The sequence below is a fragment of the Natator depressus genome, chromosome 1 (genome assembly GCF_965152275.1).
Source record: "Natator depressus isolate rNatDep1 chromosome 1, rNatDep2.hap1, whole genome shotgun sequence".
Taxonomy (NCBI): Eukaryota; Metazoa; Chordata; order Testudines; family Cheloniidae; genus Natator; species Natator depressus.
Genome location: NC_134234.1, coordinates 334,138,266 through 334,382,058, shown reverse-complemented (window position 1 = coordinate 334,382,058; position 243,793 = coordinate 334,138,266). Strand labels below are relative to the sequence as shown.

At 41.6% G+C, this 243,793-nt stretch overlaps 1 protein-coding gene across 6 annotated transcripts; it reads right to left on the bottom strand.

Annotated features, from left to right (window-relative positions):
- Positions 1 to 1,597: 1,597 nt before the first annotated feature.
- USP6NL (USP6 N-terminal like) lies at positions 1,598 to 211,957 on the bottom strand. 6 transcript variants are annotated; one of them, XM_074942631.1, is made up of 15 exons: positions 211,826 to 211,957; positions 205,908 to 205,997; positions 111,688 to 111,761; positions 107,836 to 107,918; positions 83,250 to 83,289; positions 75,776 to 75,856; positions 55,148 to 55,255; positions 49,638 to 49,747; positions 45,250 to 45,298; positions 43,038 to 43,158; positions 38,305 to 38,399; positions 25,587 to 25,652; positions 25,398 to 25,497; positions 21,267 to 21,419; positions 1,598 to 5,318 (listed from the first exon to the last, which is right to left on the bottom strand). In XM_074942631.1, exons 2-15 carry the CDS (start codon positions 205,909 to 205,911, stop codon positions 3,868 to 3,870), a joined length of 2,535 nt encoding a protein of 844 aa, XP_074798732.1. In that variant the 5' UTR covers positions 205,912 to 205,997; positions 211,826 to 211,957; the 3' UTR covers positions 1,598 to 3,867. The 6 variants fall into 6 exon arrangements, with proteins under 6 accessions (XP_074798732.1, XP_074798733.1, XP_074798735.1 ...); XM_074942632.1 differs by lacking the exon at positions 211,826 to 211,957 and adding an exon at positions 211,676 to 211,805; XM_074942634.1 differs by lacking the exon at positions 211,826 to 211,957 and adding an exon at positions 211,405 to 211,427.
- Between the last annotated feature and the right edge of the window lie 31,836 nt (positions 211,958 to 243,793).

Here is a 243,793-nt window from a genome sequence, read left to right as displayed (position 1 = left end):
TCATGGTTCTGATTTTTTGTTACTGATCTAGCTATCTCCTTGTTGTGACAGTGCATTGAAAAGCATTTGCGTTGGCTTGACATCCCCTAAAAGGAAAACGTTAAGACAAACTATGCAGGTTAAAATGTTAAACTTTAAGTGTGCTACATTCACAGATCTTCATACACATGCCATGTTTACAGAACTATAAAAAGGGTCTTTTCCTCACTGAAGTACTGGCAGCAGAATGCACGCTGCTGGAAAAGAAAAGGTGGGCATTTGGTGGCATATACTGTGCAGGCAGTGTAATGGGACTCACGAGGGAGAAAAAAAAATCTATAATTTGCAAGTCCAATTTCAAAGTCATATCTAGGATAATGTGAAACTCAGGGTAGGAATCTTTAAAAAAAAATCTTCTTGGAAAATGTACATGTGTTCCTCAGGGAATCAAAGGGATTTACCTCTCTGCTTTGCTAGACTGTTCTGCCTTTTTGACATTTTGATGTTGTTTACTGTTCAAATCTAATTCTGGAATTATTGAGTGGTTCACTTCAAGGGTGTATTTTTGACTAACATTCAGACAGCTCTCCTAAGCCATGGCCTAGGAGTTGCTAAGCTCCTCAGCATCAGTGCTGGAACTTTTAAATTTGTTTATTTTTGTGGGGGATGTTGGGATGTGTTTTACTTTTACCATAAAGGCTCAGTTCTGCTCTCAATTATGGGGATACAACTCCCACTGAATTCACCAGTGTTACTGAAGGAAAAAATGGGCCCTAAATTTGTTTATGGAGCTATATTTACTGTTTGCATGTTTTAGAATTATAAAAAGCAGAGAAGGAAAAGCTCCAGTCAGGACATTTAATCCAATACACCAGCCAATGCAGAATTGTTTCTTACTGCAAACTACAGATAGAGTTGTCTCCTACTGTGGCCTGTAATATTGAGCTTTTTGGTAACTAACATGAATAATTCCTTTGATGCTTGCAATGCATTTACCTTAAATAGGCAGATGAAGTTTACCCATAAATAAGACTTTTATTCTATAAACTATGATGTGCCAGTTTCCCTTTAGCACAGTACAGATCACTCTGCTATATAAATCCTTAGTAAAATTATATTTTTCAGTCTGATTAGTAAAATTTTATAGGTTTATCATGTCAATAAGTCCACTGCTGTTGACAGACATAGGGTGAGAACACTGGGATAGGGCAGGAAAGTTATGACGACAGTTCAGACTCCTTGTTTCTAAAGCCATTGCTGAGGGCTACGTTTAGCGATGAAGAAGACTACAATCAACACTCGGTAACTTCTGAAACAATGACAAGGCATTTTAGGAATTATATTGATATTGCTCAGTCTAAAAGAAAACACATACAGACAAATTAAATAGGGCATACATTATACAAGAGTATACCATTAATTTTTAAAAAATAATAGTTTATCCTGGGAAGACCAGAATTATGGCTTTTGCCTACAAGCATAATCAAACATGGTAAAAAAGACACATAACATAGACTTTATTATTATTATTATTATTATACATGTTAAAAATGCAACCACATCAAAATAGAATACACAGTTAAAAAACTGTTGCAGATGACATAAGAAAATAGTGTGTATATATTTTATATATAAAAATCTACAGTATTTACTAGTGTTGATACATATTTTGGAGCAGTCCCAGGCTGCTAGCACAAAGTAAATTGTACAGCTTTATTTATTATGAATCACAGAACCATGGTTAAAACTTTGGGATTATTACACTTAACCACATTATATACATACATTGCTAAGCTGCTATAAGCAATCCGAACTAAGGTAAGCCCAAGTAATATTCATCATCTCAATTTCAGTTTAGAGTTTTTCAGTGTAGTGCTTAGCTACTGTTACTTCACTGCAGTTTGCAATCTTTAAAATATAAAACTGCCCAGTTCATTAAAAATTACACCGCTCATTATATACACAAAAGTGTGTGAAATATACTAAATGTTACTTCCATGTTTTAAAAAAAACATTTTACTTTTGTACCTTAAAACCTAGACAGCTAACCTGCAGCAAGAATAGGCACTACAGCTCCTTCTTTAACAGAAAATTTTTTCTGTTTTCTACTGTTCAATGTACTTAGCTAACGCACCCCAAGAAAATGCAAATGACAAAAACCTCCCCAAACAAAGACTGATTTTTAAGCATCCCAGAACCTACCAGTGTATTTGGTATTATAAATCTTTTCTGTTAAAAGCTCTAAGGACTCAGTCTTGCAAGAGGCTTGTCACCCTCAGCTCTCATTAACTTCAATGAGAGTTCAGAGTGCTTAGTAATTCCTACATTCAGCAGCTCACAAGCCTGCACCCCAAGTACGTCACTTAATCTGCAATTTTTTTCTTTTCACAGTGGATGAAAGCCAAGGAGAATGTAGAGTACAAAAGGCTGCAAACACTAATTTAAAAAAAATATTTAATTACAAAGAGTCTATTAAGCTTCTTATTAACAGTCAGGGTTGCACATCGCACAATCTCTCAACAGCCTGACAGTGCAGCAGCACTTGCCCAACCCTGGACATGAACCTATTGCTTTCTGGAAAAAGGAGGGCAAAAGCAAAATGTCATTGAACTGACATTATCGAGCTCATGGGAAAGAGCACTGAATGCATGCATATAGCACTAGGTTTGCCAATTATGGTTGGATGTATTCCTGGAGGTTTCATCACATGACAATCTTTAATTGAAGATTCATCTTTAACTCCTGGAGACTCCATGGCAATCCTGGAGGGTTGGCAACCCTACGCCACACACAGAGGGTCAAAATAGCTACACAACCCCCATATTCTGCCCCCAAGTTTCAAGTGACAGGCAATACTCTTGTACCAATAAGAGGACTGTTTGGCAATCCAGTAGCTCACACTCTGACTGGTTTGCTAAGTTAGACCCCATGGGAAGCCTGCATGCCATGAGAATGCAGCTCTGTTTCTGCTTCTAGCACTGTATACGTTGTGCTCAAATAGTTCAGAGGACTTAAATGGGAACACAAAGCATTGCTTTGCAACATTGGATTTGGGTACAAAGGTACAGATTCCGTGCTGAAAGTTCACCCATACCCTAAAGACTTGCTACGCTCAGACTGCCCTGATTTTAAGCACCATTTGTCAGCCAGAACAGAGTGACACCCTTTTTGGCTCCATGGTTTTGCTTGTCTGTTCCTTCTGGCTGAGGGAAAGGCAAGAGAGCAGCCAAAGGAATGGAGATTAACTGGGAAATAGCATCCCATGTAAGATTACATTAACAACCCAGAGCATCTCTCCAACTTCAATCAGATCCTGGGTTACTGAGGCAGTTTGTATACAAAGACAGGGAAGGCCATCCAAAATGAATGGGTCATTTATCAAATAAATTACAAAGAAAATAATTAAACTGAAATAAAAGTACTTCACTAACCTAGCTCAAGAGTAAATGCATCTACATTTTAGACTCTTTAGTTCTTCTCCACGTACATGGTTGTGTATTTGCACAAGCACACTTACTGCATTCAATGTCAGTCAAAATACAGCTTGCAAATGTGTTACAGTTGCTAGGCAGAAAGATCATAGCTCTGTGCAAATTATTTAAATTTCAGAAACATGGTAGTGTTAGACACATTTTGCAGACGACTCTACTATTGCTATGTTTATGTGCATCAGATCCCTTTCAACAGGTTCAATGCAAGTTTAAAAGCTCAACTACCTTTCAGCCAAAGTTTAAAACTGCTTTGAAATAATGTTATTACTTTAATTCTTATAGAGAATTGCATGAACTGCCCACATTCTGTATAAAATACTGACTTGGACAATTATAAACACAGCAATATATATCTAATGTTTTCAGCTCTTGCTTTTTAGTTAGCATTGATTGATTCTCACAGAAGCACTGATTCATGCATAGACATCCCATCATTTTGGTTTCTGTAGTGCTGAGCAGGGGCTGGTGGGCCTGAATATTGATATTGTGCTGAACCATGTTCTTCCAAGGTTGGTGAAGTCCTATATTTTATTGGACTATCCACGGAAACAGTTGGAAGATTATGGTCCTGAATAGGTGTTGGCTGAAAGGCTGGATACTTCTGTAAGTTACCCAAGTGGCTTTGGTTAGCATCTTGGTTCCAGGGCTGCCCATATATCTCATGTCTATACATATAAACAGCATCCGGCCTCTTTCTGTTGTCTGGCAAATAATCCACTGGAGGAATTATAAATTTGACACCTGCAGGTGATCTAGAGTTGCCAGGATAGACATCAACAGGTAAGACTTCTATTCGACTAGAAGGTGGAGAAATAGGATTTTGGCGATTGGCAGGATAGGAGTTCATATGTGGTATATCTGGAGAAAAATCTGTTGAAAAGATAGAACCATACGGTCTACCAGAAGTGTTGGTTCGATTCCCATGATTATACTGTGAAGGTATAAAACTTGCACTAATTGTGCTGGAGGCATGCTTTGGAGTGTTTCCATGGTACATAGGTGGGTTACTATAAGATGGTGGTGGTTGTTTAACACTTGATCTGTGATCTGACCCATCAGACTGAGATGAATATCTTGGGCTTCTCGGTTGGGAACTGATGGCATAATTGTTGGATATTTTTAGTGGGCCAGGAATTTTTGCACCTTGCTTTCTAGGACTGCTAGAGTATGTTACATTCCTGGGAATTTGCGGATGAGCTCTTTCTAGCATCTCCTCAACAGGATTCTCATTCTCATGGTCAACACCTGGAATATTGTCATACTGCGATGCGTTAGACCCTCGCTTACCTTCATCAGCATCCAAACCCCTCATCTTTTGCTTTACATTCAATGGCTGTGGTTCACCAGGACTTGGTGGCGTACCTGACATAGCATGGTTTACTGACCTACCTTTTATCTCCACAGTAAGTTTTGTAGTCTTTTCAATAACTTTGATATCTGAAGGTTTATTCCATTTAGGTACAAATTCCCTTCTTGTATCTGAAGTAGCATTAGAATTTTGGTTAGCAGCTGCATTGTTATATTGTCTAGAATTGTCTTGTACTGTTGACTGAGGCTTTTTTCTGATATCTACGTCATTCTTAGATAGCCCACTCTGGTCTACTGGTCCAGGCTTCTGTCGTTTTGAAGAAGGCTTCCTTTCCAGTAAATTAATCCTTCTTCGGTTATTTGGTGAATTTTCTTGTACTTTTTCAGGAGATAGTCTCCTTTCTGTCCTTCTTGCTGTCTGTGTTCTTGAACTACTAGTGTTGCTCTGTCCATTGAGCATGTGAGTAAGATTGAGCATGGCAGGCTGAGGTTCCAATGGAATTTGTCCCAACGGCTTCTTTGGAAATTCATCTTCTTTACCTAAAAAAGAAGTAATAAAGTAAATTGAGGCTTCTTCATTTGGAACTCTGTGTGTCAGTTTAAACACACACACACAAAGGCACGCACACACACAAATAAAATAAAACAAAATACATAAAAGACAAAGGTCCAGACAGCCAAATTCAACTCTGGATTTAGATCTCAGACCCAAAGTTCAGTTATATTTGGATCTAGGGTTTTTGTTCTGGTCCATATATAACGTACATATTTATGGACATATAAACGTATTTTATATAGCTTTGATAGGAGTTTATCAGCTTTGAAAATCAGGCCACTTGTTTAAGTGCCTAAATAGGATTTTAGGTCCACTTTGTCTAAATTCCTATCTTTTACAGTTTCAAAGATACTAGTAGAACTAAATATGCACTCAATACTGCATTGATTGCCTCCCTGAGTCTGCAGCAGCTATCTTGCTGCTCAGAGTTTTCCCAAGCACTAGAGTGCAATTAACAAGATCCTGGTCTGTTTTACCACTGTTATATTGAACATTGTGGAAAGAAGTGAAACTGGGATATGTCATGTCATTTTTACATGACTGCTGCTTGGGAAAGCAATTAGCAGTGGAGTACTGGAGTATTCATGGAGGGGACCCTCTTCATCCCCACAAAAACCTTGTGGGGAGGAGTAGATTAGTGAAGTCCCATTCCACTGAAGCAGTTAAGAGGCTCTGGAGGAAGGGGAAAGAGATAGCAGTTTCTCCCTTCCAAAAGATACATAGAAAAGGAAGACTTCAATTTTATTAGTGACCTTCTACCTTGAGTCCTAACAGGGGTTGAGGGACAAAACCTTGGTAAGAAACCCAGTCCCATCCTCCTTCTCAGCATTTGAAGGTGAGATGCTGGGTTTCTCACAAGGCCATTATCCTTGAGCTCCTACTTCTTCCTTATTGAAATATGCCTATTAGGTTTAGACCACTGGCTTGCAGCTGTCTGGCAAATTTTTGAAGCCCTTTATATCACTCACTCTCTCACACACACACACTAACGACCCCGGGGAAGTCAGAAATAAATTCAGCATATAAATGCTTGTTTCTTAACTTTGTTAGTATAAGTATGCAATCAGGTGTGCAGTTATGCTAGACAACTATACCATGCAAGGTGAATCACAAGGCCAAGAGACTTCAAAACACAAGAAAAATGGGTACCCAGCGTAGCTATACACCCAAACTATACAAGAGCTTTTATTTTTTAAACATAGATTTTTGTTAAACACTGAACAGTAAGTTCACTAAAATGGACTCATGGTTACATTAGATAAAGCATTTAAGTGTAACTACTGTATCAGCCAATCAGCCTCTTTTCATAAAGTACAGTATAACTAAAAGATTATGCTTACCACCTTCATTTTTTAACTTCCGTTCTTTTTATGGTCATTGTAGTTAGAAGAGAATTTATTTAAATATCTAGGTACTACTAAGGTCTCCATCACCACAGAATCTGAATGCCAAATGGGAACACAGATATTTCTGTTCCAACTAAGATGGCAGTGAAAGACAACAGCGTTTACTTAAGAGCAGCATATAAGTGGAGAGTTCTCTTTTGGTTACGAGCACAACATATCTTATGTCATTCAGTGTTTAAATGTCAGTCTCTTAAGGGGACACAATATTCCAGATTGTAACCATGTAAAAGACTTAATTATAAACAGAGAAATGATAACTATACAACCTGTCTGATAATGCCCATATGATTATTTATACCAACATTTCTGCTCAAATTACTCTCTCCTTTCAGCAGTCATAGCTATTTCCCCCTTCTAAATTAATACTGGTAAATATTTATTTTATACTGGTAAATATCTAATCTTATTTCTACACCTCATAAAATTGTAGCTTCCCTATGCACAGCAATTTCTTTCATATTATAAACAGAAAAAAGTTAAGTATGTAATTTTTAAATGCATCTCCCACACAATCTGTTTGAAAATTTGCCTGTAACTTTTAAAAATCAGACAGCATAGACAAATAAACTCTATCATATATCAGCTTACTAAGTAAAAGGACAGGAAAAAAAAGCCCTGGTTTTCCTGAAAAATTATGTAGAAAAGCTATGTAAAATGGTTGGTAGAGAAATAATTTAGTATTTTGATCCTCATTGAGGCAGTAGAGACACAGGACCATGCAACTTTCGTCTATCACTCGAAACTCTGAAGTTAAAGGTTAACATCTCATCGTCACCAGTTATTTGTACGAACAACTCATTCTGCGTATCTGTATAGTGCATCTGAACAAACACTCAGACATACTTGTCTCTCTAAAATATACTGCTTAGAAGTATTAATCGCGTCATGGAAATTGTACAAACAATAATACGAGTTAAATCTTTGACAGCTGATTCTCATTAGAGGGGGATGGCAGAAACTGAGATCATCATTGGATAGCACATAGGAACTGCCATTAAGGATCAGGGCCACATCATGCTAGATTCTGCATAGGCAAATAAAAACAGAATTTACAGTCTAGGTGTCAGGCAGAAGGTGACAGGTGCACAAAATAGAAACATGATGAGGGTGGGAGAGATAAAGTAACAAAATGAGAGTTTAACAGAGAAGTCTCTGTTTGCTTCTTGCCTAACTAATGCCAGTTTCATGCTTATTGTATGCTCATGGTCATTTTCTTTCTGCTCCAAATGAAGTCTACAGTGCTGTGTAAGGTCAAACTTACCCCCTGCCTGAGGTCTTGCTGCACTGGTAATTTAAAACAAACATCAGCCTAAACTTAATCCTTCCAGCCTGACTATTCTTAAGTTTTCCCGTGTCTATCACTGGTTACACTCTAATCAGGTCATACACTCTAATCAGAAGGTCTCATAACTTGGCAAAGTTAACAAGCTGCCTGCCACAAAGAGTCAGCAAAATTCACTCAGCTCATTTATGCAGGGCACTAACTCCTGCTAACCTGATAGGTCACAGAAGAGTCCAGCATCCCTATGCAGAGTGGTAGATCATGCCACTCTTACAGTTATATTTCAAAAGAAGATAACTGAAACTTTCAAGTTGAAGATTAAGAAAATAAAGTTAAGTTACAATGGTTTTCCCACAAATTTCCAAGACACAGAAAAAGAAAAAAAAGAGGAAAAATTACGAAGGGGCTAATAGAAAATCCACAAATGTCTTAGAAAACCTGAATCAGCAAGTGCACTCAAATCACACAGATGACATGATCAGTAAGAAGGAACTGACTGTTATTCTGCATTGTTCTGTTTTTTTTGTTTTTTTTTGTTTTTTTTTTTTACACAATCCATATAGAGTACATAGAAACTATGATGACAGGTGCTTTAAGAATGCTGAGAGATTTCTTCATAAAGATGGCTTTCCAAGACTGAACACTACATCACACAGTTAAAAAATTGTCCCATATTCTTTTTGGGGTAGAATTCACTCCCTACAGAGGCTCTGCAAAACCTTTAAATCATTTATGTCCTACTTATGCCCTCCAACTAGGATGTATGCAGAACTTAAAACCTTGTGCTTGTCTTCTGCACAGGCATGAATTTCACCGTTAATAAATATTCCCAACACTAGAGCCATATGTCGTTAGTTTTTCCCATCTTATTTGTCTCAATTAATTTTTTTAAATTAAGGAGTGCAGCATTTCAGAAAAATGAAGCACTTCTGTGTAATACTAAACTGTCTATTTTAATGATAAGAATGAAATCTGAATTGCGAAGCAAAAACATACAATATGTCCTTCAAAAAAAAAGGTTTGTGTAATATTAGATAGCGATATATATCACTTATATAGAAGTGATGTCGGTTTTATATGCTGTTAAGTAGTTTGCAACTTTGAGGTGATCCGTAAGGAGTTATGGGTTGTTGTAAGAGCAACAAAGCCCGTTGCCAACTGTGTCCACATATCTATTCAGGGGACACCATCATAGGGCCTAATCACATCAGCCACACTATCAGAGGCTCGTTCACCTGCACATCTACCAATGTGCCATCATGTGCCAGCAATGCCCCTCTGCCATGTACATTGGCCAAACTGGACAGTCTCTGTGTAAAAGAATAAATGGATACAAATCAGATGTCAAGAATTATACCATTCAAAAACGAGTCGGAGAACACTTCAATCTCTTTGGTCACTCGATTACAGACCTAAAAGTTTCAGAGTAGCAGCCGTGTTAGTCCATATTCGCAAAAAGAAAAGGAGGACTTGTGGCACCTTAGAGATTAACAAATTTATCTGAGCATAAGCTTTCATGAGCTACAGCTCACTTCATCAGATGCATTCAGTGGAAAATACAGTGGGGAGATTTATATACATAGAGAACATGAAACAGTGGGTGTTACCATACACACTGTAACAAGAGTGATCACTTAAGGTGAGCTATTACCAGCAGGAGAGCGGGAGGAAAAAACCTTTTGTAGTGATAATCAAGGTGGGCCATTTCCAGCAGTTGACAAGAACGTCTGAAGAACAGTGCAGGGGGGGGGGGGGGGGGGATAAACATGGAGAAATAGTTTTACTTTGTGTAATGACCCATTCACTCCCAGTCTCTATTCAAGCCTAAATTAATTGTATCCAGTTTTTTTGTTGAAGAATTGTAACTTTTAGGTCTGTAATCGAGCGAGCAAAGAGATTGAAGTGTTCTCCGACTGTTTTTTGAATGTTATAATTCTTGACGTCTGATTTGTGTCCATTTATTCTTTTACGTAGAGACTGTCCAGTTTGACCAGTGTACATGGCAGAGAGGCATTGCTGGCACATGATGGCATATATCACATTGGTAGATGTGCAGGTGAACGAGCCTCTGATAGTGTGGCTGATGTGATTAGGCCATATGATGGTGTCCCCTGAATAGATATGTGGACACAGTTGGCAACGGGTTTTGTTGCAAGGATAGGTTCCTGGGTTAGTGGTTCTGTTGTGTGGTGTGTGGTAATTCTTCAGCAAAAAAAACTTCAAAACCAGACTCCAACGAGAGACTGCTGAATTGGAATTAATTTGCAAACTGGATACAATTAACTTAGGCTTGAATAAAGACTGGGAGTGGATGTGTCATTACACAAAGTAAAACTATTTCCCCATGTTTATTCCCCCTCCTCCGCCCCCGCTGTTCCTCAGACGTTCTTGCCAACTGCTGGAAATGGCCCACCTTGATCATCACTACAAAAGGTTTCCCCTCCACCCCCCACTCTCCTGCTGGTAATAGCTCACCTTACCTGATCATTCTCGTTACAGTGTGTATGGTAACACCCATTGTTTTATGTTCTCTGTGTATATAAATCTCCCCACTGTATTTTCCACTGAATGCATCCGATGAAGTGAGCTGTAGCTCACAAAAGCTTATGCTCAAATAAATTTGTTAGTCTCTAAGGTGCCACAAGTCCTCCTTTTCTTTTTGCGGATACAGACTAACATGGCTGCTACTCTGAAACCAATAATTATAATGGTGTAATTTTAACAGATAATTTAATGTGCTTGTATGCAATAAACGTCGTCTTAAGAAAAAATTGTCCTCCTTTGTCAATAATGTCTTCCATGCTTGAAATGTAACTATTCCATCTATTTTTAAACAATAAATAGTTGCATTCATATTTAAATATGCATCCCAGTGTTCTTCCAGTACCTACATCAATGCTTTCTGTATTTGCATATACACAGTTAAAAGCATCAACTGTTTTCCTTTCTCTTACAGTGTTGAAGAAAGTCACATAGAGCAGATTGGAATCCTTTGAAATGTGCTTGGTTGAACAATAAGTTTTTGGTTTTTTTAATTTGACACACTTAAGATCTCTTAATTACCATTAAGCTTTCATAAAACCCAAGCGAGACTATTGCAGACATTTTTTATTGAATTCTACATTGCTTTGAAGATTATTTTCTGTAATCTTTCTCGCATAGTCCACAGTAACAGAGTGCATTAGCATTGGTGTGTGTGGTTTATATGTATGCAATAACCTGAATTATAGTTATAAAAAGGATGTCAGAACAACCCTACACAGTAATATTAGTTATGGAACACTACTGTGAAGCTGTTAAACTTTAGAATGAACTCTAAAACCAGAGTAAAAGCCAAAATGTTCCAAGCCTACAACTGTTCTTTAGAAAGATAAAACCGTGGGCACTCTAATAATGTGATACCAGGCTTTAGCTTTCTATGATTTGATGATAATGGAGCTTAGAGACTGCATAGAAAACAAAAGATAAGATATAGGATGAAAAAAGACACAGCTTTACATCTTCATCTTAAAGCCTCCGTACAACACAAATTAACTTAGCCTCACACTCAAACATCCAAAGTCTTGTCTGGATCAGTCAATAAGCATTTACACTCCACCCTTTAGATACAGCCACTTTAGTAAACTCTGTTAGCTATGCTCAGTTTTCCTAACAGGCAAAGCAGCAAAACACATACCTGAATCCCAGGCTCAGTCATGCTCAGATTAACATTCACTAAGGTTTGCCCACTTCTTACCATAACACAACCAGGACTAAAGACATCATCAAAAGTGATGGGGTAGTGGCATGGACCACTAACAAGAATCTTACAGCATAAAGGCATATTCCAAACCACTGCCACCTCCTAAAAAAAGCACTTTGTTTTAAGCTATAAAATGTGTGTTTAATACCTGCTAGAAATCAACAAACAATCATTCTTGGGGGCTATCAACTGCATTAGATGCCAAAACAATAAGAGCTCTTAAATTAACCTAAAATTAAAGAAAATGAAATCCTTTGAGGCACATGAAATAAAAACAGGAAGAATAATTTGCACACCCGTCACCATGCATATTAATGCAAATATATAGGGCTCAAACTCACAAAGAAAGCATGCAAATCATGTACATGAATGTAGTGAAAAAGCCAGAGATAAAATACCAGGAGACACTTGGGGGGTAGTAGCGAACAGGAAGACCACGATGTCGGGTGCTGGTAGGAACAGAGGAAAAAGAAAAACAGGTTCACATCCTCACCTCTAAAAAAAGCAAAATGAGAAAAAAAAATAAAAATAAATACCCAGAGTGAAAGAGCAAGCAAATAACCATAGAAACAGAGAGAGAGTGCGCAAGCCCCTCTGTTGAGAAAAAGTATGCAAATAAAACATCTCATGACTTGTCACAGTAACATGCCAAATATTCCCTTGCAAGTTCTGCATCACGTTCCACCACACTTCCGCTTAAAGCTTCACCTGCAGCCTCAGGCACGCTTTTACCTTGACCCCTTCAACTGCGATTTTTAAGATCAATTGCTAAGAGTCCCCAGATCTGAACACCTAAGAATTAGCAACAGGGTGTTCTCAGTGTTGCTGCCTTAACTGGAATTTGTTTCCACCATTGGTCCAAAGATTGAGTTTACGAACATTCAAGGCACACTCACTTGTTTGACTGCAGGGCCCATTTTTATAGTGTTGACAGTAGTTTCTGGGCTGGGTATTTTTATATAGTTTACAAAGGTTAACAAATCTTCTCTTTAAGATGCATTTGCACCAAAAGATAATATTAATAGGGCAACTGAAAAAACAGAAAACATGAAGTGGAAACTGTCTGCCGGTGGCTGTTTTGGTAGTAATAATTAACATTATTAGTGCCCAAATGTGCTGGTTTTGTTTTCTGGAGCTTTCTGGGCAACTGGATTTTTCTTAGCCTGCCACTATTAGATGCACAGTGAGGTGTGAAATTGTATTCTTCTCCCTCCTCCTCCTCCCCTTTAACATACCAAGAAACTAAACAAAAGGTTTAATTATTGGGCCTTCCTCAAAAGGAATCTGATAGAAACTCTGCATGAGAAACTACAGACAGGACGGGCTCTAGGCACCAGCCAAGCAAGCACGTTCTTGGGGTGGCACATTTCCAGGGGCAGCACATTCATAGGTGCTGACTTTACCCTGCTCTGGTGGGGGCTCACGCCCCCCCATCCCCCGTCCCCCAGGGGTGGAGGGAGGAGAAGCGGAGCGTAGGTGAGTTTGGGGGGGGGGAGGGCGGGGAGCTGCCAGTGGGAGCAGAGCACCCACTAATTTTTCCCCAGGGGTGCTTCAGCCCCAGAGCACCCATGGAGTCGGCGCCTATGGGCACATTTCCAGGGGTGGCACATTTCCAGGTGCGGCATTCCGGCCAACAAGGGGGGTAGCCAAAAAATTTTTTGCTTGAGGCGGCAAAAAACCTAGAGCCGGCCCTGACTACAGAGTTGATACACTGCCATTTTTTTGTGGAAGCATGTAATGATTTGGTTGTCCTGTGTCTAAAGTTAGGGGAGTCCATTCAGCATCAGTACCAAAAACCAGAGAGAGCAGCAAAAAACAGGGGAAAACAATACGACTATTCCTAAAATGATCTGAAATTAGAGTCACATTAAAAGGGTTTTTATTCTACTGATTTACTCTTGATCTAAAAAGTCTCTGTCACCACCCAGTGGAAATCAATCCCAACTACAAGACTTTACAGATTAATTGCTTCAGTAGGCACTAACAGCTTCTTGTATTGAATAACAGACATATAATTGGAGTAAAGTGTTTTAAGTGCTCTCTCCGGTGAACAACAGTCTAGTCCTTAATTTCAGCGCAAGCATATACACACTTTGTTCTAATACAGTTTTCAAGCATGGTAAAGGGTCAGAAAAATTATTCAGTTAAAATGACATCTTGGTATTTTGTGTTTATTTAGCATCAGTGACTTTCTCCATCTTATTTGCTCCATTTACAAGTCAAAATGGACTTTTTAAAATGTTACTGATTGTACCGGAAGTTCAAGTTGCTATCAGAAAGTCAGACTACCTTCTTGCTCCTCAAAATGCCATCATCAACAAAAGGGGATTCTGTAGTTATAACTTGGATGGCAATTTTGATGATGGAGCATGAGGCAGACGAGAATACACAGTTTGCTTGTCTGTAGCTATATTAGGTTTGCAGTGCCGATGGTAGCAAAAACTCACTTTATAATTATAAACATTTTTATTTATGCAAACCAAAGAGGTCAAGCAATAAAAGATTTTTAAATAGTGCAGAACCAATACATAAAATTGCTGGAAATAACAATTCCATGCCCCACTATTCTTTTAAACATCAGAAAATACACATCAGACAAGCACTAGAAAAATTATAAGAAACACATGATAGAAATGTATTTTGGTTTAGTTGGTTAATAAATAAAGTGCAGTACAAAAATAAAATAGCTACGTTTGTTTTCTCCAAACATATAAGTGAAAAATCCCAAATTCCTCTGAAACAAAAAACAGTAAAAGATACATAGCATTAGAAATAGTAAATCAAGCAGAGTTTCATAAACTTGTTGCCTTATCAGTGTCGTAAGATGCATTTCACTGTCTAACATTTACAGCTAATGGCATACATCCTTTGGCAGATTATCACTAAAATATTACATACATGGGTGCAGAATTCATAGAAAAATATGAAACTGAAAAACAAAACCTGTGAAAAACATGATATTCAAACTTCCCACTAATTTTTCTGCACACAGAAAAGCCAGAAATGTGGGTGCAACTGAGGCAGCCAAACTTTAAAGCAAGGGTTACTACACACACAGACTGTAAAATGACAAAGGCAGATTCTAGGTTTGGAATTTGACAGAAATAGTGGCTATGTAAAAGTGGAGCAGTGCCTACTAGATGACCTCAGGAGAAATTCTCAGCTACTGTAAATTGGTGTAGCTCCATTGAAGGCTTTACAGACATGAAGAAATGCGAGATTTGGGTCACAGGATGATTTTTGGGACCACTTTTGTGCTTTGTGGATCACAATATGGATGGTAGGTTGCTGCAAGAGTGGACTTCAGGGTCTTCAAATTTTGAATTCTGACCTGACTGACTTGTTCAGGAACTTTAGATTCAGGATCCAGTTTCCACCCAACTGCCTAAGGTCTACAGAGAAGGTGGAGGATGGCCTCTTGGAAGCACATTGATTTTGTTACTGGTTCTGTGACTAACTGAGAATAGGTGGGAAGTTATTCCCATAATTTAGGAGAATTTCAAAGTATTTTTTGAAACTTGGCAAGTAAAGAATCTGTGTTGCGGAGTTTTTTTTTTTTTTTTAAACTCAGTGGCATAACTCAATGAGTTACTTCCATTACCCATTGCTCTATGGAGCAAAGTACCCACAGAGTAACAGCCTGTTCCAAAAGGGTCCATCAGGAGGATGGAGACTGGAGTCATGCAGACTTAGAGGTAGTGTGCATTAGCAGATTTCAGAAGTTGTTTCTTGGCCGTGTACCCCTCACTGCATTGCAATGGCCCCAGGAGATGATGTTTTCTCTTCTGCTAAGACTGTTTGAGGGGATGCAGAGGAGAAATCTCAGAAGGGTTGCTTGCCTCTACGTGAGCATTTGTAGTCGTCCTCCTGGTGGCTTGATGAAAGGAGGGGCTTGAAACTATGAGGCATCTTCTGAAGCACTCCACATTCCTAAAGCTTCCACCAGGTTAGCAGAGGCCATCCTCACAGATTGACTCACGAGAGGATTCTGCCAGATATGCAATCTGCTCTATGAACAATATTCCTGGCTTTGGTGTTTGACATTTCAGTGGGTGCCCTATGCTTTATGGCTAGCTCCATGGCAACTAACTTGATTGTGATCTCATTGTGCTCCTGGAACCTGGATGTTCACACTAAGTATTTAATGGCTTCATCTCAACACACGTAGGCAAACTATTTAAACAAACAAACAAAAAAACCCCAAATATTGACGTTTTTCTGCCTCTTCATCCCCTGCCCTTCTTCTGAAGAAAGGGAGCTCTTTGGTTCTGAGTTTAAAGCCACGCAAGAAGAAACCAAGGGAATGCTGTTCCAGGAGGAAACTTGCATTACTTTAAGTGCTGGGAAAAGTTAATACCTCTTTTGATATCTGACCACAGCCTGCCCAAACAGGGTGTCTGGATTTTCCTGTACTAACAGAGACTGACAGATGGAGAATTCCGCTGAGCTTAATTAGCTCTCTGCTATTTTTGGATGACTGATACTGATGCAGTCTGATGAAGGCTATAGTTTTATGTTCTTTTTAAATGGTTTTTAGTTCATAACAATTAAAGATGTTATTGTTGCTCAGTGCAAGAATGTAAGAAGGGAAGTAGTATTTCTCTCCAATTTTAGTTGAGGAAAAAAAGATAAAACAAACTTTTTTCCCCCCACACTCTAATGTATGCTTACGTGCCCAGACTAGCTTTTTTATGCATTGCTACCTGGCATATAGTAATTTGACAAGTTTATGTAAAAAATAAATAAATAAATAAAAAGGCTAAAGAGCATTCAAGTAGCAGAATCAGACAGACAAGGTTTGAGCAAGGTTAAATGTCAAGAGAATGCTGAGAGCCTGTAGAAAAATATTATTGCCTGAAGACAGTGATTAGAAAAACCAAAATTAACATCAGAGTGAAGAAAAACCAAAGGCTTGTGAAATTCATATGAAGAACAAACGAGGCATCAGACTTACTCAGCTAAGGATAACAGGAGACAAATCTGCTAGATTTCCGAGGATTAGGATAAAGGTATTTTATATTTATTTTGTGAAAAAAGTGAGTAATATTTCCACTCACCCCAAACAAAAATATACCACACATACAGAGAGTTTCCCAGGCTACTAAGGCAGAAATAAAAGAAAACCAAAGTCTCCTCCCCCCCCCCCCCCCATCCAGCAATAAAACACAGTTACCTTTGTTTGCAGTGATCTCACCTAAGTAGCAGCACACCCCATGTTAAAAATTAGTTATTTTTTTCACATCAGTGGTACTTTGGCTACCCAAAAGTAAGAGCAAAAGAAATTCTGAAAACAAACGATTATTGGCTCAAGAGCCGCACCTTTTAACAAACAAGATCTGCATTGCATCCGATGAAGTGAGCTGTAGCTCACAAAAGCTTATGCTCTAATAAATTTGTTAGTCTCTAAGGTGCCACAAGTACTCCTTTTCTTTTTACGGATACAGACTAACATGGCTGCTACTCTGAAGATCTGCATTGTCTACTGTGGAGTATGACTTGTATTCCAACTCCATAATTTCTTATGGTTGAGATACATGCCCTGTACCTCCAAGGGTTATCATTCCCCAGAGATATTTACTCCTAAATACCAAGCCCCCCCCCACCTTCCTCTGTGATACATCAAACACTCAAATACATGCATCTCCAGTGCACATCTCACTTCCTTAAAGAACATGCCTGCTCCCTTCCCAAGGGAGACCTAGGATTGGACACTTGTCCTATTTCACTACCCTTGGTGAGAACCTGGTATAAACCCAATCCTTCTTTCTGCTTTAAAGTGACACTCCAGGATGAGTGGGCAGCAGCAAGGCCTGAACCGGGGACCTCTGGATGTAAAAGGAAGAGCCCCTACTGCCTGACCTAAAGAACCCAGCTTCTGCAGACAAAGGCTGTAGCCCTGTATAAGGACTAGCCCCTAGAAGGGGGTTAGAGCAACACTGTATAAATGTGGGTTACACACTGAAGAGAAGCATGATTTCTATCATGAGGACAAACAGCATAGGGCGGTCTCCCTCAGTCTGACATCTCTCCTTCAGAAGGAGAAAATCAAATGGAAAGTGCTTTCACAGATTATTTTACTCCCACTGGAGCATACCTCTGATTGGGAAACTTCACTTAATCTCTTTCTCCTCTCAACGGGAATCTGAAAATGGGGAGAGAAGGCCTATCCGACCTGGTTCTTGCTTCCCTCCCTCATCTTGAAGTAAGAGACAATGAACACCAGTGTGTGCATATCTCCTCTATGCTACAAACCCAGGCTCATTCAAGCAGGCCGGGAGGGATGGGGCAGGGGAGGAGAGGTTAATAGGGTTCCCAAAGGAATTGAGATCTCCAAAGCAGGGGACTCTCATACTTCTGTCAATGCTCCATGGCTTTGACAGAGGCACCTCTGAGCTGAAGAGCTGTGCTTGGTCCAGCAGAGCAAATATCATACTTGACAGGCTCCCTAACCCAGGAATACTGGATGTGCTGAAACTATTAGGTAAGGACAGACCCTACAACCCACTGCCTAGTTAGCTCACTAAACAGTCCCATCTCATTAGTCGATGGAGAACTAGAGTCCCCCATCCCATCTCCCTGGTCACCAGGATGAGATGAGTTGTGGGGGAAAACAAGTCCCCATTCTCTACCAGTACCCAATCATCCCTTTTCCAGCAGCGCTTCCTCTGCCTCATCAGAGTCCTGGGGATGCCAGGGTAGCGAGACACATACCAAGATGTTCTTGTTCTCCAAGCCTCCCTTGTCCACACTATTCCCTCTGATCATTCTCTCCCCTGATCTCCACCTCAGATACCTCCAGCTACTTCCATATTCCTGTACACCTCAGGGGAAGTCAGAGTGGGTTCTTGACTCTCTAATATAGAACCATAGAATCGTAGGAGTGGAAGAGACCTTGAGAGGTCATCTAGTCCAGACCCCGGACTAAGTATTATCTAGACCATCCCAGGTTTGCCTAACCAGCTTTTAAACATCTCCAATGATGGAGATTCCACAACCTCCCTGGACAATTTATTCCAATGCTTAACAACCCTGACAGTTAGGAAGTTTTTCCTAATGTCCAACCTTACTGCCCTTCTTGCTTATCCTATTAATTGTCCTATTAAGACCCTTGGAAATTCTCATTAACAAAAACTTCATTAAGTTTCCCATCCCCCCCAAAATAAACCCTAAACAGCAAGGAAATGCCAAGTTAGGGGACATCTCTTAACACTCATACAACATATTTCCACTGACAGTAAAAATTCTGCACTTCACAACAACTCTCTTCTGCTTCCAAAAATTTCTGCTTCTGGAATTTCTTAAATTTTGATAAGTTGACTTTATAACGTTATTTTAGCTTAGTTTTGTGTGTGTAATTCCTAGGTTTTTAAAAAAGAAAACTGAAAAAAACTCCATCATGTGGCACCGTGTTGACACCACCTGGGTCATCAGCAGTTTTGAACCTTAAGATCCACCATACAGACCACTACCACTTAAGTTAATGGAATAACTCACAGCAGTAGTTTGCTGTCATCTTCTGAATTGACCAGCACTAGAAGGGGATGAAAGAGATGCTTGGCCAGTGGGTTTCACAGATTTTTGGTGACAGCAGAGGAATGGTGAGACTAAGGAATCATGGGTTCCATTTCCGGATCTGGAGAGGAGCGTGTTCTAGTGGTCACAGACCTTTCTTCCCATTTCTCCTGTGGTTCCTCATCAGATCTGTCCTCCTTCCCCTTCACCTCCTTCCATTTGCCCCAGTACTTCCCAGTCCCAGATTCCTTGCCCACCCAGTCCCATTCTCCCCCCAGCTCTCAGCCCCAGTCTCCTTGCCCAGCTAGCCCCAGCTGCCTTCCTCATCATCCTCCAGTCCAAGTCCCCCATCCCACAAGCTCCTTGTCACAAGCTACAAGTCTGGCTCTTATCCCCTCTGCATTCGAGTCAGGCAGCTTCTTTCTCCAAGCTGCCTGGGTGTCAGCAGGAGGAACACAGGAGAGAGACGCTCCCACCTTCTAGTGCCCAGAACCAGCCTATACTGGGGTAAGTAGCACTGCATGTTATTAAAGCAGCCCAACCCTTTCCATGATAAGCAACAGAAAGCAGGGTCTTATAACTTTACCGAACTTCAACATGGAAATTCTCCATGTTGGGTATCTTCCTCCGGCTGAATTTTTGTGGAGAATTTCAGCCAAAACAGTTCAGTATCTGAGACCAAATGTAGGGAAAATACAGTTTGCAATGTTAAAAAAAATTCTGGTGACTTTGTCTTTGGAAAGCTCTAGCTTTCAGAGTACACTTGTGCCATTGTTGCTGAGCACCTACGCGTGCCCCATCCCAGGGCTAGAGGTGCGAAGCCGGACTTTCCCGTAATTGCAGCTGCCAGCTGCTCTGGGCTGTGGTGCGTTTGGCACTGGAACTGAGGTGGGGAGCCTGTTTCTCCTGTGCTCACAATGACCCCTCTTGCTAGCATCCAGGCAACGTGGAGCAAGAAGCCTGACTCAAATGCAGAGGGGACAACAACCAGACTGCATGGGAGAAGTAGACTGAACAAATAGGTGGGAGGGGGAAACTGCATGAGGACATTAATAATTCTGTTTTTGGAGCACAGTTGAATAGTGTGCACTAAATAAAGTCCAGGGCCACACAATGAACAAGGATAAAAAATAACGAGTGAGCATGTAATTAAAGACTGTATCACAATGCATATGCGGAAGGAGGCCAAATTAATGTTGTCCGAGCAACCTTAATTCTGGCATTTCCTATTTTTTGAGTGCTTGACTTTGCAACCTTAATAATATTCTTTTAACATATTTTTGTGTATAATAAAATTGTATTATTTGTAGCTCTAGAGAGCTGTAAATAATCCTAAGATAATTTGATATTTTTAAAGATGGAGTTTTTGGTTTTTGGTTTGTTTTTTTTTTTTAAGGTGAAAGAATATCTACATAGAAAGGAGTGCTCCATTACGCAATTCATACATAGTGCTGAAAGTAACAAACACCCCTTTCCTTCTACTACAGAACAGAGAGACAGTTTCTGAGGGAAAGGAGGAGGTGAATCAGTTCAAGATCTAGGAAGTCTGACTAGCTAGAAGGCATTCAAAGGGTGTATCTGACTAAAAGGAGGATTTTTTTGTTCTGGTTATATGTCGGGGGAATAGCAGTTCTGTGCAGTTGTTAATCTATACAACAATCTAGAACCTTGGACCAAAATCTGTTGGCTTGAAAAGTAAGCATCCCCTGATTTTTATCTTCTTGCTTATAAACATCCCATTTTAAAAGTTCAACTTAATAAAGTTAATTCAACTCTGTTACCTGAACCTAGAAGGATTAAGTGTTTTGCATATAAATGCAATAAAGTGCTAACCTTTTTTTTTTTAAAACCACTTTGTAGTGATGAGGAAACAATGTATTCATGGATGTTAATGGCAGGCAATTAACACTTTACAAGTGGGCAACTATATACTTAATTTGTCCAAAAAGTTCTTAAGGTACAGATCAGTATGCGTGGTGAAGTTTCTTACCAGCTGCTGGTAGATCCAACTTTGCTCGTTTCAGTTCAGACATCGAATTTTGGAGCTGCTCTATTACAAAGTCATCTTCTAAGAAGAAATCCTTCGATAGAGTCTCCTGAAGAAATTCTACAAGTTCTTCCATTTGTAATTTCAGCAGATGTTCTAGATCGGAACAAGAACATTATTGTGGACAAATAAGTTTTTATGATAAAAATCCAAAGAAAAAGTCTACTACAGAGTTGAAATGCCTTTACAGATTCTTTTAACAATTTTGCAAATGGAATGAAACACATCTAACTAATTAAACAGAAAAAAAAAAATCACAGGCAGTTATTTTACACTAGACATTTACTAAGCATGCTATAAAACACATTCACTCATTACCCCTCTAAACATTTTCTCTTTTTTTGTACCCATATATTTCTCTCTCGGTCAGTGTTTGAAACTTTAAAACTAAGGTCCCCTTCAGAAAAATGAAACTAATCACACACCCCTAAAATTCCGATATGACACATTAAAATCTACAGATTTTTTTTCATTTATATATCTTCCATCTCCTGCTCCCCCACCTTGGGAAATGGTTCATAATATACTTATCCTCCTTTTAAAATGCTTTGAAGAGCCGTGAAAAATTAAGACATTTAAGGTGCCCTCATTTGCAAATGAGTCAGTACTCATTGAAATGACTGTGGCAGTGTAGAGCAAGAGAGATTGTTTCAGGCTCTCTGCAGATTCAGGTATGTATTGCTGCATCAGTTACATTCAGGTCACATTTTGAAGCTTTATTCTGCAGTCATAACAGCTAAACTCCAACTTTTTCTTTTATATATATAAAAACCAATTCTACTCTTAAAAGTTTTACCAGCATAGCTATGTCAGGTAAGGGGGATGATTTTTATTATGATGTAGCTATACTGGCAAAAGACCTTCTGTAGAAGCAGTTATACTGGCAAAAAATGCTTTTTTTCTGGTATCGCTTATTTTGCTCACCGAATCAGAATAAGCTGTATCAGCAGAAACACTTTTTAGACAGTATAAATGAATCTACACTAGGACGGTTTTGCCTGTGTAGCTATAAAAACAAAACTTTTAAGCACAGACAAGACTGAAAGCTGGGACTCTGGAGAACAAATGAGAGGTTTGACCATGATGCCTCTTCTCTGCCTCCCAATGTGGTCCATTCGTTGGTGCTTCCCCCGTCTTTCCTTCAGGAAACACTGCTCAAAGGGTATGTCTACACAGCAACTAGACACCCATGGCTGGCTCAGGCTGTGGGGCTGTTTCATTGCTGTGTAGACTTCTGGGCTCCGGCTGGAGCCTGGGCTCTGGGAGCCTGTGAGGTAGGAGAGTCCCAGAGCTCGGTCTCCCACCTGAGCCTGCAAGTCTACACAGCCTCACAGCTGGAGTCCAATGAACCTGAGGCAGCTACCATGAGCCAGACGCAGGATTTTTTGTTTTTTTTTTTGCTGTGTAGACATACTCCAAGGGTCCTTGATTTTTACGCAGTGAGGTGCTACACTGAACACGTTAAAAGGCTAGTATTAAGGTAAAAAACCTCCAAATTATCACTATTGTTTCTCAGAGGCTTGACACTGAACACTCTTCACTTAAAACAAACAAAATCAAACCAAAAAAGGGGGGTGGGACAAGAATTATACTGATTTTGTTTTCAAAAAAGAGGAAGACTGAAATCTGATTCCTACCATTACTTGTTCTTAAGATTCTTGAACATTTTAAGTAGTATAACAATTATAAACATTCTTCATCTTCAAAAATTTTTATGAACAAACTAATAAGCAGCTCCTGAGAGAGAGAGTGATGCAGCATCCCCATAGTTAAATGGGGTAAATTGCAGAATTACTATCTTAATCTCGCTAAGTAAAGTCCTCCACACGGACCTCTGCACTCCCATGGAGCCCTGGAGACTTCTTTGATGGGCCTATATGACTTATTCAAGGCCACAAAAGAAGACAGCATTGAAACCACGACTAGGGGTAAAATTTTCAGAAGCATCGAAGTGACTTAGGAGCCCAAGACCCATTTTCAAAAGTGACATATGCACTTAGGAGCCTAAGTCTGATTTAAAGTCAATGGGGCCTGGGCTCTTAAGTCATTTCAGAAAATGGGACATGGATGCTTTTGAAAATTTTACCCTGGCAGTATGATGTTCAGGCTCCTAGATCATATGCTCAATATCATTAGACCAACTCTCTCTCAAAAAAAGCTACAATATGTACAGTCCTTGATTTGTTTGCTTTTAGATTTCAGAACTCCAGTTCAGGTGTTGGCTCCCCTGCTCCCAACATATTCTAATAAAAAATCTACAGCAACCTTATTACTTTTAGGTGTCGGTGATTACTAGTATTTAAAGGGGTTACTCAGCAAAATTTAAAGCTTTAACTCATGTCTGTATTTCTTCTTACTGCAAAGTATATGTGAAACAAAAGCTAATAGGAGTACAATTTCAAGATCATGTGATCATGTAATTGAAGACTGTATCATAATGCACATGCACACAAAGGGGCCAAAAATTAATATGGCACAGGGCAATTTTCAATCTGGAATTTCCTAACTTGACTTTGCAATCTTAATAGTGTTCTTTTTAAGGTAGTTGTGTGTGTAATTTTTCTAGTTTTAAAAAAAACCCTGAAATTAACCCTAATTTAATCATGTGGGATCATATTGACACCCATATTGCTTATGTGCAGGGTTTGAACCTGTAGATCCACCACACAGATCTTTGCCACTTGAGCTAATGGAGTAACAAAGTAGTAGTAGGTTGTTGTTATCCTCTGTGTGGACCAGCACTAGAGGAGGATGGGACACTTTAACACAGGGTTTCAAACATATGACACATCAAGGCATGTATCTATGCCATGCCAACAGTCCTAGACCATAGTAGTATCAGAAGTAAGTCACTCACCATCCTTATTCTACAGCTAATTTACATGCAAAGATTTCATTGGTTGTATGAGGGAGACTGGCTTTTCGCATACTTCCCTCGTGGCTGAAGGTACCATGTCTTAGATGTTGTCTCTCTCAGTGCATCAACAGCACAGTAATGAACAACCTGTTGTAGCTTATTATCATATTAACCTATGATGAGTAACTGCACACAGCTAGGATACTAACATGTTGGTTTGCTTTAGGAAGGCAACTGGGGGTGGAGGGGAGAGAATCTGTTTCAGCTATGAATTTTTTCTAAAACTACATTTCACACAATTGTTTTCTGCTGCTTACAATAAGGGGAGTTTAATACCTTATATAACAGCCAGAAACACAGAAAGACTGCCTATGTACCAGATTTTTATGTAGCCAATGCACTGAGCCAAGCCAAGCCAAGCAAAGCCAAGCCAAGCCACAGAGTTAAAAGAAAAATTATACAGGTGATTATTTTAGTAGGTGGTAAGGAAAAGAGAAGCAGTATCTACCACAGAGTGGCATTAAGTATAGATGGTCCACCAAAGAGTAGAATTAGGCTTGGATGCATCATATCATCCCCCATGCCAGCTAAAGGAAAAGGCTTCTGGAAAATTGTAGTAGGGAAAAAGCAAAAAACAGGAAAGGGCCAAACTTGAGACTCTTAGCCCTCTTTTGATCTAGCAAAACACTACATTAAAGAATTACCAGAACCCAAGTAACTACAATGCTTATTCCCACAATTTTCTAGAGGCTGTGTCATTTACTGAGTAAATACAATTTAAATCCCTTTTTACTATTGTTCAACTGTATAATAATGAGTAATTTACTCTACCAAATAAGACATTTCTTCTCCTGAAAGTCACTTAAGATTTCCTGGCACAATTACCCAAGATATCGGATAATTAGCTTTTCAAGTCCTGCCATGCAATTGAACAATATTCTTTGTCAGTTCTTTGCAGAACAGTAATTCCAGCATCAGCTATATAGCATGATTTAGAAGGTTGTTAATTTGAGGGCATCACAGTCACGCTGTGCTGTGATGAAAGATTATGCAGTCACAAAGGAGAGATCAAAACAGGAGAAAAAAACATTTGCAAATATATTTTTTTTTAACAATAAAAGCCAAATAGAGGAAATGACTATTTTTAAAAAACAATAGACTACTTAAAAACTAGTCGAATCTTTGTTTAGCATTTAAGTTTATGAGAGATCTCTTACTTCTATGTAGTTTCAGAATTGTGTAAGACATAGCAGTGAGAACTCGCTCTCCTTCAAGTATGTAGATATCCCATATCCTGAGAGTTAATGTAAAGGGAGTCTGCAATGACAGAATCAGCCAGAAATGTCAAAACAGCTTACCCTAACATATGACTAAAAATAGAAATACAAAAATATACAGATACTCACACGATCAAGGAAACACTGAAAAAACCACTTCATTGTGTAAAAGCTAGTGGAAATCTCCTGGGAGTCCTGTAAAAAGCAACAATTTATAAATACTCTATTAGGAACGCTGCAATGTACTGCCGAGCACAAAAAGGCCACTTTTTAACCTGGAGCAATAGCAAAGTACCTTCAGCCCAAAACTCAAAGTGAGCTGTTAGACTAACTCCTGCCCTAAGACTTGCTCACTGTACAATTGAACTTAGCTGCTACTGCTGTCTGGGCATAGCGTTCAGGCATTCTTCACACAAAAGAATTCTATTTCAAACAACGTTGCTTCAGTCCAGGTTTCTCTCTCTTGTTTATATTTTTCCTTCATCACCTTTTTCTGAAGAGAGATGTAGATGTTTGAGGATGAATATTAACAGGTACCCCTGGAAACATTAAGTCTTCCACTTATTGTCAAAACAAGTATAGAAGAGAGTGCATGTTTCTTTCATGTTCTGGAGGAGCCAGAGCTCAGTCTGCAGGCCCATTTAATCTTTAACTTCTCTGCTGACAAGGCTGCTAGCAAGGGTGCCTATTAGTGCTAGATGAGGTGGTGATCTTGTGAGGTGGAGATCTATCCACCAGGAAACAGACTAAGATCATCAATTCATTTCACATAGGACCTCGAATCATTAGAATGATAATGAATTTCACTTCTTACTAACAGGGGCTTAGTTTGAACTAGCGGTTTAAGAGATGAAAGGTTTTGTATTCCATTAGTCTTCCCATCATGTACACAGTTTATATTTCTGCATAGCAAATAATTACTTTCCTTCTAAATAGGAAAAAGCTTGTTATTCCTGAAATAACTTTCCATATCTTGAGTATCAATACCAACTAACAGTAACAAGAAGCAAAAAGACATGACATGCTTATACTTTTCTGTAATTGTAAAACAACTGCCATTCCTGTCACTTGCATTAGCATTGTAGCATTAGTTACAATGTGAAAGTCTTGGAGACTAGGCTGCTGTTCGAGTGGTGAGGCAGCCAAGAAATTAAGTGACACTGAATTTGTCTTCTCTGATGACTATGGGATAGCACAATTTTAAATTAAGCCTCCATGCTTGTCACAGTCAGCTATTTCACAAGTTTCGGAAACAGAAGTTCTGAATTAATGAGGGACTGACAGTACAAGAATCAATAGTCATCTGGCATATTCACAGGCCATGCATGTTTTGCCATTCCTTGTTGTTCTTCATTGCTCATATCGGTTCAGCAGGGATCATCACAAGCTAGTACGTAAACAAATTCAATCTCTTTGTTCAACCAGCGTTACAGCTTTCTCTCTCATTTTAAGGTATATATAATGGAAGTTTCTAAAGAGGTGGAGTATTTGGAAAGATAAAACTACTGATTATTCTCTGGATTCAGGCCTGTGTTAGATCAGTAAAACCAATGGCATAGTTCAGTCTTGCAGTTTTGAGATATAGAGTAGCGACTGGTTAATTTTATGTCCAATGTTATATTATGTTATAGTCGAGACTCTGTAAACCATAACTTCCATTTGACAATAATTATTCATAGGTACTATTACTGTAAGAAAGATGTGGCATATCCCCAGTGAGAAATTGTGACAATTAACTTCTAAAAGCATCTGAAACAATCCTAAAAAATAAAGAATTCATTTATAGGATGAGTCATTAAAACAAATGGGCTTGTTTGGCGATTTCCCAGTAAAACAAGGTGAATCAACAGTCGACTACATATAAGAAAATATAGTGGGTCAGGTTCTCAGTTGGTGTCAATTGTTGTAGTTCCAATAAAAAAAAAAATCAACACAGCTAAACTGATGTACTCCAGCACATGGCCTGGTATATATAATTCAAAGAAGATCTAGCAGGTTCTAGTAATGCATGTTTATTGAGATTTCATATGTTCCTGTTTGCAACTGGCTGAAAGGTCCCTCAGAAGGTGAGCACTATTAAGATACTCTAAATAAAGTATGTCTACACTAGAAATACTACAGTGGCACAGCTGCACTGCAGCTGACACTCTGTAGATCATTCTCAAGAGGTTCTGAGGAAAAACTATTCTTGGTTATTACATATATTATAATGGATACGGACAATAACATCATATCACCAGAATGACTGACCACCATGAAGTTTTATCATCTAGTCATATCCTATTGCTCTTATTAAATACTATTTTACTTGTTGGTTTACTTTGATTTATTAAAAGCACCTATTCAAAAATGAAGGGCCGAGAGCATAACCAGTGGCTCTATGCCTGGTAAGCCAAAATCCTCCAAAATTAAAGCAATAAGAAGCTCTGACCTATAGTCCAAAACTTGCATGAACTCTACTGTGAAAACGGAAGCCATAATTTTCATTCCAGAGGCAAGTGAGCTACTGGATCTCTGTTTTCACTACACAGTAGTTTAAAAAAATCGTAAGATATACCCTGTGATTTTGGATTAATCTTTTACTGTAATGGAGAACATTTCCAAACTAATATATGTCATAGCATGGCCTGAACAAGACTCAGCACATTGTAAAAAAAAAGTTGATTAGATTTTAGTGTATATACTATTAATGTTCAATAGAAACAGATTTAAGTAGTATCTGAGCCAGCTACAGTCATCAGGAAGTTATTCTCGCCATAATGCATGTGTGTTTCATTCCCACTAAAAAGGTTACATGAACATTACTTATTGTTTGGCTTGAATATGCTCAACATTGTAATGAAAATAACAAACAGTCCCAGCCCAAGGATTTCATAACCGAGAGGTAAACAGAGTGTACACTCTATTTCTTATGCCCAAGTTCTGAAAAAATTTCATTCCTCCTATCACGGAGGTTACTCATGTCCAGCAGTTGCAGTTCCTCGAGATTCATCCCCCTCTGGGTGCTCCACTTCAGATGTGCCTGCTCCCCTCAAGCCCTTGATCAGAGATTTTTCTAATAGCCGCATCCTTTTTACCCACTTGTGTCCTGTGTATCCTTGTGCTGCACACTGAGGGTATATAGCCCTCAGTTCCTTCTCCAGCCAAATATCCTAAGAAAACAGTCTGAAGCAGAGGGGAAGGAGGGTGGGTAGTGGAGCAGGCATTGGGGGACACATCTTGAAGAACTGTAATTCCTGCAGAAGGTGACCTCTTCTTCTTGAGTAGGATCCCTATGGGTGCTCCACTTCAAGTAGTACTTTGAAGAGGAACATCTTTTTCTGCCTCTTCTTCAATAGGTGTCCTTATGGATGCTCTACTTCAAGTGACGCCCAAGCAGGATCCCCAGAGGGAGGAGGGAGCTTCAGAATTGAGTCTAGAACTGAAGATAGTACCGCATTACTAAGTGCCCCATAAGATCTGGCGGCACGGCTCAAAGCAGAGTGCTTAGACAATGTATGTGCTGAAGCCCATGTAGCGGCTGTACTAAGTATGCTGTGGATGTTGCTTCTCATCTGGTAGTGTGTGCTATCACCCTTTGGGAGGGTTGAGCAGCAGCTGTATCATAACAGGCAACAATACACAAGAGATCCACCTCGACAGTCTCTGAAGAGAGACTGCAAACTGCTTGCATTTGTCTGCAATGGAAACAACTGCCTAGGTGACTTCCAAAAGTGTGTGGTCATATGTAGGTAGAAAGCCAATACCTTTCTAACATCTAAGGTAGGCAAACAGGTCTCCCGTTGAGATGTCTGCAGTTTTGGAAAAAAACACTGGTAGATGAATGGACTGCTTAAGATGAAATTCTGATAGTACCGTAGGTAAGAATTTAGGGTGTGGGCATAAAGAGACCTTGTCCTCGAAGAACACCATAAAGGGGAGATCTGCCATCAAGGCCCCAATTTCTCTGACCCAAGGGGCCAATGTAACAGATGCTAAAAAGGACATTTTCATATATAAGTGGAACAGGTTGCCATTGACTGGTATGCAGGTCTCATGACATATTTAAATACCAGATTGAGGTCCCAAGTCAGAGCGGGAACTCTAACATGGGGGTAAAGGTTCCCAAATATTTAATAAATCTTGACGACAGGCTGAGCAAATGGTTCTGGCTAAAAATTCACCATCTGAGATGATGGGCTAAAATTGTTCCCTATGTTCCTGTGGAACGTATTCAATAAAAGCCAGTTTATAAAATTATATTTGGCCATGATTACCTATAGTTTGTGATCTGAAATTTCAGGGTCATCGACGAGTAAGATTTCCATTCAAAAAGGTCTAGACTCTTTTGGTCCTTGTCATACAGTGTAGACTTGGAGTAGCACTGCTTACCCCATTCATTTATTGCATCTATCACCAGGGAGTTAGGTGTGGAGTGGCAGAACAAAAATTTGGAGTCCTTGGGAAGAACATAATATTTTTTATCCTCCCGTTTACAAGTTGGTGGAATGGTAGCAGGTGTTTGCTGCACTGTCTTTGCCAGGAACGCCTCATTAACAGGTAACACAACCCTACCGAATGTTGCTGACTTCAAGATTTTAGACCTTGACCTCTTGGAGTCGTATTTGAAGAGTGTCAGCTACCTCTTTATAAGGTCCTCAAATTGCCAGAAATTGTCAGCCAGGGACGGTGGTGGAAGCATAATCACCTTATCTGAAGACAAGGCCACCACTCAAATAAGAGTTTGCGTGGTGGCCTTCTTATTCACCCTAGCCCCCTACTCCTCCAACTTCTGTTGGTGGGCTGGTTGGGGAGAAGACTGCAGAAAAACTGCAGAATGAAACTGCAGAAAAACCTGAGTGTCTCTGGATTAAGTTTAGAAGAGTGAGCAACAAGGGTGATGTCGTCGTGGGAGTCTGCTATAGACCATCGGACCAGGGGGATGAGGTGGACGAGGCTTTCTTCCGGCAATTAACGGAAGTTACTAGATCGCAGGCCCTGGTTCTTATGGGAGACTTGAATCACCCTGATATCTGCTGGGAGAGCAATACAGCGGTGCATGGACAATCCAGGAAGTTTTTGGAAAGGGTAGGGGACAATTTCCTGGTGCAAGTGCTGAAGGAACCAACTAGGGGCAGAGCTCTTCTTGACCTGCTGCTCACAAACCGGGAAGAATTAGTAGGGGAAGCACAAGTGGATGGGAACCTGGGCGGCAGTGACCATGAGATGATTGAGTTCAGGATCCTGACACAGGGAAGAAAGGAGAGCAGCAGAATACGGACCCTGGACTTCAGAAAAGTAGACCTTTGACAACCTCAGGGAACTGATGGGCAGGATCCCCTGGGAGAACAACATGAGGGGGAAAGGAGTCCAGGAGAGCTGGCTGTATTTTAAAGAATCCTTATTGAGGTTACAGGGACAAACCATCCCGATGTGTAGAAAGAACAGTAAATATGGCAGGTGACCAGCTTGGCTTAACAGTGAAATCCTTGCTGATCTTAAACACAAAAAAGAAGCTTACAAGAAGTGGAAGATTGGACAAATGACCAGGGAAGAGTAATAAAAATATTGCTCGGGCATGCAGGAGTGAAATCAGGAAGGCCAAATCACACCTGGAGTTGCAGCTAGCAAGAGATGTTAAGAGTAACAAGAAAGGTTTCTTCAGGTATGTTAGCAACAAGAAGAAAGTCAAGGAAAGTATAGGCCCCATACTGAATGAGGGAGACAACCTAGTGACAGAGGATGTGGAAAAAGCTAATGTACTCAATGCTTTTTTTGCTTCTGTCTTCACGAACAAGGTCAGCTCCCAGACTACTGCACTGGGCAGCACAGCATGGGGAGGAGGTGACCAGCCCTTTATGGAGAAAGAAGTGGTTCGGGACTATTTAGAAAAGCTGGACGTGCACAAGTCCATGGGGCCGGATGCACTGCATCCGAGAGTGCTAAAGCAGTTGGCGGATGTGATTGAAGAGCCATTGGCCATTATCTTTGAAAACTCATGGCGATCGGGGGAGGTCCCGGACGACTGGAAAAAGACTAATGTAGTGCCCATCTTTTAAAAAGGGAAGGAGGAGGATCCTGGGAACTACAGGCCAGTCAGCCTCACCTCAGTCCCTGGAAAAATCATGGAGCAGGTCCTCAAGGAATCAATTCTGAAGCACTTAGAGGAGAGGAAAGTGATCAGGAACAGTCAACATGGATTCACCAAAGGCAAGGCATGCCTGACTAATCTAATTGCCTTCTATGACGAGATAACTGGCTCTGTGGATGAGGGGAAAGTGGTGGACGTGTTGTTCCTTGACTTTAGCAAAGCTTTTGACACGGTCTCCCACAGTATTCTTGCCAGCAAGTTAAAGAAGTATGGGCTGGATGAATGGACTATAAGGTGGATAGAAAGCTGGCTAGATTGTCGGGCTCAACAGGTAGTGATCAATGGCTCCATGTCTAGTTGGCAGCCGGTATCAAGTGGAGTGCCCCAAGGGTCGGTCCTGGGGCCGGTTTTGTTCAATATCTTCATTAATGATCTGGAGGATGGTGTGGATTGCACCCTCGGCAAGTTTGCAGATGACACTAAACTGGGAGGAGAGGTAAATACGCTGGAGGGGAGGGAGAGGACACAGAGGGACCTAGACAAATTAGAGGATTTGGCCAAAAGAAATCTGATGAGGTTCAACAAGGACAAGTGCAGAGTCCTGCACTTAGGACGGAAGAATCCCATGCACCGCTACAGACTAGGGACCGAATGGCTTGGCAGCAGTTCTGCAGAAAAGGACCTAGGGGTTACAGTGGACGAGAAGCTGAATATGAGTCAACAGTGTGCCCTTGTTGCCAAGAAGGCCAATGGCATTTTGGATGTATAAGTAGGGGCATTGCCAGCAGATCGAGGGACGTGATCGTTCCCCTCTATTCGACATTGGTGAGGCCTCATCTGGAGTACTGTGTCCAGTTTTAGGCCACACACTACAAGAAGGAGGTGGAAAAATTGGAAAACGTCCAGCAGAGGGCAACAAAAATGATTAGGGGACTGGAACACATGACTTATGAGGAGAGGCTGAGGGAACTGGGATTGTTTAGTCTGCAGAAGAGAAGAATGAGGGGGGATTTGATAGCTGCTTTCAACTACCTGAAAGGGGGTTCCAAAGAGGATGGATCTAGACTGTTCTCAGTGGTAGCAGATGACAGAACAAGGAGTAATGGTCTCAAGTTGCAGTGGGGGAGGCTTAGGTTGGATATTAGGAAAAACTTTTTCACTAGGAAGGTGGTGAAACACTGGAATGCGTTACCTAGGGAGGTGGTGGAATCTCCTTCCTCAGAAGTTTTTAAGGTCAGGCTTGAGAAAGCCCTGGCTGGGATGATTTAGTTGGGGATTGGTCCTGCTTTGAGCAGGGGGTTGGACTGGATGACCTCCTGAGGTCCCTTCCAACCCTGATATTCTATGATTCTATGAAGACTATTGGAAAACTCTAGCCTTCCTATGTGTTGGAGTCAGGGGTCTGGCAAACTGCTGCCGATGCACAGCCCACAGATCTCAGTATGGCCATTGAGAGTCAGTTCCACCACACTTCTTGTTGTGCACAAGGTTCTTTCTACAAGCGTCAAAAAGCAGGTTCCTATGCAGATGCGTAGGAAAACCCCATACCGAGATAGAAAACACTAACTGGAAGTCTCCTTCATCCTCCTCAATAACCTCTAATGGGGGGGGGGGGGGGGGGGAAGGGGAAGAGAAACAGCAGAAAAGGGTAGGCAGTCCTCTGGTAAGAGAGCGCGATGGTAATCCAAAGATTGGGGTTTCAGTACCAAGCAACACTCAGTACCAATGAGCAGCATAGACTCCAGTTTCTCCATCACTGACAACTCACAAGAGTACCTGAATTCCTGCTGTATTGAGTAGATCACTACTGATGTGGTAGCCAAAGATGTACCATTGACTGGGAGCATACTGTACAGGGGCCAATGGTGCCTGGTGCCTTGGTATGCCCAGTACCAACAGTGCAAAACAGAGAGGTACCAATGGCAGAGCTGTGTCAGAGGGTACCAGTCTGCAGAAGTGCTTATCGTTGCCCCCCTTGTCCCTCGTAGACAGTGACGGGGCCCTGTCAGAGCTATGTTCTTCTTCAGAGCTCTGGGACTTTCCAGCCTCGCCAGTACTGGAGGAAGTGTTATGAGAGAAGAGGACTTGACATAACTGTAGCCATCTTGTGTATTCAGCCACCATTCCTTTGAAGTGAGAACACTACGTAGTCAGGAATAATTTGGTCTTTGCCAAAGCAAGCAGACAAAACAGCTACACAGCTGCAGTGTTGTTAATAAGGACTGATAAAGTGACAGATTCATGAGAATGGGAGAGGGTGTGGATAGCTGACCTTGGATCTGTGATCATGAGGTTTATTTGCTGGAAATTGTTTTGCTGATAAGTAGAATTATGAGTTCTTTGTTGTTACTAGGGAAATTGTTAGCCCACTAGAGGTTACTATAAGTTATGTGCTTTGTATTGAGCAATCTATAAAAAGATTACTTAGAGTGTACAATGTGGAGAAGTTCGGAGAGAGATTATGACGAGCTAGGAGACTGACATCCAACTTCCCAGTGGCTAGGACGAAGGTGGGCCACCAGAAACCTGCTGCTGACCACTCATCACCATCTTAGTCTTTGGGTAACTATATCTGGGGTGCTCTAGACTATTGTTATTTTAGATGTGTGCTTGGGACTCAATAAAAACAAGGATTTTTGGGTGAAAGCACTCTTGCGTGTACCAATCATGTAGCACATGGAGAAGCTGTGTCCCCATTGAATTATGTCCTGAAGCCGCTTGGAAAACAAAGACTATTTACCATAGTTTTGGGTTCAGAAAACCCCAGGTAACAGAGGAGTCTTTTGCGTCTATGGTATTGAGTTGAGAGGTTGAGGACTTTTAGGAGCCAGCTCCTTACAATGAGAGTTCAAGCTCCGCTTCTTCAAAGCTTTCCCTGAGGCCTCCATTGTCTTCCTTCTTAGGGGAAACCTGTGGTGAGACTTAAGGGGTGCTGGTGGATGGAATCTTCTGAGCTGACTCAGAAGCAGGTTGAAAGGAGCACCAGCAGCCTCAATTTAATCCATCACCAGCAGCCTCAATTTAATCTCCCTGTCCCTCCGTGCTCTGGATTTGGGGGCCAGGCAGAAGTTGCACTTCTGGGAGACATCGGACTCTCCCAAGCAATGGACACACCTGTAGTGGCTGTTGCTAACCAGGATAGCCTCTCGACAAGACAGGCAATGTTTGAAACCTGGCAAGCCAGGCATGCCCTGCCAGGAGAGTAAGGCTCCCAGGAGGAAGGGGAGGAAGATGAAAGAAAGTCAATCCTTTCACTATTTAGACCCTTTACAGTTAGTTACATATGACAACTAACACTAAACTAATACTAAACCCAAAAACTATAGCTAAAGTGAATAGCCGAGGCATGTTCATGGTAGATGCGCTAAGGCTCCATCTCAGTCCGAGGTGATTCAGAAGGAACTGAGGGCAGTTCACCCACACAGCCCCATACAGGCCCACCGACAGGGGAGCAGGGCAAAGGAGGCAATTGCCCAGGGGCCTGGGCCATTTTAAAGGGCCTGGAGGGGCCCGGCCACCACCGCAGTAGCAGCAGCAACCGGGAGCCCTGGACCCCTTTAAATCACACAGGTGCGCACCTGAGTCCCAGCACCTGCCGTGGGCTGCAGAGTGGCTCTACTGGGCTGGGCCATGAGGCTCTGTGCACTGCGCCGGACAGTGCTGGGGCAGGAGGGGCCCTGGGCAGCCGGAGGGTGAGTCGGGCAGTAGCCCCTGAGCTGTGCCAGGGGGCAGAGCTGACCTGGCTGTGGCAACCATTGCTGCAACTTTGTAACCAGGAGCAAAACTTTCTGCATCCATGTGAGTGAGCCAGGGGGTAGGAGTTGCTGGGCTGGGAACAGAGTGTGGGAGCTAAGCTCAGAGGGTAGAGCTGGGGGCAGAGGAACTGGGCTGGGGATGGCTGTAGGGAGCCAGGCTGGGAAAGGAAAAGAGCAGGGTAGGGGGCACAGTGCTAGGCAGGGACAACTTGCGGGGGGGAAGAGAGGAAAAGAGCGGGGGGCAGACTCGAGATCAGACTCAGGATCCAGCAGCCACTGGTCCAACATCTGCAGCAAAGGCGCTGACAGCACACCGCTGGGCGCTGGGTAGGCTTTGTCTGGGGTCCACCAAGAGAAGAAGGGTGGGTCTTGGAAGGGGGAGGGGAGGGTGTTTCAGTGACAGCGCTGGGCTGGTGTGTGTGTGGGGGAAGGGGTATTTGAGGCTATTTTGATTTGGGGCTGGGGGCTGTTCTTTGGCTGATCTCATTAGTGGATTATCTCTGGTATTTGGAGATGGTTTGGGGGTGATGGGATGATTGAAGATCGGGGCTGGTAGTTGGGGGTGGGGAGATGTTGCTGTTGGGACTGTTGTAAAGGGAACAGTGATGGGAGTCTCACCAGAGGATTTATTTATGTTCACTCATAATAATTCTGGTGGATGCTCCCTCACTGACCATTTTAAAATCAAGATCTAAAATAATCTGTTGTGGGAATTATTTTTGGGAAGTTCAGTGGCCTGGGTTATGCAGGAGGTCAGACTCACCCGTCTGGCCTCGGAATCTATGAATAAGAATGTAACACTCCAAAAAGAGCTTCAACTGGTGCATGAGTAACATGTCAAAGAGGGACATACAAGCCTTGGGGGATTATCGTGAGAATTTTCATACATCCACAGCTGTGGGTTTAAAAAACCCAAGAGCGCACAGTCAGTAAATTTAATCATTATTTTGGTCACTGGTTAATGTTGGGACCCTCCACCTCCCATATATTAGTACTCTGTTTCAGCCAGACTTTCAGTTGGGATTTTCCTTCATGTTCTGGGTGGGAAATTGGCAGCGGGATGGGGATTAGCTGGAACACAAAGTCACAATGAATTTGGCTCAGGGAGATTAAATGACTTGCCTAAGGAAACCCAGTGAATCAGTGGCACAGAGATAGAACCCAGAGATAAAACCCAGTGTGCTGCTCTAACCTTTAGGCAACATTATATTAAGTGTTCCCTAAATTTAGGCATTTATATTTTTAAAGGAACCTCAGTTTGGCCTCCTTTTCAGATTGTTGCATATGCAAATGATTACGTGTGTAGAACTGTATGCCACAAATGTAGAGTGTTGGGGTTCTTTTAGCTGTAGGCTTTAAGAATGGGTCAAACAGCTTGACTGCCTTTTAGTGTATCTATTATCATGTCTTGGAAGTTCATACTTATTTCTGGGAAGAGTTTTTATACAGAGATGATGGACGATCCTGGGGGTTCAGCAATAGGAGCTCTGTGTTCAATTCTCTGCCCTAGACTTCCTGCCTCCCACAGCTGGAGTGTGCAGTGGGGGCAGTGTAGGGCTGCCTATGATGGCACAATGCAGTGCCCATGGCACGGGAATTCTCTGGCTGCTTGTGGGCTAGTTTGGGTGGGGCCGGGGGGATAGAATGCCACCTTGGATAAATCAAAATCTCCCTGGGCCTCAATTTCCTAACTGTAACATGGGGATAGCAATCCTTTTGTTTGTCTTGTCTCTTTAAACTGTATTCTCTGTAGGGCAGGGAACTGTCTCCATGAGCGTGTACAGCACCCTGCACAACAGGACCATGATCTCAGTTGGGACTTATAGGTACTACTGTAATACAAATCCATAAATAACAACAGCTGTAATGGTTCCCCACTGGGACCTGAGTTATGGTGTTTGCATGCTGAAGTACCTTTGGATACATTCTTAGTCTTTTGATTGGTTGTCTGGAAATACCTTTAAAAAAAAAAGGCAGGTCTCAGCTGGTTAGTAGGGCATCAGGTTACCCCTGGCTTGGGGAAGAAGGGGGAGAGGGAATTCTTCAGTGTTGAGACATTGCACTGCAGATTCCAGACACAGAGACTTCAGGTAGTGACACAGTGACAGAAAATGCCATTTATTCTGCCTTATCCTCCAAAGGGCCAATGAGAGGAAACTCGTTTTGGGATATAATGGGGAAGAGGCTGAGTGGTATCTGAGAAACAAACAAATTCTGAAGCAGCTCTGGAGCTTGCACCAGTCCCAGGTGGATGGGAAAGGCAGCTAGATGGAGACCCATGGGGAAGAGCTGAAAGTTAGGCTCTCTGTGGTTGGTAAATGTGTATTAGAGAAAATGATCCATAGAAACACAGACAGTAGGAGACTGGAAAGAAGCAAAGGTTCTCCTGGGCCCAACGGTAGGAGATGCCGCACCCATCCTTTCTAGGGGGCCCACTAACTGTTCTGCCCTGGGGCCCAGAATTGCTGTCAGTGGGCCTGCCCCATATACGCTTGTATGAGGCACAAGGATACACTGGATGCATGAGCTTGCTGAGCATACACTGCTAAGGGAAAATCTCTGATCAAGGGCTCAAGAGGTGCATGAGCACCTGACGTGGAGCACCCATAGGGACACTACTCGAAGAAGAGTAAGTTGTCTGATTACAAAGTCTCCCTGGCCCAGAGGCACTGTGTGGTCAGTTCTGCACATGATAAATCCTTTACAAAGGCATTCAGTGCCCAGCGGTTTGCTAAATAGTAAAATCTTGAATTGCATTTAATGGAAACACAAATATTTTCAGGAAACCAGCACTCAGAGATGTGACTCCCAATCTGATTATTTTAAGAGCCCAATCAATGTCCCAATTCAGCCAAGACTCCATGACTTCATTCATATACCATCAATAGGACTTTTGCCGGTTAGAACCCAACATCCATCCCCCAAATTCGTACCATTCTAAATCAACAGATTGGACTGGACTGAAACAAGATGATTGGCTTTAGTGCAATAAATACTACTTTTATCTGGCAGATTTACTTACGAAGTGTTGCTTAAGTTTAGACAAAAACTTCTTCAATATTTTCTCATGATGTTCTTGAAACCGCAAGAGTTTTGGAAAACCAGGAACAAAAAAGCCTAGGAAAAAAAGAGGAAACATGCAGCATGTAACAGGGATAAGTTTCACAAAAAATTATCTAAAAGAAATCTAAAGATTTAAAAGTGTGTTGGTTTCAATTACACAATTACACTCAAAATAATTTACACAGTACATTTTACTACATTGATGCAAGAATAAGTGTAGGTTTTATTGTTCAAGCTACTGTGGTAAAATCTCAACCATTTTCCTATTGCCTATTTTCAACTTAATAATAGCTATGATGGATACAAGCTGCATCAACTCTGATTTAGTCTGCACCACTGTAAAAGCACATGGCAAGCAGCTTTTTTTTTTTTTTAAATGACAGATTCCAAAAAAGGTTAAAAACAGAAATCTGAAGCGTGGTTTTGCCCTCAGTGAGCACAGAAAGGCACCTTCTTAGCAAGTCTGCTCTCCATGTGTATTCACAGGGCAGACACCAACCACACAGCTGCCAGAACTTGTGCAGCAGCAAGGTTAAAGAGAATGAGAAAATTAGGCAGGGCTCCCCACACAGATGTGGAATTAATAAGGAGAGAGCATAATTTGAAGACCATGGGCTTGTACAGTGAAACTAAGGGCATAGGTAACCTGCAAAAACTTTATTGGTGATATGTCTGAGAATGCAAGCACCCAGATTGAATTTCATTGCTTCAGTTGAGTTTGCAGGGCAGGCAACGAGGGGAAAAACACATTTCTACTTGTAAACTGAGATAGCTGATATGGAAGTTAGTGAGGCAAGGTGGGTGAGGTAATATCTTGTATTGGATCAACTTCTGTTGGTGAAAGTAGGAAGCTTTTCAACTTATACAGAGCTCTTCTTCCTGGTATTTTTTCAGCAAAGGTAGTCCAATAAAAGAATATTACCTCACCCACCCTGCCTCTCTATTATCCTGAGACCAACATGGCTACAACACTGCAAACAACATGGAAGTTAGTGGCATAATAAACAAGGACCCCAAAATACTATTTTAACGGAACCAGTTTTCAGAATAGAATCAAATTTTAAAACCAAAAGATGCCTTCTGGCCAGTTGCCAATTCAATAATTCAGCACAATATGCAGAGTGACTAAATATTAAGATCTCCTATCTCAGAATCATGGAACGTATGTTAATATAGCGACTCCTCTGTCATATGAAAAAAAGGAATGTCTGATGTTACCTACATTCAGCTAAGCAAAATTGTTCTCTTTTTACATAAACTGTGAATCAGTACCTCAGAACTAATTGTGCATCATTAATAATATTCAAAGGTACTGCCACTCTTTCCCTTCATACACCAATTCTTTAGCCTGAATCTGGAAAATAGTTATGGAAATCCTAAGGGAAACAGCTTTCAAAAATCTAAATCATTTTCATGGTCAGCTACCTACATTTTATGATTTGGAGACGTCATGCCATAGAGATGGAAAATATTTAGGGTACATCTACATGGGGGGGAGGGGGGCAAAGGGCAGAAAGAAACACCCCAACCTCCTATTGGCAAGTCTCAGACCCCAGGTCAACTGACAGGGCTAAAAGTAGAGTGCAGACATTCCTGCTTGGGCTGGCGTCCAGGGTCTGAAACCTGACAAGTTGGGTCTCAGAACTCCAGCTCTAGCCTGGGCCAGAATGTCTACATTGCTAGTTTTAACATTGTAGCAGGTCAGTTAACCCAGACTCTGAGACTCTCTGCCACATTTTGGATTCCCCCCCCCCCCCCCCCCGCAGTGTAGATGTACCCTTACAGTCAAATTCATCCCTTGATTTCAGTGGACTTATACCAGGGCTTAGTCGGGTTGTGTATTTTGAGAGACACTTGGTTGCACTGGAAAAACAGCCTGAGTCCCCAGGTCACGGGTGGGGGGCCGATGAAGCAAAGTGCTTTGTTTATTATAGGGAGGAACTTTTTAGCCCTGCTACTCTAGGCAGCACCTTTTTTTAATTGCACTATTCAGCCATCACTATCAGCCACTGACTTGAGTTCAATCCTTGAGGGGGCCATTTAGGGATCTGGGGCAAAAACTGGGGGATTGGTTCTGCTTTGAGCAGGGGGTTGGACTAGATGACCTCCTGAGATCCCTTCCAACCCTGATATTCTGTGACTCTATGACTTCAGAGAGTGATGTCTTGATCATGGGCATCAAGTGTGAGAGGAGACAGCTCCCCCCGGTTTAGAATTGAAACACATGCATAGCAACGATTTAGACTTGAAATAGTTTAAGGGCTGCTTTTTTAAAGATGTACACAGGAAGAAATGCAAACAGCAATGTGCATGCACACTTCACGTAAATCAATTTGAAAGTTTACTCTTTAGCATCTTCAGTGTTTACAGTAATGCTTTCACTGCTGTAAATGGATTTTAGGTATATAAACTGAAGTGCATTTGATTATTTGGGGGCGGGGGTATTATTCATTCAAACTATAGTTAAGGTTATATGTTAGCACATCTATAAACACAAACTTCCCCACCGGGGTGTTGTAAGGGTTAGTTAATACTTCTAAAGCACTTAAGACCTTCCATTTGAGAATCTCAAAGTGCTAAGTATTTTATCAATCACATTTTTAGAGATTTTATAGCCCAGATAGAAAAGAATTTGCTCCAAGCTCAAACTTGTAAAGCAATAATTTGGCCTGGGCGGGAATATTTTAAAACAAATTTCATAAAATTAAATCCAGCCATTTTCATCTTACGCAGGTGATGGTAATGGTTTGTGAGGGGGAGATGGGACACACTTATTTTTATTCTATTCTATTTATTCCAGCCTGCTCATAGCACAATTGTTCATATATGTAAAAATGTGCATGCCCAGCTCTGGCAGTAGTGTTTGTTAGCTACCAGCTCAGTGCAGACAAGCAAAAGGAGCATACACTCATGGCCATGAAAACACACAGCAACCCTCATGGAGCTCCTTCACCATCAGCCAGTTGGGTGCACTTGGACTCACTGTAGCAGTATGAAATGACCCTGCAAAAGCTAATCACTTTAGACATTTATTCTATGGGAGTTCCTCAGAGGCGTCATGTTAAGAGCACAAATCCTACAGCAAGAATCTCTCCTGGTAACAGTGTGATGTGCCCAAACACCAACATTTAGAATCTGGAGGACATTCTTTATCCTATTTAATAGTTTATAGAAGACTAGCTTTTGGCCCAAAAGAGCATCCTTGGGTGGTGGTGGGGGAAAGCCTACAGGGGTACAGGGGTCATATGTACTACAGATGAATAAACTAGTTTGGAAAATAGTAAGAATGGATTAGTTTAGTTTACATTGGTTTGGAAAAGGTACAGAGAAGGACAACAAAAATGATGAAGGGTATGGAACAGCTTCTGTAGGAGGAGAGATTAAAAAGTCGGTGACTGGGCTCAGAAGAGGCTATGACAGAGGTCTATAAAATGAAAAATGGTGTGGAGACAATGAATAGGGAAGTGTAATATTACCCTTCTCAGAACACAAAAACCAGGGGTCACCCAATGAAATTAATAGTCAGCAAGTAAACACAAATATGAGGAAGTACTTCTTCACACAACACAACCTGTGTGACTCATTGCCAGGGGATGTGGTGAAGGTCAAAAGTATAACTGGATTCAAAAAAGAATTAGATAAGCTCATGAGGAAAGGTCCAAGACAGTCAGGGCTGCAACCCCATACTCCGGATGTCCCTAACCCTCGAACTGTCAGAAGCTGGGAGTGGATGACAAGGGATGGCTCACTCAATAATTGCCCTGTTCCATTCATTCCTTCTGAAACATTTGGCACTGGCCACTGTCAGAAGGTAAAGAACACACAGAAAATACTAAAATTTAAAAGTAACAAATAAATTAGAGAGAAAACACAATTATATTTAAGTAACAAAATGGTGGAACAATAGAGTTCTGTGTGAGGCAGAGAGAAAGCTTGCCAACAGTTTACCCTTAGCTCAGACCATTGTGCCTACCTACAGCATTAGTTTTAACTGTGGATTTCCAGCTTTGCCAGTTGATGTCACAGCCGTTTAACAGGTTTTTTTTATATAATTTTCATTATTATTCTATTGCTATATAAATGTCTGCATAACCAAATTTTGACACTGCCAGGCAAAGATAACTGAAGTAACTTCCATGAATATCAGCAATGAAGTCCAGAAACACAGTCCTTAGAACAAATACCTGTAAGTGCAGCATTTAACACAGAATAGCAGCTTTATCAGCATTTTACAAGGCTCTGACAAAGTGGCATTTGTAACATTACTGTACAGAACAAATCAGTGGCACTAAGAGCTGAAGCAGAGACACTGATACACTTAAACAAAGTGACAGCTCTAAGAGAACTTTTGGGTATTTTCCCAGAATAAATTACACACACACAAATCTTTTAATGGGACACAAGCAGAATAACATTAGAGGATGGGAAATTTTCATCGATGACTACTTGTAGAATATAACCTATAAAACAATCATATAGGAAATTGCAGATAAGTGTTAACCATATATATTAAGAGATTATTAAGCATCATTTGTACTGCAGTAGCATGCAATAGCCCCACACAAGATAACGGCCCCGCTGTGCTAGGCACTGAACACACACAAATGGATATAGCCCCTGTCTCAAACAATTTATTATCTAATTAGGACACGTTGAAATTTAAATGGTACTACATGAGCTGAAATTCCATACCATGCATAGCATGTTTAGGACCTGAGAGTAGTTTCACCAGGGCCCAGAAGGCATCTTCTTCATTCATGTACATGAGGAGTAAAGCTGTGATCTGGCTCATTCCCTGACAGTATCCAACCTCCTGAAATGTAGAGGACAGGAAACATTAACTTTGTAAACAAACAAAAGAACTATCTGTGTATTTTTTAACATGAGAAAATACACCATTTTTGGAATAAGCTCTCTAAATATTGCAAACCCACACACCCCTCAAATTTTCATGGTTAAAATTTTCCTTTAAACTCCATTACCATGGCTATTCAAAGACAAAACATATTCTACTAGAAGGGATAATTCACTGTCTTCCAACTGGTGCTTGAACTGGCTTTGGCCTTTCATTAAAATACAGTATATCTGTACACTAAATCCTTTATTTTAAAATGTTTGCATATAATTTATATGAACCTACACCCAGAACAGATGTGTTTTCTATTCTCCATGTGGAGCAGCACAACATATAGCAAGAAGATATTGCAGATACATAAACGAGTGAGACAGAGAAATCTCTCCTCTTATTCAAAAACTGTAGCAATGAAAAACAGGAAACCCCACAAGGCTACTGTACTAATATATTAACTCCTATGGTGGGAACCAGCAATAAGAAACATCAGACTGCTTAAGTAAGGATTATTACTGACTTTACAAAACCAGCTGCTAATGTATATTTGATGAGAAAGAGATAATTATTGAGAAAGTCTTTTAGACAGATGGGTTCGTCGCAAGAACTTTGGCCAAGGAAGCCTTTTAATTTGCTTTAATGCCGAAAGATAAAAAGGAAACTAGCTAAGAAGTCTGAAACAACTGTGATATAAGAGAAAAAAATACAACAAGCCTAAATACTAACCTTTTTCTACTTGTTTAAACACTGCCAATGTTTATACAATATCCATTGATTTTAAACAGCATCTTTCATGTAATATAAATTATTATTAGTTAATCCAAACAATGTGCTGTGGAAAACAAAGAAAGTCCCTGCTATCAGAGTTTTAACCCTAAACACCATACAATCAAAAATCTAGGGTACCTATTAAATGACAGAAAACATAATTCTAGAATTAAGAACAGTAATATTAGCTTCTTCTTGCACCAAAAGAGAGAGCTTTCAATCTGGTGAGAGCAAAACTAAAACTTCTTTTAAATAGATATGATGCTGGAAGGGAAGCAAAGTGATATTTAATAAGAATGATGACCTCTATAAATTACTTATAATGAGAATAATCCTGCAAACATTTCTGCACAGACTCAGCTCTACATACAGTCTCATTGACTTAATTAGAACTACTCATGTGTTAAGTTAAACACAATTATAAAAATGTTTGCAGAATGGGGGCATAATGTGTAAGTACAGAAGTGGACATCTGACAACATTTACATTACTTATGTTTTTAATAGGCAACTCAGACTTAGATGCTACAAACCTGGAACATTTCTGGCACATAACATGAGATCTAAAAACCCCATTCGGGAAAGCACTGCCATTCATGATAGGAATGGAAAACTTACCTTACGAGAGAAGACTCAGAGCTTGGCTTGTTTAGCCTAACAAAAGAAGGCTGAGGGGAGGAGATATGATTGCTCTCTGCAAATGTCAGTGGGATCAAATAGGAGGGAGGGAGAGGAGTTCTTAGTTAAGCGCCAATGTTGACAAAATAAACTGGCAATCAATATATTTAGGTTTGAAATTAGACGAAGGTTTCTAAACATCCGAGGAGTGAAGTTCTGGAACAGCCTTCCCAGGGAAGTAGTGTGGCCAAAACACCTAACTGGCTTCGAGACTGAACTTGATACATTTATGGAGGCAACGGTATGATGAGACTATCTACAATGGCATATAGCAGTAGTGGGCAACCTGCGGCCCATCAGGGTAATCTGATTGCAGGCCACGAGACATTTTGCGGATGCTGACCGTCCGCAGGCACCGCCCCCAACAGCTCCCAGTGGCTGTGGTTCTCTGTTCCTGACCAATGGGAGCTGTGGGAAATGGCGCCTGCATGCGAACGTGCTGGCCACTGCTTCAGCAGCGTTTGAACTCAAGCTCCCAACCCTACAACAGCCAGATTGAGCTGGCAACAGTTCAGATCTTTATGTATGTTGAGAAGTATGTTCAGTAACTTTTGCAACATTGTTTAAAAGACCCATATTTTATCTCAAATGTACATGAAACATGACTTACCGTATTATATATTGAATATGCAGCTAAAACATGGAATAAGGATTGTTGCCTGGAGAAACAAGAGAGTAAGTAAATGGAAATATTTAACATTGTTTTTTAAAAAAAAACAAAAGCAAACCAGAAAACTATTGAATCTACTTTCTAGATATCTGTTTCTCCAATTTGTCTAATTTCAAAAATTTAGAGAAATATATTTCATAATCAAAACAGATGTATTATAATCAAACAATACTTACTACTTATAACAGTTTACATGTTCAAAGTACTTAATAACTAACTAATACATGTAACACCTCTAGGGGATAAGTGGGGAAGATATCAATTTTACAGCTGTGGAAACTGAGGCATAAACTGGGTAAGAGTTACATTTTCAAAGCATCCACTAGTTTTGCATGCCAGTATGGTTGCCAACCCTCCAGGATTGCCCTGGAGTAACCAGGAACTAAAAATTAAACTTTCATTAAAGACTGTCATGTGATGAAACCTCCAGCAATACGTCCAACCAAAATTGGCAACCCTATGTGGCAGATGAGAGACTCCTTGGACCTGATTTTTAGAACTGCTGAACATCAGCAGCTTTTATTCATTTTAGCAGGAGCTACAGGGGTTCAGCCGTTCTGAAACAAAACAGGCCCAATGTGTCTTAAGCTGGGCACTCAAAAATTGAGGCACTCAGAACTAGAGACCAATTCTGAAAATTTAGGCCTATATGACTTTCCTGAGGTCCCACACACACGCTTCCTTCACTAATTTCTTTTTGTTAATCTTTAGGTATATACTTAAGCAAAATATTCTGACAGTTTTGATTGCTCTTGTTTTAACAATGAAATATTGAACTTGCTTTTTAAACTATTTATCTTTTACCCTACATTGCTTTAAATTCTTTTTAGCAGAACAAACTAAGAGCCGGTCTTCATCATGTTTGAGCAATTCTGCTTATCTTTTTCCACATATTTTAGAACCTGGACCTGGACCAAACTCTCAGAGTGCCCGTGCAGGGGAAGAAGCATCTGAAGAAGTGGGTTTTTTACCCACGAAATCTTATGTCCAAATAAATCTGCTAGTCTTTAAGGTGCCACTGGACTTCTTGTTGTTTCTGAGGTCCCACGAAGCATCAGTGGCAGACCCAGGAACAACATTTGGGAGACTGACTCCTATTCCTGTGCTTAGTCTTACACAACTTGCTGACTCTCATACATACTTTGAGAAAGCTTTGCCCTATTTAATAATTACTTTCCCTTTTTCTTTCTATATTACCCCATCACGTTCTAATTACTATTTGTTAATATATTAAAATTGAAAGTGTGAATTCTGCTTCCTCTCCAATTCAGGAATTAAGTAATGTTGAGTGTAGAGTTGTGCAGAACTTTCATAATGAAATCCAAGACTTGATGGAACTGTGTGTAAACTTCAGCAAACAAACTTCAAGATTTGTTCAGAACTGAGAGTCTGGGAATGTGAGCCAATATCAACCAAAACTAAAAACCATGGAAATGAAACTGCTGAGTTTTGCACAGGTCTAATCAGCTATCCTGCATCCCCAATGCATTCTTCCCTTTCCCCATCACTGAACCAAAACGTGTAAATGTCTTTTTACACTTCTGCTGACCGTCAACGAAAAATGTTAAGTTTTCCATTAATGGAGATGGGAGGGAATAATCTGTTAGCCTTGTAGAGCACTTCCCCAGGTCAACTAACAGTGTTTCCTCTGAACATGCTCACTGCATGACTATGTGAGTGGATACCACTTATTTATAAACGTGTGTTTGTGTGAGAGTGTGTGTGTGAGAGAGAGAGAGACATGGATGGATGAGCAAAAGAATGGAAGTTGGACTTCAGTTTCAACCTTCCTTTAACTGTTGAATGATGATGAATTACTATGGTACTAGATATTAAATTTGAGTCTTATTTCTTTGAAAGGACAATTTCTGTCTTTCACTTTATTTGGTCTTTGATTGCATTGGGTAATTAACGTATGTTTATTTTCATTTCAAGAAAATTTGCATTTAACCACATATTTCTTAGTCATCCAACACAGACCCACTTCACAAGGAAACGGGGGGATATTTTAAAGACAATCTGCATTGGAAGATAAACAAAGAGGTGAGTAAAAGGCTTCGTTCATATCTACAGGTGGGCTTCATAAACAGATTGTGTTCTGCATTTTAAAATACTGCATCACACTACATTAATTCAGTTTAAGAATTTTAAAACAAAAAAGAGCAGTCAGCTTTCTCTCAAGGTTTAATGTCAATGTATGTATGAAACACTACACTTTCATATGTCAGACGCATAAAAATTAAATTAAGAATACATTAGATTAGAAAACCTTGGTCTAACTTCTCCTGGGTTAAGTGGTCTAAGATTTAACTGAGCAAAGACATCTTTGCTTTTTAAACTATTTATATTTTAACCTACATTGCTTTAAATTCTTTTTAGCAGGACAAACTAAGAGCCGATCTTCATCATGTTTGAGCAATTCTGCTTATCTTTTTCCACAGATTTTAGAACCTGGACTTGGACCAAACTCTCAGAGTGCCCGTGCAGGGGAAGAAGCCACCCTAACTTCAGAGCTTCCTGAAGCCAGATGGTACCCGGAAGTGGGACTCATCTCCCCACGAGAGCGGCCGTGCAGGGGAAGAGGAAGTCCTGTCCCTCCACAGCGTGGCTGTGACCAGAAGCTAGGAGCCCCCAGCTGGGGTGCTCCAGCAGCACGGAGGAGATCAGACTCACCGCCTGGTACCTCCTCTGGCTGCAGGAAGCTCCACGGCTGCTGCCTTTGGAATCCAACTCTGAAGGCAGCACAGAAGTAAGGGTGGCAATCCAGCAACCCTCCTACAACAGCCTTGCAAACCCCACTCCCCAACCACGATCCCCTTTTGGGTTGGGACCCCCACAGTTACAACACCCTGAAATTTCAGTGTAAACTTCTGAAAACATGAAGTTGACTAACTTTAAAACCCTCCTGCTGTGAAACTGACCAAAATGGACTCTGAATTTGGTAGGGCCCTAATTATGAGGTGTCAATAAACTTCGCAGGGACTTGGTGCACAAATCAGATGGCAGGAAGTAGCCAAACAGAAACTAAATGTAAAGGGCACAATATCACTATTATTGTCTAACATTTTAATACTATTTACCCTAAGTGTTCCCCCTAAAGGCCTAAAACAGGATGAACACAAAAACATTCAGAAGAATACAAACTGTTGAAAAGGAAAGCAATTTACTTTCAGGGGAAAAAAAACAAACTGGACTTCATTTCTTTAGTGCAGGATATGGTTACTGAACTTTCCCCAAATGCCATAAGTGGCAGCACTGGAAATACACAATGTGGAAATTCCACATTCTACCACGGATTTAGGATCACTGCCCCAAATTTTTATTTCTAGACGTCTACAGAATTTAAGGATTTTATTTAGACTCTACATTCTCAAGGACACAGATATTGGGGTATTTTTTACTTGTCTGTGAAATATCCTACGCAATGTTCTACAATTATATGAACAACAAAGTAGTAAACAAAATAACACATTTTAGTTTATCTCACTTATGACTGTGAATATAACCTTTGGAAGGTGAACAAATGCAGTGAGGTCTTCCAGAAGCTACTGAAAAAGAATGAAATGATACATTTGAAGAGGAGTGAGATGTGTCTCATTCATCTCAATGGGGGTGTTGATCCTGAAGCCTAAGAACAATGCTGTCATTTGGTATGTTTATGCTAAAAATGTTTAAATAGTGAAATAGTTGAACATTCTTTATCCAACAACTGTAAAATAAAATATTGCAAAAAAATCTAAAAGTATTAAGGTGGCAAGGTTTAATTACATAAATAATTACATGTTCATAGCTAAAAAGTTGTTTTATTTGGTTCTCAAAGCTACACTGCAAAAGAGGGAAAATACAGAAAATCTAGGGGAAGGCTAAAAGGCTAGAGGGGAGAGATTAAAGTTACCAGAAAAGTAAGAAAAAAATTGTTTTTATAACATTACTTTATAAAGATATACATAATTTATTAAAGAACTTAGTCTTTTCTTGTGCTCTGAATTTGCTTTAAATAGAGGCCAACAAATTTTCTCAGATTTTGTAAAAATGTCTACAGCATCTGGGGGGATAAAGAATTTAGATTTTTTCTTTAGATTTCCAGTGGCCATAGCTTTAATACATTAAAGGGTAAAGCTAGCAGGTTGGAGATTAAACAATCTGATTTTGAACTATTCAGAGACTACATTCTTTTAAGCTATATGTGGTACTTTCTGAAATCTGAAACTTTTACATTCAAAGCTTTGTCATACTTCTTGGGTAGTAAACGGAGTCTTAGGTAGGTAAAAATCTATCTGAAAGACAAACAAGAAATGACTAAATTACATACATTTTTATTTACTTACTTAACACCATATCTGTCTCTAAACATGATATGATCCCTATATGTTCGATTTACATCAAGATCGATTTGCCTGATATCTGGTGAAGACCCTCGTGCTCGATGTTTTAATTTCTAGGAAAAATGGCAATAAAGAAATGAAATTAGGCAAAACTCTGTGGACATTTAAAATAGGAAGAAAAACTGCTTAAGGCCACAGAATTTATTGGTGGACAAAAACATTTGTAATCTGTGAACTTACAATGCTTATTATAGAAAATGATGGGGAAGCAAAGAGAAGCAACGCAGGAGTTGGGGGTGGGGACACACATGGGCATAATTGGGGGGGGCACTGCCCCCCAACAGAGACAAGGTATGGGCAGGCACGCAGGGTCACATGCCACTACCCCCACCACCACCATTTCTGTGAGCACAGAGCTGCCCGGCTGAAGGAAGTTGGTGTTCAAACACTGCCTCCTGGATCCTAGTGCTGGTTGTGCTCCCCTTCTGTGTGCTGGGAGCCATTCTATTGTCTGTATAAACAGTGAGTGCCCATGATGGGGCAGGGCAAGGGGGGCGGATGTGGGAGGGAGGGGAGAGGGATAGGGGCAGTGGGGAGAGGAACGAGGGGTTGGACAGGGGGCAGTGGAGAAGGGGGATGGGATGGGATGGGATGGGATGGAGCAGCTAAAGGGATAGGGGAATTGCAGGGGATGTGGCATCCCCTCAGCCGCAGAAGCAGCTGGGGCTCTCCCATTAGGCAGGCCTATTGAACTCCCACTCCCCAGGAGCACTCCAACAAGTACGCTGCACCCAGACCCCATCCCACCAAGCCCCACTCCCCCAGCACCTGGACTCCCCTGCTGAGCCCCAACCACCTTCACCTGGACCCCCCTGCAGTCTCATTGCCCCTGCACCCAGAACCCCCCTTCCCCCGTGAGCCCCTGTGCATCCAGACACCGCTCCCCGCCCAGGATCACCACTGAGCTGCCCACACCCAGACCGCCCCACACAGAACCCTCTCACCACACACTTGGATTCCCCCCACACTAAGCCCCTCTACACTTGGATGCTGCTGAGCTGAGCCTGCCTGCCTACACCTGGTGCAGAGAGGCAGGGCCCTGGGGTGTTTCTGAAGCAGGCCCAGCCACTGAGCTGTGTCAGGGTCAGGTGCAGCCTCACCACCGAGTCCCTGTCCCGGGGAGGTGGAGAGGTGGCTGCAGAGTGATCTCCCAACTCCATGCAGCCAGTGGCCTGTGCTCCCCACTGCCATGCTGGAGTCTCCACAATTATTTATTGACAAATAAAATTTGCAGAATTTTTATTTTTTGGCACAGAATTTTTAATTTTTTGGTGCAGAACTCCCTCCAGAGTATAGTTTTCAGTTTCCCAACTTTGCACATAGCTGGCACCTTTCCAAATTGGACGATGACTTTTTTCATGATTATTACGAGAGGTCTTGATAAAATCCTACCAAGGCAGAAAAGGATAAGTGAAGACTGCTATGACAGCATTAGCTTACAGGTTTCATTGTTTTACTTACTGGTCTGGCCCTTTGGCAATATCTAAGTTCGAGATTGGGTTTCTTTGTTTGTTTTGTATTTCACTTCTCCGTATGTTGTTTGAGTTGAATTGTAAAATCACTTTACAAGTTCCCAATACAATTTTAAATTTAAGATATATTGTAGGATGGGAGGTGGATAGACCATGCTTCTGTGTCTACCCCGTTTTGGGGGTTAGACTGACAATCATAACCAAAGAACTCCAAATATGTCCTCACTTCCACACTAGAAAAAGGATCTTCTCCTATATCTTATATGTATTTGTCACAGAATAGGTCTCCTCCTTGTTTGGCATTTTCCTTAATATTTTCATCTTTGTCCTCCAAATGCCTGATACACCACAGTAACTGAACCTGTACTACCAAAAAGCTATTCTTATGTCTAGGCATACTTTCTATGTAGATAGTTCCCCCATCACAAATTTCTGTGACTAGGTTGTAAATTCTTTTAGATTTATAAAAGGCATATTCATTCTTGTGTGAATTCAGCAGAACCTCACTCATCCATATTTTATGTAAAATTACTACCTCTATTTCTCAGCAAAGATTTAGCAACAGATAGCTGAAATGGGTCGCAAAAGCCGAAGACTTAAAATATGTTTACACAAAAAACCCTACAGAAATGTGCTTTACGCTATTACAACATTGGCTAAGACATTATGAAATATTATAATAAACTAAAATACAGTTGTCAAAATAAATCAATAAAGCACATTTCATGACATCTAGCTTTGTTTATTTTTATTGTGTTTGTTCTCTTAAGTTCTCAAAATTCAGTAAATTGCAATATTCTCCCCAATAATTACTGCAAACTAACAAGGTTCTGTTTTATAAACATTTGCAGAGTACTTCACATCTTCAAAGTGCTTTACAAACATTAAATTAATTCATCTTGGTTATTCTCAAAGCTTGATTTTAATGGTTTTCCCTCTGACCAAACATTCAAATACATAAAAAGAAAAGGAGTACTTGCGGCACCTTAGAGACTAACCAATTTATTTGAGCATAAGCTTTCGTGAGCTACAGCTCACTTCATCGGATGCATACTGTGGAAAGTATAGAAGATCTTTTTATACACACAAAGCATGAAAAAATGGGTGTTTACCACTACAAAAGGTTTTCTCTCCCCCCACCCCACTCTCCTGCTGGTAATAGCTTATCTAAAGTGATCACTCTCCTTACAATGTGTATGGTAATCAAGGTGGGCCATTTCCAGCACAAATCCAGGGTTTAACAAGAACGTCGGGGGGGGGGGGGAGGGGGGGAGGAAAAAACAAGGGGAAATAGGTTACCTTGCATAATTACTCAGCCACTCCCAGTCTCTATTCAAGCCTAAGTTAATTGTATCCAATTGGCAAATGAATTCCAATTCAACAGTCTCTCGCTGGAGTCTGGTTTTGAAGTTTTTTTGTTGTAATATCGCAACTTTCATGTCTGTAATCGCATGACCATAGACATTGAAGTGTTCTCCGACTGGTTTATGAATGTTTTAATTCTTGACATCTGATTTGTGTCCATTTATTCTTTTACGCAGAGACTGTCCAGTTTGACCAATGTACATGGCAGAGGGGCATTCCTGGCACATGATGGCCAAATGGCCACCCATTTTTTCATGCTTTGTGTGTATAAAAAGATCTTCTATACTTTCCACAGCATGGATCCGATGAAGTGAGCTGTAGCTCACGAAAGCTTATGCTCAAATAAATTGGTTAGTCTCTAAGGTGCCACAAGTACTCCTTTTCTTTTTGCGAATACAGACTAACAGGGCTGTTACTCTGATTCAAATACATGAAACTCCTCTGGAGTCAAACAACCCAGTTATTGCTTTATTTTTAAAACTTACTGAACATTTTTATTTACCACCATACTTTCTTTTTAAAGAAATCTGCCTCCAGCTCCAAGACAACAGTGGGAACCACTGCCAAAGTTTCACAAGATGAGGGCAGGATCATGAGATATAGTGCTTCAAGCTTACTTTCTGGCTAGTGATTAGTATGGTCTTTCACCCGTGACTGCCTCCTTCTGCAAAATGATAGGTGTCAGAGTAGCAGCCGTGTTAGTCTATATTTGCAAAAAGAAAAGGAGTATTTGTAGCACCTTAGAGACTAACAAATTTATCTGAACATAAGCTTTCGTGAGCTACAGCTCACTTCATCGGATGCATTCAGTGGAAAATACAGTGGGGAGATTTATATACATAGAGAACATGAAACAATGGGTGTTACCATACACACTGTAACCAGAGTGATCATTTGAGGTGAGCTATTACTAGCAGGAGAGCGGGGCGGGGTGAACCTTTTGTAGTGATAATCAAGGTGGGCCATTTCCAGCAGTTCACAAGAATGTCTGAGGAACCCGGGGGGGGGGGGGGGGGTGATAAACATGGGGAAATAGTTTTACTTTGTGTAATGACCCATCCACTCCCAGTCTCTATTCAAGCCTAAGTTAATTGTATCCAGTTTGCAAATTAATTCCAATTCAGCAGTCTATCTGCTACCCAAGATCCATAAACCTGGAAATCCTGGACGCCCCATCATCTCAGGCTTTGGCACCCTGACAGCAGAACTGTCTGGCTATGTAGACTCCCTCCTCAGGCCCTACACTCCCAGCACTCCCAGCTATCTTTGAGACACCACTGACTTCCTGAGGAAACTACAATCCATCGGTGATCTTCCTGAAAACACAATCGTGGCCACTATGGATGTAGAAGCCCTCTACACCAACATTCCACACAAAGATGGACTACAGGCCGTCAGGAACAGTATCCCCGATAATGTCACAGCAAACCTGGTGGCTGAACTTCGTGACTTTGTCCTCACCCATAACTATTTCACATTTGGGGACAATGGATACCTTCAAATCAGCGGCACTGCTATGGGTACCCGCATAGCCCCACAGTATGCCAACACTTTTATGGCTGACTTAGAACAACCCTTCCTCAGCTCTCATCCCCTAATGCCCCTACTCTACTTGCTCTACATTGATGACATCTTCATCATCTGGACCCACGGAAAAGAAGCCCTTGAGGAATTCCACCATGATTTCAACAATTTCCATCCCACCATCAACCTCAGCCTGGACCAATGCACACAAGAGATCCACTTCCTGGACACTATGGTGCTAATAAGCGATGGTCACATAACCACCACCCTATACCGGAAACCTACTGACCACTCTGTATATAAATCTCCCCATTGTATTTTCCACTGCATGCATGCGATGAAGTAAGGTGTAGCTCACGATAGCTTATGCTCAAATAAATTTGTTAGTCTCTAAGGTGCCACAAGTACTCCTTTCCTTCTGCAAAGCAGAAATCAAACTTACAGGGCTTCAGGGTTTTTTTTAGGGCTTGTCCGCACATGAAAATTAATCCAGAATAAAGCAGAGGGTGAATTTCAAGTGGATGAACTGTATTCCTTATTGTTTGTATGTTCTTATTTCAAATTAACTTAATAAATTTCCAAAGTGGATTAAGCTAATCCAGAATAAGGACTCATTCTGGAGTTAGTGTGCACACATGGGTAAAAGTTCACTCCCACAAAGTTGTGTTGGTTCTGCAGGGCTAATAAGAGTAAAAAAACAAAAAACAATACAAGGAGAAAAAACACACACACAAAGCCCTCCCCCCCCCATTACTTTTTTCACTAAATTAAACAGATAGGGCTTTGGGGGCAAGGGGAGATTCTGCTGACTAAAACGATGCTACTTTTATAGTCCTTTTTCTGAGTAGAACTGCACTTTATTTATTTGATTGATGGGGGAGGGAATCGGAAGAATTACATAAATTACAAAACCAAAAAGTAAGTGGGTTAAATGCTGAGCCCCCATGGGTTTCTCTTTGGCTACAGAGTTGAAAATACAGTTAAATACAATTTCTACTCCTTTTGCTACATTGCATAAAATAAAAGCTCAATACTTCCCAGCATCTAAGAGTTTGTGATTGGTAATTCTAAGGGGAAATTTTGCAAACTCACATTATAAAAGTCTTTCATTTCTTCTTTCATTTTAGGGACATCAAGTAGTAAACACCAGACTTCGCCTCTCAGCTGCAGTGGGATTCCTTTATAAATTCTCCTATGGAACTGTAAAAAGAAAAAAATAAACTGAATGCAGAACAAGCCAGAAAACCTTGAGCGGAGTGAGAGCCTTCCCTGCATCAAGCATTATTATCAAAAGAAGAAGGTCATAATATTATCAATCAGCCCTGAAGTAGTACTGGAAGTAGTTTGGCAGGTTCAGCGTGTCTAATAAATACTGGTAACTGGGATCCCTGTTGGCAGCCTTAGCAGGGAGGCCAAGGACAAGACATGGAGACTGAACTATCCCCTCATCCCTGGAAGAGGCTCTTCCAGGTCAGGATGTGCATAATGGCAGGACTAGTTGGAGAAACTTGCATTGCTGCTGCCTGTGCTATACTTATTCCACGAGTAGAGACCTGAAGCGTTGTCAGTCTGGCACTGTGCATAAGCACTAAGCTCATAAACAAAATCAGTTCCAAAGTAGTCCACACGTAACTCGCTATTATTATGCAGGGTGAATTAAGAAGTTAAAGTTTCTGAGAGGGGGAAAAATGATAATCCAGTAGTATACTAAAACTCTGAAAAATTAGTAACACTCAAAACATGTGGCACTATCCTTTTCGAAAATGTCTTGTGGGACTGTAACACTGAGGATATGTCTACACAACAATCAGGAGGTGTGAGCGCAGCTCATGTGTCATACCCAAAACAACTTTGATTTAGTTCAAAACATAGCTACAGCAACATGGGTGGTAGCATGGTTAGCCACTTGAGTATGTATCCAGCGTCGTGGGCAGAGCTGTACATAGGAGCCTAGCCGTCCCACTAACCCTGCTGCCATGGCTACACTGCTATTGATACTCAAGCCAGCTTTGATCTCTAGCTAGCTCGGGTACGCCTACAGAAACGGCACTCAAACCTCCTGATTGTAGTGTAGACTTACCCTGAATTAAAGTGCATGCAAGTATAAGACCATCACAAATACAGGAAATATTACATATCAAACTAACAGATTTCAGGTCAGATATTCTGGTAACTGTCACATTTGGAGAGATCTGATCAGAGTCAACTAATAAGTAACCAGACTTTTTTCTGCTTAGCTGTGCATTATGACTTACAAATTATACAAAAATGCATTCTTAAAGGATTTAATGCTTTTGGCTGCAGTGACAAATACTGTATGGTAGATAGTCATGACGTAACAGTATTGCCCGATTCAATGCCAATACATGTTGTGAAAGCTAGTTTTAATTATGCAATACAAATTAATTTCCCCATAGATATGTTGTTGCACTAAGACACATACAGAAAGGATGAGAAATGGGGGAGAAAGGCACCACTCAGTCCTTGTACATCTCCTTCCAATTACACAGCCCATCTACCAGCACGTAAAAGCAATGACCATGTTTTTCCATTCTTTTTGGAAGTCCTGCCTCTAAACATTCTACTGTACTTGGGCTACAGGAAACAACACCAAAATTGTCAAACACTGGGAAAGTCCTGCATGAACCAGAAGTAAAGGTTAGATCAGTGAGGACTCATCCAACCCTCCATTGGCCACAGGATTTGTGGCCCAGTGTGGAACCCTTTGAGGGAAGGAAATGAGATAAAGAACAGAAATGGATGATACTCTGGAGCATTCTTCCCACTTACAAAACAAGTTGAATATCTGCATCAATCATTCCTGGAAACAATGCTTTTAAATGATGGTATTTCTTTGAATGCCACCTACAAAATAGTATCCTTTTGGAGATAGGGTTAAGCAAGCACATGCACCTCACCCACAGCAGGTCTCAATAGCTCTGAGGTAAGCAGAAATCCCTCTGACCTTAACATAGCTAGTTTGGTTAGCAGTAGAAATAGCACTAAAATAGCAAACAATAGGCCAGTATTAAATCAAATAGTTCTGATGCTCCTATATCCAGTGCAATACATGTCTCATTCCCCTATAGAGCAAGCAGCATGTTACAGTGTTAATATACTTCAAGATATAAACCTGACCAATATGTGACTAACATAAAAATATCTTTGAATTTATATATTTTGAGGTTTTTTAATAAATACACACACCCACATACCCAAAGAGGAATATGTAGGCTATTGCAAATTTTAAAAAGTATATTTGGACAAATGGACTGGAGATTAAGAATGAATTGTTTCTATTTACTTTTCCATTTGCAGCATCTTATGTTGTACCCACCATTGTAGTACTTGTACACTAAAGATTTTGCTGTTATTATATCACAGAAAATCTAGACTGACTCTTACTGTGTACTGCATTTCTTCTCACCCATTATCCTAGTATATCATAACTGAAAGCATGAGACAGTACACAATATCAGCATAATTAAAAAACATAGATCTTTCTTCTGAAATTTCGTAACTGGTTTTGTAGTCATTTCATGCGGATAAAACATTGACTATAAACGAAACGAGAGGTAATTCAATAATAGATCTATTGGATTGTTTTTTAATTTAACATGCTTTGAAAGTCACAGTAGATCAAGTGACAAATTACTGCATACATAAAACATCTGTATGAATTATGATTGTAATCTAGGCAGCAATTTAAAAACAACTCTCCCACCCCAAAGAGAGAGAATCTTAGTCTTACTTTCATTTCATTTTTAACTCAAGTTTCCAGAGGTGAAAGGCTAGTAAACAAGCCACTGGAGTAAACTTTAGGCTATTTGGGCAACAGAAATCCCCATTTTAAAGATACATTTTCAAGTAGTTCAGATCTAAGCTTTAGGTTTAGGAATGTACTAGTGACACTAGGCGATTATTTAAATTTTTAAAATTCTTTCATTTTTAATAATCCAAGGACCAGAGGCCCATTCAAAAGTACAATGTGGAAAGCTAAAAAGCATGAAGAGTAGTGGCCAACTTAGAGCTTCTCAGAGATAGGGAAATTTATCACTCAATTGTCATCTCTACTATACAAGGCAGATGTACACAATCCTTCACCCTTGCAAAAAGTATAATCACATCAAGCAGAAAGATTGTAATCCTCAAAAAGCTCGCTGTCTAAAGGCACAATCAGACACGCTGGGGTTGTGTATAGATTTTAGCACATACATTTTGCTGCTATTATTCTATAACCTAAATTTCTACATTATTTTGTCAGTTTCATGCATGTTAAAAAAGGCCAGCAAATGCTTGGGTGAGAATTTTCATTTAAAAATTTTGGGTGAAATGTATTGCTTGTAAAAGGAATTGGACTGCCCATTTTTGGAGGCTGCAATCCTCTGTTTATCCACAGAACAGACATGGTGACAGCAGTATTGTAAGGCCTTGTCCACATTAGAAAGTTTTGCTGCTTTAACTATACTGGTATAAAGCACCTTTATATCAGCTGACTTAACTGCATCCACACTAGGGCTTTTACCAGTTTAACTATTTCAGTAAACAATCAGACCCCTAGCTTGTAAAACTTGAGTGTAGACCAGGCTTTAGTCAACAAAGTCCCACCAGACGGGTTGCCACCCATCCAGTTTTCAGCTGGACAGTCCGGGTTTCAGCTTGTGTGTCTGGGTGCCATTTGACAAACCCTGATGTCCCCCCGCCCCTTTTTTTTTTTTGAAACTGCTTGCTGCCAATTTGAATTTAACCCGCTGAGAGAACGTTCACCACCCTCATAAGGAGGGGGACAGAGCCTAGCCAATCATAGCCCGGTGCCCTGCCCATCCAGCCAATCACAGCACACAGCTCTCCCTGCCCTGCCCACTCCCAACTGGGGAAAGTTCAGAAAGTTTCTCAGCCTGGAGTTTGGCAGTGTGGGAGAACTGGAAGGTGCGCAACAAATGGGGTGGGGAGACATGCTCCCCTCCTCTCCTCTCTCGGGTCGGCATGCTGCAAATGGGAAGCACCTTTTTCCTCTTCCTTCCACACACTCACTCTGTGTGCAAGTGGGTAGGACCTTCTTCTCTCTTAGGTACTAGTGGAAATAAGGGTAGTCTCTCTGCCAATCTGGGCATCTGTATAAATGTAGGGGAGAGTCCCCCCTTTCACCCCAGCTGTACATGCAAAAGGGGGAGTTCCCTTCCTCTGCTCTCCAGAATGGGTGTGCTAATGAAGCAAATCTCCCACTGTGTGTGTATGAAAATGGAGAAGTTCAAACAAGTGTCTGTAAAGGATGTGTGGGCAGATGTACCTCAGAGGTAGCAACCCTACCGGGGGAGAGGAGCAAGTGTGGGGGCGGGGCTTCAGGGGAAACGCGTGAAAAAGGGGTGGGGCCTTGGAGAAGAGGCTGGTCAGGTTACCAGCCATTAGAAAGGTAGCAACCTCCCCTGCCCAGTCTGTCTCAGCCTTCATCTGCAGGGATAACTACCCGTAAGTGAGAAGGTGATTAATTCTTCAGGGCCCATTTTTGGACACCAATTGTGGTACTTTTTGTTTGGAACTTTGGAATGATGCAGCTCTTTTCCAAATATCCATCCAACAGCCATCAGATAGTAATGACTTTCAGTAGCTATTAAACTAGGCTGGAATTATTCTAGTAATCAGTAAGTTAAAGGTCCTATCCTATTACCAGTCCCCTATATCATGCCATTCTCCTAATCAGGTGACAATTATTGCAGTACTGGTGTACTTTATTAACTAGCATTTTTGCTATTTCGTAACAATGTTGTTGCTTGTTTCTTCATCCATTTCCATCAATTATTCTCTTAATCAACAACCTATACATTGGAGAAAAATTTACTAACAGATCTATATTCTAAATAAACCCATAGGGTTGGGAAAAGGAGGAGTGGGGAAAGGTCAGCAGGATACTGAGCATCTGCACTTAATGGACGCTCCATAATCTATACTTTGTGATACAAACTTCTTGCTGAAATAAAAACAAAACTGAATCATGGTACGGAATAACAGCCAAAGGCCTGAGCACTGCATTATTAAACAAAATACCCTTTGAAAATGAGTGACACTAAGGAAAGAGAGAGATTTGTTTTCAGGGTCTCAACAGAGTGGGCAACTCTACCACGCTATGTGCCCACTCGGGCTGAAACAACCAGCAACTAGGACAGCTCTCTGAAATCCTGACTTGAAGGTTGATGATGAAAGGGCTGACAGAACTTCTGTGAAAGCGAAGTTGGAAGAACAGTCAGCACAAATAACTTGAACAAACAAGTGAAAGGTTCACAAAGCAGAACATCGTCCATTGAAAAAATATTAGGACCCAACAGGGCTATTCAAAGCTACAGGAAAATACTGATGTGAGCAAACATTTGTAACTGATTTGATCAGAAGTTTTGCAGTACTGGAGAGGCATGTAGACAACCTGCAGAATAATGCCACACCTCATTTTGTCTTCCCTGCAGGCCCTACAGACTCAGATCCAGTCACTTCGCTCTCAGAACTATTGCTGAATTTAAACAGAGGCAGATCCTGTCATTATTGAGAGATGTTGCAAGATTCTGACTAGAAACACAACAGAACACTAGATTAAGGACTCCCATTGTCTGACAGGTTTCAGAAACAGAAAGAAGCTCAAAAGCTGCCAGAAACAAGATTGATATCTCCTTTGAAGGAAGAAAATCTTTCATGACATAGGCTCAATTACACAGGCAATAAGAAGGGAAAGGAATGTGAAACATTTTTTTTTTTTAAATAGGAGGGAAGAGACAGAGCCTTACCATATTCAGCAAAACCAGGAGCTATACACAACAGAAAACCTCTCCTTTATGATAAGTCTTCAGCTACTACACTGTTAAAGAACAGTCAAATGAAAAAGCAAATGGAATATTAGCATATTTAAGTCTATCACCATGAAGTTGTACATTGCTATTACCCTATATAGCAAATATACGGTTATATACCTGTGTTGGAAATAGCTGTTTTTGTATATTATCATATGACTTGCATGATCATAAACAGATTTTGTATTCTCTCTAGATTCAAAAATAAAACAAAATACACACACTAGAACTATTACAGTCCTCCAGAAATGGAGGAATTTTCATTAACCAAACTATAACAATATCTGATTTAAAAGAAATTATAGTGCTACGTTTACATATCTGTTTTTCTTGTTAGAGATGTTATTATATATTTCAGTTAACTGTTACTGTCTGAAAATATTTCTCCATAACAGCATAGCATTATGAAATTGGAACAGTGCCCTTAGCATTAAACATGATGAAAAAATTATGCAAGTATTACATATAAAAATGTAATTTTTTTTTTTTTAAATGCAAGCTTCTACATCTGGCACACTCTGGGGCTGAACCTCAGCTCGGGTAAATTGCCATAGCACTATTGATATAACTGAACTCAGATTTCAATGGAGCTATGACAATTTACACTAGCTGAGAATATGCCCCCCTCACTTTAAGAGAGGGAGAGAGAGAAAGTGGCTGTAGAATTGAATCCTTAAGTAGCTCTTTCCAACTCTGAAGTGAAAACACATGGCATGAATTAAAATGGAAAAGAAAAGTTTAAATACGAACTCATTTTGATTTTGCAAGATGAGTATCTGTGATGATTTGGGGGATCTGTTTGTACAACTTAGGAATTCTGGTTGACATTATGAAGTTGTTCTTCTGAAACTGCTGTATCATGGAAAGCCCCTATGTATGTATCTCCACCACTGCAGACAGGACCTGCCGCAGGTACACAAGACTGAGTACAACGGGGAGGACTTAACTTTAATAACTGTGTTTTGACTACACAATAGTTATGCTAAGGAGACTGCTGGAGTGGGAAACCAGCTCAGCCAAATTGATCTGCAGGGGGGCTGGGAGTTTGGAGAGTGGAAATTTCCCAAGTAGCACAAAGCTACAGACTAAAAGAAGGAGAATATAAAAGGATTCACAAGGAGAAGACTCAAAAGGAGAGACATAGGATGTCTGAGCAGGAGAGGAGAAGGGGACTGACAGGCCATAGTCAGAGAGGAAGAGCTGTGGGGGAGAAGGCTCCATACCTCTGCACACAAACGATGCATTGCAACAGAAAAACACTGGATGACCTCAAAGGACTCTGACCCCAGCCCAAAGAATGGTCCGTATTAGTGAGGAAACTGAGGCAAGGAAATGCATGTAGGGTTCATTATATCTTTATAGGTCTGTATTTCTTGTGTGATAAGTAAAGAGCAATACTGTATTTGAATTCTGTGCAAAGTTCTATGGGTTATGTGCTATACCTTATCACATGCCCCATGAGAAAGTTAACAGTAATCTAGAAGACTCATACTCTCTCCCAGAACTCCATCAAAGGTATGTTTGATCTACAGGGGAATTCTGAGAGCTCTGCACTGCTTTCAGGGACTATGCAGTGGGCCACAAGGTCTAAATTCTCAGGACAGGGTGCTCAATTGGGGATCTATGCACCCTGAGCTGCTGCCAAGACTGGGCTCTATTCAGACTCCAGAGGCTTAAAACATGAGCATCTGGATCTCCTCACAGCAATCTTGTAAGTGGCCACAAGGTGGGTGCTCAACAAGATCTGTTACAACAGCCAATTAGTCAATCTACCTGACTGTAAAATGCACACTACCTAATGAGACTTGCACACACACCCCAAAAATGTTCCCACATACTCTGTGGGCTACTGTGAAAATATCTGTGAAAAATAAAAAAACAAGACACTTCTCAAGCCATGTTGCAAGAGCAAGCTCACAAATCTAATTGGCTCAGGAAGGGAAATGAGGCAGCTATCAGAAAATCTAGTTGTTGAGAGTGAGAATCGTCATTTGGGCACCCAAGAGGCTGAGGGAGGCCACCAGCTGAAAAAGAATCAATCATGGCAAGGATAAGAATCAAATCCTGAGGTCCTAAAGGAATGTATTGCTATAATGGAGCTTTCACTAGTTATTTCATCTTTCATGGGTTTTGTAACAATAACAGGAGAGTGCAAGCATAAGAGCTCTGCACTATCTTATTCTGAAATCTCGGAGAGGGGAAAGTGATACTTTATTCAGGCTTTGAAGACTGAACATAAAGCAAGTGGAGATTTGACTATCACATCCTCTATGAATTCTAAAATAAACTTAGCTACCTTTTCTTGGCAGATTCTCCTTCCCTTCCCCAACCTCCTCTCTCTGTGGATAGCTTCTCAACTAAAGCTAAAGGCAGACCGTGAAAGGCAGACATATAGTGTTGTCAATATTCGAATGGGAAGATAGTAAGTGGAAATTTATTTAATCTTTCCTGAAAATTGTGATCACATTAAGTCGGGAAAACTTTAATATGAGTAGTGACTGATGGCTTGATGTACCTTGGCTTGTTACTGTAGAATACAATTAGGAAGTAAAAGCTTAAACTAGAAGAACTGGTGTCAAGAACATAGAAATTGAGGAACTTTGCCATTCAATAGACATCTTCTACATAAGAAGCTGCTCCTGGAAAAGAGCAGTATTTTATTTGGACAAGCAACAGACATGCAAAAGGCAAAAGGGAAGTTTATGCAGCTTCAGGAGACCATTACAGTGTCTGAAAGTGTAACCTGTTCTTGAAGAGGTTTCTGAATAATTATTATTTTGGAACCAACGGGCTTCATTTTGAGATGCGGCCATTGAGTTACCTTTAAGATGGTTTCTATTAAGGCACTTTTGATTACCTTTAGGTCACCAGCTCAAATCTGACCAAGACTTGACATCTTAACCTTCAGATGGCTGTTTGGTCTCAGTCCAGTCACTAGTGGTCAGATGTTCATAATCCATTCAAACTAGCACCTTTGTAAGCTGTATCAGCAGAGAAGTTAAGGACTGAATGAACTACCTTCCTCACTCCTACCTCTGCAACACAGGTTAGGAATATGGGCAACACAGTGAGATAAAACATGACTAAAGAAGAAATTCAGTGTCCAGGACTTTGTCTTACATCTTTCATAACCTCTAAACTATTTCCTAAATCTGAAGAGGCAGATCTAGTTTTGCCTAAAAATTATTTCTCTCTTTTTCTCTGTCTCACACACGAATGCCTTCCCATTAACGCCAACTGAAAAATTAAGAAGGAAAGAATTAAGGAAGCAGTAGATAAGCAGCTTTACCAAAGAGATTAAAGAAAACTGTATTTTGCAATTATGAATAAAAAAGTTTTAGAGGAATATAATCAAATAAATTCACTCTCATACACAGATACGACGTTTCTTGAAGGCAAAACCTTCTCAGTAATATATTATGAAAGGTCATTACAGAAGTCCTGCCCAACTACTTACACTAGTTGTTCTCGTGGTTGTTCTATCCTTAGGGCCTGCTCCTCCTCTTTTCTCTCTGCATTCCTGGAATATCTCATTACTGCATTTTCCAAAACGGATTCACAACTACAATTATAGTCCACAACTCTGCAATAATATGGTGCTATTCTCTTTACGGTGCTTTATTAATATACTGATTTCAGAAGCAGTCCTCCCCCAAACTGCAGAGATGTCAGGTGGAATGGGATGCTCTAAGATAACGTCTGTAAGTTTTCTTTAGGTACAAGCTGCTTCTCTGGCTTTTAAACACACAAAGAGAAGACAGAAAGAGAAAGACAGGAGTTACTCCAGCAACTGTGGCACTGTTCCTTGCTGCCTTAAGAATGGCAGGGTTGAGGAGCTACCACATTCAGTGCCTGTCCCCCACTCACAATAATTGAAGCACTAGCCACACACACATCCTCTTTATTAGAGCTTTTACTGAGAAGCAGCAACAGCTCTCTAATAAATAGTAAATAATAAACAATACTTTAATCTTACCATCTATGGCATATTTTGGGAAGCTGGAAGTCTACTCAGTTTGTGCTCTGGATCATTCATGTTTTGTGTATGGGGAGAGGGTGGGAGAAGTACTCAATTCTTGTTTTAAGAGTCTCTGTGTGCTCAGTAGTGTTCACATGATCAGGGTGGACAATGAGTTCCTAGCCTTTGGCAAATAAAGCCCCTTGCTGAATAAAGCTCTATTATCCCTGCCATTATTTATAGTGCTTTGTTCAATTAGTTGCCTTTAACGAGGTACTCCCCATTCTATAGGGAACAGTAAATGTCTATCTTAATAGCATGCACAAGTGGCCACTGTTTCAATCATACGCACTTTATAATTGCAATATGACACTTCAGATAGCATCACCCATCACACCTGAGGTACAAATTTACTCAATACAAGTACCATCTCTATTGTCTTATTGGGAATTAGGAAGTGAGTGTTATTTAAAAAGTTAATTTCTGCCCACAAAATGCTGCTCAAGATGTATTATCCACAATCAGTACTAATCCTGATCCAGCTACATTTACACTGACGATAAAAAAAGAAGATGGGGACACAGACAAAAACATAATCATCAGCCAATCTCTTGCACTTAGTCTCCAAAGTAACAATTAACTTTATTCAAAACTCAAAAATTGAGTTTCATACTTGGAAAAAATTCCTCACTCATTTTTGTTACTAGTAACACTTTAGGTTAACTTTTTTCTTTCAATGTAATTTATTAATGTGCTCTGTATTATTTTAGATACATATAAAATTAATACGTTACAAATAATTCACATAAAACCAAACACACCACACACACACACCCCACTCATCTGAGCAGGAGTGCTACTTGTGCGCCCCAGGCACTGGAATCGCGCACACATACATCTATCTCAAATGAAACTCAGGAAATAAAGGGGCCCTGTGGACTTTTAAAGGGACACTATCAGCCTGAAACATTATCAGTTTTAAAACAAACATGCACATGAGTTAAAAATGGTTTCAGCTGCAACAGAGTCCAATTGTGGTTTTACAATCACATTTTCCTATTTTTAAAAAACTGTTGTATGCAAGACCCACAAATGACAGAAGAACGTCTATAGCAGAACAAAAAGAAAAGGACTCGTGGCACCTTAGAGACTAACAAATTTATTTGAGCATAAGCTTTCGTGAGCTACACTGAGCTGTAGCTCACGAAAGCTTATGCTCAAATAAATTTGTTAGTCTCTAAGGTGCCACAAGTCCTCCTTTTCTTTTTGCAGATACAGACTAAGACGGCTGCTACTCTGAAACCTGTCATATAGCAGAACAGTGAAGCTAACTGTGCATGAAGGTCTGTCAAACGCCCAAAGGGTGCGTCTTCACAATCCAGTAAACTTGAGTTTTATAACTCAAGTGTTACCTCTAACGCCACTTCAGTCCACACATAAAAATCTCTAGCTCGAGTTAAGTGGTGCTTAAAGCTAGAGCTAGCTGACCCATGAGACGGGGCAGTTTGCAAAGAAGACAAGCCCAAAGTAAAACTGGAAAATAGTGAGAAATACTCTTATCTAATCTTAGGTAACAGCAGGTAAAAACTGCAGACTGAAAGGACAGAAAAGGTGAGTTAAGTTGATTGTCACTTTAATTTACTTTTTGATATTTAAAGTACTAAGGATGGTTTACACTCTGAATGAAATTAGACTGGACAGTGTGTCTTCTTTCTCTGTTTCATTTTCAGTTATCCCTCATTAGTACAATGCTGATATGCTCAGGTCTACAATGCTACAGAAGAATGGTTTAAATCCTTCACCACAAAAAAAAAAAAAAAAGAAATATTGCAAGAGGTCATTCATATTAGGTTTTGTACCCCCTTCCTCTTTTCTCTTTTTTATAAATTGACTTTAATATGAAGCCTAAAAGATATGAACTGTTTCCCAATAGTTTCCTCCATCTTCAAGAGATGTTAAAGAGAAGAAAGGAAAACAAGTCAAGAATTCAGAGTTATAAACTGAGCAACATTTTCTAAGAGTATCATCAAAATACTAAGGGCATGGCTACACTTGCAGATGTAGAGCACTGAGAGTTAAACCAGCCCTTGGAGAGCGCAGTAGAGAAACCGCTGCAGTGTGTTCACACTGCCAGTTGCAAGCGCACTGGCATGGCCACATTTGTGGCACTTGCAGCTGCATTGGGAGCGATGCTTTATGGGCAGCTATCCCACAGAGCACCTCTTCCCATCCTGGTGCTGTGGCTTGCGGGAAGGTGGGGGAGTGCGGGGCATTCTGGGTCCTGTCCCAACGCCCCCTGATGCATCGCTTTGCATCCCAGCTATCCCTGTGCTTCCGTCCACATTTGGCGCCATCTTTCAATGTTCTTTTGTACTGTGCGCTCGGTCTTCCCTTTCGGTCCATAAGAATGGATCCCGAAGTGCTGAGGAATATGCTGATGGGTCTTGCCCGCAAGTCACGTTTGGCAGTCGAGTTACTCCTTAAGCTACAAACTGACAGTGAGGACTCTGATGATGATGTCGACTCGCGTAACACATATGACATGAGATTGCTTGTGGCATTCACGGACATGCTCACCACTGTGGAATGCCGCTTTTTGGCTTGGGAAACAAGAATTTTTAGTGAATCTGTAAACTCAGGGGTTGTACCGCATGACTGGAGAATTGCTAACATAGTTCCTATTTTTAAGAAAGGGGAAAAAAAGTGATCCGGGTAACTAGAGGCCTGTTAGTTTGACATCTGTAGTATGCAAGGTCTTAGAAAAAATTTTGAAGGAGAAAGTAGTTAAGGACATTGAGGACATGGGTAAATGGGACAAAATACAACATGGTTTTACAAAAGGTAGATCATGCCAAACCAAACCAACCTGATCTCCTTCTTTGAGAAAGTAACAGATTTTTTAGACAAAGAAAACGCAGTGGATCTAATTTACCTCGATTTCAGTAAAGCGTTTGATACGGTGCCACATGTGGAATTATTAGTTAAACTGGAAAAGATGGGAATCAATATGAAAATTGAAAGGTGGAAAAGGAATTGGTTAAAGGGGAGACTACAGCGGGTCATACTGAAAGGTGAACTGTCAGGCTGGAGGGAGGTTACCAGTGGAGTTCCTCAGGGATCGGTTTTGGGATCATTCTTATTTAATCTTTTTATTACTGATCTCGGCAAAAAAAGTGGGAGTGCGCTAAGAAAGTTTGTGGATGATACAAAGCTGGGAGGTATTGCCAATTTAGAGAAGGACCGGGATATCATAAAGGAGGATCTGGATGACCTTGTAAACTGGAGTAATAGTAATAGGATGAAATTTAATAGTGAGAAGTATAAGGTTATGCATTTAGGGATTAAAAACAAGAATTTTAGTTATAAGCTGGGGACGCATCAATTAGAAGTAACGGAGGAGGAAAAGGACTTTGGAGTACTGGTTGACCACAGGACGACTATGAGCCGCCAATGTGATATGGCCGTGAAAAAAGCTAATGCCGTCTTGGGATGCATCAGGAGAGGTATATCCAGTAGAGATAAGGAGGTGTTAGTACCGCTATACAAGGCACTGGTGAGACCTCATCTGGAATACTGTGTGCAGTTCTGGTCTCCCATGTTTAAGAAGGATGAATTCAAACTGGAACAGGTACAGAGAAGGGCTACTAGGATGATCCGAGGAATGGAAAACCTGTCTTATGAAAGGAGACTCAAGGAGCTTGGCTTGTTTAGCCTAACCAAAAGAAGGCTGAGGGGACATATGATTGCTCTCAAAAAGTATATCAGAGTGATAAATACCAGAGAGGGAGAGAAATTTAATATTTAAGCTCAGTACCAATGTGGACACAACAACAAATGGATATAAACTGGCCATTGGGAAGTTTAGACTTGAAATTAGACAAAGGTTTCTAACCATCAGAGGAGTGAAGTTGTGGAACAGCCTTCCAAGGGAAGCAGTGGGGGCAAAAGACCTATCCGGCTTCAAGATTAAACTCTAAGTTTATGGAGGAGAAGGTATGATGGGATAAAGATCAATTAATTGCCAAAATCATGTTAACTAGTCATGGTAAATAGGCCCAATGGCCTGTGATGGGATGTTAGATGGGGTGGGATCTGAGTTACTACAGAGAATTTTTTCCTGGATATCTGGCTGGTGAATCTTGCCCACATGCTCAGGGTTCAGCTGATTGCCATATTTGGGGTTGGGAAGGAATCTTCCTCCAGGGCAGATTGGAAGAGGCCCTGGGGGGTTTTCGCCTTCCTCTGCAGCATGGGGCACGGGTCACTTGCTGGAGGATTCTCTGCTCCTTGAAGTCTTTAAACCATGATTTGAAGACTTCAATAGCTCAGACATAGGTGACAGGTTTACTGCAGGAGTGGGTGGGTGAGATTCAGTGGCCTGCATTGTGCAGGAGGTCAGACTAGATGATCATAATGGTTCCTTCTGACCTTAGTATCTATGAATCGTCATGCAAGTCTGGGATGACGAGCAGTGGCTGCAGAACTATCGGATGAGAAAAGCCACTGTCACGGGACTGTGTGAGGAGCTCGCCCCCACCCTGTGGCGCAAGGACATGAGATTGAGAGCTGCCCTGACGGTGGAGAAGCAGGTGGCTATTGCAATCTGGCAACTTCAGACAGCTACCGATTGGTCGCTAACCAGTTGTGGGGAAGTCAACCGTTGGAATTGTATTGATGCAACTTTGCAACATTAATCGCATCCTGCTCAGAAGAACCGTGACTCCGGGTAACATGCATGACATTGTGGATGGCTTTGCACAAATGGCTTTCCCTAACTGCGGAGGGGCAATAGATGGGACACATATTCCAATTCTGGCACCAGCCCACCTTCCCTCCGAGTACATTAATTGGAAGGGGTATTTCTCTATGCTTCTCCAGGCGCTTGTGGATCACCATGGGCATTTCATTGACATTAACGCAGGCTGGCCCGGAAAGGTACATGACGCACGCATCTTTCAGAACACTGGCCTGTTCAGGAAGCTGCAAGCTGGGACTTTCTTCCCAGACCAGAAAATCACCATAGGGGAAGTCGAAATGCCCATTGTGATCCTTGGGAGACCCCGGTTACCCTTTAATGCTGTGGCTCATGAAACCCTACACAGGGAGCCTTGACAGCAGCAAGGAGAAGTTCAATAACAGACTGAGTCGGTGCAGAATGACTGTGGAGTGTGCTTTTGGCTGTTTAAAGGGCCGCTGGCACTGTCTGTATGGGAAGCTGGACCTGGTCAATGACAACATCCCCATGGTTATATCCACGTAGTGTACCCTCCATAATATTTGTGAAGGGAAGGGTGAAAGATTCACTCAGGCATGGAACTCAGAGGTTCAACACTTGGGGACTGAATTTGAACAGCCAGAGAGCAGGGCTGCAAGGATTAGGGATGCCTTGAGGAAGCAATTTGAGGCTGAAAGCCACCAGTAGTGTTTGGTGCCCTGCACGGGAGTGAAGAACGGTGGTTCCAATGTAAGTAGGAATCTGTGTTTGCTACATGGACTTGCAGTGCCTGTTGCTTTTCTGTGCTAAGGAATCTTTTACTTAATGCAATAATAAAGAATGTTTCCAAAGCCAAAAAAATCCAACTATTGAAAAGAAAATTCATTTATTGAAAAGAAACACAACTGCTTGGGAAACAGAAAGGGCAAGGGGGTGGGGTGGGGTGGTGGGGGGAACGGTTCAATCACAGATTTGCGTATGTCCTGTTGTCATACCCAGCCTTCCTGTCTAGAGAGCTGTGCAATGAGTGCTGCACTTCAAAGGCTGGCTAAAATGCATGATGATGGGGGTTGAGTGCAGTGGGTAAGGGTCCTAGTTTGCAGGACTGGGTGGTGAAACTACAGGTGTTGGAGGCAGCTGGTGGCGATAAGAACCCAGATATGGGGGAATGTGGGTTGGAGGTGACATGGGGGCACAAGGGAAGGAGTTCTGGGACAAGGGCTGCAGGGTGGGTGGGCGTGGTAGTGCTCCACCTGCATTGCTAGGAGCGCCTGTATTGAGTCTGCTTGGCGCTCCATAATGCTTAGCAACCGCTCCGTGCTTTGGTGCCAGCGATCTGCATTCTGTTGGCAGACCCTCCTTTCACTCTCCCACCACTCCTGCGCTTTTTGATTTTCATTAAAAAGCTGCATTACTTCATGCAGCAGGTCCTCTTTGCCTCTACATGGCTGCTTCCTAATTCTTTGCAGTCTTTTGGCCGATGATAACAAGGATGGCTGAGATCTCAAGGTTGAAAAAATCTGTAAAGCCAAAATGCAACCCTTAACAGAGGCAGCATTGTTCATACCAGACAGAGCAATGATTCCCCCGTACCTAAAGACAAGCACAGTCTACACAATAGCAGAATCTGCCCATCCCAAAATGAGTGCACATAACCCATAGGAGCCCCAAAATGGTAAGTAAGCACAGGGGCAAGGGGGACTGGTTGTTTCACGGACATACTGTCCTCTGGGATTCTGTGCCTTGGGGAGAGCCAACAGCTGCAGGAGGCCCCTATACTGAACACTGTCCCCACATTTTCCACAAGAGTTCATTCTGGAAGATATCTCGCTGCTGAGGGTGACCTGGGAAGCAAGGGAGGGTCTTCTACTACAATGCAGCTTCTGCCCTGGCCCATATGCAGTTTGCCTGTGTGCAGAAATGGTCCCCTCGCCCCTCACGGAACAGTGGCACGGACATGTTAGCCTGACTGGGACAAGGAGCACAGTAGTTCTGCCAAGGAACCTGCGCAAGCGAATGGCCCAGCTTCTGCATGAGACCTTTGAAGAGATCACTGAGGCCAATTACCGCAATGTGAGAGAGCACATCAACGCCCTATTCCGCATCTAGGCATGCATGCAGCCCTAACCCTCCTCGCCCCAAGAGCCTGCACCGAACAACTTCCTTCCCAAAATAAAAGCCACTTACCGGGCACCTCCCCTGGTGTTTGTCCTTCCCCAAGCACTGTCCGCTGCGACTGGCTACCTTCCTCCTGGCTTGAGAGCAGCTCCTGGCTGCATGCATTTAGGGATGCCGGGCTGTCTCCCTCCTCCTCAGCACCCTCGCTCCCGCCTTCCTCCTCCTGCCTTGTTGAACTGGGCTCTGAAGCGTCGATGGTGGTACTCGGAGTGGAGGTGGGGTTGCCCCCAAGTACTGCGTCCAGCTCTTTGTAGAAACAGCAGGTCGCAGGAGCGGAGGACTGGAGCGGCAGTTTGCCTCGTGGGCTTTGTGGTAGGCATTCCACAGCTCCTTCACTTTAACCCTGCTCTGCAGTGTGTCCCAGTTATGGCCCCTTTCCATCATGTCCCTTGATATCTGCCCAAAAGTATCATAATTCCTACGGTTGGAACGCAGCTACGGTTGGAACGCAGTTGGGACTGGACAGCTTCCTCCCTAGAAACACTGATGAGGTCCAGCACCTCACCATTGCTCCATACTGGGGATCGCCTGGCACATGGAGGCATGGTCACCTGGAAAGATTTGCTGAGAGCACCCCATGCCTTCCTGAGCAAACAGGAAGGGGATTTTCAAAATTCCCAGATAATTTAAAGGGTAGGTCCGACGGTTGGTCACCTGAGGGCAGGGCAGTAGAGTTCAAAGTGATGACCAGAGTGGCTAGAACAGGCATTGTGGGATGCTTCTGGAGGCCGATCAGAGCGCATTAATTGACCAGGGCGTCCACACTGATGCCACGGCGCTCCAGCTGGGGCGCATCAAGCATTATGCTTCTTGTAAAGGTGGAGTACCAGAAGCATACCGGCCGCGGAGTCCGGGCGCTCTATGTGCCTTGTCAGTGCGGACATGTCGTGAGTTAGGGTGCCCGAAGCTGCTTTAAATGTGCTCCAACTCGCAAGTGAAGCCATGGCCTAAGATTCCCAGTCTGAACCGGCAAAGGTGTTTCTTACAGAAGACACCATCTCTCTCACACAACTGGCCCCTATATCACTTAAAGCTACTGTTGCTATAGTTACAGTCTAGTACTTTTAAACTAGTATCAAAATAAACAGTTTTGTAAAACCTGCCATAATGGGCAATTTGTGTGTTGCCCTTTACAGAAATATTTATGGGTATTTTTAAAAGACATTTGTAGGAAGGGAGGGCAGAAGTCTATCGCAGGTAACCAGTACCACTTCCATCTCCTTCCAAAGAGGGTGATTGGACAGCAAGCACACATTACTTAGCACTTAACTGTGTAAACATCATTATGCCCGTATTACAGATGGGAAGTGGTACTAGGAAAAATGAAGAGCTAGATATGTCTATGCAGCAGCTGGGAGGGTGCTTCTCAGAGCAGGTAGACAGACACTTGCTAGCTCTGCTTGAGTTAGTATTCTAAAAATAGTAGTGTGGCCACACCAGCACAAGCAGCAGCTCAGGCTAGACACCTGAGTACAATCCTGCACCCAACCCCCTGGGTACACACTCAGGTGGCTAGCCTGACCTGCCATCCTTGCTGCTGTGGCCACACTGCAATGTTTAGCACACTAGCTTAAGCAGAGGTAGCAAGTGTCTGTCCACCCATGCTGTGAAGTGCCCTCCCAACTGCTGCGTAGAGATATATTACGAGAGTTCACTCTCAGCCCACATTAGGGTTACCATATTTTAGTTTCCCAAGAAGAAAACACTGCCAGAAGGGGGGAGGAGCTGGAGAGGGGTACAGTTGGGGATACCTGCAGCAGGGGTACTCACTGGAGGTGGGAACAGTGTTGCTCCATCACAGTGGCAGGGCGACTGGAGTAAGCCCAGGATGCAGCAACAGCCGCCAGTCAGTGCCTCCCTGCGGGACTCCCTCCCCAGAGTTGGGGCCTGGCTGGGTGGGATCCAGCAGTTGTGGCTTGCAGGAGAATGGACCAATCAGGTAGAGATGCAGGGGAGGGACCATTCGGGGCTTTTTCTGAGCTGCAGTTTGTCTGCGCTGCAAAAAGCTGGGACATTGACTGTTATTTGAAAAATCTGCCTGGACAGAGAAAGGAAGTTCAAAAAGGAGGCTACGTCCGGGAAACCCTTGAAGTATATAACCCTAGAAAGGGTAGCGTACGTTCACCACTCCAGCTTTGGGAAGAAACTCTAATTCAGAGAGTAACGATTCCTTCCTTCCTTCATTCCCCCTTTCTCCAGCAGGTTGTAACTTGCTGTAGCGAGGGAAACATGTAGGTTGCTTCTCCTCCGCAACACCAGCCCTATTCAGCTTGCTATTGCCTGGAGGGACACAGCTGGGCTTCTCACCCACCTCTGGCCTTTTTCTAGCCCCTCCTCACCAATTCACTCACAGTAAAGGAGGAGCGAGGCAGTGAGAATGCAAGGGCTGTGCGCTGCAGGAGACAGAGAACAAAGATCCAAGTAGATCTTACACGGCCTCATGGAGGCTACAGGGCCTAATTCCCCTATTTGGCTGTGCAAGACATGGACAACACCTAACCCTAAGTGAACTGCCCAAGACAGAGCTAGAAAAAAATCCAGGTTTCCTGACTCTCAGTCTACTACCTTAGCATTACACAACTGTCTCTCCACATGAGGAAGCCATTACACACAGAAGTACAGCTATTACACATGTAGATGTAGTCTATTTTCATTTGCTGTCAAAAAACTCTTGTGGTCATTAAAAATCCCACAGCCATTTTCAAGACAGTTAGTGATGTTAACCTCTGGCTGAATCCTGAGTTAAATACCAAATGGCTAATTATACCTACTTAAAATTTCCCTGTAATTTCAGTTGAACAAGGTTTTTCTTTACCTTTTGTCCTGACCTGTTGTGTGGCATTAATGTGCACTTTTAAATAGCTACTGGCAGTATTTCAGGGATGGCCCCCTGTCAAATTCAGTAAAACCAGCGCACCAACATGTAAGCACCACCCTCCTAAGAGAGATATCATTTCCACCACAGAGAGGATCCACCTGTATGAAGGGCACTTTGCATTTTTTGCTTAGTCACATGAAATCAACACAAGGAAAATGTAACTAAATAAGTTGTACTTAAGGTTTAGGTTTTAATTATTTGTTCTGTATGTTAAAGCTTACTCTAGGCACCCACTTCCAAGAGAATCTTTAAAGCATCCTTTAAAGCTACTTTAAAGCATCCTCATGGTGTCTGGTTTGTTCAACATGTAGTTAGATATCACAATTTATGACTGGTCAGACTCCCTGGGCAGGAACCCAAGACAACTTTCAGTATACAAGTAGCAGAGGCTCTCTTTGCCCATCCACCAAACCTGTGGCCGCAAAAGGAGGCTGTTTCTCTACATAGCCCTGCTTAATATCACACAAAGAATTTTAAAAGGATTCAAAATGAAGAGCCAGCAGATTCCATTATGAGTATACACCACCTGCATATCAGTTTGATTAAAAATTTCAGCATTAGACACTACAGTAATGTTCAACATACAAACGGGCACAAAGTCAAATAATAAATTTAAGATTCAGATCCAAATTTTTCCAGAGTTCTCATGTTCTGATCTGGACTTTTGGATTGGGCCTCTCTCTGCTTCACTTTATAAAAGCTTTTGTTTCTGTTTTTAAACTATTTTCAAATATAATTGTGTGCTGACTGTTCCTCCTGAAGACTAGTAGTTTACTCTCTATTTACCTGCTCGTCTTGTGATGTACAGTTCCCCTTCTACCACAGATATTATGCAGCATGCACGCTAACAGTGTGTACTCCCTGGCCATGTATGTCCCAATCCCACTCCACAATTATAATGCAATACAAGAATTTACAGGCAATGGTAGTTCTGAATATGCCATGTGGCCCCCCAAAATGCTGTCCTTCAAAACTCCTGTATTTGAACACCAGTTTCTTTGTTAATTTATTACATTGTTGCACCATGCAATCATAAAAACAGCTTTTCATTTTTATTTTTAAATGTATTTTTCTGAAATGAGGTATGAATTATCACTATAAATTTAATACTGCTACATTCCATAGAGGAAACTGACCAAGAACATGAATAACTTACCTTTTCGCTGTTCTTGTATTTTTCCCAGCTTTTCAGCATTTTTAACCATTTTGTAGTTCTTTCAATTTCAAGGTGCTTTTGCTGAAATAAAATGACAATTAATAATTTCAGACCTAGTTTTTTCCAAAATATCTACTTTAGAGTCTTCTAAAAGTATTAGAAACAAGTTTAACCAAGATATTTTCCACTGCAGGAGCATTTAACGTCAAGAATTATAGTGGCACCAGTGGCATCACCGTTGCTAAATTAGTCTCCCTTGGAAAAAGCCATTTCTTTGCATACGAGCTGTCAGCCTGGATGTGCTTTTATTTATTTATTTATATAAGGGCTGTCAATTAATCACCGTTAACTCAAGCAATTAACTCAAAATAAATGAACTCGATTAAAAAAATTAAGCACAATTAATTGCTGTTTTAATTGTACTATTACACAATAATAGAATACCAATTGAGATTTTTTATAAATATCTTTTGGATATTTTTCTACATTTTCAAATATATTCATTTCCATTACAACACAGAAAACAAAGGTTTCAGAGTAGCAGCCGTGTTAGTCTGTATCCGCAAAAAGAAAAGGAGGACTTGTGACACCTTAGAGACTAACAAGTTTATTTGAGCATAAGCTATCGTGAGCTACACCTTACTTCATCGCATGCATGCATTGAAAAATACAGTGGGGAGATTTATATACACAGAGAACATGAAACAATGGGTGTTACCATACACACTGTAACAAGAGTGATCCGGTAAGGTGAGCTATTACCAGCAAGAGAGCGGGGGAGGGGGATGTGTGAACCTTTTGTAGTGATAATCAAGGTGGGCCATTTCCAGCCGTTAACAAGAACGTCGGGGGGGGGGGGGAATAAACATGGGGAAATAGTTTTACTTTGTGTAATGACACATCCACTCCCAGTCTTTATTCAAGCCTAAGTTAATTGTATCCAGTTTGCAAATTAATTCCAATTCAGCAGTCTCTCGTTGGAGTCTGGTTTTTAAGTTTTTTTGTTGAAGAATTGCCACTTTTAGGTCTGTAATCAAGTGACCAAAGAGACTGAAGTGTTCTCCGACTGGTTTTTGAATGTTATAATTCTTGACGTCTGATTTGTGTCCATTTATTCTTTTACGTCGAGACTGTCCAGTTTGACCAATGTACATGGCAGAAGGGCATTCCTGGCACATGATGGCATATATCACATTGGTAGATGTGCAGGTGAACGAGCCTCTGATAGTGCGGCTGATGTGATTAGGCCCTATGATGGTGTCCCCTGAATAGATATGTGGACACAGTTGGCAACGGGCTTTGTTGCAAGGATAGGTTCCTGGGTTAGTGGTTTTCTTGTGTGGTTGCTGGTGAGTATTTGCTTTAGGTTGGGGAGCTGTCTGTAAGCAAGGACTGGCCTGTCTCCCAAGATCTGTGAGAGTGATGGGGCGTCCTTCAGGATAGGTTGTAGATCCTTGATGATGCGCTGGAGAGGTTTTAGTTGGGGGCTGAAGGTGATGGCTAGTGGCATTCTGTTATTTTCTTTGTTGGGCCTGTCCTGTAGTAGGTAACTTCTGGGTACTCTTCTGGCTCTGTCAATCTGGTTCTTCACTTCACTAGGTGGGTATTGTAGTTGTAAGAAGGCTTGATAGAGATCTTGTAGGTGTTTGTCTCTGTCTGAGGGGTTGGAGCAAATGCGGTTGTATCGTAGAGCTTGGCTGTAGACAATGGATCGTATGGTTTGGTCTGGATGAAAGTTGGAGGCATGTAGGTAGGCATAGCGGTCAGTAGGTTTCCAGTATAGGGTGGTGTTTATGTGACCATCGCTTATTAGCACCGTAGTGTCCAGGAAGTGGATCTCCTGTGTGGACTGGTCCAGGCTGAGGTTGATGGTGGGATGGAAATTGTTGAAATCATGGAGGAATTCCTCAAGGGCTTCTTTTCCATGGGTCCAGATGATGAAGATGTCATCAATGTAGCGCGAATAGGGGCATTAGGGGACGAGAGCTGAGAAAGCGTTGTTCTAAGTCAGCCACAAAAATGTTGGCATACTGTGGGGCCATGCGGGTACCCATAGCCATATATTCTATTTAAATGAGCAGAAGGAATTTTTTAAAAAAAATCTAACCTAACTCCTCTCCCGTATCTACACTACATACCTTGCAGCGGCACATCTGTGCTGCTGTATGGTCTCCTGTTTAGCCGCTCTTTGCCGACAGGAGAGAGCTCTTCTACTGGCAAAATAAAACCACCCCCAACAAGCAGCATTGGCTTTGTCAGCATGACAACAAAGTCTCCCGCCAACAAAGTGCTGTCCACACTGGCGCTTTTCGTCGGTAAAACTTTTTTCAGTCAGGAACGACCTGACCAACAAAAGTTTACCAACAAAAGTGTGGTGTAGATATAGGCTAACTCAGTGTAACTGCTAAATACAAGGTGAAACAGATTGCTTAGCATAAGTAGTTAACACACATTTCAAGGGACCATTCAAGGTGAAGTTATGAATTTAAGCTCCCAGGCTTTGCTAGATACTAAAAATCATGGTCTGAATAGAGACACTGGATTATGGATTATTACAACAATCTGTAACCCACTACCAAACCCCACCCCAGCTGCTTTTTCCCCCCCTCCATTCCTTTCTTCCCTATGACTGGAGAAGTGTTAATGAGCCACTTAAGCTTGAATGGTCCCTCAAAATGTATGTTAGCTACTTATGCTAAACAATCTGTTCCACCTTGTTTATAGCAGTGACACACTGAGGCTATGTCTACTCTAGAGACCATACAGTGCCACAGCTGTACTGCTGTCTAGGGTGACAGGAGAGAGCTCTCCTATCGGCATAATTAAACCATGCCCAATGAATGGCAGTAGCTATGTCAGCTGGCAGTTACACACTGGCACTTCTGTCGGTGTAACTTATGTCGCTCAAGGGTGGTTTTTTTTTTTTTTCAAGCCCCTGAGCAACATCAGTTTTACCTACTGAAGTGCTAATGTAGACATAGCCTGAATTAGTTTCTCAGATCGGAAGAAAGCTTGTGTAGCTCGAAAGCTTGTGTCTCTCACCAACAAAAGTTGATCCAAGCCTGAACTAGGAGAAATAGGGCTGAGGCCAGGTCTAAACTACAGACCTATACCGGTATAATCACATCACTCATGGGTGTGAAAAATCCAAACACTTTTGCAACGTAGTTATGCTGACCTAACCCCTGTGTAGACAGCACCATGTGGGTGGGACAGCTTCTCTCACCGTCTCTCAGGGAGGTGGATTAACTATGATGATGGGAGAAGCTCTCCCATCAGCATAGTAGCTTCTTCACACACAGCACTACAGCAGTGCAGCTGCGCCACTGTAGGGCTTGTCTTCACACACAGCGATAAGTGTCCTTACAGTTATTTTCCATCTTTAAATTAAATTCCATGATAAAATTCATGAAGTGAACTGGAAAACAACTTGTTTTTAACAGTTATTGTTATCTTCATCCATCTAGCCTAAGTCTAGAGGCAAGGACAATCCACTTCTTGTATTAGATATCTTATTGTAATTAAACCATGTATACTACTACTGTTTTGTGTAATAAGATAAAGGCCAACTATTTCAGAAATGCTTTTAAAAGCTGTGTACATAACTGCACACAAAAGCTTAATTTACACACACACACACACAAAACTTCTGTACTGTCACACAGGGTTTTGCTAGAAAAAAAAGTTACACTATATTGATAATTGCCCCAGAAGATGTGCGGAACAGCCAAATGCCATGTGTAGGCTGATGATCGCATTGTACTGTGTTAAATAGAAACACACCAGAAATAAGCTCCTGCCAGTCAGAAACCATAACAGTGATTTTATAGCATTTCAAGCTATTATAATAGAGTAGAAACACAATGTGCATAATTTTCTCTGACTCACCTATAAATAATATGGCAAGCTATTGTTAGTTCATAATGTTGGGTATTAAAAAAGGAAGGAAACACTCATGAGATAGCTTTAGAAAAATCTGAATGTGGATGCACAACAAAAATTTCATTTTTAAATATGCTGATCCGTAATTTCATAAATGACCCCATATCATAAATTGACCCCATGTGGATTTACACTTTAGAACTAAGGTAATAGTTAAGTTCTGATCAGCAGAATTTATGCAGAAATAAAGCAGATGGATATAACTACAGGTCTGAAAAGCTGAAAGAAAGTATTAGGAAGTTAAAGGTGTCCATAGAGCGTTTTCCACAATAAAGTGGAAATGAAAAATATGGTCATAGTAAATACATGGATGACATGTATAATGAAACAACAACATTATATCCATTTTCTTGGGTGGTTTAATACCATCAGGTATTAAACTAACAGGGTCGAGTCAGATATTGCTACTTTGCCAGTCTTACTTATCTGACTTTTCACATTGCATTTCATTGCCCTGAGGTTCTTGTGGAGTTTCATGCTGTTGAGGCACCTTTATGAGGTTTTGCAGATAGACACTGGCATCTTCAGCTTTTAAAAATATTCTTATTTTCTATCTTGTAACATTTAGCTTAAAAAGGAACTGTAGAAAAACTGCTGACTCCCACATATCTTAGGTCTAGCATCATTGCACTCTTTTGTTTTCACAGTGAGGCTGAGAAAATACAGTGATCCCTTATAATAACCCTGTAGCAGAAGTTTTCCAAATTATTTCTCTGGATGTAGTTCAGGCTGGGAGGGAAAGGGGGCAAATTGCATACAAGTGTCCAGTAAAGCAAGCCAGGTCTCTGCTCTGGGCAAGTTATTCAGTTAGTTGGTCAGAAAAATAAAATCCCATCTTCTCCCTGAGCCTCTAATGCTGGACTCTTTTCAGTTTTAGGTTAATTCAGGCTTCTTGTCTCCTGGGTCAGTCTATGCTGGTTCTTAAAGCCTTCTAAGTTTGTGTTTTGGACAGTTGTGGGTTGTTTTTGTTTTGTTTTGTTTTTTTAACCTAAGCAATGCGCATTTTCACATCCAACAAGAGTTGCTTGGAATACCTGGCTACATCTCAAGAAGCACATTGCAGAGAAGACGGATACTACTGCTTTATCAGGAAATCTAGAGTCCATGTAGTAGTCTCTGAAGAAAACCATTGTTCTGTCTTCTGCAGTAGGTTTTAAAGGCTACGTCTACACGAGACACCGCTGCAGCTGGACTTCTGTAAGGTCTCCTGTGTAGCTGCTCTCCCACCTCTAACGAGCAGGGGTAGCTATGTCGGTAGGAGAGCCTCTTGCACCAACACTGCGCTGTCCACACCGGTGCTTCTGTCAGTGTAACTTATGTTGGTCGGGGTGTGTTTTTTTCACACCCATGACTGAAAAGTTTTACCAACAAAAGCGCTAGTGTAGACATAGTCAAACTTGGAAGTATTTTTGCCTCTGGGAATACTAGAGTCAAACTGAAATTGGGAGGGAATCTTATTCCAAGTAAAATAAATAATGGGCTATTGGAAAGGGATGAATCTTAACTGGCAAATATCCATCTTTATGACACTCTATTATTTATTATTAATATTGCAATAGCACCTACAGTAGAGAGCCTAGGGTAGTGCCGTGGTAGAGACCCCAACAAAGGTCAGGACTTCATCATGCAAGGTGCTGTACAAACACATAGTAAGAACTATTAAAATCGGAAGAGTTTACAGTCTAAACAAACAAGACAGAGCGAGGAGAAACAGACACAGAGTTAGGGTTAGACACAGAGAGATGAAGCGATTTGGACATCAGAGACAGAGCCAGTTATAGAACCCAGGTCTTCAGTTCAGTACTCTATCCACTGGACCATGGTGTCTCTCCTAATTTTACATTTTAAAACATTGCATAAATTTGAAGGTGAATTGGTTTATAACATACTTCAATGGTTTCTGGCATTTAAGCATTCAAATGACCTATGCAATGAAGTATCGAAAGTAGTTATTGAGCAGTCACACAAACCCCATCCATGTTACACAAAGAAAAGCAATTTAGGTTGTACAGTGGAACATGTATGAAGGACAGGTTGTGACCAAAAGGAAAAGAGTTTCAAATTTAATGGGAAAAAAGTAAAAGACTCTTTATGTAAACTACAAACTGGTCAAAACACCACCAATATTTGCTTCTGGGCATCACACAAGGTCAGAAATGATACAGGAAAAAGCCTGGGCAGGTCCCCACTGCCAGATAAGTTAATTAAAAAACCCTCCATCTTTTCTTTATTATTAGCCCGCAATGAACTTACATGCTAATTGCCCTATCAACCACTGTGGTAACAGACATTTCAGAGAACTAAGCGTCACTGACTGGAGTAATGCAAACCGCAGCCTCAGGCCAGCAGAGGTCAGAATATCACCAAAAGTATAACTAGAATACAATGTAATTATAAAAAGTAACTACATTTGCAACTTAACATTGGAAAGTGTACAATTAATATAGTTCCTATGCAAACACTCTGTCTGAGACAGTATTATTAAAACATGGGATATGAGAATTAGACACTATTTTCATAGCATAGCTTAAGGATACTATATATCTCATGCTTAGTTAAGTGAATCAGAGCTTCAAGTATCATATATGACAATGAAAAATAATTGTTAAGTTGTCTAATATTTGAGACCATGAACATTCATAGCCTCACACACAGCTGTGTCCTTCTGATTAAAATGAAGTTAACAATATATGCTCATTATGCTATAAATGCAATGAAACATTGCAGGAAAACAATGCAGTTTCAGGTTGCAGAAACACGCTGTCATGAACCAAGAACCACCTAGCAATGCAAAACAGACAGGGACTTGGGGATTTTTCTTCTCCTCCCATAAGTAGCACTCCTTTCTCTTACTCTCTCACACATACACTGCCCTATACTGATCCCCATCAGCTTCTCTCGGTAGCTCAGCATATTGCAATTTTCCAAAGAGACAGCTTTTAAAGGCTATGAGAGTTGCATTTGTTTAAAACACACACTCACCCCCACCTCCATGTACTAGGAGGAGCTGATCTGAGCAGCACAGAGATGTTAACTTGAAAAGACAATAGTAAAGGGTATCAATTAACCAAAGGGAACTGAACTAGGGCAAGAGCCAAGCGTAACTTGAAATATTTCATTAACGGAATTGCCTTCTTATTAAGCAGCAGCTCAACATGCAGCCACATTAGGGTCTTGTGTTTGTCCGTAATTCATCCAGGCCAGCAGAGCCTGGGATGTATGTGAAGGCAGCAATGTACAAAAAAATGCAGTGACCTTTTGTGGTTAACCCAAGAAAGGTGTTAACAGTTCCAGAGGGACTTAATGGCATCAAGTCGTATATGAACAGAAATGCAGTTCAACCAAAAGTGTGATTTTTAAGAGGAGATTCCCATCCTCTAGCAGATGCGAGAAATGTGTTTCTTTCAATATGAAAGTCCACAGTATGACACTATAGCCCCCAGTTATAAAAAACTTATACATATTATAAAGGACACACTGTCAAGTGTTGATGCTTACTTACAGTTTTAAGAGACGTGAGCATAGGACTTACCCTTTCTATTGCTGCATCACGAAAAGGAAGCTCCTCTGAACTAAAAATCAAGAAAAAGATGTTAGTGCTGCTTAACTGGCACATATTCATTTTTTTCATAGGTTCTTACAAGTATGTAGTTACCGAGGTGCATGCAGAAAACCAACTGTTAACTCAAATTACTGCTAGATTTCCAGCAAGCGATCACAACAGCACAGAAGAGCATTGCAAGGTTTTGTGCAGCAAGAGTGTCCCAACAATTTTCAAAAGCAAAATACAGATGGCATAAATAGAAAGTAAGCCATCTGAATCAACATGGGTTAACCCAGTTTCAAAAACAGTATCAAATGCTTATTAGAATACATTAAAAAAAAAGTTATTTTCTGCCATGAAAAAAGCCAGTGAAATAGAATTTAAAGTCATTGTCCTACAGGATTTCTAGATGTATACTGTACAGTTTCAAATAAGTTAAATCTTTTCACCCAAATAAATGTTTCTAATGAATAGCTCTGTCTTATAAAGATTAGCTAGTTCCAAAACATGGGCCCAGCAATCCTTAGTCCATTCCATATGGTTTTCAATCAATGCCAGTCCTATTTAGTAAAAACTGTTTGAGTCTACCACTTTCAGCTAAAGGACATGAAGACAGGTTTTTATTTTTTTGTATTTTACTCAGTTTCGTGACAAAGATGGACTCAAACCATCTTTGAGCTAGAGGGAGAAGCTTCAATAAATATTTCAATTACCGAGTAAACTCACTCAGATTGGTGGGAAAAGTGCATCTAGTGCTTTTAGTAGGTATCTAACCTATAAAGAGAATTCTTTCATTTCTCACCCTAATTCTAAAAGGCAGCTTGAAATCATATGAACTCTAACTGAAAATTTACCACCAAGGCCTCTTTCAGGCTTTCTAGGTATATGAAACCCTCAAAAAACACAAGAGCAAAAATAATAAGGTCACTTATGTGCAAGCGTACCTGAGAACAGCTCTGGACTCACAAGCGACACTACCCTTTGAACACATAGGGTAAGAGCTGAGCTGTCATGCCAAAACCCTTAGTGCTTGCAGAGCAACAGACTCAAAAAAGGGGGTCTTTATATGATTCACTATTTTAGACACCACTTACACTGTAAGGAGAAAAGGGACAAAGTTGAAAAGGTACTAATGTCTAAGCTCAATATATCAGAAAACAATCTATTCTTTTGCCAACCTAGTGGTCTAGGTAGGGGGCCATTACATGCCAGCTCCTCCAAGTTGCACAAGGGCTAAAACAGGGGTTCTCAAACTGGGGGGAAGGTCATGAGCCTGGCCAGGTGCAGTGGCTGTCAGCCACAAGCGCCTGTTACATTAAATTAAATTCCTGCATTCTTAATTTATAAGGGGGTCTCACTCAGAGGCTTGCTGTGTGGAAAGGGTCACCAGTACAAAAAGTTTGAGAACCACTGGGCTAAAGGGACCCCTGCCAGAGCCAGAAGGAAATGGCAAAGGTAGTTTAAAGCCTCCTTCCACCTCTTCATTGCTCCTGCAGTCAGCACAGAACTGAAGGAACACAGCGTCCAGCACAATGTGATTAAGTGATGTATGGTCACATTCACTTCCTTTAAAAAATGCTGGCATTTAAAATCCGGGGTCTACATTTGAGCTGAATATTGATGAAAAAGAATTACTTTATTATTAGAGCTTGCCCAGGGAAACACCCTCTACAGAATTCCCATGTTTAGGTCACATGGCTTCCAGCACACATACTGGCACTAACGTGAAAATCCAGACAGTTAATCTTTTGAACAATATACCTACAGTAGAACAATTTGATCAATTAACTTGATAACATTTTAAAGGTATCGGAATGCCTTTCTGAAAAGAAACAGCAAGGTAACAACTTCTAACCTATGGAAAGGCAGCTAGACTATCACACGGCTGACTTGTTACTTTATGTGCACCATTATTCTATCATACAAGTTTTTCTTTATACACTAAAAGCGGTTTTATCCAGCATACTGGGGGAATGGGGGGTGCCAGTAAGTGAAAAATGCCAATTAACTAAGAGGGAGGGAGTTTGGGTGTGGGAGGGGGTGTGGGGCTGAGGCACGGGTTCTAGGAGGGAGTTTGGGTGTGGGAGGGGGCTCAGGGCAGCAGGTTGGGGCACGGGAGAGGATGCAGGGTGCTAGATCTCGGGGGTGCTCACCTCAGGCGACTCCCTGAAAGTGGCAACGTATCCCAGCTGCTCCGAGACGGAGGCCCAGCAGGCAGCTCAGTGCACTGCCTCCAACCACAGGCACCGCCCCCGCAGCTCCCATTGGCTGCAATTGGGAGCTGTGGAGCTGGTGCTCGGGGCGGGGACAGCATGGGGAGCTGCTTGCTGCACTTCTGCCTAGGAGCAGCTGGGACAGGTCGCCGCTTGTGGGGAGCTACCAGAGGTGAGAGTGCCCCCCAGATACAGCACCCTGCCCTGTGCCCCAACCTGCTGCCCCGCACCCTGTCCTGCACCCAAACTCCCTCCCAGAGCCCACGCTCTGCACCCCTTCCCACAGCCCAACCCCCTGCCAGCCCCGCACCAACCGGACTATAAACTGGAATATCGACGAAGATAAGGAATGACATTTTATGGAGCTTTCTAGTGGTGAAGTGCTGGATAAAACAGCTTTTATTGTATATCAATTAAACCATATTAAAGTAGGCCCTCAATTATACTCAATATCACCTAAAATTAAACTTGAATAAAATTTGTAATAAATAAATACAACTTCACTCAAAAAGAAGTGTTTTCAGGTCTTCAATCACCACCTTCATTTTCCCCAAGTGACAACTCTCAAGTGTCTTGTTCAGCTGCTGGCACCATCTGCCCGCACCCGGAGATCTGGCTTCATTTGTGTTGTATGAATATACAGTAGCTGCATTCTGCATGACCTTATGGATTACGCAAGCAACTAGTTCCAAACACACAAGAGATGCCTTTTCTCAATGCCAAGGCATATCAAAATCAGCAGCAAACAGGACAGTGTTCTAAAGTCTCCATATTTCTATGCATCTCATATAAGACACACAGCTATTATACCACCAAGCTAGTCTGGTTTGGCAGCTTAACTTTTTAATTTGTGGTTTGTTTTGGACACTAGTTTACTATGTACTGCATGTGTTCTACACTGTCCTATCTTAGTCTAGCACACCGAGTAACTCTAATTTTGGCTCCACCTATAGAAATACAGCAACTGACTGACAAGGGAACTGCGATATGTAAACTTTATACAGAACTTCAGCGCTTATCCACACAAAGGAAGACAGTCAGCTGGGTCTGCTGAGTAGACACAAGAAGGCTCCTCTCTCTTGTGAGGTGTGTGTGTGTGTCTCTCTCTTCTCTTTATAATAGATTAGTTTAGATCAGAGGTCCCCCAACTGTGAGGCACGCCCTTAGAAGAGGTGGGGAGGAATGTCGGGGGGGGGTGCAGCAGGCATGGGCCAACCCCCATAGGGGGCAGGGAGGGAGTGCCACCCAGCCCCTCCCTGCACCCAGCCCCACTCTGGTCCCAACCCCAGTCATATCCCTGACTCCTGGCCCTGTCCCCAGCCTCAGCACAGCTCTGCTCCTGGCCCCATACCAGCCCCCAGCCTTGGCCACTGCTCTGTTCCCAGCCCGGGGCTGAGGCCAGAAGATGCACCTAGCCGGGGGCCCGGCTGCCGGTCTCCACTGCAGCCCGGCTGCGGCCCCGCTCCTGCCCCCAGTCGTGGCCCCAGCCTTGGCCCCCTTAGCCTTGTCCGCTTTCCTCTCCTCCCTCCCGCTCCCCGGAGCCACGGCCCCGCTCCAGGCCCCAGCTTGGGGGAAGGAGGATGCAACCCTCAAAAGTTTGGGGACCGCTAGTTTAGATAAACTGATGAACAAATTAAAACTTAATCCTTTAATGATGGGCTTGAACAATAATATACCTAGCACCTTGATAGCACATTAGAACATCGAAGCTCTGTACAAATACTAAAAAATCCTCATGACCACTCTCTGAGATATTATTCCCATTTGACAGATGGGAAACTGAAGTAGAGACATTGAATGACTTGCCTAAGGCTTCAAAGTGAATCAGTGGATTGGAACTCAGGACTTCATAGCTGCTGGTCCTACATTCAAGTCCACTACATCACACTGCCCATGCACATATACCAATACAAGTCTATCACTAAAGAGTTGGAGAAAGGCACACAGCTGATGAGCTCCCTCATCCCTTAGGATATTAAATAAAAAAAAATCAGTGAACTCCCCTTTTCTCAATATGTTTTGTAAGTAATGGGGCTAATAAACTTGAATATAAGAAGCCACTTGTTAGGATCAGAGATAAGGAAATAGTTAGTGGTCATAACTGAACCTAATTTTATTACCACCTTCTTTTTTGCATACCAATTTGTGGCTTTTTTGTCTTTCAAAGCTGTTTAAAGTTGCATTCTTCTATTTTTAGATCAGTGCACACTGTCCAGTAATAATGTGAATTTCTAAATTAAATATCCTCCATCTATTTTCTACCTTGTGAAAACAACTTTAAACAGTTATAGTAATATGGATATGGGGGGGAGAGGGAGGGAAAGAGTATCAGGCTTTAATATAAACACCTTCAAGACATGCTACTTGATATTCAAAGAGGGAACCAGGGAGAAAATCTTTAGCCATGACAAATTTAACACACATCTAAAATAAGGATCTAATAGCAGCAAAAGCTTAAGTTTTTATTCTCTGTAAAAAGGATCCACCGAACTGCACTGTACAGTCAGCTCAAATGGGCAGAAATTAAAGGTCATTACACCTGGATGTGTTTTTTGTCCAAACATACATAAAGAGAAGGGCGTGGTGTACTGGTCTAGGCATAAGACTGGGATCCAGGAACTCCAGAGCTCTAATCTTGGCTCTGACACAGACTTACTCTGTAGCAATGGCCAAGTCACTTATTCCCATCTACAGAATTGGAATACTACCACCTCCCTCCCTCTTAGAAAGATTGAGGATTAGTTCATCTTTGCAGAGTGTGCACATGAAAAATACTGTATCACACCAAAGAAACCATATTTATTTTTGAGCAATACAAGAGTTTTGCTGGCAAATGCACATTTCTATTAGGTTTGAAGTGATGAATGAAATTAGATCTTTCAATTTATTATGGCCTCTAAGGGGCTGGCGCAGGGTTTCATACATCTTTCAAAATACAGAGACCCTCACATTACTCATAAGTTGTCTAATATAAAATTGTTTGCATATTTTATAACACTTTACAACATTATAACCCACAGATGTGTGTGTTTGGCCATTATTACAATAAGCTGCATATAGTAATTAGCAAGCTCCAGTGCCAGTGAAATAAGTCAAAAATGCTGCTGTCCCAAAACAAAAGGAAAGAGTATGAATTCTTAGACTATAACTGAATACAACCTACTGCCTCTCTATAGCAAACTCATATACAGCTCCACTGTTACAGTTTAAAGCACAATGTAAACAATATAATTGTATATATTTTTATTAATAAATAATAATCATAAAAATCATACAGTAGACTTCACCCCATTCAGTCATCAGGTTTGTTTGATCTTCCAAATTCAAAATTGTTTGTTTAACCCTAAAGGACCAAATTCACCACTGGCACAGGCCAGTACACAATTTGGCTCAAGGTATTGTGACAGAGTTCCTCCTCTGCCTTGGTGGGCCCTGTGCTTATCGGTGGATTTGCTTGCCTCAGAGATTCACGGCAGCCCACAGTTTGGCCACTTTTGCTAGTGGCTCAAACCTGCCGTTCACTCAGCTAACCTCATCACTGGCCAGCATGGGGAAAAGGAAGGAGAACAATCCCAGCAGTCTCTGCTGATCCACCTAGTGTGTCGGGGGACAGGCCAGGGACCTTCCCCTCTGGTGGAACCCACAGTCCAGGTCAACTCTTCTGGTATCCAATGTGGGGGGATAGGAGGAACCCAGGCCCACCCTCTACTCTGGGTTCCAGTCCAGGGCTCTATGGATCACAGCTGTCTACCATGCTTCCTGTAACAGCTGTGTGACAGCTGCAACTCTCTGGGCTACTTCCCCCTGGCCTCCTCCCAACACCTTCTCTATCCTCACCACAGGACCTTACTCCTGATGCCAGATAGCATTTGTACTCCACAGTCCTCCAACAGCATGCCCTCTCAGTTCCCACTCCTTGAGTGCTCCTCACAGACTGAAGTGAAGTCCTTTTTAAACCAGCTAGGCTGGTGCCCTGATTACCCTGCCTGTCTTAACAGATTCTAGCAGCTTCTTAATTGGCTCCAGGTATCCTAATTAGCCTGCCTGCCTTAATTGGTTCCAGCAAATTCCTGATTGTTCTGGAACCACCCCTGTTACTTTACCAAGGGAAAAGGGACCTGCTTAATCGGTGTAGCTGTTGCAGCATGTTTGCTGTATGAGTGCACTGCAGCCAAATCAATACTAAAGGAATTGGCTTTAAAAATGTAATAAACAAACATTTTGAATACTCCAGTTTAGGAATAAAATTGTTGTAATAATTGGATTTATATATCATCTTTCATTCTGAAGGATCCCAAAGCTCTTTATAAACTTCACTCATATATAGCATACTGAAATGCAGTCATGTCTGGGAGAGAGGGCTACAGCCAGGCCAAATAGCACACAGTGTGGGGGTAGGGGAACGCTGGCTGGGAACGCTGGCCAGGAACACCAGATCACATCTTTACTTGTACCTAAGTTGCTATAGGGTCTTCAGTGTCCATGCATGGTCGACAAGATCCTGGTTTTTTAGACTGTTTCTGAAAGACCTTCTGTGTATGGTACATAGTTTATCTGTTTTAGAAATATGAAGAATTGAATTTATTCTCTCAGGATTCAACTTGATGGTTCTAGGGAGTATAGGCATTTCAAAACTGATGTTTAGACCACTAACCATCCCTCCAGATTGAGATTGGGAATGCTTAAATAGGGAACGCTGAAAATCAAAGTTCTAAACTACAGAAAAGGAGGACATATCTATTTCCAAAAGACATACTGTGACAGGGTTGGGCCAGATGGCTACAGGAGAGTGATAGAAGGCCCCAATCCCGTTCAGATCCTTCACACCAGGAAGGCTAGGCTCCAATGCAGAGGGAATGGAGGGTGGGTTGTGGGTTTGCATCATATCTCCAAGAACCACAGTTACAGTAAGTAACTGTTTCTTCTGCTTCGAGTTGAAGGTCCCTCGACCAAAAACTTGAATACCTCGGCACCTCAGGTAAGCAGCCACTGGCACTATGCACTTTGTGAATACTCTTGGGGCTGATGAGAGACCAAATGGCAGCGCTGTGAATTGGAAATGGCGCTGGCCCAGCACAAAAAGGAGGAAGCGCCTGTGCCCTGGGAAAATGGAAATATGCGTTCTTCAAGTTGAGGGCGGTGTACCACCTCCAGGATGGGAATAATGGAGGCCAGAGAGACCATGCAAAACTAACTTCCTGAAAGACTTGTTGAGGTGGCACAGGTCCAGAATGGGTCTGAGGCCCCCTTTTGCTTTTGGGATTAGGAAATAGTGGAAGTAGAAACCTTTCCCCTTCAAGTCTGGAGGGACCTCCCTTACCGCCCCCAGCCGTAGGAGGTTCTCGACCTCTTGAACAAGGAGTTGCTCGTGAGAAGAGTCCCTGAAGAGGGATGGGGAAAGGGGGTGGTAGGGAGGGGTGGCCACGAAGGGTACAGACTGAAGATTTTATGTCAAGCACCCAGTGGTCTGAGGTCAGCCATGACCAGGCCGACCAAAAGGGGCACAGGCTATTGAGGAAAGAGCAGGGGGGTGGATCCTGGGAAGTGACGGGGGCACATCCTCAAAATGCCAGCTTCTGGCTTTCTTGGCCTCTAGAAGAACCAGGCTGGGCAGAGGAATGAGAAGACGAAGGGTAACGCCATTTAAATCCTTTGTCTCTGTCCTTCTTTCTGTAGGAACTAGACTGGGGACGCCCCAGGACCTCAACGGAGGTGGGGCACAGAACAACTTTCTAGCCTGCTGAGGGGTGCGTAGGTCCAACGAACGATGGGTGGCATGGTAGTATTAAGGCCGTGAAGCTGTGCATCAGTCAGCTCCAAAAAGAGCCCTGCTCCTTCAAACGGGAGGTCCTGAAGGCTAGTCTGCATCTCCTGGGACAGTCGGGAGGATTGTAACCAGGAGCTGTGCCTCGTGACCAACACAGAGGCGACTACCCTGACCACCGAGTCCGTAGCATCCCAGGCCATCTGGAGGGCGCCTCTCAGGTGTCCTGTGCCTTGTAGGTGGAAACCTTGGCATCAGGGACCTGTCTCTTCTAACTGGGGACTGAGGCTGCGGTGATGTGGTCCGGGGATCAGGGACACTCCACTGCTTTAGAGGGTGGTCCCATAACCGGCTTGCCCGTAGATGCAGGGGCCTTAGCCGGGTCCATCACATGGCTTGGCCTCTGCGGTGCCGGACAACCTACTTGGCTGCTGGGCCCGCTTTGAGCACAGATGACCCTGACAAGGGCCGGGACCCCCTGCCACTCTCAGGAGTCGGAGGTGAGTCCCTGGCTGGGCTAGGGGGTCTGACCACAGTAGTACCCCTAAGCAGCTCCGGGGCAGGCACATGACCTGACACAGGTCCTTTGCCCAAAACCCTCTTTTTCTGTGGTGTTGTCGGGCCCGTCAACATCAGACGTTTCTTAGGTACCAGGGAAGGGGAACGGTGCCGGGCGTGGAGTCCAATCGAGAGGGCTCCGAGGTAGGACGAAGCACAGCCTCCATGAGGGCCCTCAAGCAGATATCCCGCTCCTTTTGAGTTCGAGAGTGAACGTTTTTGTAGATCCTGCACTTGTCCTTTCTGTGGAACTCCCCCAATATTTTAAACAGCTCTCGTGGGGGTCACTAATGGGACCCTAACTCCTAAACTACTAGTCTAACACTTAACTTAATGGTCCAAGTACCTATCAACAGAAAATAAAGGAGACAGAACAATGGACTGTAAGAACTGCTAACGCTCTTGCAATGCAAGACAAGGCGCTCTGACTAACCGTCATGGGCGGTAAGAAGGAACCGAGAGGACGTAGGGTCAGTGGTGCCTGGTATACCAAAGCATGAGCATGGCATTACAGCCGACCCTATAGATACTGCAAAGGCAAAAATCTCTGATGACTATGCACGTGGGTGCACACACACCTACAATGGAATCGACATGACCAAGCACTCGAAGAACAACATTAACCTTTTGGACTGAAATTTTGAGGTCTGTGCAGAGACCTAGAGCAGAAGGTTCAATTCTGATCCTCACATTAACAAAAAGAATGACAAAGTGAGGGAATTCACAAGCAACCAATATGATCATGAAGTAAATTTTCAGAGAGCTAAATATGCATAGATTTGATAAGAGATTAGAAGCAGCAGCAATGTAAGTCTGCAAATATTTGATGGATGGAAATACAAAGGTGGAAATTGAGTTATTTAGTGTGGCATATGAGGGTGAAACTAGCATAAATATGATAAAAAAATTAAATATATGAGGAAAAACATCCTTAGACTGAGCTATTATTGGGCTGTGGTATACCTAGCCAAAGAGAAAAAGCAGAATTTCCAATATTTAGGACTTTTACATCATGGCTGGACAAAATATTAGTAATTATACCTTAGGGAAAAATGCCTGCATTGTCAGACATATTGACTAAGTTATCTAATAGAATCAAAAAGGTAAAAGAGAAAAAGATCTATGACGCACAAAAGTTGTCAAAAGAGTGATACTTAGTATAAAAATACTATGATATTTAGCAGTAGGATATATTCTCGTTTTGTGTATGCAAACATGTCACCCTTTCCTAATAGCTTTCAAACCGATGTCCTATAATGTGAAATGAGCCAATAACAAAATATTCTAGAGCTGTTGATCTCCATTAAAGAATTAACTGACATTGTCATACATAAGGTAACTAAAACTACTAGTATAAATCAGAGTTTATCATATCAAATCTTACGTGGGATAAGTTTTGATATTTATCACTGCATTAAATTATTGTAAACAGAATGTGTCAGAAAATAAAAACAGACTTTTAAAATGAACCAGAAGATACCAATTACTTTTACAAATAGGAATAAAACAATGCATTAATTTTACATTTGTTCAGCCCCATCTTTAAATTGTTCTACCCTTATATAGAGTACATCTAAATGTTAATTTTGTTTGTGTTTCTTTCCCACACACACACCATTATTTTAAGTCCAGTGCTGAGCTCAGAACAAAAACCAAGATATCCTTTTGTATAACAAAACTAATTTGGAGGTGGGTAAGGAGGTAGCTTTGTGGATGTTTATGGAGAATGCCTCCCAAATAAGTAATGGGTAACATGGGTCAGTGCTGTGCATATCCACCTTCAAGTCCCTCCTCAACACTCTTTGTTGCCATGACACTACACAAAACTTGACAACAGTTAGACTGCTGGCGTGTATGACCAATGCTTATCAGCAATATGGCTTTGTACTGTCGTGTCTGTATCCATCTGCTGTCTCAGACTTTATGTAATGAGTGAAGAAATGGTACACAAAGTTATTGAGGATACCATAAGAAGAAAACATAAGGAAAATCCATCCTGAGACAGATTTTCCTTCTCACTTAAGGTAGGCAGATAACTAGGGCCCTACCAAATTCACGGCCATGAAAAACGTGTCACAGACCATGGAATCTCGTCTCCCCCACCCATGAAATTTGGTCTTTTGTGTGCTTTTACCCTATACTATACAGATTTCATTGGGGAAGGCGGGGAGGGGCAACATTTCTCAAATTAGGGGTCCTGACCAAAAAGGAAGTTGCAGGGGGGTCACAAGGTTATTTTAAGGGGTCACGGTATTGCCACCCTTACTTCTGTGCTGACTTGAGTGCTGGGCGGCATACCATACTATGCTACCCTTACTTTTGCGCTGTTGGTTGCTCTGCCTTCAGAGCTGGGCTCCTGGTCAGAAGCCGTCACTCTCCAGCTGCTCAGTTCTGAAGGCAGTGCCACCGCCAGCAGCAGCGCAGAAGTAAGAGTAGCAGTACTGCAACCCCCCCCCCCCCCCCCGGCCAAAATAACTTTGCGACCTCTCCCACAACTCCTTTTTGGGTCAGTACCCCTACAATTACAACACCATGAAGTTTCAGGTTTAAATAGCTGAAATCATGAAATTTACCCCCTTTTAAAATCTGATGACCGTGAAATTGACCAAAATGGACCGTGAATTTGGTAGGCCCTACAGATAACAGTAGAAAGAGGTGGAACAATGTCCTGAATGCTATCCTTCTGATCCTGAAGGAACTGGACAGAGAGATACTGGCTATCATCCACAAGACGGTTAGGAACAGACTCAAACTTGACAAAAAAGGTGCTTTTGGAGGGGCAATAGCGATCATTAAAGAATTTTCCAAAGTAGCCAGAACTAGAACTCACCTTGCAGCACCCATTTCTCACCACCTTTCAGTCTACAACAAAATGCTGATTTCAGAAATGGGTGCAATACTACTGCAAAGGAAAGACGTGTGCCATATGCATTCAGAATCTTCAAACACAGAAGCTTAAAACAATTGTTTATTAAAAGAAAAAGGATGTGTGATGCAGCTGTCATTATTCTATAAGAATGTGGATGTACAGATCAAAGCTCATCCTCCATTTTGGAAAGCAGGGTCCTGTACTACAAGAGGCATGGCTGAAGTTTACAGCATGTGCACTATTGCTATGTTATGCAATATTTAAATAAAAATAATTGGTTGTTAAAATACAAAGTTATCCATATCCTAACACCATCACCACATCCAGAGGTTTGCACAATTTGAAAATGCCCTGAGTGACATTATTCTGTATGCTCCAGAGTTCAGAATTCAGTCAGACTTGCTGCTTAATTTTAAAACAGGAATGATAATAATTAAGAAAAAATGATACAGATGGTTTCGTGACCTGAAGCTTGTACATCTTCAAGAGTATTTGTATATTATACTTTAGTTATGTTTTGTAATCCTTCTAAAATATGCAATATTTTTTTTAAAAACTGCTGAATGCCTTTGAAATCACCAAAAATATCTTTTCTTGTATTAGTAAAATGAATCTTGACATTTATTTTGACTTTCCATTACTAACCTAAGAAAAAAACTTCCACTATGCTCATTTTAAAAAAAGCTTGACTGCACAATAGGTTATAAAGGCCAAAAGGTTAATTGGAGCTGAATTCGCTTTTTAACAGCACTTCCCCGACAATTTCACCAGTGCTGATTAGCAATGCATAATTTCAGAGAGTAGAATCAATCTAGGGAAATGCATCACATATTATAAGGCAGAATTCATGGTACATTATGTAAGGTTGTGTTACAACTTTAATAATAATTCCCTATTCTCAGGAGTAAAAAAAAAAACTTCGTAAGAAAATAAAATCTCTGCCAGTCAAACTCCCATATACAAGGCCTCAAAGAGAATTTACAAAAATAAATTAAAAATTACGGTTTGAACTCTAAATTTGTTTGAGGGTCTGCCTGAGGCGGAGATTACTCGGATCTCCCGAGAGAAGTGGGAGTCAAGTCACTATCTTGACTGACAGGCCTGACCCTTCCTCACATGCAGATGAGAAGGAGGAAAACCCTGACAGAAAGCCTGGATGCGAGGCAGAAATACCAGTAATGTAACAAGATTTGAATTCATTATTAATCTTTGTAAAGAACAAACATTTCACTGATATTTTTTAGTACACAGGCACAATTTGGTGCCACTTGAGTTCATTAATGCCTGGCTGGGCCCAGGAATTGAAGGATATTGGTTATGCCTCACCATAAACTATGGCTTTATCACATTTTCCAAAAACCTTACTTAATGTTAATACAGCTTTCCTAATACATCAAGTTAATACAGCTTTGGTGTATGGGTTTTTCTATTTATTTCTACCTCCAAGATCAATTAAAGTTACAGTACTTCCATTTTTAATATTACTCAATACAAAGCTGCAACAGCCTGGTTTTCATCTTCAATTTATATTCTCCTGTAAATCTCTACTACTTTTATATGCCTCACTATAACACACAAAACATGTTTGACATCCAAATTCAAGTCAGTGAGACCAGCTGCATGAATAAGGGTTTGCAGGACCCAGGTCTATGACTGCTTTTGGAAGCCATGGTGTTATTCTGAGCTATGCAGAAGTGATCTTGGGAATGTATAAATGATGGAGCGATGGTATTAAAAGGAACTAATGTTTTAGGGACTAAAGACAATATTCCAACAAGGCCAATGCATAAATAAACTGAAATGAAAAGAAGAAAAAAACCAACATTATGCTTATCAAATGTTTCCTACTAACATTACATAGATAGATTAAAAAAATCAATGCCTTCATTTGGAGGCATTTAATGGAGTATCTAACAGTTCTTGATTGAAATCCATTTTTTTGCTTCATTATTTTCATTTTTGCCGCCTGCTGCAAAAATGCATTAGGCAACTAATAAAAATTCAAAACACATAAAGAATACAGTTTGATAGGGAAAAAAATGGGTACACATCAGTCTCTTAGTGAGAGAAAAAGTACTGATCTCTGCTGCCTGATGTATGCCCCAGGCAAAGCAATAATCTCCAGCATTAGCAAACTATTCTGAAACATGTTCAGTATTTTAACAGACTCTTAGAATAAAGAGAATAAAACTATGAGCCAAAAGCTCAGCTGTTGTAAACTGGTGCAGCTCCACTGAAATCAATACTTGAACTAAATAGAGCTGCCTCAGTTTACAAAAGCTGAGAATCTGGTCCAAGGACCTAAATTTCAATGTTCCAGTACCAAATGATAGACTTCTAATTTTAAAAAAAAAGTTTGTACAAATGTGCACTTTCCAGAATCAGCCCCAAACAATGCTTGACTCCAACACCTTGGTGCTACTTGCAGTCATGGGCGGCAGGTACTGAAGGCCAGGGTAGGCTAAGCCTCCCCTAACCCATGCTGTGGCCCCGCCCTCAGTCCCCCCCTCCCATGAAGCCAGCAACCTGGAGCTCAGGGCTCGGGCCAGCTTGGGCTGGGACTCCTCCGGCCATGGGGCACTCGAGGCTCTGGTCATGGCAAGAGGGGGGTTTGGGGCTCCAGCAGGTGGGGACGGGGCCTTGGGCAGAAGGGGCAGGGCCAGGGGGTTAGCCTCCCCAAGGGGGGAGTTCACCCGCCACCCATGCTTGCAGAACAAATATAGTGGTCTCTGCCCTGCAGCGTTATACTCCAATTTCAGACATGACAATGGGTGACAGCAACAAACTGAGAGATGGGGTGAGGAAAAAAACAAGTGAAGGGATGCTTAAAGCAGGTAAGATTAAGTTTATTATTACTTGTCTTGATAGTTTTCTTTTTAAAAACTGTAAATTGATAGAGAAATCTTCATATTGTTACAGTATATTTTTGACCAACAGATTTTGAGAGTCAAGTCTTGACCAATATGTATCCCAGAATTCCAAGTAGTTGTTGCCTTTGGCAGCTCTCTTAAAAAAAAAATACTACACATCCTTCACAGATAGTAGAGCTACAGAAAGAGGAGACAACGATATACACAATTCTGCAGTGGATAATATAGATCTCCATAGCTGATTAAACAAAGGAAATACAGGTGTAGAATTTGAGACCTATTGCTTAATCACTGTATACCAGATGAGCAACTAAAGTAATTAGCTCTGACTGGTGCCAAATGAAGTATCCAAGCATACTTCAGATGACTGAGGCTGCTTAATCTTGCAAGGGGATGTCTTTCAGTGATTTGGTAGGTGAGCGAATATCTTTTATTGGACCAATTTGTGTGGGTGAGACAAGATTTCAAGCTGACACAGAGCTCTTCTTAAGGTCATATTTCAGTGACTCGGTGATTTCCATATGGAGGAGTGTGAAGGCTCTGGCTGCATGTTACCAGGGACATGCCTGATTGGAAAAATAAGCAAGGAAGTGTGCTTTTTGCTGTCCTGACTTATCTACAGGCTATGCCCCTTCCACCCTAGGAAGCTGCTGAGGCTGCTGTATTCATATTAGTCTTTAGTTCTCCCTCTGATGCTGAATAGCCTGAAGATTAGGAAGTGTAGGTGTCACCTTATGCAAAAGCCACTGATCTTCAGGGCCACCAAATGCTGCCTCTCCTACATCTGTCCTATGTTTTGGGAACATGCACTAGCTCTAGAAAGATGTAGCTGCACACGAGACATCCAATATTGGACATCTAGGCTCCTTTGAAAATCCCAGCTTAAGGCACTGAAGTAAGGATACAAGCAGGAAAAATTGTACAAGGTGTTACACACACCTATCAGAGGATGCGGAAGAGGTAGTATAAACCTTAACGATAGGTATACTTGGCAGTCCACTATAATGATGCATTGTTTTGTGTGAGCAACAGTAGGGGCTCATGTAAAGACTATACGAAAATGTATTTGCACAAGGGGATAAAGTTGGGGTTGTGTGTTCCACTTTAATTTAGACATTTCTTGACTCTGAATGCTTAACTGTGCAACCTTAACATTGCCTTACTGTAGTTTTAAAATACAACTTGCAAACGGAACTCCAGCTAGCTAACAGGAAGATGTGTGAATTTGAACACAACAAAGATCTTAGTTAGAAAGAGTTAAGACAGAAGACGTGCTGCACTGGAGTTCTGCTAACATCAAAAATAAAATGTTTCAGCTTCTGAACAAATATTTTACCTCTTAATAAAAACAAGCACGAAGGCCTGAAAAATGAACAATTAAGGAATTCAGCAAGTTCCAAATGGCATACAAATCAGTTATCAGACCTTTAAAATCAGGCATTCTTCAAACTGCTCCCACTACATGCATTGTAGAATGTAAAAATCAGACTCCAATAGTGATCTTCATAGTACTTGCTAGTGCTCCACAAACAACAGGCTGGTCACATGGTTCTTGTTTCCAGCTGCTAAAATTCATTAACAAATCAGCTAAAATAATAAAGGTAAAATCCTGGCTCCAAGGACATCAACAGAAGTTCTGCCATTGACTTCAAAGTAACCAGGATTTCACCTTAAATTCTTTCCTAAAATTACTTACCCATGCATTGTAAATGGGAGAGGAAGCATCAACAAGATAAACTCTCTATATTAAGGCAAAGTCCATGATATGAAAGTTTGAAAACGCTTGCTGGTGGCTAGTTGATGAGACATGGTAGATTGATTTGAAGGCTGTCATCTCCTTGGGGGCCACCATTTCTGGCCTCGTAGCTCATATTACCTGTGTGTCTGCGTATATGGTGTGGACCGGAATCTTTGAGGGTTGTAATATCTGCCTTGTCGTCTTTTTGTCCTAGGAGATACACAGGGACTTCAGAGTCACCCTCAAGTCCTTGAGGGTGTGCAGAGACTCATCCATTTTGGCCCCGAAAAGTTTGGGCTCTTCCCAAGGCAGATCCTCCACTGTTCCTTGTACCTCCTTGGGAAGCCAGAGAGATGCAGCCAAGACGCCCTTCTCATTACGATCGCAGAGGCAGTAGATAGTGCTGCTGTATCTGCAGAACGTACAGAAGCTTGCAGTGCTGTCCTGGAGATCATAGGTGCCGACTCCGTGGGTGCTCCCGGGGCTGGAGCACCCAGAGGGAAAAATTAGTGGGTGCTCTACACCCACCAGCAGCCAAGCTTCCCGTCCCACCTCACCTCCTCCTCCGCCTCCGCCCCTGAGCGTGCTGCGTCCCCGCTTCTCCGCCTACCTCCCAGCACTTGCTGCCACCAAACAGCTCTAGCAAGCTCCGGGAGGGAAGGGGAGGAGCGGGAATGTGGCACACTCAGGGGAGGAGGTGGAGGAGGAGGTGGGGCTGGGGCAGGGATTTGGGGAAGGAGTAGAATAGGGGCAGGGAGGGGGCAGAGTTGGGGCGGGGGTCACCCGGCAGTATAACTGGCAGGCTGAAGTTTCACACAAACACTCAGGGTGTGGCTTGCATGCTGGAAGGAAGTTTGTGAGCAGCCCAGGTGGGAGCTATACAGCAAAGCATTGTAAGGCATCCAAGGTTGCAGGGCAGGGGTGACAGCCCCACCCTAGTCTGGATTCTGCTGCAGTATATCACACTCTCCTCATATGGTCCATGCCCTTCATAATTTTTGTTGCTCTTCTCTGTATCTTTGCCAATTCTAACTGAGCTAGGGCAACCAGAACTTATGCAGTATTCAGTATGAGGGACCATGGATTTATATACTGAGATAAGACAACAGAAAATATAATACATCCCTTTCCTAATGGTTCCTAGCATACTGTTAGCTTTTTTGACTGCCACTGCACATTGATTTTGTAACCTGTGATTTTTGCCACCTCACTATTTATCCTTTTTTCCAGATTATTTATTAATATGTTGAATAGCAAAGGTCCCAGTACAGGCCCTTGAGAGACCCTGCTATTTACCTTTCTCCATGGTGAAAATTACCATTTATTCCTACTCTTTGTTTTCAATCTTGTAACCAGTTACTGATCCATGAGAGGACCTTGCCTCTGATCCCATGACTGCTTAAGTTTCCTTAAGAGCCTTTGGTGAAAGACCTTGTCAAAGACTTTCTGAAAGTTCAAGTACAATATATCCACTGGATCACCCTTGTCCACATGCTCGTTGACAAACTCAAAGAATTCTAATACTCTGGTGAGGCATGATTTCCCTTTAAAAAAGCCACATTGCTCTTGTCTTACATGTGTGATAATTCTGTTCTTTACTGTAGTTTCAACCCATTTACCTGGTGCTTAAGTTATGCTTACCATCCTGTAATTGCGAGGGTCACTTTTGGAACCTTTTTATTTAAAAAAAAAGTTACATTAGCTATCCTCCAGTCATCTGGTACCGAGGTCGACTTAAGTGATAGCTTACATTCCACAGTTAGTAGCTCTTCAATTTCATATTTGAGTTCCTTCAGAACTTTAGGGTGAATACCATCTGCTCTTGATGACTTCTTACTGTTTAATTTATCAATTTGTTCCAAAAACTCCTCTACTGGCACCTCAATCTGGAACAGTTCCTCAGATTTGTCTCCTAAAATGAATCAGTCTAGTGGGAGAATCTTCCTCACACTCTCTGCAATGAAAACCGATGCAATACATTTAGCTTCTCCACAACAGCCTTGTTTTCTCTGAGAGCTCCTTTAGCACCTTGATTGTACAGTAGCTCCACCTTGTTTGGCTGCTGCTGAACTTAAAAAAAAATTGCTGTTAGTTTATATCTTTTGCTAGTTTCTCTTCAAATTCTTTTTTGGCCTGACTACTTATATTTTTACACTTGATTTGCCAGAGTTTATGCTCCTTTCTATTCTCTTCACTAGGATATGACTTCCAATTTTTAAAGGATGCCTTTTTGCTTCTAACTGCCTTTTACTCTATTTAGCCACAGTGGTTTGAGGGGGAGGGTCCTCTTTCTGTTTCGCTTTGGTTTTTTTAATTTTTATTTGGGGTATAAGTTTAGTTTGAGTCTCTATTATGGTGTTTTGAAACAGTTTCCATACAGCTTGAAGGCATTTCAATCTGTGACTATTTCTTTTACCACTTCCCCTGGAGTCTATTCTGCAACCTAGTATATCTGTCAGCAGGCTTTTCTGGATATTCAGCTTAAAAATTTCCCTTTATTAATATCATACTGTTAATCCTTATTACTGTACTGCCTTGTACTTCTCTGAGAACACTGCCCCATTTATGGCCCCTATTGCCTTAATTTACCAGCAATTTATTTTGACCATTCATTTTTAAAAAGCATTTTAATAACTGGGCCATTGATATTTTCAATATCCAGCTATTTCAATAGTACATCCAAAATTCATCAAAAGAATTGCAAAACGGAAAACAACATTAATGTGAATAATTTGAATAGTTTTCCTGAGGCAGTAATTATTAAAAATGGAATAGTATGCATTAGATGCAGGCAGTACTAGACACTGTAAACAACAAATTACCACTGTAATAATCATTGGAACTGACCAAAGTTTCACAATTCATATTTCACTGTGCTTTTAAATTACAGTTAGTATCAAGGTTAGGAATTCACCTTGAAATAAAATCTCACTTTTGTACTATTTTTGTTGTCCTTGTAGAACACCGTATATGGAGGCTCCAATGTCAGGGCTTTAAGCTCCGACACTGGTCTCGTGGATATTAACGCCACAAGGAATGCGACCTTCCATGACAGGTGGGAGAAGGAGAAGGAGCCCATCGGCTCAAAGGGTGGGCCCGTGAGCCTAGAAAGAACCAAGTTAAGGTCCCACTGCACGACAGGAGCCCGGGCCAGTGGTAAGAGTCTCTCAAGCCCTCTCAGGAATCAGACCGACATGTTGTGTGAAAACACCATCTGACCTTGGATTGGCAAATGAAAAGTGGAGATAGCCACAAGGTCCATTCTGATGGAAGAAGGCCAGCCCCTGGTTCTTAAGATGGAGCAGGTAATCTTAGATAAATTGTAAAGAGGAGTGCATTGGAGAGACGCTATACTCAGATGTCCAGTGGGAGAACCTCATCCATTTGGCTAGGTACTGGAAGGCTCTCCTGGAAGGCTTCCTGCTTTCCAAGAGAATTTGCTGGACCTCGTTAGAGCAGGCCGGCTCCTCCAAGTTCAACCATGCAGTATCCATGCCATGAGGTGGAGGGGGGTGAGGCTGGGGTGTAGGAGATGGCCTGGGATCCTGCGAGAGCAGATCCAGTCGGTCAGGAAGGGGCTGGGGAGCGGCCACTGCGAGGTCTATCAGTGAGCCAAACCAATGTTGGCGCAGCCATGCTGAGGCAACCAGTATGACTTGGGCCTTGTCTCACTTGACCTTTGACAGGACTCTGCTGATGAGCAGAATTGGCAGGAACGCATACATCAGACCCCTTGACCATGACAAGAGGAAGGAGTCGGAGAGGGAGTCTTTGCCCAGACCTTGTAGGGAACCAAAGCGATGACATTTCCTGTTCTGTCTGGTGGTGAACAGGTCCACTTGGGGAGTTCCCCACCTCTGGAACAGGTCCATGCTACCTCCGGATGGAGCGACCACTTGTGGCAAGAGGAAAATAATCTGCTGAGACAATCTGACAGCGTATTCCTTATGCCGGGGAGGTGACAGGCCTCCAGCTGGATTGCGTGGTTGATGCAGAAATGCCACAGTCGGAGTGCCTCTTGCCAGAGGGCCAACGAGTCTGCTCCCCTCTTGCCTGTTGATGTAGAACATCCAGGCCGTATTGTCCATCCCCACTCTCACCACCTTGCCTGCCAGGTGCGGTAGAAAGACTCTGCAGGCCAAATGTACCGCTTTGATTTCCTTGACGTTTATGTGCAATGTCATCTCCTCTGGGAATCACATGCCCTGGGTCTGGAGATTGCTGAGATGCGCTCCCCAGCCTAGGTCTGAGGTGTCCCATATCAATCGATGGAGTGACGAAGGTCATCGAATGGAACTCCCTTCCAGGACCACCCTGGGGTGGGGCCACCATTGCAGCGAGGTAAGTGTCATCGGTGGGATGGTAATGATCTTTTCCAGGTGATCTCTGGACTGGGAATAGACTGTCGCTAGCCACTGCTATAAGAGCCACATCTGGAGCCTGGCATGGCCGACAACATATGTACATGCTGCCATGTGGCCCAGCAGGCGCAGGCAAACCCTGGTCGTGGTCAGGGGAATGCGAAGACTCCTGCGATGAGGTCCACCAATGCTTGGAACCTCTCCTGCAGTAGAAACGTTCTGGTGCAGATGGAGTCGAGCACCGCTGAACTCAATCCTCTGCACCAGAACGAACCGTCGACTTTTTGCCGTTTACCAGCTAGCCCAGGGATGGGCACATGGCCTGCAGCACCGCAACATTCCTCAGAACTTGGGACCTGGAGCGGCCTTTGACGAGCCAGTCGTCGAGGTACAGGTAGATCTAGATACCTCAATGTCTGAGGTAAGCAGCTACTACTGACATGCACTTGGTGAACACCCTCAGTGCGGTCGCAAGACCGAATGGCAAGACCGCGAACTGATAGTGGTTGGGTCCCACCGTGAAACGTAGGAAGCGTCTGTGACCTTGAAAGATCGCTATGTGGAAATATGCGTCCTTCAAGTCGAGGGCAACATACCAGTCCCCGGATCCAGGGCGGGGACGATGGAGGCCAGGGAACTTCAGATTCTTTAGGTATTAGTTGAGATCTTGCAGGTCCAGGCTGGGCCGTAGACCGCCCTTAGCTTTTGGGATTAGAAAGTACCGGGAATAGAACTCCTTGTTCCTGTACTCACGAGGAACCTTTTCGACTGCACCCAGCTGCAGCAACCCTTCTACTTCCTGCATAAGAAGACTCTCGTGAGAGGGGTCCCTGAAGAGGGACTGGGAAAGGGGTTGCGGGGTAAAAAGAAACTGGAGGGTGTAACTCTGCACGACAGTATTGAGGACGCAGCAGTCCAAAGTTACAGTGGTCCATGTGGGGAGGAAAAAAGAAAGGCAGTCGGAAAACAGCAGGAAAGACGGATCCGGGGTATAGTCTGGTAGGTTGCCCTCAAGCGCACCCTCAAATCACTTGCTTGCCCTCCTGCTTATTGCAGGTTGGGCCCGATTGGGCAGACGGTGGAGACGGGTGGCTCGGACAGCACTTGTAGCCTCTACTCTTCTTATGGGGCAGCTCCTGCTGGGGTTGGCTCCCTTGATCGTGAGATGGCTATGGTTTGAACCGCTTACGGGCTGGACTGGGGACATACAGCCCTAAAATTTTCAGGGTAGTGCGCGAGTCTTTCAGTCCATGCAGCTTACTGTCCATCTGTTCTGCAAACAGGGCCTGGCCCTCGAAGGGGAGGTCATGCATCGACTGCTTACCCTCAGTCGACAGACCCGAGAAGAGCAGCCAGGATGCCCTCAGTATTGAAATGGCCAAGGCCATGGTGCAAGCTGCAGAGTCTGCCGTGCCCGAAGCTGCTGGGAAGGCTGCTCTGGCCACCCCCATGCCCTCTTCAAGGATCACCCAGAACTCTTTCCTGGACCCTTTGGGCAGCGAGACCTTTAATTTGGCCATGGTCTGTCACATGTTGTAGTCGTAGCAGCCAAGGAGGTCTTGGTGATTGGCCCCTCTCAACTGAAGGCTGGAAGACTAATAAATTTTTCGCCCAAACAGATCAAGTCTCCGAGTCTTTATTCTTAAACTTTTCTGCCCATCAGCAGTCAGCTCAGTCGAAGGTGTACATCCACAGAGCCACCAAAGGATGATACAAACAGGATGCAGCCTTCTAATGAGGAGGAGGAATGAAAAATACAAACTATGGATGATAATCAAGGCCCACTGAAGTCTGTTACTCGTGAGACCTAATCTTGTGATAAGTTCCCTACATTCTGCGCATTTCTCTGCATCAGACAGAAATTCTGCAGCAGTTTAAACTTTTAAGTTTTAAATAAAATGAAGATTAAATATACAATCACTACAGATTTCCCTATATTTATTTTGATGTCTCGTTGAATTTTACACTTCCCCACATTTCCAATTTTCTATATTCTACATTTTTTTTATTTCACAATTCAAGGACATTATAAATGCTGTCAGGAAAAGTCAGTCTTTAAACTGGGTAAGGAACAGTTGGGAAGACAAAAACCTTCAGATAAGCTTGTTCCCATAAAACTATCAACCAGTGAAATTGTTAATGCAGACTTTTGTTACCTTTAGATTTCAGAGTTAACAGCAAATTGAAAAGAATGGGGCAGTTCACATCTCTTGGGGCCATTGTTACAGGCTTTCTATAAACTGCATTATGACTACACTGTACATATTTTCAAGGTTATCTTTACAACCATAAAGCTAGAGTTATTTTTTTCCTTATATGAAAGCTTACAACCTGAATCACAATTCTTTGGCAAAGGGATAAATTCTGATGCTTCAGTACTGCAAAAGATACAAGACCGTGACCATAATTAAAAAGTGAACACAGTGTAAATTGGCTTTCCCACAAAGGGAGTTTGACATTCCTGTTTTGAGTATATTCTTCTTTGGGCAGTATGGCACATCTCAGAATAACATAAATGTCATCTAGAATGAGTTCTAGGTTCGAGAATCATGGAGCTGCAGTGATGGCACTCAAGTGAACTTTCATTCTCAAGGATTAATGCATAAGTAGACAGATATAGGTCTCTTCACAAATTACACAGACCTAAGATCTTTGCTAATTTATACAGTCTTTGTGTATTATAAATCTTTCAATTTCCATCCCAGAGAGTTGAGTACACAGGGACTGGATTTTGTACAGTACTATGTACCAATGAATAGATCATATTTCCTCTCCAAAAAGCACTGTACCCGATGGTGGTATGTGGCACACTGGGACATTATCCATGATGCACCACAGTTTGCATTGACACAAGCACCCCTGGTGAGTACACCAGCACCGACACAAGCAGCTAAGTATGCACAAGCCCAAGCGATATAAAATCTTCAGTGGCTGTATGCCAGCATAACTTGCATCCACCACAGTTTGTAGTGTAGACATGGCCTAAAAATGCTGAAGAATCCTGACTGGCTAGTAGAAAGGTTAGTAAATCATTCAGTGCTGTTCAATATCTGTAAATTGGTCTTCTAATAATATACTCTTACATCCATCTAAAGGCACTAATGGAACACAGGCAGCTTTGGTAAAGACATTTCCAGGTCTTGAGGCTTATTTATGTCCTGATCCAGTCCTCTATGAAGGCTGTGTTACTGAATACAGAAAAGTGAAGAAATACCAATCTTCCCTCTGCCTCCTTTTGTACATTTGTTATGCTGGTCTTTACTTACAATATCACATACTACAATTTAATCCTGTATTTTAATTTATTTTTTTAATAAATAGTATGTGATCAAGTCTATATTGGAATGCACCAGGAGTGCACACAATCTGGATTCTGGTATTTCCTGATTTTGAGTGCTTAATTATGAAATTTTAGGCCCCATCCCTGCAAAGACTTATGCACAAGCTTAACTTTACACAATATGAACAGTCTCAATAACTTTAATGGGACTAGTCAGTGAATAACCTGAACCATAGGGATATGTCTTTGCAGAGTCAGGATCTTCCTTTATTAGTGTAGAAGTTTGTATGGAATTTCCTACACTTTTTAAAATGAAAAAGATGGAAAAATTAGTAAAAACATAAAAAGAAGCTTCCCTCTCCAGGACTTCAAAACTTCTGATCTTCATTTTTCAAGTATTTTATATGTATATTACAATTTTAATTTTAGAGAGACAAACTAGGTGAAGTAATATCTTTTATCAGACCAACTTCCATTGGTGAGAGAGAAATTTTTGCACTTACACGGAGCTTTTTTCTTCAAGTCCCTAATATTCTTGGACTAACATGGCTACAATAACATTGCAAATTTTAATTGTAATTCAAAAAATACAAATAACTTATCAAATCTTAATTCAGATGCATTATAAGTATCCGCTGTAACTAAATACAACATTCACACCCAAATAAAATAGTCCAAAACCTTTCTATTCCCAACAACAGATCAATTTCAATCATAGAATGAAAAAAGCTGGGAATATAATTGTAGAAAAACCACAATGCAAGACCATTTAAAATGTATACATTGAATGTAATTCTGTTCTCACAGCAGTTCTATTACAACTACGCAATCAATACTTTCACCAATTAGGCATACAACTTATTAGTATTTTTTGATGTAACAAACTTTTAATCTTATTTCCTTTTCAAACTAGCAACTTACTGTAGAAAACCAAATCTATCTGTGACTTTGTAAAGAAGGTAGTCTGCATCTTCCCAAGGTTCAATCTGGGCACCCTCTCGTCCCTAAAAAGAGAAAGGGAGGCAACAATGAAGGCTTATGGCACCACATAGCAAGCTGATCTAAAACTTAAAAAGACAGGACATGAGTTCTGTAGTTAAAGGCATATTCTATATCTGTCCCCCAGAACACCACCACAGAACTCCCAACCTGACCTACAAAGGATGAGAAAGCTCCACAACCATCCCACCAACTTAACTCTTGTAAACAGTATTTCCACTGCAGAAGAGTTCATCAGGTTGTCTTTTTCGTACAACCCTTAAGGTCACTGGTGGAGTTGGGGTGCAATGTGGTAAAGGAAGAACAGATGAGCAGTGAGGAACAATGTTTTAAAAGGCTTTGAAGGACAAGATGTGTCTTTAACTTGATGTGGTGGACAAGGGAGAGCTAGTGGAGAGATTAAAAAGGGAGGGGATGATATGGACTGATCAACAGGGAAAGATTATTTTAGCAGCTGCATTTTGTAGAATGGGTGGGAGTAATATGTTTGTCACAGAGGTCTGAGGAAGTGGTGGAGGTGGCTGAAGTCGTAAAGATGGGAGATCATGCAGCATTTTAGCTGTATGGGCGAAAAGAAAATGATGAGTCTTAGACATATGTGAATGAAGAGCAGCCAAACTTAGATACTGTCTGCATATGAGGAGTGAGAGGGAGGTGACGAAGATTTCCCCAAGGTTACATACAAGCCTGAAAGAAGATGGCAGTTTCTAATGATAAATCAAAGCTGATGAGAGTGTATGCACACACATCCTTGTTGTTCATGACAGGTGCCATTCTGACAGCCAGTATTCCTCAGCACTGACCTGCCCAGGCCTCCTCCATGGGTAAGGCCAGTCTTTGATGCCTATACATTCAATAACCCCTGTGATAAAGGTGCTAGAAACGGTCTCCATTAGCGCCAGCTGTGATGGCTATTTTATAAGAATTCCTGTCTCCCAGAATATTGAATGGACCACCAGAACCATGGTAGAGCTGGAAGTGCAGGGGTTTGGGGTGCACTCGCAGAGTTGTGGAGCGAATGGGGAGCTGGAATGCAGGGGTCTGGAGCGGACTGGCAGGGTTGAGATGCAGGAAGCTTGAAGTCCACTGCTGTGGGGTGCAGGAGTTGTGGTACACTGGCAGAGTATATGGTGCAGGAAGATTAGGGTGCAGGAAGGTTGGGGTACACTGGAAGAGCTAGGGAGTGTGCCCCCACCCTCTCTTGCCTCCTACACCATCCCCATTTATCTCCCTCCTGATAGCCACCTCCCCTTGCTGGAACCCCAAATCCCTATTCCCCTAACCCCCCACTTCTTCATCCCCTAATGCCCCTCCCCTCCCAGGATGCATTACATATCCAATTTCCCTCCCCACCGGAAGACTTCAATTACATTCCCCACAAAATAAAACTGCCACTCGTGACTCACAAATTGTAGCAACCTCCAGCTGCTCAGTTTTAAAAAAAAACTGCTTTTGTCTTAGGTGGGGGCTTGTGATTAACTTATCCTTAATTATGTTAATTGACGGGTAAGTTCACAGCCATCGTGATTCATCCAATCATTAACGTGTCTCAGTACAAGACAGCACTAGGAAACCATTTTTGAAAGTGCCTGTAATTCAGGAACTTCTTGGCTGAATGACTGCGAATTTGAATTCCTAATGCTGTCCTGTCCCCTGCTCCCTATGAGGGGCACTAAATTTCAGTGTAATACAAGTAACTATTCAGATTTTAGAGTGCTTACAAGAATCGAGTTTTAAAGCTTATAAAATGGCAAGAATATAAACCTTCTAGCTGATTTTCTGTACTGATGCATGCATAATATTAAAAATGTATATTTTCTTAAATACTGTTTTCAGCATGGGTACCCAAAGATTTAGTGCACTACCTTGGGTAAAATGTGACAGATTAGAACCATTTTGACCTGCTGGTGCCACAAAAATTCCTTGTCATCATATCAACAGTTTGACCTCTAGCTCTGTACAATGAAAATAAAACATATATTGAAAAAAAAACAGATACACACACACACACACACACCACCTAGCCATTTTTTTAAGTTTCTATTTTGTTCTGAGCTTACGTATCTGGAACCCCTGGCTCAAATGACTCCAAATTTAAGTCATTAATGCTAGCCTGCACACTTCAGAGGCACACCAACTTTCAAAGAAATCTGAAAAAGTTTGTCTATTCTAGATTACTTAGCAAGGTCAACCTTTAAACAGATGATGTGATGCAACCTCAACTATAGTGGCACTGCTGCACCACTATAACTAAACAGTCTTTCAGCCATGATTGCTACCAACTTTGCACTAAAGCTATTGCTACAAAACAAATGTCCATGAAAAGAAAATCCCTATGGCTCCCTTAAAATCATACATATTCCACATTATATAGATACAGCTTTACTTTATATAAAATTTTGCATTATGTTTCCTTACCTCCACAAATTACCATCTAGCACAGTACATACTCACGGTATGTCTACACTACCCGTTGAATTGGCGTGAAGCGATCGATCTAGTGGGGGTCGATTTATTATGTCTAATCTAGACACGATAAATCAACTCCCAAGCGCTCTCCTGTCGACTCCTGTACTCCACCGCTGCGAGAGGCGCAGGCAGAGTTGACAGGGGAGTGGCAGCAGTCGACTCACCGTAGTGAAGACACTGCGGTGAGTAGGTCTAAGTATGTCGACTTCAGCTATGTTATTCACATAGCTGAAATTGCATAACTTAGATCGACAACTACCCCCCTCCACCCCAGTGTAGACTAGGGCTTAGACTGAGGTTTGGGAGCCACAAATGGCTCTTTAATGAGTCTCCTGCAGCTCTTTGCAACACATATTAAAACACTGTGTGATTTAATTATTAACCAGTCTAAGCTATTAACCAATAACGATGCTTTTATTATGTTACTAACCAATTAAGTTATCAACCTGCACTAAGTTATTAACTTATTTGCTGTGAGAATAATATATACTACTATTTTATAGATATAGATGTATTATAGATATAAATATGTGTGCATGTAACTAAGTATTTTCCCTGTCATACCATTTAAATATGAATATATTACTATAGCCAGCTACTACTGTGGCTCTGCTGAGTAATGTTGAGCACTAATTTGGCTCTTGAACCACTGAGGTCTGAGTATCACTGGTCTAGCAAGTAGTATGGCTACCAATGATACTGTGATAAGACTATGCGAGTAAGATGTAGGCATGCATAATCCAGTTGTATTATATGACAGTCTTACTTGCTATATGGTTCAAAAACATCACAGGCTGAAATTATTTTCTTTACATAAAATAGGTTACAATAGCAAATCAATGTGTTTTTTTTTCCTTTTCGATTGCCATTACTGATTTAGCATTAAATTTATATCATCATGCGTCAATAAAGAGTTAAAGTATGTGTATCCTCAAAAAAAAAAAAATAGTGTCTCTAGATCAATACCTTGGTTTCACTAAAAAGCATCAATCAGAATAAATAAAACCCTACTGGTTGTAAGACGCAGGCACCTCAATACAAGTGAAAGAAAGATGACAAAAATCTTAAAATAGCCCTGAAGCAACTTACATACATCTGAAACTTAAGATCATCAAACCATCACCAAAAACATGTAGAAAAAAAATAAAGCAAGCTCTCCTAATGTTAATGTGTACTGAACATGATGCAGAATATCACACAGAATATTTTAGAGAAGGCTATTTATTTTTGAACTTGCCAGAGGAAGACCACATTTCAATTTCTAATAGTCAATGCCAAAATTACACTATTAACAGGAGGACTTACTTTGTCATACTTGGCAACTATCTCAGCTCGTTCTTGGGCAAGTTTGATAGCAGCATCCTGCTCGGCATCTGAATCTGTTCAGGATTAAAATAAAATGTAACTTAGGTTTACTCTCTCTGTAATCGAGAATTGTTGAAAAATAATTAGAGAATAAATCTTATCACACAGATATTAGGTCCCAGGAGTACCAAAATAAATATAGTGAAATGAAATATGGTGGTATAACTTGAAAAGTAACAATCTGAATACTGTTCAAGATCAATAAAATTGTGCACTGTTCCAACTGCTGAACAGATGTAACTTCAACTCTCAAACCTGCAATCTAACAACATATTTTATTTCTATACAATTATAAGAAACGGAAGAGCTAAAGCTTCTTGCGATAAGATGCATTAGGAACTTCTGAGATACCACTGCTGAGTTTTTGTGATTCTTTCACAGCTTTCACTAACCATAGTGCTTCAGTCATTGATTTTCTCTCTTTTTTAAAATTACATCCATCATGATTTGAGATGTTACAATGCTATCTTATGTGGAAAAGGGTTGGCATGCCAATGCTGAAGTATTTTCTCCAACCTTTCCAGAAGATGGACGTTTAAATCTTGAAAAGAACTGGAAGACTGAAGGCCTCAGGGCTACAACTTCCACATGTGCCTTACCCTTAAGAACTCAGATATTGCAAGTAATGCTACAATACACGTTATTACCACTTCTAAAAAAAAATTTAAAATTAACAGTGTATGAGTAATTCCCAAGATTCATAAAGTTGCAGGATTAGAATACACCAGAACTATTAAAGTAGCAGCACTTGAATGAACTCTTAGGACACTGGCTATTCCCAAGGAAGCAGTGAAGGAAGAGACGGGTCATATCAGGAACTGAAGCTAGGGCAAAAAAGAGCTAGTGCAGCGGGAACAGCATGACACATCAGGATGGTAGGTCTGACACATGCGAGGAGATGGAGCCTTCCAGCCAACTGAAGTAACATTTCACTGTAGCACTGGGGTCAGAGCATTAGCCCTGGTCTACACTACGAGTGTAGGTCAAATTTAGCAGCGTTAGGTCGATTTAACCCTGCACCAGTTCACACGACCAAGCCTGTTTTGTCAATTTAAAGGGCTCTTAGAATCGATTTCTGTACTCCTCCCCGGCGAGGGGAGTAGCACTAAAATCGACCTCGCTGGGACGAATTTGGGGTAGTGTGGACGCAATTCGACGGTATTGGCTTCCGGGAGCTATCCCAGAGTGCTCCATTGTGACCACTCTGGACAGCACTCTCAACTCAGATACACTGGCCAGGTAGACAGGAAAAGTTCCAGGAACTTTTGAATTTCATTTCCTGTTTGGCCAGCGTGGTGAGCTGATCAGCACAGGTGACCATGGAGTCCAAGAATCGCAAAAGAGCTCCAGCATGGACCGAATGGGAGGTACTGGATCTGATCGCTGTATGGGGAGAAGAATCCATGCAGGCAGAACTCTGTTCCAAAAGACGAAATGCCAATATTTTTGCCAAAATCTCCAAGGGCATGATGGACAGAGCTACAACAGGGACACACAGCAGTGCCACATGAAAGTTAAGGAGCTGAGGCAAGCCTACCAAAAAACAAAGAATGCAAACGGTCGCTCCAGGTCAGAGCCCCAAACATGCTGCGTCTATGATGAGCTGCATGCAATTCTAGGGGGAGTCCCTACCACTTCCCCACCACTGTCCGTAGACACCTGTAAGGGGGGGGAGTCTCACGCAACAGAGATGAGGAAGATGATGAGGAGGAAGTGGTTTAGGATAGCACACATAGCAGGCAAGCGGAGAATCCCTTCTCCCTGGCAGCCAGAAACTGTTCATCACCCTGGAGCCAATACCCTCCCAAGGCAGGCTCCCAAACCATGAAGCCGGAGAAGGCACCTCTGGTGAGTGTACCTTTGTAAATATAATACAGAGTTTAAAAGCAAGCGTGTTTAATGATTAAATTTGCCCTGAAGACTTGGGATGCATTCACGGCCAGTATAGCTACTGAAAAAGTCTGTTAACGTGTCGGGGGATGGAGCAGAAATCCTCCAGGGACATCTCCATGAAGCTCTCCTGGAGGTACTCTCTGTGTTAGCCTCAGGAGAGTGATATCATTCATGGTCACTTGGTTGAAATACAGGATATTTGTTTAAGGGGACATTCAGAGGTGCCCGTTCCTGCTGGGCTGTTTGCCTTTGGCTGAAAAGAAATCATCCCCGCTGTTAGCCACATGGTGGGGGGAGGCCTGTTCACGCTGAGCTGTTCATATTTGGCTGACAGGGATCTTCCCTGATACTAGCCACGCGGTGAGGGGGGGTGGGGGGGAAGGGTGCGTGAAGCGATCATCCCAGAGAATTGGGGTAGGGGGGCTGGGTTGTGCTGCACATTCACCCTAAAACCACAGCCCCTCCTTTTAAATGGCCACTCAATACAAGAGGCAAAATGTGACCTTGTACCAAAAGCATGTGTTATGTCATGTGAATGGCTTAATTCAGTGTGAAAGTCTTTCCTTTGTTCTCTAAAATGTATCTTTTTAAATACTACTCTCCTTTTTTTCCCCTTCTGCAGCTGAAAATGTTTCTACGCTCCTCCTATCATCTCCATCCCAGAGGCTAGTGCAGATTAGAAGGCGAAAAAACCACACTCGCGATGAAATGTTCTCAGAGCTCATGCAATCCTCCAGCACTGAAAGAGCTCAGCAGAATGCATGGCAGCAAACAATGGCAGAGTCCAGGAAAGCGTTAAATGAACGCGATGAGAGGAGGGAGGAGCGAGATGAGAGGAGGGAGGATGCAATGCTAAGTCTAATGGGGGAGCAAACTGACATGCTCAGGCATCTTGTGGAGCTGCAGGAAAGGCAGCAGAAGCACAGACCTCCGCTGCAGCCCCTGCATAACCACCTGCCCTCCTCCCCAAGTTCCATATGCTCCTCACCCAGATGCCCAAGAATGTTTTTGGGGGGGGAGGGAGGGAAGGAGGCTACCGGCACCCAGCCTCTGGGATGGAGTGGATTGCCCAAGCAACAGAAGGCTGGCATTCAATAAGTTTTCAACTGTAGTGTGGCCTTGTCCTTCCCACCTCGCATCATCCACCACCCCACCCGGTGCTTCCCTCCTCACCCACCCCTCCTGGGCTACCTTGCGAGATTTCCCCTTATTTGTGTGAGGAATTAATAAAGAATACATGATTTTGAAACAATAATGACTTTATTGCCTCTGAAAGTGGTAATTGAAGGGGGAGGTCGGTTGGCTTACAGGGAAGTAGAGTCAACCAAGGGGGTGGGTTTTCATCAAGGAGAAACAAACAGAACTGTCACACCATAGCCTGGCCAGTCATGAAACTGGTTTTCAAAGCTTCTCTGATGCACAGGGCGCCCAGGTGTGCTCTTCTAATCGCCCTGGTGTCCAGCTGTGCGTAATTGGCCGCCAGGCAATTTGCCTCAACCTCCCACCCCGCCATAAACGTCTCCCCCTTACTCTCACAGATATTGTGGAGCACACAGCAAGCAGCAATAACAATGGGAATATTGGTTTTGCTGAGGTCTAACCTAGTCAGTAAACCGCGCCAGCAAGCTTTTAAATGTCCAAATGCACATTCTACCACCATTCTGCACTTGCTCAGCCTATAGTTGAACTGCTCCTTACTACTGTCAAGGGTGTCCGTGTATGGCTTCATGAGCCACAGCATTAAGGGGTAGGCTAGGTCCCCAAGGATAACTATAGGCATTTCAACATCCCCAACGGTAATTTTCTGGTCTGGGAAGTAATTTCCTTCCTGTAGCTATTCAAACAGACCAGAGTTCCTGAAGATGTGAGTGTCATGCACCTTTCCCGGCCATCCCACGTTGGCGTCGACGAAGCATCCCTTGTGATCCACCAGTGCTTGCAGCACCATTGAAAAGTACCCCTTGCTGTTTACATACTGGCTGCCAAGGTGGTCAGGTCCCAAGATAGGGATATGCATTCCATCTATCACCCCACCACAGTTAGGGAACCCCATTGCAGCAAAGCCATCCACTATCACCTGCACATTTCCCAGAGTCACTATCCTTGATAGCAGCAGCTCAGTGATTGCATTGGCTACTTGGATCACAGCAGCCCACACAGTAGATTTACCCACTCCAAATTGATTCCCAACTGACCAGTAGCTGTCTGGCATTGCAAGCTTCCAGAGGGCTATCGCCACTCGCTTCTCAACTGTAAGGGCTGCTCTCATCTTGGTATCCTTGCGCTTCAGGGCAGGGGAAAGGAAGTCACAAAGTTCCATGAAAGTGCTCTTACGCATGCGAAAGTTTCGCAGCTACTGGGAATTATCCCAGACCTGCAACACTATGCGCTCCCACCAGTCTGTGCTTGTTTCCCGGGCCCAGAGTCAGCGTTCCACTCCATGAGCCTGCCCCTATTGCCACCATGATGTCCATATTGCCAGGGCCCGTGCTTTGAGAGAAGTCTGTGTCCATGTCCTCATCACTATCGTGATCGCACTGTCGTCGCCTCCTCGCCTGCTTTTGCGGGTTCTGCACATACTGCAGGATAACGTGCGAGGTGTTTGCAATGCTCACAACAGCAGCGGCGAACTGAATGGGCTCCATGCTTGCCACAGTACAGCGTCTGCAGTAGAGCAGAGTTGCAGCAGAAACGGTGGATGACAACGGATGCCACGAGAATAGATATTTATACAGAACGACGAGAGGACCTGAGAGGTGGATTCATGGTACCAGGAAAGCAGGAGAGCAGAGTTGCAGCAGAAGCGGTGGATGATCACGACGGTTAGCAGTCCTACTGCACCGTCTGCTGACAGCAGTATGACGTCTGTATGGAAAAAAGGCGTGAAACGATTGTCTGCCATTGCTTTCACGGAGGGAGAGGCGACTGACAACATGTACTCAAAACCACCCGCGACAATGTTTTTGCCCCATCAGACATTGGGAGCTCAACCCAGAATTCCAATGGGCAGCGGAGACTGCGGGAACTGTGGGATAGCTACCCACAGTGCAACGCTCCGAAAGTCGACGCTCGCCACGGTGGTGAGGGCGCACTCCGCCGACTTAATGCACTTAGTATGGACATATACAATTGATTGTATAAAATCAATTTCTAAAAATCGACTTCTACAAGATCGACCTAATTTCGTAGTGTAGACATACCCTTAGAAAGGATCTTGTTGACTGAGAGAAGGGAGTAGAAAATAAAATGAGAGCGTGAACAACAACTCGACTAGCTTATCTGGCTCCAATCACAAAGTAAAAAGTAAACTCAACCCTTAGTTTTCCAGTGGTAAAGGAGGCGTGTAAGATGAAAGAAAGTTAAGATATCTTACAAACTAACATTTGACAACGATCAAGTAACTAATTCAAAAATGGTTATGGCATCAGAATTAATGAAGGAAACAATCTTCCACCAATGGAAGATTTTCATCTTTTTTTTTTTTTTAAATAGCAATAAACTGAAAAAACAGCTGTCAAAAAAGATTTTGTATTTAAAGAATATATTCATTTCAAAACTCTATTTTCATTCACCATTTAGTCCTTGAAGTGGGCATCGTTGTAGTGTATTATTTCTCTAGAAAGGGAACACTCCAAAAGTATATGCCATGAAAAATGGTAAATTTTAAGGGATTCTATATAAAAGCATCATATTCCAAGAAGAGACTTTTTATTGACATACTTTTCAATATTTGTTCCATCCTTATATTTCCTTATGCGATTTACTATGACTATTTTCCAGGACAATGGCTTTCCTAGATATTTCCACTAACCAGATTACAAATAAAGGCAGAACAGTCTTGAGAAGAACACATTTTCTTACTGGTACCTAACTCAATACAAGATTAACTGTAACAAATGGATTGTAATGAGCAATGAATGACAGTTAAGTATCCCTTAATACGAAAGGAAAAAAAATAAAAGCTTTACTATGTTAACCAAGGAGCCAGTTAAAGGTAATCGCTGTGAGAAAATTCTTAACACATTAAGTTTTGCGTTTGATGTGGTGGTTTTCTTTTTTTATTCTTTTAAAACCACAGCTGATAGAATAAAACGTGCAGGTGTCCCATCTGCAATCAGGTTTTGGGCAACATACAGTACCTGCACAGTAACTTCTCGCTTAACGTTGTAGTTATGTTTCTGAAAAATCCTACTTTAAGTTTAAGTTTTTACAGCATCCCAGCCTTAGAAGACAAAATCTTTGTTTAGCACACAACTGTAAAGATGTAGAACCCTGCTTTCACTCCTGAAACTCTAGAAATGTATTTCTAAACAGGATCAAGACATGAATTCTACATTTTGGGGAGCAGAACTATGTCCCTATTCAAATGAACCTTCCCTTACTGAGGGCAGAAGTACCAAAAGTTCATGCTGCTGTGGGATGTTTTTCCACAGCCTCCCCACATCTTCCAAAACTATATTCCATTCCCTTTGTTGTATCTCTCCTCCTTTCCTCACCATCGCTGCTGAAGTCATATTTCCTCATGTTATCGGGTGATTTATAGTGTAAATTCCTCAGGCCAGAGAGCTTGTCCTTTTCAATAAAAACAAGGAGGAGTCCTTGTGGCACCTTAATGACTAACAAATGTTTTTGGGCATAAGCTTTTGTGGGCTAAAAGCCACTTCATCAGATGCATGGAGTGGAAAATACAGTAGGCAGGTATAAATACACAGCACATGAAAAGATGCGGGTTGTCTTACCAAGTGGGGGGGACGGGGAAGGTCAGTGCTAACAAGCCAATTCAATTAAGGTGGAAGTGGACTATTCTCAACCTTCTATTAAGCTATACCAAACTAATTTAATTATATGTTAATCCATCCGCACACAAAAATTGGAGAGCAGCTTGCAATGGGGACAACCGGTTATATTTTGGGAGATAAAGGACATAGCGTGGTCTTCCTTACAGAAAGAGTGCTTAAATATTTCCAAGTTAGAAGTTACATAATGGCTCAGCATTGAGTCAAATCTAAAAACAGAAATCTGATAGAAAAGTTATTTTTGAAATATCTGCGCAATTCCAAAAAAATAAATAAATAAATAATTTTACCACCTTTTATCACAATGAAAAGCAAAATTTACAAAATCACTTAGGCGTAGTACTGTATGGAAGATCTACAACAAAAAATTATGATTAAAAACATTCTAAACTTTTCTGATTTAAAATTTGCATTATTCAAAAAAATCAAAGATTTATTCAAAGGCCAACTGATAAGATTTCAAATGAGGTTGACAATGGGGAATTATCAATCCGAGTTGGTAAAGGGACATTATCAACTCATCAGGTTCCTTTGGGATCTGTTCTTATGATGCTATTCAATATTTTTATCAATGACCTGGATGAAAATATAAATTCATTCCTAAGCAAGGTTGCATATGACCAAGATTGGCAGTGAGTGAATGAGGACAGGTCACTGACACAAAACAATCAGGGTCACTTGGATGGCTGGATGCAAAGAATCAAAACATATTTTACATAGCCTAACTCAAGAAAAGAATGCAGTCCATACTCACAGGATATGCGACTGTATTCTGGAAAACAGTGACTTCAAAAGGGACTACAAAGTCATTGTAGATTGCCACCAGAATATGAGCTCCTACTCCATGATGTCGTCACAAAAAAGAACTAACACAATACCTGGATGTATTAACCAAGGTAACACTGAGAAGGAGTAATATATTACCCCTGTGTACAGCACTGGTGAGATCACTAGTGAAATACTGTGTCCATGCTTTTAAAGGGGAATTGAAAAATTGGAGACAGTAAGGGAAAAAAGAAGAACTATAAGAATGATGTGTGAACATTAAGGAAAACTGGAAAACATTCCTCACAATGAGAGACTAAAGGAACTCAATTTAACTAATCAAGGAGAAGATTAAGAAGTGACTTATCTTTCTACGACATATTTTAGTTCAACCACAAAGTTGGTGAGCTACACATAGGAATCCCCAAGTGACAGTAATGGTCTACATTATAGAGGCCATGACAGAACATCATAACAGTTCCATGTCGCCTTAAAATATATGAAGGATGATTAACAATAATGACATTTGTCATGGTCCATTGTGGTATTGATTGGATTTTGTTTCTTTAAAGATATTTTTTTAAAAAATCCACAGGTAAAAACACATGAAAAACAAACTTCCTGGTTATTTAAAAGGCTCTAATCACAGCCAGTTTATAGTCGTTCATGAGCATATGTTTAATAGCTAAACAGGGAATATGGAGGAGCGGTGGGGAGAGGAGAACGTTCCTTTTATATTAGCAGGGAAAACACTCAGAGAATGACACTTAGAAATAAAGCAGCTCATCTTGTACATTTGACTTTTCCACATTGGTGTGCTACTTTCAAATTAAAACCAAAGGCTAACCTTAAGTAATAAAGGTTGAAAAAAAGATATGTTTATACTTTGCGTTAGAGATATATACTGGCAGGCTTCAAAGATTAAGTCCCCTATTTATCCACAGAACAGGAACAGTTCTGATACCACCAGTGCAGGTTTCTAATGTACCAATGTGCCTCCAACCTGACCTGAAGAAACCCAAAACTTCCAAGCCCATTTAATACTTGACCTCTCTTCTGAGGCTGGCAACAAAGGTGCCAATTAGTGCTAGTATTTTTAGATGTGTTCACTTATCCAAAAAAACTGGACTCCAACTGCCAACTAACTTCATACAGAGCATTAGAAAGTAGCAGCTATCTTATTTGCACCTCATCTTCCATTTTTAAATTAATCAAAGGGAAAGTAAGGCCTGCTGAACTGGGTAGGTGTGGACTGGCCTCAGAATTAGGGTTGCCAACTGTCTAATCATACAAGCCCAAACACTCCTGCCCCACCCACCCACCCTTCCCCGAGACCCTGCCCCTTCTCCAAGGCCCCGCCTCCCTCCCTCCCTCCCTCTCCTCACTCACTTGCTGGGGCACTGGGATGGAGCGCAGGATGAGGTGGGGACTCTGGACTGGGGCCAAGGGTTCAAGTGCAGGAGGGGGTGAGGGGTGCAGGCTCTGGGAGGGAGTTTGGGTGCAGGATGGGGCAGGGGGTTGGGGAGCAGGAGAGGTGAGGGCTCCACCGGCGGCGCAGTGGGGTTTAGGCAGGCTCCCTGGCTGCTCTGGCCCCGTGCCACTCCAGGAAGCAGCCAGGAAGCCTGCCTTAGCCCCGCTGCAGGAGGCACGACCCCTGCAGCTCCCATTGGCTGCAGTTCCCAGCCAATGGTAGCTACCAAGTCACATGCTGCCCCCTCCTGCCTCCAGTGCCGGAGACCTCTTGCTTCCCCCACACACTCCAGGGGCCACAGGGAGCCTGCCTTAGCCCCGCTGCACTGCTGGACTTTTAGCACCTAAAATTTCCTGGTTTGGCTCCTGTAGCCTCTGGGAGATAGAGCCCGCTTCCAGGAGACTCCCAGCGAAACCAGGAGGGTTGGCAACCCTAATCACAACAGGTATAATCAGCATTATAACTGCTTCCTCCTCTGCTATCTGAGCAATATTTAGCACAGACAACTTATTTTGCTCCCTGTTCCCCCACTTGGGGGTGTAAGATTATCCTCTTGTTTCAGGAAGAGTTAGAATACCTTCTGAAAACAGGAAGTAGGATTGGACACCCTGATGAAACAAGCTGATGATGGAAGGCAAAACATTACATAGCCTTATTCAAGAGATGTAGGCAACACATTTTGAGGCCTAAATAGATCTTCTGTAAAAGGAAAGCAAATGAGTTTCGGATGTCAGCATTACTCACGAGTGACAAAGCCACAAGTGAGTTATGGCAGACATCCCAAATGAATATCAATAAAACTTCCATGACAACCAGGTTTGCTGCATGTGTCATATTTTAAAATTAAAACAATATTTTAGAAGAGGTTTGAAAAATATTTAGACTCTTGTATTTCTCCACCTGTTAGGGAGTCCAGCATATTGGTCTCAGAGGAAAACAAATCAAAAACTTCAAATTTAAGTTACTGTGACATTGGACCCCATAATGCTTTATGGAAATATGCTTATGAATCTATATATGACATAACTGGAATATGTTTTGTGCTACATATGCCATGTAACATATCTCCGCAAAGCTTATGATCTACTGAACATATTCATCCTATTTGTATGCATGTATCATTTTTGTATTTGAAGTTATGAATATTGGCTGTGTACTTGTTTGATTTTAAGTTGCCTCAGTAAGGTATTTCGTCAGCTTCTTAATAAAGGAATTTGCAAGTTAAGTGCCCAATCAAGAAACACTTAATGGACAATGGAACCTTGGAAGACTCCAATCCATATAAGAAGTCTACCTGAGGACATTCAAGGTAGCATGTGAACAATGGCTGCCACCTGTAAAGTCCTGAGTCATGCATGGACACTTGATTTGCCCATGTGATTCCCAAAACTCCATTTTGTAGCTAGGTTTCTGCATAGGAGAGAGGAAGGGGTCTCCACCCACAAGAGAAATTCTATTTAAGCCACTGGGAGACCCCTCCATTTTGTCTTCAGCTGGCTTAAGAGATAGCCTCTCCACCCACAAAGGATACCTGAAAGAAACTGGAACAAAGGACAGTAACTCCAGAGGTGTGAGTGATTGCTGGACCCAGACTAGGAGGAGGCTAGTCTGTAAAAGAAGCTTACTGGAACGTCTCTGAGGGTGAGATTTAATCTATAATCACTTTTACTGTATCAGGCTTAGACTTGCGTGTTTTATTTTATTTTGCCTGGTAATTAATTTTGTTCTGTCTGTCATTACTTGGATCCACTTAAATCCTACTTTTTGTATTTAATAAAATCACTTTTTACTTATTAATTAACACAGAGTATGCATTAATACCTGGGGGGGCAGGGAACAGCTGTGCATTTCTCTCTATCAATATTATATAGGGCGCACAATTTATGCGTTTACCCTGTATGAACTTTATACAGGGTATAATGGATTTGGGGTTTGGATCCCATTGGGAGCTGGGCATCTGAGTTGAAGACAGGAACACTTCTTAAGCTGTTTTCAGTTAAGCCTGCAGCTTGTGTGGGACATGATTCAGACCTGGGTCTGTGTTTGTAGCAGGCTAGCATGTCTGGCACAACCAAGCAGGGTTCTGAAGTCCCAAGCTGCCAGGGAAAATGGGCTTAGAGGTAGTCCCAGCACATCAGTTGCTGTTTCCAAGGGGTTTTCTGTGATCCAACCCATCACAGATACCTCTAAAACTGACATAAAATAGATTTCCTATACATATGGGACAAGATTTTCTTTAAAAATATATTCAAAGCAAAGACTAGAGTAACCAGATATTCAGTTTTCGACCAGAACACACAGTCAAAAAGGGATCCTCAAACTGCTGACCAGGCCGTTGACTGTCCGGGTGACAGCGCCACGCAGCAGTATTGGCAGGCTCCCTGCTAGCCTCTGCACCCCGCGGCTCCCGGGAAGCAGCCGGCATGTCCCCCCTCTGGCTCCTATGTGTAGGGGCAGCCAGGGGGCGCCGCACAGCCAATGGGAGCTGTGGGGGAGGCAACTGCAGTATGCACAGTTGTCTGGCCGAGCCTCCGTGTAGGAGCTGGAGGAGGACATGCCGCTGCTTCCAGAAGCTGCTTGAGATAAGCGCCTCCCAGAGCCTGCGCCCCTGAAGGCCCCCCCAGCACCCCAATCCCCTGCCCCAGCCCTGATCCCCCTCCTGCACCCCAACTCCCTCATCCCAGCCCCATATCAGAGCCCGCACACACACCGTGTACCCCAACTCCTGCCCCATCCCAGAGCCCCCTCCTGCACCCCAAACCCCTCATACCAGGCCCCACCCCAGCGCTCACACCCACCGCCGGAGCCCTCAACCCCACTCAAACCTCAGCCCCCTGAGCCAGCCCAGTGAAAATGAGCACATGAGTGAGGGTGCGGATAGCGAGCGACAGAGGGACAGGAGGATGGAGTGAGCGGGGGTGGGGCCTTGGAGGAGGAGCAAGGCAAGGGTGTTTGGTTTTGTGCGAGTAGAAAATTGGCAATTCTAGCTAAAGACTCCTAAATCCATATTTAGACTCCTATACAAGTGACCTGATTCTTAAAGAACTGAGCACCAAGCAGTTCTCACTGAAATGCTTTTCAGAGAAAATGGAGAGAGAGGACAGACAACTGAAGACAACTCTGGAAAAATAGATAATCCTGAAGTATTCTAGGAAAGTAAAAGAAAATTCCAGTGAACCTAGGAAGGGACAGAAGGTGCTAAACAAAAGCAAGTGAGATGCAGTAAAACAAATAAATATATAACTGAAATGCATTTATCTCTGGAGTAGAACACAGCAGCAACTTAGCTACTGAAATGTGTACAGCAACCATATTTATCAGTTAAGGAAACAGAGAAGAATAATGTATTCAAATGAAAATAAAGAATAAACCACACTACTTTTAAAAAATAAATCTGGAATAAGATTGCATGTGAACGTACTATAATGAAGGGTCCCCCCTCCCGCTCCCACCCCCATTAAGGGTTTTTCCTTTTAGGATAACCATTCAAAGAACAAGATCACTGAAGGAGAAATGGTACTTAAACAATTCAGCTCTCTGCAATGTAATTTACAAAGTCTAACGTTTAACACAGCTAAAACAGAACATGTCAATCTCACAAGCCCTTCAGTGAACACACACACAGCTACCTCAGAAGAATACTGAAAGCTGAGACACAACACAACTGTGTAGAAGGGACAATACATCAGCACAACATATTTTCTCAGGTTGTTTGATGATTATAAAACAGTTCTATGTATACACTTTTATTTAAGGACTGGATCCCTGTTCACATTAAGGGTACTTTTATAAGTAGTTCATAAAGAGTGAATAAATGATTAAAAGATGCTATAAACATGTTACAGATATGAGTGGTATGTGTTATAGAGGATTATAAATTATAGATGATTTTGAACCCTGGCTACAGGTAACCTACTGACATGTTGGAGTATATATATAGCAACTGATTAACCATTTATTAAAGCAACTATTTATCATTTATTAATCCTTTATAAGTTTATAAATTGGCCTTCACAAAACTTAATACACCACAATGTTCTCTCCCTGGAGAGTAACACTAGTATCTCTCTTTCCCTATGGATAAAAGATACCTACCCCACTTTCTCTACCCATTGTCACTTATACTTTCTCAGATTCGCCTCCCTCCAATCAGTGTTCCACATTTCATTCTCTGCTACAAGTATCATAACTAGGATCCTACCAAATTCACGGCCATGAAAAACACATCATGGACCATGAAATCTGGTCTTTTGTGTGCTTTTACCCTATACTATATAGATTTCAGGGGGGAGACCAGTGTTTCTAAAATTGGGTGTCCTGACCCCAAAGGGAGATACTGGGTGCTCAGTATTGTCACCCTTACTTCTATGCTGCCTTCAGAGCTGGGTGGCTGGAGACCGGCAGCTGTTGGCCGGGCGCCCAGCTATGAAGGCAGTGCCCTGCCTGCAGCAGTGCAGAAGTAAGGGTGGTAATACCATACCAACCCATCCTTATTTCTGTGCCGCTGCTGGCGGTGACTCTGCCTTCAGAGCTGGGCTCCTGACTCTCCAGCTGCACAGCTCTGAGGGCAGCGCTGCCACCAGCAGCAGCACAGAAGTAAGGGTAGCAGTACCGCAACCCCCTCCTACAATAACCTTGTGACCTCCTCATAACTCCTTTTTGGATCAGGACCTGTACAATTACAACACTGTGAAATTTCAGATTTAAATAGCTGAAATCATGAAATTTACCATTTTTAAAATCCTATGACCATGAAATTGACCAAAATGGACCGTGATTTTAGTAGGGCCATAATCAGAACACTAATCCAAATAAGCACAGAAGACCTAGTAACATGAGCAGCACGGGCTGCTGAAGCACGGCATTGAATTTTTTGCAATTAAAGTTATGAGAAAGTTACTGAATTTTAAGATGTCCAAAAACTGCCCTACCACCCTGCAAACAAAAGACTATCAGAGAGCACTGGGCTGGGAATTAAGTGAACTAGGTTATAAACTCAGCTCTGCCAGTGATTCACTATTACTTACTTCTCTGTGCCTCAGTTCCATCTGCTAGTTATAATTAGCTGCTGAAAGACTAAGTTAATTTAGTTCTGTAAACTTCAAGGTGCTCAGATGAAAGGTGCAATAAAAGTAAAAAGGATCATATTATTTCATATATATTGAAAAGGAGTGCCCCACTATCTTGTCATTTTCCTCACCATGATTCATTTGCAGCTGCAGGGGTAAAAAGGAACCAAAGAGCCATGGAAGATGCAAAGTTATTTCCTATTACTTCACTCAAATTCTTGCTTGTTTGCACATTCCACAGCACAAACAGCCAGTTGCACTGGTATAAACTACTAACTGCAGGCACTATTAACAGCTGTTCTGCATCTGCAACACCACATTCAAAGCTCATCTCAGAGTGATGTTTGGAGGGTTTGGGGTTTTTTTTAAACTGTGTGGTCAAATCAGAGGGTTCTTTTAATGACAATAATATTCATTCTCCCTTCCTATTTTAAAATCACTGTACTTTACAGTGAGTAACTGATATAACTGGCCAATGCACTCTGACTGAAGAATATCAGGACTCCTGGAAACCATCCTCAAACCACTCACCACACAAAGCTTCCTCCAGGACACAACTGACTTCCTCCACAAACTCTGCAGCATTTAGAGCAGAGGTGGGCAAAGTACGGCCCCGCAGGCCACATCCGGCCCCCGGGACTCTCCTGCCCGGCTGGCTAGCCCTCTTGCCCACAGCCTCAGCTCACTGCGCTGCTGGCACAACGCTCTGGGCGGTGGGGCTGCGAGCTCTTGCCAGGCAGGGTAGCTGCAGATCCGTGGCCTAACCCGGTGCTCTGTGCTGCACAGTGAGTGGCTGGCTCCATCCAGGCAGCACGGCTGCCTGTCCTGGTGCAGCCATGCCGCCAGCCACCGGTGCTCCAGGCAGCGCGGTAAGGGGGCAGGGAGGGTTGAATAGAAGGCAGGGGAGTTTGGGGTGGTGGTCAGGAGGTGCGGGTGTGGATAGGGGTCCAGGCGGTCAGAGGGCAGGGAACATGGGGGCAGGGGTCCCAGGGGGGGACAGTCAAGAAGGAGAGGAGGGGTTGGATGGGGTGGCAGGGGGCAGTCAGGGGACAGGGAGAAGGGGTGGTTGCCACTTCCCTGTACACCAACATCCTTCACAATAACGGCATAGCTGGCTGCCTCAAATATTTACATGACAATCACCAAACTCATCCATTTCATCCTCAACCACAATCATTTTACATTTAAAAACAAAACTTTGTCCAAACCACGGGAACAGCCAAAGGTACTAGGATGGTTCCCCAATATGACAACCGCCTCATGGGCCACCTTGAAGAAAAATTTCTGAACAAATACAACAAAACCAATGAAACACCTGAGATTCACCGATTACATTTTCATCCTCTGGACAGATGACAAACTCCCTCAGATTTCCACCACAACTTCAACAGCCACCATCCATCTATTAAACTCTCTCTGGAACACTCCCATACCAACACTCCCAGTCAACTTCCTGGACACCACGATCAGCTTCAACCATGGAACCCTACATACAACCATCTATAAGAAACCCCCCGGATCACTATACCTACCTTCACAGATCCAGTAACCACCTCAAATACACCAAGAAATCTGTTATCTACAGCCAAGTAGTCAGATACCACAGAATATGCTCCAAGGAGAAAATCCAAGGTGTACACCGTAACGCACTCAAAACCGCCTTCAACAAACAAGGACACTGCACCACAGAAGTAGATTGCATCAATCAAAATACCCCAAGAGAATCTGATTCAATACAGAAATTAAACCCCCTCCAACCGCATACCTCTTGTTGTCACCTACCACCCACACTGGAACCCATATGGAGTATCATGAAATAATTACAGGTTTCAGAGTAGCAGCCGTGTTAATCTGTATTCGCAAAAAGAAAAGGAGTACTTGTGGCACCTTAGAGACTAACCAATTTATTTGAGCATAAGCTTTCGTGAGCTACAGCTCACTTCATCGGATGCTTAGTGGGAGTATCCAGTTTTGAGAGCTCATTCTTAATCTTTCCCTGTTTGGTGTAGAGGATGTTGATCAGGTAAAATAATTACAACTCCTCCTACTCAATGGGGACCCCATCCTGAAAAATCTTTCCTGGCCTTCAAAAATCCCCCAACCTCGCCAAGCTCACCATCAGAAGCAAGCTCCCCACAGAAAAGGACACACCAACTCAAAATGGCACCAGACCCTGCCAGAACAACAGATACCAAGTCTCAAGACACATCACCACTGCTACAATGATCGACACCCTGCCCAACACACCCTTCAAGATCCATAGGTCCTATACATGCCTATCACAACATGCTGTACCTTTTCCAGTGCATTAAATGACTCAATAGCAACTATGTGGGTGAAACCAGACAATCACTATGCTCTCAAATAAAGTCACACAGGAAAATGATATAAGACAAAAACACCATATCACCGGTGGGTGAACATCTTTCACAAAGTGATCGCTCTATATCTGACCTATCAGTCATCCTCAAAGGAAACCTGCACAACATTTTCACAAGACAAGCCTGAGAGCTTAAATTCATTACTTTTCTAGACACTAAAAATCATGGACTAAATAGAGACACTGGATTTATGACTCATTTCAAACAATCTGTAACACACTAACCAACCCTCCTTTTTGTCCTATGACTCAAAGAGGTGCTAACAGGCCACTGTACCTTGAATGGTCCCCAGAATATGTGCTAACTATTTATGCTAAACAATTTGTTTGATCTTGTATTTAGCTGTGACAGTACCTTTACTGTCAATACCTTTCCCAGACCTGAAGAAGAGCTCAGTGTAGCTCAAAAGCTTGTCTCTCTCACCAATAGACGTTGGTCCAATAAAAAATATCTTACCCACCTTGTCTCTCCATTTTAAAAATAATAATTTATCATGGCAAATATCCTGTCCCCCCACACCACGCACACACACTAAACCTGTTCTAAACAGGTGTTGGAAAATATTAAACCCCTTTTACTGTATTTATTTCACACACACACACACACACACACACACACACACACTTACTTCAAAGGCAGATTTTCTGAGCTGTGAAAACAAGTTAAAATTAGGTTGGAAAAAAGTTTAAATACCACTTAAATAATAAGATTTGTCAGAAAAGAAATGGTATTAAAATTTAAATTACATTTCTTCAAATTTCTATTGTTAAAGCCAGGGTGCTTTATTTTAGTACCATTAGATGTCCATCGGCAAAGTAAAATAGAAATCAGATATGCTAGGATAGCAAACAACCTCTTCTAATTCTTAAGGAAGCTAAATAAGAATTATAGATTCTTAAATTAAAGCACTTAAATTAAAAATGTTTTACCATTCTTTAGATTTTGATTTCCTGTCTGGTCCTGGTAATTATACACTGTCTTAGTCTTCATGTCATAAATTCATTTATTTTTGGATCATATTCTAAATTACTGTATCAAGTAAATAGTAAGTGGCGTAAAACATGCTAAATTTCTCTTTCCTCTTTTCCAACTGCTTCAGATAGCCAAGTCATTTTGTAGTCCACATAGCTATAATGGGATCACTGCAATTAGAAAAGGGGGAAGCACAATCATTCAAACAAAGATTTTGTTTGTTCAAAAGAAGCGTCTTTCAGCCTACACACAAGTATTATCCATTGCAGCCTACAGCCAGCATTCCAACTAATAATAAACAAGTGAATTTGAACAAGTAGCTTCACTATACGTTGTTCCTGAAACACATCATCTTCACAGCCACGCTCTTGGCTAAGAATTCTTTTTGGTGTTTACCACAAACTAAAGAGACCTTATTCAAAACTTTTGGAGAGGTATAGGTCCAGGTGTCCCATTTTGAACTTTGCTCATTTAGAAACAAGTTTAATTCTGAAAGCAGGAAACAATGTAAATCTGTAGAAATATAGTTCAGTTTTCCAGTCTCTGCCTGAGCTGGAGACCCATCTGGAAGTCCCCGGTCAGCACTCCTTAAAAACGGACTGCAGGGTTTCCCTATTCTCTAAGTTATTGACAGAACCCTAAGTCTCTCTTTAGGTCTAGGTATCTAAGTTTAGAATCTGAAATACCTAGCAACAAACCACCACACACTTTCAGGAGTTGATGGCAATCCTTTCCTAGACAAACTTGCTCAATATTCAGAAGTGACAGAATCCATCTTTTTCCTCTTCCTCCTTCGAGTATGAGCAACGTGCCTCAGGTAGCACGTGACCACGATTCGTCACCAAATTTGGTCCGCTGGTTGGATCATTAGTTTCCCTGACCCAGGCCGGATATGAGGGGGAGTGTGACGTGATGAAAGCTTGTAACTGTGAGTACAGTACCCTCAGAACTGGAAAGCAATCCCAAATTTCACATATTCATACATACAGATCAAGACATCCATCTAACCTTTAAGCATATTTAGCCTTTAAGCATATTTTCTTCAACAAAATGCTAGTAATTATCCAGGGGTTACATCTGGGGACTGGGAAACAACAACAAACGCTGTTGCAGATCCTGTAAGTGATTCACTGCATAACTTGAACTTTGCGAACTCTAGATTCAAGACATATTTGGGTCTGATCCAACTCCTATGAAGTCAAAGAAAAGATTCCCATTGATTTCAGTGGGCCTTGGGTAGAGCCCTAAAAGTGCAAGGCATTATTACAGAAGTAATCAGTTTCATTTTTATTATTTATCCTATTCACTGGTGCCTCCCACTGATTCAAACTGACTTTTCCAGTGGTTTTAACCCTCCTCCTTACACCCTTCATTGTGGTACTGAATCTGGAAATTATCTTTAACTCCAATGTATTTAACATTAACTGCTAGCCTGTATCAGATACTCAACAGTAATAAGTTTAGATGGTTTATCTTCTCAAAGTAGTATGTTAATAAAATGTACCAATACCAAATGCCTTTGTAATTATGGTGAGGATATATGATCAACACCAAAGAGTTCATTGTAATTGAATGCAGACCTATTTGGTGTGCTCTCCACTACTCCGCATATTTGCTTCAGGTTGTGTGGTTCCTTTTTCTATATAATTTTTTAAAAGTATTTTACCAACTTTTATGATAAATGACTGTAAAAAGCCTGGTAAAATGAATTACATTTATTTTTCCTTATCTTACAAGCTATTCCCTTACTTTTCAATGTATAACTTTGGTGGGGGAAAGAGCGTGAAAGGGATTTGTACAAACTGACTAACTTGCTCATTACACAATAGCTTAGTATGTTTCAACATAGATCCCTCTGAATTATGTAAAAATAGATAACTGACTGACATTTTAATGATCCTGAAATTCTTATACAAGGTTCAAGGATAGTGCCTGTAAACAGGTGTGTTCTCCTACCTTTTTTTTGGTTTTGTTTTTAATTGTGTTTTTTTTTTTAAATCAAACTCACAAGAGGAATTACACAAAACATACCCAATAAAATGAAAAAGACTCACATAGGGTGAAAGGGCTAGTTTTTGGCCTGAGAACTAGAGTTATTTTTCCAGAGGAGTAGTCAGACAAGGGGAAATACAGAGATTTAAAAAAAAAAAAAAAAACAGGAGTACTTGTGGCACCTTAGAGACTAGCAAATTTATTTGAGCATAAGCTTTCGTGGGCTATAGCTCACTTCATCAGATGCATAGAATGGAACACATAGTAAGAAGATATATTTACACATACAGAGAACATGAAAAGGTGGAAGTTGCCATACCAACTCTAAGAGGCTAATTAATTAAGATGAGCTATTATTAGCAGGAGAAATAAAAAACTTTTGTAGTGTAATCAAGATGGCCCATTTCAGACAGTTGACAAGAAGGTGTGAGGATACTTAACATGGGGAAATAGATTCAATTTGTGTAATGACCCAGCCACTTCCAGCCTCTATTCAAGCCCAAGTTAATGGTATCTAGTTTGCAAATTAATTCCAGTTCAGCAGTTTCTTGTTGGAGACTGTTTTGGAAGCTTTTCTGTTGCAAAATTGCCACCTTTAAGTCTGTTACTGAGTGACCAAAGAGGTTGAAGTGTTCTACCGGTTTTTGAATGTTATGATTCCTGATGTCAAATTTGTGTCCATTTACTCTTTTCCGTAGAGACTGTCCGGTTTGGCCAGTGTACATGGCAGAGGGGCATTGCTAGCACATGGTGGCATATATCACATTGGCAGATGTGCAGGTGAACGAGCCTCTGATAGTGTGGCTGAATCATAACATTCACAAACCGGTAGAACACTTCAACCTCTTTGGTCAGTCAGTAACAGACTTAAAGGTGCAACAGAAAAGCTTCCAAAACAGTCTCCAACGAGAAACTGCTGAACTGGAATTAATTTGCAAACTAGATACCATTAACTTGGGCTTAAAGAGAGACTGGAAGTGGCTGGGTCATTATACAAATTGAATCTATTTCCATATGTTAAGTATCCTCACACCTTCTTGTCAACTGTCTGAAATGGGCCATCTTGATTATCACTACAAAAGTTTTTTATTTCTCCTGCTAATAATAGCTCATCTTAATTAATTAGTCTCTTAGAGTTGGTATGGCAACTTCCACCTTTTCATGTTCTATGTATGTATCTGTGTGTTCCATTCTATGCATCTGATGAAGTGGGCTGTAGCCCACGAAAGCTTATGCTCAAATAAATTTGTTAGTCTCTAAGGTGCCACAAGTACTCCTGTTCTTTTTGCGGATACAGACTAACACGGCTGCTACTCAGAAATCAGAGATTTTTAAATAATGTTCAAGTTTCCCTATGTGGCTATTTTCTACACGAAAACACATTCCAAGTGCGTTCAAACGTGTGCCAAAAATAAGCTGAACACTATTAAGGTTTCTTCAATAGAATTGGCTGTAGTTATAGGCATGTGGGGGGTGAGGGGGAAGAGGGGAGAGATGGGGGTAGAGAATGTAACATATATAACACAGGAAAGCAAAAATTTAACTAGGCTGTAGGGAACTTGACTCAACACTCACCTTTACGAACGACCCAATTTCATTGCAACAGAAGACTGACAGTTCTGTAAGATTTCCTGTGAGATTCTGCATATTACACTGATGCAATAAGGATTCTTTGGAAACCAGGCTCCATGATAAATTATAAATAATAATACTACAGCAACTGTCAACTTCAAAGCACTTTTACAAACAATCCTCAAAGGACTCCAATAAAGTAGGTATTATTCACTCTTTATAAATGAGGAGACTGAGGCAGAGGTGTTAAGCAATTTATCACAGAGCGTGTCAGAGACAAGATTAGAACTCAGGAGTTTGTCACACAGTTACAAAGAATTTAAAAATAAACTATGGCCACACCACACTTAAACAACAACTCATCTGAGCATCCAAAGAAGCTTTATAAACATTAACATCAATCCTCAACATCGTTATTAAGTAGGTACGAGTTTTTATAGTAGAGCTTTACTAATGTGTACTCCTTATTGCGAGAACACTGAAAATGACTGAATTTTACCAGCAAATAAGTGAGCAAACAAAAAAGCATATCACAAAATGTATTTTGGTAATTTGATGGGTTTGGATTTAATTAGTAACACTTCACATTATAGTGCTTTATATAAATTACTAAGAAAATCTTAATATTTAGCCTTTACTCTGCACTTTACTATAACTAATATTTTTATCCAATTTGGAAGCTGTAATCTGAAACTTCACTACAGCATCCTACTATTCACTCTTTGCTCAGTACACTTTTTAATCATGTGAATTATGGGGTAGAGAGATCATCAGTACACTGGGAATTAAATGCCCATTTTACAGCTGCACCCTATGTGCAAATGGATAAACACTTGTGGATGAGAGACAGGTTTTAATTTACTCAAGGTCAACACAGCAAATCTCTGCCAGAGCCCAGAGATATATCAGGGCGGCTAGACCACTGCTCTAACTACCAGAATTCCCTACAAGCGATTTGACAATATTCCATTCAAGAAAAACAAACAGGATTCTGGAAATACAGTAAAAATGTTTAAGACAAATATTCTATGGCAGAAAAGTTAAATGAAAGACTTGGGCTGGGCACATTTTGAGCTTGGCAGGACAGTATCTATGGACCAGTTCTGCTTGTGCTACAACTAGCTAATTTTGTATGTTCTCAGATTAGGTCATCTTTAGCTCTCCTTCCTCCAATGGGTGTAGTCAGTATCAGTCCTTGTTTACAGTTAATTATTTTCTGTCTCTCACTGGTATGAATGAATGGCACTTATGATAAGATCAAGTATCACTCACTTCATGTGTAAATCATCCTAGATGTAGAAATTAACCACTATTCTGTCTAGATTAATGACAACCCTGCAACCAGCTGTTGGGTGATCAAAGCATACTGTATTGCCACTGTTTAAGAAGACAGTGAAGCACTGTCTCCACAAATACTATAACCAGAAGCAATGAAACTGTAGAGCAGCCTCTATAACACACAATATACTTTCTAATATGCATTTTACAACCTTCCATGAAAAAATTAAATTGACAAAAAGAATTCCTAAAACTCCTATTCTGGCTGTAATTCACATACTTGTAATGTGCTTTTGGCTTCCCACATTTGTTTAAGTCATTGTCAGCCTTAAACATGAATTTCACAACTTTTCCCAATTTTTGCCATAAATAAGTAAATCCATTTATTCATGTCTGAATACCGATAACATTATAGCAGAATTTCCAGAAGCCCTCATGACCATCTCTAACTTAGAGCACTCAGCAGCTGACCTTCCAGGGATCGACTGCATACTATCCATCCATTTCCTCGCTGATCGTCCTATTACAATGACCCTCCATCATAACAACTTTGTCAAGGTTATCTGCATCTCCATACCTGTGACCAAAGTACATAAGCTTGCATCTGTTGATTTCTGACATCAGGGTCTACTTCTCTCCAATAATTTGTGCCATAATCCTTATACTATTTTATATTTTAATAAAATACTAATACAGCAGTTAATCTACTGATGTTAAAGTGCATTGAGGTGTGTTACCACACAAGTGGCATTAACAAACATTGCCAAGAATTTTATCACCATCACCATTGTCCCTACAGTCTCTCAGAATAACATCCTTTAAATTACTGCTCCACAGATTTATTCTGAAAGCTGAACCACCAGGATGATAAAATCAATCCCTTCAGTCATGTCATATTTTGTTTGAAATGTAGGCACAATTAGCTTTCACTTAAAACAGATTGTATAGTTCTTCAGGGTATGGTATTTCCTTTTTCTTACATATTTTGATAAGCAGTGAAATAGTTAACAGTGATGTCATTTAAACTATTATCATTTGCACCTGATTTAACACCCACTGAAATGAATGGGATGGTTCACATATCAGAGCTGTTTGAGACTCTTTCCAAACTCACTCAGACATTGCTGCACAGGTTACACTGAGGGCACGTTTTCAAGGTTCTCTTTGCAACCATAACAACTAGAAACTTGCATGACAATGTAAAAGAAAAAGAGAAAAGGAAAAGAAGAGACTGTAAAATAACTGAGTCTCCTGTCTACCCCATCTTTTGGCTAGTGTTTTACTTTCCTTAGGGAAACACTATTAAGTATAAAAAGTCACTTGGTTTTTCAGGTCATACATTAGTAAATGTAAACCTATTTTCACACACATTTTTACAAATAGTATGTATTTCATACATGCATATACTAAACACGAACAAGAAAACACATTGTGAAATCCAGGTAAGACAGACTGGATTCTTTTTTTTTCCACCCTTCCTAGCTCTATCAAATGAGCACTACTCAACCAGTCACCAAGGTCAACCTTAATTCCCTTTGTTTGATGACAATGTTCTTGTGGAATTCATCTTTATTTCCTACTACTTGCAGCTTCAAATTTGGCATAAATTTCCCCTTATGAAAATGGTGTGTGTTAACAATTGTTAATATTTTGTTTTTCCCTCTATCATTTATGTTCCTTTGGCTATGTGTAGGACCCTACCAAATTCACGGCCGTGAAAAATGCATCATGGACCTTAAAATCTAATCTCCCCCCTGAAATCCGGTCTCACTTGTGAAATCTGGCAAGTGTAGGGGAGAAGCAGGGCTGGGAGCTCTTTATCTTGTACTAGTCTCTAGATGCCAGGCTCAGCCAGGCTTGGACTTGCTCTTTCCCTGCAGGGGCCGCTCCTGAGGCTGGGTCAAACTCATCTCTGGGAATCTCCACTGGCCGCAGGTAGCTCCACGACTGTGGGTTGGGAGCCCAGCTCTGAATGCGGCAGCAGCAGCACAGAAGTAAGGGTGGCAATACTGCAACCCCCCTATAATAGCCTTCTGACCCCCACAGTTACAACACAATAAAATTTCAGATTTAAGTGTCTGAAACAGTGAAATTCATGATTTTTAAAATTCCATAGCCGTGAAATCAACCAAAATGGACCGTGAATTTGGTAGGGCCCTAGTTATGCGTCATTAGCAGTGTGGTTGTGTTGATTTCAGGTATCTATACTGCTTTGCATTATTTCTTATCCAGGAAACACATCAAGGTTGTAGCAAGGATTTTTTTCCCATTCAATTCACAGAGGACAAAGTTGGTGTGTCTGGATGTGACCTTCCTTGGTGACTATGACTGAGCAGCACTGATTCACTAGGAAATTGATGGTGTATGTGTAGATGTCTGTGAGAGAAGCTTATGCAGGCAGATATAATTGTCTACCTCTAACAATATAAGCTTCTCTCACAGACTTTCACACATTAAGTATAGTGTGCATAACTCTTCCATCCAAAACGTTCAGCATTCTGTATTGCTGTCTAAAACACTAGAATCCCTACCAGCGATCTGGTTTATATTAAGCAATGTTTAATGGCATTATAAAGTTCAGCAAGAAGACTTCTAAATGTCCATTTAGTTTGTGGCAGATTGCAAATATGCTTTCAAGGTTTTCAAATTTAAGGGTTTAACTACCTTCCTTTTTTTTTTTTTTTTTTTTTTTTTAAATAAAGGGAACTTTTTTCAATACATTTACTTTTACATTTATTCTAACATTTTTAGTTACTTTACTATATTATCAGTAATAATGTGTGAATGTTTTACTAGCACTAAGATTTGCAGCATTATTATGTACAGCTCTAATCACATGGTTCCAATTTTAGACAAAAACAGAATTCTGAACATTTTATACAAACAAGTTATACACTTCACAGTAATAGACTTAGCTTTAAGTAAAGACACCATAATGTACTCATCATTTTGTGTCTTCTAATCAATCGTTTTTTCTCAAAATTAGCCAAAATTAATTATACAAAAGATAAAGCTGTTTTAAAATTAATTGATACTAGGCACTTTCTATTCCTGGCTTAGACTCTGCCCAAAAAAACCTCAGAAGAGCACAGTTGGTTTGGGACTCTTTAGTGAGGTTGTTTCTTTTTTTAAAAATGAACTTGTATCTGACCTCATCCCACGTACATGGTGGTCTTAGCAGTACAAGTTTGATCATGTGCTCATTACATTCTACAGATTTTCCCAGCTTTCCCAGTCCCCCACCCATGCACCCTATGCATTACATACTGGCTAACAACAGAAATCCACTGTCAATAATTTACCCTCATTGAATGTTTTACTACTTTTTCACAAGTTACAGTAATTGCCTTCTTCTCCAAACATGTTCTAATAGCCCCTCTACCTTGTGGTCCAGGGAGTACCTCCATGAGAATTTTGTCTGGAGAGGAGGGTATGAGGGGGATCAGATTATTTAGAGTAGAATGCTACTACTTAGCCAATTTTGGGATCAGCAAGCCACGGATCATATAAAATTAATCTTGTCTGAGCATCTCCAGCCACCTGGGCAAGGCAGTGGAGAAACGTGCTGCCCAATACCCTGATGCCATTCTTTTGGAATTACAAGAGTATGGGTGGCAAGGACTTATTCAGGGCTTGTCTACATGGGGACACTCAGGAAAATTAATCTAGTTAACTAAAGGTGTGAATTAAAAGTGGATTAGTTAAACTGCATTAAACAAACCCGTATGTGGGGACACATTCAAAAGTCAAGTGACCTTATTTTGGCTCAGTTTAATTCATTTCAGTTCTCAGCTAAAGCAAGAACTTACTCCTCTCTGCACCTCCTCCCTGGTTCCGGGCCATACAGAGGACAGTAAAGTGGTCGGGTCCCCGCACCTGACCAGGGCCTCTTCATCTTCTACAGACAGCCTCTTCAGGCTACCACATGATTGATACATGTCTAATACGTATCCATTTCTAAAAGTTTATCCCGTGGAACAGAAAGTGCTGGAGGAGGATACAGGATTCCCTATTTTCCTCCAGAGCATAGGGAGTTTCCTCTGAAGTCACTATGGCGTACAGAGAAGGAGGTTGGCAAAGTGGCTACCTAGGGTACATCTACTTTGGAAGACTGCATAATCCCCATGTAACCTTCTTCAATTTGAGGAGTTCTCTAGTGGGATATCAAAGATTTTGGCTTCTGCTACTCCCCACCCAGCTACTCTAAATAAAACAATAAGATACTTGAACTCCAGAGACATGCTAAGTAGCTGAATATATTGGAAAATACTTGTTTACACAAACAGGATTTTTAAGTTTGGCTCCAAAGACACAAGAAGGAAGAGTCAGACCTCAAAATAGTTTAAAAAGGAAGGAATATTCCAATTTAAAGTTTTTACATAAAAAGGATGTTAGATTTGAAGCTATATTTCCCTGTACTACAGTGACTAAAAAAGCAACCTAGATAAAAAGATGGACTATTTTTAATTACAAACATTTAACTTTTATACCATTTGATAACTGTACTACTAGTGTTTAGTAGCTTTATAAGGGTTTGATAAGTCACTAAATAATATTTAATTGTTATTCCACAAACAGACTGGAGGAATCAATAGCTCTTAGCAGGTATTTGCTGGGTGCTAGGTTGGTGCCGGACACATTTTCATGAGAAATATATTCCTTTATGCTTTTCCCAGAAGAGGGAAATTGTGTTTCCCGGACAATGTTCTTATTTTAGTTTGTATTTCAAATTGTACATGGGTTTTATTAAAAACGTATACCAGCAATTAAAGAAAAAAAATCTCTGGTCTGATTTCCCTGCCATTATTGTTGCAACAAAATACCTATGGTTACCATAAACTGAAAGATTAGAGAAAAATCTCTCTGGTTTTCAGTATTTGTCCATACGACAACACCGTGAGCAGCTTTTCCCTAACAAATAGTCAGTCAGTTTCCCTTGTTTGTGCTATTCTTCCACACCAAGATTTTAAAAATAGGACTATAAAACTACAAGTATAGGCAAGGGAGACTGGTTTAGTACCTGAAGTTACTTTAATTCAAGTTTTGGGGTTTGTTGTTGTTTTCTTAAAATTTGCATGGTTTCAGTTTAAGGGTATCCCTTTAACTTAACAACTTTTTGAGTTCAAATTAATTAGTTATGATTTAGAAATATGAAATATTTATCTTATGTGAACTGAACACGAATGAAAGTATCATTCAGGCTAGAAGATTTGGAGTGAAATTTTGGCCCTGCTAACAGCAAAACTCCCATGGACTTAAAATGGACCAGGATTTCTCCCTTGGAGATTGCCAGTACCCTTTTTATTTAACAGTCCAAAAAACTCTGTGGATACTTAATGTATGCCCTACTACGGACAGCTAGATCCAAGAATTGGTAAGCTATCTTAAAGTTAATTCTTAATTACACTGAGAAAAGAACCCCACACACTTTATGAACTTTGATTAGTTTATGGTCTCTACCTCAGTCCTGAAGAATAAACTTGTATCATTTAAGTATGAAAAAAACTCATCTCAATGAAGTGTTAAACACCAGCTCTGCTTCAAGCAATCCACATATTCTGACATATTTGCTCTGAACTGTGCTCAGAGAATTGCTTCCCTTATTCAGCACAAAATACAATACAATACAAAAAATGGAAATACTGGTCATCTATCTAGAAGTAAGCAAGCAAGCAACCATGATATTTGTTCATAAACTCCAGTCCCTGCAGTTTATGTATTTTATATTTTGTGCTATTCCAATTCCAAACCTATTGTGTGGACTTGTCTAGGAAAACTAAAAATATTATGCAAATAGAAAAGAATTGTTTCGAACCCTTCAAGTAGCAAACAAGTTCTTCCAAATAATCAATACTATTGAGAGAGAGAGAGAGAGAGAGAACGTGCAATTCCGAGAATTTTCAGAAACAATTTTGTACTTCAAAATGTGAAATTAAGAAGTTCCTAAGCACTGCATTTAATAAACAGACTTCTGGGATATTGGCTTTGGAGTTACTAAAAGCAAGTAGCTTGATGGTCATGAATGGAAGAAGCTGAGAACTGAAAAAACTAGTATTTAATAGTTAACCAGAATTACAAACCTTTCCTGTATACCACATTTTCAATTGTTCAGTAACAGAAAACTATATTAGCTTTCTACTTATAAATCACTTGCTGGCTATCTCATGCTTCTCCACATTATGCTTTACAGTCCAACTCAACAGCTACACAACACACACTGGAACACCATCTCTAACTTCAAGGTAGATACACTAACTCTGAATTACACTCAAGTCCCCTACAAATACAGCAGACCAGATTCTAAGGACCACTCATCCTCCTTTGCATTGCTTCTCCTGAATGACGCAGCCATCTCTCTTCTGTTGGGTATTTCCACAGTGTGGGCAAGTCACCAGAAGGCAGATAGCTGGTATAATTGGCTTCTACTTCACCATCCTACCTCCCACAGTTCCCAGAATAGAAAACAGAAAGAGTCCTAGTCCAAGGACATTGCCCTCCAGTTATCACTGGCTGGTGGACAGCCTCCTTGTGAGCCATAGCCATCTGGTGTGGTTTAGGGCAGCCCTCCAACTGCTCTAATGTAAAGTGAGAACAGCAGAGAACCAGCCCTATAATCAAGGAGCTGCAACTAGATCCCTTGTGATCAGCCCCCCTCTGGGTGTGGCTCAGAATCTAGACCTGTTTCTCTAACCTACATCTCACTTTAAAAGCCTCATTGTTTGAAGCAGTATTCTCTCCACCAAATCACTGAGTAAACTAGTTTTAAATTACATGCTGCAGTTTTGTCAACTGCTTGCTGCAGGTTTAACCTGCTTTCTTCTGCTACAGTTCTGCTTTTGAAAGTTAACCAACTTAGAGCAGATAAGTACAAACCTACTTATATATGACAGTACAAATGGAAAGCCTCCGGGAGAGATCTGTGAAAAGTATGAGTGGTGCTCGGAAGCTCCCCTGTTACAATCTACTCATTGCTTCAAGTTATATTTGAATAAATCTGCTGAACCACATTCGGGCAGTTTTAGATACCTGCCCACTTATACATTAGTCATATTTATGCAGCATTAAGTACACTAGTTTTAAAAATCTGAGTAAGCAAACACCTATGTTAAATCATGGTGCTCATATGGATTCTCTTAAAAGATTAAAATAGGATTGGGGCAGAGAGGAGGAGAAAAGTCCCCCCTACAACATTTTAAGTGCACTTAATAGTCATGCACAATCAGCCTCATGATTTTTACATCTACAAGCTGGCTAGGGGATGAGTGGGAGGTGATGGAAAGAAGTAGGCTGAGAGAAAGGGCTGAACAGGGTTACTAGAAAAGAGAAGTGGACCTGTAGGAGAAAATCTACAAACTCCATTTTGTTTAGGCACTTTGCCATCTTGTTTCTAAATAGTTGTTGTTGTTTGTCCACCATTTTGGTGACCTTCTTCATGACACAATTGGCACCTTTTTCCCTCTATGGCGGGAAAAGAGCAAGGGTCACATGGTACATATTCCACCTAGTAAAAAGAGAACATAAATGACTGCTGCACCTGAGAGAAGGGGCTGTCCTTCCTGGTGGCAGCACATTGTATTTCCTAGCCAAGACTTCTGTAATCTTCTGTAGATCTCTCGAAGAAGATCCAAACTCCTGTTCCAGCTACCTATTGCTCATCAGTTCCTGTCTTACCTGTGTTTGAGGATCTTGTTGTACCTGGTCCATTAAGTCCATTGTCGTGGGTCCATTCCTCTGAACTTAGTGTAGCATCTGTACCTTACCTGTGGTAAACTCACTTGTCTTGTGGGTTTGGGACTTTGACTTCATGTCAGTTTGTTAAGCCAATCTGTACCTGAATACCCTTTTGTGTACTGTTTTATTTGGGGGTCCTATCAGTTACTGTTTAAATCTTTGTTAAATAAATCAAATCTGTTTCATTAGTTAAGCCTGTCTGTAGTTTCTCGCCGATGATGGATGTGGGTTGGGGAAACGAATCTACTGGTTGGGGCTTTAAGGTGTGGAACCTAGGGCATATCCAGTTAACCACTAACAAAATATAAGTAGAGCATATTCCTGGTTAACAGACCAGGTAGGGGTAAAACTGCAGCTTATGCTATTGCTTCTTACTTTCTCCAACCTTACCGCCTGATAGGGAGGTCACGCTCAGCCAGCAAGTTTCCACTATTTCCAGTCCCACTGTTGGCAGAAGAGGGGAAAAGAAATCAAGCCATCCTGGGAGTTCCCCAGCCAGCACTGGAGTGCAGTTATCAGAGGGTATCTTGTACTCTTTGGGCCTAAAAAGACCACCCCAAGTTTATGGAACATGTCAGAATAACCAATGAGACCTAGGCTACATGCAGTTTTTGCACCAATTTAACAAAATCGGTGCAGACCCTTAGGGTAGACACTCATACCGGTTTAAAACTATTCCTCATCAGTTCCTGTCAATATAAACTAAACAAACAGATACAAACAATTTAAACCAGTACGAAGTGTCACATATCAGGACAAATGCACCTATATTCCCTGCGTCTATAGCCCAGCAAGGGCACCCACTCTAGGTTTCTGTTTGGCTGTCTTGGGTGGAGACACACGTCTCCCTCCCTTCAAACCAGGGTGTTTCCAGACTGCACAATCCCTGACTACATTGTGAAATCCCCAGCAAAAGAGAGGTTGCCTTTTGCCTTCTCTTCAGAGACATCAAACAGTGCAATTCCCACAGGTATAAATTACCATACAGCTTTTTTTTAAAACAAGCACATTTTATTCCTAAATTAAAAATATTACAGAGAAAACATATTAAAAACAATAAAAGAAGCTACACACTTGCTAATAAGCTTACCAGAGATTACCCTTCAAATTCAACCTGGGTTCTGGCAGGTGAGCAGTCTTTCCAAATGCCACACAAGGGTGTTCCTGTAGTTTCATGACATCCTTTTGCCCATAACAAGAACTCTTATTATCAAGTTTGGGTCTTTGGAAAGACCGTGAATAGATAATCAGCCAGACAATAATTTGCTACTCAAGGAGTAACTTCAAAGGGAAATTCCTAGGAAACACACTTCACACACATTGGCCCAAGCAGTTCTTCCTAGAGATTGCATTAGTTATACCTTCTAGAGAAGTTGCATATAATTCCACAACAACAACAAAAATTGCATTTTTAATACAGTGGACCCCAAAGTTATTAAACTTAATCCCATAAGGTTTGCCAAGGATATTGCAGGACAAGTCATATCTGCCACATAAAGCATCCCCACAAGTTAGTTAAATCAATACTAAAAAAAGGTGTTTAGACAAGCCCTGAAAATTAATTTTTGCTTATCCACTGACCAAATTCAGCAGTGGCAGGACAGACTTTCCCATTCCACTTTGCTCAGGTGCCTGAAGTGTGACCTAGAAGGATCAGCTCATGCACTACGTTCTTCCTTTCTCATTGTTGGTCCAAGACCAAGGAAACATTTGCTTGCCCTCAGAGCTCTTCATAGGTCCGTCAGGGTTTTTGTAGTTCAGATATTTGTGATAAAACGGATCAAATGCCATGTCAGTCTAATCATCTTATTTGTTCTACCACCTTCAATATCACTTCAAATTTTAGTATGATTTTAATAATTTATATTATTTATTTTGATTTTAAAATTCACCTATGTATATACTAGGCGCATCTTGCCAACATGCATTTTGACAATCTATTGGAGACGCCTGGTACAGTAAAGTTATGCTCACATCCTACATAGGTATGCTTTACTCTTGGGTCTCCACTGGAGCTTAGAAAAAAAAGCAGCAGAAAGCAAAGGGAAAAGAAAAAAGAGGCACAAACTATATAAATGAATCAGAGCTCTGGACAAAAGGAACACTCATGTTAAGTGTAGTTTGCATCCTCATATACCTACAAATAGTATCTATTGTAGGATATAAGAATACTTATTCGGTTAATTCCTATGTTGTATTGAAAATATTTTATAAAATCTGGTTTAAATTTAAGAAATTTCTCAGTCATTTATTCAGTGATGTCCATGTTAATACATTCAGTGACAGGGATCAAAATACTTCATTGCATCTTTTCACTTGATCATTTATCATAAAATTATAAACAGTACTATATCTTAATGCTACCACTGCAACCTTGACAATGTCTGCAATTCTCTTCCCTCAGGAATGTTAATACTTGCAACTTTTATCAGCACTAAAATGAAGAGATAGCAAAATTCATTGCGAAGAATGTGGGAGACATCTGTATTTTTATGAATATTCTCTCTCTCTCGGTTTGCTTATTGTAGTGTGGCTGGTTCTATAGAACACCACGGCTTAATTTTCTGATCCGCACATGTATTCAGGAACCAGGCAATTGACAGTGCTCAAATGGATAATACAGTAAATCCACAGTTGAAAGTCTACCTGCAACCACCTTGGAGAGGTGCATAAACCAGATTCAGGTGCCCCACAACAAACAAAAGGACTTTGAAAAAAATAAAACGAGGGCAGACACACTTACTGAGGATCAAAGTAAGTGGCAGAAGTTCCAAGGGTACAGCCAATTTCACCCAGCCCCCCAATATGGAGGGATGCCTGGAAAGAGGGGAGCTTATCTAAATATGCAAGAAAAGGCTAAGGTTTAGGTAATAGAATAATCATACAGACCTTCTGGTGTTTTAACCCATTTCCTCTCTCTTTGTTATATTCCAAAGGATAAATAAATACTACTTCATTCTGAACTAGCAGTATTCCGTCACTCCCCTTTCCCACTGCTCCTAAGCTCCCAAAAGAAAGCCTATAGCAGGGGCCAAAACCCAGTTGGACCTGCTGAGGACAGGGTTAGTAAACAGGGTACTGTAATCTGGTGACTCAGCCTGAGTGGGGATGAACTGCATGATTCCACCCTGAGAGAAATACAAGTGCAGGCCTGGCACTTGGAAGGGATGCTCATGAGGAGACAGAGAGCAAGGTCAAAAGATAAAGCTCACACTGAACCTTAAAAAGAAAGGGAGTACTTGTGGCACCTTAGAGACTAACAAATTTATTCGAGCATAAGCTTTCGTGAGCTACAGCTCACTTCATCAGATGCATTCAGTAGACAATACAGTGGGGAGATTTTATATACACAGAGAACATGAAACAATGGGTGTTACCATACACACTGTAACAAGAGTGATCAGGTAAGGTGAGCTATTACCAGCAGGAGGGGTGGGGGGACGACAAAACAAAAAACCCTTCTGTAGTGATAATCAAGGTGGGCCATTTCCAGCAGTTAACAAGAACGTGTGAGGAACAGTAGGTGGTGGAAATAAACATGGGGAAATAGTTTTACTTTGTGTACATCCACTCCCAGTCTTTATTCAAGCCTAAGTTAATGGTCTCCAGTTTGCAAATTAATTCCAATTCAGCAGTCTCTCGTTGGAGTCTGTTTTTGAAGTTTTTTTTGTTGAAGGATTGCCACTTTTAGGTCTGTAATGGAGTGACCAAAGAGATTGAAGTGTTCTCCAACTGGTTTTTGAATGTTATAATTCTTGACGTCTGATTTGTGTCCACTTATTCTTTTACATAGAGACTGTCAAGTTTGGCCAATGTACATGGCAGAAGGGCATTCCTGGCACATGATGGCATATATCACATTGGTAGATGTGCAGGTGAACGAGCCTCCGATAGTGTGGCTGATGTGATTAGGTCCTATGATGGTGTCCCCTGAATAGATATGTGGACACAGTTGGCAATGGGCTTTGTTGCAAGGATAGGTTCCTGAGTTAGTGGTTTTGTTGTGTGGTGTGGGGTTGCTGGTGAGTATTTGCTTCAGGTTGGGGGGCTGTCTGTAAGCAAGGACTGGCCTGTCTCCCAAGATCTGTGAGAGTGATGGGGCGTCCTTCAGGATAGGTTGTAGATCCTTGATGATGCGTTGGAGAGGTTTTAGTTGGGTGGGGGCTGAAGGTGATGGCTAGTGGTGTTCTGTTATTTTCTTTGTTGGGCCTGTCCTGTAGTAGACGACTTCTGGGTACTCTTCTGGCTCTGTCAATCTGGTTCTTCACTTCAGCAGGTGGGTATTGTAGTTGTAAGAATGCTTGATAGAGATCTTGTAGGTATTTGTCTCTGTCTGAGGGGTTGGAGCAAATGCGATTGTATCGTAGAGCTTGGCTGTAGACAATAGATCGTGTGGTGTGGTCTGGATGAAAGCTGGAGGCATGTAGGTAAGCATAGTAGTCAGTAGGTTTCCGGTATAGGATGGTGTTTATGTGACCATCGCTTATTAGCACCGTAGTGTCCAGGAAGTGGATCTCTTGTGTGCATTGGTACAGGCTGAGGTTGATGGTGGGATGGAAATTGTTGAAATCATGGTGGAATTCCTCAAGGGCTTCTTTTCCATGGGTCCACATGATGAAGATGTCATCAGTGTAGCCCCTACTCTACTTGCACATTAGGGGACGAGAGCTGAGGTAGCGCTGTTCTAAGTCAGCCATAAAAATGTTGGTATACTGAGGGGCCATGCGGGTACCCATACCAGTGCCGCTGATTTGAACGTATACTTTGTCCCCAAATGTGAAATAGTTATGGGTGAGGACAAAGTCACGAAGTTCAGCCACCAGGTTTGCCGTGACATTATCAGGGGTACTGTTCCTGACGGCTTGTAGTCCATCTTTGTGTGGAATGTTGGTGTAGAGGGCTTCTACATCCATAGTGGCTAGGATGGTGTTTTCAGGAAGATCACCAATGGATTGTAGTTTCCTCAGGAAGTCAGTGGTGTCTTGAAGATAGCTGGGAGTGCCGGTAGCGTAGGGCCTGAGGAGGGAGTCTACATAGCCAGACAATCCTGCTGTCAGGGTGCCAATGCCTGAGATGATGGGGCGTCCAGGATACCCAGGTTTATGGATCTTACTTAGCAGACAGAATACCCCAGGTCGGGGTTCTAGGGGTGTGTCTGTGCGGATTTGTTCTTGTGCTTTTTCAGGGAGTTTCTTGAGCAGATGGTGTAGTTTCTTTTGGTAACCCTCAGTGGGATCAGAGGGTAATGGCTTGTAGAATGTGGTGTTGGAGAGCTGCCTAGCATCCTCTTGTTCATATTCTGATCTATTCATGATGACGACAGCACCTCCTTTGTCAGCCTTTTTGATTATGATGTCAGAGTTGTTTCTGAGGCTGTGGATGGCATTGTGTTCTGCACGGCTGAGGTTATGGGGCAAGTGATGCTGCTTTTCCACAATTTCAGCCCATGCATGTCGGCGGAAGCACTCTATGTAGAAGGTAGAAGTCCAGTCTGTTGTTTCAACCTTCAGGAGGAGTCCACTCAGAATCCTTCTTTTTGTAGTGTTGGTAGGAACGTCTCTGTGGGTTAGTATGTTGTTCAGAGGTGTGTTGGACATATTCCTTGAGTCGGAGACATCGAAAATAGGATTCTAGGTTACCACAGAACTATATCATGTTCCTGGGAGTGGAGGGACAGAAGGAGAGGCCCCGAGATAGCCCAGCAGAAGAATCTGTCCTAAGAGTATAGCTGGATAGATTAACAATATTGCTGAAGAAAAGACTGAAGAGCAGAACTCATTCAACAATCTTCACTAGCAGAAACTAAAACAACCACATAATTTGGGAGGCCGGGGCGGGGGGAGGGATTACAATATTTCACTTTGAAAAGACTGTTCTCTTTGAACCTTACCAATGAATACATTCTCTTCAGTACACTAAAATCCCAGCTTAGCTGTCTTCCCTTCGACCTGAAATCCTTTTCAATGATATAGCCAAGGTTTCTCTCTGAAGAAGGTAACTATAAAGCAGTAAGAGTGCTTCCCTCGACTTCATAAATACATATTAAATATACCTGGCTCCTGGAAAAGATATGATAAGGTTGAACACTCTAAACATTTCCATAATTATGGGATGTTGAAACGCTACAAATTCAGTGATGATCTAATAAATTAATTTTTCGTCAAAGTTATTTGCTATCATTTTATTTACACAAGCAGAACAAAAATTTCAAAAACCAGGTACATGGCCTGCTAACACGTGTGAAAACTACAAACATTTCATTTCATTTCAGAGCTACAGTTTGCCCCCTATCCACGAGGGATTTTAAAATGTGCTAGCTAGGAAATAAATATGCACTATAAATCGGGCCCTACCAAATTTATGGACCTGAAAAACATTGAGGACCGTGAAATCTGGCCTCCCCCATGAAATCTGGTGATTGTAGTGGGGTCCCGGTATTGCCGCCCTTACTTGGGCACTGCCTCCAGAACTGGGAGGCCAGAGATCAATAGCTGCTGGCCAAGCAGCCAACTCTGAAGGCAGTGCCGCTGCCAGCAGCAGCACAGAAGTGAGGGTGACATGATATGGGCAGGGCTGGCCTTACAAGTGGGTGATGAGAGCGACCGCTCAGGGTGCCATGGTCAAGGGTGTGCTGTGGTCACCCAACACACACACAGGCAGCCCAAGGTCCCTTTAACCCCAAGCGCTGGGGAAGGCAAGGGTCGGGGGCACCCCAGCTGGGGGCTCTTACAGTGCACTAGGCTCCAGCTGCTAATCCCAGCTGGGCTGCAGAGGGACAGGACTTCCTCTTCTCCTGCATGGACTGGGTCAGACCCACCTCCGCCAGCAGCACAGAAGTAAGACTGGCAATATCATACCATGCCACCCTCACTTCTGTGCTGCTACTTCTGGTAGCACTGCCTTCAGAGCTGGGCTCCCAGCCAGCAGACACTGCTCTCCAGCCACCCAGTTCTGAAGGCAGCGCCACCCACCAGCAGCAGCACAGAAGTGAGGGTGGCAATACTGTGACCCTCCTACAATAGCCTTGTGACACACCCCCACAACTCTTTTGGGTCGGGACCTCCACAGTTACAATACCGTGACATTTCAGATTTAAATATCTGAAACTATGAAATTTCAAATATTAAAAATCCTATGACCATGAAATTTACCAGAATGGACCATAAATTTGGCCATTCTACGTAACTATAACTATAAAAGTCAGTGACAAAAAACTCTTAGTTCACAAACAAACACACAGCTGTGTGGGAGTGTGCTACCACTAGAAACTGCAGAGAAATGGCAGGTTCATATAGCCCCAGCGGCTGACTTTATGACAACAGCACTGTCGAAGGTTCATTTACTATGGTGATGTGTGCTATAAATAACTGGTAATAAGAATAAAAACATCAGATAGGTTATGTAACACTGAGTCCCTCTCCAAAACTGAATGCTGAGAAGTTTCTATGAAAATATGATTCAATTCCTGGGCAATGTTGTTACACAGCCTTTATTAAAACAACTCCCAACATGTTATTCTATCTGCAAGAGGAGATGTTTTACTGAACCACTGGTTTTGTAAAGCAGCTCAACAAAGCTTTCTTTTCTTTTTTAAATAAACCAGTTTTATTCATTTTGTTTTTGTTCTGTTGAAGTAAAAATATTAAAGAATAAAGACTTAAAGTACATGGATCTGCAATTAAACTAAATCAGATTCTAATAGATAGCAGGCTATGATGAATGTGTAAAACAAGACTGTTCCTCTATCATAAAATTATCCAGATCTGTTGTGATGAGCTAGCTATGAACTACCACAACATAAATGTAGCCATACAAGTCAAAACTGCCTTTTAGAGGTATTCACTGTGCAGACCTCAGTGTTATAGTTCAGCTCCAATACTACAAAATGAACCCAGATGCACAAAATTTTGCAGAGTCGATGACCTATATAATTACTTTGTCGTAAAATGGCAGCACATTCTAAGCTCAGAAAAGCAGAAAACTGATTATTTAGAAGTTCTGTGTAAGTGGCCAAAAAATGCCACACATGAAAGAAACAGAGAAGATATGTGGGAAATGAGAAAAAAAAGCAGCAGCGTTAAAAATTATGGAAATAAAGCCTGAGAGGTTAAGGTACCGAAACAGCTTGACACAATAAGCTTTCAACTTAAAAAGTTAAATCATGTAGGGTGGAGAAAGAGAACTGTGACAAGACAATAGGGTACCAGAATAATTCAACATATTAGTTATATGTTAAAATATATATATAGTGGACAATAAGCAGACACCAAATTAGATGTTTAGGCCAGTGAATTATTGAATTGTTCTGGTATCCTACTGTCTTCCCATAGAACTAATTATATCAAATATTGGGCCTGATTCTCCACTGCCTTGCAACCATTAAGTCATTTACAGCCAAAAAGTTAGAATAGTAGTGTTTTATACCCAATCTGCACAGGTGCAAAGCAATAGAGTGAAAAGTCAAAGCCTCGGGAAAGCTTCTTAGAGCAACTTCCTTCCTCTGAGTCCGGACACTGGGAAGAGATGAGTCTGCAGCTCCAAAACGTGCATCACCAGAGGGAGCTGTAAAGCCACCGCTTAATTTTTCCTGGGGCTTGCAGTGGCTCAGCCCCAGCATCTCTTTTCATACTATTTCTGTTATGGCATCTTACATGCATTATGAGTGTGAGGTCACGTTAGCGGGGGGTATGCATAATGGCGTCCTCCATGCAGAGCGCTCTGCTTAAGCCTTGGCATCTCTTTCCTTACAATTTAAGCACTGTGTAAAGCAGGTTGCTGTAGGGGAAGGAATGCTATAAAAAGAATTTACTGCTGTCATGGAGACTTTAAAAAGATGGAAAACCCAGCCATTTCCTAAAGGCCATGAAAAGGGATTAGAGAGAGATGGATTGGAAGGGAGACCATTCTAGTTTGTGTTTATTAAAACTGATTTACTGGAATTAGTCATCTTAAAAAGATATAGATAGCTGCCGTATACACAAGCTGCTGTATTTATTCAACAGTGCATCCGATGAAGTGAGCTGTAGCTCACGAAAGCTTATGCTCTAACAAATTTATTAGTCTCCTAGGTGCCACAAGTACTCCTTTTCTTTTTATGGATACAGACTAACACGGCTGCTACTCTGAAACCTATTCAACAGATGTGTCCTACCCCTATTTCACCATACTTTCACCAAGTATTTGGAGTGTTGGTCTAAGATGACTGTAACTTAATGTAATTGTCTCTTCCAACTTCACCATCATGCTATATTCTAGACAGTGCAGACAACTAGACAGACAACTTCCATACAGCTATTACTAATCTGGGCTCACACAGACAGAATCCTAGATTAAATGATGTACTGAACAGGTGCAGGCTCCTGTGCTGAAATCCAGAACTTAAGAACAAACCTAATCGGAGTACTTTTCAACAGATTTGTCTCAAACAAAAAGGTACGCATTGGAAATAAACTCATCTGAGTTTTTTAATTGCGAAAAAGAGATCATTAAGAAAACAAGAGGGAATTGAAATCCTTTGCTTGCTAAAGCAATTTTGTGACATCTTTTCATAAAAAGAAGTTCTTTTGAAGTCCAAAGTTGAAAAACATTTTTACTTTATTTTCAAAATCTGTTTTCATCCCAACAAATTAATAAACCAAACTGATGAAAGCCATGAAACACATAAAAGGAAGGAAAGAGGGGAAGAGGAAGCTTATACAGACTACTGCAGAGGGCTTGACTTAGAATTTCAAGGCATCAGAAATGCAAGACACAGCTGACAAATATCAAAGCTAAATTTTGCCACTAATAGTACATTAATAGCCATGAATATGTTCAAAATTTATATCAAATAGGCTCTGCCAAACAAATCACATCAAACAGTCTTTCCCATCCATCTTAATCCAGTTCTCTCTTTTAAAAAGAAAGCTTCCTGTATCATGCAGTCTTTATTTCTCTTGCAACATTGCCACAATCTGTCAAATATTTTTCTAGGGCACCAAGCACTTCAGTAGCTCTACCACTCACTAAGGGGAACTGCTACTGCACATTTTAAAAGAAGTTACATTCATATATTCTAAACTAAGTAGTATTGCAAACCTGAACTGTTTACATTTACATATGGATTCAGTAAGATTTAACAAAAACAAAACTGAAAAGCTAGTGCAAACTTTAAGCTACATTTGGCATTAATACTAGTTCAACCTAATAGCAGTAAAATGAGAAAAAATGAAATTTGACTTTTCTCCATGTCAATAAAAACTATGCTTTTAGATGATACAACAAACATTCCATACTACGTTCTGTGGCTGCATGTTGTACCACCTCATCACTGAACAAAAAAATGTGTTCACCTCTACTAAGAATGGTTCAGTATTCATGGAAAACTACTGCACAGGACAATCTGAATCTAACCACAATCATTCCATTCATTGGGAAGCAAGGAGAATTATTAAAACTGCCAGTTAAAGAAGATTTAGGAATCAGTCAAGTACAGCAAGCGAAGCAGGACAACAATTCATTCTAAGCATATATACCTCAAAAAATATAAGCAGATATTTAACAACAAAAATTTCTATTATAATCACTTCTTTATAAAATGACGCCTAAGTGCTCTATAAATTTGGACAACCACCTTTTCAGCTGGTTATATTTCTTCAGATGACAGCATACATAACAACTAAACATATAACATTATAAGAGAACACACAAATGGCCCTAATGAGTCAGACCAATAGTCCATCTAGCCCAGTATCCTGTCTTTCAACAGTATTCTGTGCCAGAGGGAATGGACAGAAGAGGGCAATTCTGCATGATCCATCCTGTCATCCAGTCCTAGCTTCTGGAAGCTGGAGGTCTAAGACAGCGGCTCTCAACCTTTCCAGACTAGTGTACCCCTTTCAGAGTCTGATTTGTCATGTGTATCCAGAAGTTTCACCTCACTTAAAAAATACTTGCTTACAAAATCAGATATAAAAATACAAGTGCCACAATACACTATTACTGAAAAATTGCTTACTTTCTTATTTCTACCATATAATTATGAAAAAATCAATTGGAATATAAATATTGTACTTACATTTCAGTGTATAATATACAGAGCAATATAAAAAAGTCATTGTTTGTATAAAATTTTAGTTTGTACTGACTTGGCTAGTGCTTTTTATGTAGCCTGTTGTAAAACTAGGCAAATATCTAGATGAGTTGATGTAACTCCTGGAAGACCTCTGCATTCCCCTGATCGAGAACCACTGGTCTAGGGACTCCCAGAGCATGGGGTTGAGTCATTGACTATTTTGGTAAATAGCTCTTGATGGACCTATCCTCCATGAACTTATGCAATTCTTTTTTTGAACCCAATTATACTTTTGGCCTTAACAATATCCCTTGGCAATGAGTTCCACAGGTTGATCGTGTGTTGTGTGAAGAAGTACTTCCTTATGTTTGTTTTAAACCTGCTACCTATTAATTTTATCAGATGACCATTTTGTGTTATGTGAAGGGGTAAAAAACACTTCCCTATTCATTCTCGAAATCATTCATGATTTTATGTACCTGTATCATATCCGACCCTAGTCACCTCTTTTCTAATCTGAACAGTCCTAGTTTTTTCTCTCTCTCCTTATATGCCCTTTTCTGTACTTTTTCCAGATGGGGAGATCAGAACTGCATGCAGTATTCAAGGAGTGGGCATACCATGGGTTTATATAATGGAATTGTGATATTTTCTGTTTTATTATCTATCCCTTTCCTAATGGTTTCTAACTTTCTGTTAGCTTTGTTGACTGCCACTTCACTCTGAGCAAATGCTAGAGAACTATCAGACTCCAAGATCTCTTTCATGAATTGTTACAGCTAATTTAGACCCCCTCATTTTGTATGTGTAGTTGAGATTATTTTTTCTAGTGTGCACTTTGCACTTATTAACATTGACTTTCACCTGCCATTTTGCTGCCCATTCACCCAGTTCAGTGAGATCCCTTTGTAACTCCTCACAGTCAGCTTTGGACTTAATTATCTTAAGTAATTTTGTATCACCTACAAATTTTGCCATTTCACAATTCACCCCGTTTTCCAGATCATTTATGAACACATTGAACAGCACTGGTTCCAGTACAGACCCCGGGGGGAACACCACTATTTACCTCTCTCCATTCTGAAAACTGACCATTTATTCCTAACCTCTGTTGCCCCCCCCCCTTTTTTTTTAAACAGCTTACTGATCATGAGAGGACCTTCCCTCATGTCCCAAGATTGTTTAGTTTGCTTAAGACCTTTTGGTGTGAGACCTTATCAAAGGCTTTCTGAAAGTCCAAGTACCTTACATCAACTAGATCACTTGTCCACATGCTTGCTGACACCCCCAAAGAATTTTAATAGATTGACGAGGCACGAATTCCCCTTACAAAAGCTGCGTTTACTCTTCCCCAATATATCGGGTACATCTATTTGTCCAATAATTCTGTTCTTTAACGTAGTTTCAACCAATTTGCCTGAAGTTAGACTAACTGGCCTGCATTTGCCAGGAACACCTCTGAAACCTTTTTTAAAAAAATCGATGTTAAATCAGCCTCCATACTAGATGGCTGGATGTAAGTGATAGGTTACATACCACAGTTAGTAGCTCTACAATTTCATAGTTGAGTTCCTTCAGAACTCTTGAGTGAATACCATCTAGTCCTGGTGACTTAGTATTGTTGATCAATTTGTTCCAAAACCTCCTCTACTGAAACCTTAATCTGGGACAGTTCCTTAGACTTTCACCCAAAAACAATTTTTAAAGGATGGCTTTTTGCTGTTAACCATCTCTTTTACTCTGCTGTTTAGCCATGGTGGCATTTTTTTTTTTCCTTTTGGTCCTCACTGTTTTTTACTCAGGGTATACACATTTAGTTTGAGACTCTATTATGGTGTTTTTAAATAGTCTCTATGCAGTTTACAGGTTTTCATCCTTTCATTTAACTAGCTTCCCCATTTTTTATTAGTTCCCTTTTCGAAGTCAGACATTCCACTCCAGGGGTGCATGCACATGAGATCAGATTCTTTTGAACAGCATCGGGGTAGCTGTGTTCCATGCGAGCCCTGCCAGCTCCAGAGTACCTTGGTGTTCCCCAAAGCCAAAGGCAAAAAGAGCGAGGTGGCTGCAACCCAAACACAGTTCCTTTGTCAATAAGGATCCCAAAGAAGCAAGACGCTGATCAGCAGGAAAGGAGGGCAAGTCATGGAATCTGTGTGGACAACACATCTCGAAGTACCACATTCACTGTTAGGTAAGTAAGCCTTCTTACCTCAAGTGATTGTCCATACAGATTCCACTCTTGATGACTAACAAGTGTTTGCTCAGGTGCTGGTAAGCAGAGGCTTATTTGCAGGGTGACTGTAGGACAGCCTTACCAAAACTATAAGAATTCAAGAGTGGATACCAGAAAATAATAATAATGCCTAGTTCTTACATAGCAGATCTCGAAGCACTTTACAAAGAAGATTAGTATCATTTTCATGGAACTGAGAAATTTTCCTATCAATACAGAAGATTTCATTGACCTAGCTAATATTTTTCTTACATTCGTTTTACACTGCCTGTCTTTGGGTTTTATACTGCAATCCACCACTATAATATCTGAGCACCAGGTCCCTAAAATATATAGAAAATAACCTTGCAGCTGGAGATAGAGAGGAAGACACAGCTACAGCTTAAAAGAAATAAGTACGGCAAGAAGCTATTGAGAGGCAGGTAATTTGAGTAAATACATGTAGACCAGGGGTTCTCAACCTGTGGGTCAGGACCCCTCAGGGGGTCACGATATTATTACATGGGGGGTTGTGAGCTGTCAGCCTCCACTCCAAACCCCGCTTTGCCTCCAGCATTTATAATGGTGTTAAATATATAAAAACATGTTTTTAATGTATGGGGGGGGGGTCGCACTCAGAGGCTTGCTATGTCAAAGGGGTCACCAGTACAAAAGTTTGAGAACCACTGATGTAGACATTACTGCATAATATCTATTAAGCACTGAGTTAACCATTTTTCATCTAAGAATGTACACAAAAGGTAATGAAAGGATTTCAGTTCCCATCTCCCTCACCTTTAGTGCAAATACAGCTTTGTTTTAGAGAAGTTTTACAGACTATTAGTCCATAGAGTGGAGAACCTTTGTCTATGCTGGATATGAAAGAAGCAATGGAGCTTAGATAAATTAGTACAGTAAAAGCTGTGTTATCCAGCCCTGTACCAACCAGATAACATAGAAAGTTATATGTTCATAGAAAACAGAAAGTCTGATTTATACTCCGGTTGGCATGGGGCTGGCAGGTTCCCTTCCTGGCTCTAAGTGGCTCCCCGGAAGCAGCAACATGTCCCTGCTGCTCCTAGGCAGAGGAACGGCCACAAGGGGTTCGGAACGTAGGAGGGAGTGCGGGGCTGGGGCGCGGAAGGGGGCTCGGGATCTTGGAGCCGCTCACCTTGGGCAGCTCCCTGCCAGCAGCGACCTGTCCCTGCTGCTCCTAGGTGGAAGTGTGGCAGGTGCCGCAACTGCAGCTCCCATTGACTGTGGCTCCCAGCCAATAGGAGCCATGGAGCCAGTGCTCGGGGCGTGGTGGGGGCAGAACGCAGAGCCGCTTGCCGTGCCTCCACGTAGGAGCAGCAGGGACAGGTCGGCACCTGCAGGGAGACGCCCAAGGTGAGCACCCCCCAGATCCGGCATCCTGAAACCCCTCCCATACCCCAAACCTGTGTCCCGAGCCTCCTCCTGTGCCCCAACCCCCAGCCCAATCTCTTATTGTTAGTCCCTAAATGTGTTACCTTGCACTTTACACTATTACACTTCATTCCATTTCTATTACTCCAGATTTCAAGGTTGTCCAGATCTTCTTGTACAATATTCTGGTCGTCCTCTGTACTGGCAGTACCTCTCAAGTTTGTGTCATCCACAAATTGTATTAGCACACTTCCACTTTTTGTACCAGGGTCACTAAATTTTTTTTAAATAAGATGGGTCCCAAGACTGATCCCTGGGGAACTCCACTAGTAATCTCTCTCCAGCCTGAGAGTTCATTTTTCAGCGTGACCCATTGTAGTTTCCCCTTTAACCAGTTCCTCATCCACCTTTCAATTCTCCTGCTAATCCCCATTGTCTCCAATTTATCTAATACATTTCCCATGTGTAACTGTATCAAATGCCTTACTGAAATCCAGGTAGATTAGATCTACTGCATTTCCTTTGTCTAAAAAAAATCAGTTATCCTCTCAAAGGAGGAGATCAGGTTGGTCTGGCACGATCTACCTTTTGTAAAACCACGTTGTATTTTATGCCAATTACCATTTACCAATATATCCTTTACTTTCTCTTTCAAAATTTATTCCAAGACCTTGCGTAAAACTGAAGTCAAACTAATAGGTCTGTAGTTTCCTGGATCGCTTTCCCCTCCTCACTTTCTTAAAAATAGGTACTATATTAGCAGTTCTCCCATCATAGGGTCTCTCTCTCACACACACACACACACACACACACACACACACACACACACCCCCGAGTAGAGTTGCCAGGCATCCAGTTTTCGACGAGAACACCCGGACAAAAAGGGACCCTGGAGGCTCCGGTCTGCACTGCCAACTGGGCTGTTAAAAGTTCAGTTGGCAACACAGCCAGGGCCCAGGGCTAAGGCAGGCTCCCTGCCCGCCTTAGCTCCATGCTGCTCCCAGAAGCAGCCGCCAGGTCCCTACAGCTCCTAGACTCATGGGCGGCCAGAGAGGCTCCACACACTGCCCCAACCCCAAGGGCTGGCTCCGCAGCTCCCACTGGCCAGGAACCACGACCAATGGGAGCTGCTGGAGCAGTGCCTGTGGGTGTGGGAGCAGTGCAGAGAGCCTCTTTGGTGACCCATGTGCCTGGGGGCTGCAAGGACCTGGCAGCCACTTCCTGGGAGCCACAGTAAGCGCCGCCAGAAGCCCGAACTCCCTCCCGCACCCCAGCCCAGAGGCTTATTTGCAGGGTGACTGTAGGAGCCCCCTCCTTCACCTCAAACCCTCATTCCCAGCCCCACCCCAGAGCTCTCACACACACACCCCAACCCCTCAGCCCCAGCCCAGAACCCCCTCTTGCCCCCACAAATCCTCATCCCCAGCCCCATCACAGAGCCTGCCGGAGCCCTTACCGCCCCCCAACCCGGAGCCTTCTCCCACACCCTGAATCCCTCATTTCTGGCCCCACCCTAGAGCCCACACCCCCAGCCAGAGTCTTCACCCCCCCACACACACACCCCTCAACCACCTGCTCCAACCTAGTGAAAGTGAGTGAGGGTGGGGAAAAGCAAACGATGGATGCAGGGGGGATGGAGCGAGCGGGGCAGAGGACGGGACAGGGTTGTTTGGTTTTGTGCAATTAGAAAGTTGGCAACCATAGCCCCGAGATTACAGACTTGTTAAAAAGCCTTGCTATTGGGTCTGCAATTTCATGTGCTAGTTCCTTTAGTATTCTTGGAATGAAATTATCTAGGCCCCCCAATTTAGTCCCATTAAAATGCTTGAGTTTGACTTCCACCTCAGACGTGGTAATTTCCATTCCATATTCTCGTTCCCATTAGCCACCCTGCCACTGCCCCTATGCTCCTTATTACCCTTATTAAAAACTGAGGCTAAGTATTCATTTAGATGTTGGACCACACCTAGATTATGTTTAATCTCCACCTCCCCTCTGTGCTTAGTGGGCCTACTTCATCTTTGTTTTCTTTTTATTTATATGGCTATAGATCCTTTTACTACTGGATTTTAATTTCCTTCGCGAAGTCCAACTCTGCTCACTTTTTCCCTATACTTTCTGACCTCCAAGAGGTAGCTTTCCTTGCTGATCCATTCAGGGCTGGCCTTACCATGAGGCCTCAGGTGCCAGACTGTGGAGGGGCGCCACTAGGACCCAGAGTGTAGAAAATTGTGTCTTCTGTTGGTAAATATGTATTCTCTCTGCTCTAGATGCACAGAGATCGTGGAGTGCTGTGCTGGAGGAACGAGGGCACAAGAGACATAACAGGTAGGCAGGCGAAAAGGTGAGAGGGAATAACAAAGCAGCAGGAGCTGCAGGGAGAGAGAGGAGGAGCCTCTTATGTACCTCTCTAGAACCCCCAGAAGCCTGGACTGATTAACACCAGTTTCTCAGGAAGCTTCCTGTTTCCTGCTGTTTCCCTGATCCTACTTGAGGAGAACAGGCAGTCAACTGAAGTAGTAGGAGCCAGTTAGGCCCTTAAGACGCTGATACCTTCCCTCACTCAGGCCCTGCTACCAGACTGCTTATTTGTCCCCTTCAATTGAGTGTTGAGAGCCACTATAGCTGGCACAGAACAGCAGTCATGAGTGAAAGAAGAAAACGCCCCTCTGGGGCAGCATTCAGAAAAAGAAAGAAAGCAAAGGAAGCTTTTCTATCTAAGTAGGAAGGAGCTCTCCTGAGATACATAGACACAAAAGTTCACAGTTAGCCTTCCGGCCCCAGTGAGGATGAGAGTGGTGAGGAGATGCCTGATCTTCCAGTTAGTCAGAGTGCAGGTGACCTGGCACCTACTGCAGCATCCATAGTCCATCTCAAATGGATGTAACCATGCACATTCCTGAAGAAAAGTGTAGATCAAAGAAGAGTGTGGTGGAGACGCAAGAAACACCTGTTACTGAGCTTAGTTCCTTAAGTCTAGATGATCCAAGACCGTGGACCCACTTGAGCAGCAGCCTGAGGGACTTTCTTGTACTGCATGGGCCACAGCAAGTGAAAAACTTCATGTTCTCCAAAGACAATGAAAATAGAAGTTTCCATCCAACACATTACTGCTGTGAAATCCCCAACGGTGACAAAGTGGAGAGGCCATGGCTTATGTACTTAAAAACCCAGAATGCTGCACACTGTTTTTGTTGCAAACTCTTCCAGTCTAATGTTCCAGCCACATTGGGTTCTACAGGAACAAAAGACTGGAAAAATCTGGCAGGCCATGAGAAGGCAGCAAATCACCAGAGAACATTCCACAGGTGGAAAGAGCTTGAGATGAGACTAAAGGTTAAAGGCCACCATAGATGATCAGCTACAAGAGAAGATTGTATCAGTCTCTCTTTACTGGCAAAATGTTCCGAAAAGGCTCATTGCCATTGTGAGAATGCTTGCTACCCAAAACCTAGCACTGCATGGCACTTCAGATCAGTTGTATGTGCCAAACAATGGAAACTTCCTTAAAATTGTGGCGCTGATGGCCGAGTTTGATACTGTACTCCAGGAGCATCTAAGAAGAGTCATCACCTAAGAAATGTACACACACCACTACCTTGTATAATCTCATTTTGAATTTTTTCCAGTTACTGGCAACAAAAGTCAAACAGAAGATTGTGGCAGATCTGAAGTCAGCAAGCTATTACTATGTTATTCTGGACTGCGCACCTGACATCAGCCATATGGAACAAATAACTTTAATGGTGCATTTTGTAAAAACCACCGAACCTAGTGAAAATGTCCCTGCAATGGTGACCGTCAGAGACCATTTTCTAGAATTTATTGACACTGATGATACTACAGGAGCTGCTATGACCAATGTGCTTCTTAAAAAGCTGGAAGATACGGGAATTGCGGTAGCTGACATGAGACATCAGGGCTACGATAATGGTGCCAACACGAGAGGAAAGAACAAAGGAGTGCAGACATGGATCCGAGAGTTAAACCCTCGAGGTTTTTTTGTCCCATGCAGTTCTCATTCAGTGAACTTGGTGGTCAGTGATGTAGCATCAGCTTCGAGTGAGGCTGCTGAATTTTTTAATGTAATTCAAAGCGTCTATGTATTTTTCTCTGCATCAACTCATCAATGGCAAATTTTGAAGCAACATCCTCTCTGACACTGAAACCACTGAGTGCCACATGATGGGAAAGACAAGTGGAGGTGATAAAGCCTATCAAACACCCAATTGGGAAGATAGATGATGCTATAGTTGCCATTATGGACGATAATGCTATGACAGGAACTGTTCATGGGAGAACAGTGGCAGTGGGAAATGGAATCACCGGAAACATACATAACTTCAAATTTTTGTGTGGCTTAGTGTTGTGGCATGACATACTGTTTGAAATAAATGTAAGTAAGAGACTCCAAGGTCCTGACCTTGATATATCTGGAGCAATGGAACAACTGGACAAAGCAAAGTCATACCTACAGTCTTACCAGTCAGATGAGGGATTTCAAAATGTTCTGAAGAGTGTACAAAAGTTGGCAGAGGAACTTCACACTGAAACTATTTTCCCCCCCATTCAAGAATACAAGAGTCACAGAAGACGACATTTTGATTACGAGGCACAGGATAATCCCATAAGAGACCCCAAACAACAATTCAAAGTTGAATTCTTTAACCGGGTGCTAGATTGTGCAATAGTTAGTTGAATGTTTCATGCAGCTCAAGGAACACAGAAGTATATTTGGGATGTTGTATGATATTCCAAAACTCCTCACTATACCTGAAGAAGATCTACACCAGCAATGCAGGGCACTAGAGACAGTGTTGACACATGACGACATGTGTGACATTGATGCGAGTGATTTAGGTGATTAACTGAAAGCCCTTTCAAGATACATTTCATCAGGATCAACTCCAAAGGCTGTTCTGGAATGTATGTGCACAAATAAGATGACCACCCTCTTTCCAAATGCTTTTGTTGCTCTGCACATACTTCTAACACTTCCTGTAACAGTTGCCAGTGGAGAACATAGCTCCTCCAACCTGAAGTTAATAAAAACACATCTACGCTCCACAATGACACAGGAGAGGCTGGTCGGCCTTGCAACCATCTCAACAAAGCATAAACGGGCCCAGACTGTGGACCTTCAAGAAGCAGTTCAAATCTTTGCAACCAAGAAGGCACGGAAAGCACCACTTTGATTATTCAAACAGATACAAATGCCAGTGTGCAGACAAGAAAAGTTACATTTGCTGTTCAGGGGTTTGAAAGTTAAGTGTTACTTAAAATTTTTGAACAAGGCATTTTAAGTTGTAAGTTCTCCTTTACTGGGGTAGGTAGCAGAGCAGTACCAAGAGGAGTAGAACAGGAAGAAGGTAGAATTGAGACCTTCCAAAGTTTTGGCCCAAGCAAGGAGGCATGGGGGCATCATTTGAGCTCTCCACCTCAGGTGCCAAAATGTTGTGGGCCAGCCCTGGATCCATCACATCATCTATTCCTTGTAGGCTCTCTTAATAACCTGTTTGAGATCTTTATTCATTCAGCTTGGTCTGGTGACTAACAGTATCAAAGGAATTTTAGCAAGAGAAGTATGGATGAAGTTCCTATGTTTATAGACAGAAGGCTATTCACCACAGCTATGAGTGATGTCTGCGCACTTTCCCCCATAATGAAGCCTCAATAAGCTCAGAATACTGGTAACACAGGTGAAGTTAGAGACTGCTTTTTGCTGGCTTCTGATTAGCATGAGATTTGCACATTTGTTTACTTATTTTCCCATTCCCACTAAGAATTTAATTAACTGACATTAATTAGGTTTTCTGTTTGAACTTCAGATTCGGGTTGAATTAACATTTTTCTGGGTCGCTTAACTGCTAACATTGATTTGTAATTTTTGGGAGGGACAGATTCCTTGGGCTTCCAATGAGACTACTTACTGAAAGACACTTTTGTTGATCTATAATGGTTTTCTAATTCTTACAATGGAACTACTGTAGCCAGCTGGGAAGAGACAAATATCTTCTTCCACTGGGAGCGTAGTATTTAGATTTGCTATGACATAACTGGTTAACAGTGGAAACTACTGCCTAGTACAGTGGTTCTCATATATATTTGAACACGCCCCCTTTCTTTGTGTCTGTAGTAGTTTACACCAAAACGATAGCATGCCACCTCCGGGTACCCAGCTCTGATGGTGGCAGCTCTATCGTCAAAGCTGGGTACCCAGCCAGCTCTCTGGCTGCCCAGCTCTGAATGTGCGCAGTAAGGTTGTCTTTTTCCCCTAAAGCTTCTCACGCCTCCCCAGAATACATTCCATGTTCTCCGCACCCTTGAGTTTGAGAGCCTCTGGTCTAGTGGAGTGGAAGCTATTTTTCGGTTCAAGGCATCTGGATGCAAGATTGCCTATAAGCCATAAAGAGGTACAGGTACATGAAAGCATCTAAAGACAAGACACTTTGGAGAAGCCAGACAAATATCCTGGAAGCTGTGTGAACTCAGGAAAGAGGCCAAGACATTATGAGCCAACAGACTAATATAATCATTTGTTGTTGGGGCTCTCTGGATGAGACCGTCTCACTTTGGTGAATTAGAACCTGGTAAATCTTCAAATAATCTACTTAATGGCATTTGATTCTGCACCATACTATTTTCCACACACCAGTTATTTTCTGTTTTTACTCTTTATTCTCACACACTGTATTTTAACACAAACACAAAACCTCACCCGCCACAGGAGTTAGTGAATAAAAAAATTCTGTGTACATGTCACAATTGCTAAACCTAGAGGCTAATATTCATATTTAACATATTAATTCCAAACTTGATAAGCATGAGAGTATAAAATTGCCCAAGGGTTACAATAAAAGCAATAATTTTAAATTAGGTCAGCTCTAACTGCTTTATGCATATACATCATATTAACATTGCAAGTTTATCTTTAGGGAAAAGAGGTCCTTTTAATTATCTAATAAAAGATAGATATTATTGTATAATTTATTGTAAATGTAACACTGAGGATCCAAAAGAAAAAGCCTGTGTATGTGCCAAAATAATTTTTGCTATCATAAAAAGCTGCAGAATCCTCACCATATTCCCCAAATATAAGTATCAATGAAATGTTCATCTGAAAGTACATCTACATTAAGTTAGTAAAATGATTTGCTTTGCCACAAATTCTAAAATACTGGGCTAATATCCGATGACATGCAGTCAAATTTACAACTCCCTTCCTAGACATTTCTTTATACCAAAAGTAGAGATGTACCTATGTTGCAAAATTCACATCAAGATATAATATCTCTAAAGACCAGAAACTACATGAGTCAACCCACAGCTTCTGGCTCAAAAAAAAAAAATTGACATAATTTTGCGTAAGTATTTGAAAAGTCACTAATTCCTCATGTACAAACTGTCTTTCCTCTTCTCTTTCTTAAAAATCAGGGTACTTACAAAAACTACCTTGTTTGTGGTTGGTCTTTGTAACAGACTGCCAGGTTCCCTCTGCTATGGCAGACTGAAGGAAAGGCTATTTAAGAGATATTGGTCTTGGCCAAACAAGCTCTGGGTTGGAGGCTAGCACTCCCAGCATTTTCGAAGATGGGGATAAAGATGGGTGGATGTGCAGACTATTTAGCTTCTCTCTGTTAGTTAAAGAATCAGTCAATTCAATACCTGATATGGAAAGATTTTTAATAGGAATTTTCAATTTTGATAACTATTTTCTTTTCTAAGAAACAAAAAGATAAAAGAAGCCTATATATTTAAAAAAAAAAAAGTTTGCCTATTGCAGGGATCTAGCCAGCCAACTGAGGTAGTAAAAGTACTGCAGTATTAATGACTAGTGCCAACACCACAAAAGTAGGCGAATTTCTGTTTCTCCAACAGATCAAATATGAAAAGGCAGGAAATATTGTGACTCCTGCTCCACTTCTAGTGCCATAGGTAAATGTGCAGGGCATGCAGACAGGGAGGCAGATGTGACTCTACCGGTCTCCATGTATTTATTTCTGTTAATACCACAATATGCTAGGAGCTGTACAAACATAAGACACTCAAAAGCTTATATCCTAAAAAAGTATATAATTTGTTTAAAACCAAGAATGCACTCAGCACCATATAGTACAAAGAGTCCTTGATCTAAACATCTTACAATCTTAAACAGAGAGAGAGAGAGAGAGATAGAAAGACACACGACATACACATCTATCATCAGGCTGGAATTCAGAGTTCTCTCTGTTTAAAATGCCAATGAACAGGCAGCAGTCATGGCATCCAGAGTGCAATCCAGGATGAGTGAGGGGGTGTGTCATCACCTGACCTGTAGTCCTGAGTGCCTCAAATGCTTTGCTGCTGTAACTCCCCACCTGAGACTATCATAGCCAGCATACCAACAAACAGGTAACACCCAAAGCCTCTGTGTAGTAGACAGCCCTGGTTCAGCAGCTCTGACCCCAGCCACCTATATACAGCCCCACAACCTCACTCTGGCTTCCACCAGCCTTGTTTACAACCAGCAAGGTAACCCCCAACACACTGCTTTCCCAGATTTTCCCAAAACCATGTGCCCTGAAGTGTCCAGCCCTCACTGGGATCACTCAGAGAAATAATAAGGTTTGTTGCTCCTTTAAAGAGACAAAAGCACATTACAGCTTAACTTTACTGTGGTAAATATACCCTTCCCTTCAAACAGAACTGAGCTGGTTTATAGTAAAAATAAAACAAACAAAATATACATGGGATTTAGTGAGTTCAAGGATATGGAATAAAGACAGAGTTACAACACATTTTTTAGTGACTAAGACTTGTAGTCTTTGTTCAAGGTAGCTATCTCACCAGTCTTTCTTCTTTCCAGCCATAGCTCACTCTCTCTCAGTCAGAATCTTCCACGAAGAACAAGCAGCTGGTTTCCCTGGTCTTCCTAGGTGAAAGATCTTTGCCTAAGCAGGTTTTTCCATCTATATTCACTTTCCAGAGACTTCAACTCCCCCTTGGTTGAAGGACCCACTTTGTCTGCTTGCAAGAGTCTATCTACCAGTGGATACCAAAAATTCTGTCTTTGCTTATATCTTTCAAAGTTGAATTATCTTGTTTCCAGAGGGAGGATGACCTCATGCTGTTCTTTCCTTCCTCTGGTCTTCTCATCCCCCTGCTGATTTGAATGTAAAAGGGGCTTCCATTGTTTTTGGTCACACCTTCCTGAATTTTATTGGAGTCAGGTAGATACCTGCCATTTTTGCCTTCGGGGAAAGCCTGTTTCTCCCTTTGTTAGGTCACAGGCTATAAAGCATAATATCAGCGAGTATTCATAATTCCTCATAGAGTGTTAAAACATACATTTCAGGATGATGTCACCAGTGTGTCATAAGCTTTCACAAAAAACCTCCCTCAATATACTTTTATAATATAGTAATATTTGTATACAGTTGATTCAATTGCTTATCACTTGAGATTCAACCTCAGGTTTTTACAGACCAGCAAACCTTGCAATATATTCTTTAGAAAGTAAAACCCAGACCAAGCTTCATTCTCATCCTTTCATCATACTGTCTCCTCCCCACTTATAGTTTGATAGCTTTGTAAACAAAACTTCACTGTCTCTCCCTAACCCTGGGGCTGGTCAGAGAAGCAAACACATTCCTTTGTCTAGGACAGACCTGTCTACTAACTCCCCCAACATGCTTAGTTTAAACACACTTTGGTCCTAATTCCAGCATATATCCATAACCCAATATATACCCTGTACATATATCAAGCAAGAATATTAATGATTTGTGAGTTAATGGCTTTCTAATGACGTTACAGGACACCTTTTAGATACAGATTATAACCCTAGTGAGTTGGGGTACACTGAACTGGTCAGGCCAGCTGAAACTCATTATTTGATACCAGTGAGCCCCTTGCCCTCTGGCACCGAGATGCTCTTAGGGTCACACCTCCACTCTCTTTTGCTGCAGGAAGGTTAGCCACTGGCTGACCTGAGACAGCAGGTCAGAGCCCTCTTTCCTGGACAGGGTGTCTGCCACAATACTTTCTTTCCCCTTTATATAGAAAAAAACCTGTTTTGTCTCCTTTGCCTGCTCACAGCCTCCAGGACTTAGAACCAGAGAGTATCCATCATTTCACCTACAGAGTTGTTACAAACATTTCAGTGACATAAATGACTCTTATCCATAACTCTTAATACAGACCCTGTAATGCAAGAATATTAATGACCAGAGATATTAGATTTTAAACTATATATTATGTGTCACCTTTTAAATAAATATCATGAAAAATGTATGAGGTGCAGTGAATATGTCAGGCCTGACTAGAGTTGCTGACACAGTGGTAAACCACAAATGGGCCTCTGTGTCACACAGGGCTAATGGAAATCCATGCTACACAAAACACCAATTTGGTTCAGTTTGCTCCTGCTAAATCTGCTTCAGTGACATAGTACCATGAAAATTCTTCTCCAATGACTGGACCAAAATCACATTCTCCAGTGTAAAAGCATATGATCTCTCTCACACACACACACACACACACTTTTCATCCCAAAAGGGTTGGCTGGTGCCTATCTTAAGCCTCTCTCTCTACCAAAGATCACAGCAATTACAATAAAGAATAAAAGAGTTCTGGTAAATAGGGAGGAAGAGAACAAGATGATCTCAGAGACAGTGAGAAAAATTAAGATTTTACTGTGTTTGCAGAAGCAAGAACTTAAATTAAGTTCTCAAGTTAGTGTGTGTATTTAGACACTCATTTACATTTTTTACACATTTGAGTGCCAAGCTGTGATAGGAAGCCCAGAGAGCAACTTCATGTGCTATGCCTATCTCAAGCCAGTTTATTTGCTTTCTTTCATTGACCTCAAATTCACATACAAAACAGTTATTTTTCTCCGAATTTTTTTTGCTTTCATTGGTTAGATATACATTAACGTAATGAAGTTGGCTGACCCAAGGGACAAACAACGCAAAACAAACCAACCCTCTTTCTCAAACAATAACTGTTACTCCTGGGGGAATTCTGTGCCACCACGCATGTGCAGAATTCATGTCCCTGCAGATTCCCCCCACCCCTGCAGAAAATAGATTCTGCCAAAGAGGCACTGCAGTCACACCTTTTGCCCACCAAGGGCTGCTGTGGCACCAGAACAGAGAGCAGCCTGCTCACGGGCCGGAGTAGCCAGCCACGGTTAGGGAGGGGGCAATGGCTGCGTTCCTCACAGCACCCAGACCCTGGGGCCAGGTGAGGAGGCACAGGATATGGGGGGGGGGGGGGAAGAGCAGGCCACAAAGGGCTGCTGGTGGGTCACAGACTGGGGCTCAGAAGGGCTGGTAGGGGGCATAGACTGGGGTGGGGGCACAGGAGTAGTGGGTTGACAGCACTGAGCCAGGGGCTGGAAAGTGGGTGCAGGGACACATGAGGATGGGGGGTGGCTGAGTAGGGGTGAAGAGACGCATGGGGACAGGAGAGGAGGGTGCAGGGCCACGGAACAGAGGGTGGAGGACCACGTGGGGATGGGGGAGTGAAGGGACACATGGGGACAGGGCAGATGTGCCTGACTGAATGGAAGAGGCTAGGGGTCAGCCAGGGTCTGCGTGAGGGAAGCTCCCCAACTCCCTAACAGTCCCTCCTCCCTTGCCAAAAAAAACATGGCTCCATACTTCTCCCACCCATACCCAACAGCCTGCCAGGTTCACTCCCAGGCTCCTTCCCAGCAAGTACTTCCCTCTCCCTCAGCTTCGTTACCCCCGACTCCCCCAAGCCTTTGCACTGCTTCTAAGGGGTGTGGGAAATATGCTTCTGTATTGTAGCTTAAATGAATTACTCAAAATTCTCTATTAATATGCCTAATAAGGAATCTATTTGTCAAAGAGCTTTTCCTCAATCTTTTTTGTTGTTTGTACTCTTAAGGACATACCTACTGACAGGTATTTTGAAATAAATTACCAAAATAATTGAACTGGCATGATTATATTGTGTTATTTTGACAAATAACATAAGCAGAATTTTGCAGTTTTTAAATGTTGTGCACAGAACTTAATTTTTTGGCGCAGAATTCCCCCAGGAGTAAATTGTAGTTGACTAGCACTACTGCATACAAATTCACATTACCTCACTTTTCTAAAGTTTCATTAAAGCCGAATCAAACTCAAAATATCTGAACTAATTTTGGTAAGCCACAGATAAATCCCTTGACATAACATCCAAGCATTTTGTTGATAGTATAACCATACCTAATACTAAAAAACCAAAACAAACACATCTAGTCATTAATGACTGTGATATTGCTAAGCAGTATTGAAACCTTTCCTAATCACTTCATCTGATGTCTAACAAGTGAGAAAGAAAGATATGTATAAGCCATCCATTTTTAAAGGGCAATAAATTATTTGGATAAGGAATGCAGTAAGAATAGCACATTTACATTCTGTACAAGATAGCAGTATTGAAAGTCAGAGATACTGAATGGTAGCAAAAACTAACATTACTTGGAGTAAAACTGAACATGTTAGATAAAAGTCCCCTTAATAAGTCAGAACACTCATTATAAGTCATTTGTTCTCTAATAAGCATATTGTTTAATTATCTGAGAGATATATCAGTCTGGGGTGAAACTCCCCACAACATCTTGAACCTACATATTAAGCTAAGGGCACATATGCAGTACAAGTACAACCATATCAGAGGATCCAATTACAACATGATTCAATCTGTAGTACAGACAGGCAGCCACTTCTTGCATAAGGTTCCTTGGGAAGAGGGGAGGAAATTTAAGGCAATAGAGAAAATCCCTACCTTAACAGTGTCATAAAATCACTAGTATCAGTGCAGAGCAGACTGAACCTCAGGTTTCAAGGTCTCATCCAAATATAAGATAGCATAAAAATCGAAGACAACAAAAAAAAGTTTTTTCTGAGAAGTGGGAGGGAATGGAGGAAAGTGACATTTTCTCAAGAAAAGCAGCAGTAAAAAAAGCAAGAGTAATATCAAGATATTTTTTAAATGACCCATTTCTTCAAAAGCCTATCTTAAGAGTTTCTTCCACTTTAACTATGAAGGGATTTCCTTATAAGAAGGGAAAGACTTAACACTGAAATCCCTGTTAAAGGCAAAACCCTCAGTAGCTTTTGTATCAAAGAGGCTAGGCTGAATAGAGAGATTGAAATGCTGTGAAGACTAGTTTCTGCTGTTTTTCTGGTTCCCATGAAGGACTATGATACTTTGCTGTACCATCACTCAAAGTAACAAGAGAACTCCTACAGCAAGTGCCCATGGCATTTTACAAGAGAAAAACAAAAATCAAGCCATTCTATATCCTCCAAAAGAAGATAAACCAAAAAATGCTGCCAGTTTCCTGCCTCACTGATCACCAAGGCTAACACTGAAGGGCACAGCCCAGGCCCTACACTATTTGTGCATAAATTCAGGCAGAAGCTTCAAAAGTTATCACCTATATTACTGACAAATCAAAAACAGATTATCCTGCCCAACAGATATCCCATTGTTCTAGGTGCAAGCTTTTAGAAATCCCCTAACCATAGAATGGAAGATATTCATGGGCTTTCCCATACACGACCATGAATTCATTGCCTTTGGTATAGTCCTCTGCCTACTGATACACAGTAGATTTTGATCTAAACAGCATTATCCTGAAGTTATGATCCAGTGCTGCTAAATGGACAGTGACCAAATCTATTGTTCCCCACTATAATCTATCAGAAGGCAGAAACAATTTTCTCTTAGGTATTAAGGCATCTATTACCTTGGTACGTTAAGCACCTTTGTAATTCTAAGAGTCAAGGTTTTAATTACCTGTGATTTCTAATCTACCAAAGTATTTCAGTGTTTCATCCCAATATCCTTGCTATTCTAACACTAAGATGATATATCTGCCAAATGTACAATTTTGTATGGCTGTTCTGTGATAAGGAACAAAAGAGCTAAGATGATTTTTTTTATTTTGACATAAGTTGAACCCCTAACTCCAGGAGTGAAAGACACATTCATGAACACACCAGTCAAACAAAAGATTCTTATCTAACAGCACCTGTTCATTATACCCAGACAACTAAACTACTAAATTCTGGGGAAAACAACTGTATGCTTATCAACAATAGGTATTCTTATAGAATAGATATACAACAATAGATATTGTAACAACACAGGCCTCCTAAATGGCTGTATCTATGCCAGTGCTCCTAAGCCTAAGCCACAGATCATCACATCCTGTAAGTTCTAAGTAAGTTCTGCCCCAATCAAACAAAGTTTCAGTACAAAAGCATTTGAAGCAGCAGCCACCGAGAAAATGAGTCCTGCATGATTTTCAGTAAAACCATGGAAAGAAAATCCAGAAATCAATTTCAGAAGGCCTAAACCACTAGTGAATATATTTTGAGAACAGGTAAATGCCAGGGGCCAGACTCACTCTCCATTCAACATAGCTGGAATCATTGACAGAAATAAGCATAACACACCTTTTAGAATGGTGATTTAAGTGCTGAGGAATGTCTAGCTTTGAATTAGAATAATTCTTGAGAGATTTTTGTCTAGGGTGTCTTAGCTTAAAGGCACTGACCCCGAGTCCATTAAAATCAATGGGAGCATATTAACTTCTATGTCTTCAGATCAGCCCTTTAATAATTAAAAAGAATTTAAAGATTTCTGTAATATAGATAAAAAAAGCCTTAAGATTTTTAAAAAACTTAAAGTTTTTACAAATATCATTACCTTTAATATTTCTCTGAGTTTGAACAGTGAATATTAACTAGCCTTTCACTTGTATTGTCTCATCCAGATACTGAGAATATTAATTGGCCTTCCATTAGCATAATGGTTTGGGGATGGCAGTAATGTAAAAGGAATAGTTAAATAACCTTTCCACTGGAATTTTTGAGAGTCATGAAAACACTTCTATTATATAATATTTGTTTTTTTACAATACCTAGTTTGGCTTGAATTTAAACTGACAGCAACCCTTTAAAGCAAAAATCAGATCTAGAATTTTTTTAAAAAATTTATGAAACAAATGAAAATTATTGGTCATTAACTGTCATTTTGTTTATCAGCATTACATTTTTGACAATCCACTGTACATACTGTTTTGGCGAATAGCTAAATGGACAATGAACTCTATTATTCAGCAATAGCGAATATTAAATACAAAACACAGCTATGGTTCCAGCCCTGCAAAAAATTATGTATGGAAATATTTTTACTCATATGTGTAAGTGTTTGCTGGATTTGGAGCTATATTGGTTAGTCCATTTCTTCAGTCACATTATCATGAGATCTTCTAAACTAAATCCAATTTGATTGGTTGCCTGGGTCATCTTCGGGTGAAAACAAGCTCACGACTCTTTTTGATGTGCAGTTAGAATAGACTGCTTTGGCAAATTGTTCAACTAGCCTGTTATATCCACAGTGCAACCAATAAAATTCTAAGTATGGGTGATAAAAGTTTTCTTTTAGCAAGCTTTCTGGAGTCCTCCAGGAAATAATACACAGATCTGTTATTGGCTTTACTATAAACTCTTGTTTTCAAGTCTTGAAGCTATGGCTGTAAAAATGTGCTCTTGGCTAACATTTGCCATTCCAGGTCTCAGCCTGGATATAAACTTTTTTTTTTTTTTGGGGGGGGGGGGGGGAATTAGTTTTAAAAAATACTGATTTATAGGTCATTAGCTTGTACATTTCAATGGGAAAGTAATGAACTTTTTAAAAGAACTATATACAATATGTGAATTCAATAATATATGTATTATACCATTTTATAATACCTCTGCCCTCACTGGGCCTGAATTAAAGAATATTTAAATGATGCATATTTTCACCTGACATCTGGAGTGCCCTCACCTGGCAAAGACCACTCTGTCATTCTGAACATCAGTTCTCTCAGAGAGTTTCTCCTCTCGACTCAGCACAGCGTAGACACCGCATTAAGTTGACTCCAGCTACGTTTTCCATGTAGCTGGAGTTGCGAAACTTAGGTCAACTTAACCCCATAGTGTAGACCTGCTCTTGTTGTCAGATATGGGACTAGCAGAGTCGTGACAGGATTTAGTCTCAGATTTTGAGAAATGTGATCTTAAAATTAAAAAAAAAAGTAACATTTTTTTGTAACAAATCATTTTGCTCATAACAAAACCAGCACTTTTTATTTATGGGAGAAGATTATCTGTGAACCAGACTGACCTTTGCCATTTAACAGTGATTTGAAAACATCTATACAAGCTTCACATATCTATCATGCCTCACTAAATCCACCACACATTCTAATACACTGGGCTTCCAAGCAACTCTTCCTTTACAAAAATTTATTTTTCGATTTACTGAATACACTAACAAGAATGACTCATTCTATAGAATGTAGTCCTTCACATACACAAACTGTCCAAGGCTGAATTCAATTACAGCTTCAAGTTCGACATAAAATTGAATATTTATTCACACTGCTGTGTATCCAGCTCCTAACATTTTCCCATTTTTGATGATTTCTTCAGAATATTAGAAACTAATATTAGAAACTCAACCTTAAATAGTGTTATACAAGTGTATAATGAAGTTAAAAAGTAACAGCTAGAACCTAGTTAGTTACTAGCAGCCTGTGAGCCTTGGTTATATGATGACCAAGATGTAGGAAGAACAAATTCACAGCCATTTAACGAGAGCTAGAAAAACAAAACTATAAAAATTAATTTGCATTCCCTCAGCTTTTTCCAGACATAGTCCAAAACAAATCTTGATTTCAATGCAAAGTGAAAATTTATATAGTAAGGTGTTTTTTTGGGGGGGTGGGGGGGGTGGACTTCTGGGGCGATTAAACACAGTTAGTCCACTACTTCTGTAAATCAAACACTACTCCATAAATTGCCTGATCAACTAGCTATGCTCATATCAAACAATCCAGTCTATTTCCCCATCAGTGCATGTATATAAATTCCACTGTCATCAATGGAAGCTAAGCACAGAGATCAAAAGGGAGACTAGGATCTCTGCTCCTCAATCATTTTTTTAAATTATAAATTAGGCATTCATAAAAAGATAAATCAAACTGACCGAAGAGTCCATCCAAGAAACTATTGTATAATTTCATTGATCAGATTAAATTAGCCAAATTGCCACAAAATCAAATAAGATACGCAAATAATTTTAGGAAGTTCAGTTTTATTCAGTACCTGCGCTCTTTGGGTAATGGGTGGCCCAATTCTGCGCTCACATTGGTTTTACAATGATGTAGTTCCACTGACTTCTCTGGAGTTACTTTGGATTAATACTGGTGGTATGAGTGATTTAAAATCAGGTCACTGGCCTCTCAGAGCCTACTTGAGAAGGATGCACACAAAACATGCAGACAAATCAAACACAGATGTTTACATAGTGAATGCCTTAAGGCAAATTACACACACTATGAAAAATACTGCTATAGTCTCAGGAAGTGAATTTCTATAAAAGGCTTTTTTAAAACCCAGTTTTCATTGTTAAGCGTCCTTTCAAACAACACATTTGTCAAACATTCTTCTAAAAATATTTAAATAAACTGAAATAAATTTTCCATTTTTAGTTTAGTTTAATTAAAAAACTCCAGCATTTTAACAAGTTTCTGATCAGGTGTAATGTGACACTTTCTGCAAAAAATTCTCTCTCTTTAACCAAGAAAACTAGCAAATATTTGACACACTGAACTGTTTAACAAAAGCAATTAATATCAATTAATTTTAAACAGTGACAAAATGTTTCAGGTAATGTTTGGCAACATTTGTTTGCAACAGCCATTTAGGATTTTAAAGTTAGAAATATTCCATACTTGTTTTGCTGTTTAGGGGTTGAAAATGGGTTACTATCTCATTTCAAATCAGTATTAAGTCTTTTTTTATTCTTACTCCAATTTAAAATACTTAAATTCAAAAAAGCTATTCTGATCAGATTACCAGAACTTTTCACAGTCTCAGATATGTGCACAAGGCAAATATTTCTAGTACAGAAAGAGAAGGAAATGGTCCTTATGAAAAAGTAGTAGTTACAAATACTGAAATAAACTCCATTTTTAGCACAATAAATCTGATTAGGATTCTTTTTAGAACAGCTGCAGTTGCAAATAATAACGGGTTTAATGTAGTTCAAAGCCAACTACAATAAATCAATGTCAGAGTGCAACAATATACAACCTTATAATAAGGGTTGGCTATACATTTCAAATAATTATACGAGAACCAACCTGGGAGATAATCCTAATTGATAAACTGCTTTAAGGGCTAAGAATTAATATTTCAATGCTGCTCCTACCTTTCTTCACAGCATCTGTTCTACGTCTTGCTGGCAACACAAGCTCCTTCACAATCTGTAACACCTGAATCATTACTGGTTAGCAAGATCAAGGACACCAGCTGCTTCTCTAGATTTCCAACAGGTTTCATCACTGCAGATCATTACATATCTGTCTTCAATGAGCTCAAACAAAACTGATGCAGGAGCAATTCTGTTACCTTTCAGAAAAAAAAATTTCTGCATGACAACTATACGGTCTGCGGAGAGGGATTTAAAGTGGCTTCTACATATGGAGACAAAATCAGTCCCTCAAGGACCGCCGATTGTATTAGCATAAGGCATTTTAAAATAGTTACATATTAAAGGCTGTATGAACCTTTTCAATTAATAAAGTTTAAAGAAAATACTTCTCCAAAAAACTAACTGAAGGGAAAAAAACAGCTAAAATTCCTTGAAATCAAAAGTTGACAGATGCAACATAATCCCTCAGGCACATCATCCAAAAAAGCATATTTCAGTGCTTTTTTTTTTTTTTTTTTAGAAAAACATTTAAAGAAAACTCTTGGTTCAAAGAAATCTGAAAATACAGTAATGAAGAAAAATGAAATGTGTTGTCAGATCTACTAATGAAACTAAAAATCTAGCTTACTAAACTCCAAGTTCCCAGCAATGCCAAAACCATCAAGCACATTCTCAAGCACCTGCTAAAAAGACCCCTTTGGTTCCTTTCCCTACCCTCCTTCACACACACACACACACCCCCTCTCTGACATTATTATACAATATCACTATAATTCTTATACATTACACTGCACACTAGAAATCCTAGGTGTATTTCAAACATTCTTTTCTTTCACCGCCAGAGGCACAGAGAACAGAGTTTCAACTAAAGTATTATCATTGCTTCTGTCAGGTAATTTTAACAGCTGAATTGCAACAAATGCACAATTAATTTTTAATACCGTTTTGCAAAATGTACACTGATCATTCGGAAATCTTTTCTGTCAAAGTAATCCACAAGCTAACAAAAGGTGAAGGGAAAATCATTTTTATAAAACGTGCATAAAATGATTGACCGCCAGCTCTTTCTACGTGAATGTTTTTAAAAACTGAAATCCTATGAAGAATCATGTGGCCTGGACTACACACAGAGAACAGTTTAGGAAGCCAACTACATATTCCAGGAAAACCATAACATTAAAACAAACCACAGGCTACAACCAAGGCACAGCACGACCAGTGCTCTGGCCTTTAGACCTTTTGTTCCTGAACACACTGCATGGCTCAAGTTTTGGAGGGGGAGGTAGGTCAGCTCTTTCCACTTTCTAGCTGCAGAGTAAAAACGTCTATGATTTTAACTATACTGACACATTTCTGTGCATCTCTCTCTCTCTCTCACACACACACAATGCATGAGAAACTACATTTATCACATTAAACTCATCTACATTCTGCCCATTAATCCATCCCCCACCATAAATTACAGCATTCCAAACAGCCATCATACCTGGTTTAAACAAAGCACAAGCAAGAATTTCAGTCAGACAACTTGTCAAAGAAATACTTTCTTCCCCTTACACTATAAATAATCAAGTGCTAGATCAATAGGAAGTTTAGAAACCACTACTGTGCAATTTATTCCTGTTCAAAAAATGTGCTTTATCCTATTAGAAGAACAGGAATCCCCCTTTCTAACCTTGGTACATCCCCTAAGACTTCAGGCTTTAGAATAGTGACTTTACTGCGTAGAGAAAAGCCATTTTAGTTCTAATTAAAGGATTTTAAAACTTTGTTGTAATTTCTCTATCCCTGAGATGCCTGTACAGTTGGACATGGATAGTAAGGCAGGAAATGAAAATGATAAATTCCAAAGGGGAGCAAAAATACAACTCTAGACTAATTACTAAGAAAGTTAATTTAAATTAAGCAACCTATTGAATTCATCACTGTGTGGTACAGAGGCTTTTTTTTTTTTATTAGCACTTGTTTAGACTGACCTCACCTCACAGGGGGCCGTTGTCTGGCTTGTTGGAAAAGGTGTGTGCCCCTTTAAGGGCTTGAGAGCCAGGGAGTTACTTTCGACTGCAACAGCAAACCAGAACAATGAGGGGACACTGACCCCAGGTGACTGAAAGCGGGGGAGGGGGAGATTATCTAGTAGTGTTGCCAACCCTTCCAGTTTCACCGAGAGTCTCCTGGAATCGGGCTCCATCTCCCAGAGGCTACTGAAGCCAATCAGAGATTTTAGGCCGCTAAAAGTCCGGTCGGCGGTGCAGCAGGGCTAAGGCAGGCTCCCTCCCTGTCTCCGTGCTGCTCCTGAAAGCAGCCAGCATGTTCGGCAGCGGCTCTTAGGAGATGTGGGGGGGGGGGGGGGGGAAGGTGTGTCTGTGCGTTGCACCAACCCCCAAATGCCGACTCCACAGCTCCCGTTGGCCAGGGAACAGGGAAAGCAAAGCCACAGTGAAAAGTTGATTTCCAAGTTTATTGTTCACAGAACAGAATGCTATAAATTATTCTTACACTGCCCAAAAGCTAAGGCCAAGACTCTTCATAGAAAAAGATAAAAGCATTTTCTCCAAAGAACTTACAACTTAAGTTTGAGGTGGGATAACAAGTAAGGATAAAGAAAAAGTAGGGAAGGAGTGAGGTAGAATCAGGGTTCCAATAAGACCACACTGTTACCCAATTAAGCATGAGCATATCTTGAGGATTCTGTTAAAAGATTTTTTTAATTAAAGAGGACTATCTCACTTCCACAAAAGCAAGTTCTTGGAGTGTGTGAATAAGGAGAGTATGGTGGCCTTTGTAAAAGCAACTCACAGAATAGGTGAAGAAGAGGCTGCACTCCATGCTTAGAATAGCAACTGCTGTTGTATAAGAGGTAGTTTCATAGGAGTTATATATTCTCCCTGTGCCAACGGGGGAAAAAGCTAGAGAATGTCCCCAAGCCCTTCCATAGCTCTGGGGTAACACCCAGGAAAGGGTTATAGAACTTTACTAAATGTAGGAGTGATGCTGTTTCCTCTTCCTGTTGGTAATAAGGCAGAGAAATGCAGAATGACCAAGTTCTTAGTTGTCTGGCAGTTTTGGTGGGGCTACAAAGGGAATGTAAAAAGATACACAAGAGGGGGGTCAGGGAAGCCTTTAGAAAGACTGCTCTCCAATTCCCATGTTCTTCAGTAAGCCTCTGCCTCAATGCTCCAGGTGGCAACGAGCCATGCCATGGAGTGAAATCAAAGCTAGTTGCTGCATGCTCCCAGTGTTGAAGCAAGATGCACCAGAACTTCAGGATCAGGGAGAACGAGGTCACCTGCACTGATCTCCTTCGGCATTCAATAACCTGCATTGTGTTTCCCCTTCCTACTCATTAGTGAGGTTCTACTGTAGAAAGTAAAGAATTCTAAGTATTAAAGTGGTCTTGGGAATCTAAACAAGTTCATCTGAACATCCTGTTTGCCAAAAGCATAAAAAGAGAGAAGAAACCAGCATGAGTCGGAAGCAAAGACAGATTGTTATTCATGATAAACAATGTAATGAATAATTTAGAAATACTCACTCACACATTGCAGTATTAGACACCAGTTTTACTGGCTGCTACTTTCCCGGTCAAAAAAAAAAAAAAAAAGTGTTGCACAAGGACTCCAGCTTCTGAAGAAACAGACAGGTTTCCCTGGGCTTCATGTCAGTCCTACTAATCTCTCCCCCCATCCCCCAAAATTAACGAGACAGTAGTCAGTCTCCTTTTACTCGAATGGTTACAGAGCAATAGTTTAAGTTTGTTTTCTCATCTTCAAATCATCGGCCACTGATAGTTTTCTTAGAAATATGCATTTGATACATATGTGGCTTTTCATGACATATAATCTTTAAAAAAAAATGATTACCTACAGTGATTCACCTACAGCTGGCCACGAACAGCTTGCAGGAATTCTGAAAATTATGGAAGACTGATTCAGTATTGACACACAAGAGAAATTAAGTGCACCTTACATAACTCCACTACATACAAATATTTAAAATCACACAGATTCTGTTCAAAGAAACATGCTCAATTTTAAATTAGTGTTAACGCACTTAATAGAACTTGGTGTGGTAAGAAATCAGCACTAACACCTGTCAAGCTGACTATGGAATATACACCTGTTAAAGTAGACTATAGCAACTTATATGGAATAATGAAGAAGGCTTGAAGATTTAAGTGCTGGGTAGTAATGTTCTGAAACCAGTTGTTATATACAGAAAGTTAACTGATGTTGGATTTTATGGATCACTATGATCAGCTCTTAACAATCCTTCACCAAACAGAAAGAATGACCTCCATTCTGATTAGTCAGCTCTCATCACTCAAGATCAAAAATGCCTCCTTTAACGTAATTACAATTAGCTGTTCTTTGAAAACAGCTTTTTATGAAATGTACTGCCAGGAGGCATCACATTTACAGCACAAAGGAAGCCAAGAAACTATTCTTCAAACCTATGGCTCAATAGAAATCTGCCAGAAATGCTTGCAAAGTCAGCTTCTTAAGTTTGAGGAAATCCCAGCAATGTTTTCTCCCTATCTTTCCTTCCAATATTTAGTCTGGAAAGTTTTTTAAAATGCTCATGGCATTCTGTCTAGGTTTTTAAAAAGCCATCAAGCATCAGCCAGCATTACAGCTACTCAAGAAAGCATGAGTTTGTTGTGCCCTCATTTAAAGAAAGGAAGATGTACATGCTACTAAAGAAAAAATGCTTAAGGGAATGCAAACAAGGAACAATAAAACTCCACACATTTTCTAGATGTAATTTTATCATAGCCACTCTGTTTCCAATTTTAAATAAAAAAAGCCTTCCTAGGAATTGAGCTGCATTCTGACACTACTAGGCAGCTCAGTAATGAGCAACCATCTTAGTTTTCAGAGATTAAAAAAACAAAACTCTCCAATAAAAAAATAAAAATACATTTTTCCACGATTAAAATGAAATGCTGAACTTTAGTTTCCATAGCCACAAAATATATAGGTTTCAGTTGAACACATTTTACTGGTATTTTATAAAATTATATATATAATTTTTAAGCTGACAGCAGGAGCCCTGCCCATTCTCATTATCCCATCTGGCCCCAGTCCTGATTAAACTGGATAATTGGGGTTCCACTGTATGGTTTTTTTTCCCCCACAAAATGTAAAAACTGAAGATTCTCTGTAAAAACGTGAATTCCATGTTCTTCTGCAGCAAACAAATTTCAGCACACAGATTCATACAGATATATCTATGCAGATTTCTTCACCAACATAAGATGTCCCGATTTTAAAGGGACAGTCCTGATTTTGGGGGCTCTCTCTTACAGAGGCACCTATTACCCCCCACCACTGTCCTGATTTTTTACACTTGCTATCTGGTCACCCTAACCAACATAATACAAATCTTAAAATGGGAGTTGTATGTGGCAACAAGGCCATATACAAGAACTCAAAACATGGTGTCCAAATATGTTAAAAATTAACCAGCCTTAGCATCCTGACAAAGCCAAAGATATAAAAAGAGCTACCAACTATAAAGGACAGGAAGACAGTTAAATACCACATACAGCAATACGGGGAATATACCTACTACAGATCATCTAGAGCAGTGGCTCTCAACCTTTCCAGACTACTGTACCCCTTTTCAGGAGTCCAATTTGTCTTGCGTACCCCCAAATTTCACCTCACTTAAAAACTACTTGCTTACACAATCAGGCATAAAAATGCAGAAGTGTCAAAGTACACTATTACCGAAAAAGTGCTTACTTTCTCATTTTTCATCATATAATTATAAAATATTGTACTTAAGTTCAGTGTACAGTATATAGAGCAGTATAAACAAGTCATTGTCTGTATGAAATTTTAGCTTGTACTGACTTCACTAGACTGCTTTTTGTGTAACCTATTGTAAAACTAGGCAAACATCTAGATGAGTAGATGTACCCCTTGGAAAACCTCTGCTTACTCCCAGGGATACGTGTACCCCTGGTTGAGAACCACTGATCTAGCGGTCTAATCCTGTGCCACTGAAATCAGTAACAGATGGATCAAGCCTGTGTCTTGCCATTACCACCTAAAGAAGCAGGTAAGTATGATCAGGGATAAAATGACACGGTAACAAAGAATATCTTTAAGGTCTGTGCTACAGTATTTGGTTAGTTCTGCAATTGTTGGTGCCAAGACTTGTGTTTATATATTTATCATAGAAGACTAGCCACTTGCATCTTTTTATTAGTAGTAGTTAGGGCTAGCTTCCTTCATGACTGAAATGAGCATTTGGTTCTAAAGGCTACAATTTATAAAATTACACATGACAGCATCTATCCAATTCCACATGGATTCTAACCAGTCCCAGTAAGAAAATTTTTTGCTCAGAACTTGAAACAAAAAACTCTTACCAGAAATAACTATTCTTCCACTTGCAGGCAAATTTTCACCCATTGACATTTTGGGCTTTACACATTTCTTAATTTATAGGCATAAGTAAAACATTCGATTTTGGAACAGGCCCTTTGTAGATATGTGACTTACAAACAGTGAGATATTGATGAGGCATCTGCATAGTAATTTGGGAAGAAAGATTAAACTCTCTTCACCAAAAATAGTTGTTCAGTATACTGTATCAGTATCTGAATTTTGCTAAGTTAATAAAATACTAAAAACAAGTGAAGTATCGTGAGGGACTTTTGTTTCAGAATAGTCATCTCTGACTTCACCTATCGGATTTATTCTTCAGAAGTCTCAAAACACATAGGCCCTAAAAGCACCTCCAAAATAGGCAATACATCATGACTTAAGTTAATATTAACAACATCTACCCTTTCTCACTAATATTTTGAATTAATTCTTTAGTCTCTGAATTAAAGTCTACACTTTACATTCATTAAATTTTAATAGTCTACTATAGCTAGAATGTTATTAATATGGAACACTAGGATTCTGCCAAATACCTCCCATAAATCTCCAAAACCTAATGAGACTCAGACACTTATTGCAGCACTGTGCAAGTGTACTGTGTGGAGAAGAGGATCATGAGAGAGATGAAAGGGAAAAGAATCTACTTTCCTCAAGAGATCATAGCGGCAATTGTGGTACCATATGCTAGGAAACTGCTTGCATCTTGTGAAATGTTCCAGTTTAAAATCCAAGGCATAGGTTGAGATACTTTAAAAGGGCTCAATTTTCAGAGACTAGGTTCTCAGCACTTTCTGCAAGTCAGGCCCCCTTTAAAAGTGCCTCAAGTTAGAAACTCAAAAACAGATTCTAAAAATCACTTAACACTTTTGAAAAATTAGGCTCAGAAGCAAAAGGGTTGGAAGTTTTATTTTATAAAGTTTATTAGGTTACAAAAATATAGAAGACCAAAAACGGGCTATGAATCAGTGTTTCAGTCCTTGGATAAAGTCTTTTTTCAGAAGATACTTTTTTTTTTTTTCTTTTTGCTAGTTCTCACTTTAAAAGGAGACCTGCAAAGCAGAAAAAAAAAAGTGTGCACCCCCTTTTTCTAATTTAGAATGTACAGGGGCATGAAACTTCTCTTTCAGAAAAGTCTGATTTTTTTTGTGTATTTTTTTAAATACACACTACAAATTCCAGACTTCTCTGCTGTTTTTTCCTGGAAGACTCTGGCCATGTCTGCATTTCAGAACTGGAGGAGGTCATAAGGTGAAATCCTGACCCCACTAAAGTCCATGGGAATTTTGCCACAGACTTCAGTGGGGCCAGCATTCATCCATAATGTACACAAACTTCCAACCAGAAACGTAAGAATGACGGGGACAGGAACAGAGCCTACAAGAAGCCAGCTAATATGGATGGTTACATTAAGCAGTAGTCACGAATAATTTTAAGCTTTGAAATAACTATCGAACTGTGCACATAGCTATCATGTGGTATTATTACAGTTACTCATGTACTCCTCCCTCACTTCCCTCCTAGGCCTTTTCTACATTAGCTATAACCCTTATTCTACGAGCCAGGCTAGACAAACTCCTGTGCCCCTGTAGAGACCCAATGAAGTCAATGGGGTTCTCCCAGATGGATCATCTTTCAAGATCAGGGCCTAAACTACTACCGGCTGATAATGGATGCCAGCCACTGGTACATTCGAACACAGTTTAGCTCCAAGCACAGCCAAGGACTGACTGTATTTGGCATAATTTCAGAAGCCAGGTTTAAAGCACATATTAAAATATACATCAGAAAAAATGACAGATACAGCTTTTGAAAGCAATCTTGTAGGGTACTCTATCCTGCATTTTTTATGACAGGGATCTGTTTTACACTAATAGTCTCTTCCACCAAAATGCATGAGTTGTGCAGTTTTTGGGTACAGTTTTATGGTAACTGAACCAGTCACATACAAAACGTTTCATCAAATTTAAGCATGTAAATAAATGAGTTCAAGTACCTGCAACAATCTTAGGACTTAGCTACACTTGTGAATTACAGCACATTAAAAGGAGCCCCAGAAGCACTAGCTCACTACCCGTCCACACTGGCAAGGCACGTAGAGTGCACTGACTCCGCTCCTGGTACTCCACCTTGGTGAGTGGAATAATGTTTTGTGCACCCCCACTGGAGCACCACGGCGCCAGTGTGGACACCCTGGTCTATTAGTGCGCTCTGATCAGCCTCCAGAAGTGTCCCACAATGCCTGTTCTAGCCACTCTGGTCATCACTTTGAACGCAACTGCCCTCCCTCAGGTGACCAACCGTTCAACAAGGCAGGACGAAGAGGAGCAGCAGCAAAGCGGGAGCGAGGGTGCTGAGGCAGAGGAAGACACCCCAGAATCCCTAGATGCATGCAGCCAGGAGCTGTTCTCAAGCCAGGAGAAAGGTAGCCAGTCACAGCAGCCAATGCTTGGGGAAGGACAACACCAGAGGAGGTTCCCGGTAAGCGGCTTTTATTTTGGGAAGGAAGTTATTCGGTGCGGGCTCTTGGGGTGAGGAGGGTTAGGGCTGCATGCATGCCTAGATGCAGAATAGGGCATTGATGTGCTCTCTCACATCACGATAATTGGCCTCAGTGATCTCTTCAAAGGTCTCATCCAGAACTTGGGCAATATGCTTGTGCAGGTTTCTCGGGAGAGCCACTATGTTCCTTGTCCCAGTAAGGCTAACTTGTCCACACCACTGTGCCGTGAGGGGCGGGGGGACCATTGCTCCACACAGGCAAGCTGCATATGGGCCAGGGTGGAATCCGCATTGAAGTAGAAGACCCTCCCTTGCTTCCCAGGTCACCCTCAGCAGCAAGATATCTTCCAGGACGAACTCCTGTGGAAAATGTGGGGACCGTGTTCAGTATGGGGGCCTCCTACAGCTGTTGGCTCTCCCCAAGGCACAGAAACCCAGAGGACAGTACAGCCGTGAAACAAATCAGTCATGCTTGACCCTGTGCTTACCCACCATTTGGGGACTCCCGTGGGTTGTGCGCGCTCGCTTTGGGACGGGCAAATTATGCTACTGTGTAGACTGTGCTTGCCCTTAAATACGGGAGAATCATTGCTCTGTCTGGTGTGACCAATGCTGCCTCTGTTAAGTGTTGCATTTTGGCTTTATAGATGCAACCTTGAGCTCGCAGCCGTCCGTGTTATCCCCAGCTGAAAGACTCCAAAGAATCAGAAAGAGGCCATGTAGAAGCAAGGAAGACATGTTGCATGAAGTAATGCAGCATTCAAGTAATGAAAATCGAAAAGTGCAGAAGTGGCAGGACAGTGAAAGGAGGATCCGCCAGCAGAATGAGGAGCGCCAACAGAAAAGCACAGTGCTCCGGCAGCAAAGCATGGATCAGCTGATAAGCATAATGGAGGGCCAAGCAAACTCGATCCAGGCACTCATAGCTATGCAGGCAGAGCACTACCGTGCCCAACACCCCCTGCAGCCCTTCTCCCAAAACTCTTTCCCTTATGCCCCTATGTCACCTCCAACCCACGTTCCCCAACATCCGGGTTCTTACCGCCACCAGCTGCCTCCAACACCTGTAGCTTTACCACCCAGCCCTGAAAACTACGACCCTTACCCACTGCACTCAACCCCCATCACCATGCAGTATAGCCATCCTGAAGTGCAGCACTCATTACACAGCACTCCAGACAGGAAGGCTGAGTATGATAACGAGACATACGCAAATCTGTGATTGTACCATTCCCCACCCCCACCCCCTTGCCCTTTCTGTTTCTTTTCAATACATGAATTTTCTTTTCAATAAAATGGATTTTTTGGCTTTGAAAACATTCTTTATTCTTGCATTAAGTAAAAGATACCTTAGCCCAGAAAAGAAACAGGCACTGCAAGTCAGTGTAACAAACACAGATTCCTACTAACATTGGAACCACTGCACTTCGCTCCCGTGCAGGGCACCAAACATTACTGGTGGTTTTCAGCCTCAAATTGCTCCCTCAAGGCATCCCTAATCCTCACAGCCCTGTGCTGGGCCCCTCTAATAGCCCTGCTCTCTGGCTGTTCAAATTCAGCCCCCAGGTGTTGAACCTCTGAGTTCCATGCCTGAGTGAATCTTTCACTCTTCCCTTCACAAATGTTACGGAGGGTATACCATGTGGATATAACCATGGGGATGTTGTCATCGACCAGGTCCAGCTTCCAATACAGAGTGCCAGTGGCCCTTTAAATGGCCAAAAGCACACTCCATAGTCATTCTATACCGGCTCAGCCTGTTGTTGAACCACTCCTTGCTGCTGTCAAGGTTCCCTCTGTAGGGTTTCATGAGCCACAGCATTAAAGGGTAAGCGGGGTCTCCAAGGATCACAATGGGCATTTCCATTTCCCCTACAGTGATCTTCTGGTCTGGGAAAAAAGTCCCAGCTTGCAGCTTCCTGAACAGGCCAGTGTTCCAAAAGATGCGTGCATCGTTCATCTTTCCAGGGCAGCCTGCGTTAATGTCAATGAAACGCCCACGGTCATCCACAAGTGCCTGGAGAACCACAGAGAAATATCCCTTCCGATTAACGTACTCAGAGGTTAGGTGGGCTGGTGCCAGAATTGGAATGTGTGTGCCATGTATCGCCCCTCTGCAGCTAGGGAAACCCATTTGTGCGAAGCCATCCACAATGCCATGCATGTTACCCAGAGTCATGGTTCTTCTGAGCAGGATGCGATTAATGGCCCTGCAAACTTGCATCAACACAATTCCAGCGGTCAACTTCCCCACTCCAAACTGGTTAGTGACTGATCGGTAGCTGTCTGGAGTTGCCAGCTTCCAGATTGCAATAGCCACCCTCTTCTCCACCATCACGGCAGCTCTCAATCTCATGTCCTTTCTTCGCAGGGTGGGGGCGAGCTCCTCACACAGTCCCATGAAAGTGGCTTTTCTCATCCGAAAGTTATGCAGCCACTGCTCATCATCCCAGACTTGCATGACTATGTGATACCACCACTCAGTGCTGGTTTCTGAAGCCCAAAAGCATCGTTCCACGGTGGCGAGCATGTCCATGAATGCCACAAGCAAACTCGTGTCATATGCGTTACTCGAGTGGATATCATCGTCTGAGCCATCACTGTCACTTTGGATCATAAGGAATAACTCGACTGTCAAATGTGACATGCTCGCGAGACTCGTCAGCATACTCCTCAGCAGTTCGGGTGCGCTTGTTCCTGTCAGTGTGGACAGACTGCAGCGCTTTACCTACTGCACTCTCCAAAGGCGGGTTTAACTCAAAGCGCTCTACATCTGGAAGTGCAGCCATGCCCTTAGTCCATTTGTACTGTACGCTAATTGTGCGACAGTGGCTATCCAGAAATCTGAGAAATGTAGCCTGCCTTATTTTTCACAATTGTGTTGTTGAGAAGCTTTGATAAACAACTGTTTAGCTGTAACTCTAAACTCTGTAAGAATAACAAAGGTACTGTAGCTAATAGGGGTGTTAAGCAATTAAACAAGTTAATTGTGATTAACACAATTAAATAGAATACCATTTATTTAAACATGTTTTCTACATTTTCAAATATACTGATTTTGATTACAACACAGAATAGAAAGTGTACAGTGCTCACTTTATATTTATTTTTGATTACAAATATTTGTGCTGTAAAAAAACAAATGAAATAGTATTTTTCAATTCACCTAATAAAAGTACTGTAATGCAGTCTTTTTATTATGAAAGTTGAACTTACAAATGTACAAAAAAACTGCATTCAAAAATAAAACAATGTAAAACTTTGGAGCCTACAAGTCCACTTATTCCTACTTCTTGTTCAGCCAATCACTTGGACAAACAGGTTTGTTTACATTTACAGGAGATAATGCAGCCCGCTTCTCGTTTACAATGTCATCTGAAAGTGAGAACATGCGTTCACATGGCACTGTTGTAGCCAGCATTGCAAGATAACTATGTGCCAGATGCACTAAAGATTCATATGTCCCTTCACCTTCAACCACCATTCTATAGGACATGCATCCATGCTGATGATGGGTTCTGCTCAATAATGATCCAAAGCAGTGCGGATCAATGCATGTTCATTTTCATCATCTGGGTCAGATACCACAAGGAGGAGGTTGAATATCTTTTTTTGGTGGTTTGGGTTCTGTAGTTTCTACATCAGAGTGTTGCTCTTTTAAGACTTCTGAAAGCATACTCCACACCTTGTCCCTCTCAGATTTTGGAAGGCACTTCAGAGTCTTAAACCTTGGATCTAGTGCTGTGGCTATCTTTAGAAATCTCACATTCGTACCTTCTTTGTGTTTTGTCAAACCTGCAGTGGAAGTGTTCTTAAAACGAACATGTGCCGGGTCATCATCCGAGACTGCTATAATATGAAATGCATGGCAGAATGAGGGTAAAACAGAGCAGGAGACATACTATTCTCCGCCAAGGAGTTCAGTCAAAATTTAATTAAATGCATTAATTTTTTAACAAGCATCATCAGTATGAAAGCATGTCCTCTGGAATGGTGGCCAAAGAATGAAGGGGCATATGAACATATAGCATATCTGACATGTAAATACCTTACAACACCAGCTACAGAAGTGCCATGTGAACAGCTGTTCTCACTTTCAGGTGACATTGTAAATAAGAAGCCAGCCAGCATTATCTCCCGTAAATGTAAACAAACTTGCTTGTCTTAGCAATTAATCATAGAATATCAGGGTTGGAAGGGACCTCAGGAGGTCATCTAGTCCAACCCGCTGCTCAAAGCAGGACCAATCCCCAATTAAATCATCCCAGCCAGGGCTTTGTCTGAATTTGATGTAGGACTGAATTGGCTGAATAAGATGTAGGACTGAGCGTACTTGTAGGCGCTGAAGTTTTACATTGTTTTGTTTTTGAGTGCAGGTATGTAACAAAACAAAAAAAAATTACATTTGTAAGTTGCACTTTCAGGACAAAGAGATCACACTACAGTATTTGTATGAGGGGAATTAAAAGAGTATTTTTCATCATTTTTACAGTGCAAATATGTGTAATAAAAATAAAGTGAGCCCTGTACACTTTGTATTCTGTGTTGTAATTTAAATCAATATATTTGAAAATGTAGAAAAAACATCCAAAAATATTTAATACATTTCAATTGGTATTCTATTGTTTAACACTGCAATTAAAACTGCAATTAATCGTGATTAATTTTTAATCACATTTTTTTTAGTTAAATCGCATGAGTTAACTACGATTAATCGACAGCCCTAGTAGCTATTCTTAAGTCCTTTCAATACAGTCATGTCAGCCTAGATACCTGGATGTTATGAAAACAGTGAATACAGATTCTTAATGATTCTTCACCCCACTTCTTCCACAAAACATATTTCACAAGACACCAATCCACATTAACCAAGTCTACACTTTTTAAAAAAATAAAGCCAAATATGATGCAACTATAAATACCGTTTTAACTGATCTATTTTTTAAAATGTTATATCCTAACAGTTCATTTGTAGATCAGATTTCATCTAATAAAACTTGACAGAGAAATGGAATCCATGGAAACCTTCATAGGAATCCAGGCACCAAATCTCATCTTAGTGTACATTTGTAGGGAAAAAATAAAAGTATACAATTTCTGATACACTTTTTTAAAAATTATGTACATTAACAATTGACAGATTACAAAGGAAATATTTACATATTAGAAGATTAAAATAGAAATAATATTTTATGAAGTTGAGGTTGTTGCAATAAAACAGTTAGCCAAAAGAAGAGATTCAAAGCAGAAATGTAAGTTACTAATATATCATGATAACAGGTACAGCAAGATGTTTCTTCAACCTTGTACAACCTGGCTTTTGTGTCACAACTGCATTTTAATACTCTATTGTGGTTTTAAGTGATTCTGTAAAATCTACATATTGTGCCAAAAGGAACTATATTAAAGACTAACAAGACTATAGATCAATTCAAAGAGACAATGGAGAAAAAGAATATATTTTTGTCCTTAAACACAGTCTCTCTTCAATTTTCTGGTGAGAAAGATATTAACAAGATCATTTTACCCTCTTACACACCATCAAGGTAACTACACAATTCCATCTGTCTCTATTTGTTAGCAAGATCAAATTCTTCACTGAGTGAAACATGCCTTTGTTGATATTTAATTCAAGAAATAATAGGATGCAGCTGCCCACCACCACTACAGAGAAGATACGATACCTTATTTAACCATTGCAAAATATGTGGATTCATTAGCTGCATAGAACAGACAGCAGTAATAAATATTGCTCACTAAAGTGTGAATTTTCCTTTACCCATAAGGCCAAAATATACAATGGGAAATAGAATCATAGAATATCAGGGCTGGAAGGGACCTCAGGAGGTCATCTAGTCCAACCCCCTCCTCAAAGCAGGACCGATCCCCAATTAAATCATTTAAAAGCCTTCAGTTTAAATATATTTGATTAGACTTTGATTTTATTTATCTTTTCATAATAATCTAGCCACCACCACCAGACAAGTGAAACTTTCTTTACTCAACTATTAATTTAAAATAAATAGTAAAAGGAGGCTAATACAGAGATTTTACCATTTAGAACATTTAAATTTGGAAAATTGATTTTAAGAGCCTGCAAATCCACAATGTTCCACCTTCCTTTTTAGGACATGTACTTGTTGCTGTGCATATTTTTTCCCAGCACTATTAGTTTTACTCAGACAAAGCACTGTGTTTTAAAACATGTTGTTAACATATTTTAACTTGCAAGTTAAAATACAATACAATTTGGCACTCAGAGTAGACTGGGATAAGCAGCGTTTTAAAACATGTTGGCTAGATATGGTTAACTCTAGGATTACACCACATCTACAAGTCACTGCACCTCTCTCTCTCACAATTTCTCTATCTATAAAATAACATGGTAAAAACTTCTGTGTGCCTTTGTTACCACTAGTGGAATTGCACTGATGCTAGACAAAGGGCAGGAAAAGCACTAGTAGACAAGGCTTCTGTATGCAGCAATTCTCACTTAGAAGACAGTCAAATGGGTGTACAGGAGCAGCCAGGGCCTCCGTTTTCTGAAAGTAAAGATGATAAAACCAAAATGTAGGAGAATGGGGACCTGACCTAACAAAACTTCCACAATCATCTGTTTTTCCAGGCAGCAGACTGCAGTACACTTGCTGTTCTCAGTGGTCTGGTCTGCAGCCTCAGTCTGACAGTGCCCAATGTTCCAACCATTAACCCAACCAGGTTTAGGCAACTTTTTTTTTTTTTTTTTTTTTTTTTTAAACAAACCCACAAACCTCCATCCTACCTACACCCATTTGACCTGCACAGTCTGCAGGCATGGAGCCCCTCTGTTCCCTGTGGCCGCAGTTCACCGTTCCCAGCCAATGGGAGCTGCGGGAAGTGGCTGAGAACAGCGAACCGTGGCTACTGGGAGCTGAGGGGCTCCGTGCCTGTGAACACTCCAGGTAAAACGTCCCGACCTGCCAGCGGCTTACCTTGACGGGCCAGGAGCCAAAGTTTGGCAACCCCTGAAATATAGGGTTGTGTCAAGGTTCCTCCCCCACTCTGAACTCTAGGGTACAGATGTGGGGACCTGCATGAAAAACCTCCTAAGCTTATCTTTACCAGCTTAGGTCAAAACTTCCCCAAGGTACAAAATATTCCACCCTTTTGTCCTTGGATTGGCCGCTACCACCACCAAACAAATACTGGTTACTGGGGAAGAGCTGTTTGGACACGTCTTTCCCCCCAAAATACTTCCCAAAAACCTTGCACCCTACTTCCTGGACAAGGTTTGGTAAAAAGCCTCACCAATTTGCCTAGGTGACTACAGACCCAGACCCTTGGATCTTAAGAACAATGAACAATCCTCCCAACACTTGCACCCTCCCTTTCCTGGGAAATGTTGGATAAAAAGCCTCACCAATTTGCATAGATGACCACAGACCCAAACCCCTGGATCTGAGAACAATGAAAAAGCATTCAGTTTTCTTACAAGAAGACTTTTAATAAAAATAGAAGTAATTAGAAATAAGAAATCCCCCCTGTAAAATCAGGATGGTAAATACCTTACAGGGTAATTAGATTCAAAACATAGAGAACCCCTCTAGGCAAAACCTTAAGTTACAAAAAAGATACACAGACAGAAATAGTTATTCTATTCAGCACAATTCTTTTCTCAGCCATTTAAAGAAATCATAATCTAACACATACCTAGCTAGATTACTTACTAAAAGTTCTAAGGCTTCATTCCTGGTCTATCTCCGGCAAAGACAAAATGTAGACAGACACACATACACTTTGTTTCTCTCCCTCCTCCCAGCTTTTGAAAGTATCTTGTCTCCTCATTGGTCATTTTGGTCAGGTGCCAGCGAGGTTACCTTTAGCTTCTTAACCCTTTACAGGTGAGAGGAGATTTCCTCTGGCCAGGAGGGATTTTAAAGGGGTTTACCCTTCCCTTTATATTTATGACAGGTTGGCTTCTGAAAGGGTCATACAGTTTTTACTATTTGTAACCTATCCATCTTGGGGGGGTGGGGTCAGCTTGTAAACCAACGGGCTAATGAACAAGTATATACGGTACTTATTATGTTGAAGCATTTTGATGTCCCAGCCAGAAGGGTCATCTCCATTGTGCTAGGTACAGTGAACACATTCATGGATTCTAAGACCAGAAAGGACCACTGTTACCATCTAGCCCGACTTCTTGCACAACACTAGCCACAGAACGTCCCTGAAATAATTCCTGTTTGAACTAGAACATTACTTTAAGAAACCGTCCAATCTTGATTTAACAATGGTCAGTAATGGAGAATCCGCCACAACCCATGGTAAATTATTCCAATGGTTCATTACCCTCACTGTCAAAATGCTTCAGCTTATTTTCAATGTTAATTTGTCTAGCTTCCACCCATTGGATCTGGTTATCTTTGTCTGCTAGACTGAAGAGACCATTATCAAATATTTATTCCCCACATAGGTACTTATAAAGTGCGATCAAGTCATCTCTTAACCTTCTTTGTTAAGATAATAGATTCAGCTCCTTGCGTCTATCACGATATGGCATGTCTTCCAATCTTTTATAATCATTCTCATGGCTCTTCTCTGAACCCTCTCCAATTTTTCAACATCCTTCTTGAATTGTTGACACCTGAACTAAACATAGTCGTTCAGTAGCAGTCGCACCAGTGTCAAATACAGGTAAAATAACCACCCTGATCTTACTCAAGATACCCGTTTTTACACATTCAAGAACAACATTAGCCCTTTTCACCAAAGAGTCATATGGGGAGCTCATGTTCAGCTGATTAACCACCAAGTCTTTTTCAGATTCACTGTTCCAGATACTTACAGGATGGGGGACTCCATGGCCTACATTCTTTGTCCCTATACATATACATTTTCATCTTTGTGTTGTGTACAACTACTAACATAATTGGATTCTGGTCTATGACGAGGGTCTGTAGGCACTACAGTAATACAAATAATAAGTAATAATAATTTGGCTGTATTAAAAACACACATTGTTTCCTTGTACCCATCTTACCAAGTGGTCCAAGTTGTTCTGTATCAGTTACCTGTCTTCATTATTTACCAGTCCCCCAATTTTTAGGTCACCTGGAAACTTAATCTGTGATGATTTTGCTTTCTTCCAGAACACTGAAAAAAGTGTTAAATAATATTGGGCCAAGAACCAATACATGTGGGGCCCCACTAGAAACATACCCACTTGATGACGATTCCTGTTTACAGTTACATTTTGGTACCAGTCAGCCACTTTTTAAATCTATTTAGTATGTATAAGGCTATGATTATGTCACGGAATCAGTGACTTCCATTGACCTCCGTGACATTTTCTGCCCCAGGGCTGGAGCTCCAAGCCAGCCCCGCGCACACAGCTCCCAGCCCCCACCTTGTGGGGGACCCCACAGCTGCCCAGCCACAGCAGGCAGCTGGCAGACCCTGTGGGTGGGGGACCCTGCAGCTCCCAGCTGCCCCAGGGGCAAGGGGACCCCACAGCAGCCCAGCCCCATGGGCAGGGGGACCCCAGAGCTCCCATGCAGCACAGCGGTGGGGGACCTGGGAGCCCCAGCAGGAGTGGGTGCTGAACCCGCCTACCCCTTTTGTCAGGGATATTTTTAGTGAAGGTCAGGGACAGGTCATGGGCTTCCGTGAATTTGTTTATTGCCCATGACCTGTCCATGACTTTTACTAAAAATATCAGTGACAAAAACGTAGCCTTAATTATGTGCCATGTTAATTTTCTCATTATAGTTTGTTTTTTAATTAAAACATCATGGAGTACCAAGTCAAATGCCTTACAGAAGTCTAAGTGTATTACATCAACATTTAAGAGAGAGAGCGCATCTCCCTTGTGCTAGGCACTCTACATACATGTAACAAGGGATTGGGGTATTTGTGAGACATATGGATGTGCATGCACGGCCTAGAAGGAGGCTGGAAATGTACAGACGTTCATTCAATTTGTTTTCTAGAAAGGACATGGAATTTTTAGACTGATTCAGGAAGTAGATTGTGCTTATTACACTCCATCTAACTTCCTCAGATCTTGGTTTAGAAGAATCTGAGTTACGTTTTAGTATTAGTTTGAATAATTTCAGTACTGTTTGTACTTAATTCTATATTATTTTTGCTGTATTTTTATAATCAAAGGATGTTTCTGTTCACAGATTGGTGGTAAGTTTCCCTCCCTCACCAAAAAAAACATTAAAATATTTAGCATCATTTTACATCTGTTTTACAACAGAATACTTTTAACTGACTATGACAAGCTGACTACATTTATAGTGGTCATCAAAATGATCAAGATCATGCGGCTATTTCCCCATGTACATACCAGGAGTCCTCAAGCTATTTCAGTGTGTGTTCACATCTCAAAAGACATCTCCAATCACATACACACCTGAACAATTGCACGTAAGTTTTTTGTAAGCTTACCAATCACCATAACATACAAACAGTGCATTGCAGCCTACCTACCCTACCATTTATTATTGAAAAATACTTTTTTTGTAACTACAGAAATCACTTACATTTCTATGTAACACCAGGAAAGTATTTGACGTATTTGTAGCTGCCTTTAAGGCAATTTAACAACTGAAAACCAAGAAAACATCCAGCATCATGTAATCAGCCAGCTCTCTCCAGAGTACAAGGGTCCACAGCTACAGTTTGAGAACTGCTGGTTTTAACCTTACAGATTGGTCTTATATATTATGCAGACCAAGGGAGGAAATTAAAAAAATAAAGGAACCACCAACGTATTTTAACTACAGACTTTTTAATTCAAAATTTCCAAATTTATTCTGAGAAGTTAGGGTTCCAGCCAATGGGAGCTGTGGAGTGAGCGCATGGGGCACGGGCAGTGTGAAGAGCCACCCGCCACGGCTCTGTGTAGGAGCAGCCGTGACAGGTTGCCACTTGCGGGGAGCCACCCAAGGTGAGCGCCCCCCGGATCCGACACCCCACACCCCCTCCTGTGCCCCAAACCCCCTCCCGCACCCAAACTCACTCCCAGAGCCCGCGCTCCACACCGCCTCCCGCGCCGCAATCCCCTGCCAACCCCAAGCCAACCAGACTATAAACCAGAACTTCAATGAAGATCAGAAATGCCAGTTTATAGAGATTTCTGGTTGGTGAAGTGCTGTACAAAACAGCTTTTACTGTATATACTTTCCTACTCACTTTAAAAATTTTGGCCAGCAGAGAAGGCACAGGCATGCCAATAGCCTTGGGGGGTGGGGACGGGGGGACAGGACAGATCCAGTCCGGCCATTCTTCTGTATAATTTTGAGGCAAGGATTTTAACTATAGTTTTTCCAATGAGAGATTAAACAACTTTTTCACCAGCTGCTAGATATAATAGCACCTTAGCATAGCTACCTAATGCACAAAACTTCTGCAAACACCCTTTGACCAACAGTTAAGAGTCTGCAAGTTAGATGGTTTAAATGAAGAAAAGCTCTTACGTTTAAACAAAAACAGAACCAGTCGTGGAATCCTCCTGGGATTCCTTGCATTACACCACATATGGTATCAATCACCAGCATCTTCCATCTGTACTACAAATCAAAGAGGTTGTATCCAATAAGAAAACATGTTAAGAACAGAGGAATGCCACAGAGTAGTGTAGCTTTTTGGTTAACCACAAATCAATCACTGTAGTTTAAAATAAGTGCATATCTTTAAAATCAGCAAATTGATATGCTGAATTAGAACATCTGAACAATAAGAAACAACCATTTAAAAAGCTGTTCCTTAAATGTTTAGTGTTATCAACAATTCTATGCCACTGGTGGATGGTGGTTGCTCAGTCTTTCCAATGCAATGCTGTATATTGCTTGATCAACAGCACAGACAAAAGGAAAGGAACATCATGACTCACATTGGAAAGCTTTCTATTTGCTCAGGATCAGTTGCTTTTGGAAATCTCCCTTCAACCCATCTGAAGCCTCCCAACCCTTCACATATAGGGGGAAATGTTCTCCTATGAATGGATTTGAAGATAATTCACATCACCAAGAGAGTATTACACTATTGCCTACTCCCAGGACTAGGAAGGCTTTGATGGTATACCTTTACTGGAATACATACTGGCATAGCACTCCTAGTGTGGACGCAGCTGTCCCAGTATTACTGCACTTTGTACTGGTAAAGTAAAGCCATCCCCCAGGAGCAAAACAAGCCATACCGGTAAAAGCACTGCTTTGCCAGTATAGCTACGCCTACAGTTGGGACTTCTGTCGGAAGAGGTACAGTGGTCAGGTATTGCACCTGTTCAAACCCCTGACCGATGTAGTTACGTCAGCTGAAGTCTCTAGTACAGACCCAGCTTAATACACAAGATCTATCAGCAAATGCATGCCTTGATTCACTGAGCCTTGCCATTCTCCAATTCCTCTTCAGAGAAATCATGCTGTCCTTGTGCCAGGGAGAGGCTGCAGAAGTTTACCTTAGATGCTGTATTGCTAAAGATATTATGGCTGTCGAAGCCTAGCTGCCCACAAATTCAAAAGGAAGGAGCTGCCATTTCACAGTGGCAGTTCTTCCTCCTTCATCCTCTGACAAGTGGGACAGGAAGACCTGATTATAGGGTCCTGAAGGACGTCACTGTATGTCAGGCACTAACGTACATTCTTCCCAAGAAAAGACAACAACATGGCAATGTACTGAACTAAACAAAATGTCTTCAGTCTAAAGGAAGACCCATATAAGGGAAACAAAATAGTTTTCCACAAAGCTAGTGATTAACAAAAACAGGCACTTGCTGGGGGAAAAAAAAACACCATGTTCAAAAAAACCTCCATTTGGCTCACTTCCTCAGAGGCATGAAGCATAATTGTCCTATGGAGTGAAAACTGGAGTTAGCCCTCTGCATATTACGAAAATGCTCATTTTCTATTGGGCCACTTGCTTGACAAGCAGCAAAGGGATTTTATCATCTGCAAGGGTAAAATCACGACACAAGAGAAGTTATTTCCTCAAATTTTTGCACTGTTTTTTTTCTTTAAATGGAGGGAAATATGTTGAAATATAGTCCAGGTGGAATCACCTCATCCACCTGAACAAAATTCACACCGTCACATAATATGCTCTGGGACTCTTTACTTAAGAAGTATAGATCAGTGGACAGGGTCTTGTCTGTGGAGGCCACTTCCCTTTAGCAATTCATCATTGTGACATATTGTTATCACTGTTTTGCAGACACAAAATGCAGCCTCTAACTAGCTGTCTGACAGTTTGCTATAAAGTAGTAAGGACACTTAGCACTTAGACAGTGCTTCACACTTTCAAGCACAGCACTGAAATTAAGTTACCAGACAGCACTAAACAAAGGCAGTATAATCCACCTATGTGAGGTATCTAGTACTGACCTCAGTGAAGTTTACCCACAAGTATTATTAAAAAGTAAACTTATAGTTTATGATGTGCCAAAAAACAGATTATGGGAGTAAAAGTGATAGTAACGTACATTTTTCTATATATCAGCTGACAGAAATTCCACTTTCAAGTGCTCTACACATTAAGATACAGTATCTTAGTCCAATCTCTGATCTCTCCAGAACTTCCTAATTACAGCTCAGTCAAGGCCTTTTCTCAAAGACAAGGAAGTTCCCATAACTTAGTAATTCTGACCTAAACACCAATTCTCCATTTAGGCCAGATACCTGCCTCTAGCATGGTGCTACTGCTGTAACCACTCTGTTCCCTCTAGTGCTGATTGCAATCTCTGAAGTGCAGAGAAGCCAGCCAGGTGACCCACCAGGCACAATCAGTATCTAAAAAGAGTGGAAATTAAAGTAAAAAACTGCAGACCGAAGGAAGAGAAGAGTAGACCAAAAGGCAAGATATGCCAAGAACAAAACAGCAAGAGAGGAAAGTATTAACCCCTGAACGTAAAAGTGAAAAAGGTCACTAGAAATAAAGTTTTTAACTACTTACGCTGTCTTTCTACTACGCCCATGACTGGGCTTAACATGATTATCCTATTTTTTCTCCGTGAGGCCCGAGAGCCATGCCACACCAAGTTACTATTAAATTCCTCTGCTGTGTAGCTTCAGGAAGAGGCAGTTCACAGGTCTTTTCAACCAAGATATGTGTGACACCGCATCCCATATTCATTATAGTAATATGATTGTGATATGATTTTGGCATAATTATGATGCATTTTGTACAAGATGGGTCATGTGAGGGGTCATTGGAAAAGTTATGATTTGCTGAATATGATCATCCTATTTGTGTGCACGCATCATTTTTGTATCTGACATTATGAATATTGACTATATATCTGTATTTCAAATGTGCTTACTCTGGGTGACACCCACAACTAGCCTTTCAGGTACAACAACGAAGAAGCTAGACAATGCTAACGGCTCATCAACAAAGAAAATGGACTGCGGAAGAGCTTAGCTTTCCTGTGAACGTTTCACCCAGCCTATGAGTAATGGTTGCTATGACTCAGCAAGGCATGCAAGGGAATGTGATCAGACCACCTGACACTGAACTCCATTGTGGTACCTGTATTTTTCCCACAAGCTGAACTGGGAAAGGAGTTTGGAACAAAGGGTTCCCACCATATGGAAAAACTATATAAGTTGGGAAGTGACATCATCTCTTGGCCCCACTCCCCATACAAGAGAACTCCTGGAAACACCTGAGGAACAAAGACTGAACTGGGGGAAGCGCTGGTCCAAGGCTAAAGGGATTTCTAGCCTGTTTATGGAAACTTGGTGAACTGCTTGTTTCAGGGTGAGAAACTGCTAATTCAAATCTCATCTATCTAGTATATTAGATTTAGTTTGTGGCTTTTTATTTGCTATGTAATCTGCTTTGATCTGTTTGCTATCACTTATAATCACTTAAAATCTATCTTTCTGTAGTTAATAAGCTTGTTTTAGGTTTTATCTTAACCAGTGTGTTTTGAGTGAAGTGTCTGGGAAACTATCAGCTCTGTAAATAAAGGCTGTGGCATATCTTTTCCACGTCGAGGGGGAAGCAAATATTAATGAGCTTGCATTGTACAGATCCCCGTGCAGTGCAAGACTATATACTTCTGGGTTTATACTCCAGCAAGGGTGCAAGGCTGGGGAGCTGGGAAACTGGCTCTTTGTCTTTGAGTGGCTAAGGTAAAGCACTGAGGTAGCTCAGTTGGGTGTGTGGTGCCACATGCTGTCATGATGGGTGATAACAGGGCCTGGAAAGGCTGGCTGAATCACCAGCAGAGCAATGTGAGAAGGGCCAACTCAGTATTTGGTTAGGGGGCACAGCAGTTCCCACGGCACCCAGATTGCACCCCAGGGATGACAATCCATCACAATATGCAGTATATATTTCCCTTTGTAAATACCCTGCATTGAATGTTGTCAATCACAGAAGTTTTAAGATGCAATAGTGCTTAGCAATTTACTAATCTTATATTTAACTGGTGAATTTTGGTTCATTCCCGTTACTTAAAAAACCCCAACAACCCAGAAATAACAGCGATCACTAAAATATTCCACTATTTCACTGTGAATACATCTTGAGTTTTTCAGTCTAAGCATTTGTGACTTTGTATGCACTACAGCTCTTTCGAATTCCGAGTTCATGGTTTCATAGATTCCAAGGTCAGAAGAGACCACTGTGATCATCTAGTCTGACCTCCTGTACCACACAGGCCATAGAACTTCCCCAAAATAATTCCCAGAGCATTTTTTTTTAGAAAAACATGCAATCCATTTAAAACAGCTACTCATGAAGAATCCACCACAACCTTTGGTAAATTTTTCCAGTGATTAATTACACGAACTGTTAAAAATTTACACCTTATTTCCAGTCTGAATTAGTCTAGCTTCAAACGGATTACGTTATACATTTCTCCATTACACTGAAGAGCACATTATTAATATTTGTTCCGCACGTAGATTCTTACAGACTACGATTAAGTCATCCCTTCAACTTTGTTAAAATAGACTGAGTTCCTCAAGTATCAGTATAAAGCATGTTTTCTAATCCTTTAATCATTCTTCGTGGCAAATCTCTGAACCCTCTCCAATTTATCAAGACCCTTCTTGAATTCATTTGGGCATAAGCTTTCATGGGCTAGAACCCACTTCGTCAGATGCATGGAGTGGAAAATACAGTAGCAGGTATAAATACACAGCACATGAAAAGACAGGAGTTGCCTTACCAAGTGGGAGGTCAGTCTAACAAGACAATTCAATTAATAGTAGGATACCAAGGGAGGAAAAAAAAAATCACTTTTGTAGTGGTAGTCACCTACTACAAGACAGGCTCAACAAAGAAAGTAACAGAACACCACCTACAGCCTCAACTAAAACCTCTCCAGCGCATCATCAAGGAACTACAACCTATCCTGAAGGATGATCCCTCATTCTCCCAGACCTTAGGAGACAGGCCAGTCCTCACTTACAGACAGCCCCCCAACCTGAAGCAAATACTCACCAGCAACTACACACCACACAATAAAAACACCAACCCAGGAACCAAACCCTGCAACAAACCCCGGTGCCAACTCTGTCCACATATCTATTTGAGGGACACCATCACAGGCTCTAACCACATCAGCCACACCATCAGGGGCTCGTTCACCTGCATATCTACCAATGTGATATATGCCATCATGTGCCAGCAATGCCCCTCTGCCATGTACATTTGCGTAGAGAGTGTCCGGTTTGGCCAAAGAATAAATGGACACAAATCTGACATCAGGAGTTCTAACATTCAAAAACCAGTATGAGAACACTTATATCTCCCTGGTCACTCAACAACAGACCTACAAGTGGCAATTCTTCAACAAAAAAACTTCAAAAACAAACTCCAACATGAAACTGGAGAACTAGAATTAATTTGCAAACTGGACACCATCAAATTAGGCCTGAATAAAGACTGGGAGTGGTTGGGTCATTACAAAACCTAAATTTTCCCCACAGTAAATTTCCCCCTACTGTTACTCACACCTTCTTGTCAAATGGGCCACTCATTACCACGACAAAAGTGATTTTTCCTCCGTTGGTATCCTACTGTTAATTGAATTGTCTCATTAGACTGACCTCCCACTTGGTAAGGCAACTCCCATCTTTTCAAATGCTGTATATTTATACCTGCTACTGTATTTTCCACTCCATGCATCTGACGAAGTGGGTTCTAGCCCATGAAAGCTTATGCCCAAATAAATGTGTCAGTCTCTAAGGTGCCACAAGGACCCCTCATTGTTTTTGGTGATACAGACTAACACGGCTACCACTCTGAAACCTTCTTGAACTGGACACAGCATTCCAGAGTAAAATAACCTCTCTACTCAAGAGTCTCCTGTTTATACATCTAAGGATTGCATTAGCCCTTTTGGCCACAGGATCGTACTGGGAGCTCAGGATCAGCTGATTATCCACCAGGACCACTCAAGTCTTTTCAGAGTCACTCTTTCCCAGGATAGAATCCCCCATGGTTCTATCACCAAACTTTTGATATCTGACTAATGTTTTCAAATTTCAGGGATAAAGAGCCAGAAACAAAAACTCCATTTTTTCATCTTCCTATTCTTTAGAAATATAATGACTGGAAGAACATACACTATTCTGTGAAGTTAGGACAACTTTTGGAAAAAAGTCACATTCATACAACATACATTTAGGCAGAATTTATAAAGCTATGTGTTGTTAAAAAATGATTGTATAAATAACTCAATACATCGCATATAAAAAGCAATAACTTAATCTTCTTTGGCAGCTCTTTATTACCCTTCATTATAAGTACATTTAAATTCACTTTTTCGTTTTCCAAGGGATGCAGTTTATTTTATGGATATGAGCCACTTGGTCTCTATTCCTTTTTTGATGTTCTATTGCAACTCACTGGCAGCAGCTGTAACAAAGTATTTTTAAAAACCTTTTTAATCAGTCTTCGAGTTACTTGAAAAACTCTTTATATGGAATACACAAAACACATAACAGCCACACACTTCATGATAGCACAGAGAACTGTGTGTCTGCCAGCATTTGTGTTACAGAACACCTTAACTTAGCCCTACAAGTTCACTCCAAACACAACCTGGCTTAGAAAAACTGAACATATAACCCAAAATTCAGATCTTGTTTAACAGGATAAGATATGTGCAAATGCCAGGAAGCCCTACAAAAACAGAGGTCCAGGATATTCAGTTCTCAATTGCAACCATGTGAGCAAATGTGTACATGCAATGCTTTTCTCTATGGTGCCTGTCTGGTCCGTTCTCTTTGGGCCCTTTTCGGGAGGGGGTCATCTATGTATGAGTTTATTTCTCATGAAAAAGTGTCAGATTGACAGCTGAGTCCACTTTATCCACAGAACATGTTACCAGTGTCTGTAATGTACACTGGCCAAGAAGAAGTAAAAGGCTTCAGATCTCATCATTACTAGTCCCACCTTGTCTGTTCTTATCTGAAGGCATCAATATTTATTATTTAGATTGCAGTGGCATCCACTTTCCAAATAAAAAAAGACGTCAGAGTTCTTGCCCTATATATATAAAGCCCAATGTATCTATAAAGTAACAAATGTTACTGATGCGTGCAAAACGGCAAGTTATTTTCCCAAACTTGTGCATTGTAAGATTTTTCGGGGTGTGGGAAATTGATGTACAAAAACACATAGTCAAAGCAGAATCATTTTATACAAATAACTATGACAGCAGAATTTATTTGGAGGGATCTGGGGGGAGGGAGGAAAGAGTCTTAGCACTACATCCCATTGATTTAAAAAACTGAAGCTGTTAGCAGCTTGTTGCAAGAATGTTAAATGTTAGTACACACTGTTGTACTAAATACTAAATTTCATTGTTTCTAAATTCCAAGTTAATGTAGCAGCTCAAAGTATAAAATTCACTGCGCTGACCTTCTCTTTCTTCAATGGAGTAATCAAAACAAAAAAGAAGAAAAGAAAAAAATACTAAAAGCAGGGAGCCTGTAATCATAGGAAAATTGTAATGACAGCCTGTAAAAGTTTCCTACAGCTAAATGTCACTAAGAAGAAAAAACTTTTACAAACAGATTGAACAAACTCCTGCTTGTGGGATTTTAGCAAGATTAGGTACAGCCAGGATTTTTGCAATAAGTAATTTATCTTTAAATATTAAATAAATCCAGAATAGTCTAACTACAACATAATACACATCTTTACCATGTCTTCAATGTATCATCTGGTTGCCACACTGTACAAATAATTTTACTATATGTGTGATTTGACAGCTGGATTTAATTGTCTTTCTGTAAACTCAGCAGACATTTATAAAAAGCACTAGATATCAACCCAGTGAAACAAATACTACAATAAAAGCCACTTACATTTGAACATGTCAGATAATCTATTAAAAAAAATTATCCATGGGCAATAGAATCCATCATACACAGAAGTTATCTTTCCATAGAAATTCTTCACTTAAACCTGTAAGTGTTTGCAGGATTGGGGTCTAACTTTCAGACCAGGAGTAGTCCCAATGAAGTCAATCGAAACTACTCACATGCTTAAAAAGTTATTGATAAGCATCTGCAGTACCAAGGCCTTACATGTTAGTTTTTATGTTCAATCACACTGTTCAGATGGTAGAACAGACAATATAATCTAAAATACTTCATAGCACATTAAAGAGATTGAAATTTTAATATTTTATGTTACACATCAAATGTGCATTTGGAACTTCACTACCAGGTCTGAAAATCAGGAAAAACGAGAACTGCATACTTAAACTACTTTAAGGTATCTGACTGCAGATATAAGGCCCTAGCTCTTCTCAATGCAAGGGTGAATAATGACATAATTTATACGTTGAGATAGATACAAGTAAATATCTTTTCCCTGACATGGGAAATACCTCTGAGTCTACAAGACATTTAGAAGACCATAATCTAATATTACAGGGAACAACTCTTACTGCAAGACATTTTTAAGGAAGCAAACTTTAACTAATGCTTCCCCCAGCCACTATAGTTGTAATACTTTCTACAGCTAACATCTGTAAATAAACATTCTCCTCTAATCTCATTTAGAGGAAAAGGCATCTTTACAACTCTGTCCTTGAAATCCATGACTTATCATGGAAAGGAGCATCTGCACCTGACCGAGAGAAATGCTGCTCCCCTGAATACAGGTGACTACATACTGAGTAACATTAATGCCAACAAACAAAAACTGCTCAATTTTCAGAAACAGACACTGATTACAGATGTCCAACTTGAGATGCTTGAGTTCTGATATTCAAAAGGTGCCGAGCTCATAGCTCCCACTCAACACTTCTGAAAAATCAGGTCTAAAGTACCTCAGACTAGCACCCCAAATCTGTGGTCACGGTTGACAATGTTGGCCTTAGCAATGCTAGTGTTAACTTTTATCTGAACTGATTTTCAGAATGGACTTCTTATGCTTCCCAATATCAGGCCAAATCCTCCAGTCCATACTCAACCAAAACTCCACTGAAATCATTCGTTGTTACAAAACCTGCAATGACTCTATAAACAACAATCACAAGAATATTTTATGAACCAGACTGACATAGCAGCTATGCTCTGAGAGGAAATTAAATTTATCGGACAAAACAAATATCCACACTTCACCAGGCACTGACACCGTCCTTGATGCTGTATCAGATCAAGGAAGACTAAACTAGCAGTGTTTGACAAACTGGTATATTCAAGTTTATGGAATGCTTGGTATATTTAATAAGAATCATCAGTGAAGAGTGTTATTTATGCAATATTATAAATGTTTTAAACAGAACCAGATCCTATGCAAACTGCTGTGTGCAGGAGAAAACATTTTACTGATTTGACATAAAGAAACAGCATCCAACCACAGTGGAAGCTAAATAATACCACTTACATTCAGTAAATTAACCTGATAGTTCTTTTTAGATAGCTGCAGTCTTTTTTTTTTTTTTTTTGGAGGGGGGCAGATTAATTAATATTTACTCTATCAGTTTTGCCGTTTTCTAATTGACAAGAAAAAATGGTTTTCCCTTGTTTTGAATGGTTTCAGAGTAACAGCCGTGTTACTCTGTATTCGCAAAAAGAAAAGGTGTACTTGTGGCACCTTAGAGACTAACCAATTTATTTGAGCATAAGCTTTCGTGAGCTACAGCTCACTTCATCGGATTTGTAGCTCACGAAAGCTTATGCTCAAATAAATTGGTTGGTCTCTAAGGTGCCACAAGTACTCCTTTTCTTCTTGTTTTGAATGGAGCTGAAATTAACATCTGTTTTTCCTCAAACAAAGCTATTTAAGCAAGGGCCATGTTAGAAATGAATGGGACTTTTGCCAATGTCTTCAACAGGCAGGGGATCCAGGCCACAGGTTCTGTGCATGCCTATGTTGTTAATGAAGACTTCACTGTCATGGACATGGTTTTATTAGTTAGCTATTGCTCACACAGATAGAAAGAGGAATACCATCGTGGTTCTTTGTACTGGGAAGTGAAGTAATAGATTTAAAACAAGACATAAACCAGTGAACTCACAATTTAGAAGCAGATTAAGTCTTGAACTAAACTTGATATGGCCTTCTGACTACATAAATACAGTACTTGTAATTGTGAAAGGGCTGTATTAAGATGTTTCACTGTAGTTTCTATGGAACGTAACTCCAGATAGTGTTGCTGTCATGGATTTTACTAGGTCTTACCAGTGTGAAACTCCGTAACAAACAACTCACATTGATCTTTAAAAAAAAAAAAAAAAAACACACACACCACCTCAATTTGCTAGAAAAGGAACAAAAGAGAAACCTCCACAATCAGATATGGTCTTAGACCCGATATTGGAGCTTTTGGCTTCCTTCCTTCTCTATTTTTTGCCAGACTCATCATCAGATTCCTAAACATAAGCCAAAGCACATTTGCTTTCACACCTCTTCACTGGAACTTGGTTAATATATTTCCCTGTTCCCTTAAATGAAATCCCTTCATTTTATGCTGGATTTGTACCAAATATTCTAATTTAGTGGACACCCACATATTTTGGAGTTCTTTAGTAACACAAAGAAGTTTTCTAGCTCAAAGCCTGTGGCATATTTGATTCAAATGAACAAGATCAACTTGTTTCAGAACTTTCCTCCCTAAATTATACCAAAATCTTGTCAGCACAGCAACTCTTATAAAAACATAAATAATCATATTTTTTTCTTGTTCATAAAATGCATTCTACTCAATAAATCAATTTTTCTTTGGTTTAAGAATCACCTTGGCTTATTTTTTTTTTTTTAAATAAAAGAGGAACCTTTCCAGATGTCAATTCTACCTAAATATTTTTTGTGAAAGAGGAACTTTCAAAACCTAACACAGAGGCATAGCTTTCTTTTAAACCGTGAAACAAGTTTTACAAATCCTTATTTTGAACTCTATTATGAGGATATGGTAAACTAAAGGAATTTACTCACTCATGACTGGAAACTTCTTTGCATATAGCCCGAGACAGGTATAGAACCAAGGTATCTTCTTGGAAAAGGTTTCTCAGAGGTATACATGTCCTGAACAAAGAAAGAAAAGGGTATTATTCTCACAAACTTATACCCAAACAATTAAAAATGATTCTTTCAAAATAAATTACTTTCCTTGTTAGTTTGTCATCCCCTTTCTAAAAAAAAAAAAATTAAAGAAAGAAACCTCACACCAAAAAGTGTCTTCGTTAATTCTTGGATTTCATTGTTTTATGATATGAAACAACATTCTTGAAATTTAATCTTCTAAAATTCTCACTTTCTTGTAAAAGTCATTCTAGTAGGTCTTCAAAGACTAATTCATAAACATTAACTGCTCCCTTATGGGTAATAAATGTTCATAAGGCATGAAATACAAGATTGATCACATGTTTTCTAGTAGATGTAGTGTTATTATAAAAGTCATACTTCCTCCCAAGTACATTCAGTTAGCAGTAAGATGCAGTAAAAAGTACTCTATAACGAGACGACCATACACAAAATTTAGTAAATAAATATGGTGTTGGCGCTAACTTCTATACTTTCCCCGCTCCTCCAAGAAACCAAGTCTTGAAAAGTGACAACTCCATCTAGTGTGAGTGTAAGCCATCACACCTGTCAAATATAAAAATCCAAACCTAAACAAGACACCTAAGTAGGACAGATGTTGATTTTTTTTTGATTTTTTTTAAACAATACATGCCTGGCTTTATCCATAGCTAAACATACAACATTAAATTTGTAATAGTAAAAGCACAGCAAAGTACGCTTTAGAATGTTTATTAAATAACCTCCTGCTGCTATGAGCAATTTCATACAGATGTATGAAAACAGTTAAAATTGAGATGACTCTCTCATAATTAACTTAAAACCAAAAAACAAGAAACGCAAAATCCATTATATATTAGGCTATAAAGAGAGTTTTCTTTCAATACCTGCATAGGGATAGACTTTCTGTAAACTAAGGAATATTCTCTAATATGATCTATTTCTTCTTTCCAGAACCAAATATAACTTGCAGAGTCTGACCACCTGTGCTAGTCAAACCAGATAATTCCTTCTGCTGACTCAGATTTCAAGTCTCAACTCTCTTCATCTCATAAGGCTAAAGAGAATACACACAAGCAGAGACAATTATCAAACTTCTTTAAAAGTGTGACTGAGCATAACATTTACAGATTTGCAGCAAATGCCAAAAGAGTAAAGGAAAGAGCATAGTCATGTATTGTTGAGCCAGCTCCCACTCCTGGATCAATTGCTAAAACGGGCAAAAGGGACAGCTAGAAAGAAAACTGCAACAGTGCTGTGGCTTTATAAACACCAATGAATATTGCAACCAGCCCCTGTGCACTGGAGGGAATGTGAGAAGGACAGACTTAGGAGGGAGAAGAAAATGGAAGCACACTGAGTAACCATATTTAAAAACAAAAGAACACAAAGTTGTGAGATGCTGCAATTGCTAAAGAAAAAATTTGACATTTCAAGTCCTGTTGATTCTCTCCATGAATGGCTGCTAAATTGAACATCTAAGCAGACACAGCTTAAACAAAAATAAAATGCCTAGTTAAAATATATCATTAGAACTGCAGTCCTGTCAGTTTTCTTTTGATTATTGATGTCAAAATTAGCAAATGTAATGTTCACTACATTTAATCACTTACTACACTAATTACAGTTATTATATTAGAGTATCCTTATGGCTGGAATTATACAGATTTGGGCCCCAATCTTGCAATTGGGACTGCATGTGTGGAGTCAACTGGCGAATCAGAGCCCTGCACTCAAATGTGTTTTCAGAAGGATATTGTCTCACCTACACTACAGGAAAAACAGCATACTAGCATAGCGCTCTGCTTTAGTAGGGATATCTGAATTACAATACTTTCTATTGCTGACGTGGACAGGAAAACACAGCTCTATAAACAAAAGCAAACCCTTAGTTTTGAAAAACAGTCAGTGTTGTTAAGTGACAACAATGTAGTTATCCACCACATCATTTACAAAATCTAAGCACCCTAAAAACTAAGCAAATTAGTAGTTAAGGTGATCATAAATTTTACACTGCCCGCATATTAAGTATACAGTGTGTGTTTATTAAGTATGAAGAAATGCGTATTTCACTATATTGTAACCTGAACTCTAATCGGGGGGAAGGAGAGGGGTAAGAAGGGCGGTGATAAATGACTTCACTAACTAAATATTTTCTTTGAAGATATGTCTCATTTAACAGCATATCAGTAAATATTTTTATGCTGAAGTATACTTTCTGTTCCTCAAGAATAATGCTGCATATGTAGTTTAAAAAAGGTGTAACATTGTCAAATTTATAGTTAAAGTGTGTACATGGATTGCATTTGAGGCTGATCAATATGTACATGCAGTTATACATACATACATATATATATATATTTTTTTTAAGATTGTGTGTTGTTAGTATTTTTAGATTACTGATGAAAGAATAATATGGGGGTAGGGGGTAGAGTGGAGGCTACTGTGTTGTGACCAAATATGCATTTTACAGTTGATAAGAGGAGCATATTTATTACTGTGTGGTAAAATTTGGGGCGGGGGGAGGAGGGGATGTTTAAAATGATGCAGTAAGTACTTACAGCATTGTCACTTAGCATCTTTTTTATTTTTTAACAAAGGTGTTTGAGGATTTTTTTTGCAAAAGTTACAGACTGTTTTCTTACATACCAATAACATTAAGAAGTGTTGTAACACACATGCTCCTCAGTCAGACAGGAAACCGTTAATTGGTTTTTTTGTAGTGAAGATGTGTCCCTTAGAAAGGTTATCTTCATGTAAGATGTTGAATCAAGCTCTTTTCTGCCTTCCGGTAGCTAGCCAGGTAGAAAATAAATACCTTATGTCCTGTACTCTTTTCCAAAACAGTTAAGCCTGGCCAATATTGCCTCTATGAATAAAGCAGGTTCTAATATCCTTCCGGGGTACGCAAGTTATTACTGAGCTTTAAATGCTGACATGTTTGCCTACACAGTCACTGAGCTACCAATACCTCTTAGCTTTGAAAGGAGCATTTAGATACCTCAGGTATGGGAAGGAAACACCAAATTCACATCTACTTAAAAAAAAAATCGAAATACATCATATCCCACCTAACACTGTATCAGCATTGACACTGAACTTTCCTCTTGTAAACTGTAATTTCTACCTAAACCATCATGAATGTAATCAGGGCTGTAACTAAATTACAGGATATGATAGCCTTGTTCTATGCAGTTTGCATCATCCATGCAATGCCAAAGTAGAATCTTACAATGCACAAGAGTATGAGATTCCTTTAAAATTATAATTAGAAATCCAGCTCTAATTACTGTTCTGTGCATACTCAATTTTAGTACCATTTTAACTTAGATGGACAGACGTTTCAAATAAGAAAGAATGTACATTTCCAGTCATCAGGAAACAGAGAGTTCATAGGATCTTTGTCCTGAAGATTTACCAAGTGTGTGTCATATACCCACAGAGTTTATATACATAAAATCATGATAAAGTGATCAAAACAGAGCCTAAGTGCAAAGAAATTATTTTGGTGTAATTTACTTTCCCCAGAAGTCTAAACTGCTATTATCCTTCAAAAGGTAACAGATTCAGAGCTTTCACAAGGGTATATTTGAAATTCTGACAGGCAGCAAATGAACAAAATATAACATCTGAAATTATTAGTTTCCAAGACACACAATGAGAGAGCAAAGGGACTGCTGGTTTAAAGGCAATTTCAGTAATCTAAAAATATTTTACCCTGCACTCAGTTTGCATCTGAAGTAAGAAGTTATAATCAGTAACATTATATAAAAGATTTGTTAAAGTTTAAAAACAAGCAAGCACAGTCACCTAAGCGCAGTGCCACTAAAGCGAAACTTACAACAAATTAAGAACTTAATTTGATCTGGTGTTTAGTTATGCCCAAGTGAGAAAGAACATAAAATTCACAATAATGAAACTGTCGTATGGTTTAATGAGACAAGGTGGGTGAGGTAATATCTTTTATTGGGTCAACTTCTGTTGGTGAAAGAGACAAGCTTTCGAGTTTACACAGAGCTCTTCTTCTGCCCTGTTCCAATAAACGATATTACCTTACCCACCTTCTCGCTCTATATCCTGGGACCAACACAGTTACAACACTGCATACTACTGTTTAATAATCTAAACTGACTCACTGATTAACCACAAATGAGGAAGCATACAGTAGAAGCACAAATCAAATAAGCACAATGACACACCCTCTTCTTTGAGCACAGCTGGAGTACTTATACTACAAAAAAGTGTTCAGCAAATTGCTTTTGGCTCTCTGCAATGTTAATTGGTTCCTGGATTTAGTATATGTAAGCCTAACAAAATTTGAGTTTCTACTGTGCAATAGCAGCTTTAGAAGCTAACAGAATACTCAAGTTTAGTGACACATTAAGTAATCATACAAAAGTTACTCTTTTGTGAAGATATTATACAACACTGGTCCCCCTTGAAAGCTACTTATTTGTTGTAGAGAAGGAATATACTTTCATTCCATCAAAATTCACCATTAGAGCTAAAGTCCAGCCAGCCCCTAGCAGTTGAGTTTCTCTGCCACTACTTGTTCCAAACCGCAACTACACAAAGAAATTTGTTCTTTAAGCGTGCACGAGCAACTGAATGGTTCATGAGATGGTAGAAGGAGGCAGACCATTTCTGTCTTCATTTGAATCCAGCCCCAGTCAACAGTGAAATAACTTTGGTTTCATTCCAGTTCCCTGCAGACAGATGTCCACAAAAACCACAATATAGTTTGACAACCAGCTCTTTTATTGGCAGTCTCAGTAGATGCCAAGGACTGAGAACACCCTGGCGATTGAAGTATATTGGCAGCACGCTATGTGGGAACCCTGTTTAGTCAGGCTGTTCTATACTAAGCGTGCGCACTTCAGTCTCAAGGCTTGGCCAGCTGGCACCTTCAAGAAAATAACCCAGAGTTTTGACAGTGTCCATAGTTATTAGCGCCAGAAAGTTCCCATTGCTACTTCAAATATCCAGACCTCAATTATCCCAAACTCCGCCATTCTCCAACAGCAATGGCACCAAAGAGCCCCCAGCCATCTTGACACAGAGCCCCATCCCTAACAGCAATTACAACAGAGACAGGTTATCATAGACTTGCCGTCACTCTGGCAGAGTGACGTCTTTCTCTCTCACACACACACACACCCAACAGCAACAACACCAGAGAGCCCACAAATTATCCAATGCCCCCCCCCCATCGCCCTGACGAAGAGCCCATCCTCGGCTCAAAAGGCAATGACACCAAAGAGCCCCCAGTTTATCTGAGCTCCCCCATCTCCTCAACGGCGACGGCATCAGACTCCCCCTGGATCACCCAAACCCCCTCACCCCGCTGGCACCGCCCCCCAGGCCCCCCACAGCGATGATGCTTCCCCAGCCAGTCCCCGGAACTCCCCACCTCCTGACACTGTCCTCACCGGCCCCCTCCCGCCATGCTGAGGCCCGGCCCCCTCCCCAACAGGGCGGAGACACACACGCAGGCTTAGCAGAGGGGCCTGCGCCCCTTCTCTGGTTTGAAGCTGAAAGGGGTCCTGCCCCCTCCGTGAGTGGCGGGGTCCGGCTCCCCCCACCCGCAATGGAGAGCTCCGGCGCTCCACCCCTGTAGCACTCGGAATGGAGGGGTCCGCCTCCTCAACCCCTCGGAACAGAAAGGTCCGCCCCCCCCTTACCCGCGAGTGGAGGGGCCCGGCTCGCCACCCCCCGCGGCTCGGAATGGAGGAGTCCGCCTCCCCTGTGACCCACCGGCCGCGAGGACGGAGCGGGGCAGCCGCCGGTCCCAAGTCGGAGCGCAGTGGCCGGACGTCCCGTCCCGTCCCTACCTTGCCTCGGCCTCCGTCCGCCTCCTCCCCGCAAGCACTTCCCCGTGCAGTGCCCCGGCCCCAGCGGCCTCCAACCAGGAAGCGCCCCGGTGTGTGACACCTACTCACTGCAGCTATGGAAACCCCACTCCCACCCCGCCTGCGGCCACAGCGCCGCCCCATAGGGCGAGCCCACGGCCGCCGCCATCTTGGGCTCACAACGAGGCAGAGGGGGACCGACTGTCGCCACACAGGGCTAGCCCGAGGCCGCCGCCATCTTGGGCTCACAACGAGGCTGAGGGGCCCAGGTGCTGCCCTGTGCGGGAGCAGGTGCTTCTCCCTGCGTGCAAGGGGAAGGCTGGCCCTTGCTGAAGTCAGGTAACGCTGGATTCACTGGGCATGGCTCCCTGTGACAGCGGCTAGGCATGCATGGTGCTGTATAGGTATTAAATGTGGCAGGGGCCCTGGCCCAAGAGGCTTGCAATCTGATGCGGACACAAGGCGAAGATAAGCTGGCGAGCACTGACGATGGGATGGGATGGGATGGGAGGAGAATTAGTGGGGTAACAATACAAGTAGGCAGGGGAAAGGGAAGTTCAGAAGAGGGATCACTTTTCTTTTTGTATTACAGACACCTCTGGTTGTGTTCATTTGAGTTGTACAAGACTCCTGACCCCCACGTCTCCTGAAAGCATCAATCGAGCCCCCAAAATCAGATCTTTTTAAAAAAAAATGGTGACATTTAAAAAGAATTAATACCTTTGAAATGCTTTTTATTATTTTGTTTCTGAAGTGTAAAGAGCACATGATTGAGCTTTTCTCCACCACCAGGAAGATTAGAAATGTACTTTAAAAAAAATGAAAGAAAACAGATTTTTCCCATTATTTCTTTCAGAGCTAGTATCTCAAGCAAAACAGCAAATATCACAAGATCTAACAGCATTGCCATGGTGGTTGGGAGTTTGATTTTTTTATGTTTTTTTTTAGTAGTGTATAGGGGGAGTGCAGTAGTTCGGGCAGCTGCTAAGAGCTGCAGAAATGAGTTGCTTATGTAGAGGCTGGCTTTAAGAAACAAGTTGTTAGGAGGGATTTGATTTGAAGAAGAGGAATGACAGATAAATGGAGACATTTTGGAAAAGAGATGCTCTGGAAATTAGTAGTTCTGGGTTCTGTTCTTGTCTTTAATCTCATAGCTTTTTAACATTAACTAATCCTTCTTCACCACGCCCTATACTTACTGTAATAGGTAAATATAATTTCCATTTTATAGATGGAGACTGAGGCACAGTGAGAATAAGACACAGATCCTCAAAGGTATTTAGAAGCCTAAATACCTTTGAGGATCTGGGCCTAAGTACATAACCTAGGTCACACACAAAACTACCAGCAGACAACCATACCCAGAAACAGAATCCAGGATTCTTAACTCCTCATGCTACCCCTAGATAACACTACCTTCCTGAATTACTTAAATGCCTTATTTAGGAACTGCTGAAGGCTCTGCATAGTCACTATCAAACATATGAGAGCTGATATGCAAGGTAGTGGCAGAACCTTAAGTTTACTTGTCAGGGCAGGGACTTCTATGGCGCTGATCCTAGAACCACATATGCACACATGTAACTTTCCACATGTGAGCAGTCCTGTTAGTTGTGTACAAATAATATACACATACAGGCCTGGTGCTTTAAAATGGGCCAGTTTACCAAAGTTGAAAATAATTAGGAACAAAATTGGGAAGGAAAAATAAACAGAAAAATATGAAAGGTAACTGGAACTGTTTGGAAACATTTCATTAGATGCCTAAAATCTCTCCATTCCACAATCACCAAAGGCAGCTACTTTGATTTAGAAAAAAAAAAATAAATTGTAGTCAAGAGGGAAGCAAACAGTAGCAATAAATTATATATATATAACACATTGAAAAAAGGAAGGTTGACAGCAATGAACATAAATTAGATGTTAAGAAACTAGATAGGACATGATTAGGAAAAGAGGTATGAAGAATATACAGCTAGGAAGATAAGGACAGTATGATTTTTTTTTAAAACATATTAGGATTCCTTTTTTCCTGATAAGGATATAGATACATTACTAAACAGAAATAGTAACTGTGCAGAAAAAACAAATGTTAAATAAGAAGTTTTGTATTTTGAAAGATGCTGGATAATGTATTTATTTTATAATGATTAAATACTTTCTAGTTCAACAGTAACTAAGGACAACGTTAAAAAGAATTTACTAAAGTTAAACATTTTAGAATCTGCAGCTCCAGATAACTTGCATCCATGAGCTGTGCTCTCTAGACCATTGATGTTGTTTTTAATAAATCTTAGAATACTGATGAAGTTCCAGAAGACTAAAAAAAAATCTACTGTCGTGCTACTATTTAAAAGAGGTAACCGTATGACCCAAGTAATTACAGACTGGCTAGCCTGACAACAAGCCCAGGCAAAATAATGGAATACCTGATATGGGATTCAATCAATAAAGAATTAAATGATGATAATATAATTGAATGTCTATCAGCATAGCTTAATGGGAGATCTAGTCAAACAAGCTTATTTTTTTTAATAGATTTCAAATGTGGCTGATAAAGATAACCTCTTTTACTAACTGGTGTTAAGAATTTTCTGCCCAGTGCATATTATTGACCAAGATCTCAGGTGCTTATCCTAAGTAGGAGGTAAGTACGACCCCCCTCCCAATTTTACAGAAAGAATAACAGGTTGCACTGGGTTGCTTCTGGCAGAGCTGGAAGTAAAACCCAAGGTTTCTACTATGCCACATCCCCCATCTCAGTGATACAGCCTCTCAGAAAAAGTCTGGCAAATCAGGGTGCTCAGATGTGAGAGTAGTAGCATTTTACACTGACTTTGTACAGCGATAAAATAACTCCAATGTGCAGACAGTGGAGAATCAAATCTGTAGTGTCTATATGTCTCCTCTATTCTCATCCTGTTCAGAGGAAAAGTCACAAATGGCAGTGATTTACCCTTTCAAATATTTTAGAAAGTAATTGTGATTGACTGGCATGTCAGCACCTCACAAACCTGGAGAGACTTACAGTGGCCTTTTCTGACTCCTTCCAATTTAAAGTCTTAATTGTCTTGTTCAAGATTTTAGAAGCTCTTCGAATACATAAACACATTTAGTTTTCTTCAAGCTGGGGATATTTTCCCTTCCTAAATGGCTAGTTACTTAAGATAAATGTCTTCCAAAGAGCGCGCTCTCCCTCACCTAACCCATCTGCCCTCCACTTACTACACATTCAAACTATATGTTATCATTTTCTGTTTCCTGCATGATCATTGGTTTCTGTTGTAATGTTACAACGGTGGTTGTGAAATTGTTTTAAAAGTGGAATTTTCAGAGTGGCTGACAGTGATATCATGCTTGTGTTAGCAATAACCCTACAATTCACAGGTAATGTCTCCTCCAGCACTCCCTTTTTATTGCAGTGCTTAGACAGAAGAGCAACAATCAGTCTTATTTATACAGATCAAAAAATATATATATGGTACTTTAGAAGCAAATAAGAGACACGGGGTCAGCTCATCAGTTGGTGTCTTTACTGAAGTCAATGGAGCTGTACTGATTTACATCAACGAAGAGTCTCGCCCATGATCCTAGTTTTTAAAAAGTTACAGTCTGTCAGGTCTTAGGCAGTCCTCATGGTCAGAGCAGGAGTCAGGCCTACTAGACAGAGTCCACATGCGAGAGGTCAAGGCACAGTCAGAGCTGGGGATTGGAGCTGAAGGTCAGAACTAAAGTTAGAGTCTGAATGCCAGAACCAAAGATCAAGACAGAGAGTCAGAACCAGGGCCAAGGATCAGAATCATTGTCAGAGTCTGAATGCCTGAGCCCAGGGTCAAGACAGAGCCAGACCTAGGAATTAGTGCTGATGGTCAAAGAACTGATTATCTGGACTCAGGGAATGCAGGAGCAGTTGCAAGGCAGAAGCAAGACTGGGTGCAGGGCTTGGAGTGAGACAAGCACAGGGAGGCAGAGAATCCACAGGTATGTTCATTGAGCAGCCACTGATCTACTGAAGCTGCTTGGCTTAAGAGCAAGCCATCTGAATACCTTAGCCCAGTGGTCCCCAAACTGTGGGGCATGCCCCCTGGGGGGGCACAGAGGAACATTATGGGGGGCATGGCCACCTAGCCCCACCCTGCCTCCAGCTGTGCCGCAGCCCCCAGCCCAGCCACAGCTCAACACTCAGCCATGGCCCCAGCCCCACCCCAAGCCTTGGCCCCCAGTCGTGGCCCCATCCTTGGTCTCCAGCCCCAAACACAGCTCCAGGCCTGGCCCCAGACCCACCCCCAACCGTGGCCCTGGCCTCAGCCTCTGGTCCCCAGCCTGGATGCAACTCGGGCCCTGACTGCGGCCCCGCTCCCACCCACAGCTCCTGACCATGGCTCCCAGAGGGGAAGAAATGCAGATGGGGGGGGGGGTCAGCTAGATGTAAAAAGTTTGGGAACCACTGCCTTAGCCAATCAGGTGGTTTTGCTGTGGCCAAGCTGCACTCATTGATTGACTGACTGGTCAGGCGCAGCTACAGGCCCTTATCGCTGACACAGTCCGAGATCTTACAGTGTTCTGGGCACGCTGCATGCCAACTAAGTGAAGGCACTGAGCCCTCTGAAGGTCAGCACTTTATCTTTTTATGCCTTTACTTAGGACCCAGTACTGCAAGGGGCTGAATTCTGATATTACTGTGCTGTAATAATTAAAAACACGCTCTACTCAAAAGACCAACACATCAGGCTAAAGTCTCTCTATAATAAAGTAACCAGTTTAGGGTTACCAGGCACCTGGTTTTTTACCAGAATACCTGGTCAAAAAGGGCCCCTGGCGGCTCCACTCAGCGCAGCTGACCGGGCCGCTAAAAGTCCAGTTAGCTGCAGTTGCCAGCTCCCGGAAGCAGCTGGCATGTCCTTCTGGCTCCTAGGCGGAGGGGAAGCCAGGGGGGCTCTGTGCGCTTCCCCTACCCGCAGTGCAGGCACCACCCCGAGTGTCCACTCCAAATCTCCCATTGGCTGGGGACCACGGCCAATGGGACCTGCAGGGGCAGCGCCTGCGAGCAGTGCACAGAGCCCCTGTGGTCGCGCCTGCACCTAGGAGCCAGAGGGACATGTTGCCGCTTCCCAGGAGCTGCCTGAAATCAGTGCTGCCTGGAGCGCACACCCCGAACCTCCTCCAGTGCCCCAACCCCCTGCCCCAGCTCAGAACCCCCTCCTGCACCCAAACTCCCTCCAGGAGTCTGCACCCCTGCCCAGAGCCCCCTCCTGGACCCCAAACTTCTCATCCCCAGCCCCACCCCAGAGCCCACACCCCCTCTCAACGCCCTGCCCCAGCCTGGAGCCCGTCCCACACTCCAAACCCCTCATCCCTGGCCCCACCCCAGAGCCTTCACCCCCCAGCCGAAGTCCTCACCCCCTCCTGCACCCCCAACCCCCTGCCCCAGCCCGGTGACAATGAGCAAGTGAGCGAGGGTTGGGGAGAGTGAGCAACAGAGGGAGGGGGGTGGAGTGAGCAGGGGGCAGGGTTAGGGTGTTCGGTTTTCTGCAATCAGAAAGTTGGCAACCCTAAATCTATTTCTTTCTACCAGATGCAAGACAAATGTCAAAGTTCATAATATAAGGACTGTATGATCTTCTAGGCAACTATTTCTCAGTATGATGTGCCCTTTATTTTTGTCCTTCCATGGAGTCTTTAAAACCTATCACTCTTTTCAATAAAACAGTATTTTTAAAACATTTGTGAAACCTTCAACATGTGTGCAGAACCATCCAACGGAACCATGACATCTTATTGTTGTAACCTTGACTAAGAGTAAATTTTCTATAGAGCCTTTCACTGTAGTATCTACGATCTTCCCAGGTAAATTGGATTGACATTGTGGGGGCTTCACAGTGTCGTCTTCTCCCTTCCATAGTTATTAGAGGCTCTGCTTGGGGGTATAATTTGTGTGTCCCCGCTATTCTGTTTATGGTGGCATTAAATGGAAGGTCTTCCATTGTATCTTGAGGATGATCAGACTTTGAATGAGCCTTATCTCCTTCACTAGCTCATTTCACAACTGAACTCTTTGAACCAGGTACATCTTATTTCAAATTCTGAGGCGTTGTATCCTGGGCTTTATCAGCTGTCTTTGTGGGTCATAGTATAAATGGAATCGCTGAGGTAGTTAGGTTCCAACCCACTAATGGCGTTGAAAATCGGGACCAAGTCTTCAAATTGGTAGCAATAGCAGACTGGAAGCCAAGCAGAAGTATCAGAGCATGGTAGTAATGTGCTTGCAGCAGCCTATCCCACTGAGCAAGTCCATTATGCTAGGCACTGTACAAACCCAGACAAAGACACGTTCCAGGCCCTGAAAAGCATAGCTGTGACATTACAGAATGATGCATTCTGGGGCTTCAAATGATAGCAGAGCCAGTAGGAATTTGTTGGACTTCAAACAAATTTTAAAAGGTTTTGGTTTGCTTTGGTTTTGTGCTGCATACTCATCTTAGCCTGGTTAGTGTGGGGAAATTCAGCACATGCTTGTGTAGCATGTGGGGTTTCCCTTTTTTCTTGCAGATCACTTTTAAGGTGTCTGATTTGGTGTTTTAGTCTGTGTCACTTGAAATGTGAACTGATTATTGCATGGTCATGCAGCCCCGAGAACCTGCAAGTATCTGAATAAATACAAGCTTTAGCCTTAAAATCAAAACTCACCGTTCAGTCTTGGAGGCTTGTCAATTTTAAAAACTACACTAACCATTGTAAAGGATATTTTTGAAATGTGATTTGATATGAAATCATTAAAGCAGTAGGAACAGTACGGGCCAGGCAGCTATTCCAGTGTCATGCAATAATGCATGTCAATATTATGTAAAGTTAAATGTACTCAACTTTAAAATAGCGCCTGTTATTGAAAATAATTAGTGGGGGCAGATTGCAGCAGAGCAAAAGTGTGTTGTGGGAAGGGATGGAACTAGGAATCTGAGTAGGAGTGTTTGCCCTTTACTCCATTCAGGCTTTAGTACTGAATTGCAGTCCTCTCATTTTTCTGGCTGCCTAAATCTTATTTTCTGTTCCCTTTGGTTCCCATTGTTCATTTGGCCTCGTATAGTTCCATTGTCAGCTGACTTCTTTTGTTTTCTTAGGTTCAGCTCAGTTGATTGAGGCCTCCGCTCCTGCTGGCTGCTGTCTTCCTAATCGGTTTTGAATGTATGTAGTGCATCCTGTCACTACCTGATCAAATGGGCTGTTTCTGTCAAGACAAATTTTCTGCATCTCTCTGCCTCCCTCTCTTCTCTCATATTTTCTGTCTCCTCTCCCGTTTTCTTGCCGTTCTCCGTTAACCTCTTCCTGTCTCTTTCTCCCCTCTGTTATCTCTGTTTCATATCCTCTTTGTTTCTTTGTCCCTTTCTCTACTTATTTAATTTTGATTGAACCCTCAGTACATTTGCAGGGTTGATAAAAAGTGTTTACACAGAAAAATTGAATAAATGGATACAACACAACCCCACTTTTTAAAGAATTTCTGTTGTACCCCATTGCCTTTCTGAGAAATTAAAAGCTACACAGATACTAAAAAATACATTACCTGTCAGCAAATGGAAACTGCAAGCACGGATGCTACACTAGAGCTTTCTCCATGACTCTGTATAGAACAGGCAGCTATACCTAAATGTGTAGAAAAGGCCAAGAGCCTAATTCAGGAAAGCCCTTACACATGTGTTTTATGATGTGCTGATGCTTAAGTGCTGTCCTGAATCAGGATGTTTTCCTGAATTGAGGTGTCAGTTTAGAATTACCTGGCCTGATCCCGTTCCCAAAGCAAAATGAGCAGGGAGACGATCAAGGAGAGAAAAAGAGGACATAATCAGATGGTGTAATTTACACCCTAAGGAGAAGGAGGTGTGATAGAACAGGAAAGAAACCAATTAAGTTGTACTAAGATAAAGCAGAGGGTTATTGGTGATGATGCAGAACAAGGGAAGATGCCAGCTTAGAGTTTTGCATTCCCATGTGTGTTTTCAAGGCTTGCAATTGGAAAAGGTGTGTTTTTGTAAACTGTGCAGATCTGATAGGGAGCCATTATGAGACAATAAACCTGGAATATCAGGATGCCATTTTTATGGAGTCACTTTTCAGAACACAACTACACTTAAAGCTAAAGTTAATTTATGCCATTCATCCACTGCTCAAAAAATGACTGAAATTATTTTCCTCATATTTAGCAGAAAAATTCATCTCTGGGCTGACAGCAAGAATGGCAAGTTTCAATGCCAAGAAAGAATTTCCCATAAAGTTACAAACAAATGAAAACAGGAGACTATAATGGAAAATTGTAGGTACACGGAGCTATAGCGTTTGTTACTGCAAAAGCTGTAATTACATGTCTAATATAGTGCAAAAGTTAATCTTCAGTATCTTTTCCATTTGCTGCTGAGACAAGCAGACAGGCATATAGAGAAGTGTAATGGATTCTGATGGATAAGGAACATATTCAGTTCACCCAGGTAGAGCTCCTTGTGGGATATCAGAATACATTTGTTCAAGAGTGTGATGTTCACAGCCTTTTCTCTGACTCTTCTGTTTGCATATTTCCAAATAAAATGTACACCATAGCTACCTTTTTAAAAAATTACCACAGAATAGTATTGGAAATGATTCAAGTCTTCTGTTCAAACATAAGTGATGCAAACAGAATTCACTACAAAATTGTAATTTATACATCTGCAGCCCTGATAGTCATGTTCAGCTGAGGCATGCTCAGCCAAAACACAGGGTGGAGGTACAAAGGTGGCTTTAAAACACATCTTCCCCCTGTCATGGGACATTGTGTATTAGACGAGTCCCCAGTGCAAGATAAAGCAGCCTTAAGGTTCCCTAACAGGCCATTACCTCAGCATAACTTGCCAGGGAAAATGGAAGACCTGACTATACCCCCTATGCTACAGGGTGGAACTGGAATCGTAGCCATTACATTAGCAGTACACCACCAGAGGATTCCCCTACATCTGACCACAAAGGCAGCTTCGCAGCATTGGAGCATCACAAAGCTACCTTAGCAAAGGAGAGACACTGGCCTACCCACCTGTGGGATATAAACATTGTTTATCACCTCACAAAAGTCATTAAGCAAATCAGGAGTTTTGTGAAAGCCAAGACACCAAATATAGAATTTTCAGTCATCCTAGATCCCTATTTATCATAGTAATTTACTATTATCACTGCCATGCTCTTTTTCCCCCCCCCTTTCCCAAGCTGAAAATATATTCAGGGTTCAATCTGACTGCATTTCAGATCAATCAAGAACAGGAAGCATTGATTTTCTTAAATACCAGGGGGGGAAAAAAGTGAATTTGTGCAAGGGCACACATACCTTGAGATATATGAGCCAATCGGCTTGAAATGTTGTTTTGCCCTGACCTGACAAGGCTGACTGTCTCAGGCAACACATAATCTCTTTTAATATACTACCAGGAATGTGATGGCTGTTTGAGAATGCTTCCAAAATGCAGTTTATCTTGAGAGTTGACACCTTAATAGAAACTATACCATCTCTTTGGGAACTCTGTTAGAAGCAAAAATTAATAAGGGTTATTGTTGATTCTGGGGAGAAACGGATGGTGAGAGAGACTGAATCAACTTGTCATAGGTTTTGAGCAGGACTTAAAAAAATTGTGCCCAGCATATGAAGGCTGTCTCTAAACAGACCTGTATGACAAAGCCACTGGAATTGCCTGTTTAACCTGGGAAACTCACAGGGCTGTGTCCTTTGCATCAACAGCTTTTGTAACAGGGTCATTCTCTCATTCGTCAGCATGATTTAAAGTTGTGCACTTAAGACTCAAGTAAGCTTCTTTGCAAACACTGTCAAGTATGGGATCATAATGAGAAGAGATTACATGGAAGCTAATTATGTTATGTTGCATTTGAAATAATTCCATGTAAAAATTAAAAGAATACTGGGTTGAAAAAAGAATACACACAGTAGTTAATCATGAAATGATATGAGAATATATAAAAACAGTGCAGTATGCAGGGAAAGGCCACATATTGAGTATAGGACAGAGTTTTCTTTAAAGTGCCAATCCCTGAGGACTGTGATGGCTTGTGGGACTGAGAATAGATTAATTTGAATCTGGCCCAGGTTTGTTTCCACCTGTCTGTGGACTATACGAAATGAGCTGGTGGTCACTAAACAAGTGCCTGCATCATAGAACATAAGCAGAGGTCTCTGAGCAATGTTGTGGATTGAATGGGCATCAAAACTAGACCGGTGCTTCCAGCTTTTTGCTGGTGGGGCAGTTGGTGGAGGCTTGCACTGCCACTGCTGTGCTGTGCTTGCTTGATGGCTAGATGGTGGACTACCATCCCTAGTTGATCAATAACTTTACAAGCATAGCATTTACTTTTAGAAAAATTGGAGTCAAGGGCTATTGGGGAATCTAAACAATTAGAGATTATTTTGACTGATCCTTCATTTTCACTGTAATTTCAGTTGACCCAATGAGTCAAATTTAGCCTCACTGTAAGTGGGCATGACTGCAGTGGAATTGAACCTTCTTAAAGCAAGACTGAATTTGAGCCCGTGATACTAACCTACAGTTCTGCCAATCTCCGTGCCTGAAATTACAAATTAGGAAGCACGCCAAGGATTGCATGTTCAGATTTAGAACAGGACCAGGTTTAGGCTATAGATCAGAGTTTGGGACGGAGGCTAACCAGCCAGGTCTGACAGCATCAGAAGTTCTTGATCTGTTATTGTGAGATTTCCCACCACCTTGAGTCACAAAAACCAGATCCAGAAAATAAGTCCCTTCTGGTTTTGGATTCAACCCACGAGCCAAAGAGGTGGTTTTCAAGTCCAATCAGTCCCTATAAAGTTCACTGAGGAGTAGTTAGTTGGATTTCAGATTCCAGTTCAGGGTTTTATCTAGTTTTAGAGTCTGGTTCAAGCTGCAAAAGGGTCAGATCTGGATTTTACAACCACCCACGTGTCTGCAGCAGCTTGGATCTAACGTTTCACTTGGGCCCATTATAAAGGTACAGGCCATTTACAGAGACCATTTTTAACCCTCTCAAAAAGTGGGGGAATGTTTTGATCTGGGGTTGTGATCTGGACCTGTCTGATCAGAGGAACATTCTTTATAGTAGGTGCTCTATAATAAAGAACAAAATTGTCAGACACATAGATTAACATAATTTGTTGGGGAAGAGTCAACATAGTTTTTGTAAAGGGAAATAATGCCTCACCAATCTAGAATTCTATGAGGGGGCCAATAAGCATGTGGCCAAGGGGGATCCAGTGGATATAGTGTACTTAGATTTTCAGAACACCTTTGACAAGGTCCCTCACCAAAGGCTCTTAAGCGAAGTAAGCAGTCATGGGGTAAGACGGAAGGTCCTCTCATGGATTGGTAACTGGTTAAAAGTTAGGAAACAAACAGTAGGAATAAATGGTCAGTTTTCAGAATGGAGAAAGGTAAATAGTGGCGTCCCCGAAGGGTCTGTACTGGGACCAGTCCCATTCAACATATTCATAAATTATCTGGAAAAAGGGGTAAACAGTGAGGTGGTAAAATTTGCAGATGATACAAAACTACTCAAGATAGTTAAGTCCCAGGCAGACTTAAGAGCTACAAAAGGATCTCACAAAAGTGGGTGACTGGGCAACAAAATGGCAGATGAAATTTCATGTTGATAAATGCAGAGTAATGCACATTGGAAAACATATGTATAGCTGGGATTATAAAGTGGAGTCTAAATTAGCTGTTAACACTCAAGAAAGATCTTGGGGTCATTGTGCATAGTTCTCTGAAAATATCCACTCAATATGCAGCAGCAGTCAAAAAAGGTAACAGAATGTTGGGAATCATTAAGAAAGGGATAGATAAGACAGAAAATATCATATTGCCGCTATATAAATCCATGGTATGCCCACGTCTTGAGTACTACATACAGATGTGATCACCCCATCTCAAAAAAGATATATTGGAATCGGAAAAGGCTCAAAAAAGGGCAACAAAAATGATGAGGGGTATGGAACAGCTTCTGTATGAGGAGAGATTAATAAGACTGGGACTTTTCATCTTGGAAAAGAGACAACTAAGGGGGGATATGATAGCAGTCTATAAAATCATGACTGATGTGGAGAAAGTAAATAAGGAAGTGTTATTTACTCCATCTAACAACACGAACTAGGTGTCACCATGAAATTAATAGGCAGCAAGTTTAAAACAAACAAAAAGAAGTATTTCTTCACAACACAGAGTCAACCTGTGGAACTCTTTGCCACAGGATGTTGTGAAGGCCAAGACAAACAGGGTTCAAAAAAGAACTAGATAAATTCATGGAGGATAGGTCCATCAATGGACCTATTAACCAGGATGGGCAGGGATGATATTCCTAGCCTCTGTTTGCCAGACGCTGGGAATGGGTGACAGGGGATGGATCACTTGATGATTACCTGTTCTGTTCATTCCCTCTGGGGCACCTGGCACTAGCCACTGTCAGAAGATGGCTAGATGGACCTTGGGTCTGACCCAATATGGCTGTTTTTATGTTGTTCTTACGCCTTTTAACCAAAGAAACAAATACCTTTAAAACAAAATCTGTACCAGTTGCCGGCCAGATGGTAGTGAATTGTTAGATTTTATCAGCAAAACAGAGGAAGGAAATGTTTTAAAGCAAGATTATGTTATTTTCCCTTGTTCTTATTATGAAACCTTTCTGAAATGAACTTTTAAAAACTTGGAACCTCTTCCTGGGGCATGAATGGAACCAGACAAACTGGAGGCTTACAAGGAAGCAATTAAAAACAAGGGAAACGTATAGCAGCAAGCAACTGAAACAAAGTACCCATGGCTGAGTTTCCAGTTTGGGAGGACATATAGTGAAATACATTGAAGAATAAAAGGAAAAATAATTATTCCATTAAAATATATGGTGTTTGTTTCCCCTTTAATTGCCACAGATTGGATGGTAGCTGGGTTTCTCATTCTCAGAGGGAAATAAGACTGAAAGCTGGGAAAGGAGATAAGATAAGCAATTGTGTATCCACCTAACTGGGGTTATGAAGTTTAACTAGTATTTGTAAAGTACTTTGAGATCCTTGAATGAAAGGTACTGAATAAAGGCAGCATATTATCAAAGAATTATAGAAAATTAAGGTTGGAAGAAACCTCAGGAGGTCATAGAGTCCAACCCCCTGCTCAAAGTAGGGCCAACTCCAACTAAATCATCCCAGCCAGGGCTTTGTCAAGCCAGGCCTTAATCTCTAAGGATGGAGATTCTACCACCACCCTCCTAGTGAAATAGTTTTTCCTAATATGCAACCCAAACCTCCCCCACTGCAAATTGAGACCATTGCTCCTTGTTCTGTCATCTGCCACCACTGAGAACAGCCAAGCTCCACCCTCTTTGGAACCCTCCTCAGGTAGTTGAAGGCTGCTATCAAATCCCCCCTCATTCTTCTCTTCTGCAGACTAAATAAGCCCAGTTCCCGCAGCCTCTGCTCATAAGTCATGTGCCCCAGCCCCCTAATCATTTTCATTGCCCTCTGCTGGACTCTCTCCAATTTGTCCACATCCTTTCTGTAGTGGGGGGCCCCAAAACTGGACACAATACTCCAGATGTGGCCTCACCAGTGCCGAATAGGAGGGAATAATCACTTCTCCCAATCTGCTGGCAATGCTCCTACTAATGCAACCCAATATGCTGTTAGCCTTCTTGGCAACAAGGGCACACTGCTGACTCATATCCAGCTTCTCGTCCACTGTAATCCCCACATCCTTTTCTGCAGAACTGCTGCTTATCCAGTCGGACCCTAGTCTGTAGCAGTGCATGGATTCTTCCGTCCTAAATGACTCTGCACTTGTCCTTGCTGAACCTCAGATTTCTTTTGGCCCAATCCTCCAATTTTTCTAGGTCACTCTGGTCCCATCCCTACCTCCCCGCAGCTTAGTGTCATCCGCGAACTTGCTGAGGGTGCAATCCATCCCATCATCCAGATCATTAATGAAGATGTTGAACAAAACTGGCCCCAGGACCAATCCCCCGGAGCACTCTGCTTGATACTGGCTGCCATCTAGACATCAAGCCATTGACCACTACCCATTGAGCCCGATCTAGCCAGCTTTCTGTCCACCTTATAGTCCATTCATCCAATCCAGACTTCTTTAACTTGCTGGCGAGAATACTGTGGGAGACCATATCAAAAGCTTTGCTAAAGTCAAGTAATATCACATCCACCACTTTCCCCATATCCACAGAGCCAGTTATCTCATCATAGAAGGCAAATCAGGTTGGTCAGGCATGACTTGCCCTTGGTGAATCTATGTTGCCTGTTCCGATCACCTTCTTCTCCAAGTGCTTCAAAATGGATTCCTTGAGGACCTGCTCCATGATTTTTCCAGGGGCTGAGGTGAGGCTGACTGGTCTGTAGTTCCATCATTAAAGAAAAAGAATGGAATGGAACATCATGAGGAAAGTCATCTGATACGTAAATAGTCCAAAAATATTGATTTAAATTCCCTCCAATCCAACGAAATACTTAAATACTATTTTTGTATTCCTCTTATACAAGCCAAATTGAGTACAGAGGACCAGAACCTGGTCTGCACCCATTCATACCAGCTGAGGATTTGACCATAGTTCAAATTTAACGTATAACCAGATAAGGCAAATCACAAATGTGAGCTATAAATCTGAAAAGATACAAACGAGGCACAGTGCTGCTGCCCTGCTCCTTCTTCTGTTTTGAAGTAGGGTGAAAATTGCATTTGGGAGAAAGCAGAGAACAGCAGGAGTGTTAGCTCATTATGTTGGCCCCCACCTAAAATTAATCCACTATCCCTTCATAGCACAAAGGGCTTAGAAATATACTCTGCCAGGACTAATATTTCCATTGTGCCAGATAATTAAATTACACAGCATTTGTCGCTTAAAATACATCATGGGTTTTCATACAACAGTGAAAATCTGTCTCACACCAGCTGTATCAGCCTTTCCTTGATGATTTTACTCTTGGACATCTGGGTTCCACTGTAATTTCACACATGCAAAGTCATGACCTTGCCAGCTATATCCCATCAACCACCACACCAATCATTCCTAAGGGGATATCACACAGGAGCAAGGACCGTCTGTTTATGCCTTCCTGTGCAGAAAAGGAGCTCAGTTCTCTCTGTGACACTGTCTCTCCACAACTTGTGGAGGGGCAGGGCAGATCAATACATACTCTTACCCCTCCAACTCCATGGAGATTCCCTGTTTTTTTTCCTATAGCATCCCCTCCACAGTAAGAGGACCTTGGATGGTGATGACCCAACCAATAAGCAGCCCTGGTACTGCAGCCCCAATGAAGCCAAGCTGGTAGTAATAAGTGTGGGGAGGCCACCAGGGACACAGAGCTGCAACAGAGGCACAGGACTTACACACAGATGATCCCAGGTTTACAGTGCATCTGAAGGATTTCTGGGCAAGCTCCATGCAGGTGGGGATCACAAGGATACCCTAATTGAACATACTCCGATTACTTACCCAGATGTTGCTGGGTGAGATTCTTTTGGACTGTGAGGACAGGAGGTCAGACTAGATCATAATGGCTTTAAAAATCTAGAATTTTAATTGCTGTGATGGAATAAATGGAGAGAAGTGGTCTTTCAAGTAATTGGCTTTGGAAAGTATAATGAATGCCTTGAATTGCAGCGAGACCCGAACACGTAGCCTGTACAAATATCAAACAGGCGATTGCATTAGGTGGGAAAGTTTTTCCCCTACTTCCCATTGGCCCAGCCTTATGCTGTTTCTTTGCTAAATATCCTAAAAACAGGATCTGCCTTTGCAGAACTAGATTAGGTTGATTTGTTCTTTTCAGGCTTATGGGCATTTTATCTATCTTTGACTTTTGTGAAACATGCACTGTGACTGGCTGTTCTCATAGAAAAGAAAATGTTTACCTTTAATGGAAATGTGCTCGATGGATGACACATTCCATTAACAAGCGTATAATTCAGTCTTTTGACTGCAGACAAAAATTCACAATTTGTAGGTGCTAATGTCCTCAGGTGGTGATAATACTTTGTATGCATGTAAAGTTTGGTACATTCACATATGCTTCAAAGTATTCATAGTGCAATCTGTTTTTGCCTGGGATGATGATGATGCATGTGTATATAACTCAGTGTCTTAAATGCTAATGAAGGCATTCAGATACTACTGTACAAATATCTTGTAAGCAGATGGCTCTGCCACTCTATTCCTCATATCACACCACTGGATATTGGCCACACTTACCACCTTCTCAGGGTTTCTCTTTAAACAACAAACAAATATCATCCTTCCTCTTAAACTAGTCTGTTCTGAGGGTTTCTCTTTGCAGGTCAGGGACTGCTTTATTTTATCTTTATGGTCAGGGACTATTTGTCTAAGAACTATGATAGAAACACAACATGGGCCACCAACAGAGGTTGAGAACAATGTGGCTTGCATGTTGTCCTTAGGAAAACAACTCTCTGCCCACATAGATAAATTGGGCTAACACTTTGGTACCAACGACAGAATCTAAAAATGATTCAAAGGGGAGAAGCAGGTTTGCATGTTAGGAGAAGAGGGTTATTCTTTGGCAAAAGCAGCTTTCTTTCTGCTAAGGACAGGAGACTCCCTTCTTATCCATAATCAGAGAATGTTCCTAAAAACAGAAAACTGTTGCTGAGCCACACTGAGCCATCTGGATCCAATGACACACATTAACAGTGCCAAGTTCTTCTCTTAGTTACATGGATGTAGCTCCTATTGCATAAATCAATGGAAATTGAAACCATGTAATTGAGAGCAGAATATGGCCCACAAGCTTTATTTCTTCACACAACAGAAACGTTCACACTGGTGTAATCAATGATTGTCAATGTAGCCATAAAGAAAAAAGGGATTCTGGGCACAGATTCTGGTCCCTGCTCTAGCAGTGCAAAGCAGACAGAAAGCCAGCTCAATCAGTTATCTCAGGATTCCCTCCATGTAGGAGGAATCCTGAGGTGACATGGAGCTGGTGTAAGGGATGGAAAAATAGGAGTGAGGCCAGAATGTCTCTGCTCTGGCTATTCCTGGTTATCAGAATGGCTGCTTGGGGCTATTGGCAGCTAGACACAACTTAAAACAGCCTTTGAGCTGCTCTAACTTACACTGTGGACAGAACTAGTGCTTAAATAAGCATTTAGATGCCTAACTTTAGGCCTCAAGGTCTGATGGTTTTGGCCAATATTCTTTAACAGGCTGCTGTTTCCTGTGTGGTTGTTATGTAGGCTGTGTTACATAACCTTCCCTGCATTTTTCTTTTTTTAAATGGGTTTAGAAAGAAAAAAAGTAAGGTAGGTAACAATAGAGCCTTGGCTAAAGGCCAGGCAATTACATTGTGTCTCCCTAGATGTGCAAACCTATCTAAGGGTGCGTCTACACTGAAGATGGAAGATGTAATTCCCAGCTCAAGACGACATACCCATGCTAGCTCTGATCAAGCTAATGCACTAAAAATAGAAGTGTGGCCACATTCACACTAACAAAGGGAGTGGTTAGCCAATCCAAGTATGTACCTGGAGTTTCAGATGGGCTCACACTTGGGGCTGCTAGCCCCACCTGCTGCTCACCTGGCTGTAGCTACACTTCTATTTTCAGTACATTTGCGCTAGCTTGATCAGATTTAGTGTGGTTATGTCTACTTGAGCTGGAAATTACACTGTTTAGCTCTAGTGTAAATATATGCTAAGTATTTACATGGTTCTGTGCAGTTTGCTGAGTACATTGGGAACTTTTAATGAAAGATAATGTCTGAATATAATTTATCATTGTGATTCTTTGCTGTAGGAAGGGTAAGTAAGCTATGCTGAGTTTACTAGTGAGTGCATCATATCCATTATGGACAGATCCTGGATTTCTCATGAATCCCAAACTGGCTTCATTAGAAGTATTAGTGTTCAAGGAATGCAAGATCAGGTCCATAAAGTCAGCAAGTGAAATCCTAACCCCAATGAAGTCAATGAGATTTTTGCCATTGACTTCAGTAAGAGCCAGGATTTCACCCAGAAGGCCTTCAAAAGTCAGACACCTTTATATTCTTAGCAATTAGGATTAAACCCTGTTGCCACAGTGAGATACTGAACTTGTTGTCATAAATATAAAGGGAAAGGTAACCACCTTTCTGTATACAGTGCTATAAAATCGCTCCTGGCCAGAGGCAAAACCCTTTCACCTGTAAAGGGTTAAGAAGCTAAGGTAACCTCACTGGTATCTGACCCAAAACGACCAATGAGGGGACAAGATACTTTCAAATCTGGAGGGGGATGGGGGAAACAAAGGGTTTTGTCTGTCTGCGTGACGCTTTTGCCGGAAACAGATCAGGAATACAAGCCTTACAACTCCTGTAAAGTTAGTAAGTAATCTAGCTAGAAAATGTGTTAGATTTTCTTTTGTTTAATGACTTGTAAAATAAGCTGTGCTGGATGGAATGTATATTCCATTTTGTGTGTCTTTTTGTAACTTAAGGTTTTGCCTAGAGGGATTCTCTATGTTTTGAATCTGATTACCCTGTAAAGTATTTACCATCCTGATTTTACAGAGGTGATTCTTTTACCTTTTCTTTAAATAAAATTCATAGATACTAAGGTCAGAAGGGACCATTATGATCATCTAGTCTGACCTCCTGCACAACGCAGGCCACAGAATCTCACCCATCCACTCCTGCAAAAAACCTCTCACCTATGTCTGAGCTATTGAAGTCCTCAAATCATGATTTAAACACTTAAAGGAGCAGAGAATCCTCCAGCAAGTGACCCGTGCCCCATGCTACAGAGGAAGGTGAAAAACCTCTAGGGCCTCTTCCAGTCACCCTGGAGGAAAATTCCTTCCCGACCCCAAATATGGCGATCAGCTAAACCCTGAGCATACAGGCAAGATTCACCAGCCAGAAAATTCTTTCCTGGGTAACTCAGATCCCACCCCATCTAACATCCCATCACAGGCCATTAGGCCTATTTCCCATGAATATTTAAAGATCAATTAATTACCAAAAATCATGTTATCCCATCATACCATCTCCTCCATAAACTTATCGAGTTTAATCTTAAAGCCAGATAGACCTTTTTCCCCCACGGCTTCCCTTGGAAGGCTATTCCAAAACTTCACTCCTCTGATGGTTAGAAACCTTTGTCTAATTTCAAGTCTAAACTTCCCAGTGACTAGTTTATATCCATTTGTTCTTGTGTCTACATTGGTACTGAGCTTAAATAATTCCTCTCCCTCTCCGGTATTTATCCCTTGGATATATTTATAGAGAGCAATCATATCTCCCCTCAACCTTCTTTTAGTTAAGCTAAACAAGCCAAGCTCCTTGAGTCTCCTTTCATAAGACAGGTTTTCCATTCCTCGGATCATCCTAGTAGCTCTTCTCTGTACCTGTTCCAGTTTGAATTCATCCTTCTTAAACATGGGAGACCAGAACTGCACACAGTATTCCAAATGAGGTCTCACCAGTGCCTTGTATAACGGTACTAACATCTCCTTATCTCTACTGGAAATACCTCTCCTGATGCATCCCAAGACCGCATTAGCTTTTTTCACGGCCACATCACATTGGCAGCTCATAGTCATCTTATGATCAACCAGTACTCCAAGGTCCTTCTCCTCTGTTACTTCTAATTGATGTTTCCCCAGCTTATAACTAAAATTCTTGTTATTAATCCCTAAATACATAACCTTACATGTCTCACTATTTAAGAATCTAATTGCTTTTTCATTGTTCTTAAGATCCAAGAGTTTGGGTCTGTGTTCACCTGTACCACTTGGTGAGGATATTATCATCAAGCCTTCCCCAGGAAAGGGGGTGTAGGGCTTGGGGGGGGGGGATATTTTGGTGGAAGATGTCTCCAAGTCGGCTCTTTCCCTGTTCTTTGTTTAAAATGCTTGGTGGTGGCAGCATACTGTTCAAGGACAAGGCAAAGTTTGTACCTTGGGGAAGTTTTTAACCTAAGCTGGTAAGAATAAGCTTAGGGGGTCTTTCATGCTGGTCCCCACATCTGTACCCTAGAGTTCAGAGTGGGGAAGGAACCTTGACACTTGTGTTTTCTTGAAAACCAGCAAGTCCCTGAAAAACTTCCCAGTCACATTTAATTTTTTGAAAATATTTGTTATCTCAGCTTTCCAAATATATGTAGCCATCTTCCTGAAGGATCGTGCTGAAAACAGTAATATCATCTGTGATGTTCACACTTCCAGAATGTACTAAGAGCAGAATTATTCATCCCACTATTCATGAAACCACAACAAAAAAAATGTACAATTTGCATAAAATATTAGCCAGTAATGCCTTGGTTTTTCCTCTCCCCTATCTGGGTGTATAAAATATTGATGAAGGGGAAATGCAAGTAGCCATGGTAATCCAGATTTTCAAACAAACTGTATGTGATATGCTAGACAATGTTATTTTAAAGAGACGATGCCCAGCCCTTCTCTTCTACATGCTTTACAGGTCACACGGGATGAATAATTTATCAAAAAATAAGTACATTAATGTCAGTGGGATTGAGCAGGTTGTAAATCAGGGCAGAATTTTGCCCATTTACTCCAGTGAGATTGAAGAGGTGTAAATCAATGAGCACACACATTTCCTTGCTATGTTGGAAGCCCAAACACAAGTACACTGCACAAGTTGAATGCAAAAGTAAAAATGAATATGAACAAAGAAAAACTCAGCCTAATCTCTACTGCCTACGGTGAGCAGAGTCCTAAAAATTCACTAATATAACTTGTGAAAAGTCCAGTAATGTTAAAATTCTTCCAGTATTAATAATCTCAGCCCTTAATACAAATAGTGTTACATTATTCTACTGTAATGATCCAAACCACTACAGCTTATAATAGTGATTCTGCAGTGAGTGGGGCTAGAACACAGGTTTTTTTGGTGGGGGGGTTGTTAAAGAGGATGCAACACCAAGGATATTTTAAAATAAAATCCTGTATCATAACAATGTCCCTTCTACTTTGTGTGTTAAAATTCTCCAAATACAGATTAGCTTTCTTTGCTCTGTCTGTTAATGCTTCCTCTGCCTGAAATCAGGAACTGCAGACACTTTGACGCATGGATTGAAAGGATGTTTCTCCACAATATCACACAGCTGTGTTGGATCAAGCCATCAGCCCTTCCTTGTACTGGTGCCAACACACTGTGCACTTAAAATGTAAAACCTAACAAAAGAAAAATAACGCAGTAATTCCACTCAACGAGCCAATTGCACAAAACATTGGGGCCCATGGAACAATGTAAGCATAGATCCTGTAGCCATTCTCTGCCCTCCCCCATAGCATCCTTCCACAACAGTCTGGAGCCAACACACAGGACCTTACAGAAATGTACGAATGGGGCCTGAACCAGAGCCCATTGAAATCAGTGTAAAGACTCCCATTATTTCACTGTGTTTGGCTCAGGCCTATAATTTATAAGCACATATACTGGGTTGCTCTATCTGCAAGCTTCCTGCCACAACCATAATGCAGGGCGTAAGTGGGGGGACTTCACCTATTCAGACTCTCTGCACCAAGAGTGAATTTAATCTATTTTGTCTGATCTGAACCTTTGCCTTTTGTTGGGTCCACCATAGAAATTCTGAGCCACTGGGTATTTTTTCCCCCTGTAAGACTCAGCCTGTAATTTTTACGAGTCTGATCTCCTTATTGGTCAAAAACCTATTTCAATTAAAAAAAAAGAAAAAAGAATCAATCAACCATTCTAATACAGTATCATCTCTGGTATAGTCTTGAAGGATGGAGGAAAGGAAAGATGGCATGCGCTGGACTGGGAACTGGCAGGAAACAGGCTAACCGGAAGAGCACAGCAAATTGAACATATTCCACTGGAAAAAAGTTACTGGCCATGGGAAGTATCATGATGGGGATTAACTTTGCAGTTGAATTTATTGCCTGCAGGAGTGACTTTGAACATAGCACTGTAAGTGGATATTCCAAAATTTAGAATTTTAGGCAAAATTCTGCTCATCCACACAGCAACTCCAATTCATCTCTCATTTATCAGCAGTTTTAAACTGTGTGGGTAGTCTCCTTAACGTCTCTGAGGTTATTCCTGATATATGGAGACAGGAAAATCAGACACAGCAGATCTAGACCTGATATTCTGCTCTTTCTATAGGCCCTGAACGTCCACTGAAATTAACAATCTGGTGTGCGTAAGAACAGTGGAGAGGATCAGTGAGCAGAATTTGGACCCTTTGCTTCTACAGATTATCATGTCTATCATCATTCATGGCATAAAAAACTGACAATGGAACAGTACATAAGAAAAATCTAATGCTGTAACCTTTGGAATGCGAGTTTTAAAATTCGCACTCTAAGGCTGAGGAGATGGGGAAAGAAGATAAGAAAATAACCTGAAACAAGATGGGTGAAGGTAGGAAGGGCTGCAGGCAAGGAGCTATGAGAACAGCAGCAAATAATGAGGGAACAGTGAAGACAGATCAGGTAACAAGAAGGCTTTGATCACTCAACTGGTCTTGAAGCAGAGAATAAAAGTAGGCAGCATCTCTTCAGTGGAGAAGTGCTGCCACACAGTGACAAGGAAAGAGATCTGAGTTGCAGAGGCAATTACGCTAGAAGCGTCATGCGGCCATGCCTAAAGGCTAGCTGCAGCAAAGAAGCTTGTTTGCTGAGGGAACACCAGGGGTAACCACAAAAGGCAGTGTTCTTAACAGGTAAGGAACTGGTTTGTTCTTGGCTAGAGTGCTTGCTGCTGTATTAGTTACCATGCTGAAGAATGTATTAAAAAGGTGTTAGTAGCAAGTGCAACTCCATCGTTAAGGCTGTATTGAAATCCTTTAGGTGTGCACAAAAGACAAACATTGATGAGAACCAAAAACTGGAGCTGGCCCTGCTCAGGTGAGGTAAATTTAAGCAAAATTCTGTGCCGAGGATAGATTATAAACAAAAATATTTTAAAAACCACCAAGACTGGAATTTTCACCAGTGCCTAAGGGATTTAGGTGCCCAAATCCCATTGACTTTCAGGAGGCAAGCACCTAGGGAGCCCTTAGGGTTGTGGAATATCAGCCCAAGTTATTATTATTTAATGTTCCTATCTCCATCACGAGCTTACAGAGGAATTACCAGTCTGATGCCATTTAATAAAATTTTATACAAGAAAACTCCAGTCTGCACATTTTAGATACAAATCCTTTGAACAAAGAGGAGCAAGTAGAGAGTGGTATGACAAAAAATATTAGCTAATAACTTTTAGGTGATCAATAGCATAGGTGCTGACTCCGGGGGTGCTCTGGGACTGGAGCACCCACAGGGAAAAATTGGTGGATGCTCTGCACCCACCGGCAGTCAAGCGCCCCCCCACCCCAGACTTCTCCCCTGAGCATGCCACATCCCCACTTCTCCTCCCAGTGCTTGCCGCCATAAAACAGCTGTTTCGCGGCATAACAAGCTGTGGGAGGGAGGGGGGATGAGTGGGACTGCAGCACGCTCATGAGAGGAGGCTGGGCCGGGGCAGGGATTTGGGGGAAGGAGTCCAATAGGGGCAGGGAGGGGGTGGAGTTGGGGCGGGGACTTTGGGGAAGGGTTTGGAATGGGGGCAGGGCAGGAGTGGAGCACCCACCAGCACCAGGAGAAGTTGGTGCCTATGGTCCATAGTCTTATTCCAGTTCTTCATCTCAGAAAGCACCATACATTAATCTGCCCCTTTGTTGGCAGATCAAGCAGAAGGCACAAGCATGGAAACTGAACTATTCCCACAACTAGGGTTAGGAGAGACGCTTGCTCTCTCTCTGCTCATGCTGCACTGGTTCAGTGGCTAAAGAGAGGATTTCTTCTGATTTTAAAAGGTGTTGAACACCTTTAGCTCCCAGTGGATTTGTGGGTGCTCAGCTATTTTGAAAATCAGGCCACGGTTGTCAGTTTGGTAGTTTTCACCAGCAATAAATTTTCCATGAGAATTAATGAGGTATATGGGGCCTCAAACTGGATTCTATAGCTACATGCACGTCAATTCAGTAACAAACTGTATGTCTAAGCATTGGATAATATCCTGCAAAGTCTCTGTAACATCCTGACACTGATGGATTGTACCCTATTGTCCCTTATGATAATTTTATATGAAAAATAATAAAAAACAAACATTAGAAACGCCCTGTTGGAGCTTTGCAGTCCTGGCTCCCACCCATCTCCTGTTGGAAATGCCAGCTCAGCCATAACTACAGTCCTGCTAGAGGAGTACTATGAAAAACGAAACTACCTGGAAATGAAATAGATAAGGTGGGTGAGGTAATATGTTTTCTTGGACCAACTTCTGTTGATGGAGAGACAAGCTTTCAGGCTATACAGAGCTCTTCTTCAGGAAGCATTTCCCCGCAGAAGACAGCAGCAGGTCTCTTTAATGAGATGGGGAAACCATGGCCAAAAAAAAAAGTCTGTAGTGGGCACAGTTAGGAAAGGAAATGTCAGGGTGATGACTGTCAATCAAATAGAAAAAGAACATAACTTCTAGAGAGCTGGAAACACTTTTGCCTCAAAAGGGATGGATTCAAGAGAAGACTAAAAACGTATTCCGTTGAAAATGGACAGAAAAGGAACTGGCAGAGATGGGCCCAGAAAACAATATCTTGTGTGAGAAAGATTAATTTCTTCACTGTAATGTAGAAAGGCAGCTTCCAACTGGGGCTGATGGAGGGAGGTTACTAAGGAGATTTTGAATGCCTCACAAATTGAAATACAGGGTCCTCAGCCACATGAAGCAGAGACTTTGAAAGCCCACTTGCAACGAATTCAAAATAAGGGAGTCTTAGCTAGAGATTATCACCTCTTGTTTTAAAAATCTAAAGTTTTATCGCAGCTCAGACGGGGCTTAAGAAAAAAGGCCCATCAGAAAATGAAATGGGCTCAGTGTGAGACTCTTCCTGGAATGTGGGAGGACTAGCCCATGGGAAATATGGGTATTCTTAGTCATTTGGTTACACTGAATATTTTTAAAATACACGTGAAAATAGGAATAATGATTAAATATTAATCATAACAATTTGTATTGTGGTTGCACCCAGCTGCGGACTGGCAGGGTGCAACCCAGTATAAAGAACACAGAACAAGACGACAGCCCCTTCCCCAAAGTCTTACAATCCAAGTAAATAAATATATTATAAACCACTAGACTCAGATGGAAACAATAATGAACTAGGCCAGCATTTCTTGGGGCGTGATTTTCAAGAGTACTGAGCAACATCAGAACACTGGTATTGCACCCAGGCCCACCAGCAGCACCCTCAGCTGCTACATCACTGCGGTGCACTGAACTACGACCACGACCAACAGCCTTAGGACAATGCTACACTACAAAATTAAGTTGACCTAAATTACGTCGATGTACAGCCACTGCAGTAATTAATTTGCTTTTGCACATCCCCACTATGCTCCTTGTGTTGGCAGTGCACATCCTCACCAGGAGCACTTGCACCAATTTAATTGTCAGTGTGGGACACTCTGGGTCAGCTTCTAAAAGGCAGCAACAGTCAATGTAAGCAATGCAGTGTCTACATTGACACTGCATCAACCTAACTACATCAACCGAAGTGCTACATCCCTCGTGGAAGTGGAGTTAAGTCAGTGTAGTGGGCAAGTTACATCGGTGGGAGCTACATTTTAGTGTAGACACGTACAGAGTTAGGTCGATGTAAGCTGCCTTACATCTTACTTGACTATGGCTCTGCAGTGTCCTCTAGCCTACATTGGCCACCAGGCATTACAGTTTGCTCAGACCACTTCAGTCTCCTCGTAGGCTCATCCAACCTGAAAAGGGTATGAAATCCACAGGCATAGCACCACAAAACAGACATATTACCCCCTAAGGGGAATATGACTGCCCGATCAACTTGCAGGCTGGATCCAACATTCCGTGCAGCCAAATATATTCCCTCTCAGAACCCATATTAGCTACCCCTAAGGACTACATCCACGAGGATCTGGAGAAAGGTTTTCCCAGCATTCCACATCCCCAGCCAGGGCCCCGTCCCTTTGTGAAAAAGAAAGATGGCTCTCTAAGACTCCATGTGGACTACTGTACCCTAAATAAAAATCTCAGTGTAGAATTAATACCCTCTACCCCTGACCCCAAAGCTCCTGGATCGGGTAAGAACTACTTGGGTACTCACCAAGTTACAGCTCAGAGGGGCATACAGTCTCGTCAGAATCTGATCAGGGAATGAATGCAAGACCACTTTTCCACACTCAGTATGGCTACTTCGAATAGCTGGTGAAGTCTTTTGGACTTACTAATGTGCCCGGGACCTTTCAGCATCTTATTAATAATGGCTTACAGGATATGCTGGACTGCCATGTGGTTGCCTATTTAGATGACATCGTAACTTGCTCTGAGGAGCAGCCTACGCTAAGCTGGAGAGATGTGTCTTCAATCAGCCCACAGTGGAATCCTTAGGCTACATTCTGCCTTGCAAGGGAGTTCGCATGGATCCTTGGAAGACAGAAGCGATTCACGATTAGGCAATACTATAAAGCATTTAAGAAATTAGTGAAATTCATTGTGAATTTCAGTGAATACTTTATAAGGGGCTACTCCTGAATCCTGGTCCCTATAGCTTCTCTGCTGCAAAAAACAAAAAAAACAAAAAAAAACACAAAGTTCACTTGGATGCCAGAAATCCAAGAAGCTTTCAATCAACTGAAGGCAGCATTTGCTTCCATGTCCATCCTCACACATCCTTTCCCAAGTCAGCTGTTCATGTTAGAAACTGATGCTTCCAATGTCACCAGCAGGGTGATGCTGTCCCAGAAACAAGGCCTCGACCAAGAAGTTCATCTCCATTTCTGCAAACTCATTCCTGCTGAGCACAATTATGAAATTTCAGACTGGGAGCTATGTTCCCTCTAATTTTTTCCATCCATGTGCGGAATAAATTTTGTTATGTGCACCAAGGTATGTGCAGATGTGCGCCACCAGTAGAAACAAAAACCTAAATATAATATATTTTTTTTTAAAAAGTTACCATAGGGATAATTACTCCAGCTAGGACAGGTTAGGCATTTTACAGCTCAGTACTCACAAAGAATTAAATTTAAGTGTAAGAGAAATAAAAATTATGAAATGCACAGACCAGTCAAAACACTAAAATAACACACTTTGAAATAATAAAATGACAATATATGTGCATTGCAGGAAGTACCAAGTAGTAACAACAACAATAATACAAGTATGTGTTGGGAAGTGAGTGTGAAAGACTGTGTGTGTGTGTGCGCGCTGGGGAAAGCCGTGTGCTGTCTCTTTAAGACACTCACTGAAAGCTCTCCTGCTCTGTCCTGAGCCCTGTTGTCTCCCCTCACCTGTTCTAGGGAGATGAGGTACAGGGCAAGGGGGAGGGGGAGAGAGAGACTGGGATGGCTGCTGGGGAAATTTCAGAAACAGTACACTGTCTCTTTAAGAAAGGCACTCACTCAACATTCAGCCCTCAGACTGCAGCAGCTCGGAGTCCTCCTGAGCCAGGCTATCCCCTCTGCCCTGCTCTGTGGAGATGGAGTACAGGGGGAGGGGGACACCCTGACATCTGCTCTCCTCTCCCCCCTCACCTCCCACCCCAACCCCACAGAGCCAGCAGGAGGGTCCCAGGAGCAGCTGCAGGATGGAGCAAAGTGCGGGGAGGGACACCTGAACACATGCTGTCTGCTGTGAGCTCTGCTAATCAGCTGGGCAGCACCTGAGTCTCTCCTGCATGGCCACCCAAGCGTGCAGCTTACAGGGAACACAGAGCTACTTGCCATCAAAGCAGCTTAAAGACCTGGAGGCTTTATCTAGAAGGAGTCAGACACCCAATTCAGGTTTTCACTGATCACAAAAATCTAGAATACCTGTGCTCTGGTAAAGCCCCAACCTGGGGTTCCCAAAATCTTGGTTTTGGCGGAAGGTGTTCCACCTCCTCGAGGTGCATCTCCATGCATGGACTGCCTGCCATCCACAAACCAGTGGCCAATAAGAAAAATTGAACCAGATATTGGAACAATACCTGCAATGCTTCACAAACTACCATCAAAATAACTGGGCCTCACTGCTTCTACACACAGAATTTGCATAAAACAATGCAGACCACGCCTCAACCAAGAGGAGCTTTTTTTTTTTTTTGGCACAAATTATGGCTTCCCTGTTTTCACCCTGCACTACTCACAGCACCCACAGCTTCAGACCTGGTTCGTCAAATCCACCCAACACAGGAAGAGCTGAAACAAAACCTAGATGCATCCAAGACTGAGTACAAACCTCATGCTGACCATCACCATCCAGAGGGCCCTACTTTTGCAGTAGGCTTAAAGATATGGCTATTAGCCATACAACTCAAGACCAGCAGACCTGTACATAAATTGGAGCTTCAGTACCCTATCAGATACGCAGGCAAATCAACCCAGTAACCTTCAAACTTCAACTTTCCTTAAGGTTCACGCTGTATTCCATGTTTTCCTCCTTAAACCCTTCTCCAGCATTCCCTTTCCCAAATGAAAACAGCCTCCCCCTCCATCACACCAAAGCTAAAGCAAGTGCCTTGTCCATGAGATCCTGACTCCCAGATATTGTACCTTGTTGACTAGGAAGCGTACAGGCCAGAGGAGCAGTCCTAGGAACCTGCCCACTATGAGCATGCTCCTGAAAATGTTAGAGCCTTCCACAGAGCCCATCTGGACAAACCCAGTCTTTTGGCACCCCAAGAAAGAGGAGTGGTGTCTGGACGGTGGTATTAAATCCAAGTCCAGCAGGTCCTGAGGGGGCATTCTTAGGACTGCACCATAGCAATGCACTGAAGTACTTCCCCTGAACAACGTCTTAGTGTTAAAGGCCTGCAGACACACACACAAGCCACACCCCAGGCTCCTGATTGGATGACAGGCAGCACTCTCAAGACCCCAATAGGAAGAGGACACTGTGTGAACAATAGACCATTGCCTGCTGGTCACTGCTTAGACTGCCCTGCTGCCTCGCCACTTTGCCCGACCTTGCCTTCCTAACCTGCTGACCGGCACCTTGGATGGAACCTTCTCCTTACTAACCCCAGTGAGAACTGCAACCATTGCCCCAGACACCCTCTGATACTGATCAACCTTCCAGCTCCCTAACCACCGGGGCACTCTTAATGACTGCTCTGAACTGCCCCCCTAGTCCGCCACAGCCACAAGGCATTACAAGCCCCCACAATGAAAACTAAAGTCTATGAGAGCTCTGAGTATTCAGAGGTCCCTCTGAAAAATCAGGCCCTTATTCTAGATATCTGTAGGTACTTCACAACAGTGGTTCCCAACCAGAGGTACATGTACCCCTTGGGGGTATGCAGAGGTCTTCCAAGGTATATACAGTATCCACTCATCTAGATATTAGTCTAGTTTTACAACAGGCTGCATAAAAAGCACCAGCAAAGTCAGTACAAACTAAAATTTCATACAAACAATAACTCGATTATACTGCTCTGTATACTATACACTGAAATGTAAGTACAATATTTATATTCCAAATTTGTTATAATTATATGGTAAAAATAAGAAAGTAAACAGTTGTTCAGTAATAGTGTGCTGTGATGCTTGTATTTTTATGTCTGATTTGTAAGCAAGTAGTTTTTAAGTGAGGTGAAACATGGGGTATGCAAGACAAATCAGACTCCTGAAAGGGGTAGTGTGCAGAAAGGTTGAGAACCACTGCTTTACAAGATCAGAGCCAGACTAGCAAAAGTGGGGAGGATTTTTTTTGATCAGGCAATGGAATGGGAGCAAAAATTCACATCCTCAATGCACATATCTTGTTGATGTGTGTATCCTTATACATTATTTCTACTACACCAGTCACCGTGTTGAAGTATAGATGGAGACACGCTTGTGCATAAAACATTTATGCATGTCAGTTTTTTCTCTTACCATGTGGTGGTGGGGGGGCATGGGGTGAGCTGGTGTGATTGTGGATGAGGATGGAAATCTATGGGGGTGTAAGACCCTTGCTGAACAGGGAGTGGAATGCATAATGCCAATGTGCTCTGTGTACAATAGCATCTTTCCCAGCTGATCAGCTGCCCCTTGTTGGCTGCCTGCCTGTGGTTGTTTATGCACACCGCGTCCCCCTTTGAGTGGATTGTGGGTGTGGGGACACCACAGTTACACTCTACCAGACCATCCTGGGACTCAAGATAGTACAGCTCAATGGCCAGAGTTAAAGCAGCAGTATAGGCACCAGGGTCCATATGGCAGCCCTCGAAAGCAGGGCTGTGTGGCCTAAGGGCCAGATCCAGGGGCTGCCACCAAAGTGAGACCCAGCCCAGGACCCTAACAGTGGTTGAGTGGTCCGCCACTGGGTCAGCGGGGAATCCAGCCACAACACACTGGCCTTACACAGGTGGGAGATACCACTCACTCCTCCACCCTGGGCTATTTCCTACCATACTTCACAAAGTTGTAGTCCCTATAACATTGGGGTCTCTGGGCTCCTCAGTGCAGGAAACTCCCTGGGACTCTGACTCCAGCCAACCAGCTGTAGGTGACAGGTCTTCAGTCTGGGTCTCAGGATCTCCAGCTCCAGAGCCTCAAGTATCCTTCCTCTATGGTAGTCAGCCTCAAGTGAGCTGGGCTGCTCTCCTTTATGCTAGCACAGCAGTTGGATCATGCCCAGCAGGGTCTGAGGGGCGGGACTTCCTCTGCCCATAGTATGGGATTAACCCTTTCCTGCCTAGTGAGGGGTATGTACGCCCCGTCACACTGCCTCACACAGCTACCTCCCAGCTCTGAGGAATCATAGAATCATAGGACTGGAAGGGACCTCGAGAGCATGGATGGTGCGTGAGCCCCCACTTCAGGGAGGCTAGCCACACAGCCTCATCCCTACCACCTCCCATGTCCACCGGAGCCCTGAGCACCCCCACCCTGCAGCCGGAGAAGCCCTGGCTAAAACGACTGGGCCTCTGGCCACCCCCAGCACTGGGTTGCTAGCCGACCTCAGCATTGGCCCCAACACCAGGCTTCCCGCCAGCCCCAGGCCTCCAGCTGCCCTCAACACCAGCCCCAGTGCTGGGCCTCTGGTCACTTGCACCATTGGCCCCAGCGCCAAGCTGCCAGCCGCTCCCACCGTCGGCCCCAGCACCTGGCCGCTGGCCTCTGTCCAGAGCTAAGCTCTGGCTTGGGGGAGAGGGCGGAGCATGGGTGGGTCCAGGCCTTGGTTTAAGGGAGGTTTAGCCTCCCCATGCCTATTATATCTGCTGCCCATGCTCGAGAGGTCTTCTAGTCCAGTCTCCCGCACTCAAGTCAGGACTAAGTATTAGCTAGACCATCCCTGACAGATGTTTGTCAAACCTGCTCTTAAAAATCTCCAATGATGGAGATTCCACAACCTCCCTAGGCAATTTATTCCAGTGCTTTACCACCATGACAGTTAGGAAGTTTTTCCAGACAGCCTGTACTACATGTAAACAAAGACAAGAGGTCACTTCTGTGAGTAGTGAGTGGAATAAAGAATGGGGAAGTGGTGGGATTTCAGTCAGGGCTGACTCCCTGCCTGGCAATGAGGCTAGAAGCTCCAGCCCTTTTTTCTAGAGAATTTCAGCCCTGCCTGGGGGGGGCCCTCCGTTGATGGGCTGCTTTCCCGCTCAGTGCCCAGCTTCTGGGTTAGAGCAGCCAATCAGAGCTGCTGGAGGAAGCAAGCTGAGCTGACACCATACTCACAGGAGGGGAGGGGGAAGGAGGGAGCAGAAAGTCCAGCAACTCAGGGCAGCTCCACTCCCACCTCCCCTCCTGTGGCCTGGGAAGGGGGGATGAAGAGCCCCTGGAGCTGTCCCCCGCATCCTGGAAGTGGGAGAGAGGACCCCACTGCAGCTTCCCAAGGCCTGGGAAGGGGATGAAGAACCCCGGGAGGAGCAGAAGGGAGGTTGTGAGAGCAAGGGACAGAACTGATGTTGGGGT

Coding starts and splice junctions, on each gene's coding strand:
- USP6NL (XM_074942630.1), bottom strand. CDS start 174,682: ATGATTCAGGTGTTACAGATTGTGAAGGAGCTTGTGTTGCCAGCAAGA. Junction 107,919..111,687: donor TAGTTGCCAAGTATGACAAA/GTAAGTCCTCCT, acceptor TTCTCTTTTTAG/GGACGAGAGGGTGCCCAGAT. Junction 25,653..38,304: donor CTAAACTTAAGCAACACTTC/GTAAGTAAATCT, acceptor TGCTTTTTACAG/GACTCCCAGGAGATTTCCAC.